The sequence below is a fragment of the Cervus elaphus genome, chromosome 14 (genome assembly GCF_910594005.1).
Source record: "Cervus elaphus chromosome 14, mCerEla1.1, whole genome shotgun sequence".
Taxonomy (NCBI): domain Eukaryota; kingdom Metazoa; phylum Chordata; class Mammalia; order Artiodactyla; family Cervidae; genus Cervus; species Cervus elaphus.
Genome location: NC_057828.1, coordinates 71,429,705 through 71,676,321, shown reverse-complemented (window position 1 = coordinate 71,676,321; position 246,617 = coordinate 71,429,705). Strand labels below are relative to the sequence as shown.

At 38.4% G+C, this 246,617-nt stretch overlaps 1 protein-coding gene, 1 non-coding gene and 1 pseudogene across 4 annotated transcripts; 1 reads left to right on the top strand and 2 right to left on the bottom strand.

Annotated features, from left to right (window-relative positions):
• Positions 1 to 22,464: 22,464 nt before the first annotated feature.
• On the top strand, positions 22,465 to 218,152 carry RPS6KC1 (ribosomal protein S6 kinase C1). 3 transcript variants are annotated; one of them, XM_043924641.1, is made up of 16 exons: positions 22,603 to 22,708; positions 39,701 to 39,736; positions 41,269 to 41,384; positions 45,682 to 45,802; positions 72,172 to 72,287; positions 83,339 to 83,432; positions 96,224 to 96,586; positions 132,977 to 133,092; positions 145,921 to 146,013; positions 172,202 to 172,249; positions 173,462 to 173,594; positions 185,998 to 187,578; positions 187,850 to 187,939; positions 205,645 to 205,727; positions 206,795 to 206,890; positions 217,229 to 218,152. In XM_043924641.1, the coding sequence occupies exons 7-16, from the start codon at positions 96,295 to 96,297 to the stop codon at positions 217,337 to 217,339; spliced, it is 2,643 nt and encodes an 880-aa protein (XP_043780576.1). In that variant the 5' UTR covers positions 22,603 to 22,708; positions 39,701 to 39,736; positions 41,269 to 41,384; positions 45,682 to 45,802; positions 72,172 to 72,287; positions 83,339 to 83,432; positions 96,224 to 96,294; the 3' UTR covers positions 217,340 to 218,152. The 3 variants fall into 3 exon arrangements, with proteins under 3 accessions (XP_043780574.1, XP_043780575.1, XP_043780576.1); XM_043924639.1 differs by lacking the exon at positions 41,269 to 41,384 and having other exon boundaries at positions 22,465 to 22,708; XM_043924640.1 differs by lacking the exons at positions 41,269 to 41,384; positions 145,921 to 146,013 and having other exon boundaries at positions 22,478 to 22,708.
• LOC122708024 lies at positions 46,025 to 47,092 on the bottom strand (annotated as a pseudogene).
• Positions 156,881 to 156,953, bottom strand: TRNAG-CCC. The gene has a single exon. It is a non-coding gene; the product is annotated as a tRNA-Gly (tRNA).
• Positions 218,153 to 246,617: the final 28,465 nt, after the last annotated feature.

Below are 246,617 nucleotides of genomic sequence, written 5' to 3'. Positions count from 1 at the left end.
GCAACATTGAATTCATGACCAATAGCACTGTAATTCATACCAAAGTGAAGCATAAAAACACACGTGTTTTCTCCATAAGGCACATTACAGACTCTAGGAACAACAGCGTTTCAGCACTACCTTTGGAGGCCATTTTAAACAGCAAAATTAAAAAAAAGCACAAGAGTTATTTTTGGAACTTGGCACTAAATAGGCTGTGAAGAGGACACTTCTTTATGGTGTGAGAGCTGAAAAAGAAGGCAGCACTTTGCCTTCTTAGACCTCACCTGGGAACATTCATGGTGGGAAACCAGATTTTTCACCCCTCTGTACATGTCCATGAATGAGGACAAAAGCACTGCATATATTGATTTTGGAGGTACAGATCTATTTTAGCCAGTAGGAAAATTCACAAATACATAATCCATGAATAATGATGATCAAATACATTTCCATTTTATACTGTCCTACTTCTAACTGTAGTCTCAATTTGGCAGTTTATTAAATTTATTGACTGATAGTTTCTTGTATGTGTTATCTCCATAATGAGGTTGTAAGTACCTTGTGAGCAAGGACCATGACTCATTATTTTCAAAATATACCCTACCTGGTGCTATGATAATTACACAATAGATTATGGATAGAATTTTTTTGAATGAATGGTTAATAGTGGACCAGAAATAAAGGCTTACAAATTAACAGAACCTTTTCTCTCGAATATACTCTGTATATATGGTTTGTGATTTGTAAGGAGGAATGTAGCACTTTAAAATAAGCAACATCCCCAGGGACTCCTCTGGAGATATTCTTCCACAGGAAAGTAAATCAGCCAGTGTTGTTGTTTAGTCTCACAATCGCATCCTACTCTTCGGGATGGACCAAACCCATGGACCGTAGCCCACCAAGTTCCTCAGTCCATGGGATTTCCCAGGCAAGACTACAGGAGTAGGTTGCCATTTCCTTCTCCAGGGGATCCTTCCAATCCAGGGATCAAACCCGAGTCTCCTGCATTGACAAGTGACCCAGTAGGTCTCACAAGAAAAGAAGCAACAGAGATTAATGAATATCCTTTCAATGGAGCTGGAATTTGGAGGATTATCTGATCCTAAAAGATGGTCATGTTTACCTTGGATTAAACTATTTCAGAATTTTGTAGATATTAACTTGTAGAGAACTGATGGTAATGCAAATAATTGTTGCCTGTGAAGATGTGAACAAATTCTATCCAATGGAGGGAAAACGCTCCTCTGTAGATAAACCAGTTTTGCATCCATTTGTAAATTCAATATTCCTGTTGTGTAAAATGTTTACTTTTTGGATTCTTCTTGAACAAATTGTAACATATCTTTGGTTCCCTTATTAATAAGTTAAATAAAATCATTTTATATTGAGACTAGCTGGGACCTTTTGCTGCAGTGCTTGTATGTGGGCAAACAAAACACAAAGAAACTCTAAGGGACTAAAAATAACTGCGTGCATGGCTACTTGGGACAAATTATGAACAAAAGACACAAAAAGACCAAAACCCCCAGCAAAATAAGGGTGCTGGGAGCAAAAGCAGGGTACTGTGCATACACTCTGCATAGCGCACTACCAAGGGGGTGGACAGACCAGCTAAGCCACTCCCCTGGCTCAACCTCTGGACTCATCCCTGTTCTGTGCTTAGTTGCCCAGTCCTGTCCAACTCTTTGCAACCCCGTGGACTGCAGCCCAGCAGGCTCCTCTGTCCTTGGGGATTCTCCAAGCAGGAATACTGGAGTGGGTTGCCATGCCCTCCTCCAGGGTATCTTCCCAATCCAGGGATCGAACCCAGGTCTCCCGCATTGGAGGCAAATTCTTTACCATTTGAGCCACCGGGGAAGCCCATCCCTACTCTTACCCCATATAAGGAACCAACTAACCCCTCCTCAAGGAGTGAGGAAGGGAAACTGTTGCTTGTTCTTGCTCCCTCCTGCTGCAGCAAGATTCCCAGTAAACCCTTGCTTAAATTTCTTGTGTGACTTTTTATCAATTTCTGTTGATTAGGGAGGCCAAGAACCCTGGCAGGTAACAATATGATTTTATATTTTGTGTGAATGTGTGTGAATTATCCTTTCAAGAGTCTGCTGTTCCCACTGAGATGCCCAATGAATTCATCTGATGAGCAGATGGACTTCACCATCAGAGAAGTACACCTCATGGATAGCTAAATCCAGGTATTTCTTTTCTTGTCCCTGAGGTGAATCTGAAGCACAATAGAATCCTTCAGGTCCTCTGTTTTCCTCACAGAAATATTCTCCATCAGTTTTTTAGAGTTTTTATGTGATCAGTAAATTATTCCCCTCTTGTGGCAGCAAGGATCAAGAATTTGGTGTATGGTGGGCTCTGTAAAAAGATTAATGATTTATAGAGATCTATTATCTGTTGTGCAGAAGGCAATGGCAACCCACTCCAGTACTCTTGCCTGGAAAATCCCATGGATGGAGGAGCCTGGTAGGCTGCAGTCCATGGGGTCGAAAAGAGTCGGACACGACTGAGCGACTTCACTTTCACTTTTCACTTTCATGCATTGGAGAAGGAAGTGGCAACCCACTCCAGTGTTCTTGTCTGGAGAATCCCAGGGGCGGCGGAGCCTGGTGGGCTGCCGTCTATGGGATTGCACAGAGTCGGATACAACTGAAGCGACTTAGCAGCAGCAGCAGCATTATCTGTTGAGTGACAGACAGAAAATGTGGTTTCTGAGTTTTGTTTTTCTTTTTGTCTATTTTGAGCTCAAGAATTCTGCGTCTGGGCTTCCTTGGTGGTCCATTGGTTGAGAATCCACCTGCCAATGCAGGGACACAGGACAAAGATTCGATCCCTGATCTAGAAAGTTCTCACAGTGCACCACAACTACTGGGCCCATGCTCTAAAGCCTGTGAGTCATGGCTGCCGGCGGAGCCCGAGTGCCTGGGGCCTGCGCTCCCGAACAAGAGAAGCCATTGCAATGAGAAGCTAGTGCACCACAGCTACGGCGTTGCCCCCATTCTCTGCAACTGGAGAAAGGCCAAGTGCAGCAAAGAAGACCCAGCACACCCAAAAGTAAATAAATATGTCTTTTAAAAAAAATTCTCTCTCTACTGGGTAGAATAGCTCTTTGATATCTAAACTTAGTGAGGTTTTACATTTCACACTTCTGTGTTTACTCTTCACCCGTGGCTGAAACTGTAGAATTTAAGCCATAAACTCTCCATATGCCTATGTGTCTATGTGTCTGTTATTCCCAAAGACCTTTATCTCGCATTATGTGAGTGTGAGATGTTTTGCATCTGGATAGGACTAATAAATTAAATTATAAAGTTTATTAAAGGAACTCTGTTCTGAATTGTTTATAAAGATAAAGAGGTACATAAATTTTCACTTCCCCAAATTATCTGAAAACAAAGAAATAGACATATGTGGGTTTTGTTTTGTTTTTTTCCACTGCATTGAGAGGCTTGCAGGATCTTAGTTCCCCTAACTGGGACCTGGGACCCTTTGCTCCAATGCTGTAAAACTTGTACTTGGACACATGCCTGCCAGAGTAACAAAATGCAAACTATGTGGGACTACAAATAACTGTGTGCATGCCTAGTTGGGGCAAATTCTGGACCAAAAGGTACAAAAACAAACAAACGAAAAAACCCAACTGCCATTTCTGAAGAGCCAAGAGCAAAAAACCGGGTGTTAGGAACAAACGCAGGGTCCTATGCATGCCCCCTACACAAACACCACAAAGGGATGGGCAAACTACCTGAGCCACCCTTCAGTCCAACCCCTGGACACACACACCCCAGGCCTCCCTCCCTGGGGAGCAAGCAAAGAAACCTGTAACTTATTTTCCCTCCCTCCTGCAGCCCCAGTAAAGCTTTGCCTGGCCTCTAGGCAATTTCTATTGTCTGGGGAAGGCCAAGATCATTAGCTGAGACCTGACCAGTGATCCAACCCTTGCCTCCTGCAGTGGAAGCTTGAAGTCCTAACCACCAGACTGCTAGGAACTTCCCAACATAGTTTAAATGTGATATACTTAAAAGAAATATATATTTTTCTTGCAAAAACGAACTCAGAAATGTTTTAAGAATCCAAGTTCAAATAATTAAGATCAGTCTCTAAGTGAAGAAGTCATTGCATTTTTGAAGTAGTTTAGTGGTAATAAGAAATGGGTGGGGTGAGACACTGATTGATATCTCAAAATGCCATCTCATCATAATTGCATAGACAGCCAGGGGCTGAGGCAGTGAAGAATGGTCAGGGATGCCTCAACATTCAAGTTAAGAACCCGACTGCCAATGAAGGAGACATAAGTGACACAGGTTCAATCCCTGAGCTGGGGAGATCCCCTAAAAGAGGGCAGCCCACTCAGGATTCTTATCTGGAGAATCCCATGGACAGAGGAGCCTGGCAGGCTACAGTCCACAGGGTCGAAAAGAGTCAGACAGGACTGAAGAGACTTAGCACGTGGCCCATGACACTAAAGGGAAACCAAATATTTCAGACAAGCATATGGAGATTCATCTGCTACTAAGGGGACTGCTTAAAAGATCAGGAACTTGAATCAACTGGGCAGAGGTGTGAGGAGATAATATGGCAATAAATGTGTTAAACGTCTCCCAGAGGCTCTGATATTTGAAAGAAAAGTGCTTCCAAGCCCACATTTCTACAATATGAGGGCTCTCAAGAATTCTGTGCCCACTGGAAAGAACAATTCTTTAAAGACGGGTGGGTGAGGTTTTGCTTGTTTGTTTATTTGTTTTTCTGTATGGAGTTTATTTATTGATTTATTTTTGTCCACGCAGCACCTCTTGTGGGATCTTAGTTCTCTGACCAAGGATTGAACCTGCATCCCTCCACAGTAAAAGCACAGAATCCATTTGGCCAGGGAATTCCCTGGATGGGTGAGTTTTTGAGTTTCTGTGTTTACTCTTGATCCATGGAAGTTGTTCCTGCAGCCAAAGACTAAAGGAGGTAAGACTGCCTCTCTCTTCCACGGAACTGCCAGGGCTGATTATGGAGCAGGAAGGAGGGTGGAGAGGTACAGTGGCATGAAGGCAGAGACTGACTCTCCTCCTGAAAAAGTCACTAGTGGATGGATGTACTTAGCTGTGTGACACAGGTACAGAGAAATTCACTGGGGAATTAAGGGTTCTCCAGCTAGAAATAGAGATGACTAGAGCTGTGGAAATGTGGTCAGAGATAAAATAACACTCAAAAGTATGAATTTTGTAATGCTATTTGCAGCAACATGAATCAAACTAGAGACTGTCATACTCAGTGAAGTAGGTCAGACGGAGGAAGAAATATCATGTGATATTGCTCATATGTGAAATCTTAAAAACCGGTACAAATGAACTTGTTTACAAAACAGAAATAGAGTCACAGATGTAAAGCAAGCTTATAGTTACCAGGGGGGAAGAGGGAAGAGGGATAAATTGGAAGACTGGGATTGATATATGCACATTTCTATATATAAAATAGACAACTAAAAAGGACCTACTCTATAGCATAGGAAACTCCACGCAGTACTCCGTAATGACCTGTATGGGAAAAGAATATGAAAAAGAGTGGACATATATATGTATAACTGATTCGCTTTGTATGTAGCAGAAACTAACGCATTGTAAATCAACTATACTCCGATGAAAAATTTTTAAAAAATATTTATTTTGAACAATAGCAAAAGACTTAGAATAGTCTGAAAATTGTTTTCCAATACCTGAACAGAGGCTTGACCATTTCGGCTGTCTAGTCTGAAGTGTCCAGACTGGATTAGCATACAAGTAGGGCTAGGATTATGATAGAAGAAAAATCTAGAATAGACTGGGAGAGAAACACTACAGTCTGGAGAAGGTCTTCACGAATTTCCAGAGGACAGGAGGAATCTGAAATTAATACCATATTGGTCAAGGGGTGCAAACTTTCAATTATAAAGTGAAAAAGTTCTGAGACCTAAAGTACACAGCATAGTGACTATAGTTAATGAAAACGAGTACCTGAAATTTGCTAAGATGAGTATTCTCACCATATGCACACAAAATGGTAATTAAGTGAAGAGATGGATAGGATATGTTAATTACCTAGTGATAGTCATTTCAAAATGTTTATATACATCAAAACATGTTTTATACCTTAATATATGTCAGGAAGCATTTAACAGGAGGCTTCCTGTGTGCTGTTTTGGATCTGTCATGAATCCTCTGTTCGGAGAGGCAAGCCTCTCCCGGGGCTGAGGAATCCAGGCATTTCCTTCATTAGTTTTTCAATATGGTGATAAGCACCCTCTTCCTTCTTATGAACCATACAGTAAAAGTGATTGTTTACAACTCTCTCTCTTTAATATGGGTCGACTTATCTTTTATAAGTCTGGAATTTTAATCTTTATCTTTGCTGAAAATAACTACCTTGTAAGACAGTATATGTGCCCACACCATGTTGATTAAAACACCTTTGCGCCATCAGAGCTTGGGTCCCCGTGTCTGTCTTTCTTTCTCTATTTCTCTCTTTCTCTCTATCTCTATTTCTGACTGATTCCCTGGAACGCGAAAGCTGGCTGCATAACCCAAGGAATATTAGCCTCTTTCCTTCTTTCACTTTCTCATCGTTGACTCTGGACCACCAGGTTCTGGTCCATTCAAGGACCAACAAATATATACAGCTTTTATTTGTCAATTATACCTCAGTAATAGGGGGCGTCGAGGAAGAAGTTAATGACATAACAAGAGCAGGGTATTTGTTAAGTTCCAATTTAAATAATTTTTCCAAATATTATTATTGTTATATCTCTATACCAGTTGGACTCCAGTGACATTTGCAGCTAAGATTCATTCACTCTTTCATTTATTCATTTATCCCAATACCCAGCTTAAGAAATAATGTATTAAAAATGTAGTTGAAACCTCTTAGCACTTCATCCACAACTCCTTCATCTCCCCAGATGTAACTCCTGCCCTGATTTTCATGCTTTTCATTCCCGTATATGCTGTTATATTTTTCTATATATGTAAGTATTCCAAACATTATATAATGTTTTATAAAACATATTAAAACTATATATAAATGGCATGCTCTGTATCATTATGTGACTTGCTTTTTAGTCTCAACATAATATTTCAAGATTTACCCATATTTATACCTCTATTTCTGATTCATTTATTTTTCAATACTGTACAGTATTCCAAATACAAGTCAGTTTATTATTCTTTTATTCTACTGGTACACATTTATGTTGTTTACCATTTTTGCTATCATGACTAATACTACAATTACTAATAAATGTTCTTGTATGTCTCCCTGTTCGCATCTATGATGTTTCTTTATGTGTTTCTGGGGTAGAATTGTTTCAATGATAGGAAACATAAAATTGTTCCATCTTTACTACATATTGCCAAATTGCTCTCCAGAGTGGTTGAACTTTCCTTTGGGATATGTAAAAATTTCATTGCTCCAAACACTAATTTCACTTGAATTCCTCACAAAATTTCTAATAAGAACTTTGTTATCTCTATCATTTTCATGATTAAGACAAGAACTTTAGCAGACTTTAATTTTTCATTAAACATTGCTGCCCATATTTCTTAAAGAAGGAAATGACAAGCCACTCCAGTATTCTTGCCTGAAAAATCCCATGGATGGAAGAGCCTGGCAGGCTACATACCATGGGCTTGCAAAGAGTCGGACATGACTGAGTGACTTCACTTCACTTCATACTTCTTGAATTTTTGTGCCCTTAACGTTAGCTTTTTAATAGTACATTCACTAACATATTGATAACAGCTTCTTTGCTCTTTGTTGTTGTTGAAAACAAAACTCAGCTGAGGAAATCTGAAGATATGATTGGCTTTGTTCAATGTCATGAATCAGGCAGCACCCTATCAAACAGAGAGAAGCCCCAAAGAACTGTACAAAATTGAAGGCTTTTGAGGCAGAAAGGGGTGAGATAAAGTAGTTTCTAGAAAATAATGGGTTGTTTCAGTGAAGGTCACCTTCCTCTGGTGGACAAAAGCATCCTATTGAGTAGACTACCTTGCCAGCGCTGACCAGGTAATTTCAGATTGACTGGTTTAAAATTGCACTCCTGGAAGAGGCTGAAACTGCAATTAAGTTAGGAATTAAGTCTTGATTTGGTGATACAGGGCTTAGCAAAGTGAGTCCATCTGGGGTTTGTTGTTTATTTTTTAAAACATTGTTTCTCCTTTTTGCAAATGTCTGTAGGTGATACAATCTTTTCTTTTTAGTGTCACTGATACTATCTTCATTCTGGTTCCTCTGTGAGTGATACTTTATGGTTTGGTATAGTTATCAATACTAAGATGTGTCTTATTTGCCTCTATTTCCCTCCAAGGAATCCCAGACCATAATTAGATATTGTATTGCTGGCTTTAGGCTTGTCTAGTTATGCTGTTAAGAAACACTGCACACCCATGGCTGATTCATGTCAATGTACGGCAAAAACCACTACAATGTTGTAAAGTAATTAGCTTCCAATTAAAATAAATAAATTAATTAAAAACAAAAAGAAAGAAACTCTGCAGGTCCAGCCTGTGAGCTAGTGGACTAGGTCCTGGGTATGAAACTGTCACCTTTCTCCACTTGGGTCATGGCTCCGGAAGCAGTCGTTGCTATACTTTTCAACCTTTTTTTTCATAGGTGAAGAAGCCCACAGTTTCTGCAGTGAGACTGAATTCATCTCTTTCCTTTCATAGGAGGACTTTAGGTCCATGTTAATGAGCAGGAGCAAAATTCTTAGATGGAGGATCCAGCAGGCCTCAGCTTTGGTGTTTTTGAGCCTCAGAGAGGTTTAAATTGGTTCCGAGCATGGTAGTTTATTTGTTTGTTTTTTGGTTTTGTTTTGTGTGTTAATTTCTCTTTTTATATTTTATCTCTCATTGCTATGTATTGGAGCAGAGAATATTTCAATGTAAGAACTTACAAGGTGTCTTAGCTGGAAGTCCAAATACGTTGTACTATGTAATATCCAGAAGCAATTTCTTTTTAAGTTCAAAGTATATGCCTCAAGAATCATGAGGACATTGAGATTCAGTGTAGACAGGAAATGGGAAGACTTGTGAGCATCAAATAGACCTGCAATTTAACAGACATGACACTTCTAGATATGGTATGTGGCAAATGTATCACCTCTTTGGTTATAGTTAGCTCATCTCTAAAAGGCAATAAAGATACTTATGAAATATTGTGATGATTAAATAAAGTGATAGCTGTGAAGTATCTGTTATGAGACATAGGCAGAAATGTTGATTTTGCATCAACTTTGTGTGCAAAACAAACTTGAACATAAACTTGATTAAATAAACTACATACACTAAGTAGATAATACACATGTAACAGAGCTTTATGCAGACATTTTGGGAAACAGTACAAAATAATTAAACACAGAAAATTAAAATGTTATAAAATCAAATATCAAGTAATATAGTATAGATTCAATACATGAGGTATCCACCTAATAATCTCAGGTTTCTTAGCCAAGGATAGATATGCTAATATATGTAATAACCTATTTGAACTGTTGATTGATATAAATGTCTATTCTTCAAGAAACTTTGTATCTTTTGTTAACAAAACCCTCCAATTCCTGAAGTTGCATAGTCATATACATATGTACAAAACATTTGTATATGAGTATGGGGTATAAACGGAGAAGGCAATGGCACCCGACTCCAGTACTCTTGCCTGGAAAGTCCCATGGACAGAGTAGGATGGAGGAGCCTGGTGGGCCGCAGTCTGGGTCGCTAAGAGTCGGACACGACTGAGTGGCTTCACTTTCACTTTTCACTTTCATGCATTGGAGAAGGAAATGGCAACCCACTCCAGTGTTCTTACCTGGAGAATCCCAGGGACGGGGGAGCCAGGTGGGCTGCCGTCTATGGGGTCGCATGGAGTCGGACACGACTGAATCAACTTAGCAGCAGCAGTAGCATGGGGTATAAAAATTATTTTTGCCCTTTTGCACTTATAAAGCAGGATTTGGCAATATGTAGATTGCAAGAAAAAGCTAAAAAAATAAAGATGAAAATTCAAATTTGAAGTGTCTCTCGACTCCCACACATGTACTTATACTTCACTCTCAACTCCAATTTTTGGAAAATGTTTCTGAATAGCCTAACAACTCTCCCAATAAAAATATCTCAGGTTGTCATGGTGACATAATTCTCTCCCCTGCAGAATTTTATTGTCTGGTGCAGTGGTTTCCTAAATCTTTATGGTCATGAAATCTTACCTTTACTTTTTTAATGCTCTTTCTTAGTTTTTCAGCATAAATTGCATCTGAGCCTGCTAGAGTGGTGGCAAATTAAAGATTTGATTTGGAGCAGGACAGATTTGATGAATGGTCTCACAATAGTGGGGCTTCCTTGGTAGCTCAGCTGGTAAAGAATCTGCCTGCAATGCAGGAGACCCCGGTTTGATTCCTTGGTCAGGAAGATCCGCTGGAGCAGAGATAGGCTACCCATTCCAGTATTCTTGGGCTTCCCTTGTGTTGCAGCTGGTAAAGAATCCGCCTGCAATGCAGGAGATCTGGGTTTGATCCCTGGGTTGGGAAGATCCCCTGAAGAAGGGAAAGGCTACCCACTCCAGTATTCTGGCCTAGGGAATTCCATGTCCCTGGGGTCACAAAGAGTCAGACACAACTGAGTGACTTTCACTTCACTTCATTTCACTTCACTCACAATAGCCAATAGTCAGTAAATTGGTCTGGAAAGCTGATGGAAGTCTTCATGAGTACATGTTCTGCAGTGTTCCTTGATGAACACTTTATAGCATTCAGCCCTTGCTAGAATCTCTCACTTCTTTCCTAACCTGTAAATGGACTGATTAAATTAAGAATTCTCTGAAACAAAGCAGTTACAGAAGACAGATGATTACCCCTCTGTTTCCCATAAGACTATGGGAGTAAAATCTCTGAGGGGGGAATGAAATAGGAGGGAAGGGAGCAGGGCCACAACCTTTAAAAAGAATGACACGGTCATAGGACATGACAGAAACTGATTAGAACCACTAGGTCCAAAATGGCGAGAGATTTGACTTTCAGTAGACTTTGAGCCTCATTAGCTGTAGTATATTAGCATGTTAAGTGACACGCCCATGAGCTCCAGGACAGTTCTGAGGGCAACCATAAAAGGTCATAAAGTGAACAGTGGCCAAATTCCTGGAAATCTCTGTTCTTTCCCCAAAATAATTGGAATAATCCTCCCATTCATTAGCCTATGAAACTACCCAGCCCATAAAAACTAACCCTGCCAGATTTTGGGGCCTCTCACCTTCTGAGATGGCCCACACTCTGTCTGTGGAGTATGTTTCTTTCTAAATAAAACCACTTTTTCCTATCACTTTGTCCCTAAATTCTTTTGCCATGAAGCAAGAACCTTAATTCACTGGGAACATCTTAATGTTCAGGCTTTTAAAGCAGAGGTACAACAATAGAGATTTGGCAGTCAGGATATAAAATTTAGATTAGCTCTTCTCTGCTCTCTACCCCCAAAGTCTTTCTTATTCCCATCTCTCAGTCCTAGGATGGGGACTTTGCAGATTTGTGGGTCTCAACCGTGTAGACACTTGTGGATGTCACAGAATAGAGCTTAACTGTGACAAGTGGTTTTGCTGCCTGGGTTGGTCTATCTTCAGGCTCCTGTGGTTATCTTTCTGGGGAGCTAGGAAAGAGTAAGGGCAGATCTCAGCAGAGGTTCTTTAGATACAGAGGGGAATGATGGAACAGCAGAGGAGAGCATGAGGAAGCTGACTGTAAGAAAGAGCAGAAATGCTCTTCATGGTTGTCTAATTCCCATTCAAGGACAGAAACTGTGTCTTTTGTTTGTCTAAATAATGTGATATTTTACAGTATTTTACCAAGTATTTTGACTTTGTCATGCCAAAACTAAACATTTAGTTGAAAGCTCTATGTGTCTTTCATGAAGGCTAATGTCAAGGTGTAAGGTAATATATCACTTTATTCTCTTTAATTAATCTTTAGTTCATAAATAGTTATCTAAACCTGGGAAGTTTAGGATCCTGGAGGTCAAAAAATTTTAAGGGAATCTTTGGATTATTACAATATTTTAAAATATTGAAAAAAAAATATTGAATAGAAATTGAAGTAAAGTCTGTAACAAAGTAGCAAAGCTTTGCCAAAACCAGTTTCTTGCTTTTGACTGGTACTACATGAGCTTAATTTGAGTATATATATTTTTTATTTCATTCTGGTCAGAAGCTCAGAACAGTCAGTTATTTTGGGCAAAAGGATAAATAGTTATAACAATATATTTAATTGGATTGGCAGAAAAAAGTCTTTAGAACCTTGGAGTTAATGTAGTTAGCAAATAACTCTTCCCCTCTAGCCACTGCAACAGTTACCTGGGGTACGAATACAAAGCAAGAACAGCCCCTGCCTTTAAGGTGATCACAGCATAATGGGATGAAAACATTTCAGCCCTAAATTAGCCCACACAATACATCACTGCCCTGTGACAGGAGCATAGCACAGATGAAGAATAGAGAGGTGATAGCAAAGAAGAAGAAATACCTACTATTCCTTGAAAGAGAAGGTTGGGCTGTGAAAGACGACTTCAGAGAGACATTAGTCCTTGAGTGAGATGATTTCTGAAGGCTGGTTGGAGGTGGTGGGAATTTATAAAGAAACAGATGGTCTGAAGATCTGGAGGTGTGATATTGCAAACGATTTGATTGAAACCCAGAGAAATGAAATGAGATGAGCAAGGACCAGATGTAATGGAGCCTAAAAATCTCTGACAGAGAAGTCATGACAATAAGACCCACTGAAGAATTTACAGAAGAGTGACAAAATGCCATAGCTTTTAAAATGGATGATTTTAATGGGAATATGAAAGGTGGATTGGAAGTGTCTATGGAGACCAGGGGACTTTTATTTTCTTAAAAATTTAAAAAGCTTACTGATTGGGGGAGTTCCCTGGAGGTCCATTGGTTAAGACTTCGCCTTCCACTGCAGGAGGCACAGGTTCAGTCCCTGCAGGAACTAAGATCCCACATGCTGCCGAGCACAGCCAAAAAGAAATAAGCGTATTGACTGGGGTATAAAGTATACACAGTAAAGTAAATAAATCATAAATATTTAGTTTGATAAATGTTTTCATATATATACTTGTGTATGCATGCTCAGTTGTATCCAACTCCTTGTGACCCAAATGGACTGTAGCCCGCCAGGCTCCTCTGTCCATGGGATTTTCCTGGCAAGAATACTAGAGTGTTCCTCCAGGGGATCTTCCTGACCCAGGGATCGAACTTGAAGGTTGAACTTCCGTCTCCTGCATCTCCTGCATTGGCAGGTGGATTCTTTACCACTGGACCACCTGGGGAGCCCTTCTGTAACTACTAACAAGATCATGGCCCTTCCCAGCATCCCAGAGGAGTTTCTAGTGTTCTTCTCATGTGCCCGCCATCCCCATCCTCCATGGAGAGCCACCATTTGACTTCTATCACTACAGATTGATTGGCTGTAATTGTTTTTGAACTTTATATAAATGGAATCATAGAGTATTTACTCATTTCTGGCAACCAGGCTGAACATTATGTGCATTAACGTCAGATTCACTTCTTTTGACCCATGAGCAGGAGTTAATTAAAAAAAAAAAATTTAGTATATGGTGTTAGGTAGGGATACAAATTCATTCTCTTGCATGTGGATATCTAGTTTTTCCAGCACCTCTTGTTGAAAAGACTGTCTGCTACCTCTCCCCACCCTCTTCCACCCTCCTCAGCCATTGAATGATCTTAAGATCCTTGTTGAAAATCACGACTATAAATATTGATTTATTTCTGAATTCTCGATCCATGCCATTTATTTATATGTTTATCCTTATGCCACTACCACACTGCCTTGATTACTGTAGCTTTGTGGTAAAATTTGAAATCAGGAAGTGAATCTTTTTTTTTTCAAGATTATTTTGGCCATTCAGAGTCCCTTGCATTTCCAAATGAATTTTAGGATCAGCTTGACCATTTCTGAAAAAGGAAAAAAAAAAAGTTGGAATTTTAATAGGGATTCATTGGATCAGTAGATAAATTTGGGGAGTATTGCCATCTTAACCATATTTGAAGCCATGAATGGTGATAACTTTCTATTTATTAATGTATACTTTAATTTCTCTCAACAATGTTTTTAGAGTTTTCAGTGTACAAGTCGTATTTCTTTTATAAATTTATTCCCAAATATTTTATTATTTTTGATGGTATTGTAAATGGAATTATTTTCTTAATTTTAATTTCAGACTGTTCATTGCTAATGTATAGAAATAAAATTGATTTTTGTGTCCTGATCTTATTTCCTACCATTTAATGGAAATTGTTTATTAGTTCTAATAGTTTTATTGCAGGTATGTGTGTTTAGAATTTTTTATATGTGAGATCATGTCACCCGCAAATGAAGAGTTTTATTCCTGCCTTTCTCTTCTGTGCTTTTTATTTCTTTTTCTTGTCTAGTTGCCTTGGCTAGAACTTCTGTACAATGCTGAATAGATGTGGAAAGAGTGTACATTTTTGTCTTGTTGCTAATCTTAGGGAAAAAACTTTTAGTCTTTCACCATGAGTGTGATGTTAACTGTGAGTTTTTCCTCAGTGCCCTTTATCAGGTTGAGGAAATTCCCTTTTATTCTTTTTTTGCTTTGTGTTTAGCATGAAAGGGTGTTCAATATTGTCAAATGCTTTTTTTTTTTTTTTTGGTGTTTAGTGATACTATCCAGTGTTTTCCCCCTTTATTTCATTAATATGGTATATTACACTGATTTATTTTCATATGTTGAACCAACCTTGTATTTTTGGGATAAAACCTATATGGTCATGTTATTTAACTTTTTAAATATACTCTGGGATTCTATTTGCTAATATTTAGTTGAGGATTTGTTGTTGTTGTTGTTTGTTTTTATTTTTGGCTGCAATGGGTCTTTGCTGCTGTGAGTAGACTTTCCCTGGTTGCAGCAATCCAGGGCTACTCTTCATTGCAATGTGAGTGTGTCTGATTTCAGTGGCTTCTCTGAAGCATGGGCTCTAGGCACTCAGGGCTCAGTAGTTGTGGCACTTGGGCTTAGTTGCTCCATGGCATGTGGGATCTTCCCAGACCAGGAATTGAACCCATTTCCCCTGCATTGGCAGGTAGATTCTTAACTGCTGGACCCCCAGTTGAATATGTTTACATATATTCATAAGGGATATTTGCAATTTTCTTCTTTGGGGACGGCTCCATCTGCCTTTAGTATCCAGGTAATACTGGCTTAATAAAATAAGTTACTGTTTTCTCATTTACTATTTTTTGGGAAGCGTTTGAAAAAGATTCATGTTAATTTTTCTTTAAATGTTTGGTAGAATTCACCAGTGAAGGCATCTGATCCCAGATTTTTTATTTGTTCAAGTTTTAAAATTACTGATTCAGTTTTTTTACTCATTATGGGTCTATTAAGATTTCCTCTTTCTTCTTGAACCAGTTTTGGTTAAGCAGTTTGGACATTTTTTGCTTGTTGTGTGTTTTTTTCTTAGCTCTTTGAACATAGCTTCCTCATGAAATTGGTTTTCATTGCCCTTGGTTTTCATGCCCTTTCCACTATCCTCTCTTGATACTGCTCAATATCAGGAGAAAAAATCAGGAGAGACGAGAACATGAATGATTTCCTTTACTCTCTTCTCTTCCTGGCTATTTTCTATCTCTCTTTCAAAATTCACCATAGTTTCCCCAGTATCAGAAAACCTTAGCTAATCTTCCAAACAGAATTAGTTGTGCTCTGTAGCGCTCCATATATGCACCTGTGATAGTATTTATTTTAATAACAATATACTTTAAATGTTCTTTGCTTTTTCTTCCTAGATGGTTCTTGAGATCAGGGACTTTGTAACTCCAGTGCCTAGTTAGCATGATGACTGGCATATAATAGGTGGTGAGTTCAAGTTGAATAAACAAATGATAGATTTAGGCATGCATAGTGTTAGTCACTCAGTCATGTCTGACTCTTTGCGATCCCATGGACCGTATCCTGCCAGGCTCCTCTGTCCATGGGATTCTCCAGGCAAGAATACTGAAGTGGACTGCCATTCCCTTCTCCAGAGGATCTTCCTGACCCAGGGATCGAACCCGGGTCTCCTGTGTTGCAGGTAGATTCTTTACCGTTTTAGCTACAGGGAAGACCTTGCATACATAGACTGAGATGAAGGAGCTAGTGACAAGGAAGAGATTAAAGGTACAGAAAGTAGAGTTGGGATGTCACTGCTGGAACAAAATCTTTAGGTCTGCCAATGAGGATGGATATCAGTGCACAGGAAGAGTGATTAGTCCTGGAAAATGAGGTAGGGATATGTCTAGGTCTCAGATTGAAACAGAAATGTGTGAAGATGAAGGGATTGGTACTAAGTACTTTTACCCCCTCTGTAAAGAAGGAGGGGCCAACAGATAAAAAGGCAAGGTGAAGAGGAATAGAGTGTTGATGAGAACTGCAGCCATTTGGTATGAATGTTGTGGGGAATGAGAAAATCTTGATAAAGGAAGGTAGAGGAATTATCAAGCTACGAATAGTGACGAATTTAAATAGGAACTCTATTTTCGTAGTAGACACAGGTTCCAGCTATAGAGTATGAATGGATGAATTTTAAAATTGAAATAGGTTGTGTCAAATAAAACACATGCACAGTGTGAGAACAATGAGTTTCAGTTTTATTCAGGGGCTGCTTTGAGAACAACCGCCCAAGAGCTAGGCTCTCAGATAGCTGAGAAACTGCTCCAAAGAGGAAAGGCAGGAGACAGGTTTTATATGATTTTTTTTTTTTTTTTTGCTGGGAAAAACATGAAATAGTGAAACATTACTGCTAGTCACAGAAAAGCCATCACAGTTAATGATTTTAATGCTTTTCCATTTACGGAAGATATAAGAATCTATTGTGGTGATCCAAGGGTGAAAGAGCAGATAAAACCAAGGAGGGTTTTGGAATGCAGGAACAGAAAAACCAGACCTTTATTGTCCTTCCATCCCCCATGCTGTAACTATTAATGGAACAATATAAACTGTCTCCCCTCCTATCCCATAGGGAGAAGGTATTTGCCCTACTCTTTCCCCACCCAGTATACATGCCTCATCCAATCAGCAAATGACCACAAGACCCCCATCCCACTGCTTGTACCCTGGGTATAAAAGTGGACTAAGGACCCCCATTCAATGTCGGTTCTTCCTTGAACTGGCTCGCTGTTCTAACAGCATCTCCCACTCTAATAAACTTTACTTTCCCTCTCATTCGGCCCCATGTCTGGAAATTCTTTTCCAACACACACTCGGACCACGACATTATTGGTGACCCATACGTGGACCTTGGGGTCTCTTCCCCACCTCCTCGCCTCTCCTTTTTCATAGGGACCCTCTGCGAACAGCCAAGTGCTGTGGAAGCAACTGAGGAACTCTGGCCAGGGTTACCCTCTGGTGTGTTCCAAAGGCCCCACTGCTCACTGCGCCCCAGTAGCTGCTGCCCGAATGGGTGAGAGTTTCTCCTTTGTCTTCTTTCCAACTGAGGACTAGGCCAACGCGATATTGTGTGGGCATGGGTCAGGCACATAAAAACCATTAGGGTGCCTGCCACATTGATAAGGGGGACACAGAACAGATCAGGCCACAAGGGCATCCGCCCCCAGCAAGACAACTTCCATGCACCGAGTCAGGCACACCGTGGTTGAAGCAAAACAGAGACCATTGTCCCCTGGCCACCGCCTCCCCGATAGGATTGTAAGGCGGATTCCTCAGCCTTCCTCCCTGTCACTTTCACTTCTTTCCCTTTTGGTCCGGATTGATTTACAGGAGCCTAGATGTCGCTTGAAGGCAATGGCACCCACTCCAGTACTCTTGCCTGGAAAATCCCATGGACGGAGGAAGCCTGGTAGGCTGCAGTCCATGGGGTCGCGAAGAGTCAGACATGACTGAGCGACTTCACTTTCACTTTTATGCATTGGAGAAGGAAATGGCAACCCACTCCAGTGTTATTGCCTGGAGAATCCCAGGGATGGGGTCGCACAGAGTCAGACACGACTGAAGTGACTTAGCAGTAGCAGCAGTAGATGTTGCTTTCATGGCCCTCAGTCAGAATCGACTTGAGGGGCTCAGGCTGCATGTGTCTTTCTGTTGCCTCCCTATCTCCTGCCCCCTCTGTCTCTCTCCATCAGATTTCCTAGACAACCTCTACTCGACCTTTCATATCGACATGACCTCTAGGAAAGGATTCTGAGGGTCCCTTTTGTCCAGGTCTTTCTCCTATATTCAAAAGCCTGAAGAATCAAAAACTCTCCTAACATTCTAAAGAATTCCCTTCTAACTACGCTTATCTCTCAGGTGGCTGCTGCTAAGTCGCTTCAGTCGTGTCTGACTCTGTGTGACCCCATAGATGGCAGCCCACCAGGCTCCCCCGTCCCTGGGATTCTCCAGGCAAGAACACTGGAGTGGGTTGCCATTGCCTTCTTCTCTTTCCCCAACTCCAGAACATCCTAAAGAATTCCCTTCTAACTACACCTGTTTCTCAGGGTGGGGAAGGACCACGCTTCCCCACTCCTGCAAATTCCCTTAGCTCTTCAGATTCTTCTGATGGGACAAAGACCTCACTTCTCACCAAAGGGACAATCCAAGATTTTCATCAGCTGATCTGCCCCTGATATCAGAGTCAATTTGAGCACTAGTTGGTCTATATTTTAGCTATAAAACTATGACCACAGAAAGGAAAGATGACTTTTTGACACAGGATGGCCATGATTTTCTTTAGACTCTGGAGAAAACTGGTTAAAATGAATTTTTTTTTCTTGGAAACTGCAAAACCAGTTCTTTTTGCATATGCAGTTAAAAACAACTAGCTTGTTAAAAGGCCTGCCTAGGGAAAAGCTTGAGGTTAATCCTTTCATGTCCTTGAAATACACAGCCCATTTGCCTGAGACCTCAGCCTTGGGCAAATTGGAACTTCAAGCAAAGAAAAAAATGGGGAAGGGTCAAAGAGACATTTTAAATCTCAAGAAGCAAACTATGAAATCTCTGTCTGTCTGTCTGTCTGGATTTATGTATGTCTCAGTGTGTGTCTTTTTTTTTTTTTTTTTTTAATATTGCTGAAGCTGTAAATGAGTTCTAACTTAATTGGCCTAAAGAAAAGTAAGTGCCTACAAATCAGACAATTTCTAAATACAAGAGAAATTAACCTAAATGAGTTTCAGATTCACGTGAACTGGGAAATAATCAATATTAAATATCTAATATTAATGTTTGCTAATCTAATATAGACATGTCTAAGAGTCATTAACATTAAGCATATTTTCACTGTGCCTAGGTTTATTGTAAGTTAAATATTGTTATATATATATATATATTTTGTTATATTGTTATATCTGTTACAAGTTTGTCAGCAAGGAAAGTACCTCAAGTGAAGAAACTTCAAAAAAATGTAATGAGATAGGAGCTTTTAGATAAACTATTAAGAATCATTATACTTTAGAAATGTCTCTCTAAAACAGTCCCTCTAGATTTTTGTAACCTGAATTTCTAGGGCTGTGCTAAATTAAGTGACTGATTTATTGAATAGCTAGATCATTTCCAAATAAAACAAGATTCTGAAACATTCATTACTGAACACTAATTTCCTCTTACAGAGAAACTAGAGATTTTGGACTATTAATGAATAATGTTTGATGCCATCCTGAGATGTTCTCTAGAATTTTTTTAGAAATTGTCACTGGTATTTACGTTCACCAATCTGTAGAATGCTAATATAAAGGTCAGTTCTTGGTTGCTTAAGGAAAGTACGATGTGTGTTTTCAGTAAAGAAGGTATGAGGAATGAAATTACATTTTATGAAGGGAAAAGGAAGTAAGTCTGACTTACAGGTGGCTGTTTCAGGATGGGAGAACAAAGTAATGGGTAAAGAAAGTGTTAAGAAGTTTTGATGGAAAGTGCACTCCAAGGGAAGAGTTTTGTGCATAAATACAAGTTTTCTTGAGATGTTGAACTGCCTTTGATAACGGATTTTAAGTTTCTTTACCTCTGAAGTGATCTATGTTTACCTTTGAAATCTTCTTTGTTACTTTGGCTAAGTGAATATATTATTTCACTATGACTTATATGATCCTATCTGACTGACATATGACCTTACTAATAACTGCTAGCTATAGGTATATTATTTTCTATGTCACTTGTTTCAGAAGATTGTTTCTTATGTTACCAAATGTGGGACTGAGCTTGTGATAAAATGCTGATATGCAGTTCCATATTAGATCAATGATTGTAATAATGTAACTCTAGATATGGGAAGAAGCAACAAGAGGGAATATTTTCCTGGACCAAGAGGCTAGTAAGACAGGCATGGTCCAGAGACTTTTGCTACTCACAAGGCCTGGTCCAGTAACAGCACAGAGGGGCCTGTCAATGGAATCTTCATTAGACCTGGGAATGAGCCTTCCCAGCACCACGGGACACAATGGCCATGAAATGCCCCCAAAGCGTGGTCAAATATGTGGCTATGAAGGGACCCTGCTGACTGGAAGTTGGCACTTGCCAGCTGCCTCTACAAGGATTACATCGTGACCACTGCAAGCTGCTGACCTTCAACATCCCCTGAAAGGAGTTCAGGGTGGAGATCAGAAATAAGGCACTCTGTGCTTGGGAAAAACCCAGAAGAACTGGCCTTCAGATGGTCAGATGTTTTCAGGTGAAGATTTTATGAGCCCAAATTCTTGCATCTTCTCATACCTAGAGAAGCACTAATGTCACGAACCAGTGTCTAGTCCTGATTCTCCTGGCTAGCTCCTCAGCAGCTTTTCTACTTCTATCACTCTCTGGGTCACGTACCTTTAACTTTCTCATTAAGTTTGTTTCTTCTAGAATACAACAAATCTCCAAGTGGTAGTATGACAAGAATGTTCCCTGGCCAACACCCAGACAGTGCTGAAACAAGCTGCCTTATCACTTCATGGACTTTCATCTCCCTCCGTAAATGCACCCTGACAGAGAGCAGGCGAAGGGAACCCAGAGCCCCACTACACCTCTGTACAGCCTGATGAAGCCAGAGCGATCATCGCCCGTTTTCCTTTGAGACTGGGTTCCCAAGTGCCTGAGAAGTGAAATAGGTAGGTAGTTAGACATGAGCAGGGTATCAAAAGAGGCCAAAAGAATCAGCCCTAAAAATAGAGGGAGGACTGTGGTGACCCAAGGATGAAAGAGCAGATAAAACCAAGGAGGGTCTTGGAAGGCAGGAACAGAAAAACCAGACCCTTATCATCCTTCCCTCCCGCATGGAACAGTATATATTATATACTATATACTGTGTACATTATATATATACTGTTTATTAATGGAACTGTATAACGTATCTCCCCTCCTATCCCATAGAGAGAAGGTATTTGCCCTACTCTTTCCCCACCCAGTATACATGCCTCATCCAATCAGCAAATGACCGCAAGACCCCCATCCTACTGCTTGTACCCTGCGTATAAAAGTGGACTAAGGACCCCCATTCAACCTCGGTTTTCCCTTGAGCAAGCCCGCTATTCTAACAGCATCTCCCACTCTAATAAACTTTACTTTCCCTCTCACTCTGTCTCATGCCTGGAAACTCCTTTCCAACCCACGCCCAGACCACGACATCTGTGAAATTTTCCCTTCGATATGCAACTTAACTACCTAAGGGTTAGTATACTCAAAGCAGGGAATGCATATTAATTTCCCCTAGTTTGAATTCCCCTCAGGGTGTACTGTCAGTGAGCGCACTGCAGTGGGTTGAAGCTTAATCCTTATAAAACTCTTAAGACAAAAACTATTTTTTTTTTTTTTTTTAAATTTGGGGGGCTTGCTGTGGCTCAGCTGGTGAAGAATCTGCCTGCAAAGTAGGAGACCTGGGTTAGATGCCTGGGTTGGGAAGATCCCCTGAAGGGAAAGCCTACCCACTCCAGTATTCTGGCCTGGAGAATTCCATGGACTGTACAATCCTTGGGGTCGCAGAATCAGGACACTGAGCGACTTTCACTTTGTGGCTCCCCTGGTGATTCAGATTGTAAAGCGTCTTCCTGCAATGCGGGAGAGCTGGGTTCAATCCCTGGGTTGGGAAGATCACCTGGAGAAGGAAATGGCTACCCACTCCAGTGCTCTTGCCTGGAAAATCACATGGACAGAGGAACCTGGTAGGTTACAGTCCATGGGGTCACGAAGAGTCGGACACGAATGAGCGACTTCACTTTCGCTTTGTGGTGGTATAAACACGGGTGCACAGATGGACCGAGTTTGTCTTGAAAGAAGAGTTCAGGGGTTGTGGGTATTTAAACCAATGGGCCGCCAATAAGAAAGGAAAGAAGATACTAGGCTGGGGTATCCCTCCATCTCGTCGCTGGCGGTGCCATTGCCTGATCCTCGCTCACTTGCCAGGCTCAGGCCGGGATGGGGGTCCGGGTCTTACGTGGAGTCTCCCTCCAAGGATTGGCGCCCGGGTCTGACCCGGAAGCTTTTCCGCGACCCCGGAAGCAGAGCCCAGGGGCGGAGGCGCCGCCGAGGAGCCACCGCCCCCTCGCCGCCTGGCCGCTGCTTCAGAGAACCGCGGCGGCGCCGGGTTGCACTGATGATCCCCGGCAGGCGGCGGCGACAGAGGCGGCGGGAGGATGACCTCTCCCCGCGAGCGGGGTGCCGATCTGGCCCGATTCTACACTGTCACGGAGCCCCAGCGACACCCGAGGGGCTACACGGTGTATAAGGTCACCGCCCGGGTGAGTGCAGTTTTCGGGCGGGGGTCGGAGTCTGATCAGGGACGAGAGACAGGCGTAGACCCTGGTGTGGGGATGCCGGATGCCAGGTTGCGCCTAGTGCCGGGACAGGCGCCCGAGGTGGGGACTTGAAAAAGGATGCGGTAGGGGCAGAGCGTGGGGAGTCCCGGACCGCGCTGGAAATGGTCTCAATGGTGTCCCCATTCCAGGGTGGGGCAGACGTTGATGATTTTTAATAGATGACTCAGCCCCATCCCACTTGGACTTTCTCTTCCGAGGCTGAAATGCAGAAGCTGTTTTGCTTGTCTCCTAGGGATGATGCAGGTTTAAAAAAAAGTGTTAAATTGATGTACTATTTGACTTACGTAATAGAGGGTATTTCTTCCCTTCCTTCTGGGTTGCACAGAGGCAGATAAACCCTTGGGAAGTATGTCAGTGGTAGGGCCACCATCCTAGGACCTCTGTAACTGTTTGTGTCTTTTCGCCTCTGAATTTTTCGTGGGTTTTCCGTAGGAGACATGAGAAATTCTGCTAAGGGTGTCTTGCGTGAGTTGTCTTGAGAGCACATTTGAAAGTTGTGAGGCTCCTTTACATCGACTGATTGATACAGTTTTTAGTACCCACTTTGTTCATGTTTCATTGCTCTTTCGTTGAGTTTTAGAGTTTGCATCTTCCTCCTTGAAATAAGAGTAATAAAATTAAATATGAATATTAAATACAAATTAGTATTAAAATTACATATATGTATGTAATGTATTATATGTAGTATGAATGTATGTGTGTATTAGGCATATGTACACATCACCCAGTTAAATCCTAATTTTAATGAAGAGGAAACTATGGTTGAAGAATGTTGTAGCTGGCCCAACTTCACATTGCAAGGAAGTAGCACATCTGGGGTATGAGGTCAATTCTGTTTAACTCCAAGTTGTAAAAAAAAATGTTTAAGAATTAACTTTATCATTAATTGTTAAAAAAAGAGAGGTACAGAGAGTAGTAATGTTACAGTATACGTTTGGGGGATGTAGTACTCTTGGGTGATAGATCAGGAAGTGGGCCTTGAAAAGAACCTTAAAGGTTAAATAGATTTAGATCTGCAGAGTCTGGGGCATGGGAATGGCATGTGCTTTTTGGAATTGGTGCACAATTCAGACAAGTGTAAAAGGATAGGATGGGCAAATTTGTGTAAATGTAGTAAGACCAGGCCTGGTTATTGCAGAGGGTTGTACCAAGAATACAGAGAAAATTGTTACTCTCTGTTTGCAAGTAAAGTTGTTATATAGGTGGAGTGTTAGTTTCAGCTTAAGAAAAAATTTCAAGATTAAGGGTGCTCTTACTATAGCCCCCTTGAAAGCTTCTTTTGGCCCTTCAGAAACCTAGACTTGGTTTCCTGACATAGTTTGTGAAATTAGAACAATTTTCAACATACTTAATGCCCTAACTCTAATGTTCCTCCTCAGAGCACCCTGTTCCTCTCCTATTATAACACTTATCACAGTTATAATATATTGTATTAATCTGTTTGCTTGTCTGTGTCTCTCAGATTTAGAGCAGGTCACTATCATTGGCATTTGTTTCCTTTTGTATCTCCCAAGGCATTGTGGGGCACAGAGTGCCTAAAAATTATTGTTTTCCTCTGTGTTTTAGGTAGCACATTTACTAAATGTTTATTTAGTTTCAGGTACTATGATCTCTGAGGGTTACAAGGCAGAATAAAGTGTGGACCTTCTTTTCAAGGATACTTATAGTTTACTGTACTTGAAGTAGAGTGCAAGGTAGAAGGTGTTAAATGCCATAAAAGACTACAGAAAAGAGCTGTGGGGTTTCAGAATACAGAGTTTCTAGCTCAAGGGATCAGGGAACATGTACCAATTAAGATAGGTGGTGAGAGATGGGAAGAATCTAGATGGGTGGGATAAGTGGAAAGGGCATTGCAGGTAGAAGGAATGTGTGAATGTGTGTAGAACTTGAAAGAAACTGAATGTGATTATTACTTGTAGTCTTACTTTACAAAAGGAATGGTTAATCTAATTGAGATCTTAAATATCTTTTTTAAAGCTGTAAACTAACATATGACAACATCAATTAGAAGATAAAGTAGCGCATTGCCTGTTCTAACCAGATCCGTGTAATATGCATATTAGTTATCTCTGTGGTTATTTAACTAGAAATTGCTTACACTGTCTTTTTTTTTCTCCTTGTAAATATTTATGTCCTCATTTATTGCTTATGGTACAGATTTTATTTTCTGATTTTAAAGATTGAGGATTAATAAAGAGATATACCTAAAAAATAACTGCTTAATAGTATAAAATATAAGTAAAATATTTGTTATTTTTTGAGAGTTAAAGAGAAAAACATCTTACCTCAGGAGAATTTATCAGGTAAGTAGTGCTCCCCTGAGAGAACTTTGTGAGATAAAAGTGTCCTGTTTATGTTCCCTATTACTGACTGACTGATATCATTAAGGAACAATCTCTATATTCTTGATTCTTGCAAGGTTCTTTATTTAAGAATAGAATTAGAATCATGGGAATTACCGTTGCTAAGTTTTGGGTAGCATAAGAGCTGTTTCATGTTCTTAAATCTCTTTTATACTTTTTTTTTCCCCCCAGTTCTCTGGAAGCTGGCAGGCTTAGATAACCTTATGGCCAGTTACAAGCTTGCTAACGGATTTCCTAGTTAAATCCTGTGTTGCTTATTAATTTTCATCTTGAATAAGTACTTCTGTTCAGCATTAGAAAGTTCTTTTGTAGATTTCCGTTGATTGTTTAGTTAAAGGAGACGCAGCTGTAAAAGAACCATTCACATAGTGTTTTTGGTTGTTTCATCATGCTAAGTTTACAAAATTTGGATAAGGTAATATAGATTTCTTAACAGTATTAAGTAAATAGTAATTCTTGCCTGTATTCTTTCATGAATATGCAAAGAAAATCTTACGTTTTTATTTTTGAAAGACAGTGCTGCCTTATGACTTTGTTTCTGTTGAGGCATAGTTTATATGCAGTCAGATTCACCGATTTTAAGTGTGCAGTTGGGCGGGTTTTGACACGCGTCTGTATTGTGTGACCACCACCACAGCCGTCACTGCAGGAGTTCCCTCATGCTCCTTTGCAGTCAGCCCCCTCTCCCCACCCCTGTCCCTCGGCAGCCGCGGGTCAGCTTTCTGTTGTTGTCCTGCGCTTTTGTGTGGAGGAGGGATCTGACTCCTTTAACTCAGCATGGTTATTTGAGATTCATCTTGACTGTGCATTTTTATTCTCCTTTGTTGCTGACCAGTATCCCCTCGTGAGCTTCCCTGGTTGCTCAGCGGCGAAGAATCCACCTGCAGTGCAGGAGAGCAGGAGGCGTGGATTTGATCCCTGGGTCGGGAAGATCCTTTAGGGGAGGGCATGACACCCCACTCCAGTATTCTTGCCTGGAGAATCCCATGGGCAGAGGAGCCGGACAGGCTATAGTCCGTAGGGTCGCAAAGAGTCTGACATGACTGAAGTGAGTGAGCACGCACGCACGCACATTCCTGTGTATGGTTATACTAGGTTAATCCATCCACATTTGGCTTGATGGATATTTCAGTTGTTTCCAGTTTTTGGCTATTATTAGTACAGCTACTATGAAAGTTTATATACAAGTGTCAATGAATGTGGGCTTTTATTTCTCTTGATAGCACACAGCCTTTTTATACCTTTATACTAAGATGACATCTGATAGTCTTAGTCCTCTTTCTTTCTCAAAATTATGTTGGTTATTCTAGATTGTTTGCATTTTCAGAAAAACTTTGGAATCAGCTTGTTAAACTGCAAACATGCCTACTCAGATTTTGATTGGAATTACATGGAAAATATGGGGCTTTCCTGGTGGCTGGTGGCTCAGTTGTAAAGAATTCATTTGCAGTGCAAGAGCCAAAGGATGTGCAGGTTTGATCCCTGGGTCAGGAAGATCCCCTGGAGGAGGGCTTAGCAACCCACTCCAGTATTCTTGCCTGGAGAATCCCATGGACCAAGGAGCCTGGAGGGCTACAGTCCATAAGGTTCCAAAGAGTTGGACATAACTGAAGCGACTGAGCACGCATGCACGCACGTTGAGAATGTACATCAGTTTAAATAATATTAAATCTTCTAATCCATGAACACAAATCTTCCATTTATTTAGCTATTTAATTAGAGCGATATTTTCCAGTTTTTGGTGTGCAGGTCTTGCACATAATTTGGGTTTGTTTTCAAACTATCAGAACACGTAAGTATTTTACATAGCTAGCGTTTGCTGAGTATTAATAGCGCACATTTCTGTGGTGCTTAGAGTAAGTCAAGCGCTATTCTAAGCACGTTATATAAATTAGCACATTTTTCATGGCAGTGCAATGAGTAGGTGCAGCTATTCTCATGTGAGGAAATTGAAGCACCGCCATGGTAAATAACTTGCCTGGGGTCACATGACAAATGGTAGAGTTTAGATTTGAACCCTGGTAGTCTACCAGCCAGAGTGCTTTTTAATCCCAGCGCTGTGCTGAGTTCCTAAACACACTTTATTAGAGGCTGTGGGTACACTGTAGTTTACAAAAGTGATAGATGCAAATATACTACAGTGATTAGGATGTTGTGAACAAAGGGGAACAGAAAATGAATAGAAGTACTCGACTTGAATCTGAAAATTGCCTCTTCCAAAGCTTCAAATTCAAGCACTATTTGTATTGCTTGGAGGGAACCTGCTCTCAATTCCTGACCACACTGTTGTATGGGATGCTTGTGCTTGGAAAGATAATCACCTGTAGTTTCCTAAGTATGCTGGTACACTGAGTTTTTCGTGTGTGTGTGCGCGCGCCACGGGCATGTGTGCGTGCTCTGCCGTATCTGACTCTTTGCGATCCTGTGGGCTGTAGCCAACCAGGCTCCTCTGTCCATGGGATTTTCCAGGCAAGAATATTGGAGTGGGTTGCCATTTCCTCCTCCAGATCTTCCCAACCCAGAGATCGAACACGCATCTGCGTCTCCTGCCTCTCCTGCATTGGCAGGCAAATTCTTTATCACTGGGAAGCATGCTCCTTGCCTCTCTGTTAGATGTGGTTTTCTCAGTCTGGAGTGTGCTTCCATTTTGTCTTGGCAATCGCTGCTGTCTCATGTGACCTCTCCTGCCCTGTGTCTACAGGAAGCCTTTCTTAAATGGAGAACTCTGTATTGTATTAGGTTGGTGCAAATGTAATTACGGTTTGCATTGTTGAACTTTGCTGTTTGATATTGGAATACATTCTTAAATAAATGTGGTTATGTGATACATCATTTTAATGCCCTTTTCTTGCTTTATGTTTTCTTGTTAATGACTTAGTGAAAATGAAGTTAGTCGCTCAGTCGTGTTCAGCTCTTTGTGAACAGACCACCAGGCTCCTCTGTCCATGAGATTTTCCAGGCAAGATTACTGGAGTGGATTGCCATTCCTTTCTCCAGGGGATCTTTCTGACCCAGGGATCGAACCTGGGTCTTCTGCATTGCAGGCAGATTCTTTACTGTCTGAGCTTTCTGTTTATTTTATATTGATTTTAGACTAGGGAAATGATGTTAGACAAAAAGCACATTCTAATGATTTTCTCATTTGAGTTCAAAATGGGTTGTAAAGCAGCAGAGACAACTCACAAGATCAACAACGCATTTGGCCCAGGAATTTCTAATGAACATACAGTGCAGTGGTGGTTCAAGAAATTTTGCAAAGGAGATGAGAGCTTTGAAGACAAGGAGCATAGTGCCTGGCCATTGGAAGTTGACAATGACCAACGGAGAGCAATCCTCGAAGCTGATCCTCTTACAACTACACGAGAAGTTGCCGAAGAACTCAGCGTTGACCATTCTGTGGTGGTTTGGCATTTTAAGCAAATTGCAAAGGTGAAAAACTCAATAAGTGGGTGCCTCATGAGCTGACCAAAAATTTAAAAATATAGTCGTTTTGAAGTGTTGTCTTTGCTTATTCTATGAAATAACAATTAATGATTTCTCAATCGGATTGTGACGTGCAATGAAAAGTGGATTTTATACGACTGCTGGCGATGACCAGCTCAGTGGTTGGACCGAGGAGAAGCTCCAAAGCACTTCCCAAAGCCAAACTTGCACCAGAAAAAGGGTCATGGTCATTGATTGGTGGTCTGCTGCCATTCTGATCCACTACAGCTTTCTGAATCCTGGCCAAACCATTACATCTGAGAAGTATGCTCAGCAAATCGATGAGATGTACCAAAAACTGCAGTGCCTGCTCCCGGCATTAGTCAACAGGATGGGCCCAGTTCGATGACCAACTGCATGTTGCACAACCAACATTTCAAAAGTTGAATGATTTGGGCTACAAAGGTTTGCCTCATCCTCCATATTCACCTGACCGCTCGCCAAGTGACTACGACTTCTTCAAACATCTTGACAACTTTTTTTTTTTCCATTTATTTTTATTAGCTGGAGCCTAATTACTTTACAATATTGTAGTGGTTTTTGCCATACATTGACATGAATCAGCCATGGATTTACATGTGTTCCCCATCCTGAACCCCCCTCCCACCTCCCTCCCCATCCCATCCCTCTGGGTCTTCCCAGTGCACCAGCCCTGAGCACTTGTCTCATGCATCCAACCTGGGCTGGTGATCTGTTTCACCCTTGATAGTATAGTTGTTTCAATGCTGTTCTCTCAGAACATCCCACCCTCGCCTTCTCCCACAGAGTCCCAAACTCTGTTCTGTACATCTGTGTCTCTTTTTCTGCTTTGCATATAGGGTTATTGTTACCATCTTTTAAAATTCCATATATATGCGTTTGTATACTGTATTGGTCTTTATCTTTCTGGCTTACTTCACTCTGTATAATGGGCTCCAGTTTCATCCGTCGCATTAGAACTGATTCAAATGAATTCTTTTTAATGGCTGAGTAATATTCCATTGTGTATATGTACCATAGCTTCCTTATCCATTTGTCTTGACAACTTTTCACAGGGAAAATGCTTTTGCAACCAGCAGGAGGCAGAAAATGCTTTCCAAGAGTTCATAGAATCTCGAAGCACAGATTTTTATGCTAAGGGAATAAACTTATTTCTCACTGGCAGAAATGTGTTGATTATAATGGTTCCTATTTTGATTAACAAAGATGTGTTTGAGCCTAGTTATAATGATTTAAGATTCACTGTCAGAAACCGCAGTTACTTTTTCACCAATCTAATATATCCCTCCATTAAAGCCTTTACCTTATTGTACTTGTTTGCTTCTTCTGAGGGCAAACTGTCTTTTTAACGTATTTTTGGTGCCTAACACAGAGCCTGGATATAGTAGGGACTTGAGAGAAGGCTGGAAAGAGGCAGTGTTTTCCTCTCTGTTATCTTTTAAATTAGCATACAGTATAATTGATATTTTGTTGTGTGATTTTATGAATCTTTACACATGAATGGATTCACATATCCTCGGTCATAGTCAGGAAGCAGAACAGTTCCCATCAGCCTCAAAAACTCCCTCTGCTTTGGCTGTTTTACACCCACCTCTTAGTCCCTGGCAGCTGCTGTTCCGTTCTCTGCCTCTCTGCTTCTGTCCTTTTGAGGGCCTTTTATGAAGAGAATCATAGAGTATTTAACCTGTTGAGATCATCTGTTGCCCAGCTTTTTCAGTGGATTTGCTTTCTCACTGTTGAGTTTTGATAGTTCTTTTTGAATGTAAGTTTTTTGTCGGATATATAGTTTGCACGTGTTTCCTCCCAGTATGTAGCATATCTTTTCATTCTCTTAACAGTGTCTTTCACAAAGTAAAAAATTTTAATTCTGGTGAAGTCTAGGTTATCATGTTTTTCTTTTATGGAGGAAAAATGGGCTTTTAGTGCTGTATCTAATAAAATCTCTCTGTTGACACCAGGTTTTAAAAAATGTAAACCATTCCTGTTTTCATCTTGTTTATTGACAACTTATATGCTCAGATATTAACATTTTAATATTAAAGATTTTTACATTAACTTTTTTTGGGGTTTCACCTCAGGGTTTGCAGATATCCGTTCCCTGACCAGGGATTGAACCTGCGCCCCCCTGCATTCAAAATGTGGAGTCCTAGCCACTAGACCTCCAGGAAATCAGTACATTAACTTTAACATTAAGAATTTTTACTTTCTTTGAATTTTGATTGGAAAATAGTTGTTTCCCTGGTGTCTCAGTGGTTAAAAATCCACCTGCCAATGCAGGAGATCGAACCCAGGTTCTATCCCTGGATTGGGAAGATCCCCTGTAGAAGATAATGGCAACTCACTCCAGTATTCTTGTCTGGGAAATCCCACGGACAGAGGAGCCTGGCGGACTACAATCCATGGGGGAGCAAAAGAGTTGGATACAACTTCACAACTAAAAAACAGCAATAGTATTATTATATAATAATTGGTAGAATTTGAAGTGAGAAAGGCAACTTTAGCAAAACATTTATTGAGTATACCAAGGTAACTTGCTGCTATAATTTTTTTTTAAGGTTTTTTTTTTTGGATGTGGACCAGTTTTTAGTCTTTATTGAGTTTGTTATATTTTTGCTTCTGTTTTATGTTTTGGTCTTTTTTCTGTGAAGCATGTGGTGTCTTAGCTCCTGGGCCCAGGGATCACACTTGCATCCCCTGTGTTGGAAGGCGAAGTTTTAATCACTAGACTGCCTAGGAAGTCCCTATGTTAACTAACGTTACGGATTTTTATTTTCCTTGAACTTTGATTGGAAAATAGTTCACCTTAGAGTAGTGCTATAATAATTGGAAGAATTTGAAGTGAGAAAAGTAACTTTAGCAAGCGTTTATTGAGTATACAAAAGTAACTTGCTGTTAGTTTCTTTATTCTCCTATAGATTTTGGGATTTTAATAATGTAGAAAATATTTCTTACTTTCAACATATTGCTGTCATAAGCAATTACTAGAAAGTTGAATGTCTAAAATTTTCCCCACTGACTTATATATCTTAATGGGAGTTCTCTCTTTTCAGAGTACTAAAAAAATATTGTAAAATATCCAATTATAGTTTGTGCAGGTGCTGTCTCTTGGGTCCTGACTACCTGGCTGGCAAGTGATTAACCAACCCAGGTATCCTTGCCAACCAGTGGCACCTGCAGCTCTGCAGGGAAAAGAGGGAGAGGAGTTGAGATGCAGGTGATGGAGGGGGAGGGGGCTTGAGATCGGTAAGGGGATGCTTGTCTGTGTGAGCTGCGCGCTTTGAGGTCGCTGTTCTTCTTGCCAGAGGCGGGGGTGTGTGTGTGTGTGTGTGTGTGTGTGTGTGTGTGTGTGTGTGTGTGTGTGTGTGTGTGTGTGTGTGTGTGTGTGTGTGTGTATGAAATGCAATTTAAAGATGTCAGTATGTTTATATGAATGTGGATTTTATGAAAGTCAAATGTCTGAAAGTCAGGATTGCATACATTACACTGATGGATGTTCCATTTGGTTTGCCTAATCACCACAATGGGAAATGTTCAGTATAGTGTAGCCTTACATTTTTATATACCTTATTTTTTTCTCTCTTCTATATTTGGAAAGTCGTATCTTTGAGAAATAAAATGCGTGGGGCATGTCTCTGTTTGTCATTGAGTTTGATTATTTGTGTTGTGACGGTTTTTAAAAAAATTTGTTACTTTTGTTAATATTTTATCCTCTTACCTCTGCTTCTGCCCTGAACTAGCAGCTGAATACTGATAGTGAAGTGGCCATCAGAAGGCCTGATAAAACTGCTCATAAAAGTAGCTTTTTAAAATTTATATTTAAATTTGTGATATAAATCATGATTATATGATTATAAATCATTATGGTTTCTGTTTGTTTCCAAAGGGACTTATTTTTTGATCATTTTTGGTAGGAGCTATAATGGTTAGATTGAATAAATTTTGTAGTTTTGTTTTCCAGTTCAGTTCAGTTGCTCAGTCATGTCCGACTCTTTGCGACCCCATGAATCGCAGCACGCCAGGCCTCCCTGTCCATCACCAACTCCTGAAGTTTACTCAAACTCATGCCCATCAAGTCGGTGATGCCATCCAGCCATCTCATCCTCTGTCGTCCCCTTCTCCTCCTGCCCCCAATCCCTCCCAGTATTAGGGTGTTTTCCAGTGAGTCAACTCTTCGCATGAGGTGGCCAAAGTATTGAAGTTTCAGCTTCAGCATCAGTCCTTCCAGTGAACACCCAGGACTCATCTGCTTCAGGATGGACTGGTTGGATCTCCTTGCAGTCCAAGGGACTCTCAAGAGTCTTCTCCAACACCATAGTTCAAAAGCATCAATTTTTTGGCGCTCAGCTTTCTTCACCGTCCCACTCTCACATCCATACATGACCACTGGAAAACCATAGCCTTGACCAGATGGACCTTTGTTGGCAAAGTAATGTCTCTGCTTTTTAATATGCTATCTAGGTTGGTCATAACTTTCCTTGCAAGGAGTAAGCGTCTTTTAATTTCATGGCTGCAGTCACCATCTGCCCAGTAGCTATCTCTTAATCTTATGAAGAAGACAATTCTTTTGTTTATTCGAGTTAAGAGATTGATTTCAAATCATTATTATGATAATTTGATAAGAGTGCTTTTGACTTTGACTATTAAGGAAACTATTCACTAAGTCTTGTCCGACTCTGTGACCCATGGACTGTTGCCCAAAAGGCTCCTCTGCCCCTAGGAGTTTCCAGGCAAGAATACTGGAGTGGGTTGCCATTTCCTTCCCTGGGGATATCTTCCCAACCCAGGGATTGAACCGGAGTCTTCTTCACTTCAGGCAGATTCTTTTTCTTTTTTTTTCTTTTCACTTCATATTTTATTCATTCTTATTTAGAAGAGTGCTTAAGATTCAGATATTCAGTCAGATTCTTTACCAGCTGAGCTACCAGGAAAGCTCCCTAAGGAAACTAGGTAATAACTTGGTAAGAAGTAGATAAGAGAAGTTATCACTGGGAAGAATTTAGAGGACCTAAGGACAGTATGATTTGTTGTTTATTCTAGGCCTTATCTAAGCCAAGCGGCAGCATTCCTTCTTTTTTTTTTTTAAAGATAGGAAAGAGAGCTCATTTTAAGTTTGCTTTTCTTAGGTTTATCACAGAACTAGCAAGAAAGCTGTTTACAGCTGCTGATAGAGCCAGTATTCAAACTCTCTTCTTTGTTCCTTCTGATCTGCTAAAGTGCTTCTGTTTTTTGGTTTAATCGCGTTTCTTAGTAAAGGACAAAATTGGTTTGCTAACTGGCATTAGGACTGTTACTTGGATACATTGGAAAAGACCCTGATGCTGGGAAAGATTGAAGGCGGGAGGAGAAGGGGACGACAGAGGATGAGGTGGTTGGATGGCATCATGGCTTCGATGGACATGAGTTTGAGTAAGCTCTGGGAGTTGGTGATGGACAGGGAAGCCTGGCGTGTTGCAGTCCATGGGGTTGCAAAGAGTCAGACACGACTGAACGACTGAACTAAACTGGCATTAGGGCTGTTACTTGGAATTTCAATCTCTAGGAGGGTCAATTTAGTTATGTGCTGGCAAGAGCACTTTGTTTAGAACCAGAGAGTTGTGAGACCTGGTCCTGTGTGTTACTGATGAATACGATTAATACTAAACGATAATATGTTCCCCTGGGCCTTGGTTATCTCATCTTACCAGGCAAGATTGTTGTGTTGATTGAATGTAATAAAATGTTTAATTTCTTAGCATAGTAAGAGATAGTTAACATTTACTGTGAACCCTTGTTTCCCTAAACTCAGAACTTGCTGTTGGCATTAACTGAGGCAAATGGACTGCAAATGTTGCAGTAGCATTTCCCAGTTGTGTTCCAAATTTTATCAGTAATAGATGTTGCATAAATAGTTGGGTGGATAAATGACCTTGGGAAATACTATTTGTTTTCCTTTCATAAATTTACTAGGCTATAATAATGTTGAGAAGCCTTGAGAGGCCTTGAGGCCTTGAGAAATTCTGCTGTAAGAAAAAAGAATTTTTTTTAAACTAAACTGAATTGATCATTAAACCCTTTAAAATTGGTGATTTTAAAGAATATCTGTGTTCCATGCAGCGCAGTTTATCAAGCACTGCTTTAGATAATAATTTTCAAGATGACTTGGTGATAGAATTCTCTATAGCAAAAGGCTCTTCATGATATGTATAGTACTTACTGAGCTGGCGATAGTCTATGCTTGCCATGGAAATTTATGAACTTTAAATGAAAAGAATCACTGCTTTGAATTCCAACTTTTGTGAAATTTTATAACAAAATATTGAAATTCACCCAGAAAAAAAAATTACTTGAATGCTAGCAATCTACATCAGGGTCAATTTACAGTATTTTTAAAAATATTATTTAGCTGTTTATTTTTGGCCGCACTGGGTCTTTGTTGTTGTGAGCGGGCTTTCTCCAGCTGTGGTGAGCGGGGCCTCCTCTGTTGCAGTGCACAGGTTTCTCGTTGCAATGGCTTCTCTTTTGTTGGAGCACAAGCTCTAGGCGTGCGGGCTTTAGTAGCTGCAGCATGCCCGCTCAGCAGTTGAGGCTGTTGGGCTCTAGAGCACTCGGCTCAGTACTGTGGTGCATGGGCTTAGTTGCTCCATTCCACATACGTGGAATCTTCTGGGACCAGGGATCGAACCCATGTTCCTGGCATTGGCAGGCAGATTCTTATCACTGTACCACCAGGCAAGTCCCTGAATTTATAGTACTTTTGTTTTGGAATTGACTACTTATTAAGATAATTGCTAACATAACATTAAAAGTTATAGAAATCTGGATCTGAGGTTTCAATTTTGTTCATTTTCAGTATGATCATATTTTTTTCACTCAGATTTCTGATATTTTTCTTTATTTTTTTTGGTCAGTTTTGTAGTCCTGCTGAAGAGAATTACGTAGTTAGAAAGAGTTACTATTAAAGGACGTGTGGGCTCAACTCATGTTATTCCATAAGGGGGCTTCCCTCATAGCTTAGTCAGTAAAGAATCTGCCTGCAGTGCAGGAGACCTGGGTTCGATTTCTGGGTCAGGAAGATTCTCTGGAGAAGGGAATGGCAACCCACTCCAGTATTCTCGCCTGGAGAATCCCATGGACAGAGAAGACTGGCAGACTGTATAGTACATGGGATCTCAAGGGTTGGACACGATTTAGCAACTAAACCACCACCATATGTTATTCCAACTCATTGTGTTGTTTGGTTTTCATTTCAGAGGACACATTATTAACTCATTTAAGAGAGTTTGCACACATGGGGATACTGAATCCTTATAGTGGGGTACCAAGTGGTTGAACTCGGTAACGTATTTAGCAAGTGATTATATTTTTATAATGTTACGTAGGAATCAGACCCAGTGTATTCGCTGCTATGCTACTCTGCTTATCAACAGAGTAGGCACTGATATTTGTTGAATGAGTAAGAGTAAATAAAACCTAATGGTGAAGGGTGTTGTGGAGTTAAGTTATTCCTGAAAATACTGCAGGTAAATTGAGGGATGCAGTAGAGCAGGATCTAATGCCTGATGATTGAAGGGTGGAGCTGATGTAATAATAATAGAAATAAAGTGCACAGTAAGTGTAATGCTTTTAAGTCATCTCCAGACCCCACCCCCGTCTGTAGAAAAAGTGTCTTTTACAAAACCGGTCCTTGGTGCCAAAAAGGTTGGGGACCTTTGCAGTAGACTACAGTGGAAAGACAACTGAATCAAGAATCAGAAAATCCGAGTTCTAACTCCAAATCTGAAGGTAAATAGCCATGTGACATTATACAAGTTTCTGGACCTTGTTTCCTTGTGGGATAAAAGGGGGAACTCATAATAACCACTTCCTCATAATTCATAGGTTGTTGAGGGAATAAAATGAAAGATTGATATAAAATGCTGTGCAAATGTAAATGTACAAAGTCAAGGTTGTTTTTCCCTCCCACTTGCCTAGTACAGTGCCTTGAACAATATTAACACAGATATAGACTTTCTTAATACTAAAAAGTAGGCTAAGAAGCAGAGTTAGGATTGATTCTTGGAGTGCTTACAGAGTGTTGAGGGTAGAAGGAGGAAGAAAAACCTACGAAAGAGAAGCAAAAGAAGCAACGAGGAAAAAGAATCAAGCAACTATAGCTCTCTACTTACTGGACATGCTGTTCACTAAGGTTTTTTTTATGCTGTTTGGGAAAAGGATGGTTAATGCTCAGGAAGTAACTTTTGACCTCATTTTCTCAACTCTGCCTGAGTAGACTTACCTCCTTCATATGGGAAGTATGTGGGGATGAGGAGAAGTTCTTTTTGAGAGCTTAAAATTAAAGATCTGCAGTTAGGTAGTTGAGTACTTGCTTTGCTTTTCTATAATAACTATGAGTGACTTACCATGAAAACATTGAAGGTGAAGCTATTCTTAACCTGTTGCCTAGCAACTCCAGTCTGCCCCCAGACTGTAAGCTCTGGGAGGTGTGAAGGCAGGGACTTTCTTTTGCTTGCCATCATAGCCACATAGCAGAAATCTGTGAGCCAACGAAGAGTGTGGATGAGGAGTCATAATCAGATTGGTTCTTTCTTTTTTTAAATTTTTATTTATTTATTTGGCTGCCCCAGGTCTTAGTTGAGACATGTGGGTCTTTTAGTTGTGGCATGTGGGATCTAGTTCCCTTGACCAGGGATCAGACTTGGGCCCCTTGCATTGGGTGTGAGGAGTCTTAGCCAATGGGCCACAAGGGAAGTCCCGAATTGGTCATTTCTTTCCTTTTCGGCTGTGCTGGGTCTTCGCTGCTACGTGGCCTTTTCTCTAGTTGTAGAGAGCAGGGTCTGCTCTATAGTTGCGGTGCACAGGCTTCTCGTTGCGGCGGCTTCTGTTGTGGAGCATGGGGCCCAGAGTGTGGGCTCCGTGGTTGTGGCGCGTGGGCTTATTTGCTCTGTGGCATGTGGACCTTCTCGGATCAGCGACTGAACCCGTGTCTCCTGCATTGGCAGGTGGATTCTTCACCACTGAGCCACCAGGGAAGCCCCAGATTGGCTATTTCTGATGAAATTGGTTTTAAATTGTGGTTGTTGTTAGGGCATGGCTAATATATTTTTGATGATGCAGTACACATATATTTGGTTTCCAGGAACAGCTTACCTGAGGAAAATCTAAAATGTGACACTTCTACTACGTATACCAAGTAGGAAAATAATTTCTTTTGTCCCAAAAAGATCATCTGCATGTGTTAAAGTGTTATTTAAAATAGTAAGGTACATAAATCTTATTGCCAGTGATCATATGTTGATTTATTTTTGGTGGGTGGATATTAATGGATTGATTATCTAACTTCTCTTCTGCACATTTTATAAAAATATGTTCTTATATTTTTAGGAGGCAAATTTATATTTATAGGAGGCAAAATTAAATCATTTAATTATGTGAAACATCATGCTTTTGGAAAGGTGGATGTTTTTTAGGGGGTGGAGTTTGAAAGTAACAGTTAAAATCCAGTTTTTGAATAATACATTGTTGTTACATACCTGTTCTAACCTTACTGTAAATCTCTGTTGTTTAATATGGTAGCCATTAGCCACATGTGGCTACTTTTTGGCGTGCTGTGGTTCATGGGATTGCAAAGAGTCGAACATGGCTGAGCAACTGAACTGAACTGAGCTGAACTGAAATGAAATAAAATTAAAAATTTAGTTCTTCAGTTGCCGTAGCCATATTTCCAGCACTCAGGAGCCACGTGTGCATGTGGCCAGGGGCTTCTGTGTTAAACAGTGGCAATAGGGGATATTTCCTTCCATCATCAGAGGAAGTACTGTTGGACAGCATTGTTCGCAGTGAAAATGGCTAAGAGATTTCAGCAAATTTATATACTGAAAGTTGGAGAGTAGAGTGGCAAGAAATTGGAAACCTAATTTTCTTTTGGAGTTGTTGTGTGGGATCTTTCAAGGTACTTAAATTCTCTAGTAAGAGAAAGATAACTTAAATCATGGAGTTCTGGTGTCTCCATATTCGCTGTCTACTACAGCCAGGCCAGACAGGGACTATTATCCTCGTGAGGTGAGGCCATCACCCCTGTGAGGGAGGGACTGTGGTTTGAACCCAAGTTTGCGTGACTGCAGTATGCGTTTGTTTTTGCTTTGGACCTTGGGAGTAGTGTTGAGTTGATCATAATCTCCAGTTATAGTGTTGTTATCTGTCATCAAAGACTTTTCTTCCTCTCATCCTCAGGCACCATTCTAATATGTTTGATGTATTTTTTTGTTTGTTTCTGCAGAATCCATATTGTAGCATCAGGTTTATGACTTTTATATTTGCATAGAGGGTATTATGTATCTAATATGAGATTTTCCCCACTCTGCAATGCATTTGATGATTTGAGCACCCAGCCTGCTTTTTGTACACTTTGTGAGGAATTCTTTGTAAATGGTGTAGACTTTTTGGCTTTTGTCATTAGAGAAGTCTGAAAGAATCCAACCCCCACCCTCCCTGCTCAGGCAATAATGATAGAATTATTTGTTAGTGAGGGATGTGTATACTTTTTTTATAATAGGTTACTTCTGTTTCACCATTAGGAGGCCAGTGATTACTTCCAACAGATATTGGTGTATCTGAGCATTGTGGCTGTTTGTTTGTTTGTTTGTTTTTTAATGTGAAATCTTTATTGAGCTAATTGCAGATTTATATATGGGTGTAAGAAATTATACAGAAAAAATGAAAAATAAAAAAGAAGAAATAATACAGAACTATCCCTTTGTATACTTTGCTGAGGTGCAGCTGCCTTTTTATGCTTCTGAGTTATATGTAGACAGGAAAGGGAGATAGATAAGCTGTTAGAATTATGTCGAGTAAGAGTAAAAGGATGAAGCATCCTCTTGTGAATGTAATAGTACATGAATATTAGCATGTGGACTTTATTTTACTTGCCTTTTTGTTTCAGTTTTTTAGTATGTGTTTCAAATAATGAAGTTATTTAACTGAGTTCTGTGAAAATGATATGATATTTCTTTAAGCAAATTGAATTTTTCATACAAATGCTGTTGAAAGTAATCATACAAGTGTAAAATAGTTTTGATAATAATTAGATGTTTCTGTGTTTTCTTTGTTTTAGGTTGTTTCACGAAGAAATCCAGAGGATGTCCAGGAGGTAACATGTTTATCCATATGAAAATCTTATTTTATGCATTTTGACAAAAATTTAATTAAAGGCTTCATTGAGGAAGCAGTTATTTGTATGTCAGTCATTGTATGTTTGGAAATTGTCTTCAGTTCACTGAACAGTAACTGAAATATCTTATTTCAGGCCTATTGAGTACATGTTAAGTTTCAGTAGGTGTTAAGTTATATAAATAAAAATTTCAGGAATTATAGTTCCGTTTAATAACTTGATAACTTTTCTAATAATTGCCACTCATAAGATTTCAGTACTAGTTAAGGGCCCCTATTGATTTGAAAATTATGATGCCTGTATGGTAAAGAAAAAAAATAAAAAAAGAGAGTATTTGGTAACTTGTATTAATTTTAAAGAGCATAATAAATTATGGGTTTCTCTGTACTTCCCCATTTTTTAATCGGCATATAGTTGTTTTAGTGTTGTGTTAGTCTCTGCTGTACAACATGAATCAGCCATGCATATGCATATATCCCTTCCCTCTTGAACCTCCTTCTCTACTTCCATTTTTATATTGAGTTGGCATGTTGACATCTTGGGAAATTGCTTCTTTTTAGAATTTTGTAGTTAGTTCTTTTGCAGACTAATTCCCTCTTTTTAAAGTGACACCAGCTTGTTATAGTTTTGCTTAGAACTGTAGAATTCTCTGTTTGTAATTCTTTGTCCTTGTTGTATACCTTTAGGAATCCTAACTGAGGAGTTTACTTGTTTTAACATTTTAAAGTTTACTTTCATTTTGGTCCTTGCTTATTTACAGTAGGACTAGAAGGATATATATAGTCTATATATATATATTTTTTTCTTTCTACTAAAGTGTTTAAAACAGATGTTGTAATTTGTTAAGTCTTTATTCTGCAAGTTTTTTTTTTCTAATTGCATTTTAATGTCTTCAGGTGGGCTATATATCTATTTAACCACAAGCCCCTCTTCCTTCTTACTAAACATACCTGGCTTGATTCATAAATTTAAATTGATTGGTTCTGGTTGGTTTGAACATGTTTTGATGATATTTTAACTTTTATGTAACTGTTTCTTGCTATATCTAATCTGATACTTGTTTTTGTCCTGTTGTTAAAAAGAGTTAAAAAAATTTTTTGATAAAAGACACATTTTAAAAAGATTCCATACTGTTTTCCTTAGAGGTTTTAAAATACCTCACTCCCTGCCCCTCTGATAGCCAGGAAGAAAATATTGTTATTTTGGAAGAAAAGGCTAAGTCTATATTTTTATATATCTATATCTTTTCAAAATGGCATTGAAAATAACTTGTACCTTTGATTAAGAAAGTACTCTATTTAAGTGTCAGTTCATTAGTATGAACTATTCCTTAGAATTCTGTTAATTCTGTTAAATTAATAGTCAATACCAAAAAAAAAAAGTAGTCTATACCAGGCTATTCTGCTTCTGAAAACTTAAATCTCTGTTAGAATTGAAAATGGGTTGTTTCCTTTGAATACATTGTCTGATTTCTGTGCTGTAGTTTGTAGCTTGATGTTCCCCTTTTCCAGGGAGAATCCTGAGCCAACCTATCCATGAACATACTCTCTGCCATTTCCTTAATCCTTTTTTGGGGAAAACTCTTTTATAATAACAACTGTTGGTGAACCATTCATCAGAAACTCTTGTAAGTGTGCTTTAGTTAGATGATTGCATGGTCCTTTGTTAAAAATGGTATAAAATCTTAAAAAGAATGTCTTCTGTCTAGCCGACTTCTTGAAGGATAGAATAACCTTGAAGTTGTAACAACATTTTTTAGCTTCCCATGTATTGTTTCATTTAAACATTGAAATTCTTATTTAGGAAAGGAATTTTCTACATAGAATTTGTTTCCATTTCCTTTCTTTTCACTTTCTTTCTCTGTTAACTGAGTCACTTAGAATTTACTTATGCTTCACCAGGGCTATTGAAGATCAGTAGATGTACTGTTTATCTAATCAAATATAGGACTAATAATATGCTATCCTTAGAAGATTGGGGAGATTTAGCTCTTTTTCTCACTCATACACAGACACCTTGGCACATGCTACCAGATAGTTATGTTTTCTTCCTAAGTAGGCCAAAATACTTGCATAGAGTAAATAATTTAAAATTATCCAGGATGGTTTTTCTTTTTATCTTTTAAAAATTCCCTCTAAATTTTCATTTATGAAGAGCAGCATGGGTCACTCTGAAGGGGGGACAGCAACAGTTAATGTGACCTCTTGTTCAGTAGGTTCTCTAGAGCATGCATACTTGTAGAATGTAAAGAATGAGATAGATATGTGCCCTCCCCTCCCCACCTTTAAAAAAAGGAGTAACCTATAGCTCCGTGTCTGTATATTTCACTGGGGAAATCTGGGAAAGGAGAACCAAAATAGAACTTTCTGTGTATCGTTATCAGAAGTCTCTCACTATTAAGTCATTTCATAAATAACACAGTTTTAGGAAAACTATTTGCACACATTCGGAAATGTGTCAAGGGAAAGAAAAGTCTCTTCAAAAGGGGCGGAAAGAAATTCATAAGCAGATAGTATGGTGGTGACGTTGTAGGAAAATTTGGTCCAGCAAGTTTTAAATATTTTATGAGAGTAAAAAGGAGAAAGTTAATTGAGTGGTTTTGTAAAAGACCTAAAGTTTTTTTGGTATTAAGAGAAATTATCTGTATAGAAAGCATTCATTTTATGTAAAAAATATCTAAGGAAATGTTTTTAATGAAAATTAAGCTTTTCTTTGTAGTCTGTTATGATTGTCACTGAATTTTTAATTGAGGAGTACTTAATTGAGAAATTTTATGGAGAGGTAGCTTTAATGAATAGGATATTTCTACAGAGTAGATTCAATAGAGTAATAAGTGTTATTATAACTTTTTTTTTCCTAATAGTAAAGAATTGATTATTAGAGAAAATATTATTTTTGCATATATCTTTTGGCACTTTGTATAGTCCAGTTATAGACATCGATACTTGCTGATATAATGGAGGTGTGCTTTTGTTCACTTTTCCATTTTGAAGATTTTTAGAAATGTCCAAGCTTAAAAGGAGTAAGAAGAAAATGAGGCAGTGACCTGTGACATTTTGGAGATGCTTTGGTTTCCTGCATTTTTTGAGGGTTTTTATTTGCTCTTGGGTATTTCACTTCTATAGTTGAGAATATGTGAGTGAATATGTGAATGAATAAATTAGGACATAATGAAGAAACACAGATTTCCTAATTTTTGCTCTGAAAGACTATCTGCTGGTTTATATGCCATGGTATTATCATTATTGTGATTAAATTATTAACTTTTGCCCCTTAAGTTACCCTGACTTTATTTGACAATGACCCTAACTGCAATACAAATTTTATCTACAGATTTAATTGTTTCCATGAACTGTGGTCTTTTGAATAGCTCTCATGTCTAATTTATAATAGCTTTAAGGATTGTGCTTCCCTTATGTAAGATTTTTGTCAGAAGCCCACTACCCGTTTCGCCCTTAAGCCCTTGGCAGATGTGGTACCACCATAATTTGATGTATTTAAAAAATATGAAATAGCATTATGTTCCCATGAACAGAATTATGTTAATGCATCAAGATTAGAAAATGCAGGGAAGCAAAATATGAAAATTAAAAAATCACTTGCAACCTCAGTGTCCGGAGGCCTTTTACTTTTCAAGTGTTGGTCTGAGTCTCAGTTCCTCTCACTCTGTCTTCTGCTGGAACTGTCGATGCTCTGCTATCTGCATTTGTCTTGTTCATTTCCATTTCACAGGAAACCTCTTCTTCCAGATGTCTTGTCTCATGGCACAGCTGAGCTCCTTCAATACTTTGTCCTTGGTTCCCTCTTTACTTTTGGCTGACCCCCATCATTCAGCCGTTTAGACTTCTCATCTTGCAGCAAATGCTGAGAAATCTTTTCTGAGTTATTTCCGCGTCTCTTCTGATGACTCCCCAGCTACTACATCTTGTTTAGTAGTTCTTGCTCTTGAACTCCTGACCTGTCTATTGGATATCTTCAATTAGACTTAGCCTCACATGCACCTAAATAAAATATATCTAAAATTGAGCTTCATTCTTATCTCATCACAGCTTTTTCTCCTTGGCTCTTCACCTTCGGGAATATGGCACCCATTTATCCAGTTGTAAAAGCCAAAATTTCAGTAATTATATTTGGCCTTTCACTCTCCTTTTAAAATACTTCATTCCTGATGATTTCTCTCTCCCTCTCTTTTTGTTTTTTTCTGGCCATTACTTCCCTTCAGTGTGCCCACCTAAGTCGACACTGTGTGGGTGCTCCTTCCGTAATACCCTTGGGCTGCCCTTTTCAGCATTTATTACGCATAATAAATATATCTATCTTGTGATATAGTTACTGTGTTGGCTTATTCTTCTTAATTTGACAGAGAACTCTTTAAAGGAGGGACTGTGTTTCTTATTTCTTCATCCTTTGTGCCAACACAGTGCCTAGCATAAAGTATGCTCATGAAAATATTTGCTTTGTTGACTATTTTTGTTGTTGAGTAAATGAATAAAAAGGGCTTCCCAGGTGGCTCAGTGGTAAAGAATCTGCCTGCCAGTGCAGGAGACGGAAGAGATGTGGGTTTGATCCCTGGGTTGGGAAGATCCCCTGGAGGAGGAAATGGTAACCCACTCCAGTATTCTTGCCTGAAAAACTCCATGGGCTGAGGAGCCTGGCAGGCTACAGTCCATGGAGTCACAAAGGGCTGGACACAACTGAGTGACTGAGCACACACACGTGCAAATGAATAAAAGGAAAGATCAGGAGCAAGCAGTTTGTTTAAATTAATTCATATTGTCTGACTAGTCTCCTAGGGTTAAAAGCAAGTCTCTTATTTTAAAAGCAGCACATTTAGTGATCATAATAGAATTTTTGATAGCATGACAATTTTGTAAACAATTTCTTATATGACATTTAGTAATCATAATGGAATTTTTCATAGCATGACAGAATTTTGCAAAGAATTTCTTATATGCAGTAAGTGGAGTTTTTGACAGGTCTCTTAAATCACACTTGGTTACCTGTTTGGCCTGATGTTTGCTTATTAGTATTATACTATTGAGTTTGTTAGAAGTTAGATGATTAGATTTTTCAGAAGTAAAGGCCCCAGTATACTAGGTAATGGAATTTAAAACTCAGTTTTACCCTATAGAGACTGAGGTCTGGATCAGTGTTAAGACCGTGTGTTAAATTCTTTTTCTTTATTAAGTGTTTTTTTTCTTTTAATTTAAATAAGTTTAGACAATAATTTAAACAATAACTTACTTTTATGTGTTATATAATCTAAATGATTGTTATCTTGTTTTTTGACATATCCTAATTTTAGTGGTATTCTGATCAGGATTTACCTTGCCTCCAGAAATCTTATTACTGTCTTAACTGAGATTTTATGAAATGCAAAAGTTTAGGTTAATTACTTGCTACAAAGCTATTTCTTCTTTAGTATTTTTCAGATTATTTATCCTTTAAAGCAAGTGCTGAGTACGTTCTTTATGTTTAAATTTGTTTAAATTATTTTGTGTTTGTAAACATGCTGTTTTTGAGATGAATATATATTTTGACATCTAACTCATTTCCAGGGCAACTGTAACTAATGTTTGAAGAGGTTAAGTGACATTTTGTGTAGTGTAGACCTTTTTTGTACTAGTTTGACTATTTTTCTAATATGAAGAAAAGAGTGCTTTCTTAAAATGAAATTTAAAAACCAAAACAGTTGGGGGGAGAATTGCTGCTTTATATATATATATATTTTTTTAATATTTTTAAAGCAAATATTATTAGTTGATTTCAGACAGGACTGTATTGGTTAGAACATTTTTGTTTGCCTTTGCATGACAGTTTTGAGTACTTTAATGAAAATTTTTTTTCTTGTTCCAATATATGAACCTAAATGGTTTGACTATGAGATACACATTTAATTTTCTTCTCTCTTTTCTTCTCTGTAGATAATCGTATGGAAGAGATATAGTGACTTTAAGAAACTTCACAAAGAACTATGGCAAATTCACAAAAACTTATTTCGACATTCAGAATTGTTTCCTCCATTTGCTAAAGGAATAGTGTTTGGTAAGTGATTATTTTGAAATTGTGATTTTGAAAAGTGATGACTAGCTAATTATGTATATACATTGAACACTAAAACACTGCACCATGAAATCAGAAGCCACTTATTAAGATAATTCCTATTATGCTGCAAGCTCTTGAAGTTGTTTTCTCATGTTTTTTTTTTTTTAAGCTAGGAGATTCATATTTTATTTCTTCAGTGACATATTTACAGTTGAACATAAATTAAAGGCCTGCTTGCACACCAAAACCAAGTGTGTTAGGTGGTTCAGTCAAAGAGGTGAGACTTCTGACTGACTCACAGGAGAAGTATCCACTCCTTGACCCAGGTTTTGGTATTTTGCCAGCATTAAGTTCCTCAATAATTTCTTCAGTATTCTTAGGTGTCAGATTCTTATAGTAGCTGTCATTTATTTGAACCATTGGTGCATTTACACATTCCACTTCTAAACATTCCACTTCTGTAAGAGTAAAAAGTTGTTCAGGTGTAGCCTCCCCAACCTTTATTCCAGGTGTTTTTCTGAGTGGCTTCCATTGTGCTGTCCAAGTTTCAAAGCATGCAAGGCATAGTAGTGCAGGCTTGAATATGATACTTAACTGGTTTTGTACTGTACATTGTATAAAAAGTTGCGGCTTCATGTGCTTTCATTGAAGATAATTGCAGAACTTCCTGTAACTTTTTTCCTGTAGAGATGGGCAGCCATCCATTCTGTCTGGGCTAAATCAAGGAGTGGAAGCACAGCTACTGCCTTAGGCTCTGCTGAGTAGTTTTTTTTTTTACAGTTGCTTCTGTCCTCCTAGAGTTTTCCAGTATGAAATCAAATGGAGTATCTGGGTTATTCTCCAGAGTATCTCTGTGCACAAATAAGGCTCCCCAGCTCCATTTTGCACAGCTGTCTTAGGCAGATTCCTTCTACATCTTCCCCTCTGGGTGGGGAGGCTCACTTTGCGGGTTCAAGTGCCACAGAGAGGAACACGGCAGGCCAGACTTCAGTCCTTTTGGGTGACTTGTTTTTTCATGTTCTTGCTGTGGTTTTGTTAACGCAGAGTGCATTTGCTCTTCCCTTTCATGAAAAAAACAGCACCAGAACAACAGCTCAAACTCTAACCAATGAAACAAATAGAAAACCCCTGTAGGAACATAAGGTGACATTGAATTATTCTTGCATAGCTGTCCCTCAGTGTCTATGGGGGACTAGTTCCAGTACCCCGTGTGGGTACCAGAGTCTGTGGATGCTCAAGTCCCTTGTCTGGTGTAGTGCAGTCGACCTTCGGTATCTGCAGGTTCCTCATCTATGGATTCAACCAACTGTGGATCAGCACCTCATATAGGTAAAATCATACAGTATTTGTCCTTTTATGGCTGGCTTATTTCACTTAGCATCATTTCTCAAGATTTATCCACGTGGTAGCATGTATCAGAATTTCCTTCTTATGTCTGATATAGTCCATCGGGTGTATGTACACCATTTTGTTTGTTTTTTCATCCATTAGAAGGGGACGACAGAGGATGAGATGGTTGGATGGCATCACCAACTCAGTGGACATGGGTTTGGGTGGACTCCGGGAGCTGGTGATGGACAGGGAGGCCTGCCGTGCTGCGGTTCATGGGGTCGCAAAGAGTTGGACACGACTGAGCGACTGAACTGAACTGAAGTGAACACTTGGATTGCTTTTACCTTTTGGCTGTTAAAAATAATGCTGCTGTACTGGACTTCACTAGCGGTCCAGGTTTAAGACTGCCTTCCAGTGCAGGTTACAGATTTGATCCCTGCTCGGGGAGCTGAGATCCCACATGCCTTGCAGCCAAAAGAGCAAAACATAAAACAAAAACAGTATGGTAAAATCTAGAATAGAAACATGAAACATATTAAAGAGGAAACTGAGAAGAACATCACAAAAACCACCAAACTGGGGCTTCTCTGGTGGCTCAGTGGTAAAGAATCTTCCTGACAATGCAGGACACTCAGGTTTGATCCCTTTCCCAGGAAGATCCCACACGCCAGAGAAACTTAGCTGGATGTTTCCACAGCTAAACAAGGCTCACCTGTGACCTGAACACTACACGTCTGGCACTTAGAAAACAGCTTTGAAAAAGTGTCCAGACAAAACCTATCACACAGTTATACACAGCAGCTCTACTTGTAACAGCTAAAAAGAAAAAATGGTAGAAACACAAAAAAATATGGAGCAACCAGAAAATGATAAACAAATGGCAATACTAAGTCTTCGAATGTCAGTAATCACCCCAGATGTAAATAGATTGAATTCACTCAAAAGAAACAGAGTGACCAGATGGATTAAAAACTATTTGTTGCCTCTAGGATACTCAGCTAAACTCTAAAGACAAATAAAGGCTCATTGTGAAGGGATGAAAGGTGATACTCCAGGCAGTTGTCAGCCAGAAGAAAGCATGTGTAGTCATACTTATATTAGACAAAAATAGGCTTAAAGCCAAAAATATTACAGGAGGCAAAAATGGATGTTATATAGTGGTAAAGGGGACAGTCCATTAAGAAGACATGACTCATTAATACACTTATATACATCTGACATAGTACCAAAATATATAAAACAATTATTAACAGTCCTAAAGGGAGAGACTGACAGCAACACAATAATAGTAGGGGACTTGAACATCCCACTTACATCGATGGATAGATCTAGACAGAAAGTCAACAAGGAAACATTGACTTTAAATGAAACATTAGACCATTCTTACAGATGTATACAGAATATTCTATTCAAAAGCAACAGAATACACATTTTTCTCAAGTGTGCATGAATTGTTTTCAAGGATAGACTCTATGTTGGGACCCAAGTTAAGTCTCTTTAAGAAAATTGGCCAGGGACTTCCCTGGTAGTCTAGTGGTTAAGAATCTGTCTTCTAATGCAGGGGATGTGAGTTCAGTTTCTGGTTGGTGAACTAAGAGCCCACATGCCGTGGGACAACTAACCCCGGCACCACAAGTAGAGAGCCTGCATGTTGCAACTGCTGCACTGCAGTGAAAAGATCCCACAGGCTGCAACTAAGACCCGACACAGGCAAATAATTTTTTTTTAAAGATCAAACTATAAGAAGAAAGCTGGAAAGTATCATAAGTATGTGGAGACTGAACAACTATTGGTCAATGAAGAAATCAAAAGAGAAAAAATGCATGAAGACAAATGAAAATGGAAATACGACATACCAAAATCTATGGGATGCAGCAAAAACACAGAAGTTTATAGCAGTATAGGCCTTCTTTAAGTAACTAGAAAATCTCTAGTAATCTAACCTTAAACTAAAGGAACTAGAAAAAAGGAACAAATGAAGTATATAGTCAGTTGAAGGAAGGGCATAAAAGTCAGAGTGGAAGTAAATGAAATAAAGATTTAAAAGACAGTAGAAAAGATCAGTGAAACTAAGAGCTGGTTCTTTGAAAAGGTAAAATTGACAAACCTTACACTAGACTCACTAAGAAAAAAGAGAAGGCTCAAATAAAATCAGAAATGAAAGAGGTGAAGTTACAATGAATACTACAGAAATACAAAGGATTATAAGAGACTACTATGAATGAAAATACCACCAATTTGGACTGTCTGTAAGAACTGGATAAATTCTAAGAATCATTCAACCTTTCAAGTCTGAAACATGAAGAAGTATAAAATCTGAATAGATTGATCACTGGTAAAGAGATTGAGACTAATAAAAAAAAGCAGCCTCCCCAAAACGTAAGTCCAGGACCACATGACTTCAGCAGTGAATTCTGTGAAACTTTCAAAGAAGATTTAATATCTGTTCTTCTGAAGCCCTTCCAAACAGTTGAGATGGGAGTGCTTCTTAACACATTTTACAAGGCCATCATTACCTTGATATGAAAACCAGGTGAAGATAACATGCAGAAAAGAGAATTACAGGCCAGTATCTCTGATGAGCATAGATGCAAAAGTCTTCAACAAAATATTAAGCAAATTGAATACAATACACTAAAAGGATCATAATGATGAAGTGGCATTCATTCCAGGGATACAAGGATGATTCAGTATCTGCAAATCTATTAATGTTCTACACCACATTAATAAAATGAAAGATAAAAATCATATGATTATTTCAATAGATGCAGAAGAAGCATTTGACTGATTTTAACATCTATTTGTGATAAACTTTGAATAAAATAAAATTATTATAGAAGGAACGTACCTAAACATGATAAAGGCCATGTATGACAGACTGATAGCTAACGTCATACTGAACGGTGAAAAACTGAAAGCTGTGCTTTTATCAGTGAGATCAGGATGCCCACTCTTATTCAACATAGTATTGGAAGTCCTAGCCAGACCTTTTAGGCAAGAAAAAGAAAAGACGTCTAAATTGGAGAGGAAGAAGTAAAACTGTCACTATTTGCAGATGATGTGATTTTATATATATAAAGCTCTATAGACATGTCACCAAAAATCTATTAGAAATAATAAATGAATATAGTAAAGTTGCAGGATATGAAATCAAAATACAAAACTGTTGCATTTTTATACCCTAATAAGAACTAGCAGAAAGAGAAATTAAAACAATCCCATTTACAATCACAACAAAAAGAATGAGGTACTCTGGAATAAACTTAACCATGGAGGTGGAGACTTGTACACTGAAAACTGTAAAGCATTGTTGAAGGAAATTGAAAAAAAATACAAAGTAATGGAAAAATATCCCATGTTCATGGATTGGAAGAATTAACATTGTTTAAATACCTATATTACCTAAAGCTATCTACAGATTCAATCGCTGTCAAAATCCCAACAACAGATTTCATAGAAATTGAACAAAAATCATAAAATTTGTATGGAATCACAAAAGATCCGGAATAGCTGACGTAATCCTGAGGAAAATGAACAAACCTGGAGGTATCACACTCCCTAATTTCAAATTACACTGCAAAGCTCCCTGGAGGAGGAAATGGCAACCCACTGCAGTATTCTTACCTGGTGAATCCCATGGACAGAGGAGCCTGGTGGGCTACAGTCCATAGGGTCACAAAGAGTCAGATACAACTGAAGCGACTTAGCATGCATGCACAAAGCTGTACTCATCAAAATAGCATGTTATTGGCAGAAAACAGACATACAGATCAATGGAGCAGAATTGAGAGCCCAGAAATAAACCCACACATATATATGGATAGCTAAGAATATACCATGGAGAAAGAAAGTCTCTCCATTAGTGTTGGGAAAACTGAACAACTGTGTGCAAAAGAATAAACTGGAACACTGTCTTACGCCATACACAAAAATTAACTCAAAATGTATAAAAGATGTGACTATCAGATCTGAAAGCATAAGGTCCCTAGAAGAAAACAGGCTGTACACTCTTTGATATTAGTCTTAGCAGTAATGTTTTTGGGTATGTCTCCTCAGGCAAAGGAAATAAAAGCAGAGACAAGTGGGATGACATCAAACTAAATGCATCAGCACAGCAAATGAAACCACTCACAAAGTGAAGATGGCTTACTGAGTGGGAGAGGCACTTGCAAATTATACCTGTTAAGGGCTAACGTTTGGAATATATGAAGAACTCCTGTAATTCAACATCAAAAACCCAAACAGCCTGATTGAAAAATGGGCAGAGAATCTGAATAAATCTTTTCCCAAAGAGGACATACAGATGTTCAACAAGCACATAAAAGATATTCAACATCACTCTTAGGGAAATGCAAAGCAGAGTCACAGTTAGATATCCCTTCATGCTTTTGAACTGTGGTGTTGGAGAAGACTCTTGAGAGTCCCTTGGACTGCAAGGAGATCCAACCTTGCAGTCCATCCTAGGGGAGATCAGTCCTGGGTGTTCATTGGAAGGACTGGTGCTGAAGCTGAAACTCGAATACTTTGGCCACCTCATGTGAAGAGCTGACTCATTGGAAAAGACCCTAATACTGGGAGGGATTTGGGCAGGAGGAGAAGGGGACGACAGAGGATGAGATGGTTGGGTGGCATCACCGACCCTATGGACATGGGTTTGAGTAAACTCCAGGAGTTGGTGATGGACAGGGAGGCCTGGCGTGCTGCGATTCATGGGGTCACAAAGAGTTGGACACGACTGAGCGACTGAACTGAACTGAACATGCTCCTTAGAATGCTGATTATCAGAAGTGTTGGACAGGATGTGAAGAGAAAGGAACCCTCATACACTGGGAGTGGGAATGTAAATTAGTGCAGCCACTATGGAAAACAGTATGGAGATTCCTCAGAAAATGAATAGAAATACCGTGTGATCCCTTGATTTCACTTCTGGGTATTCTGAAGAATGTGAAAACAGTAATTTGAAAAGATGTATGCCTTATGGCAGAAAGTGAAGATGAACTAAAAAGCCTCTTGATGAAAGTGAAAGAGGAGAGTGAAAAAGTTGGCTTAAAGCTTAACATTCAGAAAACTAAGATCATGGCATCTGGTCCCATCACCTCATGGTAAATAGATGGGGAGACAGTGGAAACAGTGTCAGACTTTAATTTTTTGGGCTCCAAAATCACTGCAGATGGTGATTGCAGCCATGAAATTAAAAGACGCTTACTCCTTGGAAGGAAAGTTATGACCAACCTAGATAGCATATTAAAAAGCAGAGACATTACTTTGCCAACAAAGGTCCATTTGGTCAAGGCTATGGTTTTTCCAGTGGTCATGTATGGATGTGAGAGTTGGACTGTGAAGAAAGCTGAGCATCGAAAAATTGATGCTTTTGAACTGTGGTGTTGGAGAAGAGAGTCCCTTGGACTGCAAGGAGATCCAACCAGTCCATCCTAAAGGAGATCAGTCCTGGGTGTTCATTGGAAGGACTGGTGCTGAAGCTGAAACTCGAATACTTTGGCCACCTCATGCGAAGAGCTGACTCATTGGAAAAGACCCTAATACTGGGAGGGATTTGGGGCAGGAGGAGAAGGGGACGACAGAGGATGAGATGGTTGGGTGGCATCACCGACCCTATGGACATGGGTTTGAGTAAACTCCAGGAGTTGGTGATGGACAGGGAGGCCTGGTGTGCTGCATTTCATGGGGTCGCAAAGAGCCGGACACGACTGAGTGACTGAACTGACTGACTGACTGATGCAGATCTATGTTTATTGCAACATTATTTATAGTATGTAACCTAAGGAAGCAGCCTAAATACCACTGATGGTTGGATAAAGATGTTTATATGTATGTGTGTGTGTATATGCAATGAAATACTACTCAGTCATAAGAAACAATGAAATCTTGCCATCTACAACAACATGAATGGACCTAGAGGGTATTATGTTAAGTGAAATAAGTCAAATGGACAAAGACAAATACCGTATGATTTCACTCATGTGAAATCCAAACGAAATGAAACGGAACAAAAACAAACACGTAGATACAGATTGGTAGTTATCAGGGGGAAGAGTAGTGGGGATAGGGCAAAATGGTTAAAGGGGGTCAAATGCATGGTGATGGATGGAAACTCGACTTTGATTGTGAGCATGGTGTGGTGTATACAAAAATAGGATTATAATGTTATAAATGAGAAACTTGTTATAAACCAATGTTCAAATGGTTATATCCCTCCAAAAAAAAAAAAGCAGTGTAATTTTCTGCTCTGTGCATCTTCTTCCCAATTTTGCTTCCTGAGAAAACTGGCTTTTATCTTTTTTACTTTTCATTTCTTGAGTGTGTATTCTGTATCTATAATAGTAAATTTATACAGTTTTTTTCCTTTGGTATAACAGTTTATGATGTGTCTATTTACTTTTTACTCTGGTAGGTAAGAATTTGACTTACCCGTTCCCCTGTATTATTACATAATATTTTTAGTTCTTCTGTTGACCACGTCTCTATTTCTTTGTTCCATAACTGTGGACAATACCATTTGTCTCTGTAAGATGAATCTAAGAGTGTATTTGTCCTCTCTTACCTCATTAGCTCCTTTTACCACTTAGCTTTTGAAACTTTTATGCTTATTTTAACTTTCTCAAAGGTGGTAATATTTACATTTTGTTCAGTAATCATAATTAAGATTCCATGCTTAATCTGTAGAATGATTTTCAAATCTGGAATTTTTAATCAACTTCATCTGTAATATTAGTATCATTATGACTGTAAATATTGTTCATTAAACAGGTAACAATTATATTTTGTTGTTTAATTGTGATGACTACTGTGACAATGTAGGTTTTTAAAACTTTTTATTTTGTATTGCAGTTTAATTGATTAACAGCGTTGCGATAGTTTCAGGTAAACAGCAGTGGGGCTCAGCCATACATATACATGTTATGACAGTATAGTTCTAATGGAATCCTTTTTCCTTATACTACATCAGTAAATCAAATTCACGCTGTGTGCTAGTTTGCTAAATATTTGGACCATACCTTTTGTGATAGACCATCTCCAAGATGGCCATGTGTAATCCTTCTCTCCTGCTAGTTACACATTTGTGTATTCTATTTCCAGGGATTCGTCTGTGTGACCAGCAGTGTAAAGAAATGTGGCAATGTGTCATTTCTGAGGTTAGGTTATGAAAGCTGTGGCTTCTCTCTTGGGGGTATTCTCTCTCTCTTTCTCTCTCTCATTACTTGCTCTCAAGATTACCAGCTTTCATACTGTAAGGACACACACAGCCTACGATGAGGCCCACACTGAAAGAAACAGAGGCCACGATCAACACCCAGCAGCCATCTGAAACCTGGTGCGATCATGTGGATGAATTTAGGTGCAGATTTCTCCGGTCCCAGTAGACCTTTGAGATGACTGCAGCCTCATGAGAGACACAGAGCTGGAGCCATCCTGCCTAGCCTCTTTGGATTCCTGACCATCAGAGGCTGTGTGAGGTAGTAATGTTTGTTATTGTAGGCTACCAAGTTTTGGGATAATTTTTTACATCACAATAAGTACTTACTTTTTTTTTTGTTGTTTTTTTAACCTGGAAGTTGGAGTGCTGTTATGACAAAACCCAAACATGTGGAGAGTGGCTTTGGAATGAGCCATGAGCTTTGAGGCGACTGTGAGGGCCTACACTGTCTTGAGGAAGTTGTGTATAGAAGCCGCATGGTCTTTGATAAGACTGCAGGTGAAGGTTTGCAGGAAAATGAGGTAAATGTTACTGGAAGTTAGAGGAAGGGAGTGGGTCCTTCTTACGTAGTTGTAGAATGTTTAGCAACTTGGTTGCGTACGGTGGTGTGGAAAGTAGGAAAGGTACCAAAGGAAGAGGGTGGGAGATTTCCAACCAGAGTGTTTAATAAGTTTGGTGTGGTTTCTTCTTGCTTCTTTTAGTAAAACGTGAGAGAGAAATTAGAGGAAGGATTGTTTTTGTGATGGCTTAAAACAATAGAGCTTTATTTTTTTTTTTTATAGTTTTGGAGGCCTGAAGTCTGAAATAAATATCGTTGGGCAGAAAGCAAGGTGTTAGCAGAGCCTAGAGCTTCTAGGGAAGAATACACTCCTTGCCTCTCTCCGTTTTTGGTGACTGGGTGTACTCCCTGACTTGTGCCAGCATCACTTGAGTCTGCAAGGCCTCATCTTCAAACCTCTGTCTACTCAACACCCTGCTGCCTTCTCTGTGTGAGATCTCTCTCTGCCCCTCTCTTATAAGACGTCTGTGATGGCGATAGTGCCCATCCTGATAATCCAGGGTAATATCTGCCTCTCAAGGTCCTTAATCACATCTGCATGCACTCTTTGAATAAAGTATCATTTACAAGTTCCAGGAATTAGGACCTGGTATCTTTGGGGCCATTTATGAGACTATTACTTATATTTGAGTTCCTCCTTTCCTCTATCTCTCCATCCCTGTCTTCCTTTCTTTCTTTCAAAACTTTTAAGATCGTGAATATATTCTGCTCTTTTACAAAATTGCCCCTTAGATTTAACATCCATAGATTCTTGCACAAACCAGTGTTTACATCATGGCTTCGTAATAATGATTCTTCAGTTCCAGCACCGCTTCCACCTTAGTGATTATCCTCCCTTATCTCTTTGTTTGTGTGTCTTTGTAACTGTTCTTTTTACCTGAATCTGCGTTCTCTATCTGTATAGCTGCATGTTTGTATATTGTGTCTCTTTGTATATTTACCCACCTATCCATTATTTATTTGGACTCATATACCTAATTTTTACTCCCTAATAGTTTAGAATTCAGAATTCATTAAGCCTCCCTGGTAGCTCAGATGATAAAGAATCTGTCTGCAATGCAGGAGATCTGGGTTCTATCCCTGGGTTGGGAAGATCCCGTGGAGAAGGGAACGCTCCAGTGTTCTTGCCTGGAAAATCCCATGGACAGAGGAACCTGGAAGGCTACAGTCCATGGGGTCGCAGAGAGTTGGACACAACTGAGCGACTTTTACTTTCACACTTTCTTTCAGGGAACTAGATGCCCAAATTGTCCTAGCTTTGACCGGTAGGGCCCCTTTTACTTTGGCTTCTCTGTCCTTGAAACTTTTCCCCATCAAATGTTTTAGTTGTTGTTTTTTTAAAGCACTTATTACTTTTAAGCATAGCAAGACATTCAGTGCTCATCTGTGAGTTTATATGCTGCAGCCTTGGAATCAGCCATCTCTTCACAGAGCCCTGGTTGCTTTTTGTGGGGAATGTTTTTAGAAACTATGTTAGTTATCAATTTTTTGCATAAAATTAGCTCCAAATCCACCTTTTTTTTTTTCCTCTTATTGGACCTACTTTTCCAACTGGCATGTATAAACTTAGTCCGTGGAGGTGTTGGAGGGCCCCTGTGGGAGGTGTCCTTCTGTTCCTGCGTGTTCTGTGTTGCCAGTGGCGTGGACGTGTGTGGGCTTCCCAGTGGTCCTCACCCTCCAGCAGGTTTTGTTGCTAGTTCCTGTCCGGGGCTCCCCTCCTTCCACCTGCGGCCTGCTGACACCACAGCAGTTTCCTGTTTGGCAGTCCCTGCCTGCAGCTCCCTGCCCAGTGCCTTGGGCCCTCCTACTGTGGAGCAAGTGCTGGGGCAGCCCAGCTTGCTCTCGCCCAGTCTGCTGCGGCCACACTGTCTCCAGGAGCCCCGAATCCAGCCTTGGGGAGCAGGCCCCCATACTAGGACTGCCTTCGGTTCTTTCCTTCCATCCTAGGATATTCCTTACACTTCTCTTTTCTCTTTTATTCCTTCTTAGTAGTTAATCCTGTGTAAATAGTTAATGATTCTTTATAAGACTTTCCCTCTTCAAACTGCTTTGTGGATTCCGCTTTTTGGCTGGACTCTGGCTACCGCAGGATCCTCTATCTGGGCAGTAGATAAGCTCACTATCTGGGCGGTAGACAGGCTCACTGCAGCCTGTTTCAAGGCTCTTTCAGCTGCTGTAGTTGGGAAACGGTGCGTTTATGTACATACATATTACAATGCATACATTGTACACACTTCCATTCATATACAAATCTGCACATATACATATATACACACCTACATGTGCTTATTTCAGAGTTGTTTATGATAGCTTTTGCCAAACAAATTTTTATATGTTCAGTTTTATTCCTGAATGCTCCTCCACTAACCTCCGTGCCAAGATTTTATGGTTTTGGTCCTGATGAGAAAGGTCGTCCCATACCTACATTTGCTTGTAAGATGATTTTTATAGCTTAAAAAATTCTTTTTAATATTGGTGTGGAATTTACATTTGAATGGATGTCAGATGATGCTCCATTTTACCTTTCTTTCAGATGGTTAGATATCTGTTGTCAGATCACTTGTTAAATAATTTGTGTTTTTCCTAATGAAATCTTTGTTATACTTTTTATAAGCATTTCCATTAATTAAGGGTTTTTTCTTTTGTGGCATTTATTTGTCTATTCTTACGTTAATTCTTGTTTCTATACCATATTGATTTTTGTATAATGGCTGTATAGAGTATGTTCTGATGCTAGCTGTATTTCTCATCAGCATTGGGGAGATGCTGCCTTGCAAGGTCATCTTGGAATTCCTGGGGCTCTTACATTGGTTCTTCTTGGTTCTAGGAAGCCATGTCAATTATCCATTATCCATTTATTGCCTCTTAGCTTCAGGTCCATTTCTTTTTTTTTTAATTGGCCTCACTGTGCGGCTTGTGGGATTTAGTTCCCCCATTTTAGTTCCACTGGACCTCCAGGCAATTCCCTTCAGGTTCTTCTTTCATTTCCCGTTCCACATTAATAGGCTGGACTCCTTAAGCGTTTCCCTTAACAGTGAGTATTGCAGTTAAGCCTCACTTAACTGCATGCTCAACTGTAGGGGACACTGGAGGGGCGCTCTGGGAGGGTCGGGTCTTTTCCCCCTCTTTGCAGTCTGCTCTGGATTGTGTTTGCTGCGCTGTTGCCAGAAGCATCTGCCTCAGCCATACACCTGGAGCCCAGGCTCCTGATGAGCTTGTAGCCGCAGTTAGCCGATGGCCGTCTAGCTAAGCACCCATGGTCCCTCAGGCCTGTTGGAGAGTGGGCTCACACTGTCTCACTGTGTGTGCCTGCCCCTCAGCTGCAGCCTGCTAGCACGCTGTACCCCTCCGGCAGGACACTAGACCTCAGGCCTCGTTGCCCTGCAGGCGAGCAGATTCTTGATGCTCCCCCCTTCTGCATGCCAGTCTGACAGCTACGGCCTGCCTTTCTTACCTCAGAAAGTCATTTCCTGTGGCCTTCCTGACCCTGACACTGTGTTCCCCAGGCCTTGCATGACCTTGCTTTATTGGTGGGCTCCCAGCACTGTGACTCTCTTGTTGCCCACCTGCCAGCCCTGTCCCTTCTGAAGTCTGGAGGGGGTCTCTCCTGGCGACTGTGGACCAGTCCAGGGAGCCCAGCAAATGTCTCCCAATCCAGTGGCTGTAACCATACCTTTTCCAAGAGGATCTGAGATCGAGCTGTGGGGAGTGCTTCCCCCTTCCGAGTTTTTTTCTTTCTTGGTTACCCTGGGGTATTTGTTAAGATTCTCTTTTCACTTTAGAGTTTCTATTTTTCCATTGTCATGGTTAATAATTCTTTATATTAAATTTTTCCTGTTCCAGTCACTTTGTGATTTTGATCTGTTGACTGATCCCTGCTGTCTGTCTTTGATTTTATAAGAATTCTGAGTAATCTGATGTTATCCTATCTCCGTGGGCTCAGAGTTCTTGTGGCATAGGGATTTCTTTATTCTCATTTGATTGCAGGATCACGGTACTCCTGAACTTGACACCTCCTTCCTCAGGATGTTCAGCAGGTTTTCACAACTCCTTGAGATTTGGGCACAAGATGCAGAGAATCTTATATAGTATGGCAGCATCAGTGACATGCCAGAATAAAGAGGTCACTGAAAGCTTCTTGCTACAATTCTTTAATTTTAATAAATGCTAAATATTAACAATTTATGATATATGCTGACATTTCAAAATATAAGTAATAGCAAGAAGTATCTTGGATGCATAATTAGAAAGATAAAAAAACAATTGAGGGAAGTGGGCAACTGGTCACTAGCTGTAGAACCATTAGTTCTGATGGTTCCATTTATTCATTACGTTCTTGTACTCAGCGTTCGGGGATCCACGAACTCTTGTTATCGTAGGCTGTTAACCTCTGAGTGCTTGCTTTTGGTCTTTGAGTCTATACTTCCTGTTGGTTCTCCACATTTCTCTTGCTTTCTGTTCATAGTTACTATCCAAAGTCTATGGTTCCTTCCCTTTTTTCATGACACCTGTCCTGTTTAAGGTTATCAAGTTGTACCTGGTTACCTGTGGTGAATGTAAGACTCTATTACTAGTAATAGAGTCTTCTCTGATTAATTTCAGCTTAACCCTTCATTATCTGGGGTTTTATGAGCACATTTAATTCAAGAAACATTTTAGAAATGGGTACTGTGTATACAGTGATTCAACCTCTGCCTTCTCAGAAATTTAGAGTCTCATAGTTGAAGCAAGCAAGCATCCTGATCCAGAAGTGCTTTTGGATGTGGCTTTCATCTGGTCAAGTTTTTAAGTCTTGTGATTCTCTACTTTTATTATGAAGGTGCAAGTAACGTAAAAAATCGACTAATCTGAGGAGTTTTAAGAATCACACTTCTAAAGCCACACCAACAATTTTTTGTTTTTGTATTCTAAAAGAAAAGAAACTTCTCTCATATTGTACCTGTCTTTTCCTCCGCCTTTCCTGAGCTGAGTTATTTAGAGACTGCTTTGTTCTTATTTACAGATGTATCTTCAGCATGTAGCACCTTGCCTAACCATATATATACTTGAAAAATACAGAAAGAATTAATGAGTTAAGGTTTAAGAGCTGGACTAGTTACAGACAATGTTACCATTAAAAGTCAGTCTCATGGCAGAAATTTAAAAGTTTGATTATGACTAGTATGGGGAAATAGATACAGGAAGAGTAGAAATTTGCATAGTTTGGGGAGGACAATTTGGAATATACCTTTTCCTGTTTTTTGGTAAATTTTACTACATATCTATTCTCTTGTCTACAGGGAGATAATTATTGATTATTAGATGTTTTGGCTTCAGAATTCTCCTTTACACTCTTAAAAATTATTGAAGCTTGAAAAACTATTGTTTATGTGGTTGTAGCTATTAATATTTATCACACTAGAAATTTAAAAATATTTTTGTACTTAGTTAAAAATAAAAATGTAACGTGAGTATTTTTATGAAAAGTGATTTTTCCAAAAAAATTAGAGTAGTATTAGTTTGCTTATATGAATCTTCAATACCTGGATTAAAAGAAAAATACCTAATTCTCATATCTACTTCTGGATCCAATCTGTGGTGAAATGTGATGAAGTATATGCTGGAATCAAGATTGCCGGGAGAAATATCAATAACCTCAGATATGCAGATGACACCACCCTTATGGCAGAAAGTGAAGAAGAACTAAAGAGCCTCTTGATGAAAGTGAAAGAGGAGAGTGAAAAAGTTGGCTTAAAGCTCAACGTTTAGAAAACTCAGATCATGGCATCTGGTCCCATCACTTCATGGCAGATAGATGGGGAAACAGTGGAAACAGTGTCAGACTTTATTTTTTTGGGCTCCAAAATCACTGCAGATGGTGATTGCAGCAGTGAAATTAAGACACTTACTCCTTGGAAGGAAAGTTATGACCAACCTAGACAGCATATTAAAAAGCAGAGACATTACTTTGCCAACAAAGGTCCGTCTAGTCAAGGCTACCTCATGTGAAGAGTTGACCCTAATGCTGGGAAGGATTGGGGGCAGGAGGAGAAGGGGACAACAGGATGAGATGGCTGGATGGCATCATCGACTCGATGGACATGGGTTTGGGTAGACTCTGGGAGTTGGTGATGGACAGGGAGGCCTGGCGTGCTGCAATTCATGGGGTTGCAAAGGTCGGACATGACTGAGCGACTGAATTGAACTGAACTGATCTGAGTCAAGGCTATGGATTTTCCAGTGGTCGTGTTTGGATGTGAGAGTTGGACTATAAAGAAAGCTGAGCACAGAAGAATTGATGCTTTTGAGCTGTGGTGTTGGAGAATCTCTTGAGAGTCCCTTGGACTGCAAGGAGATCCAACCAGTCCATCCTAAAGGAGATCAGTCCTGGGTGTTCATTGGAAGGACTGATGTTGAAGCTGAAGATCCCATACTTTAGAAAAGTATGGGATTGGAAAGTATTGGAAAAGACCCTGATGCTGGGAAAGATTGAGGGCAAGAGGAGAAAGGGACGACAGAGGATGAGATGGTTGGATGGCATCACTGACTCTATGGACTTGGGTTTGTGTGGGCTCTGGGAGTTGGTGATGGACAGGGAGGCCTGGTGTGCTGTGGTTCATGGGGTTGCAAAGAGTCAGACACAACTGAGCGACTGAACTGAACTGACTGATAGGAAGAAAATTTAGGGTCACACAGATGATGTTGAAAAAGGGAGGAGTATTTTAACAGCTTTTCAGATGGTTGAAGATACTCTTCTTTGATAGATCGAAGCTTGATAGTGGTAAATTCCTTCTTTTTTGTTATTGAAGTATAGCTGATTTACAGTATTATGTTAGTTTAGGTGTACAACATGGTGATTTGATATTTTTATAGATTATACTGTATTTGAAGTTATTATAAAATGTTGGCTGTATTTTTTTTTTCATTTATTTTTATTAGTTGGAGGCTAGTTACTTTACAATATTGTAGTGGTTTTTGTCATACACTGACATGAAGCAGCCATGGATTTACAAGTATTCCCCATCCCGATCCCCCCTCCCACCTCCCTCTCCACCCGATTCCTCTGGGTCTTTCCAGTGCACCAGGCCTGAGCACTTGTCTCATGCATCCAGCCTGGGCTGGTGATCTGTTTCACCCTAGATAATATACGTGTTTCGACGCTGTTCTCTCAGATCATCCCACCCTCGCCTTCTCCCACAGAGTCCAAAATTCTGTTCTGTACAACTGTGCCTCTTTTTCTGTTTTGCATATAGGGTTATCGTTACCATCTTTCTAAATTCCATATATATGCGTTAGTGGCTGTATTTTTTGTGCTGTGCATTGCATCCTGGTGTCATATTTATTTCATGCCTTGTAGTTGGTACCTCTTAATCCTCTACCATTATATTGCCCCTCCCCTCTCCCTTTTCTCTGTTGGTAACCACTAGTTTGTTCTTTATATCTGTGAATCTGTTTCTGGTTTGTTATACTCATTTGTTTATTTTTTGGATTCTACAAATAAGTGAAAATATACAATATTTGTCTTCCTCTGTCTGACTAATTTCAGTAAGCATGATACCTTCCAGGTCCATCTGTGTTGTTACATATGGGAAAATTTTATTCTTTTCTATGGCTGGGTAGACAGCAGTAATTTCTTAAAGGCTTAGTTACATTATGGAATCTGACAATCAATCAACCTTTGGTCCTTTGTTATATTAAAATCCATTCGTCTGTCTTACATTTGAATGTGTGTTTTACTTATGTGTGAGCTTGTGACATGCATTGATCATTTGACAAGTATTGGTTCCCCGAGTTATGCAGATTTTGCAGATGTTGTCCATTTTCATCATATAGTATCCAAAAATGTTAACTATCATCACAGATGTCTAAAGGAAATTTTTTTCTTCTTCTTTTTTTTTTTTTCTTTAATCTTTTCTTTACAAACCCTTGTGTCGAGGGCTGACTTTCAATAGATTGCAGCGAGGGAGCTGCTCTGCTACGTACGAAACCCCGACCTAGAAGCAGGTCGTCTACGAATAAAGGAAATTTTTTAAAGTATTAGGAAGCTGTCAAGCTTATAGTGAATTGACAGCTTGGATTTCATCACTGAAAATGATGCCATTGGTTGTTTTCTTTGAAGTGTTAGGCCCACTTTGTTTACTTTTGAGAAAATATCTGTTAGATACCTAAATTGTAGTAGTTATATATATTTTTTACCCACAGACTTAAAAAAAAAATGGTCTCAAGGATTGAGGTTCAATAAAGTTAATTTTTTTTCCATTTATTTTTATTAGTTGGAGGCTAATTACTTTACAATACTGTAGTGGTTTTTGCCATACATTGACATGAATCAGCCATGGATTTACATGTGTTCCCCATCCTGAATCCCCCTCCCACCTCCTTCCCCATCCCATCCCTCTGGGTCATCCCAGTGCACCAGCCCTGAGCACTTGTCTCATGCATCCAAACTGGACTGGCGATCTGTTTCACACTTGATAATATATGTGTTCGATGCTGTTCTCTCAGATCATCCCACCCTTGCCTTCTCTCATAGACTCCAAAAGTCTGTTCTGTACATCTGTGTCCCTTTTTTTGTTTTGCATATAGGGTTATCATTACCATCTTTCTAAATTCCATATATATGCGTTTGTATACTGTATTGGTCTTTATCTTTCTGGCTTACTTCACTCTGTATAAGGGGCTCCAGTTTCATCCATCTCATTAGAACTGATTCAAGTGAATTCTTTTTAATGGCTGAGTAATATTCCATTGTGTATATGTACCACAGCTTCCTTATCCATTCGTCTGCTGATGGGCATCTAGGTTGCTTCCATGTCCTGGCTATTATAAACAGTGCTGCGATGAACATTGGGGTGCACGTGTCTCTTTCAGATCTGGTTTCCTCGGTGTGTATGCCCAGGAGTGTGATTGCTGGGTCATATGGCAGTTCTATTTCCAGTTTTTTAAGGAATCTCCACACTGTTTTCCATAGTGGCTGTACTAGTTTGCATTCCCACCAACAGTGTAAGAGGGTTCCCTTTTCTCCACACCCTCTTCAGCATTTATTGCTTGTAGACTTTTGGATAGCAGCCATTCTGACTGGCGTGTAATGGTACCTCATTGAGGTTTTGATTTGCATTTCTCTGATAATGAGTGATGTTGAGCATCTTTTCATGTGTTTGTTAGCCATCTGTATGTCTTCTTTGGAGAAATGTCTGTTTAGATCTTTGGCCCATTTTTTGATTGGGTCATTGATTTTTCTGAAATTGAGCTGCAGGAGTTGCTTGTATATTTTTGAGATTAATCCTTTGTCTGTTTCTTCATTTGCTATTATTTTCTCTCATTCTGAGGGCTGTCTTTTCACCTTGCTTATAGTTTCCTTTGTTGTGTAAAAGCTTTTACGTTTCATTAGGTCCCATTTGTTTATTTTTGCTTTTATTTCCAATATTCTGGGAGGTGGGTCATAGAGGATCCTGCTGTGATTTATGTCGGAGAGTGTTTTGCCTATGTTCTTCTCTAGGAGTTTTATAGTTTCTGGTCTTACATTTACATCTTTAATCCATTTTGAGTTTATTTTTGTGTATGGTGTTAGAAAGTGTTCTAGTTTCATTCTTTTACAAGTGGTTGACCAGTTTTCCCAGCACCACTTGTTAAAGAGGTTGTCTCTTTTCCATTGTATATTCTTGCCTCCTTTGTCGCAGATAAGGTGTCTATAGGTTCGTGGATTTATCTCTGGGCTTTCTATTTTGTTCCATTGATCTATATTTCTGTCTTTGTGCCAATGACTGGAATTATTTCAATTTTTTTGAATTTACTAAGGCTAGATTTATGGCCCAGGATGTGATCTATTCTGGAGAAGGTTCCATGTGCGCTTGAGAAAAAGGTGAAATTGATTGTTTTGGGGTGAAATGTCCTATAGATATCAATTAGGTCTAGCTGGTCCATTGTGTCATTTAAAGTTTGTGTTTCCTGTTACTTTTCTGTTTAGTTGATCTATCCGTAGGTGTGAGTGGGGTTTTAAAGTCTCCCACTATTATTGTGTTATTGTTAATTTCCCCTTTCATACTCGTTAGCATAATAAAGTTAATTTTTATGCTTCATCATGGGCATTCTTATGGAAAACTGGCATTAAAAAATTTAATGTGAGTGGTCTAAGGAATATGATTATTACTAATAAGTCTAGTTTGGTGCCATTGTCTTGGTTCATGCCAAGAGGTCAGCAGTTTTACTGCCATTGCTTTCAGATTATTAGTGCAGATGTCCACGTGGTAAAAAATGCAACTGCTGTCTTAGTATTATTATGAAAATGGTTTTGACCTTATTGATTCTTTGAAGGCCCTTGGGGGATCCCCAGCAGTCTGTGGACTACAGTTTGGGAACACATAACACATATCTGAACACATATATCTATATACAGATGAGTGTCCTTGCAGCATTTTTTTCCCTTTATTTATTGGAGTATGATTGCTTTAGTTAGCTTCTGCTGTGCAACGATGTGAGGCAGCCATTTGTATACATATGCCCCCTCCTTGGTCTCCCTCCTCCCCACCCCCAGCCCCCCCCTCTAGGCCATCACAGGGCGCTGAGCTGACCCCCCTGTACTGTACATCAGCTTCCCACTAGCTCTCTGGTTTACCATGGCTGAGTGTATGTGTCAGTGCTACTCTCAGTTCGTCCCTCCCTGTCCTTCAATAGAAGAAAACTGAGTGTTCTCACTATATGATTGTATGGATGTGCCATAATTTAGCCAATTATAGGATTCTGCAGCTATTTGTGATACACTGGTATGAAAAGATGTCCAAGATTTATTTTTAAGATACAGAAAACAAATGTTGCATAGCAGTATGTTTAGTCAGATCCCATCTGTATTTAAATAGACATACATATTTGTGTGAAGATGTACCTAATCTGTGCAACCTGTGGTGTTGTGGGTAGAGGGATATTTTTGCTTTCTACCTTACACCTTCTGGACTGTGGAATCAACTGCGCCCAAGAAGCTTGTGATCTTGTGCAAATTAAATGATAAGCTTGTCACTGGGTACAAGGGAATGGCTTCTGGATTGGTTGAGATGCTTAGCTATTATTGTCTGTTGCTTGTGGGTTATTTTCAACTTTTCTCCACATCCTTATATATTAAAGAGTGAAAGTTTCTTATTAATTTTAGTAAGTAAGCAATTTATCTCTTTCAGTAACTGGTGCAGTCCATTTGTAATACTTATAGTTGCAGTGAACCCTGAAGGCAGCAGCTGTGGGTGTGTAGAGGGAAGTTTTGGTTAATCATCTATCTTTTTAGCTATTCTCACATTTTTAGTACATGAGCCTCAGCTGCAAGAGTCCTGTTTGTGATTTATAGAACCATCAGGTCTGTAGTTACTATTCGAGTGTTTCAGTGAAAAGAACATGCCTTTTGGAATCAGATTTAGGCCCAAATCTTCTCTCCGCTGTTTACTAGTGGTGTGATCTTGTACAGAGTAACGTCTGAGCCTGTGCTGTTACTGAGGAGTTAGGGATTATATGAGGATCATATCGGTAGTCTGAGTAGCTCAGTGCTTGACGCACGTCAGCTCTCTTAGCTCTCATCTGTCGCTGGTCTGCCGTTCCCCTAACGCACCTCACTCTCCGTCGCCTTCATCAGTGTTGCCTGGCTCCACTGAGAAGCTTCTGGTTAGCCTTTCAGGGCTCTCGTTGTCTCTTCTTCTGGGAACTTCTCTGTTTTCTTTGGGGATAGTTGTTTTCCCCTCCTGGCTCTACATCTCACCACTCTGACACTTAACTGATTTTATTTTTCTCCAATTTTTTTAACTTGCAAAATTTACAGAAAAGCCTAAAGGATAATATAGTGAACAGTTATATAACTTTGGCTCAAGTTCACTGATGAACATTTTGCCACATTTTCCTGTGTCTGTGTGTATCATTTTTTTCCTGAACCACTTGAGAATGCATTGCAGATTTTGTGACATTTCATCCCTCCTTCCATATTTCCCCTATTACTCAAGAAATTTAACACTGATATAATACCACTGTCAAATATTGAAGTTAATATTCAGATTTCTCTAATTATTTAAATTTTTTTTTTTGCATCCAGGATCATGTCTGTAGGTTCGTTTCTTTAGACTATTCCTCATACATTTTTTTGTCTTTTCATGACTTTGACATTAAAAAAAATTATTATTTTGCTTTTGTTTTAAAAAATAACTTTATTTATTGGCTGTGCTGGGTCTTTGTTCTGACATTTTTAAAGAGTATTAGTTTGTGGGTTCCACAATCTTGATCTTGAGAAAACGATCACAGAGATCATACAGAGCTGTTTTTTGTTTGTTTTGTTACATCTCTCCTCACATCGTGATTTCCTGTGAGAATGGGAAAGGCAGCTCCTGACAGATGTAAGAAAGAACTGGCCGACACTCCCTATCTGTTCGACCTCGGTGTTTCTTATTAGAGTTGGCTGGCGTTCACAGCTAGGCTGTGTTGTTCCCCTGTTGAATATAAGCAGTTTCACAGAATAGGAACATTAGACAAGGGCACTCTGTGTCTTTGGATCAAGACTAAAACAAGACCACTCTGTAATCATGTCTGAACACAGACTAAAACATGAACATTGTCAAGTCACAAAAATGATCAAGGTTCACTTCATCCTAGCTACCATGATGACTACAGATTTTTTTTTTTTTTTATAAATCACAGCCTTAGCCTCTCTTCATTCTTCTTGCCTCATAATAAGATTTATTAAAACCATAGAGTCGTAGAAGTATATAGAATTAATAGAATCTTAGAACTGCTCCCACTTCCTGATAGGGCAAACAAAGCCCCACTTCTTTGAATCTTTCCCCAGCACCCAACACAGACTCTAATTCTGTAAGTCCTTTCTAACACCCTCTGAGTGAAATGGCCCAGGGTTCCCCAGAGTATATATTCTTCTTAGTTGTAAGGAGTCTTAAATCTAACTTCTTTAACTAGAGGTATGTTCTTGGTGCTGTTGACTAGAGGGAATTCACACCTAAGAACTTGGCCTCTCTCTTCTTTTTTGCCTGGTGAATGAGTTTTTAATACAGTTAGGAATTAGCACCAAGATTCTCTGGCTAGTTTCTTACTGGTCAAGGATAACCTTTAGGTTTGTTTAACTGGTTTTTGGTTACTGACAGTTGGATTTTAAAAAAGCTGTAAATACTGCTTTCATGAGCTGTTCTTCATAATTAAAAAAAAAATAGAGAAGATTTCAAAGACAGCTTAGAAATCAAAGAGAGAGACTATTTTCAGTGCTTTACCAGCTTTGTGAGAAGGTTTTGGTTTAATTTTCCTTCTGCCACTTTTAATAGCAAACCATTGTGGAGTAATTTGGAGGTGGTAGAGTGACTTAAAGATAATATATACACACTCACACACAAATAATATAGTATATAATATGTAATACTGCATAATAAACCTCAGGAAAAATTTGTTTTACATTTTCTATCATAAATTGCCTATAATTTTTCTACTTTCCACAAGAAAATAAAATTTCCATTCCTGTAAATGGAAGTTTAAAGGCTGTAAGAGAAGCACCTGTTTATAATTTCTCATTGTTGTTGACTTTCAAGGGAGGTTTTGATGATATTAACAGTTTGAGAGTAGCCCCTAGGGTGTTATCTCCCATTAGAATTACTGTTGAATCTTGCTACTTTTAAATTTAATTGTCAAATTAGGTGGCTTTGTTACATGTATTAGAGCCAGTAGTCATTGCATTAAAATTTTCTGCTTCTCTTTGTCTTTGCTACCAATACTGTTTTTTATTTTTGTTTTTCTGAAATATCTTAGGAACAAAGAAGTGAACGTGTTCTTTCATCATTTGTTCTGATGATAGGGTTCAGTGTAATTGAACCTTTTAATGCATTAGCCTTTAATTTTGGTTGTACTCTGAAAAATGTTCTAATTCATCTCTGCTTGTCCAAGTTTAGTGGAATAGAAATGCATAGATCAATAGAAATAGAACAAAAACACACCTTTGACATGTTTATTCTACTTAGAAGTTGATATACTCACAACTTAAGCATTTAAATCTAGTTTAATAGGGAGGTGAGGTGAGTCATTGATCACACTAGGATTAAAGCTGCCAAATTTTTATGTATTTGTTTCAACTAGTAAACTAGCGTTTTTTAGGATGTCATCAAATATGAGGAAGTTTTTCATTTATATTTCTCAACAAATTGTTAGTTTATTTAAAGATAATATCAGCTGGTCTTGTAGGTTGAAACATAATATAATGTGTGCATTTGCTGGATTTCTGTTCTAAGATTACAGATGCTCACACAATTACTACTACTAAATTTATAGGTACTACAGTTTGCTTTTTTGTTTGAAGGATAATATGCTGGACAATAATCATAAGCACCGATGAGTACTCAAATTCTTATTTAGGCAAAAGAAGGGATAATGGACATTTTTAGCTGTCATTTTAACCTGTTTGGCCAATGTTTTTTTTCCCCCACGATTGAATATCTTAGGTTGTTTTCAGGCCAGAGAATTTGTGCTACATGTTATAGCTCTCAGAAGTTTGTTTCCAGATACTATTATTGATAGGTAAGGTAGCAGTGTCCCTTTAGACATCTTTTTGTCACTGGAAGAATTTAATGTAGTTGTTGAGTGTGACCTGGAAACTAGTAGATTTAGCATAATGAATAATATTGGTTTTGGTCTCTCGTGGCATATGCTCTGGATGTGGCCTCAGGCAAGGTGGCTCCAGACTGATCAGGAATCCAAGCTCCTTCCTGCCTTGTTCTGTCTTGTTTTTTAACCTCCCATGTCCTGGTCCTTCCTGGAAGGGGAAAAGGAGATAGAAGAAAGAGGAGAATGGGGAGAAGGAGGATGTATAGTAGTTATTTCTTAAGGAGATTTCTGGTAAGCTGCAAAATGAAATTTCATTTATATATTATTGGCCAGAATTTAGTCCACATGTAACCTCAAGGCAAGCTGGAAATTATAGTCTGTTTTCCCCCCCGGGGCTTCTCAGGTAGCTCAGTGGTCAAGAATGGGCCTATCAGTGCCGGAGACATAGGAGATGTGGGTTTAATCCCTGTGTTGGGAGGATCCCCTGGAGAAGGAAATAGCAACGCACTCTAGTATTCTTGTCTGGAAAATTCCGTGGACAGAGTTTCTAAGTTTTTATTATTTACTCATACAGTCAACAAAAATATATTAGCCTGTTCTATATACTGGACATTATGATACTACTTGAAGATTTAAGGAAACCATGATTGGTTTATTAAGAGCTTACTATGTGCTTGATGAGGAGGGCATGGAAACCCACTTCAGTGTTCTTGCCTAGAGAAACCCATGGACAGAGGAACCTGGTGGGCTACAGTCCATGGGGTCACAAAGAGTTGGACACCACTGAAGTGACTGCACATGCATGCATGTGCTTGATATGGAACTATTTATTTTGAGTACATTGTTCATTTTCTCCATTTTGTAAATTAGGACGTCATCAGCCTAAATTTTATAACTACCAAATGAGAGCGCAAGTAGTTTGAACCCAGGTCTATCTCTCAAACCATTTCTTTCAGTTGTTATGAAGTAGACGTTTCATTAGACTTGAGACACATTGAGCTGAGGCATTTAATTGTTCAGTTTCAAATTCTTGCCTTGGGTAGTATAACTAGGAGTCTTTCTTTTTTTTTTTAAGGTTGACTAGCGTTTTTGTGATCATACTACCTTGCTTATTTATACTTCACAGATTTGTAAAAACCTGTTCATTTTCTATGTAACTATTTCTATTTTTACATATATATAATCATTTCTATTGTTATATATACACCCATTTCTGTTGTTATATATATATATAAATTTCTATTCTATTTCTGTTTAAAAACCTGTTCACTTTCTGTTAACCATTTTTTTAAGGTGATGTCATGATTAAAATCAACAAGCTTGAACCTCAGTTATTTTCCTCAAAGCCTAGTTATTATCTTAAGTTTGTCAGCTGGGATATAGTGTAATCCTACATGTAAGTGCTGGTTTTAAAGTATGTGGGATTAGAAGTGTGTGATGTTTCCTATCTTATAACATCTATTTTTTCTTTTTGTAATTCTGTGCTCTCACAATAGAGTTGAGCATTTTGAAACAAATTTCCCTATAAACAAGGGGGAGTAGAGATTTGGCACAAATTTAGTTAGCATACCAAAATTTAATCATTAATTGTGTTTCTGAGTGAGTGGAGAACAGATGTGATATTTTAAAAAGTTGCTAAAAAACAAATTTCCTTACTTTATCGTTATGTTAAGTGCTTAGTAAGCTGCTGGAAGAAGTGTGGCAGTGTAAAAGTGACCTCTTTTCTCTCTGTACTCTCAGATGTACAGTATTTAATGCTTTGACTAAAGCACCTGTGGGCTCTGTTTTAATCCGTCTGTTTCTTTTCCTCCCTTTCGTTCGTTTGTGGCTCTGTGATAACTGCAAAGAAGTTGATTTATTTCCAGTAAGTTGTGGTGCCTATAACTAAGAATCTCTTTATGTCTCTGTTTTCATTAACATTTTGCAAAGCCACTCAAGTATGGGATGTGTTACTCTTTTGATTTTGTAGTTTTTTAAACCTAAACTGCAATCAGTATGATACATGGCGTGTGACAAATGCCAACCGGTAATCTTATCTGAGAGTAGTACAAAATGCTCATATTTGAAAATGTCTTATCAGCATTCAAATTGTATATATCATTAAAACAATTTCTATGAAAACCACCTTTTGATCACCTTGAAAACCAGAGCTCACTGCGCCGTGCAGGTTCTCTATTTTCTCACAAGCATGCTTTATGTACACTGACAGCATCGCACATGGAAATTGGCTCGAAAGCTTTTTGCTTCAAGCTGAGGTGTTTGACCCCACTGCCATACAGATGTTCTCATAATTTCCTCTCTTCGACTCCCTTTATAAATCAAAAAAGACTGGGAAAGGGAAAATTATATGAGTAATTGCAGTATTAAATTACTGTAGAAAACTATTTGAGTTCTTTATAATTCTCTTTTCAACTTTAGTTTCAAATTGCCAGCTTCTTAAATGGTAAGTTTTTCGTATTGACAGTCTTTAGATTATGACAGCACTATTTATTGACTGGTTGACACCTCGGCCTCCTGTTTTATCAGAAACGTTACTTTCTTCCCTGGTGGGAGCACGAGTGATTGCAGTTATGGAGACTAGATTTGACTTCAGAAGACTGCATGATGAGCGCAGCAGATAGGCAGAGTGGGCCTGCTGCTGCTTTCTCATTGTGAACCTCAACTGTTATAAACCAGCTTTGATCTTTCTTTCCTTCAGTGTTGACTCTTATTTAATTTTAGGACGATTTGATGAAACTGTTATTGAAGAGAGGAGACAGTGTGCTGAAGATCTGCTGCAGTTCTCTGCCAACATTCCTGCTCTTTATAACAGTAAACAGCTTGAAGATTTTTTCAAGGTTTGGTGTTCTTTCTGGAATATTTTGTATCTTATTAAATGTCTTTATTTTCTAATTTGTAGTAAAGCAAGATTTAAGTTTTTTTTTTTTCTTCCCCGAACAAAATGTCATTTACTTTTGAATTTCATTATTCAGTAAAATAACTAGAAGTTAATAGTAAATAACAGCGTCTGGCATGTCTTCTGTTTCTCTTGTGGAGATGTGTACAGTTTGTGATTCACAGATTTAAGAAAATTGTTGCAGAGGTCTTAGAGATTATCTAATTCATCATAATTGAAATACATTAAAACATTTAAATATCATGAAGCTCCAGTAGTTATCTTCACTTTTTGAGGTGACTTTCAGTAATAGACTTCTTTGGGGGACAGAAACCACTGTAAGTCCGTATTAAATTTAATTAGACTAATTTGTGTAAAGATAGAACAAAAATAGTCCATGTACAACTTAAAGAGGTAGTCTAGTACAAATTGTATTACCAGAGATGTTTGGATATTAGTGTTTTAAGTTTCTTGACATGAGATGCCTTCATTCTGAGTTCATTATCATTTTTACTAATAATATTCTAGTTTATTATGTATTGAATTTGTGCTAGTTGTTGGTTAATATCAGTGTCTTTATTCAGTATTAATGTCTTAATTTTTCTATTATATTTAGATTTCTAGACTAAAGCTAGATGATTGTGCCATAATTATTTTTTCCCTCCTTTAAAAATTTTCTCAATTGTATAAATGTAATTTCTTAGAACATGTAGCAAGCAAGTTATATGAGGATCTTACAAAAGAATATTATCTACAAAAGGAATTTATTTTTTATGGCCTATTTTAGTTTGCTGAAGGAAGTTGATCTTTTGAAAGACATTACAAACCTGTGATTTAGAAATAATAGTAGAAAAGTTTGTGGTAATAAGATTCTTCCTGATTGACTTTGTTGCTTTATTTTTCATTACTCTGCAAACTGGGCTGAGATGATGAATTGGCTTCTGCTTATGACCTAATGCAGATATTTAGGATAAAAGACCAAATCAAATTGATACAGTATTAGCTGTTTGCTAAATACAGCTGTTTCTGTATGGCAGGGAATCTATGCTTATAGAAAAAGACAGCATTATTAAGCAAGAAGAATATTGCTTTATAGAAATTATGAAAGTCAGTCTTGCAAATTAACACATACCAAGGGCTAAAAAAAGAATATAGAGATCAGATTGTAGATTTTGAATAACTTAAATAAAAGCTGTTCATTCTGTTTCTTTTGGATCTGGGAATTCCTCATTGTAACTGTTGCTGAAAGACACTTATTTTTGGTTTATGTGAAATGAGAAACAAAAGAAGAGGAAGAAAAAATTGGGCAGTTTAAGAAAAGTCAAGCTAGTCTTGGAAAATATCTTGGAAATATCCTAAGCAGTGTGTTTGGTGGGAGAGGTTTAATATGATTTATATTGATTTAAATATATTTAAATATGATTTAATATCATAGCAGTGATGCTTAGTTTCTTAATGTAGAGATAAGTAAATATGGTCTTTGAAGGTTATTTAATTCCCAAGTAAGCAATAAAGCAAAACTCACCATGTTATCTTATTTATCTCATACAACAAGGTTTTTTTTAATATATGTACATATTTTAAAATTATAGTTGATTTACAAGATTATATAAGTTTCAGGTGTACAGTATAGTGAGTCACAGTTTTAAAGGTTGTGCCTGTTAATAGTTCCTGTAAAATATTGGCTGTATTCCCTGCGCTGCACCGTATATCCTGGTAGCTCTTAATCCCCTACTCCTATTTTGCTCTTCACCTTTTCCCTCTTCCCAAATGTAACCACTAATTTCTCTGTGAGTCTGTTTCCTTTTTCTGTTTTATTCATTAGTTTGTTTTTTAGATTCCACATACAAGTGTTATCAAATAGCATTTGTCTTTCTCTGACTTTTTTCACTAAACATGACACCCTCTGAGTCTATGCATTGTTGTTGCAGATGGCAAAATTTCATTATTGGGGAATGTAAAATGGTAAAAATCACTTTGGAAAACAGTTTGGCAGTTTCTTAAAATCGTAAGCTTCTGTTGATCTGTGTGCCTGTTCTTTTACTAATACCATACTGTCTTGATTACTGTGGCTTTATAATAAGTTCTGAAATGAAAAAGTGTAAGTTATCCCACTTTATTTGTATTTTTTCTGAGTTATTACAGCAGTTTTGATTCTTTTGAATTTTCATAAAATGTTTTAACATCAGTTTGTCCATGTGAGCACAGAATTCTGATGAAATTTTGATTGGAATTGTATTAGGTATACAGTTCAATGTGGGGAGAATTGTTATCTTACTATTATAATTTGTGAACATGAAATAACTCACCATTTATTTAGGTATTCTTTATCTCAGCACTGTTTGTGATTTTCCTGTATAAGGTACTTCTTTTGCCAAATTTAATACAAAATATTTTATTCTTTTGATGCTATTATGAATGGAATTGTTCTTTCATTTAGCATTGTGCTTTAAAGGTTATATATATTTATATTTATATAGCCATGTTATAGCTGGTATCCATTAATTCCTTAATTTATTTTTAAATACTAATTATAATTTTCCTTTGTGTGGATCCATAGATATACCACATTTTGTTTATCTAGTCATCAAGTTGATGCACATATGGGTTGTTGTCTCCTTTGACTACTATGAATTATGCTGTTATGAATATTGGCATATAAGTTTTTGCATGGACATTTTTTGTTTCTCTTAGGTATATACTTAGAAGTGGAATTGATGTGCGAAGATTTTAAATTCTAATTCAGTTTATTTTCTTGTATAAGTTTATTCTAATTTTCTCTTTTTGCTTGATACTTGATACAGCTTGGTAACTTGTGTTTTACTAGGAGTTTTCATCTGAATTCTGTAATTTGTTCATACTGTTCAATTACAATGTTTCTAACTCCCATAGGAATGGTAGTGATATCCCCTCTTTCATCCATGATTTTGGTAATTTGTGTCTATTTTTTCTTGACCCATCTAGCTAACAGTTTGGTATTTTTGTTGATCTTTTCAAAGGATCGACTTGGTTTCATTGATTTTTTTCCCCTGTATTTTTCTATTTCGTTTCACTGATTTCTGTTCTAAACTATATTTCCTTCCTTTTGCATGCTTTGAATTTACTTTGCTTTTTATCTGATTCCTTAATTCCTTAAATTGGAAGCTTTAGTTATTGATTTGAGATGGTTTTTCTTGTCTAACATAGGCATTTACAGCCATAAATTTCCCTCAGCACTATTTGAGCCTCATCTCATAAGATTTTGTTTTATTTTCACTTTTATTCAGTTTAAAGTATTTTGTGATTCCTTTTATGATTTTTCTGTTGACTCATTGGTCATTTGGAGAAATGTTCTTTAATTTCCAAACATTTGTGGATATCTTAAAGTTTCATCTGTTACTGATTTCTAATTTTGTTTTCTTGTGGTTATGATCAGAAGATATGCATTGTATGATTTCAGTCCTTTTAAATTTATTGAGACATGATTTATTTCCTAGCTTGTGCTCTACCCTGGAGAATATTACATGTTGACATATTCTGTTGTCAGGTGGAATTATATTTATTAATTCAGGTGGAGTAAATATTAATTCAAGTTAGTTGATAGTATTGTCTTCATTATCCTTGCTGATTTTCTGTCTAGTTGTTCTAGAAATTATTGAGATTGAGGTATTGAAGCCTCTAATTATTATTGTTGAATTTTCTATTTTTCTTTTCAGTTATGTTGATTTTTACTTCATTTTAGGCCTTTTTTGGCATGTGCATGTATGTTTAGAATTGTTCTATCTACCTAATAAAATGATTTACTTAATCTTATGAAATGTCCCTCTTTCTAGTAATGTTTATTGTCTTTTTTTTTGTTTGTTTGTTTGTTTGTTTATTGTCTTAAAGTCTGTTTTGTGTGATTTTAATATAGGCAGTCTAGGTTTCTTACAATCTGCATGTACTTTTCTTTTAATTTTGCTTTCAAGCTGTTTGTATAATTGAATCTAAAGAGTATTCTTACATGCACTGTATATAGTTTGATCCTGTTTTTTTAATCTAGTCTGAAAGCTGCTGTTGTTGGTGTGGTATTTAGTCTTTTTGTATTCACTTATTGAGAAGACTGATTTTTTGTCTGTCATTTGCTATTTTTTATATGTCACATATTTTTTGGTTTTTCATTTCTACTTTATGCCACCTTTTGTATTAGATGGGTATTGTTTATTGTGCCACTTAAATTCTTTTTTTTTTTTAATGTGTGTGCTCTTATTAAAAAAAAATTATTTATTTGGTTGCACCAAGTCTTAGTTGTGGCACACAGGCTCAGTAGTTACGAGGCATGGGCTTAGTTGCTCTGCCACCTGTGGGATCTTAGGTGCCCCCTCCAGGTTTTGAACCCAGGTCCCCTGTGTTGCAGAGCAGGTTCTTAACCACTGGCCACCAGTGAAGTCCTTTATGTATGTGCTTTTAAAAGTTATTTCCTACTGTTTGCTCTAGGGATTAATGTATGCATTTTAATTTATGACAATTTACTTGAGAAGAATACCGAATTCTAGTAAAATAGAGCTTTATGGTGCAAACTTGGTCTATCAACTCCTTTTTTATTATTATCATCATAGACAGCATATTAAAAAACGGAGACATTGCTTTGCCGACAAAGGTCCATCTAGTCAAAGCTCTGGTTTTTCCAGTGGTCATGTATGGATGTGAGAGTTGGACTATAAGGGAAGCTGAGCGCTGAAGAATTGATCTTTTGAACTATGGTGTTGGAGAAGACTCTTGGGAGTCCCTTGGACTGCAGGGAGATCCAACCAGTCCTTCCTAAAGGACATCAGTCCTGAATATTCATTGGAAGGACTGATGCTGAAGCTGAAACTCCCAATACTTTGGCCACCTGATGGAAAGAGCTGACTCATTGGAAAAGACTCCAATGCTGGGAAAGATTGAAGGCGGGAGGAGAAGGGGACGACAGTGGATGAGACGGTTGGATGGCGTCACCAACTCGATGCACATGAGTTTGAGCAAGCTCTGGGAGTTGGTGATGGGCAGACAGGGCAGCCTGGCGTGCTGCAGCCCATGGGGTGGCAAAGAGTCGGACTGAGTGACTGAACTGAACTGATACCTCATATATAAACAGAACAGTACAGTGTTCCCAGTGTCTTTTTAAAAAGTGAAGGGAGGAAAAATAAGACCACATATATATGTAGTCTTTTTATTTGCCCTGTTTCTCTCTCTCTCTCTTTTTTTTTATGTTCTTTATTTGTTTAGGTGAATTGGAATTACCATATGTTATTCTTTTCTTTCAGCTTGGAGGACTGTAGTTTTCTTTTGTGTGTGTAAGGCAGATTTGCCTAGTAATAGAGTCTCTAGTCCTTATCTGGAAATGTTTTTATTTACCCATCTTTTTTTAAATTTTAAGAATAATTTAATATGTTAGCTTTGACCAAAAACTATATAATAATGTCAGTTTTAAATGTAAAGAAATGGATCCTTGCAGGACCAAAATAACCCCCAGGCCATGAGATTGGTTTTTACTTTTTCCTTTTTTTTTGGTGTCAACAATTGTGCACCACAGTGGCTCAGCCTACAAGGCGGATGTGGTGAATGTGAGAGCTGTCGTTTGCAGTATCCACGTCTAGGACTCAGAGGAGCTGAATCAGACAGAGGTGGTAGTCATTCTAGTTACAGAGCCAGGAAACATCCGGACAAGTTGGTCTGCAGCATCAAGAGTACCCATATAGGTGTCTTTTTCTTAATGATCAGAGGCCCCATATTGTCTCCAGTTTCTTCATTGTGTTTTGTGTCAGATCCATCACAGAATGGGAACTATTTTGGACCTTCAGCAACGTCGTCAGTACACAGCTTTATCTGCCAAATCTTCCATGTCAAAAGCATATTCTACCTTGGGGTTGTCTTTCCGGATGAGAGGGTGTGCCCTAGGTTTGTTGCGATGACTTTAAAATCTTTTGCAAGCTGGGTAACAGGTGCAGCCGTCCCAGCAGCAGTGGCGCTGCTGTAGCCCGTTCGGCTTGTATGCTGGATGTCGTGTTCCTGGCATCATCCCTTGCAAGGGTGTGCCTTTGCCCATCATTCTTAAAGAGCAGTCTGGCAGGCTGCAGTTCATGGGATCGCAAGAGCCGGACACGATGTAACGCTATCTTTGTTTCTTTTTTGTTGGACATAGAGAATTAGCAATTGACATGTTTCTTTTTTAAAAAATTCATTTATTTTACTTTTGACTATGCTGGGTCCTCGCTGCTTTGCACGGGCTTCCTCTGGTTGCCGTGAGCAGAGGCCTGTCTTCCCTGTGGTGTGTGGGCCTCTCACTGCGGTGGCTTCTCTCGTTGTGGACCACAGGCCTGGGTGTGCACAAGCTTCAGCAGCTGCAGTCCGTGGGCTCAGTGGTTGCGGCTCGAGGGCTCGAGTGTTGTGGTGCATGGGCGTAGTTGCTCCGCGGCATGTGGAATCTTCAAACCCACGTGGCCGGGTTTTGTGAGATTTTTATGTGGGATTTAAGTCACATAACGTAAAATTCACCATCGGCAGGTGGATTCTTATCTACTGTGCCACCAGGGAAGTCCCACAGTGTTTCTTTTAGCACTTTGAACTTCTCATTCCTCTGCCTTTTGTCCTTTATTGCTATTTTTTTTGTTGTTTTTTAACCTTTATTGCTTTTTTATGTGAAGTCAGCTGTTAATTATACTGTGGCTCCACTGTATACGTCTTTTTCTAGTCTTTCAGAATTGAGCTTTTGTCTTTCAATTGTGTGCCTAAGTGTTGATCTCTTTCTGTTAATTTTATTTTGGGTTTATCTTCTTATATTTGTAGATTAATTTTTTAAAATCAAATTTGGAAAGTTTTCTGCCCTCATCTTCTCAAATATTTTTTAGCCCTTTTTTCCCTCTCCTGTCTGGTACTACCATTATATATAAATTGGTATGTTTGATATTGTCCTGCAGCTCTCCCTGATTCTCTTTATTATAATGTTCATTTTTTCCCTATGATCTTCATATTCGATACTTTATATTGATCTTCAAGCTCATTGATTATTTGTCTTTCTCAGATCTATTGTTGAACTTCTCTAGTAAATTTAAAATTTTGTTATTAAACTTTTCAACTCCAGGATTTTCATCTGGTACTTTTAAGAAAAATTGAGATCAAGTCACATAATGTAAAATTCACCATTTAAGGTATACAGTTCAGTGTTTTTTTTAGTATATTCACATGGTTAGGCAACCATTGTTACTACCTAATTCCAGAACATTTTTATCACCCCATAAAGAAACCTTAGAGGCTTCCCAGGGGACTCAGTGGTAAAGAGCCTGCCTTCTTATGCAGGAGATGCAGGAAATGCAGGTTCGATCCCTGTGTCAGGAAGATCCCCTGGAGGAGGAAATGGCAGCCCACTCCTGTATTCTTGCCTGGAAAATCCTATGGATAGAGAGAGGATCCTGGTGGGCTACAGCCCACGGGAAAGCAAAGAGTCGGACATGCCTGAGCGACTGAACACGCAAAGAAACTTTATACCCATTAGCGTTCACCCTTCCTATACCATTTGCCCCAACCTGTAGAAAACACTAATCTGCTTTCTGTCTTGATGGATTTACCTATTCTGGACATGAATGGAATCATCCAATATATGGTCTTTTGCATCTGACTTGTTTCACATAAGCTTAATGCTTTCAAGGTTCATTTGTATTGTATGTAGCATGTATCAGTACTTAAATCCATTTTATGGTTGAATAATATTCTATTAAGTGGATATAAATATATCACATTTTGTGTATTCACTCTTCATCACACTTTTCTGTTTCGTTGAATGTCTTGTAATTTTGTTGTTGAAAACTGAAAAGTTTGGATAATATAGCAAATCTGTGTTCTGATTTGTTTCCCCTGAGGGTTCTTGCTGTAGTTTTATCAGTGTGTTTAGTAACATGTCTGTACTAAATCTGTGCAGTCTGTTTGATGTACAGTGTGTGACTGCTAATATTTCTGCTCAACATAATATCTTTATGTATTTTTGTACCTGGCTTGGTATTGGTTAGCCCTGTGTAAGCATAGCTTGGGTCAGCCAGTGGTTGTTCTTTGCTTGTACACTTTGTTTCATTCTATTTCTCCCTTAATGGTGATGATTCTTTGTGTGTTTTAAAGGTTCAGACAGGTTTTAAGTTTGCTCTGGCTTTTGATTTCCTCTGGGGTCTCTTGCATTTCCTCTGTGCATGTGCACCCTCTCATGGTTTGCCAGGGATTTGCAGATAGCGTGATCCCTCTCTGGTTTTTCCTTCATGTTTAGGTGGAGAGCTTATTAAGAACCCTTATAGCTCGGCCGTTTTCTGGATCTTCCTGCTAAATGTCCGGCCAGTGTGCTGGTCTTTTGCTAACTGCAACTTTGTGCTGCTACTGAGTCACTGTTCTTGCCATGTTTGGCACTGAGATGACTGCTATTGCTGATCACACTGTTTGGAGTGGACCTCTTTATCTGCTTAAGTCTGAATCATGCCCGTCTCTTCTGCAGGTGAATCTGCTAGTTTTTAAAGTTTGTCTTCCCTTGTATGATTATCGTGGCAACCCAGATGGGATGGAAGATGGAAACAACCCCAGGCAAGAATGCCCCAAATTCCCACAGTTCTTACCTGTGGTTCTGTAGTTTTCCATGAGTAGCCACTTATTCATTTGTTCGGTGTTTTTTTGTCACTTTCCAGAGCCCTGGAATGGTTGTTTTGACCGTTTTCTCTAGTTTTGTCATTGCCTTCTGGGGGGAGAGCATTTGCTAACTTCCCACCATATTTGGATATTCCAGCACATCTGAACTCCCCTCCCCCTGCTTCCAAATTGACTCTTCATTAATCAAAACCTTTGAGATGCTGTATAATAAGAGTTTCTTTTTATTGCATATTCAGAAACACTAAAAGGTTATTATTTTTGAACTGAAGATTTAAAATAGAATTGTGGCATATTTTCCTACTCCTTGAGTTCCTCTAGAACAGTTTTTATTATTATTGTTTCATTAAAGATTTATTCTTTATTATCTATTTTTTTATTAAATTGTTTATTAAATTAGGTAAGTAAAATTTCCCTAGGATTTTGAGCTAAAACATTTTTTGTATTCTTTAGTATTTTTTTATAAGAAGATTTTATATCAGCTAGTAATACTAACAAATAATAATTTATTGAATACTTACATTGTTTTAAACACTTTATATGCATGAAATCTTTTAGTCCTGAGAAATCCTTGGGTTAGTTATATACACGTTATTTCCATTTTATAGGTAGGTAACTTAAAGTCACATACCTGGTAGTAGAAAAGGTAATTAATAGTTGAAAAGCACTTTCTATTATGTGAGATTGTAGGGAAAATTAACTTTGTCTATTAAAATGCTCAAAAATACTTTTAGATTTCCTTAGGATTTGGTTTGGATGTTGTTTAAAGGATGGCTTAGTGTAGAATAGATACTCTACTTTTTGGAGAAAAAGTCAATTGTAATCTGTTATTTGAATACATATAATAAAGTGATAAAAATTCAAACATTTTCAGTGTTTCAGTTCACTTAAAACTCAAGAAAGTAAAATTTGATAATTTGGAGGGACCATTTCACATTTCTCTTCCTTTAACTGGCAGGGAGACTTGATGAGGTAAAGATGTTGTTGAGAGTAGGAGGGAAGGATACTTGTGCCGACATAGAGAGGAAACAGGGGGCTTGTATTTCTCTTGGGCTTTGCTATCCTGGTAGTAGTGTTTGGGGGTATAGAACTGTTGGTGGAAGGTAGAAGGAAAGATGTTAAAGAGCAGAAGAGTTGTTATTTTAATTGTTGGTTGGTTAGTTGCTAAGTTGTGTCCGACTGACTCTTTTGTGGCCCCATGGACTGTAGTCCTCCAGGCTCTTCTGTCCATGGTGTTTTCCAGGCAAGAATACTGGAGAGGGTTGCCATTTCCTTCTCCAGGGGATCTTCCCCATCCAGGGATCAAACCCGGGTCTCCTGTATTGCGGGTGGATTCTTACCACTAAGCCACAGGGAAGCCCATTAATTTAGTTCTTTAAGGGTTATAAGCCTTTAGAGTATTCAGTCCATAAAGCCACGGCACAGAATCACACCACACCACTTGCCTGACAGAGCAGTCTCTAGTTGCACACAAAGTAAGAGAAAATAATCTTTTTAGGCATGAATTTGGAAACGTAAATGTAGAATTAAAATGATGGTCACATGGATAAATCAGTTTTATGTTTATTAAAAATGTTTCCTTAGGGAGTTCCCCAATGGTCCAGTGGCTAAGACTCTGAGCTCCTAATGCAGGGAGCCTGGGTTCAATCCCTGGTAGGGAACTAGATCCCACATGTCACATCTAAGACCTGATGCAGCCAAATAAATGAATAAATATTAAAAGAAAATGTTTCCTTAATAAGCATCTTAAATTTCTTTCTTTTTTTTTTTTTTTTTAAATTTATTTCATTTTGTGCATTGTATTCAAATGATTCTCAAATATACTTTTTGGATCATTTGAGGTACTGTGTGGTATGTTGTATTTTTTAATTTGGTAAAATTAAATGACTTCCTAATGGAGTCCATAATTTATCACTAAGAAAGACTAGTGACTCTAAAGATACTGAATAATGTTCCCCACTTTAGCTGGTGGACTTTTTCTTTTTCTGCATTTTAAAAAGATGAGCACTTTTGATTGATTTCAGATAACATGCTTTTGTAAAAAGTCCACATTATTATAAACATTATAAAATTCCTCTTGAATTAAAAAAGTTTTAGAGTAGCATAGGTTTACAGAAAAATTATGCAGAAAGTATAGAGTTTTCCCATATATTCACCTTTCTCTCTCACAGTTTCCCTGTTGTTAGCATCTTGCCTTGGTGTGGTACATTTGTTACATTTGATAAACCAATATGGCTATTCCTTTTGATTTTTTAAAAGCAGTTGTAATCTAGTTTAATAGATGAACATTTTTGTAATTCTTATAAATACTTGCGGTAACTATCATTCATTCATTGCTGATTTGTTTAAAATAGTCATATTGACCATGAAACACAGTTACTCTGATCTTTTTAGGGTGGGATAATCAATGATGGCTCTGAATTGATCGGTCCTGTTGAAGCTTATCCAGATTCCCTCACTGATAGCTTTCCTGAGTGCAGCACAGAAGGTAAGAGATTTTTATATTTAATTTTTTTTCATTTCAGTGGTTTTGGTTGCTGCAGACTGTAAATCATATCTACATAGCCCAAATCAGATGGATATAGGAGTATTGTACTAATTTCAGTGGTTGTACTAATTTCAGTGGTTTTGGTTGCTGCAGACTGTAAATCATATCTGCATAGCCCAAATCAGATGGATATAGGAGTATTGTACTAATTCTAAGGTACTTTTTTCTTCACATCTTAACATCATTGATATTGAGTACATGGTATTGGGTTGATGATATATTAATTGACAGCTTTTTTCTTCCTTTTTTTTTGTTTTTTGTTTTGCTTTTTTCTTTCTTAGTGATATATAAAATAATGATTTGTCCTACAATTAATGGCTTCTTAGATTTGTTGAAATGTGGTATAGTAAGTGTTCAGAATTTGTATTGTTTAGTATAAGAATGCCTTTCTAAAATTTATTTAGCTGGATCTGACTTTCAGACAATTAATTTCAAAAAGGGCTTTAAAAATTTAGTCATGTACCAGAAAGAATAAATCTAAGTTGGTTTTAGTATTTTTGATATTCTTTATAATAACATGAGTCTAAACCAAAGCAATTTTTGTACTTTTAATCACTTTAATTCAAGAATGCTTAATCTCTTGCTTTTATTCCTCTATTAAGCCATTCTTGAATTTTTAATGAAGATTTAAAAAATTTCCTTAGCTACTTTTCTTCCAGAAAATATTTTAGAGTTAAAAGAGAGGGGACAGGGCTGGGAAGAGTCTTTAAAAATAGGTAAACTAGATTAGCTTGAAGTCGCTTAGGTTTGGTTTATATTAAAGAAAAATCATACACTAGAGAATATTTCTTGATCTGTTTCATGAGTAAGAATTTATGGTAGAGGAGGGTGGTTTATGATTGACATGAGAGATGGTCATGATCTCATTGTAGTGATGTTTTTGTTGGAATGTGTACTGATGTCATACATTGACACGCTAACATAGATCTGTTGCAGTAAATTCTCATCATGTTTTGGTAGGAGCATCAATGGGATTTTGTGGGTTGATGCACTTAAGATTTATTTTTCTTTTGGTGAAGAAAATCTACACTGAGAAGTAATTAAAATTTCTTATTTTTCATGGTAGCTCCCACTGACTTAAAAGCACAGTCCATTAACTTATATCCAATGTTCTGTAAAATGTATGGGCGACCTTGGGCTGGGGTCTCCTTTGGGTCCTCAGTATCTTCAACACCATCCTGAATCAGCTAAAATCATAGAAAAACAATATTGATAATCATTTTACTTTACAGTCCATCAGGTGTTTCGGGGGAAAAATACATCTATTTTCCATGGCTTGTTTTGATCTGAGATCCTTGCTAGACTTTGGGAAAATCTAACCACTTCTTGGGATCCCAAGGTGACTATTTTTAGAACAAGTTTCCTTGGAGGATGACTTTTCTGGGATAACCTGATCTGGCCGTTGCCTCAGAGATACCCTCCCTCTTTTGAGAAAGAGGGAGAAAACATTTTCTGCTTGTAAAATTTGCAGATTTGGTGATGTACAAGAGAGGACAAGTAGGAGACTTAGAAAGATTTGTGGGAGAGTATTCAGTGAGGAGTACAGTTCCTGAAAATTATGGAATCTTTTTTTTCTCTTTGATTTTTGATTCAGGAATTGAAGGGTATGTGACTTGAGGATGACTCTATTCTTTGATATCCTTCATGAGTCTTTATTACCTAGGTAGGAGTCCAGCCATGGTGGGAGAAGGGTGTCTCAGGAGCCTATTTTAGTAGAAGGTAATCAAGAATAGGAGTGGTGCAGAGGTCTTCTGTCCTTTGCCTAAGTTTAGGAGAGAAAGGGAAGAGTTACTATTAGGATGACTTTTCTTGGGATGGTGTTCTAAAATGTGGACGACTGTTTAGAATAAAAAGGTATTCATGTTAAAGGAGGTATAACCTAAGGTGGGTTATAACCTTAAACTTATAGGATAGGGTGAGTTTGTAATCTATTGTCCCAACTGAGACACTTCTGAGAATTAAAGAAGACGCTGTTGTACTTATTGTTCTCTAAGACCAGGACTGCTTTCTGGATGAATGGGTTACCCTAACTACAGTAGAGGGAGGGTGTATTTGTTTCAAAGTTTATCTTTTAACATTTCAAAATGATGAGTTTTCCTTGGAAGCAATTATCGTTTTAGGAATATGCTTTTATGGGAGAAACTGGGGGCAACATTTCTGTTAAAAACACAGAAAAAGACTTAATGATACTTAAAAGTAATACTGAAATTTTATCCTTTCAGTGCATAATTTAGTTTTCTAACTACATGATGACCTCTGAAACACCCTGGGATCCATGAAGAATGAAAAACAGGGAATTGGGAAAGCTGTTAATGTTTATGTTTTTCACTCCCTCCCTTTAAAAACCGCTATGCCTGGCTCATTGATCCTGCCCAAAGATAGCTTGTTGACAAATACAAGTTTGAGTATCAGACATCTTGCAAGTTCGCTGGTATTTGAGAGGAAAAGTGACTTTTAGATATCATGAGATTGCCTGGCATCCTGGGCAAGCGCCAGATTTACTTTCACACCAAAAGTTCTGCCAGTCCCAGAGACAACCAAGAGAGAGGGCCTCTCGTAGGAAAGGGGCAGGAAAGCTCGCAGCCAGCCGAGCCCCGCAGGTCTGCGGACAAGAGGAGGCTGTTGAGGGACTGGAGGCACGTGCTGGCGAGGCGGACTTAGAGCCCGAACGTGAGGACGTGGTACACTGCATAACAGCTCCTCCGAGTGGAGTGTTTTAAGTGGTGTTTTGAAGGTGGATTCATTTTTCATACTTGTCATTTAGTTTGCCAGTGGAATGAGCCAGCGGGGCGAATCTTAATATGAGTAGTCTGCTGTGCCAAGTCCCTTCAGTTAGAGTTAGAATGACACATGGCAAGTACATCACCTCTCAGGGAACAGATGCAGAGGCTAAGTGATCATTGTTTTTATTAGTACCACAAAATGCAATCAAGAAGTCTTTACCTTGAAAGAAAGTTTTCTAAGGAAGCATAAGGAGTTGGATTAGAGGATTTTTTAAAAACTTTCAGTATTTTATATAGTATAGTGTGATAAAGGAAACCCCATTAAGGTTTTTTAGAAAACCCAACAATTTGGTGATTAACTGCTTAATATATTTTTATCTAATATGAAATTAAAAATTATAAAATTTTTCAGTAGGTTTTTAGCTGAAATGTTCACATTGTTTTATATTTTTAAAATTAAGTGCTGGTTTGCTCTTTATCTCTTTTGTTCAGTGAAATTAAACTATATATTTTCTCAAAGATGAAAGAAGATTTAATTGTTACCGTCTTACTTCCTTTTTTAAATTCCATCTTTTTGTTGAATTAAACTTAGCCATAAAGTTCCTGTGATGTTTGAGGGGACCTGGTCAAAGTGGTGCATGGGAATTGGGCTTCTTGGCATGTTTCTCTCATCTGCTGGCCTTTTGGAAGGATATAGGTTGCTTTACTGCCATGCTGGTCTTGATATCGGAGCCTTTGATGCTTGTGTAAGCTCATCTGGTAAACTGTGTCATTTCCTCTTCACAGTACATTACTTGACTTCTTTTGCAGTTTTGGGAGGGACATATTCCAGGTGTATGCAGCAAGTAAGAAAAAGTAATTAGGTGATCATAACCACAAATACAAATTGAGAGATCAGCTTCTTATATGTAGCATATCTTAAGAGTAAATATTCTTAAATGTTTCCTAAAGTAGTCAAATTTACCTTTTTTTTTTTTTGTCTTTTTGCCTGTAAATTGTGGAGTGAGAGCTCTCTTAAGTGCTTATTGTAGCAATTGTAGACACAAGAAAGGGTCTATTGAGTAAGCTGTCTTGAATTAGCTATTTTAAAGTAAATGAGATGTACATTTTGAGAATAGAATCTATTGCTGGTCCATGTAAGGGACCTTTTCAAAATCACATTCAGTTCAAAATTTGTGTATTTATTTGGTGTCAGGGTAATAATTCTTTTCATTATATAGAAAAGCACAAAGATGACAAAATACAGATTTTAAATTTAAAGTAGATTTTATAGCAAATGGCCACCAGGTGGCACCACAGGAACGCTCAATCTGGCTCCTGGGCTGATTCTGGGTGCTTCTGTATCACTTCCGAGTGTGAATATTCAGTTTGAAGTTCCTTTTCTCCTGAGTGCTTATCTGCTTAACTTTTATCCACTGTCCTTTATTAGTTGAATTTTCTTTGTGGGGAAGTTTAAAATAAATATAAAAAGAGTAAGTTGTTATTATTAAGATAAGCAGAAATGAGAATGTGTCATTGTGTGCACATAAAACAGTTGACACAAATTACAAAAATTGACCCTTAACAATTCTGTGACTATTGAGGATAACATTGTATATTAAGAGTTTAGGAGTCTGATGGGGCAAATAAAAATTTCACGATATGTTGTGGGAATAGATTTTAGAGTAGAAGGAACACTGGAAATGATATAGATAAATACCTTACTTTATAGTTAAAAATTGGAATTTCAGAAAAGTTAAGCCAGGTGCCTAAGGCAGTCGAAGCACTCCAGATATTAAACAGCAATCTCAGACCTGTATTCTGAAATGAGATTTAATTTGGTATAGAAAGCTCAGTATGAACTGCTTGTGTCCTGGTCACAGATTTGGTTTGCAGAGTAGATTATGGAGCAGCATAAAAAGTTCATTAAGTAAAAATGGAAGCCAACTCATAGATCTTTGTTGTTCATGATAAGGTAACAGTACTAGGGTTGTAATTGTGATTGATGTGTTGTTTCCTGTGCTTATTCTTTTTTTTTTTTAACCAAATATGCAGTAGATATTCTGATGTTCTTTTTATAAAATTTCAAGGGTGAAGCAAGACATGTATCAAGAACGTTATAAAAATGTGAAATGTCAGAGGAATGGCTCTTTATAGTAACAATAGCTATTATTGAGTGACGAGTTGGTAATCAAATAGAGGAATCTTAACTAACATCAACTTTTGAGTTTAGGTAGTCACTTAAAATCATATTTATAAAGGCTTGTTTCTTAATGGAGATTGATACGTATGTCTTCTACCTCAGGGTGACCTTTGTTCTGCTAGCTAGATATCTTGCTTTGTGTGTGAAGCTTGAGTCATCGCTACTAGTAAAAGTAGAAATTCCCTTTCATTGACTATGGCAATATTTGAACCTCAGGGCTCAGTGAAAGCTATCAGCTAATAATAATGAGGCCATGTATTTTAGGCATAGTCAGCCATGAGAGACCACCTGTTGTTCTAAAGGAAACTGATCTCTTTTTGCAGAAGGTCTTCAAATACAGATTTCTGATAGCTTATAGTATAAAGATTTATTCTGTGGCAACTCAACCTTTTCCCCTGGTGTCTGTCTTTCAGAGATGGTGTCCTAGACAGATTACACTATACTGCCCTACTCTGAGCAGTTCAAAGCACAGAAGGTGAGGGTAGGTAGGTGAACTGGGACGCTGCACAAACCCCTCATGTCTGTAGCTGCTTTTAACCAGTCACCTGGGGTCCTCTAATAGCCCTGAGACTTGAATCTCTGTGATATGAACCTGGAGGCTGAACACTTTCATAGAACCTTTGACTCCCCCCCATCCCCATCCTTTCCAAAAAAGGCTTAGGTTTTTTGACTTGATGGTGTTGGTAAAGGATGCACCTTTTACTCCTCTGATGGCCCAGAGGGCCCCTTTAAACATGGATTGACTTCAGGTTGGTTTAACTTTTGACAAATAGCCTCTGTATTGTCAGCTGTTGCCCTGCATTATCCACAATGTTCTTCTTACTCACTTTAACTGAGAACCTCTTTCTTGCTTGCAGCTCTTTTTATCTTACTTGTTAACTTTCTGGGTTTCAGGGAGCTAGTGTCCATTATGTGTAGCTTTATAAAAAACAGACTGAATGACAAGACTGTGGTTTCAAGGAGTTGAGCAAGCACTGTATTAAGTAGCTATGTTAAAGATATAAAATGAATAAAATAGATAGTGAGTATTCGCATTTTCCTCTCTGTATCTTTGTACCCGTTGTTGAGGTAGTGATGGGGAATGTTCTTCTTGAGCTGGTTGGGGAATTCTTCAATGAAAAGAAGGGGAGTTAGCAATTGCTTCAGTATGGAAGAGAAACATATCAGATAATACTAGGTTAGTTGCAATGTATAGTTGAGGAAATGTGATAGTGCTAGGCTTTTCAGGTATATTAGGGTACATCTTAAGAGGAGAATGAAAGGAAGAAAATCAGTAAGGAAGACGTGTCAGGGGTTAGTCTGCTTTGTACAGATCTGTTTTTATAGTCATCTCTGTCTTCTCTCAAGTTAGAAATTTCTTGGCACTGGCTGCTGGATGATTCACATAGGTCTACGTTTTATAAATCATGTCTATAACATATCTTGATTTACAAACAAATCCCCAGTTGTAGCTCTTGCTGCATCTTTTTTGATATCCTTCACATGCATAGCCTTAAGGACTTGTCATTCACATACAGCAAATATGATGCGTCACCTGTACTTCCAGCATACAGAGAAAAGCACTGTTAATGTTTCATGTAGTTTTCTCACCTTTTTTCCTGTTTGTGTTTTTGAGTTTTATTTTTTATGTATTTTTAATTGGAGGATAATTGCTTTACAGTGTTGTGTTGGTTTCTGCTGTAGAGCGTCGAGAATCAGCTCTAAGTATGCATATCCCGCCCCTGAGCCTCCCTCCCACCCCTCCGGGTCAGCGCCGAGCGCCGAGCTGAGCGCCCTGTCTACACACCTGCTTCCACCAGGCTGTCTGCTTTACACACCGCAGTGAATGTGTATGTCAGCGCCATTCTCTCCGGTTGTCCCCTCTTCTCTTTACCCCATTGTGTCTACAAGTCCGTTCTGTACATCTGCAAATAGGGTCATCAGTACTATTTTTCTAGATCCCATATATACGCATTAATATATGATATTTGTTTTTCTCCTTCTCACTTACTTCACAATGTACGACAGGCTCTAGGTTCATACACCTCACTGCAACTGACTCAAATTCGTTCCTTTTTATGGCTGATTAATATTCCATTGTATATATGTGCCACAACTTCTTTATCCATTCATCTGTCAGTGAACAGCTAGGTTTCTTCAGTGTCCTAGCTACTGTAAATAGAGTTGCTATGAACATTGGTGTGTGTTTGTGTTTTTAAACTAGAATTATAGTATATATACTGCTTTGCAGTTTGTTGTTTTTGATTAATAAAGCATGAATGCTTTAGCATTAAATATTCTCCTATAACATTTCGCATGACATACTCTGCATATAAGTTAAATAAGCAGAGTGACAATATACAACCTTGATGTACTCCTTCCCTGTTTGGAATCAGTCTGTGAAATGTCCATGCAAAATGCCAGGCTGGACGAAGCACAAGCTGGAATCAAGATTGCTGGGAGAAATATCAATAACCTCAGATACGTGGATGACACCCGTCTTATGGCAGAAAGCAAAGAAGAACTAAAGAGCCTCTTGATGAAAGTGAAAGAGGAGAGTGAGAAAGTTGGCTTAAAACTCAGCATTCAGAAAACTAAGATCATGGCATCTGGTCCCATCACTTCATGGCAAATAGATGGGGAAACAATGGAAACAGTGACGGACTTTATTTTGGGGGGCTCCAGAATCACTGCAGATGGTGACTGCAGCCATGAAATTAAAAGACTTGTTATTCCTTGGAAGAAAAGCTATGACCAACCTAGACAGCATATTAAAAAGCAGAGACATTACTTTGCCAACAAAGATCTAGGCAAAGCTATGGTTTTTCCAGTAGTCATGTATGGATGTGAGAGTTGGACTGTAAAGAAAGCTGAGTGCCGAAGAATTGATGCTTTTGAACTATGGTGTTGAAGACTCTTGAGAGTCCCTTGGACTGCAAGGAGATCCAACCAGTCCATCGTCAAGGAAATCAGTCCTGAATATTCACTGGAAGGACTGATGCTGAAGCAGAAACTCTGATACTTTGGCCACCTGATGCAAAGAACTGACTCATTTAGAAAGACTCTGATGCTGAAAGATCGAAGGTGGGAGGAGAAGGGGATGACAGAGGATAAGATGGTTGGATGGCATCACTGACTCAATGGACTCGAGTTTGAGCAAGCTCCGGGAGTTGTTGATGGGCAGGGAGGCCTGCGTGCTGTAGTCCTTGGGGTTGCAAAAAGTCTGACATGACTGAGCGGCTGGACTGAACTGGTAAAAGTTTTTAATAACTCCATAATATTTTATCATAGGATATACCATATTCTCCTATTGTTAGGAATTTGTTATTTCAATTGCACTAGTTTTTGTGATGAATATTCTTAGGTGTAGGTCTTTTATTTCCTACATCTCTGATTGTTTCTGGTATATATTGCTAAATTTCTGGACTAAAGATATAAGCATTTTTTCATCTGACATATATTTTAAAATTGTCCTCCATAAACCAGAAGAAGTAATTTTGTTTCCTTTTGCTTCTCTTGCTTAGGCTAAAAAATTTTCTCTTCCTAACCTGCTAGTTCTTATTTGTTTGCTTATTTTGAAACATTTCTCATTTAGAATTAGGTAGAATTTGAAAAGGGAACAATTTGTATAGAACATTTATTTATTACTTTATTTTACTATCTGACTTTTCCCTAGGTGTTTTTATGATGTTACTTTTCTGATCTAGTTTCATGTAATCATGATTTGTTTGCTAATAAGGTTGGAAGAGTAAGAGGAAATATGACTATGTGACTAGATTTTTATGGTCAAAAGCCAAGAAACTGAGTACACATAACTTTACCCTCTTGCCCTTTGGTATTATTGTTCTTGTTAGAAAGGAAAATCAAGCAAAGCATGAAACAGTATGATGTGATAGATGATATAGAGGTTATAGTGACAAGACATCAGAGAGCAGACAAAAGATCTGTAACAACATTCCTTTCGTTTGTGATTAGCTGTATAAACCACAGCATTTTTTTTCTTTGTCTGTTTATTAATTTCGGAGGACCAGGTTATACAATGATAACCATCTAAGGAAGTAAATTTGTATTGAATATAGAAAATATTTAAAATTATTTTAAAAAATCTTGGAAAGTTTATATATTTCTCAGAGCAATGTGTAAACAATTTTCTAGATGGCTATAAAGAGATTTTGATTTTAAGTGCTGTCTATACAGTTGAAATGTGGCGAATTAAAAAATAAAAAAAAACAAAAAAAACAAAAAAAAAAAAAAAAGTAAAATAAAAAAAAAAAAAAAAAAAGAAAAAAAAAAAAAAAAAGAACAAAAAAATAAAAAAAAAACAAAAAAAACAACAACAAAAAAAAAAGTAAAATAAAACATAAAAAAAAAAAAAAGAAATGTGGCGAATTAAAGAGATTGCCACTAGGTCCAATGAATTTCATCTGGTATTGTGACTTTAATGAAGTCTCTTGCTTTCAGGGAACAAAATTAGTATTTTATGGGCATTGCAAGGATTTGTGGGGGAAAAAAAAAGCCAAACCCTGAAAACAGGATATATTGACAGAGTGCCAAAATAGTGTCTAAAGTTGATTTGAAATTAGAGCTTAGCTGCCAGTAAATGTTTTTATCCCAACTTACTTTATTCGGTATGAAGTAAGCAATTTGATAAGATGGTTGGATGGCATCACCGACTCAATGGACATGAGTCTGAGTAAACTCTGGGAGTTGGTGATGGACAGGGAGGCCTGGCGTGCTGCGGTCCACGGGGTCGCAAAGAGTCGGACACGACTGAGTGACTGAACTGAACTGAAGCAATTTGAGTCTGTGATAAGGGTTGACAAACTGTGTGGCCCATGGGCCAAGTCTGGCCTGCCACCTGTTTTTATATGACCTGCCCTATAAGCTAAGAATGGTCTTTGCATTTTTAAATGGTTGACAGAATTCCAAAGTATATTATTTTGCGGCCTGTGCACATTGTACGGCGTTCAGAGTTCAGCCTCCACGTGAGAAGCTTCGCTGGAGCACAGGCGGGCTTGCACGTGTGGGCGTTGTCTGTGGTTGCTTTCGTGCTGCAGCAGCGGTGTTGATCAGTTGTGACTGAGACTGTAAGGCCCACAAAGCCTGAAATATTCACCCTGTGGCCCTCAGAAAAAACGTTGGTTGACCCCTGATCTGGAATTGTACACTCAAATCCACCTTTAATTTTGACTTAGTGTATGATGCTAGGGTGATCATTTTCTTCTTTATGTTGGGCAAAAACTTTGTTGACCCTTGATCTGGAATTGTGCACTCAAATCCACCTTTAATTTTGACTTAGTGTATGATGCTGGGGAGATCATTTTCTTCTTTACGTTGGGCAAAAAGTTTGTTTGAGTTATGGAAAAACCAGGATGAACTTTTTGGTCAACGTGATATTTTCCTTCCTGAGAAATCTGGCAGTCAGTATGTATTCAGTGAAGATGCAGATCTCATACGGAAAGGAAAGGAAAATGAAGTCGCTCAGTTATGTCTGACTCTGTGCGACCCCATGGACTGTAGCCCACCAGGCTCCTGCGTCCATGGGATTCTCCAGGCAAGAGTACTGGAGTGAGTTGCTATTTCCTTCTCCAGAGGATCTTACCGACCCAGGGATCGAACCTAGGTCTCCCATATTGCAGGCGGACGCTTTACCATCTGAGCCACCAGGGAAACCTATATGCAGATCTCATAATTGTTCCCAAACCTAAGTTTTGCCTAACCCTGTTGTGAATCTTATTTAATGATACAAGTCAGTGGCTTTTAAAGTATAGTTTTCAGATCTCTGGGTGTTCATTCCTGAGATGTTTTCAGGGGCTCTCCAAGGCAGAAACTATTTTTTGTAATAATCTAGGAAGTAATTTGCTGTTTCCACTCTGCTGACAATTGTACTGATGATCCAAAAGCAGTGGTGGGTGAAACTGCTCTACTTGAGCATGAATCAAGACAGTGATATGAGACTGTAACAGTATTTGTTGCACATACTTGCAATAATACCAATGCTTATTTCACTTAGGAGGTCCTTGATAAAGCTGTAAAAACTGTTAATTTTACTGAATCTCAACCCATGGATACATGTCTTTTATATGCTAATTATGTGTGATGAAATGAAAGTGAAAAAACACTTTACATACTGAACTGCCCTGGTTGTCCTGACGGAAAGCGCCTTTGCAGTTATTTGAACCATAAACTAACTACTTTTTTCCTGGGACCCTGTTTTTGCTTGAAAGACTGACTGACAGACAACTCATTGTTCAGACTTGAGTATTTAACAATTTTTTTTTAATGAATAAAGGAAGCTTGCGCTTCAAGGAAAGCAGTTAACAGTATTTGTTGCCAAATAGTGATGATATTCTAGTTCTCAACACCAAAATAGAATTTTGGAGAACCTGTTTCAGCCACTTTGAGCCTAACAGTTTCACAATATGTAAACAATTTTTCTGATGAGGTCAGTGGTGATAAATAGCAAATGTGATTTTCTTGGAGATATTGTAATGATGAAATTTATCACCATTTGGAGGCTTTGTATAACTCAGGAAACTAACATTTTCAAATGACCAGAGTGTGATGTTACAGACTCAAACAGGATAAAAGATCTGTATGAGTTTGTAAACTCAGTATTAAACTAACCTTTAAGAAACTACTACTTGTTAAGTTTTGTTGTAGTATCAAAAAAACAATAGCTATAGTTATTTGAAAAGGCTGTTAAAATACTCACCCCATTTTCAGTTACTTACCAATGTGACATTTTCTTCAACTCTTTTAACCAGAATGACATCTAACAGATTGAGTGCAGAATTAGACATGAGAATCTGGCCATCTTCTGTTAACAAGATTTGCAAATATGTAAAACAATGGTACTTCTTAATTATTTTATAAAAATTATGTTAACATATAATGGGCTTTAAGTGTTTAAAAATTCAGTCTATTTTTAAAATACCAAGATCGGTAAATATTTACAGATGTAATCCATATAAACAGAAGCTCTTTGAGGTCCTTAATCATTTTTAAGAATGTAAAAGTAGAGCAGGTTTCGTAACTGTTATTGTAGTTCAAGCTCATGTATCATGAAGTCAGTTATATGAAATGGAAGAAGTAATTTTCATTGAGTAAAGGTTCAATAGCATCCACTATTCATTTTCTGTCAGAAAACTAAGATGCAAATACTGACCAAAGCTTTCTCCAAAAGTTTGTGGAAGAGGCTGAAACATAAATTTCAAAAAAAAAAGCTCCATGACATACATTTTCCAGATATGGATGATTACTTAAAAGCACATCTGTGAGGATACATTATATTATGTGTAGTCAAATTATTATTATGTAATTGCTATAAAAGTTATAATTTAATCTTAGCCTGTTATATGCGTTAGCTCTTTTTCTCATTTAAAGCCCCACATAATAAGTTTATTATTAAGTAACTTGTGGTTGGTCACACAGTAAGTTTTAAGAGCTGGGATTCAGGCATTTCTCTTTTCTATTCTAAAGCTCTTATTCTTTTGCTTTTATCCTAATTCTGTTGTTCACAGAAGCTGTGTATATAAGCATCAACTTTCTGTAAATACAAGATCCTGTGGTAAAGGCTCCTTGTAACAACAGGGCTAAATAAAGACTTGACTTCAGTTTCAGTTTGATGGTTAAGGCAAGGAGATTGTCTTCCAGAACTGTAGGGAGATAGTGCAAAAATGAATGAACTAAGCTGAAACAAATTGCTAGACACTGACTTCCATCAGTAAATTACAATCTTCCTGGTTGACATGGGTAGTATGAAAAAATGTTTAGTCAGTATGATTTGTATTCTTTTGGCTGATTCTCAATTTAATATCTGTTCACTGTTGTGATCATATTTCTAGGTTTCTCCAGTGACAGTGATCTGGTATCTCTTACTGTTGATGTGGATTCTCTTGCTGAGTTGGATGATGGAATGGCTTCCAATCAAAATTCTCCCATCAGGACTTTTGGTCCCAGTCTTTCTTCAGATTCTTCAGCACTAGGAGCTGTTTTTTCTGACAGTGAACAGAACAAAACAGAAGAAGAACGGGAAAGTCGTAGCCTTTTTCCTGGCAGTTTAAAATCCAAGCTTGGCAAGAGAGATTATTTGGAGAAAGCAGGAGAATTAATAAAGCTGGCTTTAAAAAAGGAAGAAGAAGATGACTATGAAGCTGCCTCTGATTTTTATAGGAAGGGAGTTGATTTGCTCCTGGAAGGTGTTCAAGGTACAATTTTATCTGTATTATTATATTTTGGCATGTTCTTATGTTGGTATTTGGGAGAAAATACACACACATACACATACATACATACATACATATATTGCAATTTCTTATGTATAATCCTGTGTAAAAACAAGACTGAAAAAAAGAAATTACTGGAGGTTAAATTACCTAAAGATGGTAATTTAACTTTTAATTACATGGTGGAAGACAATATACTTAAGTCTCTGCTTTGATCAATTAATCAACACAAACAGAATTTTAAAAAATCAAGCTTCTAGGTCCCTTGTTTGAATAATAATATATTTTTTTTTCCTGCCATGTTCACCTGATTCTGTCAGGAGTATTCCCAGAGATTCTTTAGTACATTTGCTCTTGATGGCCTGAAGAGGCAAGATGAAATGGGCTTTTAAACTGAGAATGTAAAGGGTTCTTGGATTTGCTTACTATTCTATTTTTGTTAGTTGTGATAAATTCTCAGCCAATTAATGGGGGTGATACGGGACATGGAGAGCTGAATGCTGCTAAGTGTCTGTAAGTAGAACTTAGCCTGTTATTTATTTTTAAGCATCAGTTTTTCATCACTTGCCTTTCCCTTAGGGAAGCAGATTGAAGCATACTGCAATTCATAATCTGACATCCTGGATACAATAGTCAAAGGTTAATAGGACCTTCTTCCAGTGGTTTTCTTTCAGGAAAATCATCGTCATTGTTGTTCTGTGGTCTTTGACTTGTCAGTACTGTTTAGATGATCACAGTCTCTTGGATTACTAACAGTTTTTTGTTTTTTTTTAACTGCAGTACTTCCACCCTCACTATGCTCGGTGTCCTGTAGTCAGAAGCCTCGAGTATAAACTTTCCGTCTTTTACACCACACTTTACATGAGTGGTGTAAAAAGGGATACTTGGCCATAAGGGGTGGAAGAAGGAGTGTGTGCAGTGGCATCCTAACAGCTTCTTAACTAGGATTTTGGTGAATTTTCCTGGTTTTAGCTTTCACACTCACTTCCACAGCTATCTAAAACAACCAGTCCCTGAAGTTTTGGGGAGTTTTACATTGTCTGTAAGTAAGGCAGCTTCCTTGAGTTGACCAGACAGTAACCATTCATTCATCTACGTTTTTAGCTTCTAAAATTTTGTTGCTGCTGTTTTCTTTCTTTTTGTTCTTGAAGGGTTTTGCCTTAAAAATAATTTCTTTTACTGCCACATTAATAGAACTTCAGGAGGGAACATCTCTTAGGATTTGATTGATATATTATTTTGATATGAATTTTTCTTTTCAGGTAGTTTCATTGTCTTGGGTTTTTTTGTCTGCTAGTGGAACATTCCAATCTTGATGACTTACTCATTTTTCTTCTTTGTCTTAATTCTCATCTGGTGTTAGGAGTTTAAAATGGGAATGAGTTGCAAACAATTAGATCTAATGTTACTCCCTTTTCTTTCTATGTAATTTTGTGCTAAAACACAACATTGACATATATAAAACATATCAGTGAGTTACTTCTCTGTCTAAAAGTTATTAGTATTTAACCTTAGAACACTTCATAATGTTACCACTTGATGGCACCAGAAAAATAAGAATCTTTTCTTCAAAATGAGAATTATGGATGCATATCAGCAAATAACAAAAAATAATATTGTTTCATTAGTTATTTGTGATTATGGTGGTAAGTTATTTCTCCACTGCAACTTGATATCAAACCTACTAGACCTCTGTCTTAAGGAATGTTACAGTTTAAACATACTTTTCCTATTTAGCTTAACACATTTCTGAAACTGTAATCTCTATTTCTGCCTGGATTAGTTTTTGAGGATAATATATTCTATCAAGTCTAAAAAGTTATAATCAACTAATTGCTTTTAGCCTTCTATTGTTTATCTATAATGTGATCAATTTTATTCATACAAACCATGGTGACTATAGTCATAATTCTAACTTTTAACCAAAATGTATAATAATGTCTGTTTCAGGCACATGGTTATACATTTAACCATGTTTAAATGTAATGTTAGGGCAGTGTTTCTAGTCTGTGGATTCTGTTTAGAAATATACCAGTCACCACACATGGACATTATTTTTGAAAAATGTTTTCCCCAGTTTCACTGAGGTATAATTGACATATGACATCATAATGATTTGATATATGTATATATTGTGAAATGATTACTGCAGTAAGTTTAGTTAACATACATCACTTCACATAGTTATAATTTTTTTTTCTGGTAATAAAAACTTTAAAGATTATTCTCTTAGCAGCTTTCAAATATACAATATAGTATTGTTAACTGTAGTCACCATATTGTATGTTGTTATTGTTCAGTCGCTAAGTCGTGTCTGAATTTTTGTGATCCCATGGACTGTAGCCCTCCAGGCTCCTCTGTCCATGGGACTTCCCAGGCAAGAATACTGGAGTGGGTTGCCATTCCCTTCTTCAGGGGATCTTTTTGACCCAGGGATTGAACCGGAGTCTCTGACATTGGCAGGCAGGTGTTTTTTTAACCACTGACCCACCTGGGAAGCCCATATTGTATGTTTCATCCCCTGAATTTATTAATCTTATAAATGAAAGTTTGTATTTTTTGACCACCTTCGCCCCTTGCCTCTGGCAACCACCAGTCTGTTCTCTGTTTCTTTGAGTTCAGTTCCGTTTAGATTCCACATACAAGTGAGATCATATGGTATTTGTCTTTCTCTGACTTAATTTCACTTAGCATAGTGCCCTGAAGAATTTATTTTTTATGGTTGAATAATATTCCACTGTATATTATGCTACTGCATTTATTCACTATATATCATAAAATTTTTTTAATGGTTGTATAATATTCCACCACACTTTATCAATTCATCTGTTGATGGACTCTTGGGTTGATTTGTATCTTTGCTGTTGTGAATAATTCTGCAGTGAACATGGACATGTAAATACATCTTTGAGATAATGATTTGTTTCCTTTGGATATATACCTGAAAATGGAATTGCTCAATCATATGGTAGTTCTATTTTTAATTTTTCCTCCATACCGCTTTCCGTAGGGGCTGCACCAATTTACGTTCCTACCAACAGTGTATGAGGGTTCCCTTTTTTTCACATGCCTGTCAGCATTTGTTGTTTATTGTCTTTCTGATGATAGGATAGCCATTCTGACAGCTGTGAGGTGATACCTTATTGTGGTTTTGATTTGGGTTTCCCTTATGATGAGTGATGTTAAGTACCTTATCATATACCTTTTAAACATTTATATGTCCAGTTTGGGAAAATGTCTGTTCACTTCTTCTGCCCATTTTTTAATCTGGTTGATTTTTTCCTTTTGAGTTATGACAATTCTGTATGTATTTTGGATATTAACTTTTAAAAAAATTTATAGCTACACTGCACGCTGCAACTTCATTGCTGTGCCTGGGCTTTCTGTGGTTGGGGCGAGTGGGGACTGCTCTCCTTGTGGTGCATGAGCTTCTCATTGCAGTGGCTTCTTTAGTGGCAGAGCATGGGCTTCAGTAGTTGCCGCTTACAGGCTCTGGAGCGTGGGCTCAGTAGTTGTGGTTCATGGGCTTTGTTGACCTGTGGCATGTGGGATCTTTCTAACCAGGGTCCAAACCTGTGTGCCCTGCATTGTCAGGCAGATTCTTAACCACTGGACCACCAGGGAAGCCCCTGGATATTATCTTCTTATCAGGTATATAATTTGCAAATATTTCTCCCATTGGTATATTGCCTTTTGATTTTTTTAAATTTATTTTTTTAATTGAAGGATAATTGCTTTACAGAATTTTGTTGTTTTCTGTCAAACCTCAACACGAATCAGCCACAGGTGTACATACAGAGCCTCCCTCCCATCTTCCTCCCCATCCCACCTCTCTAGGTTGATACAGAGCCCCTGTTTGAGTTTCCTGAGACATACAGCAAATTCCTGTTGGCTATCTATTTTACATACGGTAATGTAAGTTTCCATGTTACTCTCAAGATACATCTCACCCTCTCTTCCCCTCTCCCCATGTCCATAAGTCTATTCTCTATGTCTGTTTCTCCATTGCTGCCTACAAATAAATTCTTCAGTACCATTTTTCTAGGTTCTGTGTACATGCGTTAGTATACGCTATTTATCTTTCTGACTTACTTCACTTTGTATAACAGGTTTTAGGTTCATCCACCTCATTAGGACGGACTCAAATGCCTTCATTTTTATGGCTGAGTAGTATTCCATTGTGTATATGTGCCACAGCTTCTTTATCCAGTCATCTGTTGATGAACATCTAGGTTGCTTCCATGTTCTAGCTATTGTAAATAGTGCTGCAAAGAACAGTGGGATACATGTGTCTTTTTCAGTTTTGGTTTCCTCAGGGTAGATGCCTAGGAGTAGGATTGCTGGGTCATATGGTAGTTTTATTCCTAGTTTTTTAAGGAATCTCCATGCTATCTTCCGTAGTGGCTGTATAAATTTACATTCTCACCAACAGTGCAAGAGCATTCCCTTTTCTCCACACCCTCTCCAGCATTTGTTGTTTGTAGACTTTTTGATGATGGCCATTCTGACTGGTGTGAGGTGATATCTCATTGTATTTCTGACTTGCATTTCTCTAATAATGAGAGATGTTGAGCATCTTTTCATGTATTTGTTAGCCATCTGTATGTCTTCTTTGGATAAATGTCTGTTTAGGTCTTTCCCCCACTTTTGGATTGGGTTGTTTGTTTTTCTGGTATTGAGTTAAATGAGCTGCTTGTATATTTTGGAAATTAATCCTTTGTCCATTGTTTGATTTGCTATTATTTTCTCCCATTCTGAGGGTTGTCTTTTCACCTTGCTTATAGTTTCCTTTGCTGTGCAAAAGCTTTTAAGTTTAATCAGGTCCTACTTGTTTACTTTTGTTTTTATTTCCATTACTCTAGGAGGTGGGTAATAGAAGATCTTGCTTTGATTTATGTCATCGAGTGTTCTGCCTATGTTTTCCTCTAAGAGTTTTATACTTCCTGGTCTTACATTTAGGTCTTTAATCCATTTTGAGTTTATCTTTGTGTGTGGTGTTAGGAAGTGTTCTAATTTCATTCTTTTGCATGTAGCTGTCCAGTTTTCCCAGCACCATGTATTGAAGAGGCTGTCTTTGCCCCATTGAATATTCTTGCCTCCTTTGTCAAAAATAAGGTACCCATAGGTGCATGGGTTTATTTCTAGGCTTTTCTATCTTGTTCCGTTGGTCTATATTTCTGTTTTTGTGCTGGTACCATACTGTCTTGATGACTGTAGCTTTGTGGTATAATCTGAAGTCAGGAGGGTTGATTCCTCCAGCTCTATTCTTCTTTTTCAAGAGTGCTGTGGCTATTTGCGGTCTTCTGTGTTTCCATATGATTTGTGAAGTTTTTTGTCCTAGTTCTGTGAAAAATGCCATTGGTAATTTGATAGGGATTGCATTGAATCTGTAGATTGCATTTGGTAGTATAGTCATTTTCACAAAATTGATTCTTCCTATCCAGGAACATGGAATATCTCCCCATCTGTTTATGTCATCTTTGATTTCTTTCATCAGTGTCTTATAATTTTCTGTGTCCAGTTCTTTTGTCTCCTCAGGTAAGTTTATTCCTAGATATTTTATTCTGTTTGTTGCAACGGTGAATGGGATTGATTCCTTAATTTCTCTTTCTGATTTTTCACTGTTAGTATATAGAAATGCAAGTGATTTCTGTGTATTGATTTTGTATCCTGTGACTTTACTATATTCACTGATGAGCTCTAGTAATTTTCTGTTAGTATCTTTAGGGTTTTCTATGCACAGGATCATGTCATCTGCAAACAGTAAGAGCTTTACTTCTTCTTTTCCTATCTGGATTCCTTTTACTTCTTTTTCTTCTCTGATTGCTGTAGCTAGGACTGCCAAAACTATGTTGAATAATCGTGGTAAAAGTGGTGACCCTTGTCTTGTTCCTGATTTTAGGGGGAATGCTTTCAGTTTTTCACCATTGAGAATAATGTTTGCTGTAGGCTTATCATATATGGCCTTTACTATGTTGAGATAGGTTCCCTCTATGACCATTTTTTGTAGAGTTTTTATCATATATGGGTCCTGAACTTCATCAAAGGCTTTTTCTGCATCTGTTGAGATTATCATATGGTTTTTATCTTTCAATTTGTTGATATGGTGTATCACATTGATTGATTTGCATATATTGAAGAATCTTTGCATCCCTGGAAAAAACGCAACTTGATCATGGTGTATGAGCTTTTGATGTGTTGCTGAATGCTGTTTGCTAAAATTTTGTTGAAGATTTTTGCATCTGTGTTTATCAGTGATATTGGCCTGTAGTTTTCTGTTTTTGTGTTGTCTTTGTCTGGTTTTGGTATCAGGGTGATGGTTGCCTTGTAGAATGAGTTTGGAAGTGTTCTTCTCTGTGCAGTTTTTTGGAAGAGTTTTAGAAGGATAGGCATTAGCTCTTCTCTAAATGATTGATAGAGTTCTCCTGTGAAGCCATCTGGTCCTGGGCTTGCCTTTTGATTTTTTAAAAAAATTCTTAAAACTTTTTATTTTGTATTGGGTATAGCTGATTAACAATGTTGTGATAGTTTCGAGTGATTAGCAAAAGGACTCAGCCCTTCGTATTTATGTAGCCCTTCTCCCCCAAACTCATCTCCCGTTCAGGCTGCCACATAAATAACATTAGCAGAGTTCCATGTGCTACACAGTAGGTCCTTGTTAATTATCCATTTTAAGTAAAGCAGTGTACACATGTCAATCCCAAACCCAACTGTCCCTTCCCCCCTTGGTTTCCCTTTTGATTTTGTTGATGGTTTCCTTTGCTCTGCAGAAGAAGCTTTTTAGTTTGAGGTAGTCCCATTTATTTATTTTTGCTTTTGTTGCCTTTTCTTTTGGTTTCAAGTCCAAAAATTTATTACCAAGACTCATGATGTGGAACTTAACCTCTATGTTTTCCAATAGGAATTTCACAGTCTCAAGTCTTACATTCAAGTTTGTAATACATTTGAGTTGATTTTTGTGTATGGTGTAAGATAGGGGTCCAGCTTTAGTCTTTTGCAAGTGACTGCCCAGTTTTCCCAGCACCATTTATTGTGCATATTCTTTTCCTATTGAATATTCTTAGCACCTTTGTTGAAAATTAGTTAACCATGCATGCATGGTTTTATTTCTGGTCTGTTTGGTTCCATTGATGTTTGTGTCTTTTTAATGCAAATACTGTACTATTTTGATTACTATATAGCTTTATAATATAGTTTGAAATTAAGAAATGTGAGACCTCCAGCTTTTTTCTTCTTTCTTAAGATTACTTTGCCTATTTGGTCTTCTGAGGTTCTGTATAAATTTTAGAATTGTTTTTTCTGCTTTTTGAAATTTTAATAGAGAGTGCTTTAAATCATGGATCACTTTGAGGGGTATGGACATTTTAACAATATTAATTCTCCCAGCTCATGAGCATGGAATATCTTTTGTCATTCTCTGCAGTTTCTTTCATCAGTTATTTGTCAGTTTTAGTATACTTATGTTTCACCTCCACAGTTAAATTTATTCCTAGGTATTTTATTTTTTAATGCAGTTTTAAGTGGGGTTGCTCTCCTAATTTCTCTTTCTAGTACTTTGTTGCTAGTGTGTAGAAACACACTGATTTTTGTGTATTGGTTTTATATCTTGCACTTTTACTGAATTTGTTTATTAGTTTAACAGTTTTGGGGGGGAAATCTTGGATTTTCTATATCTAGCATCATGTCATCTGTAAAAAGAGACAGTTTTACGTCTTCATTTTGATTTGGGTGCTCCCCCCCTACTTTTTTTCTTGCCTGATTACTCTGGTTAGGACTTCCAGGACTGTGTTGAATAAAGTGGCAAAAGTGGGCATCCTTGTTTTGTTCCTGATCTTAGAGGAAAAGCTTTCAGCTTATTACTGTTGGTTGAAGTTGAGTATAAAGACTTTGTTCTTTTATTTGTGGGGAAACTGGGGGTGCTAGCTTGTGAACTAACTTAACATTTAGAAGAAGAAATGTTTTCTTGGAGAAAAACTGTTATTGAGACATCATTATAACTAATTATACCTATGAGTCATTTTAGTTTAACTCCTGCTCTGGGAATTGTTACCTGTGACTTTGGATTGGATTGGCATGCTTTAAAATAAAATAACTATTTCTGGATATCTGATAATCCAGAGAAATAATCTTTCAGAGCTAAATAAGAGTGCTTTATACAGGGGTTGTTATGAGTTGACAAATTTTGTTATTTTGCATACGAACTATTCAGCTTAACTAACTAAGCTTTCTAAAGGAATTTGTCTAGGTTGTTTGTAGACGTTATAAAGATGGCTTGATGTTTTTCTTACTTAACTGGTGTTTGCACAGCTGAGACTGGATGCAAAACACAGTAGCAGCAGCTCTTTGCCCATCCAGCAGAGAAGAAGCATCACTGAGGGGTAACTTTGGACTCTGCTTTTGAATCCAACAGTTATTTCCTTAGTCTGGAAATGGCTCTTGAAATTAGGGTCCCTCTACTCTTCTAAGTCCTCAGGTTTTTCTGGATTTAAGAGAGAAAATCCAAAAAGTCAAGATGGAATCAAATCGACTCTTTGAAGAGAATGTTTCAGAGTTTCTCATTTCTGTCTATTACCTTTCATTTCTGCCTTATTTATGTTTTTCTGCACGTGACTGATTTGATTAATCTGTATTCTAAGTGTGGGTTTATTGGAATAATTGTGATAATGTGGAGTGGCAAATGGGTGACATAAAGGTATTTGTGAAATATTTAAATAACAATAATTTATTATTGATTACATGTCTATCACTGTACAATGGGTTTTTCTTAATGTTATTTTTAATCCTCAGAGCAAACCTATATACTGAGCTATGGCTGGTCATACTGGGCTTTTTCTAAGGACACCAAAATTTAGAGGGTGCAAACATTCAATATAATGATTCTAAAAGCTTGGCACCTAGTTAGCAAGAATAATTATTTAAAAGAGGAAGCTACCAGATGGTGAGCATTGTTAGTAACACCCATCTGTGGGCTACATTATGAATTACAGAATTGATTTGAGAGCTGGTTTTGTTCAGTTTGTTCTAGGTGCCAACATTGCTGGTTTATTGTGTTTGTAAGGTGGTTACTGGAATCCCCATTTTACAGATGGAGAAAACTAGTTCAGTCGCCAAGTCGTGTCCGACTCTTCATGACCCCATGGACAGCAGCACGCCAGGCTTCCCTGTCCCTTACCATCTCCCCGAGCTTATCCAATTTCATGTCCATTGAATCAGTGATACCATCCAGCCATCTCATCCTCTGTCGTTGTCTTCTCCTTCTGCTTTCAATCTTTCCCAGCATCAGAGTCTTTTTCAGTGAGTCAGCTTTTTTGCATTGGATGGCCAAAGAATTGGAGATTCAGCTTCAGCATCAGTCCTTCTGAAAAGTATTCTGGGTTGATTTCCTTCAAGATTGACTAGTTTGATCTCCCTGCTTTCCAAGGGACTCTCAAGAGTCTTCTCTAGTACCGCGGTTTGAAAGCATCAAGTGTTTGGCACTCTGCCTTCTTTACTGTCTAACTCTCACATCCATACATGACTACTGGAAAAGCCATAGCTTTGACTATACGGACCTTTATCGGCAAAGTGATGTCTTTGCTTTTTAGCACACTGTCTAGGTTTGTTATAGCTTTCTTGCCAAGAAGCAGTCAGTCGTCTTCTAACTTCATGGCTGCAGTCACCACCTGCATTGATTTTAGAGACCAAGTGGAGTTCTGTTACTGCTTCCACCTTTTCCCCTTCTATTTGCCATGAAGTGATGGAAATGTGTACCATGATCTTATTAATTTTTTCAGTATTGAGTTTTAAGTCGGCTTTTTCACTCTCCTCCTTCACCCTCATCAAGAGTCTCTTTAGTTCCTCTTCTCTTTCAGCCATTAGAATGGTATCATCTGCATATCTGAGATTGTTGATGTTTCTCCTGGCAGTCTTGATTCCAGCTAGCATTTCGCATGATATGCTCTGCGTATAAGTTAAATAAACAGGGTGACAATATACAGCCCTGTTGTACTCATTTTTCAATCCTGAACCAGTCAAAACTAAGGCTTATATAAAATATTAGCAGCACAGACCAGTAAAAGTTTCATCCAGGATTTAAATCTAGGTCCTTTTGAGTTCAAATCTTGCCTTTTTTTCCACTCTGCCATGCTACTTCTCACATATGTCTCTCCTAATAGATTAACTTTTTAAAATGGAGACATATATCTTCTTCACAATCAAATATTTTTAAACTTTGAGTAATTTCTCTTTTTCATTCTGCCCATTTATTTCTTTGCTCATTCAGCCATCTATTCATTCAGTTGACCGTTCAACAAGCTTTTACTACTTGTATGTACCAGGTATTGTGATAGTGACTATATCATGGTTTCTTATAAAAATATAAAATTGAATGATGGTATACTATCTATGGTGAAACAGATCACCAGCCCAGGTGGGATGCATGAGACAAGTGCTCGGGCCTGGTGCACTGGGAAGACCCAGAGGAATCGGGTGGAGAGGGAGGTGGGAGGGGGGATCGGGTTGGAGAATACATGTAAATCTATGGCTGATTCATATCAATGTATGACAAAACCCAGTGAAATGTTGTGAAGTAATTAGCCTCCAACTAATAAAAAAAAAAAAAAAAATTGAATGATGGCCTTTCAAAATGATATCTTCTCTACTTTCTCCCCATTCCTTTTTTTCCTTTCTCTTCCCCTCTTCTTCTCTCCCCTCTCTTTCCTATTTCTTTTTAAGTCTCCTGTATGCATTATGAATATCACTATGAAAAGAGTCCTTGGAAGAAAAGTTATGACCAACCTAGACAGCATATTAAAAAGCAGAGACATTACTTTGCCAACAAAGGTCTATCTAGTCAAGGCTATCGTTTTTCCAGTAGTCATGTATGGATGTGAGAGTTGGACTATAAAGAAAGCTGAGCACCGAAGAATGGATGCTTTTGAAGTGTGTTGTTGGAGAAGACTCTTGAGAGTCCCTTGAACTGCAAGGAGATCCAACCAGTCCATCCTAAAGGAAATCAGTCCTGAATATTCACTGGAAGGACTGATGCTGAAGCTGAAACTCCCAATACTTTGGCCACCTGATGCGAAGAACTGACTCATTTGAAAAGACCCTGATGCTGGGAAAGATTGAAGGCAGGAGGAGAAGGGGACAACAGAGGATGAGATGGTTGGATGACATCACTGACTCAATGGACATGAGTTTGAGTAAACTCTGGGAGTTGGTGATGGTCAGGGAGGCCTGGTGTGCTGTAGTCCATGGGGTGGCAAAGAGTTGGACATGACTGAGTGAATGAACTGATGAAGAGAGTTTCTTGATGTTGTTGGTGTTTTTGATTTTTTTTTTTTTTTTCAAACTTACTGATATTTTTGACCTGTGAGACTACTTCGGATGCTATTACTCAGCTGAAAGATGCAAACAGTCTTCTGCAGTTTTCCTCCTGGTAAATGGTATAATAAGCAGTACCAAACCATTTTTCATGGTTTACCCGTCCCCTGGGTTTATGTGTGCTAGGCTCTCAGGGATGTCCAGACATATTTCAAAAGCCGAACTAGTGTAGAGGTACTACATCATTCTGGGTCTCTTATTGGGTCTTGATTGTTTTTCTTCCCCTTCCTACAGTGAGGAATAGAACTTCTGGAGAAATCATAAATCTACACATATGTCTAGGTTTCCTTTCAGTCACTTGGACTAGCTCAGAATTACAGGGTCGGTTCTAGAACATGTGTAGGCTCTGTGAATGTGGCTAGTCTCTGTGCAGTCATAATGATTTGTATTCTCATGCTTTATCAAACAGTTTTGACCATTGATTTATTCCTTTGAATGAGTTACTCAAATATGAGGAAGCTCAAAGGATAACTTTGTTTGCTTTAGAATGGATGAATATATGAGAAAGGTAGTAGTAAGTCTATGTTTGATGAAGGGAAGCAAGTCACATGATTTCTTATGCTGAATTCCAGAAGTGAAAATATGTAGCTTTAAACTTAGTTTGACTCTTTTTGGTGTTAACTCTGATGATCTTACGAAAATATTATTTGGCCCACTTTTTCTCTAAGGGATTGCCCAGTTCAGTACAAAGCATATTTATAAGACTAACAAGACAAAAACCTGTATTTTAAGAAAAATGTTTATTTATTTATTTGGCCTCATCAAGTCTTAGTTGAGGCATGCGGGAATTTTCCCTGTGGTGCATAACCTCTCTAGTTGCAATGCGCAGGCTCCAGAATGTGGGGGCTTCAGTAGTTGTGACAGGCAGGTTTAGTTGCTCTGCAGCATGTGGGAATTTTAGTTCCTTGACCAGGGATTGAACCTGCGTCCCCTGCATTGCAAGGTGGATTCTTTGATACTGGACCACCAAGGAAATCCCCAAACTTTTATTTTTATACGTAATAGTGGCGTGATTGTCTAGCTATCTAATACATTGGCTCCTAGCTTTTTTGATTTATGATCTTCTTTGAGAATTTTGTCCATTGTCAGTGTTGTTTCTACTGTGGGGTCTCCTTATAACTGTATGAATTTGAAAATCACCTTAAAAAACTGAGGTATAATTGACATATTTTATTTTCAAAGTTTATTTTTATTATTTTGGAAATCATGTTTTCTATTTCCACACACAAAAAAAGCTATTGAAGTTTTACTAGGCATTGAATTAAATCTAAATAAATTTGGGCAATATTGCCATCTTAGCAACATTAAGTCTTTCAATCTGTGAACATAGATGTCTTATTTATTTAGATCTTCTTTCTTTCAGTAGTATTTTGTGATTTGCATCATATGAGTCTTTTGCCTCCTTGGTTAAATAGGTTCCTAGATATTTATACTTTTCAATGCTATCATAAATGGAATTGTTTCATTAATTTTCTTGGCAGATTGTTGATTTCTGGTGTATTAAAACACAACTGACTTTTCTGTGTTTATCTTGTATCTGACAACTTGCCGAATTCATCTGTTAGCTCTAGGTAGGTGTTTGTGGATTCCTTGGGATTTCTATATATAGGGTTATTTTATCTGTGAATAGATGTAGTTTAATGTATTCTTTTGCAGTTTGGTTGCCTTTTATTTCTTATCTAATGCTCTGGCTGGAACTTCCAGTATAGGGTTCAGTAGCATTGGGAAAGTAGGCATCCTTGTCCTGTTCCAGATCATAGGGGGAGAGCTTTGTCATTTACCGTTGACTATGATGTTAGTTATTGGTTTTTCATAGGTGTCTTTTATAATGTTGAAGAAGTTCCCATTTGTTTCTAGTTTTCTGGGTGGTTTTGTCAAGAAAGAGAGTTAGATTCTGTTATGCTGAATTACTGCAAATTTACAACACAAATTTATTTTTTTATGGTTCTGTAGGTTAGAAATCTGCCATGAATCTTACTGGCTAAAATCAACTTTTGAGCAGGACTGTATTCCCTTCCAGAGACTGTAGTGTTTCCTTGCCTTTTCCAGCTTCTAGAGGCCACCGGCATGTCTTCTACCTGAAAAGCCAGCAATTTTGTATCTGCAAGTTATTTAGTCAAGTAAAGTAATATATTCACAGGTTTCTTTGTTAGGGTGCAGACTTCTTTTTTTTCCATTTATTTTCATTCGTTGGAGGCTAATTACTTTACAATATTGTAGTGGTTTTTGCCATACATTGACATGAATCAGCCATGGATTTACATGTGTTCCCCATCCTGATCCCCCCTCCCGCCTCCCTCTCCATCCCATCCCTCCGGGTCTTCCCAGTGCACCAGCCCTGAGCACCCATCTCATGCATCCAACCTGGGCTGGTGATCTGTTTCACCCTTGATAGTATACTTGTTTCAATCCTGTTCTCTCTGAACATCCCACTCTCGCCTTCTCCCACAGAGTCTAATAGTCTGTTCTGTACATCTGTGTCTCTTTTTTTGTTTTGCATATAGGGTTATCATTACCATCTTTTTAAATTCCATATATATACGTTAGTATACTGTATTGGTCTTTATCTTTCTGGCTTACTTCACTCTGTATAATGGGCTCCAGTTTCATCCATCTCATTAGAACTGATTCAAGTGAATTCTTTTTAATGGCTGAGTAATATTCCATTGTGTATATGTACCACAGCTTTCTTATCCATTCGTCTGCTGATGGGCATCTAGGTTGCTTCCATGTCCTGGCTATTATAAACAGTGCTGCAATGAACATTGGGGTATGCGTGTCTCTTTCAGTTCTGCTTTCCTCGGTGTGTATGCCCAGAAGTGGGATTGCTGGGTCATATGGCAGTTCTATTTCCAGTTTTTTAAGGAATCTCCACACTGTTCTCCATAGCGGCTGTACTAGTTTGCATTCCCACCAACAGTGTAAGAGGGTTCCCTTTTCTCCACACCCTCTTCAGCATTTATTGCTTGTAGACTTTTGGATAGCAGCCGTTCTGACTGGCGTGTAATGGTACCTCATTGAGGTTTTGATTTGCACTTCTCTGATAATGAGTGATGTTGAGCATCTTTTCATGTGTTTGTTAGCCATCTGTATGTCTTCTTTGGAGAAATGTCTGTTTAGATCTTTGGCCCATTTTTTGATTGGTTCATTGATTTTTCTGGAATTGAGCTGCAGGAGTTGCTTGTATATTTTTGAGATTAATCCTTTGTCTGTTTCTTCATTTGCTATTATTTTCTCCCATCCTGAAGGCTGTCTTTTCACCTTGCTTATAGTTTCCTTTGTTGTGCAAAAGCTTTTAAGTTTCATTAGGTCCCATTTGTTAATTTTTGCTTTTATTTCCAATATTCTGGGAGGTGGGTCATAGAGGATCCTGCTGTGATTTATGTCAGAGAGTGTTTTGCCTATGTTCTCCTCTAGGAGTTTTATAGTGTCTGGTCTAACGTTTAGATCTTTAATCCATTTTGAGTTTATTTTTGTATATGGTGTTAGAAAGTGTTCTAGTTTCATTCTTTTACAAGTGGTTGACCAGTTTTCCCAGCACCACTTGTTAAAGAGGTTGTCTCTTTTCCATTGTATATTCTTGCCTCCTTTGTTGAAGATAAGGTGTCCGTAGGTACGTGATTTATCTCTGGGCTTTCTATTTTGTTCCATTGATCTATATTTCTGTCTTTGTGCCAATACCATACTGTCTTGATGACTATGGCTTTGTAGTAGAGCCTGAAGTCAGGCAGGTTGATTCCTCCAGTTCCATTCTTCTTTCTCAAGATTGCTTTGGCTATTTGAGGTTTTTTGTATTTCCATACAAATTGTGAAATTATTTGTTCTAGTTCTGTGAAGAATACCGTTGGTAGCTTGATAGGGATTGCATGGGTGCAGACTTCTTAGGGGTCTATTAGTCTACCTGCTCACTTGTGAATTACTTCTAAGTAATATATTTCTAGGGCTTCCCTGGTGGCTCAGATGGTAAAGAATCTGCCTGCAGTGCAGGAGACCTGGTTGAATCCCTCGGTTGGGAAGATCAGGTGTACTATTTAATATCCTAGCAATTGAGATTTTTTTCTGATTATCTTTTTGCTTCTGATTTCTAGCCTAATTCCATGGTGTCCAGGGAACTTTGAATGATTTTAACTTTCTGAAAATTATTGAGACTTTCTTTATGGCCAGGTCACCCTGTTTAATCATTTTAACACAGGGACTTGAAATGGGGATGCTTGATACATTAGGTTATTTGAAGGTTTCATGACACTTGCTTTAACATGGCTATATTTATGTTTGTGGGACATTTTCCACATTTTAGTAGTCTCTGTGTAATTTTTGATAATCAGTCATTATGGACTAGTCATAGGAACTTATAATTGATTTTTGAACTATATGAGGTATTGTTAAGTTATTCTCTGATTAATGAAAGCATACCTACTTTATTGGCTGTTGGTGAAAAGTTCACAAATAAAGTAAAATCTTGATATAAAATAGTTATCATGAATACACCTAGATTAATTTAACATATTCTGTTTTTGTCTCTAGTAAATTTTTTTTCTTGAAATCTATTTCAGTAGATGTTAGTATAGTTATCTACCTCTCTTATGATTACTTTTTGTATGATACATTTTTCCATTCTTTTTCTTTCGACCTATATTTGTCTGAATCAAAGTGTGTCTCCTGTAAACAGGATGTAGTTAGATCTTTTAAAAAAAAAATTGGTCTTATAATCTCTACTTTTTGATTGGCATGTTTAATCCATATTCATTTAATGTATTTAATAATATAATTGGATTTATGTCTGCTATCTTACTATTTGTTTTCTATATGTCTCATTTCTTTTTGTTTTTACTGCCTTCTCTGTGGCAAGTAGATATATTTGTAGGCTATCTTTATTATCTTTTTTTTCTCCTAGACTATATCATTTTGACTTTGATTTGACTGATTTTCCATAATGGTTTTTAAAATTATTTATTTAATTGAAGGATAATTGCTTTACAGAATTTTGTTGGTTTCTGCCAAACATCAGCATGAATCAGTCATATACATATGTGTCTTCTCATTCTTGAACCTCCCTCCCGTCTCCCTCCCCATCCCACCCCTCTAGGTTGTTGCCTAGCCCTTGTTTGATTGCCCTGAGTCATATAGCAGATTCCCATTGGCTATCTATTTTACATATGGTACTGTTAGTTTCCATGTTACTCTCTCCATACATCCCACCCTCTCCTTCCTCCCCCCATAATGGTTTTTCTGAAGATTAAAGTAAAAGCCTTTTAACTTAAAACATTTTTACTTCCGAGTACAACTACCTTAATTCTAGTGATATAGAGAAAGTTTGCTTCAGTATAGCTTCCTTCCCTTCCTTTTGCTGGTATTGTCATATGTATTATCTTTATATAAACCCTACAATGCAGTTTTACAGTTATTGATTAAATTTGCTTGTCTTTGAAACCAGTTTGGAGAAGAAATGAGAAGGAATATACTTATGCTATCTTTTTAAAATTTTTCCCAAGGCAAGTCTATTAGCAACAGGTTCTCTCAATGTTTATATTGGAATGTTTATTTTGTCTTTATTTTTGTTTTTTAATTTTGGCTGCGCTGGGTTGTCATGGCACACACAGTTTGTCCAGTTGCGGCACGCAGGGGATTTTCTAGCTGTAGGATATGGACCTCTCTGCTGGGGCGCAGGGCTCCAGAGCACTTGGATTCAGTAGTTGCGGGGTGCAGGCTTCTCTAGCCGCGGTGTGTGGGCTCAGCTGCCTCATGGTACGTGGGATCCTGATTCCCTGCCCCGGCATTGAACACACGTGTCCCAACCTGGAAGGTCGGCTCCCAGCCACTGGACCACCAGGGAGGTCTCTGTTTTCTCTTTGTTGTTGAAAGATGGTTCCCCTAGATATTGGATTCTTGTTTGACAGGCTTTTATTCCCTTTTTCAGCATGTTGAATATGCTATATCACTGCCTTTTGGTTTTTCTTTTTCTGATAATAAGTCACTTAAATTTTGTTGAGATCCCCTACTATGTGATAAGTAATGTTTATCTTTTGCTACTTTTAAGATTTTCTGTTTTGGCTTTTGACAGTTTGGCTGTTATATATTTGGGTGTGAGACTCTAAAGTTTATCCTTGTTGGTATTTGTTGTATCCATGATATTTGTTGGTCTTCTTAGATACGAGTCCCTTCAGAGACTTCCCAAGAGGCGCTAGTGGTCAAGAATTCGCCTGCCAGTGCAGGTTAGACATAAGAGACGTTGGTTCTATCCCTGGGTCAGGAAGATCCCCTGGAGAAGGGCATGGCAACCCACTCCGGTATTCTTGCCTGGAGAATAGCATGACCTGGGGAGCCTGGTAGGCTGCAGTCCATAGCGTCACAAGGAGTCAGACACGACTGAAGTGATTTAGCACGCACGCGTGCCCTTCAGAGAGAGTTTTTACTGACTGCTTTCTATTCTGATTATGGGCCATACCTTTCTTGTTTCTTTGCATGTCATTTTTGTTGTTGAAAAGTTGACATTTTAGATAACAGAGCAGCTCTTAAGATTCTACCTCCTCCCTTCCATTTACCTAGGGTTGTTTGTTGTTGTTTGTGGTCAATCAGTGATTATGTAGAGATTATGCTTAAACCGCTTCTGCCATTTGCTGAGACTGTGTGTGGGCTGGGGCTTTAAAATTTCAGGTGGTTTATAAGTCTTCCCTGGTTTTACTTTCTGTTTTTACAGGGTCTCCTGTTCACCAAGAGTGAGTGGGTAGTTGTGACCCTCTGCGACCTCTTCTGTGCATGTGTATAACTTTCAAGATCCCTGTGACTATGTGGGAGCTTATCAAAGCACGCTATGACTTACCTAGTTTCTCAGATTTCTCTGTTAAATTTTTGTCTTGCCTGTTGTCACTGTTTGTTGTTGATTTTAATAGCCTGGAGCTTTCTCCAGTGGATGTCAGACTAGCCCCTCCAGCATCAGGAAGACTGTTGATGCCCACATCCCTTAACAACATTTGGTTAGGGACGGGTAGGAGTGGCTGCGTGTTAAAACACCCTTGCTTCTCTGTCGCAGTTCAGTACTTTTTCTTGTGTACGTATTTCTGAATTTTCTGTTTGTCTGTAGTCAGTTTCCAGAGTTGTGATTTTTTTTTTTATAATTTTGACCAGTTTTGTCTGGGAAGATGTTTTCTCCAGTTCCTCTCTCTCATAATCTGGAAGTCCCACTTTCCATTATTACTTTTCTAACAATGTTGTAATTTTTTTTTCCCTGCTCTGCTCTTGCTTGACTCTAATTTATTCTTTCTCTACCAGTAGCCTGAGTGAGCTTTTAAAAATAGTCTAAGCATGTCACTTTCTTGCATGAAACTCATTGCTTTGAGGACAAAATCCAAAGATATCATGGCCTCCAAGGCTGTGGATGATGTGGCTTCTGCCTGCCTCTCCAGGCTCATCTTGAACCACTCTCTTCACTTCCTCTTCTTCAGCCACAGTGGCCTTCTTTCACCTCCTGGCAGGCACCAAGGTCTTTTCTGTGTTAATACCTTCATGTAAGCTGTGCTGTGTTTGAGTGTCTTCCTGTGTTTCCTCATTCGATACCTCCTTGTTCATCAGGTCTGTTTCAATGACAGTTCTTCAAGGAAGCCTTTCCTTACCTCTGTTTAGACCAGAATAGATTCCTTGAACCTTGTGGTCATTGTACACTGTTTTGTTTCAAGTGCTTATATTTAGAATGAAATAATTATTTATCTAATTATTTATTGAATTAATGTCTCTTTGTTTACTTACAAGTGTCCTTGAATGCAAGGAATTTTCTTATTCATTATTGTATCTTTTAGCATAGTGGCTTTTCCATAGAAAATTCCCTATAAATATTTTTGAATGAGAGTGCTTCTGTAGATACATATAAGTGGGCACTTGACCAAGGGGAAGGAGAAGGCTTATAGGAAAGGCTTCTGGAAGAGGTGATACTTAAGTGAAATCTTAAAGTATGTATAGTAAATAGCCAGTATGCATTAAGGTAGCTTGTGAAAATGTCAGGTAGGTTTAAAATGACCCCTGCCTGTCCTCTTAGTACTCCACACAGACATCAGTGTATTTCCTGAAAGGTTGACAATGTGTAGAATTCAGCCATTTGAAATAACATTAATTATATGCATTATTACATTTATGTTTGTTGCTACATAAATAGAACTCAGTATTGAGAATCTCTGCTAATCTGACCCTAAGTTTGATTTCTAGCTTCAACAAATATACTTCTGTCTTGGTACCTTTCCAGGTCTTGGTCATATGTTTCCTATCCCAGCATCCTTGAACTAGGACTCTGTTCTGTTTTGATTAGACTCAACCCTAAATTGTTGGTAAAGAATCTGCCTGCCATGCAGGAGACCCCAGTTCGATTCCTGGACTGGAAAGATCCTCTGGAGAAGGGACAGGTTACCCACTCCAGTATTCTTAGGCTTCCCTTGTGGCTCAGCTGGTAAAGAATCCACTTGCAATGTGGGAGACCTGGGTTTGATCCCTGGGTTGGGGAGATCCCCTGGAGAAAGGAAAGACAACCCGCTCCAGTATTCTGGCCTGGAGAATTTCACGGACTACAATCCAGGGGGTCACAAAGAGTTAGACATGACTGAGTGACTTTCACTTTCATTAATTTGTCCAGAATTAGTGTTTGACCTAAAATACATGCTTGGCATCTGGCAAACTGTCATTTGATTTACTCTAATATTTTCCTCATGTTCTGTTTGAGAACACGGTAAGGGTAGACAAACACCTTTTCCTGTGTTCCAGAAGACACCTATAGCATATCACGGTAGCTGATAGTCAGGGGAAGAATGGAATAACTCTGTTTAGATATATTTGTATTAAAATTAAGAGTTATGTAAGTTTGGACCCAGAAGGGCTAATTCTTACATTATCTCTCAAAATTTTGGTGGTGAAAATAAGTAGAAAAACCTTGTGTACTAGGAGTTATTTATAACCACAGTTTTTTTTTTTAATACTGTGGGTTTTAATCATAGATGTTTTAAATATTACCTTTCTTATTTTAAAAGAAAGCGTTTATGTATTTATTTATGTCTGTGCTGGGTCTCGATCACTGTGTGCTGGCTTTCTCTCGTTGCGGCAAGCAGGAGCTGCTCTTTCGTCGCAGCGCACCTCATTGAGGTGGCTTCTCGTTGCAGGGTGTGGGCTTCAGGAGTTGCAGGTTCAGTAGTTAGGGTGTATGGGCTTAGTTGTTTTGTGGCATGTGAGATCTTCCCGGACCAGGAATTGAACCCCTGTTCCCTGCATCGGCAAGTGGATTCCAAGACACTGGATCATCAGGGAAATCCCCAAAACTACTTTTTTTAAGAAGAGAAGGAACCCCAGAAAAATCTTATATTGTTGTGCTTCTTCCTTATTTTAGATTTTGTTTCCTCTGGAAACAGAATTTCACAGATCACATACCTTGGGCCTAGAACAATGTCCATTTAAGGATTATTGTTAACAATATTGTTAATGTATAATAATAGTAATGATAATTAAGATGATCTTTCACATAGTTAGAACTCAAGCAGGATAAATTGATTCTGAAGCAGTATACTTTGGGCAGGATTTGATTCTTCATTTGTTGGTCTCATGTCAAAGATATGTGTATTTGGTGGTCTAGATGGAATGAATATTATCCATTCAGAAAACAATGCACCTTCTAAATCTCTGATGTTCAGAAGGCTTAGCATGCTGTAGTCGATTGGCAAAAAGTGCTGCATTCTCCCGTGGTTACAACTGAAGGAAGAAAGTCCTGTTGAATCATCTGTGGGCATATTATTTCTTGAATTGTTGGCTGTTTTGGTAATGACTTTCATGTTTAGAATTTCATGTCTTAATGACAAAAATGTTTACTGGAAATTATAGCTTGGAAAAGAGAGCCACTTTCCTGCTTCTGCAAAAAGCTAGGTAAAGCATCGATGTGGGGTAAAGTAGCTGAGGAGTTTTATATTCAGATTGTATGAAGAGTAAACAGAGCATCTAAAATAACCACTTGCACATTGCAACAAACACATCATCATTTGCTTAAAAAAGAGTTATAATTACAGTTGACGAAGCATGGACACCATAAAAAATGCATTAGTTTGGCTTGACACATTAATTACCTGTTTTTGCAGATGTTTTTATGTATTGTTGTGTGAACAGTTTACAAAATAATTGCAGGAAAGTCACATGGAAAATAAACTAAGTGGGTGGTTTCTCGTCTAAATATTTTCATTCATGTGAAGCTGTGAGGCACAGCTGCTCTGCAGCAGAAGCAGTGAGATAGATGAGGATTCTCGAAGGGGTGTTTTATTTTACTAGATGGTCTCTGTCATCGGTATCACCACATTTTTATATCTTTAGCAACACAATTTAAAAACATTAAAATGAGAGGGTTTAAAAACATTAAAATGAGAGGGTTGGTTTAATCCCTGCGATTATTGAGGGAAAAAAGAGGAAAAAACCTTGATTCTGATCAAAAGAATTGTAGATATCTATGAGTATTTTAAAATAAACCAAACAAAACTAAAATACTCTAGGTGAAAAACTGCTACTTCTATTTTAATTCTGGCAGGTTGTTAGGCACTTGGGCAAAGGAGTTATCATTTTGTTATTATTTGAATTACATTCTTTTATATAACTTAGAGCTTCAGCTGTATCTTAAACATTGAGCTGTTAATAAATTTCATGGAAGTTCAGCTTATTTATTCCCTTTTAGGGAGTATTAAAAATGTAACTCTGCTTTTTCTCAGAAGATTATACTGTGTTTCTGTTTGTGGTCTCAAAGTGTGTTTATTTGAAAAGTAACCAGATCACTGTGCAGACGTATCGTACTTTTATAAACTGTTAAATACATTTTCCAAAATTGTCAAACTACAGAGAGTTCATAGACTTCACAGTGATTTATTATTACTTAGAATATCTGTGTTGTATTTTCCTCACTGATAGTTATAATGTAAAATTAGACTGAATACAGATTCTCTCTGTAGTTCAGCCATACCCCTTCTATACTATATTCCTTTATATTCCTTTTATATACACAGATGATAAAGCCAATAATTATACACATTTCTGAAATGCATTTTATGTGATGATTATGAAAGACAGTAAGTTATAATTGGATCATCTCTAGGCGGGAAGGTATTGTTATCAGACTGTGTACTATTGGTATAAAATCATTCACTTACTTTTGCATTCATTTGTTTAACAAAATTTTGTTGATAGTCTTCTATATGTAATGTTCAGTGATAACACTGAAATGACTATAAACACTGAGGTGACTTTCTGGAACGTAATATATGGTTAGTAACTGGTAGACATATTTCCTGCTGAGAGGGGTAAGAGGGGCAGGAATAAGTATATGGAGAACTTTTTCACTTTGATGGCTTACTTAAAGAAAGCCAGTTGCTAGGAGGATTTTCATTGTTATCTTGAAATGGGCTTCACATGTGATAAATTCTGGGAGTATTGCTTGACACATACTTTGAACTGTTTAAATGTGGCATATGTATATCCTTATCATAGATCAGTCTGAAGAAAGATGGGATGGCGTCTGTTCTAATTCTAGTATTCACTAAGTAAATTTAATTTTTAAGGTGAAAGTGAAAGTGTGTCATGTCCGACTCTGTGATAGCAAGGACTGCAGCCCTCCAGGTACCTCTGTCCATGGGATTCTCCAAGCAAGAATACTGGAGTGGGTTGCCATTCCTTTCTCCAGGGGATCTTCCTGACTCAGGGATAGAACCTGGGTCTCCTGCATTGCATGCAGATTCTTTACTGCCTGAGCCACCAATGGGATGCATTAAAAGAGTCTGTGAAGCTTCTGGAATTGAGAAGAATTTACAGATTATAGTCAATATTTCTGTTTATCATTTTATATCATCTAAGGAAAAAAATGTGATTCCATATCATGACATCAAGAAAACAGTTGTTGAGCTGAGTTTCCATAGATTTGCTACTTCTTTTAAGATGTCTCCTGTAGGCAGTGAAAAAATGAATAAAAGCTTTTGTATGGCTTGGGGGACTTTCCGTATCTGTGTAGCAGATAAAAAAACTCTTTAAGTTTATGTGGAGTTTGATTTCCAAATTTTTTCCTATCTTATTTTTATTCCATCTTTTAAGAGAAAGTTTTAATTCCTTGGTTTTAATTCTTTATTCCCTTTTCCTTCAATATATCTATAGCTTCTTTTAATCTTTTTATCTTAACCTTTTAGAAGTCTTTTAATTAGAACATAATCCTTAGGGGATTATCATCATCCAGAACATTTAGGGGGTTGTTTATTTACTTATTTTCTTACTTAGAAGAGTTTATTGTCAGAAAGAGAATGTCCAGGTAGTTTTCTTTTGAAGGAATTGAATGATTGGTCTTTTGGATTCTCACCTTTAAAATAAAAATAAGGATTATTTTGAGCAAGGTCTCTTTCCTTTGGGGTCGAAAGTTGTTTTTCTTTTTTTCCTTTTATATTTTGGCTCTGCCAGTTCTTTGTTGTGGTGCATGGGCTTAGTTACCCCATGGCATGTGGGGATCTTAGTTCCCTGACCGGGGATTGAACTTGTGTTCCCTGCATGGGAAGGCAGATTCCTAGCCACTGGACCACTAGGGAAGTCCCAAAAGGGTTTATTATACATGTTATCTCACTGGTCCTAACTGGGAAATTCCACATCTATTGGTTAAGATTCCAATCCTTGGAAAGGTTGAAATTACAGTTAGATTTGGTATTAAGTCTTGGTTTGGTGACATGCGTTTAGCACAAGTGACTCCATTCTGGACCTGTTGTTTCTTTTTCTTTTTTTTTAAACAATTCTTCCCTTTTGATCAAACCCTTAGCTAAACTGAGATATGTGATCAAAGTTTAAGGTTCAATATAATGTACCAGGGAGATTATTATGATTATAATAATCAAAAGCAAGATAATTCCCAGTATTTGGAGTGACTATTGGAGCCATGGTCCCCAGGATCCAAATTAATCAAGACCAAATAAATCAAAGAACAACCCTCCTGAAGGAGCCACCTTTTTAACCAGGTGGCTTGCTCAGTGATCTTATGTAATTGTTTCAGCTTCCACCGAACTGTTAATCTAGGCACAGCAGGTTGTGTTGGCCACAGCACCTCCCTGCTCAGCTAAAAGATAATTAAGGGCTATTCTATTTTGAGGAACAATTCTGGCTGAAGAGTCCGAGGATTTTTTGGGGACAGCTGTTGTTTTGTTTTGGTAGCAGATTCTTGAATATCTTTTAAGAACTGAGGAGAATTTTAAAATCACATTCTCCCGGCCAGGGCCCACTTGGGCTCGGGGCCGACGGAGCTCCGGGTCGACCAGCCGGCCGGGGCCAAAAAAAAAAAAGAAAAAAAAAATCACATTCTCATTTACATTTACTCCTCACTAGGGAGGCATGGTGTTGCCAAAAGAGGTGAATTCTGAGTCATGAACACCTCCTGGTAGGTCTTTTCTAACTTTCTGATGTAAATCCATGGGAGTCAGCCAATGAGGTGACTAGTTCATTTTGGAAAGTTAGGGGTGCTGTTAGATAACCGAAGAGGCATCACATAGTTGTATGCCAGCCATCTAGGCATGCATGGGCCCAAGGAGAATTATAGCCAAACAAACAAAGACAGACCCTATCGGGGCACAAACCATTGCTGTTAAAGTGATGCTGCTAACGGGTCATTCACAGGGCTTGCTGTTTTTAGTATTCAGGCCAGGCGTCAACTAGGATTTTAGTGCATACAGAAAGAAAATCTTTTCATATGAAATAAAGATGCACACACCTCACAAAGATGGGTGCTGCTGGTGAGATCTCCTAGTGAGTGGGGGCAGATTCATCTAGATAATCATGGGAATGTCAGGGTGCAAGTGATCTAAAATTATGCAGGTGATTGTGTCTAGCTGTAAGTATTGTAATTGGAGAAAGATAAAAACAGAACTTGATGTTCTGACACAAGAGTTGAAGTTGGTGAGAGACCTCTAGGTTGAGGGGTGGTGCTGATCATAGTTTGCACTGGCATCGGGAATGGAAGAGGAATTGGTCACAGGGAGGACCAGGAGACCTCTAGTGTTGGTAGATTAGAATCTTTAGTGACAAACCCAGCAGGCTGACGTGTCACCCTACTTAGGACTGGACTGAGAGATATGGAAATGTCTTTCCAATTGCAGAGTAAGGGAAAGAAAGAGAAGAAGAAAGGGTTTCATGTTTTGTCTTGATCTGACATCATGGGCAGAAGCAATCTACCCTGATGTCAGCTACTGCTCTCCCTTGACAGTTTGGGTCAGAGGTCCCTCGTGCCTGTCCAGGGCCAGATGTCAGGGGGAGCTATCTTCAGCTGTGCGACACATATCCATGGCTCAAGTGCCTGAAGTCTGACTGCTGTCTGGGCAGGGAAGAGGACCTGGTTATTATAGTCCCTTCCAAGAAGATTCAAGGGCAGTCTTTGTTTTTGGTAATTTTTAATTAGAAGGGTCAGAGAAAATTAGAAATGTTAATTTGGAGAGTTGTAGCCAGATATTTGAGGAAACTAGAAGAATTTAGGATCTAGTTCAGTTCCTAGGTGTATCACAAAACCTCAAAAACAGTTGATAGGGTTAAACTCTAAAACAGACAAAAGTTCAGGCATAATTTTTCTCCATACAATTATCTCCACTTCTCTTTTTTAAGGATAATTACAGTAAAACTAATTAGTTTGCATTAGACTGGCCTGATTATTTACACAAATGCAGCAAGAATAATGATTGTGTAAGTTCTTTTTAAGACTGCTTTGGTGGAAATTTTCATAAGGGATCTCAGATTGAACTCCTACAATCCTTTGAGACTAGGAAGCCAATCTAAGAATCATCACTAGATTCTCCTTGCAGTACCTACAGTCTGAGTGAACTCCTTTCTGCAAGGTTGCTGGGCCTGCCAGGAAGTGTAACCTTCCATACTCATCTGGTAAGGCTGATGGTAAACGTATAAAGTAAGGTACTAGGCCAATTTTTCCAAGCTGTCTGGTCATATCTGGGTCTGTACACATTTCTCTCAAATATGACATTCTGTTTAAAGCCTTTGTGATATAGCCAGTGTTTCCAGTTGTGTTCTGGTATAATGAGAACAGATTCTTATTGAACTTATGCAAATAGTGAAATTTATTACAATGAAAAGAATACCAAGAGTTTCTGAATTTTGGTGAGATCAAGTAAGGAGAAAAAGTAAATGTTTCACTTTAGTTCACAAATGTTTATTACCAAATTGCTGAAAGCTTTTAAGAGAAAAGAGAATTTCCTTAAACCTGGAAGACAAAACACAAAAGAATCAGCAATGTTTTAAACAAAAAAACTCATAAAAAATTATACTCTTCTTTATCAGTTCATTCAGTCCTATGCAGTTTTTGATCTTCATCTTTCGTTAGCAGTTTTATGAATCTAGTTTTTCCTTAGAGTTCTATAAATTCTTACCCAGTTGGTATTATGATCTGAAAGTTACCATAAACTTGTGTCCTAGAGTATCTGTCAGTGCTTTTTAGAAATTTCTCTGATGAAAGAACACTTTTTAGGAATGCTTTAGGAAAAACCTCAGAGTAAAGCAATAACTGTCTGTAAATGTCAAAAGACTTAAAATGCCATGGTTAAAGATCTGATTAGAATTCATTACAGCGTAGTTGACAGGGAAATTTGGTTATTTCTATGATACATAGCACTCTAAGACAATAACTAGAATTATGACTGATAACATTATCAGTTATTATTGTTTCTATTATAAATAAAATATCACTATGTGTATTATAATGTTTTCTCACAACATTACCAGATAGTAACATATATCAGATTTCTAGAAACTTCATATAATTTTAAAAACACCTATATACCTATATAAATACAACATAAAGAAGGTTTAGTATTTTTATTTCTCAATGCTTCTTCACATGTAATTTAACATATCAAATAAGTTTTATTAGTTTAACATCTATCTTTTTATGATAAGAGAATGAATCTTTTGCAGTATGCTCGGGGCCCTCTAAAAAAAATCTCAAAGTTAGTTTGAGGTCAAAAAGACTTCTTTTAGAATTTGATTTTTGGGAAGTTTGTCAAAAATATTAAAAGGTTTAAAAACACTTGGTCACATAGCGTCATAGGACACTGAGAAACAATACTTATGTATTTAACCAAAGTGGCAAAGACTTTATAGGCAAATATAGATTACATAGTTCTAAATGATAATTAGCTCTTTTAATATTGAGAGGACTAGGTTTAAGAAGTCAAAAATCTGATATAGACAACAGGAACATAGGTGCTTATTTTGACAAAGAGTAAGATCTTTGTGTCCCCCACCTCCTCCCTGGCAGATTGTTGAAAAGGTAAAGAAAAACCTTTTATAATCTCTGATTGTCAAAAGCAGACCAATAGTCTAAGAAAGCTTTGTCCCTTTCAACAGGGAGAAAGTCAAATTCTAATTTTATACCAGCTTACTTTTGATATTAAAACTTAATCATACTCATTCCAATCTTAGCCAGTCCTGATAACACATACAATTCCTTTTCCTTATTATTTCTAGTAGTTTTAATTATCAATGTTAGAATTTTTAACCCTTAGAAACCTTGTTTTTAAACTTGTTTAGAAAACTTGTTTCTAGTGAAAACTGGGAAGTAAGCAATTATGAACTATCTTTCACATTAGCATTCTGTGGATTGGCAGATAAATAGTTTTTAAATTTTCGAAATGTGCTTTCTTATAGTTTCTCAGTGTGACAAAAACATGCTTATTAAGAGGACAAAATGCCTTTAATTTCTCTATAAAAAACCCCCAAATTAAATAAACTTGTGTTCAGTAATTAATATTTCGGTGCTCTACCTTGTTTGGAAATGATCTAGATATTTAATGACTATCATTTAACTTAATGGAATTTCAGGTTACCTTAAAGATTTGGAGACACGATTAGAAAGTTCACCTAAAAACTTTATCCTCCTTACATCTATTTCATTTACTTGTTTTTAACAATTATGCTTAGACTGCTCACAAAAGCTTCATGAGACATTAGACAATGTCAGTGTTCATTCTAAGCCATTTTTCTTGCTGACAAAATTTGTATTAGATAACATGAACTTATTTGATCTTTAGTGAACCTGGGTTGAATGAAAGGTGTATACTTTGATTATTTTTAATATCAATAACTTTAAAGACATGTCTGTTTTAATTAAATCAACAAACTTAAAACAATCTTATTTACTAAATGTTATCTCAGATCATGTGAATCTCAAAAGCATTGTGGTTGATTTTTCTTATTTTTTAAAGAATTTTATGGATACATGATTTATATAAGTATTTAATTTTTTGTAGGCCAATTAAATAGAGCTCTTCTATAAATTCATTTTGGCTGTACTATCCAGAAGTAGAAAATATATCTATAACACAAGTATAGGCACATGTGAACGTATAGACAGGCGCGAGCGGGACTGCATAGCTTCTCTACACTTAAGATTTCTCAATTGCTCAAGGTCCAAATGACCTACCCCCAGGTCCCCCCTCCTGTGTTTTTTTTTTTACTGATAAGAATTACCTCTCTGATGTACATTAATATTTACATCCCAAAGGCATAAGAAAAAAATGCAAGTTATAAGACTTTTAAGGTAAATAGGGGAGGTTATGGGACTGGAAAAAGGAATAGGTGAAATTTGGACTACCTTGAGCTGCATGTCTAGTCTTGCAGAGATTTGTAGGATAAGGACAGTGAATTGAAGTGGCTCAGTCGTGTCTGACGCTTTGTGACCCCATGGACTGTAGCCCACTAGGCTCCTCTGTCCATGGGATTTTCCAGGCAAGAATACTGAAGTAGGTTGCCATTTCCTTCTCCAGGGGATCTTCCCAACCCAAGGATCGAACCCGAGTCTTCCGCATTGCAGGCAGATGCTTTAACCATCTGAGCTCTCAATTACTCAAGGAATTGGGTGGTTACTTAAATGACATCATTGGTTGATCCACCCATAAGTCCTTTTAAGGGCTTTAGAAGGTTTTTCTTTGCTGCTGGGTACATCATTTTAGTTTAGGGGTGAAGGCCTTTAAAAGTTCTTACCAGGTTCTGTATATCGGCTTCCAGTTTGGCCAACTTTTGACCACAGAATTGCTTAAAATTTTTTAAATAAAATCTTACCAGTTTTCAGCTTGAATAAACAGTAGATATTTCTGATAGTATTGAACAACCCTTTGGACTTAAGAGGCATCCCCTAATGGGGTGAAAACATATTTTTTTCTTTATTGGGTACTACAGACAGAGATCCAGGAGATTTATAATAATTCTTACCCTAGCTAACTTCTGCCAGTTTTTTTCCAAGATCCTGTCTGCAGGTTCTAAGTGGGGTTTAAGTGGAAAGAATGTATCTCTGATGTTTACCAGAATTTGTCAAGGTTTTTAAATTAATTTTTGATTTTAGCTTCCCTTTGGTTGTTTAAGGGAATGATGTAGTAGTTTACCAGAAAATCCTCAGGGGTCTTTACAGGGTCCTTCGTTCAGAGCTGTATGGGGGTACCTTTAAGGCCATTAACCTGATAGACTGTTGTTTATGGTGCTGTAGTCTCTTCAGAGTAGAAAGACAATTCAAACAGAGGACTGCTGGAATGAATACTAGGTAAAGGGAGATAGAGGGGCAGTAGGAGTTGTGTCTGTCTTATGATCCTTTGTTTTAGGTAACCCTTGTGTTTTTAATTTTTTATTAGTTTTTTGTAATGAAACTTTAAAGTTCTTTTTGGCATTTTGAAGCCTCTGGAAGCTTCTGCATACCAATTAAAATATGTATCTCCTTCTGTTTGTAATTTAATTGGGTTGCTCTTAAGTGTGCATCTCAAGTGAATGATCTTGTCTAAGTGCAAAGTTCCCCATAATGGCTATCTTAATTCTAGGTGGTTTTTAGTAAGATTTTTGCCACTTTTGTAGATTTCCAGGATTATGGTTGTTAGACATAAAATCAGCAGGTATGTCAGAAGGGTTTGCTTAACTCTGGATTTTAAAGATTCCATTATTATTTTTATTATTTTAGCTAAGCCTTTGGATCTCTTGGAGCCAAACAGATACCTAAGGGGGTATGTCATAGCATTGGGGATTTTGTAGTGTTTTACAGTCTGCCTCTGTGTGTGGAAATTTTCTTAAGGTTAGCAGGTGACTGTCAGTATCCCATTCTGTGACCAGCTTATCCTAATTCGGGAGAGGTGTTCAACAGATCTTAAATTCTTGATCCTTAACCATCAATGTTGAGGCTGTTTTGAATTCTGGGATATTACTAGCATTTAGCCTTTATCTACATAAAATATGACCAAAAAAAAAAAAAAGGTAGCTTAAGGTAATTAAGTTCCAGCCAAGAAGAGGTCCTGTGTGTACCACACCAATGCCCCAATGTGGAGCCTTGGACTGGGGAAAGGATTAACCTAGCAGATCTCAATAAATGAGGGCAGTGGACTGGGGGTCCCACATAAATAGGGAACTGCACATTACCATGAACAGTTCCTAAGTGAATCTTGGGACAGAGTTAAGGGTTGAGAGTTCTGCTCAAAACCCTGGAAATTACAATCCATAATAAAGTGAGGGATTTGAGTTCCGGGCAAAAGTGTCCATCAGCTCAAGCTGTCTTGCTCTGTAAAGGAAAGCCAATCAGATGTGGAGCTTGATGCAGAGAGAAAGGGGCAAGGAAGACAGCAACCGCAAAAAGCGCTCCACAGGTACCAAACCTGTCTGTCTTGTCCTGGAATGCCATCAGAAGTTTGTTCACTTTGGATCCCAACACTGACTCCCTATCTATTAAAAGAATCCAGCTGAGTAAGTTTGAAGATCCAGTTGGCGTTATTAGTTGATTCATGGACCAGGCAGCCTCCCGTCCAGCAAGCAGAAAGGAGCTTCAGGGAACAGGAAGGGAAAGGTTGTTAAAGCCAGAGAGGGGATGGGACAAGGAAGTCGTAAACAGAGAAGAATTGTTTGAGCAAGGCACCTTCCTTTGGGAGACAAAAATATTTATTGGCCAGTTACCCCCTGGTGCTGCCCAGGAAATTCCAGACTGACTGGTTAAGATTCCAGTCCTGGGGAAGTTTGAAACTAGTTAGGTTAGGTATTAAGTCTTGGTTTGGTGACATGGGCTTAGCTCAGGTGGTTCCATTTTGGGCTGCTTGTTTCTTTTTTTTGAGGACAGAAAAACGGCGAAACAACATTGAAAGCAATTATAATTGAGGCAGTGCCTGGGCGTGCATGTTACTGTGACTATTGCTTTTACTCTTCTTTGGTGACTCTGAACTTCTAGGGTTCACATAACGTTGAGTTTAGAAAAAACATTAATAGAAGGTTGGTTAAATGCAAATGGGAAGCAGATTCCCTTTCTTGACCAGGTTTGTGTTATTCCTGGAAAGGCTGATGGCTCCATATTTGTGAATTGTGTGTAGAACCATAAATTACAGTTCTTCTCAAGGTTGCCTTTTGTTGTCAGAACACTTAAGCATAAGTAAAAAATGGTAGGCTTTCCCTGAAAAGAACAAAAAAACCCACTAAATACAATAAATCAGCACTTAAAAAACAACTCTCACCACCAAGGCCATCTCAAATAGGCATATTCTTTTACATGACTGAAGTTGTTTTAAAAAAAAGAATCACTAACAAACAAAAACTTATTGCAGCAAACCCAGGTTGATTTGGATGTTCTTTCTTATCTGATAAATTTGAATGAAAACCAGGCACCCTTGACCAAGAGTAATGTGGCATAGAGCCTGTTGGATAGTGTGGAGTAGAGGAGTAGAGATCAGAATATAAGATGTGATTAGGTACAGTTTTATATGGGAATTAAATTCTGTGCATGTGAAGACGATCAAGTATGATCACAATGCTCTTGAGAATCCCCTAAAATTTCCCATCAAGTACAAATGTAGACCCACTGACTTTCCAGAAGTCTAACGTGGGGCTTCCCGGGTGGCTCAGTGGTGGGGACTCCGCCTGCCGGTGCGGGAGACACATGTTTGATCCCACATGTGGCGGAGCTGCCCAGCCTGTCGCCATATCTGCTGAGCCTGTGCACGAGAGCCTGTGCCCCTCAGTGGGAGAGACCACCCCAGAGAGAAGCCCATGCAGTACAGCTGGAGGGTGGCCCCTGCTGCCTGCAATTGGAGAAACACCCCTGCGGCAGTGAGGACCCAGCACAGCCAGCAATAAACACATAAAATTATTTTTGAAAAAAGTTCAACATGGTCAGTTCTTCCTTTAGCATTGCTTTTCTTTTGTTGAATCACTGATGAGGCATTAGCTATATTCTTTTTTAGTGTCCAAGGGTAGAATAACAGAACTGGCAGAATCAACTTTTCTAGTTCTTGAAACTGATCTTCATTATTTCTGTGAATAAAAATGCCCTTTTTAAAAAAAAAAAACAAACAGATAAATGAGTGGCCTTTGTTTTCCAAAGAAATCCTTGGGTAATAAGGATGTTTGACAGCCCAGTTTTTCTCCTAGAGGCCCATTCTCTTTTACATAGTGTGAAATATAGATACCTCTTCATAGCTGTGATTTCACTGTGTGCTGTCTGATTTCTTCAGTCTCTTTCCTTCTCTCTGCTTCAGGCTCCGACCTCAACTCCTTACGTTTATTTTCTCCTCATCTTTGTTCCCATACTCGCTTGAATTGTACTTGCCCTGTGCTCTGTATTTTTCTTGTTCTACTCAGTAATAGTAGAATAATCTAATTCACATTCAATTATGTGAAGTGTGGTGGCACAAGACCCGGTTTAGGTTTAGGTTAAGTTAACTCTGTGGCCGAGAAAGGCATTTCACTTCTCCAAGCCTCCATTTCCTTCGTTATGAAAAGAAGGTAATACAGAAGGAATTTGTTGTGATCAAGGAGTGGCCAGATGGTGATGGCCTCTTGGGTAAATAAGAATTTCACAATTCTATTATCTGTAGTTGGTGCCTTCTGGAAAAACTTCTCTGAGGAAACGGAGTGAGAGTTGGTGCTCTGAGAAATGCAGGATAGGCAGGCCAGTGCTTCTAAGATCGTCAGTGACAACTTAAAAAAATACTTATTTGGCTGAACAGGTTCTTGGTTGCAGCCCGCAGGGGCTTTGATCTGAATTCACTGTGGCATGTGGGATCTTTTCCGTTGCAGCCTGCAAATTATTTGTTGTGGTGTTTGGGATCTAGTTCCCGAACCAGGGATCGATCTTGGGCCCCCTGTAATGGGAGCTTGGAGTCTTATCCACTGAACCACCAGGGAAGTCCCTCAATAACAACTTTGAAATTTCTCCTCATTTCTATTCAGCTACACTCTCTTTTTTTTACAAGCTCTATAATCACCCTGATTCTATTCTCTCTCTTGATTTGAGGTAAAGAAATATGGGTTGACTCAATATATACAAAACATCTTTTATTGGACACCAGAACTTTTTGACCTACGGTTGTTAAAGAAATAGTGGAAGCAGTTTTTCTGTTTTGACTGGAAAAGCACAGTAGAAATTCTTGTTCTGAATGATCAACAGAAATAAATGTAGAAAACTTACTGAAGGTATTGGTTTATTTCTAGGTAGCATGTTAAATATGTATCCATTTTTTAAAGCATTTATAGATATATTACTGAAGAAATAATAGTCACATGACCTAGTATGGGGTTAGTAGTAAAATTCCAGGTAGCCTGGTCTCCCCGAAAAATAATAAGTTTTGTGTGTGTCTTAAAAGGAAGATTAAGAAATTAAGAAGGTAAAAGTCAAAAGTTTTGATTAAGTAAAATCTGTTTAAAGTCACATTTATAAATAATGTGATTAGTTGGACTTACTCTGGAAATCGATAGATTGATCTTTTCTTTCTGGGACTCACAAACCTCAGCAAGTATCCTGCAGCAGCAATCTGCAAGAGGTGGTTTTCATCCTTGGCTGCTGCTGTTGATCAGCAGTGCTTGTGACCTACTTTTAAGGGGCTGATAAGGAAGGAGTCCTAGTATGTATATTTAAAGTTACATTTAAAAAGCCTTCCAGTATTTCCATCACTTCATTGTTGTTTCCATGGAAGCGGAACCACTATCAGCAGCAGGAGTCCATTTCAACTGCTAGTTTCCGGTTCTTTTTTCTCTGTTACTATGGTGACTGCCTAGAAAGCGACAGAAATACCAAAAGTTTAAAAAGCAGCAATTTGATTACAAAATAGGGTTTTACCTCTAGCTTTAAATAGGTGTTTTATAGTCTTGACATTTTTGAATTTCAAATTATTTTGTGAGAAATTAATTTTTTTTTCTTTTGAAAAAGTAATATGTTGAAGTTTTATTAGAGGTTAATTACACTGAAGGTTTCCCGGGTGGCACAGTGGTAAAGAATCCTCCTGCCAATGCAGGAGACACAAGAGGTTCAATCCCCAGGTTGGGAAGATCCCTCTGGAGGAGGAAATGGCAACCCACTCCAGTATTCTTGCCTGGGAAATCCCATGGACAGAGGAGCCTGGTGGGCCAAAGTCCATGGGGTCACGAAGAGTTGGACATGATTGAGAGACTGAACAACCATAAAGGAGAGAAGAGGAATTGTAAGGTAAAGGCTGTGAAAGGAAAGATATTTAAGCAAAATTGCAATCCCAGCTTTGTTGGAGTTTTTCTTTGAGGTCTGTGTTCATTCAGGGTTCTTTGGTTTACATGTGATACAATCCACTACCTTAGGATTGGAGGTCCAGCTGAAATCAGAGGCCCCAGTCACAGGAGAGTTTCTCTTTTTGTCTCTCATATTTACGTCTGTCAAGTTCCTTCTTGTCGTCGTTTTTTTTTTTTCCCTTTGACAGAAACTATGGCTGTTGGCAGTCCCACTCATCTTCTTTCCAGCACCAGTTACACGGAAGACTGGCCCAGTTTGTGTTGGGTCAGCTTCTCCCTTCTCCAGCTGTGGCCAGGAGGGTGGGGTTCTGATTGGCTCTGCTGTAACAGGGAGGCTCACCCTTGGCTAACAAGTAGTGAGTGGAGGGGCTGAGATCTGAAATAAGGTGGAAGCTCTCATTCAAACCACGTTAAGGGTCGGTGAACACAACCTGGAATCAATCTGAGGAAGAGGTTCAGAGTTGAAATGACTTTTCGGACACATGACTAATGAGAAGCAGGGCCAGAGTTCAGATAACCAGGGTTTCTGGGATGTAATCTGGAGTACTCTCCACTGTGTGATATTACATTTTGGTTAACAGCTTCATTCAGAAGGTGCATAAGGTGAATTATAAAAACAGTACTGTGTATTATTAAGTGCTTTGATAAAAATGTCATGCACAGTATTGAGTAGTGTTTATGAAAGGAACCTTAGACATCGTATAGTACAGTGGTCTCAAACTTTTTGACTTTGAGCCCTAGAATCCTTTCTTCAGATGAAATGTTATAGTCGAGTATATAAAATGGATAAAAGCGTCAGATCATCCTGCTCTGGAGAGGAGAGATCCAGGAGTGGACCGCCTTCTCTTTGAGATCCTGAGTTCATTAGAAGCCGCTTTGAATACCCTTCCCTTAGGGAAACTGAGAGCCAGACAGGGTAGTGACCCTATTTCAATTTCAGATAATTATATGTTATAAGAAATGACGTTACATTCTTGTGTTCAGTTGTAAGGTGGGTGACAATTTGTTATTAATGAATTAACCATGACATTTGCAAATATTAGAGTTGCCCTGAATACTTTTATTCTCCAGTTTGGTGGTACTTTCACAGCATCTCACATCCATGTCACAGCTCTTACTAAACATCTCTTCCATTTGGTGCTATTTGTTGGGTTGGACAACTGAATACTGTCTGGACTAGCCTAATCTTTTGTCCACAGAGCTTTTTATATCACATTCTTTATATATTGATTCCTCTTACACAATACATCAAGTTCTCTATGTATATTTAAATATGGGATTTTCAGAATGTAGATAAATGCAACTCATCTGGGTAATATTTAGACCTTGGTGATATTAGTAACTTTAATGTCTGTTCCAATTTTGATCTCTCTCGTCTTTTCAATTAGAAATGTGAACAGGTGGTAAATTGGGTAAAAGGAAGTTAATCTTCAGTTTTCGTGAAAGAAAGTTTGCTTTTCACATGTCCTGACTTTTGTTTTCTCCTTTTAGGAGAGTCAAGTCCCACCCGACGAGAAGCTGTGAAGAGAAGAACTGCAGAATACCTCATGCGAGCAGAGAGTCTCTCTAGCCTTTGCGCGAAACCTCAACTTGATGATGTGTCTCAGGTATGTTTTATGTTTCATTTTGCATTTCCTTTTAGCCATTTTTGCTGGTTTTTTTTTTTTTCCCCCTCTTGGTTTTCTTTCAGTTAACTAGGATGTTTGAGAATTTTGGTCTTTGGAATTTCATCAATGATTTTCTTTCTTTTTTTTGTTTTTTAACAAATTTTATTGGAAGAATTTTGATACAGTCATTTATTATTTTTTAAAAATACATCTGAGGTTAAAATATACACGTGAATGTCTTCAGTTAGAGAAAAGCAAAATATACATTATGAGCTTGTTGTGTTGTTCTTAGGCAAATCATAATTGCTGACTCTGGTACATTCAAACCAAATTGCAACATAGTCTTTGACATTTCAACCTAGCCTTGTATTCAGACGTTTATTTAGAATAGTTTTGATGGCATCCTCTTCACCAAAGAAATCAAACCCAGATCAAACTTGGCCATTGTTTAGAAACCATTAAAGACAGGGAGATAAAGTGTTGTAGGGGTGTTTAAAATATACAAGAAAGGATTTGACAATTTTTCATTCACAGTATTTCTGACACAGAAGACCCATTTTATTTATTGATGAGACACACACATGTTGGGGCAAAATATCCCTTGGGCAAATATATCACTGAATTCGCTGCTCTTACAGGAAGAAATGAGACTACTTGGCAAGCTCTTGGCAGGATACCTCTAGTCCAAAATGGCACCTTTATTGAGCCTAATTGATGTGTGACACATGATACATAAAATCAAATATTAAAATTCAAAATAAAGCTTTTTTTTCTCACCAGCAAAAGAGAAGTTTTACATTGGCAGCAGCAATGAAAAGAGATGGAAAATAAGTAAAACCCAAAGAAACAAAGAGAGGCTCTATGAAAATTTAGTATTTAGAGGGGAAAAAGAGAAGATAAAAACTATTTTAGGAATATTAGATCACTTAATGAATACATGTAGTGCTGCTTTTATAGAAGCACCTTCAAGATATACCTTTGAAAGAGTTTTGGATGAAAATATACCTGGGATAAATGAAATAGAATGTTATACACCGGCCCTTAAAGTACTGGATAATAGGAATATGGTGATTTCCTATTTAAAAATTGGGCTATACGAGATATAAAAATTCAAGTGACCCACATTTCACAGTCCAAATTCTACCAAGTTCCTGTCCAACCCAGCATGCAAACTGGAAAACGTCTCTATATTCCCACTATTCCTATATTAAAACGAAGGAGCAGCTTACAAGGTTACTTGAGAAAAAAAAGTCCAAAGTGAATATAGAGTCACTTATTTGTGCAAAAATGCCACAGAAAAGCTGAGATGTCTTCTGTAATAACAGTAAATTACTGGTTTTACCTTACCTGTATATCCACTGCTGTCTGCAACATTTACTCACTGATTCATTTACTGAGCATAGAAGTATAAATTTGTGCTAAATTTAGTGACAGTAGGATACATGAGACATTCTGTTTTCCACCATGATCAAAATTACACATATTAAATTCTCAAAGCCATGGGAAAATTCAAAAGAGTTCAAAGTAAGATATTAAGTTTAAGCATGCTGCTAAGTCACTTCAGTCATGTCCGACTCTGTGCGACCCCGTAGACAGCAGCCCATCAGTCTCCCCCGTCCCTGGGATTCTCCAGGCAAGAACACTGGAGTGGGTTAAGTTTAAGCATAAACTAATACTAATTAGGAAATCTGTTTCTTACTTTTGAAGAGGTGTCTATAAAATGTTCAGTTCAGTTCAGTTCAGTTCAGTTGCTCAGTCGTGCATGACTCTTTGCGACCCCATGGACTGCAGCACACCAGGCCTCCCTGTCCATCACCAACTCCCGGAGTTTACTCAAACTCAGGTCCATTGAGTCCGTGATGCATCCAACCATCTCATTCTCTGTCGTCCCCTTCTCCCGCCTTCAGTCTTTCCCAGCATCAGGGTCTTTTCAAGTGAGTCAGTTCTTTCTATCAGGTGGCCAAAGTATTGCAGTTTCAGCTTCAATATCAGTCCTTCCAATGGATACTCAGGACTGATTTCCTTTAGGATGGACTGGTTGGATCTCCTTACAGTCCAAGGGACTCTCAAGACTCTTCTCCAAACCACAGTTCAAAAGCATCCATTCTTTGGTGCTCAGCTTTCTTTAATAGTCCAACTCTCACATCCATACATGACTCCTGGAAAAATCATAGCCTTGACTAGATGGACCTTTGTTGGCAAAGTAATGTCTTTGCTTTTTAATATGCTGTCTAGGTTGGTCTAGGGGCTTCCCTGGTGGCTCAGAGGTTAAATCGTCCACCTGCAATGCGGGAGCCCTGGTTCGATCCCTGGGTCGGGAAGATCCCCTGGAGGAGGAAATGGCAACCCACTCCAGTATTCTTGCCTAAAGAATCCCATGGACGGAGGAGTCTGGTGGGCTATAGTCCATGGGGTCACAAAGAGTCGGACACGACTGAGCGACTTCACTTTCTTCACTTTCTAGGCTGGTCATAACTTTGCTTCCAAGGAGTAAGCGTCTTTTAATTTCATAGCTGCAGTCACCATCTGCAGTGATTTTGGAGCCCCCCAAAATAAAGTCTGTCACTGTTTCCACTGTTTCACCATCTATTTGCCATGAAGTGATGGGACCAGATGCCATGATCTGAATGTTGAGCTTTAAGCCAGTCTTTTCACTCTTCTCTTTTACTTTCATCAAGAGGCTCTTTAGTTCTTCTTCACTTTCTGCCATAAGGGTGATATAACCTGCATATCTGAGGTTATTGATTTTTCTCCTGGCAATCTATAAAATGTAAATCAAGTCACATATCTCTCTCTCATGCAGTGCAAAATTATTTGTACTTCTTAGAAGACAACTTCCTACCATCTAAGTTAACATCTCTTGGCCAGGAGTTCAGTTTCTCTTCACTCACGCTGGTACTGACAATGTTGAGTCAGTCCCTTTTATAAAGCAGCTTACTCTGTGAGTGTCAGGAAAACTTTTTTACTTTTTTTTTTTAAACAAAAAGTTCTTAAAAGTGCTTAAAGGAGCTCTGATTGTTCATTTTGGCCTGCACATTGTTAGAAGGTGATAAGCATAGGAGTGGGATACAAAGAAGGAAATGAGTCTAAACAAGGTATATATAGCAACTAGTCCTCTTTATCAATTTTGTCATTTTGATTGTTCATGATTTTGTTTTGCTGTTTTTGTTTACTCACTAATTCGTGTCCGAATCTTGTGACCCCATGGAGCCTGCTAGTCTCCTCTGTCCATAGGATTTCCCCGACAAGAATACTGGAGTGGGTTGCCATTTCCTTTTCCATCAATGATTTTTTAAAAAGTTATTGATGGGAAGAAAAGCATTAAAGCAAACCATCAAAGGTGAAATAAGATGAGACTCACCTTCTCCTTTTTCTTGGCCCTTTGTTCTTTGTTCTGTGCTTTGCTTAGTTGCTCAGTTGTGTCTGACTCTCTGAAACCCCATGGGCTGTAGCCCGCCAGGCTCCTCTGTCTATGGGGATTCTCCTGGCGGGAATTCCATCCCTAATATCTCTGTGTGTAGAATGACAGTAATTTACACTTTATATTTTATTTGAAATTTTAAATTATGATTCTTATAGCATTCACATATAGTTTTATTGATTCATGCTAAAACTAATAATTTAAGCATAAGTCCTACAAGTGGCAGCTATAGATCACCTGGAATTATAAAGGCATAATTCTAACAGGGATACTTGGGTTATTTGGGGCTACCCCTAGTCTTATTAAGAAAGCAGGTGAATGCTTAAAATGTTAGAAGCATTGTGGTTTATCATTATTGTTTTTATGTTACATCTATCTGGATTTGGCATATTTCTGGAAGAAATTTTTTTTTAAATTAAACTAAGGTTTTATTTTTATGATGCAATTTAAGAGTTACATCTTCTAGAGCAAAAGTGTTTCTTAATGTTTCTAAGGCAGGTTTGTCTGCGTCTCAGATCTGTCCCTTGAAGCCATGGAAGATTGGACAAGATACTTAACTCCATCTCTTCGCTTCAGTTTCTACATGTGAATAATGAGGTTAATAGTAATTCCCTGCTAGGTTGTTAGGATTAAATGGGTTAAAAAAGAAATCACGCATGTATGTGGATGCATGCACACACACACTCACATATAAACAATCAAGTGCCTACCTTGTAAAAAGACTGGCTGATAGGCCAAGCTTTTAAGACTAGCTTAATAAGCATTAACCTATTTTTCATCTCCCCTCATATATTTGCTTTATATACCTTTTTGCACATTTATAAATGCTTTTTTTACTTTTTGAAAATTATAAAAGGTTAAAATTTCTAGTTTTAGAAACAGACTGTAATCTTGATTCATCAGACCACTAGAAATTTTTCCGCTGCTTTTCTGAGTCCCTTTCATTTTCTTTGTGACCTTTTAAAACGTACAGTTATCAGAACTATACTTCTTAGTGTAAGAATTTCTGTTGTTAAGCAGTTGACCATTCTTTTTAGGACAAATTATGTTACAGTTTGGAAGTAATACACTTTTGTTACTTCTTCTAACATAATAAATGTGTTTAAATAATTTACCTGCTGGATCATTTTCAGATTGTTAATGGTTATAATCGTTCTGTTTGCTAATCTTTTTCTGTTTTCTGTCGTTGTTTCAGTTATATTATTTCTTTTACTATTATTATTTCTTTACTGTTGAATTATTCTTTCTAATTTTAAAATTAAAAAATATTTTTATTTAATGAGGTATAATTGACTTAACGATACTATATTTGTTTTAGGTGTACAGCATAGTGATTCAGTATATTTATATATTACAAAACATGCATCATAGTAAGTCTAGTTATCATCTATTACCATATAAAGTTATTACAGTACTATTAGTATTCCTTGTGCTGACTTATTTACTCTAAACTGAAAGTTTTTAGCTCGTAATCTCCCTTACCTATTTCACTCAACTCTCCCCACCTCCCTTCTGGGAACCACCAGTTTGTATCTCTGTGTCTGTTTCTGTTTTGTTATGTTTATACATTTGTTTTTTAGATTCTATATATAAGTGAAATCATATGCTATTTGTCTTTCTTGTCGGAATATCCTCTAAGTCCATGGATGTTGTTGCAAATGACAGGATTGCATTTAAACATTTTTAAATGGAGTATTTCTCTGAAGGTTACTTTGAGTTCAGTTCTTATTTTCTGTGGAGTTGGCAACTACCAGTGTGTATATTCTCCATCTATTTTGGGGGGACATTGATAAACATATTAAATAGGATGGGCCTCTATGAACTCACTTTTTTTTTTTTTTTACTAAATCCATCTTGTATGTAAATACAGTTGATCTTGAACAACATGGGCTCGGACAGTGTGGGTCTACTTACATGTGAATTTTTTTCAACAGTAGTACTGCAGGATCTGTTGTTGTTCAGTTGCTGAGTTGTGTCTGACTCTGTGACCCCATGGACCATCGCTTACCAGGCTCTTCTGTCCTGCACTGTGTTCTAGAGTTTGCTCCAATTCATGTCCATTGAATTGGTGATGCTATCCAACCATCTCATCCTCTGCCGTCCTCTTCAATATTTCCCAGCATCAGAATCTTTTCCAGTGCCTCATCACTTTGCATCTGGTAGCAAAGTGTTGGAGCTTCAGCATCAGTTCTTCCAATGACTATTCAGGGTTGATTTCTTTTAGGATTGACTAAAGTCTAAGGGTCTCTCAAGAGTTTCTCCAGCACCACTATTTAAAGCATTAAATATCCGATGCTAAGCCTTCTTTATGGTCCAATTCTCACAGCCATACCTGACTACTGGAAAAAACATAGCTTTGACTGTATGGACCTTTGTTGGCAAAGTGATGTCTTTACTTTTTAATATCCTCTCTAGGTTGGTCGTAGTTTTTCTTCCAAGGAGCAAGTGTCTCTTAATTTTGTGGCTGCAGTCACCATCCATAGTGATTTTAGAGCCCAAGAAAATAAAGTCTTTCACTGTTTCCATTTTATTCCCTAGCTACTTGCCATTAAGTGATGGGGCTGGATGCTGTGATCTTAGTTTTTTTAATGTTGAGTTTCAAGCCAGCTCTTTCACTCTCCTCTTTGACCTTCATCAAGAGGCTCATTAATTCCTTTTCATTTTCTGTCATTAGAGTGGTGTCATCTGCATATCTGAGGTTGTTGGTATTTCCCCCGGCAATCTTGAGTCCAGCTTGTGAATCATCCAGCCTGGCATTTCTACTCATCCTTACTCATTCAGACTCCCTATTTATACATTCTCTGTTACAGTTCCCCATAATCACTTCTATAAGGCAATAACTTATTAAGCAAATAAATATATGAAGCCTGCTGTGTAACTTTTGACTTTGAGAAAGGAACCATGATGTTTATCAGTCAGAATTTTCTTTCAGGCATAGTTTTAAATGAAAATAAATCAAAAGAGATTTAGTATAGGGAAGCTGATTGTATTAGATTATATGAATTCATTAGCATCTAAGACTCTGTGTGTATACAGTATCAAACTAGGTATGCATTGGAGTTACACCGACACAGTCTCTGCTCTTGCACACCCTGAAGCAGGGGTTCCCAACCTCTGGGATTTAATGCATGGTGATATGAGATGGAGCCGATGTAATAATAATAGAAATATAGTGCACAGTAAATGTAATGTGCTTGAATCGTCCCCAAACCATCCCCCTTCCACCCCGGTCGATGGAAAAATTGTCTTCCATGAAGCCAGTCCCTAGTGCCAGAAAGGTTTGGGACCACTGCCCTAAAGCATAATTGAGGACCCAATATATGTGCATAATTGAGGTAACAAATGTTAGAATTGTAAGAGCCATGTAGAATAATAAAAACTTGTATCGGCAGGGGTTAAAAAGGGGTACCTAGTGAATTAGATTTGATGTGCTAGGATTTTTGTCCCCAGTTCTTGGGCAATTAAGAGCAAGGTGTTTTTCTTTTAGAGTAAGCATTTACTTTTTATTTTCACTTTTGTATTTTACTATATTAATGTGTGTGTGTGTGTGTGTATGCATGCGTGTGCACACATGTATGCTCAGTTGTGTCTGAAACTCTTTGTGACCCCATGGACCTTCAGGTTCCTCCATTCGTGGAATTTTCCAGGCAACAATACTGAAACGGGTTGCAGTTTCCTCCCCCAGGGGAATCAGAACCCGGGGATTGAACCCACCTCTCCTACCCACCTCTCCTACATTGTTCTATCATTGTGCCACCTGGGAAGCCCTTACTCTTTTAAACCTGGCCCTTATTTAGGTTAGAGACATGCTTGATTTTTTTTTGCCTGAAATTTAATGGAAATGTCTTTTGGAGGTTGTTGATTAGCTTGATGAATTTATTTCTCTTCTTTAACCATATTTGGACCATAGTGTCAAATACTACAGCAAGTGAATTGATATAAATCATTTTTGGCAAATCTTTAATTCTCTGCAGAGCAGATATTTTTCTTTCTTGAACACACAAACAAACATTTGTTTCTAGCCTGGTTGTTAAGAAAATAAAAGAATCTTCCTTTTCGGCTTTGAATTTTTTTGTTGATCACTGTTTTTCCTTCGGGGCAGTCTAGGTCATGACTTACTTTACCTGAGTTTTCTGTGATGGTTCAAACTTTTGCTTTATTGAATTTACTTGAGACTCTTATGTGGTAAATAAAAAAGTTCCAAATTTTTCCAGTTGTTGTTGATAATATCCTTATCAAAAAAAGGACAGAAAGGAGCAAAAGCACTATCCTACTCTTTCTTTTCTTCATTACTGGAAAGCCCCGAGGAAATTTAAAGACCAAATCTCAAAAAAAAAAGAAAAGAAAAAAAAGAAGTGAACTTTGCGTAAACTAAAGATACCATGGCTCAGATGATAAAGAATTCGCCTGCAGTGCAGGAGACCAGGGTTCGATCCCTGGGTCAGGAAGATCCCCTGGAGAAGGAAATGGCAAACCACTCTAGTATTCTTGTCCTGAGAATTCCATGGATAGAGGAACCTGGTGGGCTACAGTCCATGGAGTTGCAAAGAGTTGGACGCAACTGAATGACTACAACTTTCACTTAAAGTTGCAGTTTTAACTAAAGGAGATGAATTTCTTTTTCCTTTTTTTGAACTGTAGATGACTTTGAATGATTTAAGAATTAGTAGTTTTAAAGGAGATTTCCCTGTAAAAGACAAGGGATAGCTTATTTGCTATTTTTAGCTCTAGGAATTTAGAACTCAAGATCAATGAAATTTAGAAAAAGTAAATGGTCTAAATTTAGGACATAAAAGATTGTGTAGTTTCTAAAGTATGAATACATCTTTTACTTGCAGTTATAAGGTATGAATGGAAACACATGGGCTCCACATTTGTGGAGTAAACCAACTGCACACTGAAGATAGTTGGGGAGAAGAAATGCTAGAAAGTTCTCAAAAACAAAACTTGAATTTGCTGTGTGCCAGCAACTACTGACATAACATTTGAATTGGATTAGGTGTTATAAGTAGTTAGAGATGATTTAAAGTATATGGGTGGATATGCGTAGGTTATACGCCATTTTATATAAGGGACTTGAGCATCTGTGCATTTTAGTATTCATGGGGATCCTTGAATCAGTCTCCTGCATATTGGTTCCAGGGACAACTGTGTGTAGAATGTATGCATTTGCTGAGTATTTCATAGATTCTGAGTATAGTTGCAATAATATTGAAAGTATTTCACCGTTGTGCATTTTGTTTACTAGTATTACTGGTATGTCTCAATTCTTCTTCAGCAAATACTTTAGAACGAATGTCGTGTCACCCTTAATGAGACCACGGGCAAAGCAAAGATGGCAGTCAGGTGCACTCCCGGTCAGTAACAGGACTGCAGTTAGGAGTCATGCTTGAAATGTGATCTAAGAGAGACTTGTTTAGGAGTTTGAGTATTGAGGGTTAACAGGTTGCCAGTGAAAGTCTTGGCAAAGCCAAAAGTCTACAGATGAAGCCAAGTTCAGAAACTAGTGCAGTTAGCTCTCATGGTTCAGAGTGTGGATTCTTGATATGTTCTTTGTAGAACTTTCCTTCCGCCTTTTCCCGCCCAGATAATGCTGGCTTAACTCTCAGGTTATTTAAGGACAAGTAGCTAACCCTATTCCACATACAGTTGGTGGACCAGCAGCCCAGCATCACCTGGTAGCTTCTTGGAAATGCAGATTCGTGGGCTCCACCACGGACTGACTTGAGTCCAAATCTCCATTTTCACCAAGTCCTTGGGTGATGTGCATGCACGTTAAAAGTTTGAAAAGTACCTCACTAACAGATTGTTAAGAATTGAGATAGATCTCATTGAGAAAAGGGAATAATATCAAGTAAAAAAGACTCTGGGCTGGATAAGCAACAACTTAAAAAAAAAAAGAACCCAAATGAAAACAAAGGCAAGCTTCACTTAGCCACGTAAAGAATGTCAAACAGTGATAGCAAACAGGTCTCACTAGTGTGCTGATAACTCTGTTCACTGGTGGTGGCCGCCAAGAGCCTTGTATTGCAAGACAGAGGGTGGACTAACAGAGTCTGCCATAGGCTGGAGCAGTTGAGTGTGGTACATACTTGCCATCTTTACTTCTCAAAGTTGGTGGATTATCACATATTCTTGTGTTTCCCCCCCGCTTCCAAACCTCCTGTATTTAGCATTGAACTTTTTGCTTCTCTAGGCATCTTTTGATATTGTAGCCAATACAAAGAAGTAAAATTTTTACTTTCTTCCTTAAGGAAATAAGCCATATTGCCTAGAAATATTTCCATTTACCCTGCCCCAATAGTATCTACTCAGTTTCTTTAAACAGTGTTGTGTAATTATATAAATAAGATCTAATCCCGTCTTATCTATTACTTAGTTTTGTCGTCTTAGCCAGATTGCTAAACCTTGCTGCTTTTCAGTTTTCTCATCTGAAAAAAAAAAAAAAGAATGTTGGACTTGATCTCTGCCTCTTCTGTTCTTAAAATTCTGTGGATTTATGTTTCCTTTTGCCATCTAAAAAAAGGAATAGATCTATAGGGATTCTACCCAATTTAAACACTGCATATCAGAAATACAGGATTTTTTATTGATGATTTTATTTCATGATCTTTCTTTGTTCGTTTCTCTGATCTTAGACTTTTATAGATGGTTAAAGTAGAAAGAGAACTTGAATGATCACTTTGCCTTTGGTCTTTCCCCATTACAATTTCACCATTCCCATCTTTGCAAAAGTAACCTTGCTAAATACTGTTTCATTGAGTTGTTTCTCATACGAAAACTTGTTTTCTAGATTCTGGAGAACATAGTCCAGACTTTTCTTCTTGGCATTCAAGGCCTGTTAAAGGCAGTAAAACCAACCAACCTTAAATGTGTAATTTTATTTTCCTCTGTTCTACAATTTCAACATTTTTTTCCCCTACCAAGCCAGTTTTTTCCCCCAATCCTATGTATAATATCCTTTCCTAATTTCTACGTAACATTTAAAATCCCCTTTGATTACTCTTTTTTCTGAGACCACAGTTTATCATACATGAACTAATGATTTATCTCTATTGTCTTATATTTTAAAAAATTTTTTTACTGTTATTTAACTTTTCCTGTGTTTAGCTTATCTCTTCAAGTAAAGTGTAAATGTCTTGAAACTAGAGACTGTGTCTTTTGATTATTTTTACCCCTTTAAATTGTCGTGCACATAGTGGGCATGGTAATTTATTGAAAGACACAGTAGAGAGCTTGTGGTTTTCTCTCTTTGTTATTGAGATTGCTAAAGTGAACTGATAACTTTCCTTGGAAACTGAAAGATCCTATGACATCAGTGAATAAGAGGGATAAGTAGGAGGTAGGGATGTTGGACGTGTTTGGCCGTATTATTCCTTTTCCTCTTATAACGTTTTCTAGCCATTCCTTTTACAAAAATTACAAGCAATTCTTACTCTTCCTTGATAATAGAGTAGGGAGAGCTGAATTTTTAATCATCAGAATGTGTTGTGTAGCAGAAGGACTCCAAGCAATCAAGTAAGGAGTTGGGATCTAGTCTGGGATCTTTCACTGCTCTTTCTGACTGTAAACTCCCAACCATTCTGAACTTCCTTTTATTTATCTGTAAAGTGGGATTATAATGATGACTTCTTATAAGTATTACACTCAGGCCAGGGTGAGGTATGAGGATGAAATAATACAATATAGATTAAGAGAGAAGAGTTTGTATTTCTGTTTTATTTCTGTTAAAATGCCCTACTAAGTGTTTTTCTATCCTTAAAAATTCCCCTTGGATTTTAAGCTTTAGAGAGACAGAGATGTATCTGTGTTTTATGTCATCTAGCTCAGCACTTAATATAAGTGAGATATTAAAAATATAATTTTTTTGAAACATATCCTAGAAGTAGAAATTACATAGATTTAAAAAGATTGTTATTACCCTGTTGAGTTGCCATTATCACCAAGATTCTCAAGTTTCTTTAAAAAGTAAAGAGTTATCTTTTTAAAAATATCACCTCTTTAGGCGTGTTAGTATTTGCTTGCTAAACCTAAGAACAAACAAAAAGAAATTTGAAAGCAATTAGAATTGCTGCTTTTAGAAAATTTTGCAAAGTGATAGTTTTCCTAGCCATTAAGGACACCTAATTTGTCTGTGTGACCTCCCTCACTTGTCACTCTCCTCTCTTCCTCCTTTCTTTCTTTTCTGCTCTTCCTCTTTGCTTCCAACCAGCGTGCTAGGCCCTGTGAACATACAGGTGAATAAGGCATACTTCCTGTTCTCAAGGCGCTTCTTGTCTAGTGATGTTGGGCTGCACTAGGACTTGAAGTATCAAAAATGGTAACTCAGTAGCTCCAGTAGTCATGACATTTGGTTAACCAGGTTATTTATCAGTAGCTACTCGGTGGGGTGATAAATGTTTCCTCTGTATTTTAACAGGTTGTTGACAACGGAAAGGTCTATTTTGAAGATATAATAAGGCTTTGTATGTCCTCTCATTGCATCACCATTTTAATATAAAGGTTAATAAAGGATTGCTTTCTGATTGTAAATGCCAAGTGGAAAGGTCTTTGGAATTTATCTAGTCTAATGTTTTACATGTTTTACATGAGAAACTAAGACCAATGGATGGGAAGTTAGGATTATTCTTTTATTATAAGTGGTACTGAAATATCCCTTTGTATTCATTGATCTTTTTTTGCACTTTTTATTATGGTGAACAGATGAAGTTTTCCACGTCACAGGTGTTCCGATAGATAAAAGACATTTTCTTCTATAAATCATCTCTTTTCTAGGCTTAACCAATCTCAGTTCTAATAATTATTGGTTATGGGATAGAATTTCTTAATTCTTCACCATTATTAGCAATTCTGGTTGACCTTAAATTTGCCAATCCCCCTTAACATACGTAGTATATATTTAAAAGGTAGCATTAAAGAACTGTAGTTTTATGATGAGAGAAAATGACTTATGTTCCCTCTCTCCCCAAGTTTATCTATTGTTTTTTAGTCTTTTTCTTCTAAATTACTCTTGAGCCTTCTGGGGTAAATATAAGGCTGTGATTGATTGTTGGTTCAGTTACCCATTTGTTACAAAGTTTCATTATAGCTGTACAGTTCTGAATTGAATTGTTGCTCTGGAAACTGTATCAGCTCATTAATTTTTCTTTTTAAAATCTTGTTTCCAGTGTTATCATGATTTATTTACTTGCAACTTTTTTCTTGCTTTTTCTTTTTGATTTCCTTCATTTTTGATTTTATTATTTTTTTTACTTTCTATTACAGACAAACAGAAACTTCCTCCTTTCATCTTTCCATTCTCTGATTTATGATAAATTTAGTTTCTTTGGCCTGGCATTTGCTTCAGCAGGCAGTCTTCCTTCAAGTACCTCCCTGATTGATGTGTAATCTTTGATATCTTTCATTAGCCTCCAGGATCACTAAGTTCAAGGCCCCCTTGGAACCTAAGGAGCCCTGCCGAGGAGCTGAAGGCCTTCAGAGTCCTTGGGGTGATTGACAAGGTAATTCTTCAGTGTCTCTTCAAGAGTTCAGTAATAAATCGACTGCATGCTGACATTATGTCTTTGAAGCTTTGGATCTTAAGGATATGAAACAAAAGGAGAAAATGACTCAAATGCATCTGCACTTTAAAATAACAAAAGCAGAAAAGAAAAAGCTTTTATCTAAGCAATTCATGTAAGGTCATGCAAAATATGTTATGTTAAAGGAGAAGGTGCTTATTTGTTGGCATTCAGTCTAGTAAAGAGTTTGATTTTATAAACTTGTTATAGCAGGTGAAGATACACTGTGTGTTAGTTACAGAAACTAGTGAGTCGGTGGTTGTTCAACATTAACTGGTGTAGTCAGTCTAGTGGTCAAAAAGAAGGGTGCTCTCCTAATAAATACTGCTTCTTGAGTACCTACTATGTAAAAGACCATGTATTAGGCATTTTATGTAACATAAACAACATAATACAATGTTTTATGTATGTTTACAATATAAACAACGTAATCCTTTTTCAACCCTGTTATTTGCATCTTGGTGGAAAAGTCATGTTTAGAACAGTTTAAGTAACTTGCCCCAGAAAGTCACATAGAACTATTTAAGGTAGTACTGGAATTCAAACCAGGATCATTGTAGCACCAAGAGCTGTGATTTTTTTCCTGTACACTAAATCCCCTTTTACACACATACATTTTTATATTTGAAATACAAGTACTGCGATAGCAGATGTCTCTGCCATCCAGTTTCCCCACATTTGGTGACATCTCAGATATGCCAAACAACAGTACTGGGGAGTCAGAAAGTTTACAAATGTGATTGAAAAATCATACCCAGTAAGCCAGTTTTAAATATTTTTGGTCAACCACCACTATTTTAATACCTTTCAAAGTGAAAGAAAATGCCTTAATATTAGATATAAATTAATTTAATCTTAACGTCAGTCATCCTTTATGAAGCCCCTTAGTGTTTGTTTATAACTTCACATTCATTCACTGCTTCTTGTGTTCTAAAGTATGTGTGTCATTCTAAGCTAAAATTGAACAATGTGGAATATATTTCAAGTAATTTGAATAGTAACTAAGAGTTTGAGGTATTTCAAAAGGAATATTAGGTTAGATATTACATGAAGCTGTTGCAGTCTTTTTAAATTCTTATCAGCATCAGTTTGTCTCAGAGAAATTTATTTGACTGAATTTTGAAGTTAAAGAATTCTAAGCAATAGAACTTTTGATACTGAAATATTTCCTTAACCATATTTTTTCTAGCCTTCCCAGATTAAAGAACATTCTGTTTGAGAATTCAGAGAAGTAAAATAACAGTTAAATAGTTCTTGGATTAATTAAAAGTTCTTGGATTTCTGTGCAGGCAAATATACTTTTTTGAGGTACCGGGTCTGCTCCCTCTCTTAGATCTGTTTATTTTGACAAAATATGACCTTTCATTGCTCGACTCTAATCATGGGTCACCTTTAAGTCCTGGTAATAGCTCTGAGTCTCACATGTTTATCCAAATAAGGATGTTGGCAGTGGAGGAATCCCTAAAGTCTAGGCTGAGAATGATAATTCACTTTTATCTTTGTTCTGTTAACTGGGGGAGTATGTTGGTGTTTAGAAGGGGGTGTTTTAACTTTTCTAAGTAGAAATAAAGATATCTGTACTTTGGAATTAATAAACTTTGCAAATAATCTTTAAAAATTTGTAATAGTCTCTATTGTAAAAACATGAATAGATAGATTTTTTTAAACTTTGAATTTTTTTTAAGATTAATTCTTCTCCATTGTAATGAAGGATACCTAAAATTTGGGTTTTAGAAACTTAGAAGTTTGGAAGAGAAGTGTTGTGTCAATTCTAGGAAATATACTGGATACATTCATCTCACCTGTTGTTGTTTAGTTGCGAAGTTGTGTCCAACTCTTTTGCGACCCGTGGACTGTAGCCCGTAGGCCCCTCTGTCCATGGGATTTCCCACGCAAGAATACTGGAGTGGGTTACCATTTCCTCCTCCCAGGGATCTTCCTGACCCTGGGCTCGAACCCTTGTCTTCTGCATTGGACGGTGGATTTTTTTTTTTTTTTTTACCACTGAGCCACTCACCTGTACTGAACACAGATTCTCTAATTCTGTTTCATTATGATATGTTCAGAAAGAGCTATTTTAAGTGTTATTCTCTAATAACTTAGGAAAATAAAATTTCCTTTGGAATAGAATTTGACAGAGTTTTATAATGAAAACAAGTAAAGCAGATTTGTTCATTAATATCTAGACTGTAAGCTTCATGAAAATTAAATCATGTCTTTCTTGTTCACCCTTATAATCTCAGCACCCAGAATCATGCCTGGCACATGATGGACACTTAGTCAATATTTGTTGAAGGGATGAAATTGAGACTTAAATGACTTTTAATATATCATATACAGAGTGACACCTACTGGTATAATGTGAGACTGCTGTCTGGTATCATGGTTCAAGACACTCAGATGTCCTTCCTTACCCAGAGGGACAGTAATTACATCGCTGTGTCTTGGTCTAGGAGTCAAAAGGGAGTAAGTGATTTTCTGTTCTTTAATTGGGATTGGAAAATCTTTCATTTTAAAGTGGTGCAAGGAAAGCAGCACTGTACTTGTTGAGGAGAAGCAGCTCACGTGGCAGTGGGTTTCTGAGCAGAAGTCGTCGAGGCTGTGGGGACATGGCCACACGAGTGCTGAGCAGAACTGTCAGCCCAGTCCCTCTGTCCTGGAAAACGCCGCTAAAGAGTGAAGGGGGATCGGCCCTTTGGAAGGCTGAAGAAAAGGGTGAAGCAGCACTAAGGGAATTTGTCACCTGGTAACCTGCTGTGAGAGAATAGCTTCAGTAAGTTCTCTAAGCAGAAAGGAAATAATAAAAGCAGGAATTCTGAAGTATTAAGAAGGAAGAAAGAATGAAAGAGTGAAATACGAGTGGATGTTTTCCTTTCCCTTGAGTATTCTAAGTTGTTTTATGGTTGAACAAAAACTATACTGTCTGATGTAGTTCTTTTTTTTTTTTTAATCATTTATTTATTTTAATTGGAGGATAATTACTTTACAGTATTGTGATGGCTTTTGCCATACATCAACATGAATAGGCCACAGGTATACATGTGTCCCCCCATCCTCCCACTCCTCCCCGCCCCATCCCTTCAGGTTGTTACAGAGCACCATCCCTGGCTGCCCTGCTTCATGCGTGTCTGATGTAGTTCTAAGTGTAAAGAGAAAATATTTACAATAATTATAAATGAAGGAGTATAAAGGAATGTAAGGTTTTTGCACTTCGTTTGAAATGGTAAAATGATGACACCAGTAGGCAGTGATGTTATTTGTATCTGATGGCTAGAGCAAGCAGGAAAAAAGGTAGACGTAGAGAGAGATACACCAAAAAACACTCTAGACAAACCAAATGGAATTCTGAAAAGCATTCAAGTAACCCACAGGAAGGCAGGAAAAAGAAAACAGAAACAAAAAAGAGAACAAACAGAAAATGTAAAAATTGGCTTCAGAGCAAAGAAAATTAACCGGAGACAGAAAAATTATATAATGATAAAAGGGTTAATCAAGAACATGTAGCAGTCCTAGACATGTATTCACCAAATATAAGTTCGGTATATTATTAGTAGTATACTGATATGCACATACAAAAAACTGATAAAACTGAAAGGAGAAATAAACAATTTTACATTTGTGAGATCTAGTCAAAGTGGTGCTTAGAAGGAAATTGACAGCATTGAATGCATATATTAAAATTGAAGAAAGGTCTAAAATCAATTATCTAAGTTTCTATCCTAGGAAATGAGCAAAAGAAGAGCAAAATAAATACAGAGTCGCCCAGTCGTGTCCAACTCTTTGTGACCCCATGAACTGTAAGTCCACCAGGCATGGACTCAGGAATCCACATGCAGTGCAAGAGACCCAGGTTCGATCCTTGGGTTGGGAAGATCCCCCGGAGAAGGGAATAGCTACCTGCTCCATTATTCTTGCTTGGAGAATCCTGTGGACAGAGCAGCTTGGCGGGTTACAGTCCATGGGGTCGCAAAGAGTTGGACACGACCGAGTGACTAACACTGGCTCTTCCCAGATGGCACTAGTGGTAAAGAACCCTCCTGCCAGTGCAGGAGATGTGTGAGACATGAGTTCGAACCCCAGGTCAGGAAGATTCCCTGGAGGAGGGCATGGCAACCCACTCCAGTATTCTTGCCTGGAGAATCCCACGGGCAGAGGAGCCTGGCGAGCTACAGTCAGTGGGGTTGCAAACAGTCAGATGTGACTGAAGTGACTTAGTGGGTATGCACAAGCAGAAGAAAAGAAATAATAAAAATTAAGGCAGAAATCATAAGAATTGAAAACAGGAAATCAAAAAAGAAAATGAACAAAACCCAAACCTGGTTCTGTTAAAATGTTAGTAAGCTTTTATCTAGGTTAACTAATAAAAAAAGAGAAAAGACACATTTCTAAGATCAGAGGTGTAAGAGAGAACATGACTTTAGGCATAAACCTTAAAAGGGTAAAAGGGAATACAGTGAACAGTGCTGTCTACACAAAACTGAACATCTAGATGAAATGGACCAATTCCTTGAAAGACATAGTCTGCTGAAACTCACACAAGATATATTCAATCTGAGTAGGTCTATATCTATTTAAAAAGTGAACCAATATTTAATAAGCTTGTAAAATAGAAAGCATCAGGCCTAGATGGGTTCACTGGTGAATCCCACCAAATGTTTAGGGAAGAGATTGAACCAATTCTATAATTTCTTCCAGAAGATAGAAGCAGTGGTAATACTTTCTAACTCAATCTCCAAGGCCAGTGTTAGCCTAACAGCAGAAGTAAAGATATTACTAGAAATGAAAGCTATAGAGCAGTATCTCTCATAAACATAGATATAAAAAGCCTAACAAAAACATTAGGAATTTGAATCTAATAATGTATAGAAAGAGCTATGTACTATGACCAAGTGGTATTTATCCCATTGTGTGCCAGGCTGGTTTGACAGTTCAAAGTCAATTAATGTTATCCAGCATATCTACAGGCTAAAGAAGAAAAATCACATCATCCTCTCAATTGACTATGTAAAAGCATATGGCATAATCTAATACCCATTTATGATAAAAACTCTCAGCAAATTAGGAATCGAGGGAAAATACCTCAGCTTGATAAAGAACTTTTACAGAACTCCTATAGTTTGCATCATCCTTAATGCTGAGAATCTTGACGTTTTCCTCTTGGATCATTATCAAGGCAAGGTTGTCCTCTCTCATCCCTCCTTTTCAGCATCCTACTGAAAGTTCTCACGATTGCAGTAAGGTAAGGAAAGGAAACAAAGATACGAAAATTGGAAATGAAGAAAGAAAACTTCATTTGAAGGTGACATGATTGTCTGTATGAAAAATGCACCAAACAAATCTCCTGAAACTATTGAACTATTATAGGACGGCTGCAAGATACATGGTTAATGTATAAAAGTCAGTCATTTCTTATATACCAGCAGTGAACAAGGGGAATTTAAAAACTCAGTATCACTTATATCAGCACTTCCAAAAAAATGAAATACTTAGACATAAATCTAACAGAATGTATGCAACCTTGTATGAGGAAAACTATAAAACTCTAATGAAAAAAATTAAAGAAGAGCTAAATAAATGGCAAGATATTCCATGTTCATATGTAGGATGATTTGTTATTGTCAAGATGTCAGTTCTTCCCTGCTTGATTTATACATTTAGTACAATCTCAGTCAAAATCACAGCAAGTTATTTTGTGGATATTGAGAAAATGATTCTAAAGTTTTTATAGAGGAACAGAAGTTCCAGAAAATCTAACACAATATTGAAGGAAAAGAACAAATTCAGAGAAGTAATTCTACCTGAATTTAAGACTTTCTGTAAAGCTATAGAAATAAAGACTGTGGTGTGGGACTGGTGAAAGAATAGACAGATAAATGGAACAGAATGGAATTGAGAAATAGATCTACATGAGTATAGTCTAGTGGTCTTTGATAAAGGAGCAAAGGCAGTACCATGGAGGAAAGATCGTTGCATCAACAGATGGTACTGAAATACCAAATCCAGTGGACATTCACATGAAGAAAGGGGCCCTAGATGCAGACCTTAAAGGGGCCCTAGACATAGACACATCATTGAAAAAAAATTAACTCAAAGTGGATCATAGACCTAAAGAAAAACACAAAGGTATAAAAATCTTATAGCATAGGAGAAAATCTAAACAACCTTGGGTATGGCAGTGACTTTTTAGATATAACACCAAAGATATGATCCATGAAAAAAATATTCAATAAGCTGGACATCATCAAAATTAAAAACTTCTCCTCTGTGAAACACACTGTCAAGATAATGAAGACAAGTTATAGACTGGGAAAAAATATTTGTAAAAACATACATCATAAGGAATGTTATCCAGAATATACAAAGCGCTCTTAAAACCTAGCAATAAGAAAATGAACAACCCAATTAAAAAACGGGCTGAAGACTTAATAGGAACCTCACTGAATGAAATTCACATATGGCAAGTAAGTATATGAAAAGATACTGCACATCATACATCATCAGGGAAATGTAAACTAAAACAGCAGTGAAATACCACTAAATACTTCTTCTTCTTGTTTAGTTGCCCAGTCATGTGGGACTCTTGGTGACCCTGTGAACTGTAGCCTGCCTGGTTGCTCTGTCCATGGGATTTCCAAGGCAAGAATACTAGAGTAGGCTGCCATTTTCTTTTCTAGGGGATCTTGCGGACCTGACCCAGTGACCGAACCCGTGTCTTCTGAGTTGCAGGTGGATTCTTTACTGCTGAGCCACCAGGGAAGCCATTGGAATGGCCAAAATCAGAAACACTGACAACACCAAATGCTGGCGAGGATGTGAAACAATAGGGACTTTCATTCATTGCTGGCTGGGAGTGCAAAATGGTGCAGCCACTTTGGAAGACATTTGACAGATTCTTACCAAACTAAACATACGTTTACTATATAATCCAGCAATTGTGCTTATTAGTTATTTACTCAAATGAGTTGAAAACCTAATATCCACACAAAAGTCTACATGTGTATGTTTATTCATGTTTATGTGTATGTTTATAACAGCTTTATTTATAATTGTCGAAAGTTGGAAGCAACCAGATGCCCTTCATGGGATGAATAAACTGTGGTACACTACATCTAGACAATGGAAAATTATTCAGTGCTTAAAAGAAATGAGCTATCAAACCATGAAGACATGGAGGAACTTTAAATGCACATCTCTGAGTGAAAGCTGTGCGTGCTGCCTGCGTGTGTGCGAGGTCGCTCCAGTCGTGTCTGACTCTTTGCAACCCTGTGGACTGTAGCCCTCTAGGTTCTCTGTCCTTGGGACGCGAGGCACAGATAACTGGAGTGGGTTGCCATTTCCTCCTGCAAGGATCTTCCTGACCCAGGGACTGAACCTGCATCTCTTATTTCTCCTGCATTGGCAGGTGGGTTGTTCACGGCTAGTGCCACCTGGGAAGCCCAAGCAAGTGAAAGATACAAATCTGAAAAGAGTACATGTTGTACGATTGTAACTATATGACATTCTGGAAAAGGCAAAAAATCAGGGAGATAGTAAAATGATTAGTGATTACAAGGGATTAGGAGGAGGAAGAAAGGATGAATAGGTAGAGACAGAATTTTGGGGGGCAGTGAAACTCTTCTGCTTGATATAATGGTGGGTACATGTTGCACGTTTGTCAAAAACCATTGAAATATCAAGAGTGAACTCTTAAATTGTGATCTTTGGGTGATAATAATGTGTCACTGTAGGTTCATCAGTTTCAACAAATGTACCACTCTGCTGCAAGATGTTCATGATGGTGGAGCTTGTAGGGTGTTTGGGGGCAGGAGGAATGTATGGAGACTTTGTACTTTCTGTTCAATTTTGTTGTGAACCTAAAACTGCTTCAAGAAGCTAAGGAATAGTTAACAGTAGAGTTGGATTGCGCTGGTAACATGAATAACCAAAAGCTAATTTATGCATGTTGTTGAAGGGCATGTAGTTTAGCCACAGTTTTTATACATGAAATCAAAATAGACTTTGATTATAACTAGGAATATCATCTTTAAGGAACGGCGTCTAATATACCTGTTTTTTAAAACAAGGGACAGCCACATGTTTGATAAACACACACAGCCTTTTGGTTGTTTCATTATGTTCAATACTTTAATATCTTACTCTGTCTCTCGGAATATACGTCTTAACTATAATTGAATATATAAAAATGAATGCTATGCTTGCAAAGCCCTTTATCTGTGATATTAATGTTAATATATTAGATTAATAGAGTATTTTTTTGTTCTAAAGAACTCATTGTTTTTATATTTAAAATATGCTATCTAATATATTTTTAGGGATAGATTTGTATGGGCAGTTTTATAATACGATAACCTAAATAATTTTCGAATAAAGGAGCTAGTTTCATTTTACCTCCTAATGGCTTGGCATATACAAGCTCAGGGTTAGAAAGGATTTTAAGGTCATCTGACCCAGTGAATTACAGATCTTGTGGCCCATCTCCAGTGCCCCACTGAATGGCTGTTCCGGTTTAGGATGTTTTATTTGTTAACTTAACAAACTTCTTTTGAATGCCACCATGTGACAGGCACTGTGTTGGGTGCTGTATTGACTTGTTTCTTCTTTTTAGTCTAGCAGGAGATATGTAGGTCAGTATGTAAATTCTAAAATAACATGGAAGGGACTATAAAGAAGGGTGAATAAAGACTGAGCTACTTAATGTCTCAGTCACTCTTTCCATTTTACACAATCGAAACTCTTAGAAAGTCTTCTTTTTTTTTCTCTTGAGCCAAGTACTTCTGCTTTAGTCTTTAGTACTGCCCTCTCCAAAAACCAATTTTTAGTTATTTCAAGACAGTGTGTTGTCTTTCCAGTTGGTATTGTTTTTCTGTTTGTTTCTTCTAGTTTTATTTTGCTTAAATTTGGCCAAAATTTCAATCTGTTGAAATATCTTCAGACTTTCCTTGTATACATTTGCTTTTTTTTCATAGGGTTAATCAATGGCCCCCTTCTCTCCCCATCACCCTCCTCTTATTTTTTCCTATGTCCCTGTCCTTCTTATTTTTTACATTTATTACTAAACCATTTGATAAAACTTTAAAACGTCTCAGTACCGCCAGGTGCCTCCGACAGGACTTTGGATCAGTGGTTTTCTCGAAGTCTTCTCTCTTGGATTCCTTCTTTGCTCTTCTCAAGTCTGGATTGGTTTGTTCTCTTGGTCTTCTGCATAGCTCCCCTCATCACACTTTCACTTGTTTCCTGGGAATTCCTTTCATCAGTCTTCTATGTTGAATTCCAGTTCCTGACCTTTCCCCCACCCCCACCTGCACCTTCTTTCCGCTTGCTGGAGGCCTATAGGCTCTTTTCTCTGACCCTCTGACTGTTCCAGAATTTCACAGTGATTTGTTTTGGTGGGATTTTATTTTATTTTATTTTTCATTTGTTGAGTTGGGCATTTGGTGACCTTCAACTTGGGTAATGATACAGATGTTTTATTAGGAGACCTAATAATGTCAGTGTCTATCTGCCTTATCTTTTAGGTTACTTGGTTTTCTTAGAAAAGAACTTTACAGTCTCTTACTGAGGGATATAGTATTAGGCCAACCAGGATTCTGGGAGCCTAGTGGTTGAAGGAGGACCACTGTCCTCATCAATCTGGTATGTAGGTTTTCACATAAAGCCCTGTTTTCAGTGCTACTCTTCAATCCCTGTTTTAGCTGTCTGTAGTATCTGATTCATTCTGTTTTCTGTCTTCCATCTTTTCTCATCTCTTCTCTTGTTTTCTTTGTAGCCATTATTATATAGCTTTAAAAATTTCTTTCAGTTCAGTTCAGCCGCTCAGTCATGTCTGACTCTTTGCGACCCCATGGACTGCAGCACGCCAGGCTTCCCTATGCATCACCAGTTTCTATAGGGGATAGTGATCTATATTTCAGAGAATGTTAAATTTAACACATTGTGTGGACCTCTCAGCTTTGTGGTGTCCATGATTTTGATCAACATGTCTTTGTTGACCTTTTTCAAGTTAACAATTTTTTTTTTTCACCAAAATAGGACAAAGAATCCTGTAGATGACATATAGCTAGAATAATTATTTCAAGTTGACCCAGTACCTTCTGGGCACTGCTAGTTACAACTAACCTTCAACTGTTTCAAATAAAAACTTAGGCATCCCAAGTTACTTGTAAGTTTAAAGGCATACCCTATTCTCTTTATCCCCCTTTTAATACATATTATACTTGCCTCTAATCTGATTTTCCTCCAGTTCATTGTTGACACTGCTGTCATAATAATTCATTAAATGGGTGCTTTAGAGAAGTGATTTTTCTAAAGCTAATAACTCTCTTGCTTATAAGTCTTTAATACCATCCCATAGATTTTTAGGATAATGTGTGCACTTTTCATCTAAGCCTGCAAAGACCGTTCCCAGGCCACCTCAGCACGCTTCCTTGGGCACAGCCCTGTGGGGCTTGTAAGATACACAAGGCACTATGTTTTACACAGGATGTACCCCTCCACCTGGAGTGACTTTTTTTTTCCATTCCTCGCTTATTTTTATCTCATTCTGAATTACTATTTTCTCTTGGAAGGCTCCCTTGCTTACCTCTACTGTGTGATATTTTTAACTATCTTTTGCTGTGTCTTTTTAATGCCTTGAACCTTTCTGCCATAGCATTCATCCATATTATATGGTAGGTTTATTTTTTCTAATGTTTATTTATTTGCCTGCTCTGGGTCTTAACTGCAGCATGCAGGATCCTCGATCTTTGCTGTGGTGTGTGGGCTCTTTAGCTGTGCATGCGAACTCTTAGTTGTGGCATGTGGTATCTAGTTCCCTGACCAGGGATTGAACCCAGGCCCTCTGCATTGGGAGTGCAGAGTCTTAGCCACTGAACCACCAGGGAAATCCCTGTATGGTAGTTTTTGATACTATTTCTATGCCTCCTCCAACAAGCCTTCACATGCCTCAAATACCAAGTATTTTTCTTCTTTTTTTCCTAAATATTAACATTTTTGTGTATTTTGATACAGTAGCATAGACATCTCTTAATTTTAGATAGGAAAGATAGTCTAAATCTTGGGCAGAAGATAATGTGTCTTTGAAGAGGCAGCCTCTATAACATGTCAAATACCAGCTTGGTGACTATATCTTATTTAATTTTGTATTTTTGGCATTTAGCATAGTGACTTTAGAAACAGCAGATACTCAATAAATATGTGTTGAAAAAAATGAATAAATGAATGAATGGTACCTCTCTACTCACATTATCTTAAAAACAGGTAGGGATCATTTATTCTAATTGACCTAGCTCCTCATCGTTTCTCTCCAGGTCTTTTCTATTTCTATTTTTTCATTCATTCATTAATTCAGAAAATATTTGTTGAGCTCCTCAGTTCAGTACAGTTCAGTCGCTCAGTCGTCCAACTCTTTGTGACCCTATGGACCACAGCACACCAGGCCTCCCTGTCCATCACTGACTCCCGGAATTTACCCAAACTCATGTCCATTGAGTCGGTGATGCCATCCAACCATCTCATCCTCTGTTGTCCCCTTCTCCTCCTGCCCCCAATCCCTCCCAGCATCAGGGTCTTTTCCAATGAGTCAACTCTTTGCATGAGGTGGCCAAAGTATTGGAGTTTCAGCTTCAGCATCAGTCCTTCCAGTGAACACCCAGGACTGATTTCCTTTAGGATGGACTGGTTGGATCTCCTTGCAGTCCAAGGGACTCTCAAGAGTCTTCTCCAACACCCAGTTCAAAAGCATCAATTCTTCTGTGCTCAGCTTTCTTTATAGTCCAACTCTCACATCCATACATAGCTACTGGAAAAACCATAGCCTTGACTAGATGGACCCTTGTTGGCAAAGTAATGTCTCTGCTTTTTCATAGGCTTCCTTCCAAGGAGTAAGCATCTTTTAATTTCATGGCTGCAGTCACCATCTGCAGTGATTTTGTTGAGTTCCTGCTATATGTCAAATGTGATAATAGCCACTGGAGATATAATGGTGAATAAAACAGCTCATCTCTACCCTCTCAGAGTTTATAATTTAGTGGGAAATAGCAGTTACAATACAATGTGAAACTGTTTTCAGTGAGGTAAGTACACTAGAGTATTATGAGAACATGTAAGAGGGGTGCCTAACTTGGGGCTCTCCAGAGGCTTTTTAAAGAAAGTAAAGCAAAGACATGAGAAATGAGTAGGGTTGCTCATCGAAGGCTAAAGGAATGCCAGTATACAGAGGCGTGCAAGACTCAGAGCATGCTCTTTCTAGCTTATTCAACTGTGAATTTTTTTCTTCTTTTTTCCTTTCTGCCTACCTATATATAGTCCAGTCTTCACGACGTTAGTTGAAAGCTTATGTCCTCAATTGTAATACTCATCTTTCCTTTCTTTAAATTAAACTTAGCATTCGATTGTGTCTTATTTTCACTTTAGTTGCCTAAAATATATTGTTAACCTGTCCTAGAGGGCAGAAAGTATACCTTATTTACCTCTCTTTCTTTCTTTGATAATGCCTAACTAAATATATTGCTGTCTATCCAGTAAGGATTTAATAAATGCTTGCTGAATAGTTATAAAGGGGACAAAAAGAAATAATGCATATATTTTAAGATTTCACATACTCTGTGAGGCTGCACCTCAAACTATACCGCATGTTCAGGATCAGAGCAAGAGAGTGGTTTTGAAAACTGTCCAAGCATTCATCCTCCTCCCTTTTTCACCATCTTTCACGGAATACATGTATAGATTGTTGGCAGGGAAATTGTTGCAGTCAATAAAATTGTCAGTTTGAGAATGAGTGTTGTCTCTTTGTGTTTCATATGTGCTTTGAAATATTTTGGAATGTTTATAAGAACATCAGCACTTGGGTTTTTAAACTATATAAATGTTCTAGGTCATATTAAAGCACTGTTAAATTGTAATCAGTACCAACATTTCAACTCCATCTGCTACAAAAGCACAAAACTCATTTAAAACACTTAAAAATAATAGCATCTAAAGCTTTCTTGCCCTTGAAGCATGTTCTTCTGCATTGGAATCAGCCTGTCTCTGACATTGGCAACTTAGTTGGATACGTATGATTGACTTGAAGGTGTAGGCTCTGTGTCAACCTGTTACCTTTGTAAGATAGCATTTGCTGAGTACACACTACTCTAATTTGAACACTATATACAAACTATGTGCGTATATTTGCTATTTTTTAGGAACTTATTTCAGTTTGCATGGCCTATAAATTTGAGTGTGTTGACAGCACATTTAGCAGCCAAATGAAAATATTAAGTCAGAGTATGAATCAGTCTCAGCCTCAGTTCAGTCGCTCAGTCGTGTCCGACTCTTTGCTCCTTGTTTTCAATTGCGATGCTATACTGCCTCTCTGAATGTAGATACCTATATGAGGCACTGATAAGGAAAGATGATGAAAGTACACCATTAGGACGGGGGGAAAAGCAAGCTAACAATATGTGAAATCCATTTGTTTTTAAAAATCAGACAGATGAAGATGGAGTTCAGTTGAGTTCAATTCAGTCCCTCAGTCGTGTCCGACTCTTTGCAACCCCATGGACTGCAGCATGCCAGGCTTACCTGTCCATCACCACCTCCTGGAGTTTTAAGTTCGTGTCCTTTGAGTCGGTGATGCCATCCAACCATCTCTGTCGTCCCCTTCTCCCACCTTCAATCTTTCCCAGCATCAGGGTCTTTTCAAATGAGTCAGTTCTTCGCATCAGGTGGCTAAAGTACTGGAGTTTCAGCTTTAACATCAGTTCTTCTAATGAATATTCAGGACTGATTTCCTTGACGATGGACTAGTTGGATCTCCTTGCAGTCCAAGGGACTCTCAAGAGTCTTCTCCAACACCCAGTTCAAAAGCATCAATTCTTTGGCGCTCAGCTTTCTTTATAGTCCAACTCTCATATCCATACATGACTACCGGAAAAACCATAGCTTTGACTAGATGGACCTTTGTTGCAAAGTAATGTCTCTGCTTTTTAATATGCTATCTAGGTTGGTGATAACTTTTCTTCCAAGGAGTAAGTGTCTTTTAATTTCATGGATATTTTTATCAGCACTAGAGTATTAGGTGTTTCTGGCAAATGCAAAAAAAAAAAAAAAATGTATTTAAAGCTAAGTATAACAGATCATACTTTTGAGTTAATTTTCATCTAAAGTTAACAGTGTCAAATCATTATCCCAAGTGAACTTCAGAATTCAAACCAAAAAAATAAAATAAATGGTTTCATTATGGAATTGAATGACATAAGCTGAACTTGGGCCTATAAACCCAGAACTTCAGAGTTTTAACCTCTCTTTAGCATAATCTCTTTGTGGCCTTGGGCAAGTTGCTTTGCAAAAACAGAAAACTGACAATCAAAATGAGAATGACAGAGGTGTAGAGATCTAGCTTTTAAAGCATTTGGATCTGAGAAGAGCCTCCTAAGTGGATGTTTCTCCTAGCTCTTCAGCCTTTCTGTTTTAAACCTGATTTCTCTGTCTTTTATATTCTGCCTTCTGCTGTATTTATACCTGTTTTCTTACAAAGACACACCATGTCCTTTGGAAGCATGTTTTATGAAGTAATAGATATATAGGCCGAGGATTTTAAAAGTTATACAAAGTAAAACTTTTTTCATGTTTTTATGTTTGTGTGTGTGTAAATATATAAGACCTTTCTGTATAGGTTATTGTTCACTAAATCATTCACTTCACATCCTAAGATGAGATATGACTGAGGAATGGTTCACATTCATTGACATTCAACTAATAGGAATATAAGAGATTTAAAATTCATTTTTGTGGTTGAAATAATTACTCCCTGGGTTATTTTCTAGAGAATCACATGTGTTTTGTATTGCTGTAGGGCAGGACTAGATTTAGCTATTTGCCTAAGGATGAATAATCCAGGTGTTGGCCAAACGACTTTTAGAAGGGAAGTAGAGAAACATCCTTAAAATCCTTTTTATTTTTTCTGATCCTGATATTAGTCTGTCAAAGAAAACAAACTTTGCCAGCCATATTTCAGAGCCCTTTGGAGCAATGAAATAGTATGAGAATGAGTGGTTTTTGAATTTTGAGTATATTACTTGTATTTGCATATTCTTTTAGCACCACCAAAATATGTTTGCTTGCTTTTTTTTTAATGTTATGATTCATAATATATTCATAATATTTCTTGGACGATAAAGTTATTTTGATAATATTTACTCTATTTTTAGCTCTCAAAGTGACAAACTATGACCCTTTAAGAAATCATCATGATTATTATTGAAATTACTAAGTATACAGAGGTATGAATTGTATTCACCTGGGACACGCACACACACACTACACTATTGTATCCGGTTGTAGAAACTGTAGATAGTTTGCTCTACAGGTTGTGTTCAATTTAAATAGAGGGCAGGACAAATGGGCTTCATTATGACAGTTCTTATGGTATATGAATGCTTAATAATGCCCTAGTTTTAAATTAATTTATAACTAATTTGCTGTGGAAGTTTGGAAGAATTTTTAAAAATCTGGATTAAGATTAGAATGAATTCTAACTAAATGTATCTGTTGCCATTTTCAAATTAACAACTGAAAGATGCTTTATATACTCTAAAAGATATTTTCTATATTGCTTTTTTTTCTAACTACATTTAAGAAACCAAAATAACCAACCTAGAAATCAAAGATGATGTATAAGAAAATTTCATATTAGTTAATTTCTTTTAAGGTGAATATGTCAATTATTCAGTATTATAATTGAATATATCCAGGTTTTTGAGTTTCTCTCTTATTAGTATTTTAAAAGACACCACAACATTATGTTTCTATATGCAGTATTGTGGTGAATATGATCATTACCTTAAATAAATGACATTTTTCAGTAGCCAGAAATCAGGGTTTTTAATTGTTATTTTGTGAATTTTATAAAATCTCAAGGTACTTTGGTAATATTTGAATGGTGGGTATGATGGTACACAGAAGATAAATCTTTCAAAGAAAAGTACCTTATTTTATGACTGCCTAAAATATATACTTATACCTTTATTATTATTCATAGATTAATATAACTTCAATTTTATATTTCATTTTATTTATCATATGCTTGCTTTGAATAAAATTACAGGAGGTTTAAAAAATAACTGTCCCTCTCCTTTAAGGAAAAAGTCGTCATCCTTATTTACTTAAGTAAATTGCATTAGTGGTAGTATTTCTCTTGGCTGTTTGTTCAGCCGCTAGAGTCCCTTGTGACCTTGGGTATATATTCGAAGAGGTGACTGATGGTTCGTGGTGTTCTAAATTTTCTGGTAGTTTGCCTGTTGCCTGCCTCTGGGTTTGTCATCGCCCTTATGCTGACTTAGGCAGTATTCCTTCAGTCTCTTATCTCCAGGCTTTGATGCATATGTTCTGAAGGTGGCCACAGTGACTTTGGGTAGCAGCAGATGGTGAACCTTCAGGCTGCCACCGGCTATACTGGTGTTAAGTTGGAAAGTTAACATTTGATGAAGAATCAGTAGTGCATATGAAAGAGCTTTCACTGCTGAAATATCTTTTAATTAAAAAATTAGCATACTCAAACGTTTGCAAATGTGTGGGCATTTAAAGAAGTCTAAGATCAGTTGTTTTCTTATAGAGAAATCAGTTATTTACCAGCTTAGTTTATTCTTTCCTCCTTGTTCCTGCCCCAATTGTTTGTAGTAAAGGCAGATAAGAGATTTAGGTAAACTGAAATGGGATGTTTTGGGGAATTAAATGTATTGGGATAAACATTTAAACTATATTTTGATTTGTGATAATTTGGAATTTAATAACTAGAAAGCAATGTGGATCTTGCATACTACTTCCATACAATCCTAGTAGATCAGTTCTGTTGTTTCCTGCATTTGAAGATATTTCTAGGTTATAGACGCCTAGAGAACTCAGCCCACTTCAAAATGATATTTCACCTTGCTGTAAGTTGGTTGGTGATGTTTTTGGCTTTGCCATCAATCCATAAAGCAACATCCTTTTGAATTGTTTGTTCACTTACTTCATGATGTTGTCTTATGTTGGAAATTCTAGCACCAATAAAACACTGATAAGACATCAAAGAATTTTTTTTCTGTTCCCCTTCAGTCACAAGGGTACTTTTTATGCTTTACTGAAAACAGACCCTTGAACTCTCTATCCTTTAGGATAGAGTTGCAAGTATCCATGTCAAATATTACTCTTCATACTTCAGTTCTTATCAGTGAAACAACTTTTGTGAGCACAGGACCATCAAAAACAGTTTGGTTTCATGGTGTGAGGGCACGAAGTGCCTCTCCACTGTCTGTTCATGCTGACGCTCCTGGCGCTGCAGTTTCTCATGGACAAAAGTGGTAGGCTGAGTATCCTTTACTTTTGGAGTTGCCGGGCAGTAGTACAGGGAACACTGCTAGCTTCTGATGTCCAAAAAAGAGAAAGTTAGACCCCAGTGGGAAGAACTGGAAGAATTGCTGGTATTAAAGTTCATCGAGTACTCTTTGTTTTCTGCTGTTGAATTTTATAAGATATATCTCATGAGAATAAGGTATGGAATTAACACTTAATAGTCAAAATACATTTTGAGTATTCTAAGCCTATGAAATGAGATGAATTTTAGCAATAAGTGTAAGTGACATTTGATTATCACCATGTGGTGTTGACAGGGAAAGCAACGGTTTAGCGCTTTAGGTTTGTGACTGTTTGTACAGACGAATAACATTACCAGTACCTATAACACTGCCAAGATGAGTTTAGTGAATCTAATAATGGTCAAGTGTGGGCTGTTCAAGAGAGTATAGTAAATATAACCTTATTTATCTGGAACTATGTTGAGAAAAACTAGCTAACTTGTCTGATTGGGCTTCTCTGTTTTCTCTGGACTCTTTCTTATGTTGATCCCCTGGTTCTCTGGTATGTTGATGTGTGAGTTCTAAGTGGTGTACCTTGCACAACTGAAGTCCATTTAGATGACGTCCAGTCAACAGGAATAGTACTGTGACAGCCGTTAAAGGGAAGGCTGTTTGTCCCAGTATGGCTGTCTCTGTAGGCTTTTCTTAAACATTAAAAACAAAAAACCAAAAAAAACCCCAACTTTTATTCATTGTTTTGGAGTCCTTTGAAATAAGTGGTACCAAAGTAGTGAGAGGTGTTCCCTTGGATTACCCAGGTAATCTTTCTTCTTAAAGGAATTGGAGCTGAAGTTACTTCTAGAGGCTTACAGACTTTGAATGTCAGCATTTAAATTAAGTATCTAAAAAAATTCAAAAATAGATGACATATGATCTTCACTGAAGGGAACTTTCTGTACTTCCTCACCACAGTCATCGTGTCTATATTGCTGTTTTTCTCTTTTCTTTTCTCCAAATTTATTTTTCATGTGCCTAAAAAATAATTGTCATTTGATACTTTTGATATGCTGTCCTACCTCCCCTATCTTTCCAGAGGTAGTACCTAGTTAAACCTACTTAAATGTCAAGCCTTCCCCATTCTAGTTAACAAAATTTACTGATAGTCAGCTGGAGCTTTTCCTGCTACTGTTGTGAAAGGAAAGTAAGCAAGTCTCATTGTTCTGGTGGAATTGAGGAACAGATGAGGCTAATCCTGGAGGGATAAGTTGTTTGCTTTTTTCTTTTTTTTTTCCAGTTAGGAGCAGTGGTTCTATATATTATCGTGGGCAAAGATGGAGTAATCTCTTCTGTTAGACCATATGCTAATATAGTGCTGATAAGGAAGTGTGAAAAATGAAAGGGAAAAATACATTAATTGTATTCTCTCAATAAGGTATGCCATCCAAGATAATTATTTCATGACAGTTTGAGTTATAGAACTTGTTTTATCATGAAATAAAAGCTGGTTTTAGGAGCCTTTCATTGGAAAGACAATTGTATCAAATTAGTACTAGATTAGATTTTTGTCTTTATAAAGGTGAGCAAACCCATGAGCAGTTTTTAAATTGATGTGTTCTAGTCCACAAATGAACAAATTCTGTTTGAGGGTTAAAGAAGCTATTATTTTGTCCTTTATGCTGACAGCTTCATTACAGATTGGCCTACTGTTGGCATTAAAAAAATGTTTGGCTCCTTATGATCTTTGTGCATGCAACTATAATATTAATGCAGTGCCATAGCACTGTTCATTAAGAAATGACTCTAAATGAGGTTGAAGCGTGTAAATTTGGAAAGATACAGATGTTAAATGCAGTCGTTTCTCTTTGTATACAGCCGTATGGCTAATAATTTCCAAGTGGCTAAAGCTCTTGTTAGCAGGAGTGCTGGTGTGTTAAGAATGGCTCTATAAATAACTTTAAGAACTGAAGTTGAAGGTGCTTCTTTTAAAGACTATTGTTAACTAAACATTATTGCCAAACAGATGGAAAGCATTCACCAGCCTGATGTTTTTAGGTCTAATTATATTATCACCAGCCCTGTACGGCTCAGTTGAAGAGGTGTATCCAGAGGCCAATTTATAATCATTTAGCCAACACCTGTTTGGGAGAAATTGACAGTCAAAGGGCACATTTAAAAAAAATCACATATGTTCTTGTGTTTATTGCCTCAATGTGAACATTGTCTAGTCACAAACAAACTTGGTAGGAGAAGAAAGTAAATGTAAACAAAGTAGCCCTTCTCAGCCATGTTTATCGATCTTAATTTGGCCTTTTTATCTGATCTACTTCATACTTCATGACTAAGTGAGACCAGCAAAGAGATATCACTGCTGATTTACACAGGAATATATTGTCCAGTCGATTAAGACGCTTCTGATAGAAAAAAGTTCTTTCCTTTGTACAGCTTCCATACTTTTTACCTGGTGGAACGTTTTCTGTATCATATTGATGTATGTTATTTAGATAGGATTGGAATCTGGTGAATGACTTAAAAGGAGTTACAAACTGATGTGAAAACAAATGAGATTTAAGGAACACTGAGTGTCTCTACCGGAGAAGGCAATGGCACCCCACTCCAGTACGCTTGCCTGGAGAATCCCATGGACGGAGGAGCCTGGTAGACTGCAGTCCATGGGGTCGCGAAGAGTTGGACACAACTGAGCGACTTCACTTTCACTTTTCACTTTTATGCATTGGAGAAGGAAATGGCAACCCACTCCAGTGTTCTTGCCTGGAGAATCCCAGGGATGGGGTTGCACAGAGTCGGACACGTCTGAAGTGACTTAGCAGCAGAGTGTCTCTACAGACTCAGTAGATGTTTATTTAGCTCACCTTTACAGAGATGTGCCGCCTTTTGCACTCATGTTAGTTTAGCAGTTAAAGAGGAAGAACCCTGGAGCCAGATTGCTAGGGTTTAAATCTCACCTCTCAGTTCAGTTCTGACTCTTTGCGACCCCATGGACTGCAGCACACCAGGCCTCCCTGTCCATCACCAACTCCCGGAGTTTAATCAAACTCATGTCCATTGAGTCCGTGATGCCATCCAACCATCTTATCCTCTGTCGTCCCCCTCTCCTCCCACCTTCAATCTTTCCCAGCAGGGTCTTTTCAAATGAGTCAATTCTTCACATCAGGTGGCCAAAGTATTGGAGTTTCAGCTTCAGCATCAGTCCTTCCAGTGAATATTTAGGACTGATTTCCTTTAGGATGGACAGGTTGGATCTCCTTGCAGTCCAAGGGACTCTGAAAAGTCTTCTCTCCAACACCAGAGTTCAAAAGCATCAATTCTTTGGCGCTCAGCTTTCTTTATAGTCCAACTCTCACATCCATACATGACTACTGGAAAAACCATAGCCTTGACTAGATGACCTTTGTTGGCAAAGTAATGTCTCTGCTTTTTCATATGCTAAGTTGGTCATAACTTTTCTTCCAAGGAGTAGCATGTTAATTTCATGGCTGCAATCACCATCTGCAGTGATTTTGGAGTCCCCACAAATAAAGTCTGTCACTGTTTCCACTGTTTCCCCATCTATTTGTCATGAAGTGTTGGGACCAGATGCCATGATCTTAGTTTTCTGAATGTTGACCTTTAAGCCAACTTTTTCACTCTCCTCTTTCACTTTCATCTTGAGACTCTTTAATTCTTCTTCACTTTCTGTCATAAGGGTGGTGTCATCTGCATATCTGAGGTTATTGATATTTCTCCTAGCAATCTTGATTCCAGCTTGTGTTTCATCCAGCCTAGTGTTTCTCGTGATGTACTCTGCATAGAAGTTAAATAAGCAGGGTGACAATATACAGCCTTGATGTACTCCTTTCCTGATTTGGAACCAGTCTGTTGTTCCCTGTCCAGTTCTAACAGTTGCTTCCTGACCTGCATACAGATTTCTCAAGAGGCAGGTCAGGTGGTGTGGCATTCCCGTCTCTTTAAGAATTTTCCACAGTTTGTTGTGAACCACACAGTCAAAGACTTTGGCAGAGTCAATACAGCAGAAATAGATGTTTTTCTGAAACTCTTGCTTTTTCGATGATCCAGCGGATGTTGGGAATTTGATCTCTGGTTCCTCTGCCTTTTCTAAATCCAACTTAAACATCTGAAAGTTCATGGTTCATGTACTATTGAAGCCTGGCTTGGAGAATTTTGAGCATTACTTTGCTAGCATGTGAAATGAGTGCAAGTGTTCGGTAGTTTGAGCATTCTTTGGCATTGCCTTTCTTTGGGATTGGAATGAAAACTGACCTTTTCCAGTCCTGTGGCCACTGCTGAGTTTTCCAAATTTGCTGGCATATTGAGTGCAGCCCTTTCACAGCATCATCTTTTAGGATTTGAAATAGCTCAACGGGAATTCCGTCACCTCCACTAGCTTTGTTCGTAGTGATGCTTCCTAGGCCCACTTGACTTCGCATTCCAGGATGTCTGTCTCTAGGTGAGTGATCACACCATCTTGATTATCTGTGCTGTGAAGATCTTTTTTGTATAGTTCTTTTGTGTATTCTTGCCACCTCTTCTTAATATCTTCTGCTTCTGTTAGGTCCATGCCATTTCTGTCCTTTATTTTGCCCGTCTTTGCATGAGATGTTCCCTTGGTATCTCTAATTTTCTTGAAGAGATCTTTAGTCTTTCCCATTCTATTTTCCTCTATTTCTTTTTGTGAGCTTGAGCATATTAACAATTTTATGTTTGTTTTCTCATCTATGAAAGTGAGAGTCACTCAGTCATGTCCAACTCTTTGTGACCCCATGGACTGTAACCTGCCAGGCTCCTCTGTCCATGTAATTCTCCAGGCCAGGATACTGGAGTGGGTAGCTGTTCCCTTGTCCAGGGGATCTTCCCAACCCAGGGATTGAACCCAGGTCTCCTGCGTTGCAGGTGGATTCTTTACTGCCTGAGCCACCAGGAAAGGCCTTCTCATCTATAAACGTGATTAATTAAAGTATACTTACCTCAGGATTTCCCTGGCAGTCCAGTGGTTAAGACTCCACACTTCACTCAAGGTGTGTGGGTTTGGTCCCCAGTTGGGGAACGAAGATCCCACATGCTGCATGATGTGGTCAAAAAGAAAAAGAAATAGTATACCTACCTTATTAGATTGTTGAATGAATTATGTGATTTGATTCTTTAAACCCCATCACAGTGCCTGCTCGAAAGTAAGCATTCTAGTAGGATACTTTCTCCTGTCTTTAGCTATTGTTTTTAACGGAGAATTCTTAGCAATTTATACACATCTCTAGTCCTGACTTATTTTCTAAACTCCATTCCCATATTGCTATCTACCTTCCAAACTTTTATTCCTAAATTCATTCACATATGTTTAGTGAACAGTTACTTTGGGAGGTGGATAGGTTATGTGTTGCAGGAAATACAGTTTCTGCCTTGTATTAATTTTCTGTTGCTGCATTACAAATTACCACAAATGTAGCTGCTTAAAACAACTCACTTTATGTAGTCAGAGTTCTCTGGATCAGCGGTCTGACAGGAGTTGCGTTGGGCTGGATTCAAGGTGCTGGCAGGGCTGCTTTCTTTCCTGGAGACTCTGGGGGAAAATCCACTTTCAAGCTCACTTGGGTTGTTGGCTGTAGTCCTTTCTTTGGGGTTGTAGGACTGTGGTTGCTAGCTCTCAGCCAAGGGTTGGCCTTTGTGCCTGAAAACTGCCTGTTCCTTCTCATGCTTACTGTGAGCTCCTAAAGGTCTATGTCCAGTGTTTACATGTGGACCTCTGTATCTTGGAGCCAGCAGCAACATCTCTCTCATACTATGAATCCCTCTGATTTCCCCTTCTGCCATATCAGTTTTGTGCATCATTACAGTTCTGGACTGAGACAGTTCTCTAAGGGTTCATGTGATTTGATTGAGCCCACTCAGATAATCCAAGGTAATCTGTTGTAAGGTCTGCATCCTAATTACATCTGCAGAGTCCTTTTGGCCAATAACATAACATATTCACAGTTATGGAGATTAAGGTATGAGCAACATTGGCAACTGTTATTCTGCTTACAACATGCTGATGAAAAGCTTGAAATCTGGTTGGGATATGGACCAAAGTGACCAAATAAAACCATATTGAAGAGGCTGGTATCATATATAGTAGGAAAACATAGGAAGAGCATCAGTGACATTTGAGCTGAATATGGAAGTATGAGTGCTTGTTTGGTAAGGGGCTGGGTGAGCATTTCAGGGAGAAGAAGCTATTATAGTAAAGCAGTAATAGTAACAATTGGCTGTACCAAGCACTTTTAAAGATGATCTCACTGAAGTTCTCACAAGTGGTAGAGACTATTATTTTCTCCCATTATGGGCTTCCCTGGTGGCTCAGCTGGTAAAGAATCCACCTGCAATGCGGGAGGCCTGGGTTCGATCCCTGGGTTGGGAAGACCCCCCGGAGAAGGGAAAGGCTCCCCACTCCAGTATTCTGGCCTGGAGAATTCCATGGACAGTCCGTGGGGTCGCAAAGAGTCAGACACAGCTAAGTGACTTTCACTTCACCATTATATCTTCTACAGATGAAGCTATAATATCTTCACATATGGAGTAGGAATGGTAAAATTATCTTATTGGGTAATTGAAAGAATTAACAGTGATTACACATGACTAAAGCGTAGCACATAGTAAACACTGAAATCATGGTAGGCCAAAGAGAGTGGAGGATGGAGAGGAGACATACTTAGGGCATAGAATTGACTAGACTTGGTCACTGGTCACAAAGGTGGGGACAGGGGAGAACTCACAGGACTTAGGGAACTTTTTGATTTAGGGGGTTTCCTGGGTGATAATATTTAATACTGTTAAGAGGTAAAATTGGGTTTTGTTTTTAGTGAGGAGAGGGCTTTGAGAAGGTATCTGTGGGAATATTCGTTTGAAATTAGATAGAGTAGAATAGGATAGATCAAGCACCCAGAAGAGGGGTCAAAGATGAAGTTGTCACTATGACTTCAAATTCATCAGGTCTTAAACAGGTTCCTCATTTTAACTTGCCTGTTTCTTCTCAGCATTCTTTTATTTTCCTAAGCTTGATAGCTTCTTTTACCCTTGACTCCCAACTCACTGAAGAGGGCAGGAAAAAAAGACCTTTACACAGTGCTTACAGAATGCTGCGTGTTTACAGATTTCTGAGGTGTAAGTTCTCCTGCCACAGCCCATTTCAGACTGTGCTGCTTTTGTGCTACAGTAGTGGAGTTCAGTAGCTACACCAGAGACCACATGGTTTGCAAAGCCTAAGATATTTACTGCCTGTATCTCTCCAGGAATAGTTTGCCAACATCTGCTGTAATGTCTCTAAAAAGATCAACATGATATAAAATATATAAATATTGAATATATTTATAAACTATAAATATAAATATGGGAGGGTGATTCCCTATCTCTATTCACTCTTTCTTTTCATTAAGATGGGTAGGGGGAGTAGGTGGTTTGAGGGGGTGATGTGTGAAATTATGAGGGGTCTTGAGGTCGTTTTTTGGATGTATGCTTCTTCTCTGAATAAGAAAAGTGATACATGATATAACATAATTTTTTAAAAAGAAAACCTGCCATAACTATTTTGAGAATAGAACATAGGGCAGCAAAGATAGAAGCAGAGAAATCTGTTGGGAGGCCATTGTTATAATCTGGGTAAATCTTTGTTTCATTCAGGGTAATACCTGTGAAAGGGGTGAGGTGAGTTCAGATTCTGGATACAGTTTGAAGATATAGCTGGCAGGATTTGCTGATGGAAAAGGAGGAGTTAAGGATGAGTCCAAGATGGAGAAGTAGCACCAGAAGGGTGCCTTGGGTTGGGGCCTGAGTTATTGAGATCACATTGCAGCAAGTGGCTACGTTTGAGGTTTTGGGAAGAAAGTTGAGACTTCAATTTCTGTAAAACAATTTTTTTTTTTTTTTTTTTTTTTTACTTAGCCACTTAATGTTTCCTAAGGAAGAGTTCTTTTTCTAAAGTAATGTTTCCTTTTAAGAATTATATTTTAAAATAAATCTAGGAAAACATGGTAGTGTTTCTAAAATATGGCATTTTTAGAAAGGAAATACCCTTTGGATAGGATTTTTCACAGTGTGATTTGGTGACTTAAAAAAAAGCCTATTCAAAGCAACCTAGATGCCCATCAGCAGATGAATGGGTAAGGAAGCTGTGGTACATATACACCATGGAATATTACTCAGCCGTTAAAAAGAATTCATTTGAACCAGTTCTAATGAGATGGATGAAACTGGAGCCCATTATACAGAGTGAAGTAAGCCAGAAAGATAAAGAACATTACAGCATACTAACACATATATATGGAATTTAGAAAGATGGTAACGACAACCCTATATGCAAAACAGAAAAAGAGACACAGAAGTACAGAACAGACTTTTGAACTCTGTGGGAGAAGATGAGGGTGGGATGTTGCGAAAGAACAGCATGTATATTATCTATGGTGAAACAAGTCACCAGCCCAGGTTGGATGCATGAGACAAGTGCTCGGGCCTGGTGCACTGGGAAGACCCAGAGGAATCGGGTGGAGAGGGAGGTGGGAGGGGGGATCGGGATAGGGAATACGTGTAAATCTATTGCTGGTTCGTGTCAATGTATGACAAAACCCACTGAAAAAATAAATAAATAAATAAATTAAAAAAACAAAAACAAAAACAAAACAAACAAACAAAAAAAGCCTATTCAGAAATTAATGGTTTTGGCTGAGTCAGTTTCAGCACTTTCCCCCCAAACCTTTAGTGTGGTTTCAAAAAGTTATGAGTTCGTATTTCACTGATTGTAAATAATTTATTACTCATGTCTTTTTTTGTAGGTTTTACTTGTAATGGACACAAGGACAGAACAGACATTTATTTTAAAAGTAAGTAGAAATTTCTGTTTAATGAGTTTAGAAATGTATTTTCAAATTATGCTTCTGAAAGAAAGTATTTAATTTTTTTCTGGGTGTTTGAATGGCTTTTTTTGTGTTTGCAGTCATCTGGATTCACTTTAGTTTGTGTCCTTCCATCACAGTTGATAAATACTCTGTAGCATACATTTAAAAAGAGTGTGGAGGAAATAATTTGAATAAGTTGAAGACTCATTTTATGCTGTTTAAATGTATAGTGTATAATTTAAATACATCTCTAATATATTTTACATAATTTATGAAGACCACATACAATCATACTTTTGATTACGATTACAGTTCTTAAGAGCTGAAATTTTACCTTAAAGTCTTTGTTAAAGGTATTTGGAAAAGTGTTATCTACATCCCTGGCCATGTCTTTTACCTAAATTCAATTTTGATTCTCTGTATTACTCAATTTGTAATTAAGTGAATAAGGGAAGAAACCCCCCTCAATTTTGTAATTTCAAAATCGTATTTGAAGTGGATTTTCATAGTGCAATATTCTAAAAGTATCCTAATTTTAAGCATTTCCTCAGCATCCAGAATTAATGAATTTCAAATCAGTGTTATGTTTTTCTGATATTTTTTCTTTTACTTATCAGCATGGCAGTAGGTCACATTGACATACACGGAAATAAATTTTTCTCTCTGAGTATACTTTATTGCTGATATTTCCGCAGGTTTTTAAACCATGGTATGACGCAAGAAACTCCACATACCTTGTTCCTTTGGAGAAAACTTAAAATGATCTTCATATTTTTTTTGGAATAGCATTTCAAAACTGCCTGTTTAATCTCGGAATACCTTTTGTGTCTCAGGAATTTGAATTGATCTCACGATGTCTACTGCTTTGAAGATACACATAAGTAAAATAAAACTTAAGGAAAGGTCATAGAGAAATAACTGTGTGTCATCCTGATGACTTAGTTTGAGAGCATCTCTAATAAAAACACTGACCCACGTAATTGATTTTAATGGCAGCTTTGTGGCATCTTCAGTGCTCTGGACTCACGCCAGATGCCATCAGCAGAGCCTCCAGGGACCGAGGGGCATAGAGCAGCAGATGAGTGGTTTCTCTGAAGCCCAGAGTAACTCGGATAGATTAGTTTGGTTGATAAACACAGAGCGCAGCAGGCTCCAAAGGCAGCTGAGGGTACAACTGACCTTTTTGTTCTCTGTCAGGGTCTGAGGAAAAGCAGCGAATGCAGCCGGAACAGAAAGACCATCGTCCCCCGCTGTGTGCCCAACATGGTGTGCTTGCACAAGTACATCGTCTCCGAGGAGTCGGTGTTTCTCGTGCTGCAGCACGCGGAAGGTTGGTCTGCGGCTCAGACTGTGTGCGCTGAAAGCTAGGCACCCTTAGCTTTTTGGTTTCTATAATGCCCTTCTTCCTTCTGTCGTTACTTGAGTGGATAAAACATATGAAACACGTGTAAGAAACGGTTTCCTTATGCCTCTGCTTGGGCCCCCCCCCCCCCACTTTGAGTTGCGAGGGACAATGAAAGCCCAGGCGAGCAGCAGACTTCATTTGGAACATTCTTAGATACGCTTAGCTGCTTCCTTACTCGGAGGATGGGTTCAATATGATGAGAACTTTAATGCGGCCGTGTGCTAAGAGAACTAGGTTTTATCTTAGGGATTTCTCTTGTTCTCTGCTGAAAAGATACATTAATGTTAGATGACAAAAATGAAAAGCATCCCCTGAAGAATTAATTAATTACCTCCTTTTTTAGAAAGCATAGGTATTTGCTTAACGTTTGACATTAACTAGTTATTCTGATCTGGGTTTTTATGAATACAGCCATTGGCATCACATATGGGTACAAAGCAGGGGCGCAGTGCTCTGCCTTCAGACTCTTTATGAGATTTCAGCTCTTAGTAAAGGGAACAGGTGGCAAAAAAAAAAAATACTAAATTTTGGTTTGTTTTTGCCCTTTAACACCTGAATTTAAATAATTAGTCTTTTATTAAAATGAACACAGCATATAAATATAAATGCACAAGATAAACATTGCCTTTTGGATTTTGAGAGATATTTTTAAAATGGTAAAGAAAATTAAATTATTTTCCATATTTCAAGAAGGTTTTGTTATTATTTTTACGTCACTGAGCATAAAGAACTGTTGTGCTCTAGTAATAGGCGTAACACTTGAATTGAATGCATTTTGCTAGGAAAATGAGTCATTGCTTTGTGGGATGAGGTCTCTTATGATAACTAATGTAAGATTTTTGACGGGGGCAATAAACTATTAATATTGTTTATTATGAAGTACAGCACAAGATAACTACAGATGGAGGGAAGACCTCCATATGTAGTATTTAATAGGAAATTCAGAAGGGGCTCCATGGTCTCTCAGGTATTAAGAGAGTTAATTGCGTGTGTGAATTGGATAACTAATTCACCTTTGTTCAGACATTATAGACAGCTTTTATCTGAGGATACCAGTGCATTATAGACATTATTGAATTAGAGGTCATGTCATCTGATAGCGAAATACAGCCACCTCTGGTGTGGAACAAAATAACTTGCATAGTAATAATCCATAATAATTTAGAACAAGGTCAGTAGGATGAATGTAATTATAGTCAATATTCTATTACCCAGTGTGGATTATTCATGTTGGAGATAATCTGGTAAATTTTCAATCCTAGTTTACCTCTGCTATTTGAAGCTTCCTCTTCCTGTTTTTCCTTTTCCTTCTCCAAATATTTTTTCTTATGCCATCTTCTTATCATTTCTTATACTTCCTAAAGCTCATATTTCAAATGATTTTACCTTATTACTGTAGAAGATGTTTATAATTTGCTTTAAAGCCATAGACATGTGGCTTTCAAATTTTTCGGTTTTAGAACTGTTTGTTATCTTCACCAAATTTCTTTTTCTTTGCTGTTGACCATGCCTGCCTTTGAATGATCACATGGCCATGGAATTTGTCCTGGATTATTTAAATTGGGGAGAAGGTGGGGGGATGTGGGTGGGGAGAGGAGAGGAATTGCTTTTGACAGTTCATTTTGGGTGTTTATTGTTTAATTTTAAAAAGATTTTATAATACAAATATATAGTAGTAGAAATAGGGACTCTGGATTCATTTAATATTCAGCAAATTTATTGAGTATGTGCTATCTTTTAGGCTTTCTTTTTGATGAACAAGACAGGAAAATAAACTTACTTCTTGTGGAGAGTCAAACAGAAAACAAGAGTGATACTATCAGCTAATAATGGGGACTGTGCTCATTTCTGGGGCTTCCCAGGTGGTGCTAGTGGTAAAGAACTGGCCTGCCAATGCTGGAGATGCCAGAGACAAGGGTTCGATCCCTGGATCGGGGAGATTCCTTGGAGGACGGAATGGCAACCCACTCCAGTATTCCTGCCTGGAGAATACCATGGTCAGAGTATCTGGCTGGCTATGGCCCATAGAGTCACACAATATTGAACACAACTGAAGCGACTTAGCCCGCACTCATGCTCATTTTTAACACAGAGTGATCTAATCGAGAGTGACTGGTTGACAACTTTAGTTATTCAAGGAAGCCTACTCTAAAAAAGTGACATTTTAGAGGAGTTCTGAATGACAAAAGAAATAACCCTTTGAATGTAAGGTGGAAGCCTGTTCTAGGTATAGGGATCAGTGTGAAAAATTGAAGGCAGAAGCAAACTTGGTTTGTTTGATGAACAAGGATGGAGACCATTTGGTTGGATCTAGCAAGCAATCGACAGCTTTGGTGGTATATGAAGCTACGGAAGAAGTAGGCAGGAGCAAGGTAGAGACTTTGGCTTTCATTCAAGGGCATTGGGAAATGATTGGACATTTTAAGCAGTGACAAGGTCTGATTCACATTCAAGAAAATCCCTCTGACTGTTGTATATGGAATGGATTATAGAAAGTCAAGAGGAGACCAGTGAGTAGGCTAGTAAAGTAGCCTGGGCAAGAGATGATAGTGGCATGGTCTTCTGGGATTCTAGTGGAGTTGCTTTGGGGGTAATCAGTGGGACCTATGTGGGCTTCCCTGATAGCTCAGTTGGTAAAGCATCCACCTGCAGTACAGAAGACCCTGGTTCAGTTCCCCAGTCGGGAAGATCCTCTGGAGAAGGGAAAGGCTACCCACTCCAGTATTCTGGCCTAGAGAATTCCATGGACTGTGTATAGTCCATGGGATCGCAAAGAGTCGGACACGACTGAGCAACTTTCACTTTCACTTTTCACTTTCAGTGGGACCTATGATGGATTTAAGGTTAGGGAGAGAAGACTTTAGGATAATTTCCTGGATTTGGCATGAGCGGTCAACTGAACTGGATGGCGGACAGTGTGTTATCTTTTACGTGTCGCTGGTACTTTGTCACCTCTGTGAAACAGGAGTTTGTGCTTTTATCATAAAAATACCACTTTCCTATGCGTGAGTAGCTATTACTGAAAAAGTAAACATTGAAGAACTGTTTTCTCCATAATATGAATGCTTGAATATTTATGATTTAGGCTTTAACTTCCCTTTGCTTATAGAACTATTCATTTTTCACATGAGTCTCTTGGACTAATTTTCTTAACATTTTAATTCATTCAGTTAGAAATATTTTGGGCACTCTCTGGGCTCTTAGTTTTAACATGCGTCCATGCATGCTAAGTCGCTTCAGTTGTGTCTGACTCTTTTGTGACCTTATGGACTGTAGCCCATCAGGCTCTTCTGTCCGTGGGATTCTCCAGGCAAGGACACTGGGGTGGGTTGTCATGCCCTAGGATCTTCCCAACCCAGAGATTGAACCCACGTCTCTTATGTCTCCTGCATTGGCAGGCAGTTTCTTTACCACTAGCACCACCTGGGAAGCCCTAGTTCTAACATGTTCTGTGCTCACTCGCTCAGTTGTGTCCGACTCTTTGCAGCCTCATGGACTGCAGGGTACCAGGCTCCTCTGTCCATGGGATTCTCCAGGCAAGAATACTGGAGTGGCTTATCATGCATGCCCTCCTCCAGGGGATCTTCCCAACCCAGGGATCGAACCCAGGTCTCCCACATTGAAGGCAGATTCTTTACCGTCTGAGCCACCAGAGAAGCCCCAGATCTAATGTGGTAATGAGCAAAATGAAGAATATGCCTTCATGGAGTTAACAGTATAGAGGCAGAGCAGACAGTAAGCAAACACATCAGTAAATATATGAGGGAATGCCAGAAGGGTGAGTTGAGGGTTTCTATTTTACGTAGAGTGGTCGATCTTATTAAGAAGGGGACATTTGGCAAATGACCTGAGGGAAGTGAGATGGGAGCAGATGTGGACGTGGGCGGGAAGAGTATCTTGGCGAGAGAGAACAGGTGCACAGGCCTGGAGGCAGGAGTGTGTTTGCTCTACAGGAAGCGGCAAGGTCAGCTGTGGCTGGAGCAGAGGGGAGCGTGATAGGAAGCGGTCTCGTGGGAGTGGGGACACACGTGGGCAGGTCTGGTGTGGTCTCCTGAGACGCTTTAAGAACATAGTTTTATTCTGAATGGATAGGAAGTTACTGGGGGATAGTGAGCGGAGCAGTGACAAGGTAGGGATCACTCTGGTTGCTTGGTGAAAAACAGAATCTAGGAGGGAAAATAGAATTTAGGAGGGAGACCATTTTGGAGGTTGTTGAAGTAATCCAGGAGAAGTCGACGCTGGCGTGGACACAGTGGTGGAGGTGGTGAGAAATGGTTGTTAGATCGTGATTGCATTTTGAAGATAGAACTGGCAGGGTTCTGCCTTGTATGACTCCATGGCTGGGGCTCAAATAACTGAAAGAACAGTTCCCATCTACTAAGATGAAGAAAGCTCTGGGAAGAGTAGATTTAGAGAGAAAAACTGGAGATTCAGTGTTGGACATTAGAGTTTGAAAGTGAACGTGTTAGTCGCTCAGTGCTGTCTGACTCTTGGCAACCCTTGGACTGTAGCCCACCAGGCTCCTCTGTCCATGGAATTCTCCTGGCAAGGATAGTGGAGTGGGTTGCCATTTCCTTCTCCAGGAGATCTTCCCAACCCAGGGATTGAACCCAGGTCTCCCACGTTGAAGGCAGATCCTTTACCGTTGGAGCTAACTGGGAAGCCCCTTTTGAGTTTGAGTTGCTTGTTAAATTAAATTTCTAGGTGGCGTTGAGTAGGCAGTTGGAAATGGCAGACAGGATTTTAGGAGAGAGGGTTAAAACAGGTATTGTTCCTATGAATGGATCTCTTATTTTAATTCTGTTTGAAGAAGAAAAGGTGAGAGAAACAAATATATTCAGTCAAGGCTATGCGTATCGTTAAAAACTTCAGGTTCCTAAGGTTAGGGATTATGATTCATTGTGTATACAGATACCCGCACTTACAGGAATGCTTGGTACACAGAAGGAGCTCAGTGTATAATTGTTCAATACTGAGTAAGAAAAGATGAATGATTAGATTACAAGAAAGTGATTGGAAAAGCATCTGAGCATGAGCATACCAATTAGGTGGGGGAGAGGAAAGAGCTTCTCCTCAAGATGCCTGAGGACCCAAGGGATGAAATGATTCTTACTAGCTAGTTTCTAAAAAATATTATAAAACGAATATTGAAAGAAATTCACGCTAGATGGAAGTCTATAAAATAGAAATGAAAATTATTCCTTTTTCACTTTGATGCCCAAGAAATACGGGGAATATTTTCAGAAACTTCCTTTGTATATAAACATACACTACGCCCTCTTCTTGCCTTTTCTAAATCCAGCTTGAATATCTGGAAGTTCACGGTTCATATACTGTTGAAGCCTGGCTTGGAGAATTCTGAGCATTACTTTGCTAGCGTGTGAGATGAGTGCAATTTTTTGCGGTAGTTTGAGCATTCTTTGGCATTGCCTTTCTTTGGGATTGGAATGAAAACTGACCTTTCCCAGTCCTGTGGGCACTGCTGAGTTTTCCAAATTTGCTGGCATATTGAGTGCAGCCCTTTCACAGCATCATCTTTTAGGATTTGAAATAGCTCAACTGGAATTCCATCACTTCCACTAGCTTTGTTTGTAGTGGTGCTTCCTAAGGCCCACTTGACTTCTATTCCAGGATGTCTGGCTCTAGGTGGGTGATCACACCACCGTGATTATCTGGGACATGAAGATCTTTTTTGTATTGTTCTTCTGTGTATTCTTGCCACCTCTTCTTAATATCTTCTGCTTCTGTTAGGTCCATATCGCTTCTGTTCTTTATTTTGCCCATCTTTGCATGAAATATTCCCTTGGTAGCTCTAATTTTCTTGAAGAGATCTCTAGTCTTTCCCATTCTACTGTTTTCCTCTATTTCTTTGCACTGATCACTGAGGAAGGCTTTCTTATCTCTCCTTGCTGTTCCTTGAAACTCTGCATTCAAGTGAGTATATCTTGCATTTTCTCCCTTGCTTTTCACTTCTCTTCTTTTCACAGCTATTTGTAAGTCCTCCTCAGACAGCCATTTTGCTTTTTTGCATTTCTTTTCCATGGGGATGGTCTTGATCCTTGTCTCCTGTACAATGTCACAAACCTCTGTCCATAGTTCTTCAGATGTTCAAGCTGGTTTTAGAAAGGGCAGAGGAACCATAGATCAAATTCCCAATATCCATTGGATCATCAAAAAAGCAAGAGAGTTCCAGAAAAACATCTATCTCTGCTTTATTGACTATGCCAAAGCCTTTGACTGTGTGGATCACCACAAACTGGAAAATTCTTTAAGAGATGGGAATACCACACCACCTGACCTGCCTCTTGAGAAATCTGTATGCAGGTCAGGAAGCAACAGTTAGAACTGGACATGGAACAACAGACTGGTTCCAAATCGGGAAAGGAGTATGGCAAGGCTGTATATTGTCACTATGCTTATTTAACTTATATGCATCATGAGAAATGCTGGGCTGGTGGAGCACAAGCTGGAATCAAGATAGCCAGGAGAAATATCAATAACTTCAGATATGCAGATGACACCACCCTTATGGCAGAAAGTGAATAAGAACTAAAGAGCCTCTTGATGAAAGTAAAAGATGAGAGTGAAAAAGTTAGCTTAAAATTCAACATTCCGGAAACTAAGATCATGGATTCCGTCTCATTACTTCATGGCAAATAGATGGGGAAACAGTGGAAACAGTGATAGACTTTATTTTTGAGGGACTCCAAAATCACTGCAGATGGTGACTGCAGCCATGAAATTAAAAGATGCTTACTCCTTAGAAGGAAAGTTATGACCAACCTAGATAGCATATTAAAAAGCAGAGACATTACTTTGCCAGCAAAGGTCCATCTAGTCAAGGCTATGGTTTTTCCAGTAGTCATGTATGGATGTGAGAGCTGGACTATAAAGAAAGCTGAGCACCAAAGAATTGATGCTTTTGAACTGTGGTGCTGGAGAAGACTCTTGAGAGTCCCTTGGACTGCAAGGAGATCCAACCAGTCCATCATCAAGGAAATCAGTCCTGAATATTCATTGGAGGAACTGATGCTAAAGCTGAAACTCCAGTACTTAGCCACCTGATGTGAAGAACTGACTCATTTGAAAAGACCCTGATGCTGGGAAAGATTGAAGGCGGGAGGAGAAGGGGACGGCAGAGGATGAGATGGTTGGATGGCATCACCGGCTCAATGGACATGAGTTTGAGGAAACTCTGGGAGTTGGTGGTGGACAGGGAGGCCTGGCGTGCTGCAGTTCATGGGGTCGCAAAGAGTCAGAAATGAGAGGAAACTCTGGGAGTTGGTGGTGGACGGGGGGCCTGGCGTGCTGCGGTCCACAGGGTCGCAAAGAGTCAGAAATGAGAGGAAACTCCGGGAGTTGGTGGTGGACGGGGGGCCTGGCGTGCTGCGGTCCACAGGGGCGCAAAGAGTCAGAAATGAGAGGAAACTCCGGGAGTTGGTGGTGGACGGGGGGCCTGGCGCGCTGCGGTCCACAGGGGCGCAAAGAGTCAGACACGACTGAACTGAACTGAACTCGCTCTTCATCTTCCTGATTTTTAAAAACAAATGGATTTCACATATTGTTCTATAGCTTGCTTTTTCCATCCTAATGGTGTACTTTGATCATCTTTCCTTGTCAGTGCCTCATATAGATGTCTATATTCAGAGAGGCAGTATAGTATAGTGACTGAAAGCAAGGATCTTAGAGGCAGACTGCATTAGCTTGAAGGTTGGCTCATAATTTACTAGTGGTGACCTTTGCACAAATTATTTAGCCTTTCTATGCCTCTGTTTCCTTATGTGTAAAATAGGGATAATAAGAATTATGTAATAGTTATGTAATTAACTGTAATGATTACATAGGGTTGATGTAAGGATTAAGAATAAGTAAAATACTTAAAATAGTGCCTAGTACATGTTTGCAGTATTGTTGTTTATTTATTTTTGAATAGATACAGGGTATTTATTTGGTTGTGCTGAATTACCATAATTGATTTAAGTAGTCATCTGTCAATTGTTGTTTAAATTGTTTCCAGTACTTGTCCCTATACATCTTTGTACATTTTTGTTTTGAGAGTTATTTAAATAATAGTTTATTCTAATAGATGATTGATTATTGATTAGAATAAATTATTTAAATAATTTATTTAAATAATTTATTCCAATAATTTATTAGAGTTGAATTAAATAACCTATGACCTACGACTTTCATTTCTGGTATTCTGTCCTGATGAAATAGTCAGAGGTGTTAAGTATTTGTAAGTTAAACTATGAATATACATTATTTAAATTCTAATAGTAAAAGAATGGAAGCAAATGTTCAACAGTAGAGGAACATTTAGACACCTTATCTGTCTATCTCATGGATATGCTCTGTAGCCATTCAAGTTTGTGTTCTCATGAAATTAGAAAACGTTTATGATAAGATGTCAGTTATGAAAAGTCTGAAAAAAAAAGTTTGCGGGTGAATTATGTATTCTGAATTTTTTGCTGTTCTCCTTGTCCTTTTCTGTATTTAAATTTTTTTTCATAGTAAAACTATTATATGTGTCTGTTTTAGAATAAGAAGAAAACATGACCAAAAAAATGACATTTTTAGTGTGCATGTTTTCCTTGAAAGATTTTCAAAAATTTGTAAAAATATCATTGTTTTAAAACTCTATTTAGTAAATATTTTTAATTCCTATTATTTTAATTAGTACACAGAATCCTTTCTTTGTAGTTATGAAGACCCTGCAGTCTGGTAAAGGAGCTGATGAAAGCATAAAAGTAATATTAGTAAGAAATAGGATGTTATTACGTTTATGTAATAAGAGGGATGAAGTGATCAGAGGATTCTGAGAAGTTAGGAATTGTATCCAGTGAGGACATATAAAAAAATTAATAAAAGAAAACAAATTCTGAAAGACCTTTAAGAATGGATAGGATTTTGACAAGTAGATATTGGGGAAACTAACTGGGAAGAAAATTCTAAGTGGTATAAGTATCAGTTCAGTTCAGTTCAGTCGCTCAGTCATGTCTGACTCTGCGACCCCATGGACTGCAGCACGCCCGTCCTCCCTGCCCATCACCAACTCCCGGAGTTTACTCAAACTCATGTCCATTGAGTCGGTGATGCCATCCAACCATCTCATCCTTTGTCGTCCCCTTCTCCTCCCACCTTCAATCTTTCCCAGCATCAGGGTCTTTTCAAATGAGTCAGTTCTTCGCATCAGGTGGCCAAAGTATTGGAGTTTCAGCTTTAGCATCAGTCCTTCCAGTGAATATTCGGGACTGATTTCCTTGATGATGGACTGGTTGGATCTCCTGGCAGTCCAAGGGACTCTCAAGAGTCTTCTCCAACACCAGAGTTCAAAAGCATCAATTCTTTGGCACTCAGCTTTTTTATTTTTTTTTTTATTTTTTTTAATTTTTTTATTAGTTGGAGGCTAATTACTTCACAACATTTCAGTGGGTTTTGTCATACATTGATATGAATCAGCCATAGATTTACACTTATTCCCAAAAACCCAGCATGGGTTGTATGTGGAGAAATTCTGTTTGGGTAAAATGCCATGGTGATTTGAGGGAGAGAACCAAATCATGGATTGATACTGCATTAGTAGGGGTTTAAATGCCCATATGGGGTTGGTACATCATTCAGTGGGGCTTCCCAGGTGGCGCAGTGGTAAAGAATCCGCCTGCCAATGCAGGAGATGAGGGTTCGACACCTGGGTCAGGAAGATCCCCTGGAGGAGGAAATGGCAACCCACTCCAGTATTCTTGCCTGGAGAATCCCATGGACAGAGGAGCCTGGCGGGCTATAGTCCAGGGGGTCACAAAAAGTCAGACGCAACTGAAATGACTGAGGATGTACATCATTCAGGAGGTGGGCAGCAGGGGGATTTAGGTTCTTGGAGAAATGACATGATGAGATCTGTGCTAAAGTGAAAAGATTACTTGGGTAGCAATTAGTATGGCAGGGCGCCTCAAGAAGGACTGACAGTAGGGGTCTAGTTGTAGCTGTAACATTATTCGAGGAAACGCAGAGTGATTGGAGGAATTAAAAGAAGAGGAGGACTGTGGGAAGCATGTGTAGATCTTATAGGACTTTGAAACTTGTCAGATATAGGAAGAACAAGGGAGAGAAAATAGTCCAAGTTTGGTCCAAAGCTTTTGTGCCTCAGTAGCTCTGAAGTCAGAGAGAGGAAGTGATCTGGGGAGCAAAAATAAAGAAGTTAAGCACATTCGCTTTTACATTTGAGCAGCTCATCCAGGTTGTGTGTGTGTGTGTGTGTGTGTGTGTGTGTGTGTGTGTGTGTCTCGTTCAGTCGCGTCCGACTCTTTGCGACGCCATGGACTTTGTCTGGGACCCCAGGCTCCTCTGTCCATGGGATTTTCCAGGCAAGAATACTGGAGTAGGTTGCCATTTCCTTCTCCAGGAGATCTTCCTGACCCAGGGATCAAACCTGGGTCTTCTGCATTGCAGGTGGAGGCTTTTTTTTTTTTTTACACTGTCTGAGCTACTTGGGAAGCCCAATTAGCCTAAAAAGAAATGCAGCTTTGCTTAGAACTTTATTAGGTACTGTTCCTTGCTGATTACTGGAACGTTACAGCTACGGATAGTGTCCACTTTGTGGTGGTGTATCTCATCACGAATGAGTAACCATTTGAATTAACAAGCATTGAGTGATGCCTGTCATTTCCTGCACACGGTATAGGCAGTAGATATATAAAGATGAAAAAGACTTGGTCCTGTTCTTAGAGTAGTTATCATCTAAGAGCACTGAAAACAATGTACAACATTATTTTTGGATTTCACACAAGAATCCCAGCTTCAGGGCAGGCATTGCTTGTTTATTTATTTGGTTGCACTGTGTCTCCGTTGCTGCCCCCAAGCTGTCTCTAGTTTTGGCGAGTGAGGGGCGTGCATTCATTCATTGTGGTGCGAAGCCTTCTCATTGCAGGGGCTTCTCTTGTTGCGGAGCACGGGCTCTGGGCCCTCAGGCTTCGGTGGTTGCAGCACAGGGACTCAGTAGTTGCGACTCATGGGCTTAGTTGCTCTGTGGCATGTGGGATCTCCCCAGACCAGGAATCAAAGCCACGTCCCTTGCATTGGCAGGTGGACTCGTAACCACTGGACCACGAGGAGAGTGCCACGGCAGGTGTTATTACTAGTGTGCCAGTGAAGGTATTTGTGATAAGAGGAATGTCATCGTTGTTGTCAAAGAAATCAAAAAAGATGGAGTCGATGCATAGCTTATTTTGTGTGTGAGTGAGTGAATTTCAAAGCCATATATGAATCCTTAAACTAGTTTGAATATGAGGAAATGAGACTCTGGAGTATAATCTAGTGATGACAGAAGGTTACCTAAGAAAAAGCCACAGGAAAAAGTTAAAAACCACAATGTTCTGAATTATAAAAATGGGGCAAGACTGTAAACTAGATTATTGGTAGAAGATGTCTGAGTATCCTAGGATTAATATTATGACAACTACCCTTTATAGCATTTACTCTCTGCTGGGCACCATGTTGGATATTTATGTTATTTACTGAGTTCCTTTAAATGAAATGAAATGCCAAGGAGAGAAAGAGTTTTTGGATGCTTCCGTTGACTTTTTACACATATAATTGACTGTCAATGATTATTTTCCCTAAGATTTAGTTGTTACATGATATTTAATAATGACATTTAAAAATGTGCTGAAAAAACTGCCTTAACCTTATTAGTATACAGGGTTTCATTTTTAGTGCATTATTTCCTATTTTTGGAAGCAGTAGTTTTGTCTTCACAAAGTATGTTCCCACAATTACTGCTTTTAAGATTTATGGATCACACTTAAGTATTCTTTCTTTTTTGTAATGCTGTTTTCTTGTCAGTAGAGCTTCGGTGGCCATGCTTGAAAACAGGCCATTATTAACAGAGCAGAACATAGATATTTCTAGAGTAAATTATATTTAACTTTAAGTAGAATTTTAGCTGTGAAATTTCATATTAGTGTTTGTTATAACCAGTTGCTCTTCAAAGGAAGAAATAGGTTGATATTTTTCAAAATAATTAATATTAGGTGATATGCTTGAAACTGTACTCACCAGTAATAAAATATTTTATTTTACTTAGTTTCTTTTTTCATTGCAAAAATTCTATTTAAACTCTTTGTTGTCATGAATCCCAAATCCACACTTGACTGTTCTTCAAGAAGGCATTTTTATTAAAATGCTTCTTACAGCATACTTGACATTAATGGGTTTCATTGACTTGTTTTTGATTATTAGAATACTTTTTTGTTTTTCTAGTGGCTTCAATATATAATCATTAATTTGGGGTTCTTAAATTTTTTTTTTTTTTGGTTGTACTTGTTCACAGGTGGCAAACTCTGGTCATATATCAGTAAGTTTCTCAACAGAAGTCCTGAAGAAAGCTTTGACATTGAAGAAATGAAAAAGTCTTCAGTTGCTAAAGTTCACCTGCAACAGCCGACTTGTAGTTCCCAGGACAGCACCAGCTTTGAATCCAGAGGAAGTGATGGTGGAGCCACTCTCCAAGTTCTGCCTTTGAAGACTAGTCTTACTCCAAGCTCTCAAGATGATAGCAACCAAGATGACGGTGGGCAAGACAGCTCTCCCAAATGGCCAGACTCTGGCTCAAGTTCCGAAGAAGAATGTACTACTAGTTATTTAACATTATGCAATGAGTACGGGCAAGAGAAGATTGATCCAGGGTCTTTGAGTGAGGAACCTTTCATGAAGACTGAAAGGAATGATGTTGATACCAAAGCTATAGAAAACTTCCCAGGACAGCTTGCTACTGACAGCGACAGCCCCAGCAGACAGCTGAAGTTCTTCCCTGGAGATGATGGCCTTGAAGCAGCTAGTTCTCCAAGAACATCAGATTCCCTCAGTAGATCTAAAAACATCCCCATGGAATTCTTTAGGATAGATAGTAAGGACAGCACTAGTGAACTCCTAGGACTTGATTTTGGAGAAAAATTGTATAGTTTAAAGTCAGAACCTTTGAAACCGTTCTTCACTCTGTCGGATGGAGAGAGCACTCCCAGGCGTGTTAGTACTAGTGAAAGCAAGATAGAGTGTGTAGCTCAGGACACTATTAGCAGGGGCTCAGATGACTCAGTCCCCGTTATTTCTTTTAAAGATGCTGCTTTTGATGATGTCAGTGGTACTGATGAAGGAAGGCCTGATCTTCTTGTAAATCTACCTGGTGAACCGGAGCCAATGAAAGATGGCATGGCAATGGGACCTACTAAGTTCACACAGACTAATATAGGCATAATAGAAAGTAAACTGTTGGAAACCCCTGATGTTTTATGCCTCAGACTTAGTACTGAACAGTGCCAAGCACATGAAGAGAAAGGCACAGAGGAACTGAGTGATCCCTGTGGGCCTAAAGCCCATGGTCTAACAGAGAAACACTACATACAGGGGGATCTTGGGATGTTATTTTTACCGGCTGTTGATCATAGTGATACGGGAGATATGTCTTTGTTACACAGTTCAGAGTCTAAGTTCCAAGGACTTAGCGTGGTTGAGTCACCAGGAAGTGCAAACAACACAGAAGAAAGCTTATTCCACATTTCTGACCCACTCTCAGGTGCTAATGAATATAATGCAAATACAGACACTTTAAAAACTGAAGAAGTCTTGCTGTTTACAGATCAAACTGATGATTTGGCTAAAGAGGAACCCGCTATATTTCAGAGAGACTCGGAGCCGAAGGGAGAGAGTGGGCTAGCACAAGAAGGAGACAAGGAAATACATCAGATTTTTGAGGACCTTGATAAAAAATTAGCACTCAACTCCAGGTTTTACATCCCGGAGGGCTGCATTCAAAGATGGGCAGCTGAAATGGTGGTAGCCCTTGATGCTTTACATAGAGAGGGGATTGTGTGCCGCGATTTGAACCCAAACAACATCTTATTGAATGATAGAGGTCAGGAACTTTTGCAAATGCATTTCTTTTTATTCGCTGTTGCTTCCAATTAACTGAGTAGGCGTTTTATCTTGTAATTAGTATCTTCATTTCCTGTCTAGAGCTTCATTATCAGTGCAGCAAATTCACCCCCAGTAATAGCTTCTAGTACTTAATGATGCCATTATTCTTAATGATACTGTTTTTAGCTACAAAAGGAGTAATTACAGTTCACTTCTGCAGAAAATGGAAGAGAAAAATGTTTTGATTTCTCCTGTCGTTTTGTTTTTAGGACACATTCAGCTAACGTATTTTAGCAGGTGGAGTGAGGTTGAAGATTCCTGTGACAGCGATGCCATAGAGAGAATGTACTGTGCCCCAGGTTAGAGCCATCTCCTAAATGTCTCACTTGCAAAAGTAGTTCAGTAGCTCATTTCTTTATCAAAGTTGTATTTTCACTAGCCATTGACAATATATTGGATCTGGTTATCTCTTTAACCCTTTAAAAAAGATTATTTGGGGGATAAAATCATTATATGGTTCATAGCCATATGTGTATATGTATATTTGTTAGTGTATGCTCTTAAATGGGTTTATACTTCTTTTAGAACTGGCAATGAATTTGTAGACATGTCTTAACTTCTTAGTGTTTAAAAAGACCTTTACGTATCCTGAATCTCTTTAAAAAGAAAATTATTTATTTGACTGTATTGGGTCTTAGTTGTTGCAGGCAGGCTTAGCTTTTTCCATGGCCTGTGGAATCTTAGTTCCCCTACCAGCGGTTGAACCTCTGTCCCCTGCATTGCAAGGCAGATTCTTAACCACTGGACCACCAGGGAAGTCCTCCTGAACCTCTTCAAATGGATCATTGTTATGATGTGAGAAGTACATGACTAAAACAATAAAATCCCTAAGGCTAAAAATGGATAAAAATTGAAATTAAAAAAAAAAAAATACAATCTTGTGACTTCAGTGATGAGCCATCCTGACGTTTTAGAACAGATTTTAAGGAATTCTTTCCATATTTGAGACATTTTAGGAAGCATATTCTTCTTGTTTTGAAATAACCAAATATCTGACCTAACAGGTTTCTCTTACTGTATTATCTTTGTTTTCTAAAATTAAGAGACTTATTTCTGGGGGTCTTAGGTCCTTTGCTGATAATTACAGGTCTCTTAAGCATGTGAATTGGGTTTGAGCTTCTTTCTCTGTCATCAGTGCAGATGGGGCTGTGTTTGAATCCGAAGTTTGTTCACCTTTTGCCTAGTGTGGGCTTCCCTCATAGCTCAGTTGATAAAGAATCCACCTGCAGTGCAGGAGACCCCAGTTTCATTCCTGGGTTGGGAAGATCTGCTGGGGAAGGGATAGGCTACCCACACCAGTATTCTTGGGCTTCTCTTGTGGCTCAGCTGGTAAAGAATCCGCCTGCAGTGGGGGAGACCTGGGTTCGATTCCTGGATTGTGAAGATCCCCTGGAGAAGGGAAAGGCTCCCCACTCCAGTATTCTGGCCTGGAGAATTCCAAGGACTGTGTAGTCCATGGGGTTGCAAAGAGTCGAACACAACTGAACGACTTTCACTTTCACTTTCATCCCCTTTGAGTGGCCTAAGTTGCTTTACTCATCACTGCTCTGGCTTTCAAAGGAGGTTCAAGCTGATTGTACTGACATGATCTGCTTAGTTGTTGATTAATACGATACTTAATGCTTACTAGCAAACCAGCGTTTTGTTGATGCTAACATTGTTTCCCTGCATAATGGGAAATGATTATAATTAGGATTGAAAGAGCTATATTGTTTTTAGTTATAATTTTCATTGCTAAGAATTATTTCTTTATTGGGAAATAGAAAAGTGTTTCAATATGCCAAGCAGATATCCTCAAACTATTTCCTGAAAACAATGATTTAGATTGTCTTCTTACTGTTATACCCTTTTCTTTTCTCTTTCATCCCCCAAATTAGGATTGTTTAATTTTGTTTCTTCCTAAGGGCAATAGAGCATGCCTACATTTTTTTGTTTCTCACAAATAGATAGTATTATGCTGACTTTTGATCTTATTAGTATGATATAGTTAATGGGATAACAAAAAAAATTTCATAGAAATCACTTTATTATGGTTATCTGGTTTATTTTTGACAGACTTTACCCCTTTCTAATTTGATATTAAATAGTATTTTAGGTACCAATGTATATAAATATATGTGTTAATATAATGAATTTCAAGGTTTTATTGTTCAGTAGCTAAGTTGTGTCTGACTGTTTGCGACCCCCTGGACTGCAGCATGCCAGGCTTCTCTGTCCTTCATTATCTCCCGGAATTTGCTCAGATTCACGGATTTAGGGTCAACATTAAATCTGGGAGGTTTTTTTTTTTTTTTCCAGTAAAACCTGTTAAATCCTTAAGTGTAGTATAAACCTCACATCAGAACCAGATGTTTGTGGAGTAGTTTAATGTTTATAACTGACTCTTTTCTTCCTATTTTTCTTCTCACTTTCTTGTTGAAAACTATCTGTAGGGTTGTACTTTGGCTTTCTAGCAGATTATTTTTCTTCAAAGCACAGACATGTTTAACATCCATAGCATGTTGACCCCCTGAGAATTCTAATATATGTGGAACAAAACCATATGACGTTCATCAGCAGGTACACACTTTCGGCTCTGTATTTGGCTGAATACAGTTTTGTGTACTGAATTTAATACAGATCAGTTTCCAAGTTATAATTTTTAAGCCTTTTCCCAAAAATCACAATTCCCAAAGTTTACCAGCAGGTGGCAGTCTACCATTAATGGATTTTTGCTGTCATCATCTAGGTTGTCCTTCACTAACATTCGAAAAAAGCTGTCGTCTGAAGAAGGGCTTTGTTTTAATTATTTACATAAAAGAATTGCACTTTAAAGCTTTTTGAGTTACGAAAGTGTTATAGTATTGTGGCATATATTGAACAATGTGACAAGTCTCTTCGTTCCTTGGACCTATTAATTTGTTTTACCAATAGGATAAAACTCAGATCAGTAATGGCCTTAATTGAAAAGTAACGCTGGTATTCTAGTTTAGATGATTTGAAACCTAGAGTTGCAGAACTCAAAGTTAAGTTTGTGTACTCCTGCCCATTGCTTGTAATGAAGGGGAATTGCATTCATAAGGAGCAAAAATTTGTGATTTACCGTTTCTTTCAAAACTGAATAGCAGTGCTGCTGATAAAAATACAAGTAGACTTTGCTCCTCTTCTCAGAGGGGTGAAAGCAGTGATAAGAAGCTAACGTTTCAGTGGTTAAAATCACGAATCAATGAACACACGGGGACATAGAGTACTAAGTTATCTTTTGATCTATCCCTTGTAGTACTAAGGGTTGAAGTACTTCTCCCATGTCCCCCTTTCCATCCTGTTTCCCACCTCTGACTTTAGTATTATTGTCCAAGTAACTCTGAAGCACGTTAAGCTGCTGATGTTTGGTTAGAAAGTAAAGTGATCAGAAGATTGTGATGAGAACGACTCACTTCTGTTTAAACAGCACGCAGCCTCTCCCTCACCACTCCTCCCTCCTGGGAATCCTTATCACACATTTGTCCTAAAAACATTGTCCACCTGCCTTGTACTCTATAATATCAGCAGTGTATCTTTTTATCTTGTGGATGATGTGCCTTTATATTTTGAGAAAATTTTCCAGTAACAGATTCGACAGAAACTTGAGCAAATGCCAAACTAGCAGGGGGGCCATTATTCTGCTCTATAAATAAGTTTAAAAAAGAAAACACACACAGAGAAACCTGTGAATCAACATGTTTTGGTCTAATTGAGGGGAAAAGCAAGATAGATAAATTTTGAAATGCAAATGATCACCTTCTGTTATTTAAGTATAGTTTCTGCCAACTTTGAGATCTTAGATTTTAAAAAGTCATAGTTTAACACTTCAGTGATGTATATACCACCAAGGATGTCCGATGTTCACAAGTTTCTACAGTGAAACGAAGAACTTAAAAAAGTTGTCACTTTTTTATGTTAAAGAAAATAAATCCAACAACAAAAAGACAAAAACCATGGCGCTTTCTCTGTCTACATCTGTGAAAAAGCCAGCAAATAAATGGGTGCAGCTGCAGGCCCATCAAGAGGGTCTTGAGAATACGAATTCACTGATCAAACCCAGCCCTGTTTTCAGAGTAGAAGCCATTCCTTTTATATTCACTTTGTATCCTTAGATTATCCAGGATGATTCTCTAGAAAGGTTTTATTTTAAATAAACATCATTCATGGCAAATGGGTTCCTTTCATACCGTAGAAACACAGAGCAGAGTTCACGAAAAGAAAAAGTGAAGAAATAGTCCCCAAAGTGGGGATAGATTTTACAGCGTGACAATATAAATATAACACTATCTAGTTTACATCTAAGGAGAGTTTCAGATATTTATTAAGAGACGTCTAGACAGATTCTCCTATTTTTTTAAAACTTATTTATTTTTAATTGAAGGATGATTGTTTTACAGTATTGTGTTTCTTTCTGCCATACATCAATCTCCTGTTTTTTGTTATGAGAGATTTTAGGATAATCTGGAGTATTATAGAAAAACTGGAGTTAATTGGTTATTCTTCTCCAGAGGGCTTCCTTATAGTTACTCTGATTTTATTTCTGTTTGTATATACATACCTACAAACACAGATCTATGTAAAAGATTTTATGTGCTTTATCACTGGAGCTATTAGCTTATCATAATATAGACTAAAATTTTTGTTACAGTATTTCAAATATAGAGGAAAAATAAAATGTCAAAAAAGTATTTTTTTTCTTTTACCAGTATTTTTTTCTTAGCGGTCTCGTCTTTCATCATCAAAAAGCAGCTAGAAAATAGTCCTAAGAATAGTAAGCACATAAAAACACAAAAGACTGGATTTGAAAGTTTAATCTAGTTTAATAAAGACAAGTGAGTAAAATTTGTTTATATGTTAGTTTTTATGCTAACATAATCACTTAAGTTTTCCATTCTAGTCCTAGTCTTAACAAGTTGATATGGTATCCTATCAGCGTGTCCTTCACCTTTATTTTCCACCCTATTATGAGCCTTTATAAATGCTTGAGATTTACATTGATATTTCTCATTGAATTCTTTTCACACTTGAGAATTTATAGGTCAGTGTGTGTGTAAATTGAAGAAGTCCAAAGTGCTTTTTACCACAGCCCAATCTCCACGCTCCCAGATGTCAAATGACAGCTTTGCTTCCTCTCTTAGGCGATTTCACACTTGGAAACAGCTCACAGCTGACGGTGAAAAGTGAAACATAGAAAAACCATGCTGAAAACTATCTGCAAAATTCAGTTTTAGAGCATGACATTTATTTACTACCTCTCTTTGCTCTTGCCTGATTATTGTCAAATAATCCATGAATATATTTTGGGGGCATAGTCTCTCCTGCCTTTCTCCATAAGCATGCTTTATACACGATTAGTTGCCTTTTAAGCATGGTGTTCTGTGTGACAGTTATGTATTTGATAATCAGATCTAAGACTCACACCATGGATGGTTTAAAATACCATGAGGGCATCATAGGTTTAAGATTTAGAATATTACAATGGAATTGAGAATTATCAAAACTCAGTATTCTGAAATCAGCCATTAACTCACTGCGTGACCTTAGGCAAGGTATTTAAGACTTTGTAGGCCTTAATTTATCAGTAGTGAAATAGATTTTTAAAAACTTCTTTCTTAACATTATATTTTGAAAAAATTTCAAACATACAGAAAAGTTGGAAGAATTGTACATCCATATTTATGTTACCTAGATTCTGCATTTAATATCCTATAATATTAATATTTGCTTTATCATATATCTACCCGAAGTAGATTTATTGAATATTGAGAAGATGCCAGATGTCAGATGATCTAATAGCCTTCTTATACAAAATTTAGTCAAAATTGGAGTCCATCTTATTAAGGCAAGAACTTTTCCCCTAAGGAATAAATACTGATTTCTTGTCTAACATCAGTAAGTTAAAAAATTATTTCACTTGGAGGACTTTCTAAGTATTCTGTTTTTACTCATATATCATTTTTACATAAATGATATGCAATATGGAAATGAGGAGTTTATGGAAAATATTTTCATTTGGAGGAAAATAGCCAAGACAGCTCTTGAGTAGTGTGAAATACAAATGCCAAGATTTTTAACAAAGTTGTCTAAAAGAAGAATCATTTAGATCTCAGAATTTCTGGGTCCTGGGTAACTTCACCGTGAGTGAGGAATCTAATTTTAAGCCTGCGAAGTTGATAGAGAAAGCAGACGAATATAGATGTATATTTTGAAATATTAATGTTATAACCAGGAAGTATGTCTGTATTTCTGGTGTAGTCTTCCACCCCGTAGGAAAAGGAAGAAAAAGGCAAGAGGGAGCTATAGAAGTAATTTTAAAAGAGTGAAATATCTGTGGTTAATATTTAAACGTCATGTTTCAAACAGAAGCTCTTTTGTTTGATTTACCCTTAAGCAAAACTTCAACGGTAGCTCTCTTGTACATAGTAAATGTTTTAATGTTTTCCTCTAATGATTAGCAAGTACTTTTAATCTTTTGCCTTTAGTTCCTAATGTTATAAAACTAAATCTATATCGTCTTTGAGAGAAGCAGTATCTTTTCAAGTTTGCCATAGAACAGTGGATATTTTACATGAGGAAAATTCTCTCCATCAGCGGATTCCACCCCTGTCAATGCCCCTGTGTACTGATGAAGCTTGTGCCCTGAGTATATTAGGTTAAGCAAAAAGAGGTTCAAGTCAACCTAAGTCTTAATTAACCGTGTCCAGGAGGGTGAGAGCTTTCTGATGGAAAGAAGATTAAAGGGTTACTTTATGTATGTTGGGCTTCCCAAAGAGCTGAGTTGGTAAAGAATCTGCCTGCAATGCAGGAGACCTTGGTACGATTGCTGGGTCGGGAAGATCTGCTGGAAAAGGGATAAGCTAGCTACCCACTCTAGTATTCTTGGGCTTCCCTTGTGGCTCCGCTGGTAAAGAATCCACCTGCAATGCAGGAGAACTGGGTTCGATCCCTCTGTTGGGAAGATCCCTTGGAGAAAGGAACGGCTACCCACTCCAGTATTCTGGCATAGAGAATTCCATGGACTGTATAGTCCATGGGGGTCACAAAGAGTCAGAAATGACTGAGCGACTTTCACTTTCACTTTTGTACGTTTGAGGGTCTGGAACCTTGGGATCGATCCCTAGGTAGGGTGTATCCTGAAGCCCTCATGAATCCCTTAATAATGGGCCAGTCACCTTCACCTCTAAATAGACTCATTCTGAAACCATACTTCTCATCAGATCAGAATGTGATTTGGATCTAGTGGTAAAAATGAGACAGAGTAATAGAGTATTTAGTCCTTGTTATTTGGCACTTGAGTAAATAATTTATTAGTCCCTCTCAAGAGAAGAAATTCTTTAGCTATTAGAACTAGAGAATTGATAAGGGTAAACGAATTGATACTGTATTTCACCTCTTCTGTGTAAAAACAATGTCTCTGTCCATTTCCTAGTACTACCTGATATTGGGGAATAAGGGGTTTACTTCAAGCTTTAGATTATTAAAAAAAAGTTAATTTTCATCTCTTATTTCCTCCTAATCTTTCTCTTTATGATCTTAGACAAATTTCTTTTTTAGAAGAGGAACATGAGATTAGATACTTAAATGGTTTTAAATAATAGCTGCGTTGTAATGCTTCTTAATTTTAAGACCAAATGTGTTTTCGGCAATTGTTCAATTAATTGGCCTCACTACCACATTATTCTGAAGAAGATGGGGAACTATCTTTTACTTCTGATATTTAACACAAAGATGAAAGCTGAGTTCAACATTACATACCAGAACTCCTGGCAAGCTACTTTGACCAAATCCTCAATTTTTATACGATAAAATCTTGTCAGTTTGAATCGCCAGGAAGTAACCAAGTCTGATGCCTTCTAAACAGTTATTCATAAATACTTCCTTCAAATAAATGTTTAAAAATCCTAAGCTTTTAAAAAATTGATGATAAAGCAAATAGAATCCCTGAGGCTCCCTTCATAGCAGTGCGTGAGCTCCGCCTGCCTAATGCAGCAGAGAAGCAGGGAGACGGAAGACCGCGCCTGTCGTAGTCACGGTTTCCAGTTAGCCTTTTTCTCATCAATCAACTGTAATGGCTTTGGTTGGGTAACACGGTGACACCTGATGGCTCTTCAGAACGGAGTTGTTGTGATATGATCAATGGAAAGTGGAGCGTGCTGTTGGATTTTTTCCTCCCAGAAATGCAGGGTGAGAGTTCAGTAAGCAGGACTGTACAGAGCTCAGAATTAGAGTCAGTCAGTCAACCAGAAGTCATCTGGTAGTTACCTGTTTCTTATTTTATCTCACAGAAAACGATGTAGTAACGGTACCTATAAACTTCCTTGAACAAGTAATTTTTGGCTCTGGAATGCTGCATCTAGTTAAATCAAGGAGTCCTGACCCAAGTTGTGCAGATAATTGTGTAAAAGCTCAGACCATGGTTGCCAGGTCACCACGACAACAAGGAATTAAAATGTGGGTAGTGAGAGAAGCAGAATTCTGTCAAACCTCACCTGAATTGTCTTAGTGTGGTGTGTTACTCATGTTCAGGTCTCCACAGTACAACCCAGGGCCCAGGGTTTCATATCATTAGATTACGTGGAAACCACCCGAATTAGTCTGGTGCTGGTAGGAGGCAAGGCTAGAGACTGGGATGAGCCAAGGGAGGGCAGGAGCCCCGCCTTCCTAGCATCACCAGAGGCGTGAGGAGAGGCACAGAGCTCGGCCGCTGCAAACTCTCCCCTCCGGAAAGTCCCAGCCCCTGGCATCGGTCTTCTCTGGTGACATTCTAACAAGTCTGAGTGATGCAACAGCAGCGACTTTTAAGCAGTCCATACACTCTGCTTGACAATAAGGTATTTGAATAATCAGTTGAGTACAATGTTGAAGGACTCTTATGGAGTATGGAGCCAGATAACTGGGCAGCTTACGTTTTCTGAAATACAGATAGAACTTTATTAAATAAAAAAGGAGCAAGATGCCCATTTGAAAGGGTGGGCTAGGAAATGCAGATTTCTAGTTAGGGATTCCAGGCTGTAGTTAGGGATTATCTCCAGCTCACCCATTTGCAGCACATTTCATGTCATTGTGTCTAGATTCCTTCCATTGAACGGGGGCAGAGGAAAGCTCAGTGTACTTGCCAGTTCTGTCTTCCTACTCCCAGGGCTTTCAGTTCGTTTTCCTTACCACATGCCATCCATGCCAGGACAGACTGTAGCAGTCACACTCTGCAGAGGGGAGCCCTGGAAAGTGTACACTTGACCGCCCCGTTTTAAGCCACCATCATCTCTTCCCGGGACTATTGCAGTCCTTAGCTCGCTGACCTCCATTTCTGCCTTGTTCTAATCTGGGTTTCATCCAGCAGCCAGAGTGATGCTTTAGATAATGTTTAAAACTTTCTGACCTAACACATGAAAGATGCAGAAAGACTTTCTGTAGATCTCTGTGCTCAATGAGACTTAAAGAAAATGCATGCAATGCATTCTTTGCAGGTGTTTTGAATGCATCGTGCTACAAAGAACAAGGTGGAGATAGTTGTTCAACACACATTTATTAATGTGCTGTGTGCCAGGTACTGTGCCTTGGAGCTAGAAATAAGACATATTTGGTTTGCTATTGACAGTTACTGTTGAAGATTTGTGTGAAGAGACAGCCCAAACAGTAGACATACACAGTTAGTTAACTAGGACGCTAATAGACTTTATAGGTGAATAGTTACGTTTACAGAATTGTAATTTACCAAGCTAACAAAAGATATGCTTAGCTGTCCCTCTTCTCACAGTTTAGTTCCATGTATTGTTGGATATATAAAGAAAAAAGAAATATTTTCTTCCATGTTTCTTTTAGCTCTATAGTCATTATCTGTAGTGGAAGACTAATGCTCAGCCCCTGCATAGAAAATCTTTATACACAGCAAGAGCTGGTGAGAGAAATTGACTAGAATTTTGTAATTCTAGTTCCTTTCAATTAGCAACAGATGCTGCAGGGAAAGACTGTCTGTGTAGAAACACAGGACTAATGTTTCCATGTTCTAGCTGACATGGAATGCTCATTGCAGAAGAAAGATATTCTTTTCCCTGATTCACATATATCACTGATGATAGATCACATTAAAATAAAAATTTCTGTCTAAGGCCATTAAGGAAGTCTGACTCCTTTGGAAGAAAGTTAACAAACTATTTCTTTTAAATTTTACTGAACATTTACAGAATTTATGGAAAATCTAAACACCATAGCTTTTTTTTTTGATACTGTAAAAGTGTATGTGATGCTTAATTTTAAGTTTCGTAAGAATGTGGCTGAATTTTTTTTTTTTGATTCATTTTTATTTGAATTTTGTACAAGTTTCAATTTCATTCTTATATGTGAATATCCTGTGTGGCTTAATTTTTATATTGTCTTATTCACCAAAGATCTCTCTTTTATTTTAAAAGCTTCTATATTTTTCTTACCTTTTTTTCCCTAAAAGAGAGACTTGGAATCCTTGAGTCATAATTAGTGTCAAAATTTAAAGAATTGTTTTGGGAAGAAAATCCTGTGACATTAGAGAACTGCATTTACCGCCCCCCCCCACCGCCCCCCTGCCACCTCCCCTCAAAGTATACTTACTACTGATTATCATTTTAATATGTTCTATAGATGTATGCCTTTAAAATTGTTCCATCATTTTGATATTTGGATCAAGTGCTCCATAATTTATGTAACTAATTCTTTTAGAATCTAAATGTTGGCTTAATTTTACTATTATATGAATACTTTATTTGCAACAATAGTTGCTTTTTCATTGAGTTTTATATGACCTCTTAATAACAGTTCCATAATTACTGTAACTTCGAGAGTGAAGAGAAATGAAGCGTCTGAGATTCTATTTATTAAAAAGAAGTGTAGTTAAGGGAAAAAGTTTGGGAGAGATATTTAAATACTCTAAATTTAAATAGAATTTCTTTATATGTGAACTTACTGTATTTCCTATCATATTCTGAATGGAAGAGAGCAGCAACAATATACTGCCAGAGGGAAGTCAAGGAATTGTCTCTTAGTATTTTTGGAATGCAGGTGAGTAGCTATTTGTTGTTATCAGTAGAGGTAAGGAGAAGGATGCGATGATGTGTGGATCTCCCTTAGTGGAAAAACCAGGGAACAGAATCAAGTGACGTCACCAGTCTGAAAATGTGCCTTAACAAATTCATCAAAGCCTAAATGCGGAATACCAGATTCCCTTCTTTATCAAGCACCGTAGCAGTAATGTCTCCTAAAGAAAAGTAAATTCTAAATCTGGGGATTCACACTTTAAATGCAAGGTAGTTCCTTCATCATAAACCTTTATAGGAAGGTTGGTGTTCATTTTTAAAGCTTGGGTTTGAGACACGTTTTCTAGCTTTTAAAATTTTCTGTACAATTTCTCGCTTAGTTTTAGCATTATCTACAGTTCTTTTTGAGTCATGTCTTTGACAGATCCACGTGGCTTTAACTGTGTAGCCCTAGAAGGCAGGGCCTGGGTTGGTAGATAGTACATGTTGTGATTTCAGTAATGTTGGGATCACCTGGTCTCTCCAGCGTCTCAGACTTCATGTAGTCTAAGAGTGTATACTTTGCGTCTCTCCCTTCACTTCTCATACACATGGAGATTTTTATTTTTGTCTCCTGAGTCCAGGGTTTCTGCTTTTTTACTTTTCTGGAGTGAGGCTGCTTATAACACAGTTTTGGGGTCAGGTTAACATTATTATTTTTGATTCTAAGAAGGAGACAGTAAACTCTGACTATCATAAGGACTGTAAAACTCTTACTCTATGTTTTAGCAAGCCTTTTGACAATATGGGTTACTAAAGTAGCATTATTTTTCTGAAAAATATCCTAGCTTGTTGAAGTGTTCTGTGAGTTAAACATGAGTGAAACAGAGGTAAACAAGGCACGTTTTTATGTTGTGATATCTTTATTGTTTTATTTAAATTTGTTGTTTTACTTGTGATCGCCTTATTGCTTTATTTAAACTTGTTATTTCACCTGTGAATTTTGGTAGTTTGAAACATTAGTGTGAATCAGTGAGATTTTATATTGTTAGGATATGAGGATTGATAGGGCTAAAATAGGAGTTCTAGAATTTTACTAAAGAGTTCTTAGATATTTACTGTCCTCCAAAAAATTTGGATGAGTTGAAATCTAATCTGGAGCTGAGCTTGTGTCTCCATTACGTTAAATGATGATGGCGGTTAGATTTAGTGACACTGATTCATTTCGCTCACCATCAGGTCTCGGGAAAGGAAGAGTCGCTGTGCAGAGAAAGGAGAAGAAAGACTGCGGAACACTGGCTCATTTTAGCAGATTCCCGCTCTTTGGGCGTCTTAGGTTAATGGAGAGAGAAGTTATGAGAAAAGCTCATGAGTGCTTTTGAAAACACTTTCAGGATCATAAAATTACAGGTAGAAAGAATGTTAGAAGTCTGGCTGTCATCGTTTTCAGAGAAGCTGAAATACCCAGCCAGGCTCAAACAGTAGCAGAACTAGAACCCCATCGGTACATTTCTTTGACTGGAAGACAAAAATCCAGCGTCCTTTGATATCACTATCTCTTTTTGAGTTTTCGTGGGAATAACCTGAGGATTTGTTTTTTTCTGTAGGAAGTAGTTTACTTCCTCCACCCTCCCACCCGCCCCCCCCATCACTTTGCTCAATGCCTGTAGCCCTGCCGTACTCATGGGGACTAGGGAGACTGTCAGCCGCCCTGGACTCTGCGAATACAGGATGTGGTGTCGGGGGGAGGGGGGGGGTCCGCATGGAAACTGAACACATTGGGTTTTATAGGGAAGATATTTTGAAAATTGACAAAACAGTGGTAGAATTTATCCTTAAAATTTTTTTTTTTCTGCTCCCCTCCCCCCCCCCCCCCCGAGATTTTAAACATTCAAGGTGGGAGTTTAAAGGAATTTCTCAGCTTTACTATGTTATACTTTAAAAGAATATATGAATAGAAGAGCTTTTAATAGAAGCCTCACAGATTTATTTGATATTTCTTTATATTCTCTGTGTTTGACGTTAGATATGCATACCTACTTACCTTTTGTTTGTAGTAGCTATCATGTAGCTTTATATATGAATCGGTACTCTTGTTTAATGCTTGAAATTTTGTATAGACTTTAGAAATAAGCAGTCTTAGAGTATTAGTTTTGACAATTGCACAACCTCAGTCTTCTTTTTGGCAATGAGATTTCAGAGTGTATTAAATTTTTAATCTAAGAATTATTGATCTATAAGGAATGTTAAAAAGACAACCAAAATCTTTTATTCTGTTTATTAAAAGAAAGTGAGATTCTATTTTAAAACCCTAAAGGAGAAACCTTATGACTCTCTGCTTCCAGTTGTTCTAACATTTACATTTTCTCAGCCACTGGACTCCTCTGGTGGCTCAGACGGTAAAGTGTCTGTCTACAATGCGGGAGAGCTGGGTTCAATCCCTGGGTCGGGAAGAGTCCCCTGGAGAAGGAAATGGCAACCCACTCCAGCATTCTTTCCTGGAGAATCCCATGGACGGAGGAGCCTGGTAGGCTGCAGTCCATGGGGTCGCTATGAGTAAGACACGACTGAGCGACTTCACTTTCACTTTCACTTTCTAGCCATTGGAAAGTTCTTTGTATCTTATCTAAATACAAAGCTCTTTGTTGTAGTTCAGAGTTATCTATTAAAATCAAGGACAGTTGGTTATGATGTCAATTTCACATTCATTAATGAATCCCTGCTTAATATAAACTCATTTTGAAGTGGTTCAAGCTGCATTGTTAAGGGGATGGATTTAAAATTGTTTAGTGTCTTTTTCCAGGTTTTCATGAGAAAAAAATTAACTTTTCAAAGTTGCTGTCTTTATTTATTAGTCCAGTCAGATTAAAGATGATATTCAGCTTAGCTGCCTCCAGATTTTCAGGTACAGTTTTTCTTAGATTGGGGTTTCAGTAGTGTCTTTAGGCTCAAGTGCTTTAGAAATTCTGCTTAACCAATGGTGGCCAAGGGGTGAGGGGAGGAAACAGAATTAGAGGAGGGGAAAAGAAGCAGGCCATTTGTGGAAGAAAGAAGAGGGGAAGATCATGGAAAGATGGGAAAAGAAATGGGGAGTGGATGAAGGAGACTAAGGTTGATGGTGCTGGAGTGTCGCCAGCGGTCATATGAGGTGCCGTGTAGCGCGTCCTGGGCCGGACAGTGAGCCCATTGAAAGTGGGAAGTAAATTGGCTTTAGGGCCTATCTGGGTCTCTTGCTACTGTCTGTGCTGTCTCACACTCAGACTGAGGCTCGTTTTGAAGCGGTATGTTGGTTGTTACCTACCTGTTAAGGACTCAGGCAGAAAATTGTGAGAGATTTCAAAGCAGCGTAAAAACGAATGAACCTTGTTCTCAGACGCCGTAGTAGAGCGAGATTGCGAGAACCAATAGAGGCATAGCACCTTGTCTGTCTCCTGAAGTGCCTCTCAGACTTTTCTGTCCAAGTATTTCTGACTGTAGAGGTGGTATGAAATGGGGACCTCTGAGACTAGTCTGACGTTGCTTTGAAGTCTTTTTATCTTGCAAATCCATGCAAGGTTTACATTCTGTTCCATGATGGGTCTGTGTTTCTTTTAATAATAAACAACATCCTGGCCCCTCCCACACGTAACAATCTTTGATGCTCAGGAAGATGCACTGCGCTTATGGCAGCATCAGGATCGCCCCCACCCCCCGCCCCACCGCACACGTGGTAACACGTTTCACCCCCAGTCGCCTTCCAGGCAGTGATCTGGGAAGCAGGCGAACACATGGCGTTTGGTCGTCTAGGCTGCACTGGTGATGGCACTTCGGACCTTAGCTGAATTTGAAAGGTCCCTTTATAAATTGTATTGGCCATTGGTTACCTTGCGAAGACTGACCCCAGTGACCCTTTGCTCAGCTGTGACAGGAAACCTTTGTGAGCAGAGGCTCGGGGTGTGATTCTGGTGTAGAGCTCCTCGGGGCCTGTTGTTAGACCCTCCAACACGTGTCTGATTTTCACAACCTGATCTGAGCTGACGGGGTCAGGTGTTCCCCCTGTCCTTGAACACACAAACGTAGTATTCCTTCTCCTCCAAAGTCATTCTACCAAGTAAGTTCTCCATAAGGATGCTTGGAAATTTTAAATAATTCGTGTAAAATGTTAAACACGGTTCCTTACATATAGTGAGCAGTCAGCAGATGTTAGCTACTGTTTTATTGTTGCAGCTATCATTATTGCAATACATGCCTACTAGCAACAATCATACACAGATAGTTAGACTTGGAGGTGCCACATTCAAAACAGATGGCTGGTCATTAATTTGGGATCCTGAGTTGTGAACGTATAACACCTTTGTAAAAGTAAGGAATATATAGTACTTGCTGTATGATTAAAGAAAATGACATAACATATTCTTGAGCAAGATATATAAAAAGAAAGCCTGCTAGGGGGGAAACTGACTTTAACTTCACATTCTTCAGCAACATAGTAAGTCATAGAGTTCTGCAGAGCAATAGTGCCTAGCAGGGACCTGGTTTGTACTGCTTAATATGTGTTGGTTTGAATGAATCAAATATGTTGAGACCTCCTTATGGAGACCTGAACGTATACATGCCTGGTTAAGCAAGACATTTGAATGTTACTGAATGTTTAGCGAGAAGCCATTTCAGAATTTTGAATACATAAGTGATATAATCCATTCCCTGCCTTAGGCTAGAGGGAAATGTACAAAAGGTTATATATGATGACAGGGCTGTGGTAAATTTCTTCTACTTTCCAAATGTTTCCAAAGTTTCTAGAGCACTCTTCTGAAGGTGATGGTGTCTCTCTGTGTGGGTGCCGGGAATGGCGTTGGGGGTGGTGTATTTGAATCTGGGAGGGGTAGTGTAAGTACTTTGAATGAGAGCCCCCAAGCAGTGGTCCCTCAAGAAAATCTCCTTCCAGGAAATCCGTAAGTGTCAGAATTGTAGATTATAGAGCTAAATTTAACCTAGAGGCCCTCAGATCTAATCCTCGTGTTAGGATGAGATCAAGTGAATTCCTCAAGGTTCTTAGGCCAGGACTCTCGATTCGTAGTCCTCTACTGTCTCACATATTATTATACGACACGTTAAAGTAGAGGATCGCTCCTCAGCCTTTCGGCTAAGTTCAAGTGTAAAGTTGTAGAGCAAACTGTAGGCAGACAGATTCTTAGGGAGGACTGACCTGTAGTAGCTTCATCTTTCCTGCTCCAACAAGCCTGAATGAAGTTTTCATGTCATTTCACTATATGTTTAAAACTATGCCACTTAGATATTCATGTAGGTTAGTAAGTATAGAATGAAAATAAAGATCTCACCATCCCAGAAGCAAAAACTAAAATATTTTGTTGTATTTTCTCACCAGTCTCTTAGGAAAAAATACATATTTTAAAAATTAAGATTCTATTGTTTTATAGCTTGTTTTTTAAAATTTGCTATATCCAGACATTTACTTACGTACTTCAACCTTGTGTGAATACATCATTTAAAATGCTTATATAGTAACATTTCATCGATGTGCCAATATATGTTTAACTGAACTCTGTTGTCAGATAGTAAGGTAGTTCTCAGTTTTTCAAACAAATTGGCTATTTTATGACTGCAGATGGCTCTCAGGGGATTAGGAGACTTCTGGTCATTCACACAATAACTTGCGTTAGTGAAGTATCTGTGTTTTCTTCTTACCACCTCGCTGAGAGCAGCTGCGTGAGAGAAGAGAGGTTGCCATTTGGTGGGGAGCAAAACCGGGGGAGGAAAGACTGGGTGGGAGCTAGTGTGGAGGGTGTCATTGAACGGAGGCCTTTGGCAAACCAGGATGGGGTAGGGATGAGGAAGGAGGTTGCTGCAGTGGAGTAATTTCAGCATTCTGCATAGAAATGACTCTTTTTCTGATGCATGTGACCTTTACTTTAAGACTTAAAACTCAAGCTGTATTACAAGTCTTTTTGAATTTCCAACATAGTAGATTCACTAAGTATCCGTTAAAAGACTGGGCACCTGAGCACGTCTTCCATATGTTATTATTGTCCAAGTTCCAACCTAACTACTTACAAAGCCTTTTCAGTGTGATTGTGAGTTGTGGGCTACCTGCAGACAAATAGCAAGCATGTTTTGTCAGTCTAATGGAAATGAAAGGGCAGATATATTCAGGCTTGGTGACTAGTTGGGATCTTATTAGGAAAGGACAAGAAGACATCAAAACATGAGTTAGCTAAAAACCTCAAAAATGGTGAAATGAGGAGTTATTGCTGATTTGTGGAGAAACCTGAAAGATGACACCTGAAAACTATATTACATTTCAGGAACTTGTGCTGGTGAGAGATAGGGATAACACAGATAAAATTGTAATTTGGAGATATTCTAAAAGCCCTTATCTTAGCCAGTAGTTTCAGTTGTGGCTTAAAACACCGTATCTGTCTGTACTTCTGAATAACAAAATGAGTAAATTTGCATTTCACATGCTCCTTCTTTAGTTGAAAACAATTGATTATATAGAAGAGGGGTGATGCTATAAACTGGGTCTTAGTTCTGCTGCTGATTTTCTGTATGACATTGGACCCGACATTTCACCTTTCTGGTTTCTGGTCTGTAACTCAAAGGATAATTAATACTGGTTTAGATAATTTTTCAAGTTCCTTCTGAAACCTAGAGTCTTTATTTCGAAAACAATAAATGACCTCTGAGATAGAGTTGACTGTATATTCTCAAATTTGAAAAGTTAAGCAAAATGCTGATCTAGTAGATTCATGTAACTTTTAAGTATAGCATCTTGAAGGTGTCCCTCTATCAGCTAAAGAACAAATGTCTCAGTTCAATATATGACTGCATAGAAAAAAAAAAAATGCAACCACAGTAGGTGACCAAAGGGATAAGTAACTTTCAGGAATTTTGAAAGCCCAGTAGTATTTAGTATGTGCTCTCTCAGCATTAAAAAGGTCACCTTGCTAATACATGTTAATTTTGAGAGTTTAATTGACCTTTAGAATTTTAATATCCACCTTTTTTGGTGTGTTTAGAGGTTGGAGCAATCACAGAAGAAACTGCAGCCTGTGATTGGTGGAGTTTGGGTGCTGTCCTCTTTGAACTTCTCACTGGCAAGGTAAGCAGTGACCTGGAGGTTTAATAAGTTTATCCAGATGCTGCCTTGATTTCAAATTGAGAATATTTAGCCTTTGCCTTTAGTTTTTAGGTTGGGGACTAAGTAAGAAAACCTTGATATCAAAAGGAATGGGACACCAGAAAAATGCAAATTTATCAAGATTCCAGATTTTTTAAAAAGTAGAATTGTATTACATTGAATAAATTGATAGTAAAATTCTCTTATGTCACAGTGTTAGTACATAGCAAAATATAAGACTAGACATTCTTTTTCTTCTTTCTCTGTGATTCAGTTTTAACAGAGTTAAACCTGTAAGGGTTGTGTAAGGATTTGTTAGAATTCTCTGTTTTAAACACCTGTCTGAAATCAGGCGGGAATTATCATTTTAGAAAATTAATGTAGATATTAAAGGTAGCATGATTTTTTTTCTCAATACTGTAAATTTTTCCTCTCTGTTCTGGCTTAAGTACAGAATTCATACTTTCTCTGATCAATATCTTTTAAGTAAGATATCTGAAGTTAATAGATTCTAATAGAGGATTGTGCAGATTGCCTCCTGGGACTAAAAGAGAGGAAATGAACAATCATACCTTTGTAAGCTGTCATCTACCTTAAATATGTAGTTAATACTGAGCTCCTAACATTGTTGTGAAATATACAAATCACCTATAGATATTAATACATTTGAGTCATAAGGTGCTATACATATATAAAGCATCATTATTAACAAATTCTCGACTTTGGACGTTTTTAAGAACGTTAAAAAATTTCCGAGATACCGAATCCTGTTTTAGGTTTTGGCTGTAATGGAATCTTTCTATTATGGGCCGTTTTCTTTATATCTAAGGGAAAAGGGCAAGTGGCATAAGCTTATGATGTGATTTTGATGACTGCCTTTTTTCCAGTTAGAAGTTCTTTAGGCTCATAGCCTTTGTCCTAGACTGCTTAGAGGGCACTGCGGCGAAGGTGGTTGTTGAGCTGTCTGTATTTTGCTGTCTATAAACCCTGTGATGGAACAGAATATGTTGTTATTTCGGATAAGAAGTGTATGTGATTGATTGTTTCAGACTCTGGTTGAGTGCCATCCAGCAGGAATAAATACCCACACCACTTTGAACATGCCAGAATGTGTCTCTGAAGAGGCTCGCTCACTCATTCAACAGGTAATTTAATTGACCTATTGGCCAAGTATATCAACCATGCAAATTGGCAGAGCCCACAGCTCTAAAACCTTAAAGAAATTCGTTTTGGGCAAGAAGGACCCATTAGTAATTACACATTCAGAACTAGTACTGTGTATCTTTAGGCTTCTGTTATTATCTAAGTATTGGTGATGTCAGAGAGAACAGTTCAAAGTTGTATTACGTCTTTTTATTTCTGAAATCCAGGCTAATGTTTAGTCAGTTCCATATATCTGTGTAGGCGTGAGATTTAAGTATTGCTTTTAAGCCTGTCTGTAGCTGCTTTATATTTTGTAACCATGTATGAATGGCTCTTTTTTTTCCTTTTTAAAAAAAGTTATTGAAGCGTTCATTCCTTAGAGCTAGTCTCGACATTTCATAAATGGCTATTTTAAAACTTTAATTCATATTGATTAGCTTAGGAACTGGCTGGTTGGGAGAGAAGTGGTAGAAAATCTTGCCAAGTTAAATTACTTTAGATCTGTTCATGGAACTTGAATATTGCTGTCAGTTACTGTATTTCTGGTGGCTTTGAAAAAAGAGACTATTGATAATTAAAGTTTGGTATCCCAGAGGCAGGCTTACTCTAGTGAGCTCCTTAAATTGATTCCCTACATTTAAAATGCTTGTCTAGCTTTATGGCAGACTCACCACAGATCAGCAAGAATTGTCAGAACTGCGATCCCTTACGCTTTTGGGAAAATATCAAGGGAAAATTTATTTGAAAAAGATGAAGAACCAAAGTTTTTGTTTAATGAAAGATAAATTATTCTTTAAATCAGGAAAAACAAAATTTGTTAAAAAAAAAAAAAAGAGAGAGAGAGGAAAAAGAGGAAGGGATAATATATTAAGAAAAGATTTACCTAGTATTTTCTTGGGCAGTGATTTTGGTTCCATTCAGCAGATATAGATAAAGGCATGGTATCACAAGCTGCAAACCTGAGACTCACAAATAGCTATATCACAGATGGATTTGATAAAGGCTATCAGAGAGGTTTAAAAAATACTTTGGCAAGTCAGGATAAAGAGGTGTTATAACTGATGCAGTGGTGGTGGTAGGGAAGTTTTTGTGTAGTGAGTGTTATTTTTGTGGAGCCTTAGCCAGAATTTTGGCATTGCAGGGTGAGATGTGGGGGAATAGCTGGGCGGAATGAAAAGTCTGAACAAAGGCAAGGACTGAGTCAGAAAGACTCAATTTGGGAAATCAAAAGTTTGGTTTATCTAGAGTACAGGGTGAATATAGGGATGAGTAATAGTAGTAAATGAGTATGGAAAGAGAAGCTGGGATTCTCTTATCATGAATACCAGGGGAGGATGATAGTATTTAATTCAGTAAAAAAGTTGAGATTTGAAGTTTTTGTGCGCAAAGAGTGAAAGGATCAGAGTTGTCTTCAGGAAGATTCGTTTGTCCAGAGTATGTAAAATAAAAAGAAACATCATTAGGTCGAAAATAGTGAGATGAGAGTACCCTGAACACTTTGTACAAGGATTAAGAGGTAATGTAAGGATTCATAAAACATTTCATTCTAATGGAGAGAAAGGACAGCTCCTCCTCTATTTTCCTCTTATTTGTTGTGGAACAGCAAACTAAATTCAAAGTATTTTTTTGTCTATTAATTTAAGGAAGGCTAGCAACTGCTGTTGTTTGTTTCTCTTTCTTAAAGATGTAGTCATCATGACAAATATTGAGAATAGAATTCCCTGAATTAATTAATAAAAGTCTGCTGCTCCTGTCTATCAGAATTTATATTGTAAGGAGTCTGAGCTTAAGGTATGTTAAGTTCCTCTATACAGATGTGTATATATCTTACATAGTATACTTATATAGTATATAAGTATACTTATATAGTGAAGCAGCATTCTGTCCCTGGCCTGCCTAAGGAAACTACTACTCACGTTAAGGAAACATCATCAGGAAAGGGAAAAGAGGTCTCTTGGCATGATTAGCAATCTGTCATTTTGACTTTCCTCTTCCACTACCTCACAGTTCATAGAGGTTATTTTAAAAAATCATCAAATGATTTATATGGAAAGAATTATTCCGCTTTGAGGAGATTTTCCTCTCTTTGGTCTTTTTAGCTGCTTGCTTTCTTCCTAGAGTTCATAATTCCCTGTACCCATGGTTTAGTCATCTCAGTCCAAGTGAATGGTGCTAAAGTAAGCACAGTTACATTTTGAATGCAATTAAAAAATATATATATTTACAATTTACAGAGCCTCGGAGCATGCATGTTGTATTTCACAGTGTACATTTAGTTCTTTATGACACAATTGCTTTGTCAGTTGAAAGATACTATATGAGAAAAAGACCGTCAAAACAAATTTCTGTGCTTCCATTGCTCAGCTTTGTTGTCTAGTCTTTAAGAGAAAGGAAGTTGGCAGTGATTGTCTTGGTTTTGCCACTGGTCAACACATTCTCTTAGCAGAAAAATCATTGTGAAATCTCTCAGAAGATCTGGAATAGTATTAATATTTTAAATGGCAGAATAAGCAAGATGGTCGTGGGTAAAACAGTTATATTTTTGCCTATGGATTTATAGTTACAAGTTTATAGACGAGGAATTTCATAATGAGGTCATGTTTTGGAGAGAATGGGGGTGGAAAAACCAATTGTAACAAGAAAGAGAGAACTTACATGTTTACATATTTGCTGAAATGTTAAAAAACATGCTATAGTTATAGTTAATTCTTACCAATGTGTGGTATTTTAGTTTTATATTCAAATGTTTGATGCCTTCCACATCTCAATCAGTAGATATGAATTGTCTGATTTTGAAAATGGATTTGTTATGTTAGAATATTCTTAGATGTTTGTTTTATAATAGCAGCTTTTCTCTTAACACACTTTAGCAACTTCTAATATAAAAATTCTTTGTACTCAATACACTTTAATAAAATGTCATTTTGAATGCTGGATACAATAATTTCAAGTGAAAAGACTGAGAGTACAGTCTTTTGAAGTATATACTTCACTGCCTTTGTGGATTTGGTAATATCAAAGTGAAGTAATAGATTCTTGGCATTTGCAGATCACACACTCATAAGGCAGTGTAATGTTGTGGTTAACAGCATGGATTCTGGAGACTTAGTACCTGAATTCAGATCGTATCCTTGCTGTCTACTACCTAATATGACCTTAAACAAGTTTCTATCTTCTCATCTATAAAACAGAGATAATTATAGTAACTATTCATAGAGTTGTTGTGAGTTCAATAAACTAATTTATACAAGGCAATTAGAACAATGCCTAGTACACAGCAAGTGTCACATAAATATTTTGTATTATTATTATTGATAGAACAACATTGAGAGCTCATGACGTAGTAATTTATAATTTGACGAAGCATATAGTTGAATTATAGTATAGGGTTGCCAGTGTAAGAGTGAGGCAGCTGCTGGTGATATATGTTGAAAAGGTCTAGAAAAGTAGTGGATTGGCACCCAACAGGAAATCAACTGATATTTTTATATAAATAATTGAATTAATTATTAATTAATGAAAAAATAGAAATAAAGGAAAAAGAAGAAACAAATGTGTAGGTTTAATTTGAGTAGTGGGATTTCCTACAGTTGTGGAACCATTAATGTAATCATCCAGATATTTTATTGCGGTTGACTAAATTCTGAAGAAAAAAATTACATGCTTTTGGGATATTCTCAGATACGAATGACTAGCCATATATGAGAAGGTTGGAAAGTTCTCTTCTCAAAAAAGGAATTTATAAAGTTGGACAGACTTGGCAGCCCTTTTCAATCACTGGTTGACCCCTAAGCTATGCAGGCACAGGGGTGACCCTTAGAAAACCAAGCTTAAAAATGAAAACTTAAAACTTGTTTTCTTAAGAAAGAAAAAAAAATGAGCAGGGCTATCAACCTCTGCTTATTATAGTTGAGGGTGGGGGTGGGGGGAAAGCAGATTTACAAATCTAGCTGAAAAAAGTTACCAAACAAGGAATAAACCAACAAATAGCAATGATAACCATCTTCATGGAAAAAATAAGACTCTAGAGTCACTAAAATATATTGTCTAAGACGTCTCATTTTCAGCAAAATATTGTAAGATATTCACAGAAACAAAATAGAGATAAAAGCGGTTGATAGAGATTGCTCTTGGGTGTCCCCAGGTTTTGGGTATAATGAAGACTTCAAAGCAGTTATTATAGTTATATTCAAAGAATTAAAGGAATCTGTGCATCAGTAACTTAAAGGAGGACTTCCCTGGTGTTACAGTGGATAGGAATCTGCCTACCAATGCAGGGGACACAGGTTCGATTCCTGGTCCAGAAAGATTCCACATGCCCTGGAGCAGCTCAGCTGGTGTACACAGCTATCGAGCCTGCAGTCTGGAGCCTGCGTGCTGCAGCCGCTGAAGCCTGTGCGCCCAGACCCTGTGCCTTACAACACGGGCATCACCACAGTGAGAAGCTTGTGTGCCAGGACGAAGAGAGCAGCCCCTGCTCGCTGCAGCTGGAGACAGCCCGCATGCAGCAGCAAAGACCCAGAACAAATGAAAATAATTAATTAATTAAACAAGAGTCAAAGGAAATTAAGACAATAATGAATCACAATAAATAAAGATTCTCAATGAGATAGAGATATATTTAAAAAAAAAAAAAAAGGAACCAAATAGAAATTCTTAAGTTGAAAAGTACAATAACTGAAATGAAGAATTAAATAGGTGAAAAAAATTCCCTGGAGCATCTCAATAGCAAATTTGAGACAGATGAAGGAAAAGTAAACGAACTTGAAGACCAGGATGATAGTAATTATCCAATCTGAAAAACAGATTAAAAATGTTTGAAGAAAAATGAACAGGGATATGGAGACCTGTAAGATGATATTAAATACACCAAAATACATATAATGGGAGTTCCAGAAAGAGAGGACATAGAGAAAAGGGCAGCAAAAATGTTTAAGACATAATAGCTAGAAGCATCACAAATTTGATGAAGAACATTGAAATGCATTCAAGAAGCTTAGTGGTCATTAAGTTGGAAAATACAGAGAGATCCACATAGACATATTTCATCTTTCAATTGTTGAAAGACAAAAACAAAGATGAAAATTTTGAAAGCAGCCACAGAACAACTCGTATTCAAGGGAACATTGATGTCTGACTTCTTATCAGAAACAATAGAAGACAAGTTAGTGGAAAGGCATATTTAAAGTGTTGAAAGGAAGTAACTGTCAGCCAAGAATTCCTTATCCAGCAAAATTATCCTTCAAAAAATAAAAATGAAATAAAGAAATTTCCAAGTAAAGACAGAGCATTCATTCCTAGCAGACTTGTCTTATGAGGAATAATACAGGAAGTCCTTAGGCTGAAAGTTATCATATAGTTACGTGAATTCATAGAAATGAAGAGTGTTAGAAAGATAAATATGAGTTAATAGAGAAGACTAAATATGTTTTTTTTCTCATTTCTTTGCTCAACTTCTTTTAAAAAACATAGGGTTGAACAAAGCAATATTTATAACACTGTGCTAGTAGGTTTATAACATATGTAATATATAGTATTTAATGACTATAGATGTAGTATTTAATGACATACAGATATAATATACAGTATTTAGGGCTTCTCTGGTGGCTCAGTGGTGAAGAATCTGCCTACCAATGCAGGAGACTTGGATTCAGTACTGGGGTTGGGAAGATCCCCTGGAGGAGGAAATGGCAACCCACTTCAATGTTCTTGCCTGGAAAATCCCATGGACAGGGGAGCCTGGTGTGCTACACTCCATGGGGTCACCAAGGAGTCACACACAACTTAGAAACTAAACAGCAACAATAGTACAATATTTAAGGCAAAGGAAGGCAGAAGGAATAGAACCATAGTAGAGCAAAATTTTTTCATTTCACTGGAAGAAGTAAGTTAGTATTAATCTGAAGTAGACTGTGATAAATTAAGAAGCACATTATAATCTTGATAGCAACCACTCAAAAAATAGTAAGTTAAGAGAGGAACTGAAACAGTACAGTGAAAAGTATTGGGCACAAAACAAGGTGGTAAAGAGGAATAAAAGAGGCAGTAACTGTAGAAAGCATAGCAAAACGGCAAAGGTGAGTTACTGTGTTAGTAATGGCATTCAGTGTGACTCTCAGCATGTGAAACAAAAGACAAAGATTGTTCACTGGATAAAGAAGATCCAAGTATCAGTGTATGAGAGGCATACTTAAGTTAATAAACACAAATAGGTTGAAAGAAAAAGGGTGGGAAAAGATAAACGATGCAAACAGTGACCACAAGAGAGATGAAGTGGTTTTGTTAAATATCAGATTAAATAGATGTGAAGATGAGACTGACCAGGGACTAAGATGTTTTATAATGATGAGAGGATCAATACAAAGATATAACAATTATAAATGTATATGCTCTAGTAACAGCTTCAAAACATATGAAGCAGAGTCCAGTTGAATTGAAGGAAAAATAGATATTCCAGTAATAAATGGAGGCTTCGATACCCTATTCATGATAATTGATAGAAAATCAGCAAGGATATGGAGACGACTTGAACAACACTATCAAACAACTCTGACATGTATAGAACAATGATTGTAGAATACATTCTTATCACATGCACACGAATATTCTCTGTGATAGATCATTTGCTATGCCATAAAACAAATTACAGTATCTGAAAGGATTGAAATCACATAGCATACACTGACCGTAACAATTTTTTGTTAGAAATCATCAGCAGAAAGAGATCTGGTTAGTCCATAACAGATGTTTGGAAATTAAACAACACACTTCTAAATAGCCAGAGTCAAAGAAGAAATCCAAGAAAAGCCATGAAATGTTTTTAATGGCGTGAAAACAAACCCACAACATATCAAAATTTACAGGATGCCGGTACATTAATTCTTGAGAAAAATGTATGGCTTTAGAAATCTATATAGGAAAAGAATAGTCTCAAATGAAAATCTCACCTTGTAACTGAGGAAACTAGAAAGAGAAACTGTAAAAAGAAAATAAATCCAAAACAAGAAGAAGAAAGAAAGCAGAAATCAGTGAAGAGAAAATCTTCATTGGCTAGAAAAAAATAAGAGACAAATTAAATCTCAAGTTGGTTCTTTGAAAAGATTAGCAAAATCGGGAAATGTTTAGCTGACTTCAGAAATGAGTATTTTAAAAAGGCAAGGGAAAAAAAAAAAAAAAGGCAAGGGAGGGGCTGCCATATGACCCGGCAATCCCACTGCTGGGCATGCACACCGAGGAAAGCAGAATTGAAAGAGACATGTGTACCCCAGTGTTCATCACAGCACTGTTAACAATAGCTAGGACATGGAAGCAACCTAGATGTCCATTGGCAGACAAATGGATAAGAAAGTTGTGGTACATATACACAATGGAATATTACTCAGCTATTAAAAAGAATGCATTTGAATCAGTTCGAATGAGGTGGATGAACTGGAGCCTGTTATACAGAGTGAAGTAAGTCAGAAAGAAAAACACCAATACAGTATATTAACGCATATGTATGGAATTTATAAAGATGGTAATGATGACCCTATATGCGAGACAACAAAAGAGACACAGAGATAACGAACAGACTTTTGGACTCTGTGGGAGAAGGCGAGGGTGGGATGATTTGAGAGAATAGCATTGAAACATGTGTATTACCATATGTGAAACAGATCGCCAGTCCACGTTTGATGCATGAGACAGGGTGCTCAGGGCTGGTGCACTGGGATGACCCTGAGGGATGGGATGGGGAGGGAGGTGGGACGGGGTTCAGGATGGGGAACACATGTACACTCGTGGCTGTGTACATCCTCTCTTGTCCCTTTGCATCCCATGATTTTTCAATAAAAATGCCAAGATAATTTGGTGAAAAATAGTCTTTTCAACAAATGGTGTTGGGAAAATAAAATATTCACATGCTAAAACCAAAATGAACTAAGACTCTTGATTCATATCATATGCAAAATTAACTTAAAAGTAGCTCATAGACCTATATGTGGAGCTGAAACTATAAAATCATAGGGAAAAATAGGAGAAAATCTTCATGACCTTGGGTTAAGAAAAGAATTATTAGATGTGACACCAAAATATGATCCATAAAAGAAAAAAAAAAGATAAAGTGGGCTTCATTAAAATTAAAAACATTTACACTTCAAAAGATACCAGTAAAAAATTGAAAAGGCAGGCCACAGACCGGGAGAAAATACATTCACATCAAGTAATTGGTATGTTTTCAGAATGTATAAAGAAACCCTTTAACTCAGTAAGCAGACAGCTCAGTATAAAAACAGGCAAAGATTCACAGGGAGGCTATATAAATGGCTAATAAGGATATGAAAAGATGCTCAGCATTATTAGTCATTAGGGAATATAAATTAAAACCAAAGTAAGATATCATTAATACCCACTAGAAGGACTGCAGTAAAGAAGATAGTATCAAGTGTTGATGAGGATATAGACAAACTGAAACTCTCATACATTGCTGACAGGAATGCAAAATGGTGCAGATACTTTAGAAAGGTTTGGTAGTTTCTTAGAAAGCTAAACATAAACTTAACACACGACTGACTGTTCCCTCTCATAGGAAAGTCCTTAGAAGAAATGAAAATACGTGTCTGCAGGAAGTCATATATGTAAACGTTAAAAGCAATACAATTAATTGTAGCCACAACCTGGGAAGTCCATATGTCCATTAACTGGTGAACAGATTCACAAAATATGTTATTTCCAAATAGTAGTAGTAGTGTTAGTCGCTCAGTCGTGTCCAACTCTTTGCAACCCTATGGACTGTAGCCCACCAGGCCTTTCTGTCCATGGGATTCTCCAGGCAAGAAGACTGGAGTGGGTTGCCATTCCTTTACTCCAGGGGATCTTCCTGACCCAGGGATCAAACCTGGGTCTCCTGCATTGCAGGCAGGTTCTTTATCATCTGAGTTACAGGGAAGCCCAAGTAGTTCTATCCAAATAGTGGAATGCTATTCAGAAACCAAAAGAAACAGACTGTTGACACCTTTCTACAACATGGATGGACCTCAGAAACATTATGCTTAGTGAAAGAAGGCAGCTGCAAAAGACAGCATGTTTTATTATTTCATTTATATGAAATATCCAGAAGGGGCAAGTTTATAGAGAGAAAAAGCAAATCAGTGGTTGCCTGGGGTTGGGGATGGAAATGTAGATTGACAGCAAACAACATGAAGAAATTTTTTAGGGTGATCAAAGTGATCTCAAACTAGATTGGGGTGATAGTTGCACAGCTCTTCAAATTTGCTAAGAATCATTAGGTTTTACGCTTGCAATAGATAACTTTTGTGCTATGTAAATTATCTCTCAGTAAAGTTGTTAAAACAAAAATTTGAGGATACGTGAATGTCTTAAGTAACACATTCTTGCAGTATGACCAGTGTCATCTGTTATTGTGTATGACTACTTTTATTTTCCCACTCCTAACAAATCCTGTTGCAAATAACATTAACTTATTTTAGACCTGATTCCTATTAGTGAAGAAGTTGAAGCACATTTCACTCATTGGATCAAGTTGTTCCATGTGAGTCAGCTCTTTCTAAGAAAGCAGTTTTGGAATATGAATTTGCTTACTCAGACCTTCGGCTTCCCAGATGGCACTAGTGCTAAAGAACTCGCCTACCAGTGCAGGAGACATAACAGACGCAGGTTCGATCCCTGGGTTAGGAAGATCCCCTGGAGGAGGGCATTCTTGCCTGGGAAATTCAATGGACAGAGGAGCCTGATGGGCCCCAGTCCATAGGGTCACAAAGAGTTGGATATGATTGGAGTGACTAACACACACATTCAGACCTTAGGTAAGGTTTAGTCCCAGGGCGTATATAATTCACTAGAGGTTGAAAGACCTAGTGTGCTTTTCAGACTTTCTAATCATAAAAGGAGTAGCTGGATCTCTCAGAATTTGGTGCAATATGTAATTAATGTCATGATCATACTTTTGGAGTAAGAAATTGATAGGTGTAACTATCCTATAGTATATAGATATATAGTATATATATATATAGAGAGAGAGAGAGAGAGATTGTGTAGATATACTAGATATATACTAGATATACTATAGACATATAGTATATAGTAACAAAGTGAGTTACTCAAGGTGATATCATTTGAAAAGCCATAAACTCAGATATATTCCCCAGCACCCCATAGCTCAAGTGGTGTTACAGACACAATCCTCTTTTTTTTTTTTTTCAAAGAAGTATAGTCAGTTGGCTGTCATCAAGTCCGTTTGTCACTGAGGTTGAATTTAGAAGTAGCTTCCTTTCGTTATGTTTTTATTTTCCTTTGATTCTTTAGTTGGATTCCCACTACTCACTTAAATCCTTCCTTTTTAGCTCTTACAGTTCAACCCTGTGGAGCGGCTTGGTGCTGGCGTTGCTGGTGTTGAAGATATCAAGTCTCATCCATTTTTTACCCCTGTGGATTGGGCAGAACTGATGAGATGAACAGAGTGCAGGGTTCTCGGCACACATTCTGGCCTTCTCTGCGACAGGCATCTCTAGCACGGAGGCAGCTCGCCTCACACTCACTTACGGGACACCAAGCATTGGGATTAAGAGCTTTAGAGGAAATGGAGAGAAAAGGCCTGAGAGAGAACAACTCCTTTACAGTTACTGTCTGGACAAGATGCCTTTGCAAGGAGCTGTTATATATAAACCAAGGTGTGATCTTTATTTTATCTGCATTTAGTGGTGCAGGTCAGTTGTAAACCCAACTAAAAGACGAATGCCCTTTGAGAACTTCCTCTGAGATGAAGCTCCAAGTGTAGAATGAAGTGTTACTTGAAAGGATGACCTTTATATGGCAGCTGACTGTGCTTTTCGCTAACCAAGATATATATACTAAAAGTGCTTCACAAGTAATGGCATCTATGAAGCTTAAAAAATGAGAAAGAATATACACATCATGTCTGATAGGAACCCTCAACCACAATGCTATATAATTAATGTATATCAAATATGGTCCCATATTTACTCTTTCTGAAGTCCACATAAGGAAAAAACACTTCCTGTTGTCAACTCTATACTTTCTTGGTTAGTATTGCTAACAGTAGGGTTCCTATGAGCTCTCAGCTCTCTCTCTCTCTATCTTTATCTTTCCACTTGCTACACCCTTTGCCTATTGTCATATTCTGTTCTTCCTACCCCTCCTAATACATAGGCAGCCAAAAAGGGAAGGGAGTATTTATTTCCCCAAATTGTATCAACTTAGTAAGAACTAAAGAATCATGATGTAAAATAAATGTGCTGAAAACTGAAGTCTCTCTTTCTTTTAATTGCTTACAATTTTTTTTTCTATTCAAAGACCTCTCTTCCTTTCATTTTGAAAGGTTAGCAATTTCTGCTTCTTACTGTGTTTGACTTCGTTTTAGTTCTTTGGCTGAGTATCCTAAGAACCAAAGGATCTCATCTCAGTGGGATTGAATGGCAATCCTATTTTGTTACGTATTGACAGGATTTCTAGATTTGACCTCCTCCTCTACTTGACATTGTGTTGAAAGAACATGAGTATTTATACGTTTGTGTTTGTTATTTCTTTCTGTTACTAAGACAGCTCCTATAGTCATACTGTGTTTACAACAGAATACAAACTTTTTAAGTTAATGCCTGTTTTTTTTAAACTTTATCCAAAGATGAAAGAATAAGTCATCATTTCCAAATGGTGCCACAAACACAATGAAAGTTTTCTGTATGTTTTAATTCTCTGTATTTTCAAGATCTGTGACAGAGCCTATCCCCACCCCAAGAGCCTCTGTGCAGCTTCCAGCTGCCATTGGCCAGGTCCGCCCATCACATTAAATGGAAGCAGAAAATGCTTTAGTGGAACGAAGGAAATGTGCAAGCATTTTTCCTTGTTCTGTTATCCTACTCCCCCATTTTCCTTTTTGGTCCCCTTATAACCTGAACCCCAGCTGAAGGGCTGCAACAACACCAGGATGGGGACCAGGTCACCAGGATCATAGCTCAGTTGAGATGACATCACTCCCTGGAACTGGATTTCAACTCACCAGCCCCCAGGCCTCAAAACAGGAACTCATGCAGGTGAGACACAAGAATGACTTCCTGTGTAGGACTAGTAGGAAATCTGCAAGTAGTTAGAGTTGGTCATTACAGAGCTTCCTTCCAGAAGTGCCCTATGACATGAAAGAGGACTTCACAGCTAAGGTGAAGCTCCCAGCCCTACCGTGTGACTTTCGTCCCTGGGTTCAAAGGACAGTGTTAACAGATGGAATTGTGTTGACATAAATTCGTTGCTTCAGTTTCTCTATTTCTCTCTGTGTTTGGAACTTGTACTTAATGTAAATACATCATTCATAATCATGGTGGACATGCATTATAGAGTAATAAACACACAGGGTAAATGGCTTTGAGGTGGTGGACCCAAGTCTGTTTTTACTTGATGACATGTATTAGAAATAGCAAAATCAAAGAACTTACCACTTACTATTTCTCATTTGATTTTTTTAAAATTTATCTTTTCTCAATTAGTTTTTTATTGTATCAAAATTTACATAACAAAATTTACCATTTTAATTGCTTTTAAGTATACAATTCAGTGCCATTAAGTATATTCACTTTTCCCAACCATTACCACTGCATTTCAGAACTTTTAAATCTTTAAAACTGAAACTCTTTACCCATTAAACAAGAACTTTCCATTCCTCCTCCCTCCACCCTCTAGTAACCACTGTTCTACTTTCTGTATGAATCTCATTTTCTAGGTCTCTCACAGAAGTGGAATCATATAATATCTGTTCTTTTTTGTCTGACTTATTTTGCTTGGTATAGTGTTTTCAAGGTTCATCCATGCTGTATCATATATCAGAGTTCCATTCCTTTTTAAGGCTGAATAATATTCCATTGTATGTATATATCACATTTTGTTATCCATTTGTCAGTGGACATTTGGATATTTCTACCTTCTGGCTGTTGTAAGCAGTGTCCTTAAGAACATTGATGTACAGACATCCGTTTGAGTCCTTACTTTCATTTGATTTTATATTTTTGTATGAAATTACTGATGCCATTGACTGTTACTTTACTACGTTCTTTATAAAGAGCTTTTCCAGCAGGTTGCCAATAGTTTGGCATAATGCCACCTATCTTCAAACGTGATATGAAAATCTACCATTTCTGTTTCACAGAAGGGGTAAGTTAAGGTCCCTAAGAGTGAAAAAGAATGCTGTGATTTTAACAGTTTAACAATGGTATGAGTTAAGACTTTTGGGAAACATGTATGTCTTCAGTTTACTTGTTGTAATTAGTGACTTCTTGTTAACGTGTTTAAACCTGTATTTTAAGCCTTTCTAAATAGCTATAATTCCTCTTGTGTTTTGACCCTCAGGCTTTTCCTACCCTGACTTATTTCAGAATCGTTGTGAACCAAGATTGAGTTTAACTTTCGTGTAATGCGTGTAATGAAAAAGATAAAATCTATAAATAATATTCATGCTATGAGCAGTAACACTATATTAGGACCCTGCACATAATGTATGCCTTAGTTGAATTCCACTTGCCCATAATTTATGACTCTAAATAGAAAAATACCTGATTGTAGCACTGAAAATTTCTTTGCCTCACAGGGAGCCTTTTCTAGCATCTTTATTGGACTCAGTTAGGGATTACTTCCCAGGTGGCGCTAGTGGAAAAGAACCCGCCTGCCAAAGCAGAAGACGTAACAGACTTGGGTTCAGTCCCTGGGTCAGGAAGATCCCCTGAAGGAGGGTATGGCAACCCACTCCAGTATTCTTGCCTAGAGAAGCCTATAGACAGGGGAACTTGGTGGGCTACAGTCCATGGGGTCGTAAAGAGTCAGACACAACTGAAGCAGCTTAGCACACAAAGGGATCACTTAATAGCAGGGGCCAAGGCATAAGATGGATCATCTTTCTTCTTAGAGTAGTGGATTTAACCTCTGGTATATATAAATGCTCTGGGTAAATGAAACCTGGTATTTCAAGTTCTTTCTCTGAGGGTTGTGAAATAGAAAGTCTTAGGGTGGTATCTGGTCCCATTTCTGTGACTAAGTAGACTTTTCTTTTAACTTTAATAGCAATATTCTAGATCTGTTCTCTTACCTATAGAATAAAAAGGTAGTTGAGTTCTAAGTGTCACAAGTATATGGTGGACTTTTTCAGAGTAAACCAACATTGTAAAAATACAAAGTTAATGAAAATCTTAAACTGGTACTTAACTGTTTTCTTGTAATTATTTTTTAGTAATCCCAGATACTTGGGTTACTGCCATGTATTTGCTCAGTAGCACAGTGCTTAGTGGTTATGTGGCTATAAAAATTAAAAATAGATTGAAATAGTAAAGGGCTGTTTCTCTGTCAGCTCTACACTGGAAAAGGAGAGTTGAAGGTCTAGACAGAAGTGCAAGGAGGTGAAAGGAATAGGACACACCTACATTTGCTCACTTCTTAGACCTTTCTCCACAACTCTGGTGTTTTTCCTACCCCTGTTGCCCTCATTTATCATATTTCATATGCTTATTTGACTCACTTCTTGGGTAGGCACAATCAGAGTACAAAATTGATACCTTCTGTTCCTATTTAATGCAGAACATTAACCTCTACCAGTCTAGGTAATTTGGACTTTTGAGTATTTGCTGTCTACTCAGCTCATTTTAAGGATTTCATATTAAGTCCATGTTTAAGGGTTACTAAATGGCAAAAGCTGTGAAGTCAGTCATTTCTCAGTAAGATTGTAAACATAGCAGGGAAACGGGAAGCAAAGTACTACAGGTTTTTATGATTCAGCAGCACTTACTCTCTAAAGAGCAGTAAATAGGAAACCGGAGGACAAGCTTCCTTTTTTAGGAAGATTTATAATAGTGGTGATGTGTGGTCAGATGGCAGAGCCCTGCCTTTGTCCCTGCAACGTGACTTCTTCCCTCGATCCAGGGATCTGGCACAGGGAGAAATAGCGACCGAAAATGTGAGGAGGTGTAGGAGAGAAAGTGACCTGAGTGTTACTCTGTGAGGGTGAAGCAGGGTGCTTGTGAGGTGTGTTGGCCCAGGTTTCTGGAACAATAGAGTATGCTTTTTTTGAGCTGAAGTGCTATTCTTTGTTCTTCCCCCAGCGAGAGTTAGGCAGAAACAGAAACTATTCCTCTTCCTCCAGGAAAAGAGATGCTAAGCTACCCTTTGGAAATAATTAAGTGACTCACTTATCCAGAGTTGGTTCTAGCTCTGCTTTCCTGCAGAGGACAGCTGGTGTGTCTGCAGCAAAGGAAGAGGCCAGGAGTGTCTCCAAAGAGCTGCTTTGATTTCTTTGGGCAAGAAAACCTCTCACTCAGTAAGAAAGAATGGCCAGCAAACCAACTTCTGGTCACACTTAGAGATGTTAGCATCCTGCTTTTGTAAATCTCAAAAAAGTGTTCATATCAAAAAGGTAACTCTTCTGGGCATGTTGATGAGATTCCTTCTAAAGCTAAACCACAAGGTAGGAGTTTGACCAGCCCCACCCAAAGAGGCAAATGTCAAAGGGGATTTGACACATGTAAAAACACTTGAACCTGTTTTGTTATTCGAACCAAAATAACAACTGCAATGGGATGTTGCCTTTATCCCATGGGAGACAGACATAAAATAGTGACATCGAATAGACAGACTCAATAGTGACATAGAAAGTAAGAAAAATTAAAAAAAAGATGTGAAGTGTTGGCAAAACAAAAATCCGTACAACTTTACAGTCTTGGTTGTTCTGGAAGGAAAATGTATTAGATATTTGACGGCTCTGTCTTCAGCAAAACATTCTAAAAGCCTAAGAAAACTAAAGCTGAGCACGTCCCCTCCCTGTGCTCTCCTTTCCTCATTCTTCTCCGTCTTCCTCCCTTCATCTTTTCTTCATCTACCCACCATGCCTCCTGTGGGCTTCTCTGGTCACTGAACAAAAGACATGGTACTTGTCTTCAAGGACCTTATAAAACTCAGGGGGAGGAAAGCATAAATAATAAGTAGGGCAGGACGTGTTAGTGTTAGAAGGTACAAATAGAGTATGGTGAGCCTACAAAGGAGATCAGAGCAACTGCAGGAAGGCTGCCTATATTGGAATGGAACCTTGACCTTTGAATCGTATTTTTAAACATAAGGACTTCTCTTTTTTCAAGATTTTGTTTGGGAAGAAGGAAAATCTCCAGAGGAGCAAAAAACAGTTGTGTACAAAGGCCTGGAGCCAGGAAAAGGGGAAACTGTGCCTATTCTATTTGGGCTGGTGTGTAGACATGCTTTTGAAAGGTAGGTTGGGGCCAGGTTAAATGCCCCCTAGAAGCATTTGGACTTCCTTCTCTAAGTGGTAGGGGGCTTCAGAGAGATGACATTATTGCAGCCTGCTGTTAAAACGGTAACTTCAGGGTTAGAATGGAGGATAAGTTGGAGAGAGGGTGATAAGAGGTCAAGAGATCAGTTAGGAGTTAACTGCAGAATTCCAGGCAAGAGAGAAAGTCCTGAGTTCAGGCAGTAGAATACAGAAGAGGGGTACATGACTGCTTGTCCCTGTCTCTGAAGTGCAGTTTCCCTATCAAATAATTGCTTTCCTTTTTTTTTTTTCCTCGAAGCCAGTTTATCCTAGGAGATAACGGATTTGTAGTTTGTAAAATCACCCCTAAGGACTCCCCAGAGAAACAGACCAGGAATTTCTATACTTCGGCCCCTTGGTTGACAACGCGGTTTACTGTTCCGAGCTTAAAACCCCCGGGGCCCCAAGTCTAATGAACTGTTGTTATAGTAATCTTGATCATACTGCTTTGTGGACCCTGCTTCCTACAATGCCTTGTGAATTTTGTAACCCAGAGGTTGATAGCATTCTCTCATGTGGGTGGCAGGAGGGCTAAGGTACAATATATCTCAATAAATGATGCTCGTTATGGAAACTAAGAGCATCAAGAAGGGGGAATGAAGAAGGAATTCATAGGGCCTGGACTCCATCTCAGGCCTGTCTGTGCTGATCGTGCGCGGCCACCTCTCCAGTGGACTCTGAACTCTGTGCTTAGCGCCTGTGGGAATGACAATGGAAGGATAAGACCCCCCTCTGGGCAGGGGAATCTTGAAGAACAGACACTAATCACCCCTGCCTCTGGACACTAGCTATCAGAATGTAAGCACAGGCTTATCAGTTATTAACTATTTGTTATGTAACTGCGGGCTTATTGATTATTGACTGTTTGAACACATAACACGTGAATGATGGGGTTATTGTAGTTGTATTTACCCTTCCTTTGTTTATGTAAGTCTCAAGGGAATTGGGGTACTGGGTTTGGACACATGGGGTATAAAAGATTTTCACAAATGCTGGTCGGGGTCCTTGGCTAAGAGGAGACTCTGCCTTGGGCCCGCCGGCGTAATAAACTGCACTCCACTAAAAAAAAAAACAAAACAAAAAAAACACCCCCGGGGCCCCCTCTGGGTTTCTCTCATCATTTTGTGACACTTCGTCCCACCTTCTAAGCAGTTGGTTTGCTTTCTATGTGGATAGGGTTCCGCTCCTGTTCTTAGAAAGTGGTGTGTCCTACCAGGGGATTGTTCACTCCTCAGACATAGCTTAGCTTAGTGGTCCTCAAAAAGGGATCCCAATCTGGGAATAGAGGGATTTTTACTCTTCTTGAGAGTTTAAGTTTGAAATTACTCCCAAATAAGAGCGTTTTAGGGAAATGAAAAAAAAAAAGAGGTCCCCAGATCATCAATGTTAGCATCACCTGGGAGCTTGTTAGAAATGCATAGTCTCGAACCTTATCCCAGATCTCAGCAATCGCTTTTATTTAACAAGCCCTTCAAGGTGATTCTCATGCACAATGAAGTTTGAGAACCGCTGGCTTAGTTCATTGTCAGTTTATCGCCTGTGCTTTGCATCAACACCAACATCCTTCCCTGTGGTGTGTGTTTTGAGTTTGATGACACTTCCTAGCACTTAGCTTATTTCCCAGGAGGCTGGTCCAAGGAGTTTTTGCATCAATGGAAGCAGATGAGAGCAGAAGATAGATAATGAAGAGAACAAGGGGGAAGGGAAAAGGCAAGGGGAATAGCCAACTGGGTGAAGAAAACATCAGAGTAGGGGGCAGAAGGAGGCGTATGTGGTGGGCAGTGATCTGGTATCCCACAGAGACTCAGCCCCTTCTGTCGCAGTTGTCTGGATTGAAATAACTCATCCACTTAACAGAATAAACATTATCATTGCAATTCTTTTGATTACTTGCTGTATGTTGTTGGACTGTTTGCTTATTCTTGTGCAGAGCCACAGTGGAAATGTAGTATTTAGACCTTGCATTGTTCAAAATCTCAATGTAAAGAATCTAAACCAAGATTGAGGAAGACACCAAAAGTTCCAGGCAAATTTGGGAGGGTCACAGAGCCGCTCACTGTTCTCTTCAGAACCGAGGGACTCAGCTGAGGACACTCTCTCTGTAGACTTGGTTTTGCCTTTTGAAAAGGGGCACCAGGCTTCACAGGAGTAAAGAGAAATACATTAGCTGTTCCCTGAAGGCTGTGTGTGTGTGTGTGTGTGTGTGTGTGTGTGTGTGTGTGTGTAGAGGTGGAGGGGGGCGTGAAGGGGATGGAGGTGACCCACTATTTTCCTGTTTTTCACTTGAAGGCTCTTTTTGTTTCTAAGGTCTCAAGGTTATTAGATGAGATAATAAAGTCTATCTTGACCAAATATATATTGACCATGTGTATGCATCTGCCCGATGTTTATATAATTTCGTGTTTTCAGGCGGTGGGATTTCAGTGTCGGCAGTTGCTTCGTGTGTCTCTACGTTCTTGCTATGGCCGGACTCAGTCTCAGTGGTAAGGAGCTAGCCTTTTTCAGAAGTGATACTGCTGCTTAGGCCACCACTGATAGAACAGGCTATGAAGAATTTTTTTCACTGGTAGATAGAAAAGCATTAGTCACTCAGTCACGCCCGACTCTTTGCAACCGCATGGACTGTAGCCCACCAGGCTCCTCTGTCCATGGGCTTCTCCAGGCAAGAACACTGGAGTGGGTTGCCATTCCCTTCTCCAGGGAATTATCTGATCCAGGGGTCGAACCTGAATTACAGGCAGATTCTTTACCGTTTGAGCCACTAAGGAAGCTCTGGCAGACAGAGGTTCCCCCAACACCTCCTCCTCACCACTAAATTGTGAGCAGAGGCACCACCACGTGATTCTACTTCCTGAATACAGTATCAGATGAACAGAAAAAAGCCAGTGTGCCCCTAAGGGAAGCAGTCCTCCCACTGGCAGATGTCCTCTGGGGCTGTCTCCCAGTCTTCTGACGGTAGAAGCTGGGCTCTTTCCACCACGTCGACTCTCATTCTCTTGTTCCTCCAACCTGTATTTCAAGCCTAAGGCCCCGAACACCTCTTGAGGGACATAATGGGGGAAAATGGGGTGCTGGGTACAATTGGGGATTTTTAAGAAAGAAGAACCACTGCCTCCTTTTTCTTCTCACCTCTCATTTCGGACCCTAGCCTTTCCTCATGCAGCCCAGCCCTCCTGGGCCATACCTCCACCTCCCAGGACTCCAGCAGGATTCGAAGCTTCACTCGGGCTGGTATCACCTTAGCATCAAAAGTCACTTGAAGGCAAAGGGCTGTTTTTTGTCTGCACCCCGTTCCTGTGCTCCAACGGCTCCCCCCCCAACCCCCGCCAGCTCTGATCACACCTTTCTGGATCGAAAGGATCCCCTGAAGACGGCCGGTCTGAATCTCGCCCTGGCCATTTCTTTGGCCTTGCCGGCGCGGGTCGGGCTTGGCACCCAGAAAGCGGAAAGCAGTAGCCATCCTGGTGTTGCCACCAGTCCCCCAGCTGCAGATCGAAGCCCCATCCGGTGGCTGGTCTCCGCTGTGGGCTCTCACAGTGCCCGGAGCCCGGAGAACGTGGCTGCCTGCTGCAGCTGTCTCCTTTCGAATCAGCCACCCCCACTCCCCAGGTGCCAAAGCAGCTCGCTGGGTTTAGAATGCTCCCCGTCTCTACCTCTCCCGCCCATGGCAGCGTTGGTAGCAGCTTTCCAAGGAGTCTTTTGTTGTGGAGGCTCTAAATCCATGGTAGGGAAATTACCAAGAGACTCTTCCACAGCCTGCTCGCCCTCCCCGCGCCCCGTCTCTTTCTTTCCTTCCTTTGTCTCCTTCCGTAGCTGAGGTCAGAATCCCCAGCCAGACTGAGAACATGGTTGCGATTCCAGGACCCAGATGCCAATATGTGGCAGCATCTGGCTTATTGGCAAGCGTCGCCGGCAGTTGTGCTGGCTGCTTCGAGGCCTGTCATGTGGCTGAGCCTGCTAATGGGGGCCCTGTCACAAAACGGAGTTTCTTTGAGAACATGGTGTGGACCAAGGAGCCCCCCCAGAAAACAATGAGCTGCACTGCGAGGGCGTGGATTATTGGGCAGGGCGGCTGCAGACTAGAGCTTTGATGCCGATCCTAGACCTGTTTTGCAGAAATCCCTGTTTCATGTTGTTGGAGTCTGCTCCTCCTGTAACCTTACCTTCTTGTGCTGTTAGTGTTTCGGGTGCCTTAAGGCATGGAGCTCCTTGAAAGAGAAACACAAATCACTAAAAATGTTGAGATAAAATCCTGCTCCTCAGAGGCGCCTGTTTGGCACGGTGAGTGCATGATAACAGCTTGCTTTAGAAAGGTGACATTTCTGCTGAAGGCTGAATATTAAAGCATGCATTTTAAAAACTCAGCTCTTCCCTGTCTTCTGACGCTTGACTTTTGGAGTGAAGGCCATTTCTTCCATGTGAAGGGTCCTTCTGGAGGCTATCCTCTCGAGTCCCAAACATGGGCTGATTAACTTTTGTTATCGCTGATGCGGCCAAGGAACTCTTTAAATTAATAATCCCATAATAGGGCTGTTAGTGCTTTTTTTCAAGATGCAAGCACTGAGTACTCAGAATGTGTCAAGCATTATGTGAGGCCCTGAAGGACAGAGACAAGGATGAAGAGCAGCGCAGAGTCGCTGCCCACCCCCCCGCCCCAGGATGCAGGCTGTGGATGACCAGATCATATATGCTTCTGTGTTTCATTTCTTCCCCCACCACCTACAGAACTGAACAGGGCGGTGATACGCCCTGTGTTTTACAAAGGGAGGAACTAAAGTCCCTAGGAGTTGCCTTCCCCGTTTGGCGTGGCAAGCTATTAAGAGCTGTGATTGAAAACCAGGTAGCTATACTTCTGCTTCACTAATAAGTGTGTGTTGGTTTCTTAGGTTATAAACACTTAAGGGCAGGGACTGTGTCTTTAACTTTTTGCAATTGTGCCCCCAATTAGCAGCAGCCTCAACTCATCCATGACCCTGTCTTCATACATCTCAGCTCAACACACACACACACACACACACACGCACGCACGCACACACACACGCACAGACACTCTAATACAGGGACAAGCTGAAGCCAAGTTCTTCCTGTGACAGGCTGAAGGAAGGAATCAAGAGGAAGTACAAAGCAAAAATTAGCTGCGATTAAAAGATGGTGATAATCCTGGCACGTTGGTGGTGATGATGGCCGTAGCATAGTGCTCTCATAACCCCATGTAGAACCATAACAGAGCTATTAGATTGGCGAAGTCAAAGATTCATGGACGACATTTACAACAAAACTAGGTAACAAGATACCTGGTACCCCAGAATGCAAGCAGCTGGGGACAAGATATCAGGAACCACGAGACTCTCATGATAAGTAAATTCATGTGGGAAACAAAAGGAAGCAACAGCGTAGCCTCTGAGGGGACCAGAGAACAGGAGATTCCCAGCTAGCCAGCAGGTGCTCACGGGGAGACTCAGTGGGCCACGCCGAGAACAGCAGCAGCAGGTGAAGGCCTGCTGCAACATCTGGTAGATGCGGAGAGCTTGCAGTACAGAGGTTAAAGGGGCGGGTTCCTTGAACTTTCAGAATTGACCTGCCAGAGCCGCCTTCTAGTCCAGGACCCTGCAATGAGGAGAAATTGCTGGGAGTGGAATCCAAACTGAGCAGAGTAGGGACAAGAGAAAGATCCAGTTCAAAGGTAAGGAAGAACAGCGGGAAAATTGCAGAAAGCAAGATGACATACTTAAAAAAAAAACAAACCTTAACAAAAACAACAGAAGGAGCTCTGTGAAGTTAGAGCCTTTGAAAGTTTAACCTGCTTCCTTCTCATAGTTTAGGAAAACTAATTTCACATAAAAATACACAACAGAAAATAATCATATCCCCGCTCTGCTGCCCCTGGGAGGGTGGTGGGTGTTTAGGGGGAGACCCCAAACACACAACAGACCTCCCCCGAAGCACAGGCTGAAACTCAGCCTGGGAGCCCTGGCCGTCCCATACGAAGTTATTATAAGAAAAAAGAGAATTAGGGCTAGAATAAAGTCCTTAGAGACAATGAAAGCATTCCAGAAAGACATTTTCACAAAAGAGATGATAATTTACAATTTCAAAATGAACTGAAAGATGATTATAATTAAGAAAATTATATGACATGAAAGAATGACAGAAATCATAAGTAGAAAACTCAGAAATGAGGTGACAACTCAGGAAAGACTTAGAGGTAAAAGAAAAAATTATTTCAGATATGAAGACTAAAGTAGGAGGACCAAAAGAGTGCATAAACATGACAGATAATACCTTAAGAGAAATATAAAATGAAATGAAAAACTGTAATTAAAAAAAAATTAAAACATTTTAGTGCAGTTTCAGGTTCATAGCAAAATTGAGGGGAAGTTGCAAATTCCCTAATGCCCTTTGCCCCCACATATGTAGCCTCCACCAATATGAACATCCCCCACCAGACTGACTGATAGATTCATTACAACTGATGAGCGTGGTTTGGCACATCATTACCACTCAAAGTCCAAATTAACATTATGGTTCATATTTGGTGCTGCACTTTCTATGGGTTTTGACAAATGTATAATGATGTGTATCCATCATTATGGCATAAACAGTATTTTCACTGCCCCCCAAATACTCTGTGCAACTGCCTATTTATCCCTCCTCACCTCCTCCGACTCCTGACATCTGATAACCACTGAAGGTTTTACTGTCTCCATAGTTTTGCTTTTTCTAGAATGTCATAGATGGAATCATACATGATGCCAACCTTCAGATTGGTATCTTTCACTTAGTGATATGCTTTTTTTTTTTTTTTTTTAAGTGATATGCTTTTAAGTTTCCTCTGTGTCTTCATGATTTGATAGCGGATTTCTTTTTAATCCCTGGAGAAGGAAATGATAACCCACTCCAGTATTCTTGCCTGGAGAATGCCATGGCCAGAGGAGCCTGGTGGGCTACAGTCCATATAGCCCATGGGGTTGCAAAGAGTCGGACATGACTAACACTTAATACTACACTTCTTTTTAATGCTAAATAATTTCCCATTATCTGGATGTACTATAATTTATTTATATATTCATCTGATGAAGGGCATCTTGGTTGCTTCTAAGATGGTTGGGCCATCATGAATATAGTTGCTATCAATATCCATATGTAGATTTTTGTGTGGACGTAAGTTTTCAACTCATTTAAATAAATATTAATGAGAATGATTGCTGGATTGTATGGTAAAAGTATATTTCATTTGGTTAAAAAACAGTCAGATGGCCTCCCAAAGTGGCTGTACCATTTTGTGTTGCCACCAGCAGTGAATGAGAGTTTCTGTTGCTTTATATCCTCGACATCATTTGATATTGTCAGTGTTGCAGATTTTGGCCATTCTAATATGTGTGTGGTAGTATCTTATTGTTTTAATTTGCGTGTCCCCAATGACACATGATGTGGGGCATCTTTTCATATGCTTATTAGCCATCTGTATATTTTCTCTAGTGAGGTGCCTGTTAAGGTTTTTGGCCCATTTTTAAACTTGGGTTTCTCATTTTCTTATTGTTGAGTTTAAGAGTTCTTTGAATATTTTGGAGAACAGTCCTTTATCAGATATGTATTTTGCAAGTATTTTCTCCTAATCTGTGACTTGTCTTCTTATTCTCTTGACATTGTCTTTTGCAGAGCAGAAATTTGAAATTTTAACAGAGTCGTAGGCTTATTAATTACTTCTTTGACGGAACGTGCTTTTGGTCTAGAATCTAAAAAGTCATTGCTGTACCTAAATTCATCTAGGTTTTTATTCTGTGTTATAGTCAATAATTTTATTTATTTTCTGTTTTATCTTTAGGCCTGTTATTCCATTTTGAGTTAATTTTTGTGAAGGATGTAAGGTCTGGGTTTAGATTCATTTTTTTGCATGTTCAGTTGTTCTAGCACCATTTGTTGAGAATATTTCTTTGTATTGCTTTGTCCGTGTTTCTACTTCTGGGGTCTCTACTTTGTTCAATAATCTATTTGTGCATTCTTTCACTAATACCACACTTTCTGTCTTTTCCTCCACACTTTCTTCATTACCTTAGCTTTACAGTAAATCTTTGAATTGGGTAGTGTCAGTATTTAACTTTGTCCTTCAATATTGTGTTGGCTGTTTTGAGTCTTTTGCCTTTCCATGTAAACTTGAGAATGAGTTTGTTGATATACACAAAATAACTTGCTGAGATTCTGATTGGGATTGCACTGAACCTACAGATCAAAGTGGAAAGAACTGACATCTTGATGATATTTAGTTTTCCTATCCATGAAATATCATAAACTATCTCTCCATTTATTTAGTTCTTTGATTTTGTTCATAACAATTTTATAGTTTTCCTTGTACAAAGATCTTGTCTTTTTATTTTTGTTCAATGTATACTAAAGTATCTCATTTTTGGAGGGTGCTAATGTAAATGGTATTGTGTTTTTTAATTTAAAATGTCAGATTTTCACTGCTGGTATATAGGAAATTGTACCCTGCCACATTGCTATAATTGCTTATTAGTTCCAGGAAATTTTTTTTTTGGGGGGGGGGGGTCAATTCTTTCAGATTTTCTGCCTAGATAGTCATGTCATCTGTGAACAAATACAGTTTTATTTCTCCTTTCCAATCTGCATACCTATTCTTTCCTTTTCTTATATTTTCTTATATATTTTCTTAAATTTTCTTTCTTTCTTATATATTCCTTTTCTTATATTTTCTTATATATTTTCTTATATTTTCTTATATATTGCATAAGCTTAGAACTTCCAGAAGGACTTTGAAAAGGAGCAGTGAGAAGGGATATTCTTGTCTTTTCCCTGATCTTAGTGTGAAAGCTTTGAGTTTCTCACCATTAAGTATGTTAGCTGTAGATATTTTTTTAATAAGGAATACTTTATTTGCTTTCATCTCTTTTTTTTGTACTTTTAAAAAATGGAAGTATAGTTGATTTATGGTGTTGTGTTAGTTTCAGGTATATACCACGGTGATTCAGTTACATATATATGATATAGTATATAAAATGTATATATATTCTTGTTCAGATCCTTTTCCCTTATAGATTATTAAAAAATACTAAGTATAGTTCCCTGTGCTATACAGTAGGTCTGTGTTGGCTATCATTTTATATACTGTAGAGTGTATATGTTAATCCCAATCTCCTAGTTTACCCCTTGCTATAGACTTTTTTGTAAATGCGCTTTTTCAAGCTGAGGAAGCTTCTTTCTATTCCTCCTTCTCTGAGAGTCTGTATGAGTGTGGGGTAGATTTTGTCAAGTGGTTTTGCTTTTTTTTAAAGATGCACTTTTATTCATTTACCTTTAAGATTTTTGAAATGATTCGTTTATTATTTCTGACTGCGCTGGGTCTTTGTTGCTGTGCGCTGGCTTTCTCTAGTTGCGGCGAGCAGGGCTTCTCTCTAGCTGCAGTGCACGGGCTTCTTAGTGCGGTGGCTTCTCTTGTCGCGGCTTCGGTGCTCCACGGCACGTGGCGTCCTCCCAGGTCAGGGGTCGAACCCGTGTGTCCCGCATTGGCAGGCAGATTCTTTACCACTGAGCCACCAGGGAAGCCCCTCAAACGTTTTTTCTTTATCCACTGATACGATCATGTGATTTTTCTTTTTCAGCCTGTTGATATGATGGGTTCATTTATCGATTTCTTTTAAAAATATTTATGTTTTATTTTTGGCTGTGCTGGGTCTTTGCTGCTGTGCAGGCTGTTCTCTGGTTGCAGAGAGTGGGGGCTGCTCTCTAGATGCAGTGCAAGGCCTTCTTACCGCGGTGACGTCTCTTGTTGCCAAGTGCGGGCTCCAGGCACATGGGCTTCAGTGTTTGTGGCTCCCCGGCTCTAGGGTGTGGGCTCAGCAGTTGTGGTGCATGGGCTTAATTGCTCCTCAACATGTGGGATCTTCCTGGATCAGGGATTGATCCTGTGTCCCCTGAACTGGCAGTTGGGTTCTTGATCACTGGACAACCAGGGAAGTCCCCGTTAATTGATTTTTGAATATTATTTATTCCCTCAATTTTTGTTTGAGGGTCTTTTTTAATCTTTCACTTGTGAATGTTAGTGTCTCAGGATGCAAATTTCTAGTCCGATTGTTTTTCCTCTCTACACGTTAAATATTTCACTCTGCTCTCTTTTTGTTTGCGTGGTTTCTAAGGAGAAGTCAGATGTGAATTGTATCTCTGTTCCTCTAGATGTAACTTCCTGGATCTGTGGTTTGATGTCTGACATTAATTTGGGGGAAATTCTGTTATTTGTGTTTCAAATATTTCTTCTGTTCCTTTCCTTCTTCTCCTTCTGGTATTAACATGACATGTACGTTATATACCTTTTGTAGTTACCCCACAGTCCTTGATATTCTATTGTTACCCACCTCCCCCCCCACCCTGATCTTTGTTCTCTTTGCTTTTCTGTTTTCGAGGATTCTCTTGATACTATCCTTCAGCTCAGAGATTCGTTTATCAGCTGTGTCTAGTCTACTAAGAAGCCCATCAAAGATATTCTTCATTTCTTTTAGTGTTTTTGTTTTTATTGCTAACATTTCTTTTTGGTTCTTTCTTAGGATTTCCATGTGCCTGCTTACATTGCCTATCTGTTCTTGTATGTTGTCTTACCCATTACCATCCTTACTATATTAATCATGCTTGTTTTAAATTCACAATATGATAATGTCAACGTTTCTGTTCTATTGCTTGCTCTGTGATTTCAGATGGTGGTTTGTTTTTTTTTTTCCCTTTTGGCATGCCTTGTAATTTTTTCTTAATAGCCAGACATGATATAATGTGTAAAGTGGCCTGCTGTAAATAGGTCTTTAGTAATGTCGTTGTGAGGTATGGAGAGAAAGGAAGCGCTCTATAGTCTTATGATTAGGGCTCACTCTTTTAGTGAAACTATGCCTCCGGATTGTGAACTTCATGGAGTTTCTTAGTTTTTTTCAACCCCCTTAGGTAGGACAGGGTGGTTAGATTGGAGTTAGTATTTCCATTCTCCCACATGGAAGACTAGAGGAGACTGAAGTTGGTTATTTTCCTTCCCAGATCAGTTACGCTCTGATAATATCCCAGCAGATTATGCTGGGGTTAACTAGTTTCCCCCAAGGAAAGGTCTTGTTAAGAACAGAATGCCCTGGCATATTACAAAATGGTTCCTTTTTTGCTCCTTGCTGGGAACATGAAAACACAAGGGACTTTTTCTCTGGTGTGTACTGTGGATACCTGGTTGAGTTTCTGGAGGTAAATCTCATGGTGTTGTGGGGACCCTGATAACCGAGTTCCCTAGAGACTTTAAATCTCAAGCTTGTCCACACTGAGCCTCTATCACTTTGTCAATTACAATTCAGATTTTCTTACCACAACCTTGATTCCCACCTGTGAGTCTTCCGTACGTGAATTTCTGCTCTGGTAGGCCATGACTCCCTTTATTCGCTTGTCTGTCTCTCCAGTCTTATGGAGAGCAGTTTCCCTGTGTCTTTGCCCGTCTCTTACAAATCTAAGAAGAGTTGTTGGTTTCTCCCTCTGTTAGAATTTTACATGCTCTTAGGCTAGAGTGGTGACTTCTAAACTCCTTATTTGTGGAAATGGAAACTGAATGCCAGAAAATTTTAAAAAATAAAAAATTTAAGAGAGAAAGTGATAAAAAGGGTGCAAGAAAAAGTCCCAAATATTGAAGTGGGCAAAGGAAATAGAATATATGGTTGGTAGAAGATCACAAAGAAAATCAAAGCAAGGCAACTGAAGTGTAAAAGCTAATTCAAGAAAACTTTCTTGAAAGTTAAAAAAAAAATTGAAGCTAAATATAGAAATAGCACACTGCATACCTGAGAATGGCAGAAGTATGACTAACACCAAGAAAAGGAAAAAATCTTTTGAGCTTCTAGGAGAAAAAGTGCACATGACTTACAAAGGAGACAAATTTATCATTAATCACTTCTCAACAACAGTGTTTTCTTGAGGGGGAGAAATGAATCAACATAGAGTTGACCCTTGAACAAGGTGGATTTGAACTCTGTGGATCCACTTATATGTGTTTTTCAATACTAAATACTACAGTACTCCACCATCCGTGGTTCTTTGAATCTGCAGGTGTGGCACCATGGACATGAAGGAACTGTGGATATGGAGTACCAAATATAAGTTATACCTGAATTTTCTACTGTGTGGAGGGTCAGGTCCTCAACCTTTGTGTTGTTCAACCTTTGTATTTAAAATTAGGGAAAAAAGAATGAGCCAAGGATTTTACACCCAACAAAGCTAACATTTAAGTATAAAAGGCACAATAGTTATCAACATGTGAGTATTCACAGAGTATTGTTTGCATGAGCTTTTCCTGAAAAATCTACTAGAGAATATATTGTAGATGACTGAGGTGATGAAAAAGACACCAACATAAAACTTAAGCATTAAATAAACAGATGCTTGTAGAATTAGGACTAAGGGGGAAAGTGTATAGTGTATAATGACAATATTTTCTGACAGTGTAGATGTAACAGATCTGTTTTTTACTGGGGAAATAGAGCATATACAAAAATTTTAAAATATTTTTGATAATCATATTGGTGGTAATATTACTGCTGTCATTCTGAGATTGTTGCTGTGTAACATGGGATAAAACAAATCATTTTGAGATGTTCTAAGTCTATTGTGCTTTTTGTTTTTAAGAACCAGAATTCTCAGAATGGATGAAAGAAGATTCCAATGTTTAGGGAAGTGGTTAGGTAAAAGCTCTGTAGTTTTGAATTTGAATAGAAGGTGTCAATATGCATTTATGAGATTTTTTTTCTTTGAATTAATAGTATTTCCTAGTTTATTCCACCGAAAAGTCCTAGAAAATATGTCTAATTTAGCAAAGAACAACTCTAGCACTCAGACTCTGGTTCTGAAATACCATTTTTCTATAAAATAAATTAATCTTAGAGAAATAAGTCTGAGGTAGAAAATTTGTGAAATGAAACTGGAACATCTTTTATAACAAGGAAACTATAAAAGACTTCTAGGATCATGTCAAAAAGACACAGAGCCTCCCACTGGCCAAAGATGGAACAATTTGACCTTCAATGTTGAGAAAAATTGAAGCCCATCATGTATGTTTAATCCATGATTTGATAATGATATTAAAAAGAATTATCTTCAGAGAATTATAGAGAACTAATTCATTATCTTGTAGACTAGGAAACAAAGGAAAAGAATCAAGCATTTACACTGATTTTTATATGAACTGTATCTCTGGGTATCCACATATTAAATGAGGGACAGAGTTTCTTACAGAGTTATTCTAGCTACAGAATGAAAAAGGAGCAATAGAATTAGATTATCACCATTTTGTAACCCTCAGTGGATGGATACAAGAATTAAACATCAATGGCTGCTAAGATTATGAAAAGAAAGACAACCAGACATTTTGTGACTCTTAATGATGTTGCTAAACACCACCTGTAGTCTTCATGAAGGGGTCCAAAAGTGGCTGATACTTAACTGGACTGAGCTTGTCATTTGCTGGGAACACAGAAGTCATAGGAATGTGAACTTTTCCATAAGTATGTAGTCAGCAGGGGCTTCCCAGTTGGTTTAGTGGGTAAAGAATCTGCCTGCAATGCAGGAGATGCAATTTGATCCCTTTGTTGGGAAGATCCCCAGAAGGAGGGCATGGCAACCCACTCCAGTATTCTTGTCTGGCCAATTACATGGACAGAGGAGCCTGGCAGGCTACAGTCCATGGGGTCACTAAGAGCTGGACATGACTGGAGTGACTGAACACACACATGGATGTAGTCAGCAACGTCAAGACATTGGGAACCTATATGTCAAACTTTCTGAAGTCTTCAACAGATAACTTATAAAGATATGAAAATGATGGAGATGAATGGAGATATGAAAATGCTAGATGAAAAGAAACATACTGAAGTTTTTAAGGGCACATCAAAACAATAGTATCTAGAGATACACGTTTAGGTGATAAAATGATTCTTTTAAATGCAAAGAAGTTAAAATTATAACAGGATAACTGTTCCTTTGGGGGAAGGGAGGGATTATGATTGGGTGGGGTGCATGGAGGCACTTCTTGGGGATATTTCATATATTATATATGTGTGTGTGTGTGTGTGTGTGTGTGTGTGCACATTCTGTGCTTAGTAGCTCAGCTGTGTCCGACTCTTTGCAACCCCATGGACTGTAGCCCACCAGGCTTCTCTCTCCATGTTCAAGATTCTCCAGGCAGGAGAATACTGAAGTGGGTAGCCTATCCCTTCTTCATGGATAATATGTATATACACACATAATATATACACACAAATATACTACATAAATAAAAATAAAGTTGCTATTTCTATTTATATATTTTTCTATAAATGTATAAATAGAAATAGAGGATACTGGCTACCTTGTCCTTTTACTAGATGTAAGTTTCTACAGAGCTTCTGCTAGTTTTCATCACATTAGAAAAAGGCAGTGCTCCCTTGGGCATTTACTGCTATTGGCCAGTAAATACAAAATATATAATAATGACTATGAATGAAAAGTGCCTCTTTGATGGTGCTTTTGTATAATGTACAACCTGCGCAACATTATGAGATGGCCTCGAATCTCTGTTTCAGGTTCATCTCTGTTCAGTATTGTTATGGAAAGGGATTTTTTTTTTTTTCCCAAACATCCTTTTGGTTTTTGAGGGATTTTACTTCAGTGCAATTTAGCAATCCGGTGAGATAGACAAAGTGCTATTCTAGCTAATATTTCAGTGTTAGAAAGGTTTAAGAGGGTTGAGTGGCTGTGGAGGCAGGAAATTTGATGGTATTGTACCCCTGCTCTGGTTAGCACAAAGGCGAGCTCTAGACCCCATCTTGGCCAGGTCCAGAACTTGATTCATCATAATTCATCAGGTTCAGGGGGGTAGATCCACATTAGCAAAGGTTCAAAAGATTGTGATATAAATCAGAATGTCAGCTGATTAATTTCCTATAATAATAGTAACTGCTAAATGAATGAGGGTACTCACGTTATCTCTATTTTCTCCCTATTAGATAAGTACGTTTGAAACCAGGAAGTTATGTGGTTTGCAAAGTGAAGTGGATGATCCTAATGGTTGGTGACATTCTCATCCCATTCTGGTCCACCCCCGTCTACTCCAGGGAGATACGTGCCAGCTGGACCAAAACACTTGTGTCGACCGTGTCAGCATCGTGCAGTGTACACACTTACAAATTCTTGCTTTCTAGTTTACCTTTTCCTCGGCTCCACATAGAGGGAGAAAGGAAACACCTTCACAGTCAGAACATCTGGGTCAACCCTAGTGACGGGTGACACGGCAGCTGGAGCAGCCTGCTCGCTTCACGTTTAAAGAATTTCAGGCAAATGCATCTAACAGACTTGGACACAAAGGGGAACCAGCAGTGGTTCCTGGTCTTAAGTAGCTTACAGCCTGGTAGGACCAGATTCAAGCATTCTTTGCCCACTTCTACTTGGCATATCTCTACCTGTCTACTATCTGTCTATAGTATGTGTGTGTGAGAGAGAGATGGAAATCAGAGAAAGCATCAAAATAAACCTTAGTTTATTTGGCCTGTGTCTGAGCAATGCGAGATTCAGATTACTGGGTCTCTGTCTAAATAAAGTTTTATTGGCTTTCTTTTCTTGGGCTTCTGTGTAACAGGACTGAACTATGCCTGAACTCAATCTATAAATTTTCCTAGATGGGATTCTGATTTACTGGGTCCTTTTGGAGGCAGGCCTGTCAGGTAGAAACTTGCTGTCTGGTCATGTATTTGAAGAAATCACAGTAATTTCCTCTGAGGGTGACAGGCACTGAGGAAGGGGACTACATCTCTCCACGCTTCCTTTCATAGTGTAGGTCTGTGTGGTTGAGTTTGGCTGCTCTTGTTTCTTGGTTGTTGTTTTTTTTTTTTTTAAATCCAGCCTGGGACAAGGAACTATTGGTGCTGCTCTAGGTTTCTGTGCTTATCCTGCTCTGAGCTCAGGTGACCATGATGTGCAGCCCTCTCCTGTTCTTCGAACCCATCAGCCACGTGGCCACTATAGTATCTTCTCACATGCCTACCACCTGGTCTGCAAACAGAGGGTTTAAAATTAAGTGTGCTTTCTGTCTTGGAATTTTGAACTAATCTTTAGAACTCAAATGAGGAGTTGGCTATGACAGTGAAAGAATTAATTTGGAGAGTTGGATGCTTAAAAAAAAAAAAAAGACTTAAAAGCCCCATCCGTTAAATATATTGGACCTGAAATGGAGATGATTGTGTGTATTTTGGATTTAAAAGAGTTTTGTAAAGAAATTTCTTTTCCATGAGTTTTTTGTTTAATTGCCTGGCAGGGTGGGAAATCCCAACACAACAGCATGGAACTGGGGCATGAAAAGCAGCAAGTGAAACGGATTTATGAAGCCCATAAATAAAAATGAAACTCAGTTCATTGTCCAAATTGAGTGGAAAGGCACAATCTATCCCAAGTCTGATAAGTAGGAGAATGGGACACACATAGAGGAAGTTCTTTCCATTTTAATAAGGCCAGATAAAGGTAACATTACTGAGGAGCTTCAGAAAAAGAGACATTTCCTTTTGCCAAACTTGACCAAGGAGGCATGTTACCCTTCTCCATGCTATGGGGGAAAATTGCACACTTTTCCAAAAAAAAGTACAATTGACTTCATGTTTAAACAGTGCCCCCAAATAAGCATTTTCCTATAAAGGCAAGAACAGTGAAAAGAATGAGAAAAAGCAAAGACCAAAGGGGCGGTCAAGGTAGGAGATTTTCATACTTCTGGAATTTGAGGCATTGCCAGCCTATTACTGTCCTCTCCTAAGAAGCACATTGGTACTTCACTGTTCTTCAAAGACTGTTTATTCCTGTAGAAATGGATCAGATAAGACAGAGGTGAACATCAGCTGTGAACAGCTATAGTTTGAAAAAAAAGTATGATGGAGAGTGCTTGTAACTTGAATGGCAGGATATCTGTGCTCTGTGGCTCATCAGTGAGGCATGGGCCACATACTGCTTCCTACTCCTCTTTGATTACCAGCCCCTGCTTATCTTGTATGTCAATTCAGCCTGTTTTCTTTCCAACTAAATTTCTGGGTTTTTTAGATTTTTTTTTCTTTGTAGCTTTTTGCTGGTCCATTATCAGCCTCTTCCTGGGCCTGGTTGTGACAAGGGCAGGTATACCAGTTGGTTGGTATAAGTTAAGAACCCAATCACTAGTCATAAAACTAGAGGGAAGCCAGTGGGCTTATAAAGGCATCAAACCCAGGCATGAAATTACCATCTTTAACATGGAACTAAAAACTCACTCATCAATCATTTAATAAACATTTTGAACACTTGTACTACTCATCCTGCTAGGCATTTACATGATTCAAAGATAAATTAGACCTGGCTCCCGCCCTCAGTAATCCCATAGCAACGGGCAGAGTCCTCATTTCCTCCCTCAGTGTTCATCAACACCCCCAGGCCACTCCAAGAAACATTCAATCTAGGTAAAAATGGCATGTTTGCTTTGCAAATGTGGCTTCCAGACAAGTTCTCTAAGCTCCTTCCAACTGGATTGCTCCCTAAACCTGTCTTATAAATAGAAATTCTGAAGCTACACTGGGTGTGCACTGAAAATACACTCTGGCAACTAAAGGGCTGCATAATCAAACCATCTCTTCATCCATCTCTTTATTCATGCACAATTCAAGGCTGAAGAAGACCAGTAGATTCCCTCCCACTTTTTTGTGCAAACTTTTGGAAACATGGTGTTACCTTTTGCACACTGGAGAGAAACCACCCCTCTCTGGGAGATGATGAAGTTTCTTCCACTGTTTCCTTTCACCCTTTAGCTTCAAGAATTGACTCTACAGCAACTTAGCCCACTGGATTGAAAACATGTCCAATGCAGACTCCTGGATTTGACCTTCCTTGTTTGGTGTTCTATCCTTGGATCACTAAAGACTGGCTGGGAGGAGCTTCTCACATGGTGAGAATTTGACTACTTAAATTACTGCAAAGGGAAGAACTTTACTGGTAGATAAAGCAAGATATGTACCAGTGAAACAGAGGAAGAATCTTCACTGAAAATTGGAGTCCAGAGAGACCAAAGTCAACCTGTTTACACTGAATAAGTGAGAGGAACTTCTTTGCAAAGGATCAGAGTATTTTGACTACAAGAAAGAGGTTCCCTGTTATGTGAAGGGGAAATTCCACTGGGCAGAACCCTCCCACACCATTCTGCTCTCGTGATCTGATTTTGAGTTCACCAAGGAGCCTTCTGATTAATAACTCAGCTTTCTTTCCTAAATACATTGATATTGGGAAGGGAGAGGAGACATGAGAATTCCAAGCTCTAAAAGAGACTTTCTTAACTCCTCTGTTAAAGATTATAAATTAATACACTGATTTATTGGCTAATTATATGTGAATTTGGTACAAATATGTTCATCTGTAAGAAAACCTGGTTGGTGAGGTGGGGATCCATCTGTGGAACATGTTGCCCGAGGTGCTTGAGAACCCTTTTCCTGTGACCACCCTATGGCATCTTCCTAGGTGCTGCCCAGAATCCAGTATGCTCCCCATTACTTTTCACTCAAGGAGGAGACTGTCCATCAGACTGTGTGCTAGTTAGGTTGTAGGCTTTACAGGTTTTATGTCTTTCTCCTCCTTACCACCTTAAGATAGACAATAATTTCCTAAAAGGAAGTGGAGTCGTCAGTAGTATTATGCAAATTAACATAATCATGAAGAAACAAAGGAAGAACTGCAGGCCCTCTTAAATCATGATGGGGTAATTGTTTGGATTTGCTGATGTAGACTTGACCAATGAGTACTCCTTATATAGTGTTCTTTGCAAAAGAGGAAAAAAGAGAGAAACCTCACCATTAAAATCAGGCCAACCTCCTCTTTGAATAACTTTGACACAGATGAGGGAAAAACCCAGAAGGAAAAATTTAAAAGTTTACTTCAGGTTGAGAATTTCTAATTCTACCACTTTTGTATGTGTGTTGTTGTTTGATAGACATGACAGCATCTCCTCATTATTATGGAAAATATAGGGTTGGTGGTAATTACTATCTGAATATGAATGGGAGCAGAAGTGGGCATAGCCTGCACTGGCCTTTCTTTGACAAGGTATAACTTTCTTCTGAATTTCTGTGTTAATTAATGCTTATTTAAAAACCACTTTAATTGGTAGTAAACACCTCAACTTTTTGTACTCATTAAAATGCAGCCATTGATGTGTGATGGATTTTTTTTTTAAAGCTTAATTAACTTTCCTTCTGTATATATAACCTATAATAATGACAAACATATTGGGAAAAAAATTACCCCTGCTTCCTCCCCTCCCCCCCCACTCTCCCTACCCCCATTATAAAGACATTTTTAGCTATGGATGCCTTACTTTGTTAGGATCAGATGCCATTAACTTGGCATTTTGGAGAAGAGTAGGTGGCAGGAAATCAAAGCTTTTTGAGACATTGGTCATTTCTAAACCAAATATTCATGTTTCCACTGGAGAAACAGGCAATTTTTTTTTAAGTAAAGAAAAAGTTAAAAAAAAAAAGTCAATATTCTAGATGACTCAAGACTTACCTTAAGTACCTTTGGGGAAACATAGAATTCTAATGATGTTCTTAGAAATCTTTTCTTAGAGTGGTTATAATTGTGTGTGTGTTAGTCTCTCAGTCATGTCTGACTCTTGGTGACCCCATGGACTGTAACCCACCAGGCTGCTCTGTCCATTGAACTCTCCAGGCAAGAATACTGGAGTGGGTAGCCATTCCCTTCTCTGGGGGACCTTCCCAACCCAGGGATTGAACCGGGACTCCCACATTGCAGATAGATTCTTTACAGTCTGAGCCACCAGGGAAGTAGGAACTTAGTAATACATGCCTACCCTTTTTCATTAGGAGATGTAATTACTGCTAAGATAATATAATTGCCTTAGAGAAAAAGCCTTAATAGTCTCACTACCCTAACACAACAATGATTTTCAATTGTTCATTATCCCCTTGCATTCTTTGTCCACAAGAGTACAAAGTGGTCAAACAGTAAAACCACAGTCAGCAGGTATAGAAGGAAGTTGACCAGAGCATCAGTAAGATGGGAAGAAGTAGAGGAATGAAGAGGAATAGATCTGTGGTTTAACAAGCATTGGATGGGAAGTTTGGGTTTTATCAAGAATTGGGGACCAACAGCTACAGGGCCATGACATATGAGGACCACTGCAGGAAATTTTTAGTTACTTAGAGTCTCTTAGAATACTTCTTCTTTGTCAACAGGGAGAGTAAGTCTTATCATTTGATCAGACTGATTTGTTCCCTCAAATTATCTAACTCCGGTCAAATTGCAGTCTCAGACCCATTAGTGAGGACTGCTATCAGAATTCTAATATTTAATTTAATTTAATATATACAAAATACTGTAATATGTAATTAACATAAAACTGCTAATGATATATTTTACAGTCTTTCTTCTCATAGTGTCTTCAAAATTCAGTTTAGATTTGATTTATTTTTAAAAAACTTATTCATTTATTTATCTTCGGCTGTTTTGAGTCTTCATTGCTGCGTGCTGGCTTTCTCTAGTTGTGGCGAGTGGGGGCTCCTCTTTGTTGTGGTGCACAGGCTTCTTGTTATGGTGGCTTTTTCCTTGTTTCAGAGCATGGGCTCTAGGCATGCAGGCTTCAGTAGTTGTGGCACACAAGCTTAGTTGCTCTGTGGCATGTGGAATCTTCCTGGACCAGAGATGGAACCCATGTCCCCTGTATTGGCAGGCAGATTCCCAACCTCTGAACCACCAGGGAAGTCCCCAGTTTAGATTTTAGATTTGTAACACATCTCAATCCAAATACTAATTTTTTTTTCAGATGCAGAATTTTCAATAGTTAATGGGAAGCACAGTCCTATCCAAACAATCAAGTTATTGGTAAAATATTTTCTATGGCTTCAGTTTTTTAATTTAAATGATTTAGAATTGAATAAAATGATTATTTCAGTTCTTCGGTTGCAATAGCCACATTTCAAGAGCTCGATAGCCACATGTGCCTTGTGGCCATTGGCTCGAAGGTGGCTCTGTTGGGTGGAGTCCCACCCAGATTCAAGGAAAGAAAATATAAATCCCACCTCTCAATGAAAGGAGCAAATTTTTTTTTTAAATGTGAGAACAGAAATATTGTGGCAATCTGCTCCAAGTTCCCTTGGTTTATTCTCCATGTTTCATAGTGAAGACTTTGCTCTAACACCTGTTTACTAGAACCAAAGCCCTTACAGTTTGGTTGCAAGGTCTGTGTGTGGGGCCAGACTTATCTGTTGGTAGACGTCACTGAAGGGTGATTGACGGGAGCAGGTCATCTTACTGGGGATGCATCCCAGATCAGCATCTTTGATTGTCCTTCTTAGTTCGGGTTCTTCAGAGAAGAATCAGTTTCCTTAGTGTGTATGAGCCTAGCTGTCAGTGTTGGAGGCAGTGGGGGAGGCTGGGATGCTGTCAGTGTTCACCTAATGCCATTGTGTCAGTAAAACATCTCACCTCTTCCTTCTGTAGCGCCTTGTGTCTTCATGAGAGCCACTCTGATCTAATAATGCGAAAATTAAATCTCCCAAATTCACAGAGTTGGGGAAGAGTGATCTCTGGGTTGCCACAGGTAGGACTGGGGAGCAGCCAACTCTCCCCTCCTAACCCCACCCCTCACCCTGCCTCCTGAGGAAGGCCCCCGAGCCTCCCTGGACTCTACTGTGAAGCAACCCCACTTAGGGGCCTCCTCTCTACAGGCTCTTAGGTGTCATATTTTCCCACTGCACTGAACCAGTTATCACTCATGCATCTAACCTTCCATCCCCAAAATGTTTGGAAAGAGTTGTTGTAAACTGTCTTCTCCTCTCCTGTTTTCTGTGTCTTTTGTTCCTTTGCTCATTATTTTAACAGGGTATAGGGGGAAAGCAGAGGTAGATTTAAGGAAGCAAAGCTCCAGTGTCCTGCTAATACATATGACAATGCCACCAGAAAGAATGTCAGGCCGTTTGGTTCCTCAGAACTTCTGGATGCTGGGTTCAACAGTTGTGCTACTTTTGAAACAGACTCAGAGACTTAGAGAACAAACTGATGGCTGCCGGGGGAGATGAATGGAGGGAAGGGATAGTGAGCGAGTTTGGGATGGACGTGTACACACTGCTATATTTAAAATGGGTAACCAACATGGGCTTGCTGTATAGCACATGGAACTCTGCTGAATGGTATGTGGCAGCCTGAATAAGAGGGGAGTCTGCGGGTAGAGTGGACACACGTTTATGTTATGACTTAGTCCCTTTGCTGCTCACCTGAACTATCACAACATTGTTAATTGGCTATAACCCCAAAATAAAATAAAAAGTTAAAACAATTTTGCTGCTTTTAAAATTAAAATTTAGCATGAGATTTCACTATAAATTACAGTCCATATAATGGCCAGTCAAGAAGTATTCACTGGGCAGCTGCTGCTGCTGCTAAGTCACTTCAGTCGTGTCTGACTCTGTGCGACCCCATAGACGGCAGCCCACCAGGCTCCTCCGTCCATGGGATTTTCCAGACAAGAGTACTGGAGTAGGTTGCCATTGCCTTCTCCCACTGGGCAGCTAGTAGATGCCAAACATTGTCATGGCCCTTGGAGTGCAGGGGCAAACAGGGCAGAAAAGGCATGTAGTTCAGTGCTTCTCAAATTTTTGTGTATGCACATCACCTGGGGGTTTATTGAAAATGCAGATTCTGTTTCAGTAGATCTACAGTAGGGCCTGAGATTTTCCCAATAGATAAGCCTGTCCACCCACACAGAACTTCCAGTCAGCTTCTGAGCACTTCATTCTCAATGTGAACGGACATTAGAAGAAAGTCCCTAGCATGCAAGATGTTTCCTTTCATTATGAACTTTGCTCAGGAGTAATATGCTCTGCTCATCTATGCTTTTACAATGTCTCTGCTTGGCCAGAAGTTGGCTAATGGCCATTTATGGGTTTCTACATCTGTTTGCCAACAAAGGTCCATCTGTTCAAGGCTATGGTTTTTCCAGTGGTCATGTATGGATGTGAGAATTGAACTGTGGAGAAAGCTGAGTGCTGAGGAATTGATGCTTTTGAACTGTGGTGATGGAGAAGACTCTTGAGAGTCCCTTGGATTGCAAGGAGATCCAACCAGTCCATCCTAAAGGAGATCGGTCCTGGGTGTTCATTGGAAGGACTGATGCTGAAGCTGAAACTCCAATACTTTGGCCACCTCATGCAAAGAGTTGATTCATTGGAAAAGGCCCTGATGCTGAGAGGGATTGGGGGCAGGAGGAGAAAGGGGCGACAGAGGATGAGATGGCTGGATGGCATCACTGACTCGATGGACATGAGTTTGAGTAAGCTGAGGGAGTTGGTGATGAACAGGGAGGCCTGGCGTGCTGCAATTCATGAGGTGGCAAAGAGTTGGACATGACTGAG

What these genes read in the sequence shown, in the direction of transcription:
- RPS6KC1 (XM_043924639.1), top strand. Translation starts at nt 22,604, where the DNA reads ATGACCTCTCCCCGCGAGCGGGGTGCCGATCTGGCCCGATTCTACACT. An exon ending in AACAGACATTTATTTTAAAA is followed by an intron (nt 172,250 to 173,461) that starts GTAAGTAGAAAT and finishes GTTCTCTGTCAG; the next exon opens with GGTCTGAGGAAAAGCAGCGA. An exon ending in TTGAACTTCTCACTGGCAAG is followed by an intron (nt 205,728 to 206,794) that starts GTAAGCAGTGAC and finishes TGATTGTTTCAG; the next exon opens with ACTCTGGTTGAGTGCCATCC.